This window comes from Netta rufina (assembly GCF_964035555.1).
Source record: "Netta rufina genome assembly, chromosome: Z".
Classification (NCBI taxonomy): domain Eukaryota; kingdom Metazoa; phylum Chordata; class Aves; order Anseriformes; family Anatidae; genus Netta; species Netta rufina.
Window position 1 is genome coordinate 25,095,553 of NC_140126.1, and position 288,358 is coordinate 25,383,910.

General features: G+C 39.0%; 2 protein-coding genes and 1 long non-coding RNA gene across 7 annotated transcripts in view; 2 read left to right on the forward strand and 1 right to left on the reverse strand.

Annotated features, from left to right (window-relative positions):
- Positions 1-43,535: 43,535 nt before the first annotated feature.
- On the forward strand, positions 43,536-163,746 carry SMARCA2 (SWI/SNF related BAF chromatin remodeling complex subunit ATPase 2). 4 transcript variants are annotated; one of them, XM_084305371.1, is made up of 35 exons: positions 43,796-43,952; positions 44,711-44,759; positions 53,112-53,372; positions 61,475-61,598; positions 68,631-68,960; positions 69,789-69,890; positions 73,305-73,554; positions 78,600-78,726; positions 79,933-80,106; positions 80,332-80,505; positions 85,096-85,266; positions 89,293-89,346; positions 90,957-91,087; positions 91,290-91,350; positions 94,146-94,246; positions 94,590-94,737; positions 97,988-98,151; positions 99,893-99,959; positions 100,514-100,624; positions 101,948-102,190; positions 102,492-102,605; positions 104,566-104,673; positions 107,247-107,333; positions 108,233-108,279; positions 111,511-111,677; positions 114,710-114,873; positions 116,824-117,051; positions 124,671-124,748; positions 128,324-128,542; positions 142,607-142,824; positions 155,859-155,964; positions 156,751-156,852; positions 160,185-160,317; positions 161,897-162,039; positions 162,663-163,746. In XM_084305371.1, the coding sequence occupies exons 3-35, from the start codon at positions 53,148-53,150 to the stop codon at positions 162,696-162,698; spliced, it is 4,707 nt and encodes a 1,568-aa protein (XP_084161497.1). In that variant the 5' UTR covers positions 43,796-43,952; positions 44,711-44,759; positions 53,112-53,147; the 3' UTR covers positions 162,699-163,746. The 4 variants fall into 4 exon arrangements, with proteins under 4 accessions (XP_084161495.1, XP_084161497.1, XP_084161496.1 ...); XM_084305369.1 differs by lacking the exons at positions 43,796-43,952; positions 44,711-44,759 and adding an exon at positions 43,536-43,710; XM_084305370.1 differs by lacking the exon at positions 44,711-44,759.
- A 122,406-nt stretch (positions 163,747-286,152) lies between these two features.
- On the reverse strand, positions 286,153-287,452 carry LOC311220924. Its single transcript, XR_014619284.1, has 2 exons — positions 287,357-287,452; positions 286,153-286,398 (listed from the first exon to the last, which is right to left on the reverse strand). It is a non-coding gene; the product is annotated as an uncharacterized lncRNA (long non-coding RNA).
- Positions 287,453-287,564: 112 nt separating this feature from the next.
- VLDLR (very low density lipoprotein receptor) overlaps positions 287,565-288,358 on the forward strand; it is a 16,618-nt gene continuing 15,824 nt past the window's right edge. For both annotated transcript variants that reach the window (XM_084305264.1, XM_084305265.1), the window contains exon 1: positions 287,565-287,876. In XM_084305264.1, the coding sequence (XP_084161390.1) occupies positions 287,696-287,876 (181 nt within the window). In that variant the 5' untranslated portion in view covers positions 287,565-287,695. The remainder of the gene's footprint in view (positions 287,877-288,358) is intronic.

Genomic DNA, 288,358 nt, shown 5'->3' on the forward strand with positions numbered 1-288,358 from the left:
AAATATTTTATTTTTTCTGAAACAAGTATGTGTAAACTCACATTCATTGCAGAAATTCCTGTCAGTTTTCTCTATTTCTGCAGAATTGTTTCAAACTCTGTCTTGTCTTTGCTAACAATGACGTCTCTCATGTTCATGGTTTCTGAGATGAAAATGAAAAGGTGAAGAGTATGTGAATAACAATGTCTTTCAAATTTGGCTGACAGCCTGAAGAAACTCTGAAAAGATGTAAACTTCTTGAATTCTGAAATCTAAAGTTAACATTCTGTACCTTATTAAAAATAAGGACAATAGAAAATTAAATATAATATTCATTATTATAAGGTTTACTGATTGCAACATTACTCCACTGAAGCACTTCTGTGACTTCCACAGTTTTGCAAACTTCAGAAGACCTTCTGTGAAGGCAGAACTGGTTGCAAGTGGAGCACGTGGAGATGCAGCACTTTGGTGTGTTTAGATTCACTGAAAATTTTGTCCCTGAAAACTCAGGCTTCTTGCCTCCTTGAAAATGAAGCACCAGATACTTTTGCAGAGAAGTTTTAAAATCATCATTAATTTTGGAAAAGACCTTCAAGACCATCTGGTCCAACAGTCTCCCTACCACCAATATCACCCACTAAACCATGTCCCCAGGCAGCACGTCCAACCTTTCCTTAAACACCCCCAGGGACGGTGACTGCACCAGCTCCCTGGGCAACCCATCCCAGTGCCTGACTGCTCTTTCTGAGAAGAAATGTCTCCTCATTTCCAGCCTAAACCTACCCTGGAACAACTTGGGGCCATTCCCTCTAGTCCCTCACTAGTTACCTGTGAGAAGAGGCTGACCCCCAGCTCCCCACACCTTCCTTTCAGGTAGTCGTGGAAAGCAATAAGGTCTCCCCTGAGCCTCCTCTTCTCCAGACTAAACAACCCCAGTGCCCTCAACCACTCCTCATAGGACTTGCGAGAAAACATTCTCAGACTTCACATTATTTTTGTTTCCTTCACGCACACTCACACACACATGAATAAAAAGTCATCTAATGGAGGCACATGTTATTCCAACGACAAATAAAATGATTGAAGCAAATTATAATAGTTATCACAAAAATCTGAGGTCAAAAAGAGCCAGTTTGTGGAAATGACTTATGTGTGAGTCATTCAAAGAGAATTTTTTGACTAAAACTATGAAAGGAACATAAAATGTCAGTTTTTAAGAAACTTTTAATAAAAGCTTTTTATTTTTAAGCACAGACTAGGACTAATTTTTTTAGTGCAAGAATGAATACACAGTTTTCTTCTCCATTTTCTTTTTTCCAAGGGAAACCACTGGAAAGTAAGGCAGGCAATGATTTTAAAGCAAAATAGTGCTCAACACAAATTCTTCATACAGAGTTATAACTTTTTCTAAGCAGTTAGCAGTAGTTGAGTTTTATGTACCTCCTAACAGACAAAGCTAAGCCCATGCAAAAGTACACTATGCAAATGAACACGTACAAAGAGAAGAAAATGTAAAAAATAATTATTGTAGCTGGGGCATTTGTGTTAATTCTGTGTGAAGACAAGGGCAGTGGGGCTATCTGTGCTGTACTAATAAAAATTAATCTTAAATCTGATGAACCCTCAAGTACCTTCGAAAAAAATGAATCATTTTTTCCATGTTTGGAAACCAAAAATGGGCTCATGCTGTGTTACCTAATGGGCATTATGTGCGATCTAACAGGCAAAAAGAGGAAGAAGTTTGGAACCCCCCAGGTCATTGTTCATTGTTTTTAGTGACAAGAACATCCTTCCTCTCTCGTATTACTGATAGCACCAATTTCACAAAGAAAAGTAAGTAACAAGAGTCATTTTGAACAGCAGGTAATGACAGCATTGGTCTTTATTCTCACTTGTGCCAAAACCCCTTTACAGTGACTTGGGAGGCTAGAGAGTCCTAAAAGCAGCACTTTACCAGGTGTTGAGCAACCTTAATGAACACGAAAATCAAACCCATTATATGAGAGAGGGTATGATAAAGCGCCTAGCTGCCAATAACCCCCACACAGGTGCCTCACTCACTGTGAGATACAGAAAGAAACACATCAAAGTAAGCAGGAAAGGAAATTATTCCATTAGCTGCACAAGTCAGAGAGAAACAGTACCAAGTAACAGTGGCACTATGTCTGAATGAGGGAGAGCCTCTTTCCCACTCCACAGTCGGTTTTGCAGGTGGTAAAAGGGGTGGGGATGAGGAGGAAGAAAAGAATAAACTGTCTGAGGAGTTTCTAAAGCTTAGACACTGGTCATCTGAGAGATCTACTGGCTCTGCAAGCTAGTGCACCTGGCAGACAGATGCAGCTAAAGCTGCCTGGAGAGGCAGAAGAAAAGAAAAGACATAGGCTGAAAAAATGTTTACTAGAGAACACCTTAAAAAGGGAAAAGAATCAAAAGCAAAAGGGAGAAAAATGGGAAAACACACACACCCAAAAAACCACACCACTGCCAAAAAAAAGAAAAAAAAATAAAAAGAAGAAACAAAACAAAGCAAAACAAAACAAAACAAAACAAAAAAAGCAAACAAAACAAATAACCCTCCAAACTCAAAACAGATGTTTCTAATGGGAGTCTGGGCTGCCAGTACAGCATAGGTCTGAGCCTAGGAGAAAACACAAAACAAGGCACAAGTGGATAATTTTTTCTTCCCATTTGTCTCTGTTTGTTACATTTCTGGAGTTTACTTCTAAAACAGGAAAGCCTAGCTGAGAAAAACCTTCACCTTTTCTCTGCTGTTGCCACTTACTTTCTTATTGCCTACCTCCATTATCAGAAACTTTTCATTTTTACTGTTGACGTTTTGTCTATAAGCATATTGCCTATAGCAGTTGCATCCAGAGTGCATCACATGGGTGAAGTGGTATTTGGGGAATGAAGCTGGGGAGAAAAAGGTGGAAAGGACACCCAAAACCCATAGTGAAGTTGGGCAGAAATTCCCCATGAGAAAAGCATGAGGCATCAGGCACACACATGAAGATTTCCAAAGAACAAAGGTTTAAGGAGTGTTGATTTCAGCATCACTGACATGTCATGAATGTGCCTTATGCCTGGTGCAGTAAGGCAGTAACTGCACTTCAGCAACCCTGTTGTGGTGTGGCAGCCCTGAAGCTCTGCTGCTCCCCCAGGGCTGCCTGACACTGAGCCTTGAAGCAGGTGCTGCATGCTCCAGCACCCCAGAGTACCACAGCTCTGCACTACCCACAGCGGGCAAGGAGAGGTCCTGCAGCGTCCCCCAGGCTCTGTGTCCCCACCACTGGATACTCTCTGAGCCTGACCTTCGAAAACATGTGCAGAACTTTTCTCCTCTGCAGGTTTCCTAGCCACGGGGGAGGCCTGGGGCCATGGTTTTTACTGTGTGAGTGATATTCTCCATGTTTGTAAAGGACAAGCATTTAATGGACCATCTGTCCATGGTCTTCTCATGGTCTACTGTGTTGCAGGCAAAACTGCAGCTCCCATTACGTTTTTAGCTGCCTTTTCCTCCGATTCATTAAAGCACTACATGTGCGATGTCAAATTTTTGATTCAATAGGATGGGATATAAATGGCTGCAAACTGAAGGGGAACGATACATATTTCTGCAAAGGCAGAAGCTCTTGCTTTGTATAATGCCTACCCAGCCCCAAACGGATGCAGCAGATGGAGGAAGGGAAAACAGGTTACATGCCTGCAGTGTAAGTGTACTGACAGGCTCTGCCCTGCCAACTAGCTCAATGACTTGCCATGCCTCTAGTAGAGTGGTTTCTAACAGGACATGAAATTGCAGTTCAGATTGTAATTTAGGAGTGGTTTTCATGTCAGAAGAGTCAATTGAAGCACAAGGTAAGTGGCAGGTATCAGCCCCTGGGTTAGAAAAGGACTATTTTATAATTTTATAAAAGGCAATTTTTTTTTTCATTTGCATGTAGAGAACAAACAGTGAGCCTCAATCTGAATCTCCTAATAAGAAGACCCTTGAAAAATCTTATTATCTGTTATAATCATATTATTTGCCACTCTCTGGCTTTGAAAAAAAAAAAAAAAAAGGAAAATTCATATCAGAATTCTTCATTTTTACTTGTCTCTAAATTAACATTGCCATTTGCTATTTCTTTATTTCATATGCTGTTCTGTTCTGAGCTTTCACACCAACACACAGAGTCTTAATTTCACTAACTACATACTTGAAATCAGATGCAGAGCTCAGGAAGCTGGGTGTTGAGTTCCTCTCAATGCACGCCCCTTAAGGACTGTCCAGAGAGCACTGAATCATTTACTCTGAACAGCCAGCAAACTGCCTGTGCTGCTCCTGTGAATGTTGGGCTGGATTTGAAGAAACATCATTTAAGTGAAGAGCTGCGGATCTTACCACCAAGCCATATTGTTGTGTAATCTGTGCATATCAGACCCACAGATCTTCATGTATGTTTCACTGCAGGCTGTGCATAAGACTATTTGCTACAGTATTATAGTGAGAAATTATATTTCCCATTACACAGCAATAATTACTTCAGCAGACTTTTTCATCCCAAAAGCAGGTATGAGATTCAATAAGTGGGGGCTGCAGCTGCAAGAAGGAAGATGAAGTTCAAACAGAGTTCACAGAATATTGGCCTAATTTATGTTGGTTTACTCCTGATGGAGCCTGTAGCTGAGCATGTACAACTAACATGTTTTAGAGGTGTGAAGCTCTGACCAGCCAGAAGCCAAGCTGCTTTCAAACTGTATTGCTGAATGCATTTTCTAAAATAATAATAAAAAGATAATAATAACAAATCAAAGCCTCAATAAGTCTATTGGTCTAACCTAATACAGAAGAATAAAATCCTTCCTCCAGGTCACCCTGTCTTGAGTTTCTACTTCCTAGGAAGCAATTTCTTTCCATCATCCTCTCCATCCCATGGCTGCGAGGTCTGGCAATGCACTGCCAGGCAGCGGGTGTCACGTCCCCATCCAAGTGCTGGATGCAGCTGTTGGGCCTGGGAAAGCTTCTGAGTCCCTAGATGCCTGTCCCACAACAATTACATTAAAAAAAAAAAAAATGAGATGAGAGGGCCAGAAAGGAAACAGTTGTTACAGATCTGGACAGTGACAGATCAGGCCTTTGGAGCTCTTTGATGCATGTACCCAGTGTCTGCCATCCATTGTAGATATGGTCAGAGAGAACAAACCTGCTGACTGCAGCTCCATCCCTTTTTTTTTTTTTTTTGGCACCTGCATGTCATAGCTCTGAAGAACAAGGACTTGCAAGCTCTGTGATGAACATGATGAGGCTCCTTGTCTGAGTCAATATGATTTTCCCGGCTTCTCATGGTGAAAGCAGCATAATAGGTAAAGGGGCACGACCCCTTGCCCCAAGGCACGTATCAACGTGTTCACCCAGAACCTGTGGGGTGGAGCAAGGAACTGAAGCTTGGTCCCACACATCCTCCAGAGTTGCAGTTGCTTTGGTACATTTTGGTTGTAGCAGAACTGCTTATACCTCTTTGACCTACACCTGAGGTAATCCGCAGTTCACTTAAATTACACAGTCTTTCTGTGAGATGATTTAAACCAGCATTACAAAGAAGCCTTGGCTTGTCTGGGATCTAAATAGCTCCCTAATACTGAAATGGGTTTTTGACAATTTTTGCCCATTACCACTGCCTGCTTCACCACTATCCATTCCTAACAGCCTCCTCACAGAAGCATGACCCAAGGGCTCAGTTCTGGCTGGCACACAATTGCCATTTCCTTCTCTTCCAGCATTTCTATGTATCCGTTGCTATTCCAGACAACACGACAGCGAAGATGACAAACTGTCACGGTGGTACCAAGGTTCAGTCTTTTCATCCAGAGTAGCATTTTTCTGTGGCCTCTCACAGTCTCTGGTATTTCCCTCTCATTACTGCTGTCTTCACTGATCCTTTCCACATCTGCCCTTTTAGCAGTGTCACTGTCAGCCTTCTGTGACACAGTGCTAGCCACAGTCCCTCCTGAAGCCGCCGCACCAGCTGACTCTAACCTTTCACTTCCTGAGGTACTCTTTGTCCTTTTCAGAGATTTCAAGCTGAAATTAAGCATACCTTCATCAGCTTTCTCGTATTTGAGGGGACACTAGCAAGTTCTGTGGCACCAGCTGGGGGGGATAGGTGTTCAATTATGTGGCAGCAATTCTTCCTAATTACAATCCCATGGAAATACTGCTTCTCTTTGCACAGCATGCCACATTTGGCTCCTTAGTGTATTTTCAAGGTTTCCCCTAAATTAAAAACAAAACAAAAAAAAACCCTCTCGGATTAATCCATCATGCTCCTGCAGGCCTCAGGCTGCCACCACAGATCAGAAGGTTGCACTTTTTTATTTCCACACATGAACTCAGGAGCAACAACAGAGCCAAATGAATCTTTTCCACTCATCTGGTTTCTGTGGTCTAAATATCTGCCAAGCGTTTGACCGCAGCTCTTCGTCTTGTGTCTGCAGCATCCAGGATCCCGAGGTGGCGTGCATCCAACTACTAGCTGAGCCTGCGACAGCTTAACTGCCATGGGCAGCACAGGCAGTGTGCATTTCATTCACTGAGGCCAAGGACACGTTACCTTCAGGCTGAATCTCCAGCTCTCAACAAGTGCTGAGGAAAAAGGAATCCATTTGGGGAGCAATTAATTTCTGTAGAAATACATAGCAGCTCCTTTTTTATTTACATTGTCTTTCCCACATAATGGCGAAGTTATGTAGGGACATTGATGAAAATATTGGCATACTCAAAGATGCTTTTGGAAAATGGGAGACCTAGCAAAGATGGTTTAAAAGGCACACCATTGCACCAAATATAATGTAATGTGAAAGAGTAACATTTTTTAAACTGATTTTTTATTGCTTCCAAATCAGTGAAGTATACTGCAAACAGAGAAATGTGAAAAAGGAAGAGAAGAAGAACTGACTTTCTGTGTTGTGGAGACTTTTGTTTTTGGATGCATCTATAGCAGCCTGTCACTGGATCAGAAGCGTGCATTTGCAGCTAAGTTCTCTTCCATCCCCACTGTTTTGCATCACGGACTGTTCTCAGAGAGCATCAACCAGACTCCTCTTAGTTGGAGGCAAGTAAGTGGAAGACACACTACAGGACTGCACCTCATGTACTGCTGCCCCAAAGAGATATTCAGTCTGGGGGATCAAACTAAAGCCAAATAAAATAAAGTACTACTTCCTAGAGAAGCAGAAGTGGTCCACACCACTTGGTAAACTAAACATAGCTTATCACAACCACTCCTGTTAAGCCGGAAAGCTGTGAGTATACACTGAGCAGTGCAGGATTCAGAGGTAGCATCAGTGTAGGAATACACAACCATCTCACAACTGACATTCCAGTATCATTACTAGTATGTATTACGGCTGCACCTAGAGGCCCTTGACAAGGGTCAGGCCACTATTACAGGCACTGTTCAGGCCTAACAAAGCAGTCCCTATCCCAAACAATGCAAATTGAAAAAATATGCTGAGCTACAGTCTATTTGTAAAGGGAGCAAGACAACAGAGAGGTGACTGCAGGGGCTATATACCTTCCCAGACTAGGCATAAATTGGGTCACAAGTGAAAAATTGCTTCGGTCTCTTCCTTGCCCAGATTGAAGCTCACCACTAAACTGCAAATAATCTGGTGCAATTAGTCAGCTTGTCTCAGCTGAGGCCTTCCCTGAGAACACAGAAATGCTGCAGCTCAGGCGCGAGGTGGGATGACCAAAGTGGGCAGGAGGATCTCAGAGAGGAGACCTGCAGCCTCTCTCTTCCAGGTGCTGGCTCTGAAAGCTTCTGCTGGGGGATCTGCACTTTCCTAAACACTAAATCCACAACTGACAGCAACTGAAAGTCTTTGATTTGTATGAATATATTTCAAAATCTCCCATGATTACAGCTTTGTAATATTCTGGAAGCAGATGGCAGGCACAGCTGACAATGACAGTAGTTACAAGTGTAAATAGGAGGTGGCAGAGGGGAGGGGGAAGATACGGAGTTGGCTTAAGAAAACAGTGTAAGAAAAGGAGCTCTTATTTTGAAGATGCAACCAAGTGATGAAAGCAGGTAGGGAGGATCAGTTGCCACTGGGAGAAAAACATAAAGCTCTGCTTCTTGATAGTGGTACAGCATGTGCTTAAATATCTTACTAAACAGGCAAGAGAGGGACAGAGAGAGAGGAGGAAAAAAAGAGATTAAGACATTCAACACCACTTGACCCTTAGGAGTGCCACTCTGCTCTCCTAGGAAATAAACAGCAGCAGGCATTCAGAAACGAACACTCAGCCACTGGATAAACACTTACAATAAATCCCAGCTCCCCAGGACACCTCTATATTTCTGGGTCAGGTGAAAAAAAAGTTTGCTAGTCTGAGATAAAGCTCATATTTTCCCAGATCATGTCAGTAAAGAAAGTAGCTGGCATTTACTGGCTGATCCTTGCAATGCTCTTAAAGTCGTTACATCTTCATTGCAATCCTTGAGGTGATGCTTACTTCATTAAGATGCAAGAGGGAATGTGAAACCATCCACAGTGCTAAACAAAGTTCTTACAGTGTCTCTTCAGCATATTCCATTCCCAATCCAGGCAGCAAGATAATTTTCTTCCATCTCTCAAATCCCACTATCATCTAAAGAGTTAAGCAACAGAGAGAATATCTCAAAGAAGACACTCTTGTGCATCTTGCCCCTCTCCCTCCCCCCCCCACCCCAACTTAAAAAAAAAAACAAAAAAAAAAAAAACACCATAGCATACATCAAAGTAAGAACTGACATGCACTGCCCTGCAGCTCTCTTCAGCATGCTTTTAGGTTTTGGAAATTTCATTTTCTACCTTATGATGATTACATGAGAGAGGATGAAATGCTTGTTTTGAGGTTCATTTTAGACAGAGATGTAATAAATGTTGTGGCTTCCCACTGCAATGGAACAAATTCTTTTGTAGATGGGCAAGGGGGGAGTATGTGGTTTAGTTTGTATTTGAGTACTTGGATCTGGGTGGAGATGCCATATGGGGAGTATTTGAGAGTGAAAAGGGGGAGAAAAACAAGAAACAGGGACTGGAGACTTAGCCACTGAAGTGCTTGCTTTTGCTCTAAATGCAGTCCACCCTGTAGTGGAAAACGAACTTCTCAGTCTCAGTCCCCACTGCACTGCAGCTTTCCATATACACACATACATACACACCTAAAGTTCCAACCCTACAATAAATAATTCATCAGCTTACAGTCTCTCCTCAGCTAATTCCCAAAACTGAGACAGCATGAAGTCTGAATTATATCTGCCCCATAATAAAAAGCTTGTTCTTCCAAGCACACAAGACGAGATAATTTTAATCCCAGAATCATAGAATCACAGAATCACGGAATGGTTAAGGTTGGAAGGGACCTCTGGAGGTCACCCAGTCCAACCCCCCTGCTCAAGTAAGGTCACCTACAACACACTGCACGTAGAGCATCCAAGGGGTTTTTGAATGTCTCTAGGAAAGGAGACTCCACAGCCTCCCTGGGCAATCTCCCAGTGCCCGTCACTCTCACAGTAAAAAATCTTTTCCTCATATTCAGACAGAACTTCCTGTGTTTCAGTTGTTGCTCACTGCCTCTTGTCCTGTCACTGGGCACCACTGAAAAGAGTCTGGCCCCATCCTCTTGACACCCTCCCTCAAGATATTTCTGTACATTGATAAGCTCCCATCTCAGCCTTCTCTTCCCCAAGCTGAGCAGGCCTAACTCTCCCAGCCTTTCCTCATGAGAGAGGTGCTCCCTTCCCCCAGTCATCTTTGTAGCCCTCCATAGTACTCTCTTCAGGAGCTCCATGTCCCTCTTGTACTGGGGAGCCCAGAACTGGACACAGAACTCAGGAGAGGCCTCATCAGGGGCAGGATCACCTCCCCTGACCTGCTGGGAACCTTCTTCCTAATGCACCCCAGGACATCATTGGCCTTCTTGGCCACCAGGGCACATTGCTGGCTCATGGTTAACTTGTTGTTCACCAGGACTCCCAGGTCCCTTTCCGCAGAGCTGCTCTCCAGCAGGTCAGCCCCCAGCCTGTACTGGTGCCTGAGGTTATTCTCCCCTAGGTGCAGGACCCTGCACTTGCCCTTGTTGAACTTCATGAGGTTCCTCTCGGCCCAGCTCTCTGGCCTGTCCAGGTCTCTCTGAATGGCAGCACAGCCCTCTGGTGTACCACACCTCACAGTTTTGTGTCATCACCAAACATGCTGAGGGTTCGCTCTGTGCCTTCATCCAGGCCACTGAAGAGTAAATTGAACAGGTCTGGACCCAATACTGAACCGCTCGGCGACACTGCTAGCTACAGGCCTCCAGCCAGACTGCGCCGCTGATCACAGCCCTCTGAGCTCTGCCATCCAGATGGTTCTCAATGCACCTCACTGCCCACTCCCCTAACACACAATTTCTGAGCTTACCTGTGAGGGTGTTGTGGGAGACAGTGTCAAAAGCCTTGCTGAAGTCAAGGCAGACAACAGCCACCGCTCTCCCCTCATGTACCCAGACAGTCATTCCGTCATAGAAGGATCTCAGATGGGTTATGCATTCCACACTGTCCATGATTACTTGCCTGCTTTTTGCATTTGTGGGCCTCTGTTTAGAAGGGTTGATAAATTCACCTTACTTCCATCTGCTGAGTAGGAAAGATAGTAAAAGGAAAGAAAGTAAATAAAGTAAGAAAGGAGGAAAGAAAGTAAAAGATCCTTCTTGGGTATACCTACCAACAATGGGAATTTACTGGTACAATTTGACAATCTTTGGCATAGGCAAATGGCACTTGCATTGTGTAGGCTGGCTGGTCTGCAACCTCAGAGCCCCTGAACATGCTGTATAGCTTGGCTCATGGCCACTGCAACCTGTGCTCTGATGCTGTGGGCATCCTGTCTTGATGTTTTGCCTGTCTCTGTGCAGGATTTAGGTTCTGGTGAGTTGATTTCATTTGTTGCAGTTTATACCCCAGCTTGGTCATTTGACCACTGGCAATTTGATTCCATTCCAACAGCTCTGTGCATCCAGCATTTAGACTTGCATCCTGCTAGTAAAGGTTGGGGACTTTTCCTTTCAGCAGCTCCTACAAATAAATAGCATTATCACGGGGAAGTATGAGCACATTTGAAAAACAACAACAACAACAACAACAAAAGAACACCTTTAATCAGGCTGAAATGCAGTCAGGACTTTCACACAGCAGGTTCTACTTCCACTGGAGCTGAAGACAGCTTTATCCAGTGAAAAGCCTCCTCATTTCCCCCCCATTTCTCTGTCTTCTCTAGCATATTCAGTCATCACACCTGCAGAGTGGTGGGAGGAAACAAGTAAGGCCTACCTGAGAACTGATCTATTTTTATGACTTTAGTAGCTATAGAGCTTTGAAAAGTTTAGGAATATTTACATTGGCACCTTCTATAAGGTTGGAAAAATCTTGTCAACTCAAGCCTGTCAGAGCCATGGCATTATCTGAATGCGAGTTGTCCCCTTTATCAGTCATCCCGGGGGCTGCAACAACACCTTTTGAAGAATCAGCAATCTCACACACTGATTATGCCAGAGGGTTGAAACAGGTTTCTAATTAAAAAGTTGTACTGAAACACAGAGAAAAAGGGAACAGTTCCGGATACTAGGACATCATTAGGCTTTAATCCATGACACAGGAGTTGTTTGATGCATACTAGGAAAAGTAGTGAGCCTTTAGTACTTTTTTCACACAGAGGCCTAGGCTGCTTCTGAAACAGGCCCCCAGTTTCAGTTCAATTTGTCTTGGAAATAAAAGGTTGTGAACTAGTCAGCAGTTACCTGGAAATACTGGACTGTAAATGCTAGTGATATGAGAGCTGTTTTACACACCAATCAGCTTTCCATGGAGAAGATATGGGATAGTCAGCTGAAGAAAGTTATCTTTTAAACCCTCCCATCAGTAAGTTGTCCTTACACAAGCCATCTTTAGCCTGCACACATTTGGTGTTTCAGTTTCCTTGTTTCAGTTAGTACTGGGATTTTTTATTTTTTTTTTTTCTGCAAAAAAACAATACAGTCAGTAAAACTGTTTTGTGAATAGTTTTTTCTTAGGTCTGATAACTACTGGGCTGAATTGGCTTAGTAAATTTCCTCTCTTCACCTTTCCATCAGAATAACTTAACCACATTTGTTTTGCTCTGCCAGGGAGTGGAAATACGCAACATCCTAGCTGGGGTTTGGCAGTTTAGATTCCTGTCTCAGTCACATGGAGATTATCTGATCCATACGGCTGGAGAGAGCAGGTATGTCCCAGCATAGGAACATGTCCAGCAGAAGTGCTGAGAGGATAGTGGCGTGCTCTGTGCACCTCTGTGCTGACACAGCTCTCCGGTGTTTATCTGAATCAAAATGTGTTCAAAAGCAGGTAACTGGCTGCACAGCAGAAAGTAGCCTCGAAGGTCATTTCACATGTAATTACGGGCTTTCTGAGGCCTGGCAAAGCCTTATGAAACATAAGAAACATTCTTCAAGTGCAAACATGGCTATGATCACGAGGAGTGATGTCACCTAATGCTTTAGGGAATCTAGACCTTTGTCTAGTTATCATCTAGTTATCTAAAAAATGTGTATCTCCATTCCAAATTATACCAACTTTGATTTTTTTTTACAGGGCAGAAGGGATTTCAAGAGTTTATAATTCAGCCAGCAAGAATGTTGTAGCATCCTCATCTGTCTGCTTCTTTGCTTTCAACAACAACTTTGTGAACTCTAAAGCTCTTTCGTTGTTTTTTGTTGTTGTTGTTTTTGTTTGTTCGGTTTTGTTTGTTTATTTTTCAGAACTGCACTTACGCTTGTTCCCTAAGATTTAATTCAGGTCATATTATGAGTAATTGTGGAGAAGAAGAGAAGTTAACCATGGAAGTTAGCTTTTACATCTGGCTTTTACATCTGGCTTTTACATCTTACCTCAGTGTTTGTCTCCTTGACGTACGTATAGCAACCTGGATCTCTCATGGTTCGTTCCAGATATGTAGGCTGGTCTTCTGTTCATGTGCAAATCAATTTCATTGATGTAGCATTAATACATATGTGCCCGATTTATCAGGAGAGTTTACTTTGAAAAACTTAGATGTAACAAAGCCAATATATAGTCACTATTAGAATCCTGCTGTATACCTCCAAGATAAACACATAGGCTGGTTAATATGAATGTCCACAAAAAACATTTATATTACTTTTACTCTGATACCATGTTAGGATTACAATGGGAACTGACAAAATGATCAGCCTTTCTCTCCATTTTATCTGTTTGCCAGTGCAGAACAGCAATATCACTAGCGTTTTTCATAATCTACCTATACAAAATATGAGGCAGTGATGGAGTAACAGTAAAGAAATAATGCCAAATAATTTAATGTATCATTATGGGAATCTGTCTTGAATGACTAGCCAGGAAAATAGAGTGGAAGCTATAACCTGAAATTTTGCCTGTGTCAGAAATAAATGAATAAACAAGACTACTTTTTCATGAGCAGAAGGGCACCTTCAATGCCAAGAGAAATGTCAGGTTGTTCACTGGACAAATATTTTACTGTCTATCAAAAATGAACCAAGTCTTTATGGAAATTGAATCTTCCAAGGTATACTTTCTACCTCTCAGCCACATTATTTGCTCCCATATATGTGAGCTCATGCATATGAGCACACACCTGTGTATGCTTTGGACTGTCTAATTTACATGAGTTTCTTTATGTCTTAGATAATAACAAGAGAGCCAGTTTATTCTATTTTTTCATATTTTGGTGTCTTCATGTGTTATATAATGTTCTTGTGCCAGTATATGGGGAGAGTTAACCTGAAAGGAGTTCTTATTCATAATAAAGTGTGTGTGACCTTTTTCTGGTGCCCTTACTCTGTGGTTCTCATGAGTCTAACAGCCAGAATTTAATCACAAGATTTTCCATAAAGACAGGAAAATTACAAAGATCTTTGCTTAGCTGGGTAGAGTTAAGCTCAATCATTTTAGCTGATTCCTGCTAGACACACCAGGCCTTAGCCTTGAATTAAATTATCTCGATGGCATAAGTCTAGTCTGAAAAGAAATTATTAGAAGGAATATATTAACATACTCCCCATGCAGTGGTGTGATCTTTTAATTCTGTTATTTCTGAGCCCCACAAAGCCAAAATTACAGAAAGAATATATTTTGGACAGATATGATGTAAATACAAATCAATGCCAGAGATCTGATATATTTGCATAGAAATCCAAGCTAATTTTAAAATAGAGGGAGAATGTATCATTTATGATGTCTTAGTGTCACTTCCTATTTTGCCACAAGCGCCTGCTGGTGTTATTGCTAATAACAGTCTCTTAAAACACACCTTCTATAACTAAGAAGCCATGCCTTAAAGCATAATCCTCTCAGGAACTCTGGACTCTGCAGCTGACCACAGTGAGCAACACAGACCTTGTAAACCAAAGGGTATGCTCTCAGCTTCCTTATTTGAAAGTGTGCTGTAGTTCTGGAGAACCAAAGAAGGAAGAGATCATTTCAAAAGTCCATCTGTGGAGTACCATATAGTGTAAGGGCTTTACAAACACTTGATAAAGGCTGTGTATAAATCTTTCTTGAAGGAAATGCAGCAGTAATATCTAAAAATAGAGGTCACAAATGTGATCTTCTCATTCCTTTCATGATAGGAACTTCCATGCCTTTTTATTTCAAATTCAGAATGGAACATATCTTGTGCTGCAGGTTATTCCCTCCGACACATTACTTCCAAAACTGTGTGGGCTCTCAGTGACATGTCACACACTCTCATCTCCAACACCTAGGCAAGGTGGCCTGAGTGACTTCATCCATACATTGTTCCCACAACAAACAAATAATCACCTGTGATTTCATTGCAAAGTGCCCTTTATTAATTAATTAATCGTCTGTCCCTTCATTGAGTAAATGCTATTAACAGCAATGAAAATAATACAAGCCCTTAGCCAAACATTTTGGCCATCTGACTTCCACTTACCTGCAATGTTCTTCATTCTTGACAACTCGCACAGGTAGCTGGAGTAGGTGAGGGCACTCAGAATACTCATTGCTATGCAAAGCATGCTGAGTAGCAATGGTCATCACCAGTTTAGTAATTATTCCTCCATTTTGTCATTTCAATATGCCTCTGGTGTTGCACAGAAAGCTCTGCTTCTCGATGATATTTATGGGTATTCTCACCTGTTTGCAGTTATTGTGTAGCTCTGATTAATACTTCCTTCTCTCTGACACAAAAGGAGCTGCATTCTAATAGTCTTTATTATTTTCCATCAGATTCCATACTCCTGCATAAATATATATGTATATATGTAAATCAAGTAAGTAGTGTTGGAGGTCCATAAAATGTGAGACCATGAATATGTCATCACTCTACATTTTATTTTCCCATCTCCTCTGAATCTCCCAAATGTTGTTAGTTTATTTATGGCTGTATTGTTCATATGGGATACCTTATTCTGAAGGGGTAATCTGGCCCAGACCTCAAGGTCCATTTTCATGGTTTAGATTGTATTTGAAACAATTATTTTAGCTTCTCTCTTCGGATGCTAGCTCATATTCTTCTGTCAGTCCCTGCAATAAGCTTAGAGCATGCAATGAGTATTGCTGATTGTGTTGATTCCCACCTATAGCAAAATCATTATACTTGTTTTCACTCCTCCTATGTATTATAATTTTAAGGCTTCAAAGAAGGCCTTGGCAATGAAAATCACGTTGTACAATGGATTTCAATCCAACAGTATATGAATGATTTGTATGAATCAACTTGCCTTGCAAAAAGATGCAGCAGTTATCACCTGGGACATTTTTCCTTCATAATGAAATTTTGATCAACTAATGGCCAGAGAGTCTCATTCTCCCTTTAATGGAAAGTTACAGACAAATGCTAAATTGGCCTTCTCCACCTGTACCACAGAATTCAGTCAATAAAAGCACAACTCTTGGTTCAGCTTACAAAAATAATGACAATTATATCTGTGCATTTTGGAAATGAAATAATTTTCCTCTTATTCTATGGTCCTCATTTTAATGACAGCATATGGGATATGTAATTTCTGGCTGTAACCCCTTCTTCATAGGCTGAAGGAAATAATCCAAATCAATTTTAACAGCTTTGTGACACTTCCATGACTAAAGCACTGCTTTCAATACTATACTAAGGCAGTATGTACTCAAATGTAGTAACTCAGCTTCTTTAAAAGGGTTTACATAATAAACATGTTTATTATGATTTATCTGAGAGGGGGAAAGTGATCTTTGTCCATTTCCAGTATGAGCTCACTCTCTCTGAGTGGTGTGTGAGTGTGTTTGTGCGTGTTGACACAGCATCGGTTTGGTGTTCTGCACATGAAATACTTACCCAAGTCCCCGTGTCTTGCACAGATTAAAATATCGATTAAATAAATAAAAAGGTTTTTTTTGTTTGTTTGTTGTTTTTTTTTTTTTTAGTTCTTTATCAAGTGTTGATGGAGAGGAGTATGATGGGAACAATTAAATCAGACAGCAGGTAGTTCTACAAGGTTGCTCTCTGAGAGGTAGATAGAGCCATGACAAAGCATTCTGAGTGATTGTGCAAAGCCCATTTATTGTGATAGTCCAGACAAATATCACCACTTACATCTAACATTTGAAAAGTCAGGCCAGATGAAATAATCAATTAATAAAGCCATGAACACAATAGTAGAAAAAAGGATATAATACAATGATGACAGAGCCAATACAGGTGGTAGAAAATGGAGCTGGAATTGAAACAGAAAGAAAACTTATCATAGTTTGCCCATGTGGGGAAAAAAGACTCATCCTTCTGATTACCATAAATAGGTGTATTTTCTGAGTTCTTTGTCGGTAATGGTAATGCAACTTAGACTGTTCCCTTCAAACATTTTGAACTTTCATTTATTATCTTTACTGTAACCTGCATTTTAGGAATAAACAACTGAAGCACAAACAATGTATTATAAAAACTAAACCTAAAATGTAAATCTAAATGTAAATGTACTAAATGCATCTAAACCTACATGTACTAAATCACTATAAATATTGGTAATAGTATTCAGCACATATCTATATTCTCCTTCCAAATTGTGGGTATGGTATAGAGTTAATACAGCATGTTCTGTATGAACTGCTGTAATACTCAAAGCAACCGCACCATAGATTCTCAAGCATGTGTGCTGATAGAAAATCTAGCATCACATAGTTCATTTATCAGAACATGTCACCTTGTGGGTGGTGTAAATACAGAAGTAATTGTGACAAAGGCACTTGTCACACTGTCAGAGTCATGTCTGATCCAACATGCTACATTTTTAAATGTTAAGAGGTATAAGGTAATGACAGGACACTCTCTGTAATGGGTAATAATAGAAAGGAGATCATCAGAAAAGATTTATATTATTACCATAAAAAACAAAAAGTATCTTATTATTCATAGCGTGTATTCCAATGCTGTCTTGACATTTTACACTGCATGATGCCATAATGACTAAGGTGGAAGAAGCAGTGATTAAATTAAAAACCACAAGGCAACAGCCAGGTAATGTCCTGATCCAGATGATGGGAGGACATAGCACAGATGGAGGCAGTTGGGAAGGGCGTGCCCATGAGGCAGCCCCCATTCTTGGCCCACCCTGGAATTAAAAACAGGCTGGACAGTAGACTTGGGCAGCTGGCTCCCAGTACCTATTCTCTTTCCAGGAACAATGCCATTCGTCAGCCTGGCAAAAACTCAGACTCCAAGACACCCACACTGTTGTCTAAATGATTAAAGCTTTGTGCAGCCTTATGTGCACTGGTCTGCAGTATGAACATGTTCCATCCTTCCAGGTCATGTAAAGGAAACAGCCTCACCCAGGCTAAAGCTTGGTGCAAGCTCATTTTGTTGTTGTTTGAGAATTGTAGAGGTTAGTCTAAATTGGCACCTTAGCACTAACTTATAAATAAAACACAGTTACTGAGCATGTCTGGGCAAAAAAGTACAATGAAGTCTATGCTTAATTCATAGCATGGATGTATCATAACTCAAAGTGCATGATGCTAGACCCTTTCCAGTGCCAGCTTCAGTGCCTGAAGCCAGTTTTTCTTCAGTTACACCTCAAGCAATGATGGCAACAAGTGTTCTTCATCTTGTTCTTCCAGTATTTCTTAACTTGTGTGGAGGAAAAAGCACCTCATTTTAGTTGTGCAGTGTTCACAAGTATGTAACATTACTTGGAAGCCTTGAAGAAGTCTGACATAAATTAACTCACTTGCCTCGTAATTCAAATTCTTCCAGTGGACTGTCTTATGTTACTCAGGCTAACCTTGCCCATCAACATTGACTGAAACACAGGAAACATTTGTGTTGTGATTCTCCACATCTCTTTCCTGCCCAATGCTTAACAAAAATCAATCAACCAATCAATCAATCAGTCAGTCAGTCAGTCTCCTGGAAAGACAAGTCCTCGTCTGTCATAGCACTTATAATCATAGCAAGGAGCAAAATATCATTTTTGAGATGACATCCTTAGACCTATTGCCTTCTCAGTTTCTATTGCATCATCAGCTTTCTTCACAGTTGTTAGAATTAGATATAGTGACCTCAGCTCAAACACGCACATGCTTTAGTTCTCACTGAGTGCTGGGGGATTTAAGAACATACTTACAGTTAAACACATGCTTGTCTTCATTAGGTAAAAAAAAAAAAAAAAAAAAAAAAACGCAAAAAAAAAAAACAAAACACAAAAAAACAGACTTCCAGTTTTTCTTTCAATGGAGAGGATTTGAAGCTGCTCTTCTGAGTTTTTATATCAGCATGGATTTTATAGACTTGCAGGCCACAGTGACATGGAAATCTATTGAGAGGGCGGTCAGGCACTGGAGCAGGTTTCCCAGAGAAGTGGTCACAGCACTGAGCCTGCTGGAGTTCAAGGAGTGCTTGGACAATGCTCAGAAATGTGGTTTGATTTGTAGGTGGTCTTGTGGGGAGCCAGGATTTGGACTCAATTAACCTTGTAGGCCCCTTCCAACTTGGGATATTCTGTGATTCTGTAATTCTGTAATAAAATGAGACTAAAGTTGAAAACTCTGTCACCATCTCCATCTCTTAAGAACTGGAGCAGAGTGAAACCAAGTTCCTCAGCCGAACTCAGCTGACATAGGAAGGCACAGAAGGAGATGAATCTTTCAGGTAAGAGAGTGGTTTCTTGTGCACCACCAAGGGAGGCAGAGGTGGAAAAAGAGAAGCTGTGACACTGTACAAGCATTGCTCAGCTACGCCAGAACACTGGCGTTTTATCAGCCCTGTTTAAGTTACAAATCCAAAACACAGCACAGTCTGGAAGAAAATTAACTCCACCCCAGTGAGACTCAGTACGGTATGTTTTCCTGTATTTAATCTTTAGCAGATATGAGACTTTACCGTGTGGTTGGATTGTGCGGAGTGCTGCTGAACTGACTTCAGGGAAAGCATATCAGAGCAGCTTCTTATTACAGGACCTTGGGGTGTCAACAGCACATAAATGATATTTCCTTAAACAGCTTTTTGTGAGCGTTGCACTTCCCTCCAAAAATGATTTTCCCCCAAATAGTCAAATATTTTGAGTATTTGATAATCAAAATGATAGCCGTTACAGTTTTCCCCATATTTTTCTCTTACAAGAAATGCAACCCTCCCATGAGACATGAAAATCACACATGGACAATATATTTTATTTCTTTTTTTTAAAAGCGGGAAAGAGCACAAGAGATTTGAAACAAGCAAGCAAAGTGCTGTTAGCAATCCTCATCCCTCTTGACAGATGCCCTGTCAAGGTCAGTACAGTTTAAAGGCTGTCTCATCAGTCAACACCATCAACTATTGAAAGACAAGGAAGACAAGCCAAGGACTGGAGGGATTCAATGCTGCTCCCTCTCTTCACAGCAATCTCCAGATGATCTGGGGAATCTCTGCACCTGTTCAATGTTCTCTGCTTGCAAGAGCTTTATAACACAAAACTTTGATCCTCAAAAAGTACACAGCATACATTTCACTTCCATTATTGCATGGGTTTTAAACACACACCTAATGTGCTACCCTGAAAATGGATACCTACATGAATTATGTTCATGTAATGCTCTAATGCTTTTGTGGGCTAACCCCAGTATGCCGCTAAGCACCACACAGCTGCTCACTCGGTCTTCCTCCCAAACCCCAGAAGGACAGGGGAAGAGGAAGATTAAAGTGAGAAAACACATGAATTGAGATAAAAATAGTTTAACAGCTGAAGAAGAAGAAAGGGAACAAAGAAAGAAAACCAAAATCATGCAAAGGCAATTGCTCACCACCTTCCATGTGTAGACCAATGTCTCACCGGATCCCAAGCAACAGATGGGAACATACCTAAGCCCCCTCCCTTCCATTCTCTTGCTGAGCATGACATTTTATAGCACAGAATATCTCTTTGATTTGTTTGGGTCATTTGCCTGGTTGTGTACCTTCCAAACTCATGTATGCCCACAATGTATTCACTTGGGAAGCAAAGCAAGAAACAGAAGGCACTGTGTAAATACCGTTCAGCAGTAGCTAAAACATTGTTTTGTTATCACCTTTGTTTTGGTCAGAAATCTAAACCATAGCACTACACCAGCTGCTGTGAAGAAACTTCACAGAATCACAGAATCACAGAATTTTCTAGGTTGGAAGAGACCTCAAGGTCATCGAGTCCAACCTCCAACCTAACGCTAACAGTCCCCACTAAACCATATCCCTAAACTCTACATCAAAACACTCTATATCAGTAGCTGCCCACTAGCAGATAATCCTAACTCCAATTTATCTGGCAAGTGCATGAGTCCTTTCAGTGTGTCCTTTGATAGTCCCACGCTTTCCACTGTTATCATCAAGTTATATTTCAAAATAAAGAGTAATACCTCTTCTTTCTCTGTGTAGTGACTGTAAGACACTCTTGCTTTCCTGGACAGAACATTCTAATGAAAGCTTTTTTAAAGAAAGTAGGGTTTTCCCTGTGTGGAGACATTTCCAACGTTCACATCTTAATAAAACAGTTAAAATTAGATAGATTTCCTGTCTTCAGCTCACTTATCATAGACGTGACAAGTAGGTTTAACTTGTGCCATTAAGTTCTACCCAATAGCCCCTCTTGAAGTAATTTGCACTTGATGGGAATTATTTCAGAGACACTGAAATAATAATGTCAGTGGAGGTGACAGTGGGACAAGCTTCTCTGAAGTCACTGGAATTGCAGTTGCCCACATCAGGCTTAGTGAACCCCCTAATTTTTATCAGAATTTGCAAAGCTTCAGCAGCTCCAGGCAACTGGGTGTTTTGGGGGGTTTTGTGTAGCTCTGTTTATAAAGTGAGAGTTGCTATGGCATCTGAGCACCACTGGAAAGGCAGAGTGTTGCTGCAGGCCCAGAAACAGCATCCAGCCTAGCTGAGCTCTAAAAAGTGCTGCCATGCCAGGCCTGTTCTACAGCATGCATGCACTGGCCTGGAAGCAAGCTGCATTAATTTGAACTTGTTTACTCTGGGTGCTGTGATTTCGAACTTTCGGAGAGTGCCAAAAAAACAAGAAGCCCAGTGCCCAGTTTCTTCTTTGCTGGGCAAGTGCTGTCGCAAAACCAAACCAAACAAAAAGAAGTGGCTATTATCTGGACCACAAGCTGCACTACAGAATGAAAATGATGACAGCCACTCTTTATGTTAAATAGTGCCAGTCCCAATAGTGACCCCTGAGGAATGACCCCTGAGGACTGCATGCTCTCACTCAGTTTCTAGGTGCCCACATTATTTCACATTAACAGAATTAGCTATTCTGTCCTGACTGCCAACCTGCAAAGCCAGGGCAATACCTACTTTTTTAATAGAAATTACAAGGAAAAATTAAACAAACAAACTAGTTGGCATAATATTTATCCCAATCAGTGAGTGAGATTTCACTACTGAACAAAATCTATATTATGTCCGAAGATTCACAAAAGTTAATGATATACCTGTTTAGCATATAAAACAAGGTATAGCATGGAGAGTCATAATTCATCAAAATTAGAGAGACATTGTAAATTGGGTATATTTTTTAGAAGGAAAGTTCACAAAAGAAAAAAATGAATGGTACATGAAGTAAATGCTCACTTTTCAACATGGCAAGAATAATCTCTTGTAAATCTGAGGGCTATGGAAAACACATCCCAGGAGTGATGAAGAGATTCTAGACAAGGAGAAATGGCTGTGTCTCAACTAAATTCAGCTATCATATTTTAATTAACCCAACCCTAAGAGCATATTTTCCCTGTTGAAATCCGAACTACCACATCTTCTTTTATTTTCATGGAGTACAGACTGATCTTGAGAGAAAGCATAACAAGTCCAGCACCTGAATCACTTTTCCTTTCAAAACCCTTGGCCACTTTGTGTAACACCTCTGAGATCAGCATCTACAAGGATTGTTTTTCTCTGCTGAGGAGGCACTTCAGCATGATGCATGCCCCATTTATGGCAATTGTAGACCTGCCAGTATTTTACCTTAGAGCTTGTTTGTACACGCATCTTCCTCCAAGCACCACCCAGTCTGTCTGAAACAACAGAAATAAGAAGACAGTCTGCTTGTTTTTATCTACAGTTTGCCAGCTCAATTTAAATCACTCTGCAGGAGAAACCTTAAACCGGTCACTCAGAATGGGAACATATCAACTCTGGTCAGCTTTGAATTTGCTCCCAGAGCTTGTCAAGAAATTGTGTTTCTAAGCCCACATATCTCTCTGGTGGCTGAAAAAGGTGAAATGAGCCATTCAAAAGATTTGTCACTATCTACAAATGGATCACTTGTGGAAATATTTTAAATAATGTAAGTGAAGCTATAAAAACCCTGTTTAGCCAAGCAGCTGCAAGTAGCTTAAGGGTTATTACCACTGGGAAGTGATGGCAAAGATACACCATTTTTAAAAACAGTTTTTGCCTCATTAGGTTGCTTCTCTGGAAATGAGAAATTTGCTTTAACTGCATTGTTTTGAATTGCTTGGGGAAGAATCCGTCAACCACAAGGTGCCCTGCTGCTTAACTTGGCCAAAAAAACGTTAATAACTCCAGCAGATGTTCTGCTTTTTAGGCAACAGGACTCCCTTTCTCCCACCCCTTTTTTCAGAGTCAGACACAAGTATGGCTGAATTCCAGCATCCTCCACAGCTACTGCTAAAGCAAAATCCAATGTTAGCCAGTCACTGCTGATAAAACTTTAGTGCAAAAAGTCTGTGTGAGGGCAAAGCTTGGTCTCAGTATATTTACTCTGTTGAGCACTGTTATTATAGACAAGGAAACTTTCCTCTCGAGAAAGATTGCAAGACCAGGCCCTGTACTTCCGAGTCTACACTTTTAAAAATGTTGATCTCGATTATCAATATGAAGAACCTGGCTCTCCTTACTTAGGTATTTTCTATTTTTGAGAACCCATTCATTCATTCATTCTCATCTCTTTAATGAAAGAATGAAATGAATGAATGAAAATGAAAGAATGGGCTCTGTTATATTCTCAGCACAGTATCATTCCCTTTCTTCTAGTTCCAGATGCTTTTGTGACTTGGACTACACAGTTCTGCAGTACTGAGAATGTATCTTATAAATACCACTATATTTCAGTGCTGTACTTAAGCAAGCATTGACGCTGCAGCATTCACTTCTTGTCAGCATCTCTATGCTGCTGTGAACCTGAGTTCTTAAATCTCTGTTGTAGGCTTTTTTTTTTTCTTTTTTTTTTTTTTCCTAATGAGAAGGACAAATTACGACAGAAAAAGCTCTTTGTTTCCTTCTTCTTGAAGTACAGAGTTTTGCAGACATTCTTAAAGTAAGATGTAGTGACCAAGGTGATACAGGTGTCAACATATATATGGAAAAAATATGTTGAGCACTTCATATCCATAAACAAGGAAACAGTGTTTGGGTGTTTCAAGAAGAGCAAAATGAAAGACTGATTCATTATGTATTCTGCTGTTATTTAATTCAAAATAACACTGGTCTGGGATCTGCAGCACATCATTCACCAACTGTAGTACTTGGATGCAAAAGTGCTCATTTTATGTTATATACTGTCAAAGGTAAGGATTGTTAGTTTTTTTGGATTCTCTTTCATACTCATTTTGAAACCTATGATTGCCAGCTAATTCTTGCTTGCCAAATGAAATAAGGCCCATGAATCTGTCAGAAAAGATGTTAACCCATAGAGGAGTACTTCTGGTGGGAATAGTAGTCTGAGTACCATAAAATGACTTTGTTGTCTTTTTTTCAGGTATGTCTGTTGAACATTGTCTTATGGTGCTCAATGCCATTAATACAAGAAGTCTCATGCAAATCAGTCTTTGCCACAGTTACACCAGGTGATGTTTCTGATCATAAAATTGAAAACAACAAAAAAAGTGCACAGCTGTAAATACCTCCTTTTTCTGTGCAATAGCAGGCATATTAGAGACAACTAAATGGCACAGCAGATCAAAAATATTGTTTTAGGCACATTCAGTTCCCTCCTTCATTTGCAGTGGTTACAAAAATATTTTGGGAAAAATGCTAGGAATAACCATAGCTAGGGAAAAACAGCACAGATACATACCGTATTCTGTTATGTGTGTCATATTTGGAGATTTAGTTATATATGGAAGTTGAGATTTATTTATTTTTTTCTAAAAACATCTTTGAGCTTTGAGAAACATAGAGCACAACAACTTACAATTTCTTTTACAAGAGTACAAATCCAACTTTTGAAGGAAATGGAATTACAGTTTCCGGACAAAATGTGAACCTCTAGTTGTCAAACCACTTCTACCAGCTGGGAAGTATTGTCGTCATTTAAATTAAAGAACAGTTTCCAAGTTATGGTGGCAGAACAGCGGTAGCCTTATTTTATCAGCACACTTCTTGACACCAATTCAATGATACACGTTTGCCTACAACCAAACATGTACTAAGAACCCAGAAATACAAAAGTTTTCACAGATCAGCTATGAATATTTCTTACATAAATCCATGCAATTTCATACATAATTCCAGAGGATTCAAAAGGCTATATGAGCACCTGCTATGTATCAGGAGCATTTTTGATCTTCTGTGGTAGTCTGCTTGCATTTAAAGCATGTCTTGTCTGTTTTCCTTATTTCAAATCAGATTAAATATAAAAACAGACAAGTTTCAACACTTCCTTTTAACACCGACCATTTCCACTATTTGCAGCACGTTACCTAGGAATATTTGAATTACAGGACATTACAAGAATAGATAAGAGACTGGATTACAGAATCTAGAATCAATGAATCAAGTAATTTTGTCATATCAGAAAGGAAAATTTACATAATTTATTATTTTATGCTACAAACATTATGAACATCATATCAAAATTGGCATTAGTTCTTACATCATATGACGTAAGTGCAGTTCCTAAGATTGTATAGCAACTGTGAATCTTAAAAAAATATTGTGCTTTTATTTGAGCTGTATAGAAACTTTTTACACCAACATGAATTATAAACAACAACAACAACAAGCTCTACCATATCTATGCCAAGAAATCCTGGGAATTTTCCAAGAATTTTCCCATGCATTGTTTGACTGTAGTTTGTAAGCTAGCACAAAGGCGTTGCTTAGAGAGATCATGTCTTTCCTGTCAGGACCTGTCACCATTTTCTGAACTGTGGATATACTGTAAGCACATCTATGAGACAGAAAGGTGAATCGGAAGTATCAATTTCTTTATTCTTATTTTTAGAAAAATTGCATGAGTGTATTATACAAGCAGATGAATGAAAAAAAGAACGTTACAAGCACTTAGAATACACTTTTGGAGAATGTTAGGCCCTGCCCGCAGAAAAATGTTTGGATGGCACTAAATTCCTTTCTTTTTAAGAGGTCGAACACAACTTTGTTTTATAAAATGGTACACATAATGGGATATATACTTTGATATATATATATACTTTACATTCACTAGATACCATTCTTCCTCACAGAATACAAACCAAAAATATTTTTGTGATGCATTTCAGGGTGTCTTCTCTTTATTGTGTATAATGCAAGGGACTTATCTGCATATATTCTGTAACATGCAATAAAGTGTAAGATGCGATAAGGTTATCACCATAGACCACTTCTCTATCATAGAGACTCCTGCTCTCATTCATGACAACAGTGTTGTCTCATTTCCTAAGAGCACTTTATACATCATCATCAATCCTGGCTGAAATCTACATATCAAGGGAATCTTTCCAAAGATTCCAACGTATTAGAGAGATGTTAATAAGAGACTGAAGTGCATTTGTCTGTACACTTGTCTGAAACGTGGCTATTTGTGACCTATGGCACTGTGTCATAAATGCACAACTTCTTAAGCATTCCTTTGTATTAGCAAGTACTGTCATATAATAATTTAGGTTGGAAAAGACCTCTAGGATCATCACATCCAGCCATTAACCTAGCACTACCAAGTCTACCACTGAACAATGTCCCTAAGTGCCACATCTACACATCTCCTGAATACCTCCAGAGGTGGTGGCTCAACCACTTCCCTGTGCAGGCTGTTCCAATTCTTCATGATCCTTTCCGTGAAGAGATTTCTTCCAATATCCAAACTAAACCTCCCCTGGCACAACTTGAGGACATTTCCTTTTGTCCCATTGCCTGTTGTGGTTTATCCTGGCTGGCAGCTAAGCACCACACAGCCATTTACTCCCCCTCCCCCCTCCCTCTGGGATGAGGGAGAGAATCAGAAAGATGAAGCCTGTGTGTTGAGAAAGAGACAGTTTATTAGGACAGAAAGGAAAATAAGAAATAATAATGATAATAGCACTGCTAATAATGATGTGTACAAAACAAGTGATGCACAATGCAATTGCTCACTGCCTGCTGACTGATGCCTAGCCTATCCCCAAGCAGCCGGCCCCCTGACCCCGCTATCCACCCCTATATATTGCTCAGCATGACCCCATATGGTATAGGATGCCACTTTGACTAGTTTGGGTCAGCTGTTCTGGGTCTGTCCCCTCCCAGCTCCTGCTGCACCCTCAGCCTGCCCGCTAGCAGGACAGAGCGAGAACCTGAAATGTCCTTGGCTTGGTGTAAGCACTGCTCTGCAACAATTAAAACAAATGTGATATCAAAATTATGTTCATCTTAAATCCAAAACGTAGCACCCTTACAGCTACTAGAAGGAAAATTATCTTAGCTGAAACCAGGACACTGTTGCACAGGAGAAGAGACTGGCTCACACCGCACTACAACCTCCTTTCAGGTAGCTGTAGAGAGCAGTAAGGTCTCCCCAAATTCCTTTTTCTGCAGCCTAAAGAATTCCAGCTCCCTAAGCTCCTCCTCATAAGACTTGTTCCTAGACCCTTCACCAGCTTTGTAGCCCTTCTTTAGACATGCTCCAACACCTTGATGTCCTTCTTGTAGTGAGGGGCCCAAAACTGAACACCATATTCAAGGTGCGTCCTCACCAGAGCCAAGTACAGGGAGACAATCACTTCCTTAGCCCTGCTGGGTACTCTATTTCTGACACAAACCAGGATGCTGTTGGCCTTCTTGGCCACCTGAGCACACTGCTGATTCACATTCAGCCAGCTATTGACCAATACCCCCAGGTCCCTTTCCACCATGAAACTTTCTATCCAAGTGCAGGCCCCAAGTGCAGGACCTTGCACTTAGCTTTGCTGAACTTCAGAGTTGGCCTCAGCCCATTGATCCAGCCTATCCAGACCCCTCTGTAGAACCTTCCTAACCTCAGGCAGATCAACACTTCTGCCCAGCTTGGTGCAGTCTGCAAACTTACTGAGGTTTACTTGATCTCCTTATCCAAATAATTGATAAAGATTTTAAAGAGAACTGGCCTCAGTACTCAGCCCTAGGGGACACCACTAATGACTGGCCTCCAACTGTATTTAACTCCACTCACCACAACTCTTTGGGCCTGGCCACCCAGCCAGTTCTTTACCCAGCAAAGCATACACCCATCCACGCCATAAGGAGCCAGTTTCTCCAGGAGAATGTTATGAGAAACAGTGTCAAAAGCTTCACTAAAGCCTAGGTAGACAACATCCACAGCCTTTCCCTCATCTATTGAGTGTGTCACCTTGTAGAAGATCAGGTTTGTCAAGCAGGACCTGACATTCATAAACCCATGCTGACTGGGCCTAATCACCTGGTTGCCCTGTAGGTGTCGCGTGATGGCATTGAAGATGATCTGCTCCATAACCTTCCCCAGCATAAAAGTCAGACTGACAGGCCTGGGTCCTCCTTCCAGCCCTTCTTGTAGATGGGCATCACATTTGCCAGCTTCCATTCAATTGGAACCTCCCCTGACAGCTACGACTGCCAATAAATGATGGAAAGTGACTTGGTATGCACATACGTCAGCCTCCTCAATACTCTTGGGTGGATCCCATCTGGCCCTATAGACTTGTGTGCACCTAAGTGGTGTAGCAGGTCACTAATCTTTTCCTCCTGTATTACGGGTGTTTCATTCTGCTCCCTGTCCCTATCTTCCAGCATAGGGGGTTTGGAGAAGAACTGGTCTTACTACTAAAGTCTGAAGCAAAAAAGGTATTAAGTACCTCAGCCTTTTCCTTGTCCTTTTGTGTTCTCCCCCACATCCAATAAAGGATGGAAATTCTCCTTAGTCCTCCTTTTGCTACTACTGTATTTATAGAAGCATTTTTTATTGTCTTTAACGGCAGGAGACAGATTAATATCCAGCTGGGCTTTGGCCCTTCTAATTTCCTCCCTGCATAGCTTCATGACATCTTTGTAGTCCTCCTGAGTGGTCTGTCTCTTCCTCCAAAGGTCATGAACTTTTTCTTCCTGAGTCCTACCAAAAGCTCTCTGTTCAGACAGGCCAACCTTCTTGCCCGCTGGCTGATCTCTAACACATGGTGATGAACTGCTCCTGCACCTTCAGGATTTTCTTCTGGAAGAGTATCCAGCCTTTCCGGACTCCTTTGCCCTTCAGGACTGCCTCCCAAGGGACTCCACCAACCAGCCTCCTTAACAGGCTGAAGTCTGCCCTCTGGAAGTCCAGGCTGGCATTTCTGCTAACCTCCTTCTTTACTTTTCCAAGAATCAAAAACTCTACTAACATGTGATTACTATGCCCAAGATGGCCTGCAACCTTCCACCCACAATTCCTTCTCTTCTTGCACGCAAAAGATGCAGTGGTGCACCTTCTGTAGCTGGCTCATTCACCAGCTGTGTAAGGAAGTTTGGACAACACTCGCAAAATATAGCTTAATTTTGGCATCATCCTGTGTGTAGCCAGAAGTTCCAGTCATCCCATCCTTACAGGTCTCTTCCAATTCAGGATACTCTATCTCTCTATGATACTTTAGGAAACTCCTAGACTGCTTCCTCTCTGCTGTATTGCATTTCCAGCAGACATCTGGTAAGTTTAAGCATTCCAGTTAGAATGAGGGATAGCAATTGTGAAGCTCCTCCCAGCTGCTTATAGAATATTTCACCTACTTTTTAACCCTACTTGTGTTGTCTATAACAGACTTTCTCCATGACATCTGCCTTGTTGGCCTTTGCTGATTTATACCCATAAACACTCAACTCTATCTTTACAATCACTAAGTTCAAGACAACCAAAACAATCTCTAACATACATAACATATCTCACCACCTCTCCTTCCTAGCCTATCCCTTCCAAAGAGTGTATAGCCATTCATTGCAGCACTCCAGTTGTGCAGATCATCCCATTTCTGTGATGGCAACTCTGTCATAGTTTTCCTGCTGCACAATGACTCCAAGCTTTTCCTGTTTGTTGCCCATGCTGCATACAATGGTATTATTGCACTTCAGTTTGGCTAATGATCCCATCACCTTTTTGGGGGGAGAAGCCCTAATTCCAATGTGACCATTCTTAGGCACTTCTGTGATTTCTAACCCATGAATATCCCTCGTGTCTTTGCTGTTGCATGGTTTTCCATCACCTACTTCCACTGGGATAGCAGACTGAAGGATCTTGCTAGCACAGTGTCCTGCATCCATTGGCACACTGTACAAGGGTCATCTTTAGTGAGCCTAGTTTTATCCCTTCCCCACTTCAAATCTAGTTTAAAGCTCTTCCTGTGAGTCCTGCAGGGACATCCTTCATCGGGGGGTGGACCAGTAGAAAAACTGTCTTGGTAAGGACGTTGACTGGCTGCACATATGGCATGCTGGAGTTTATACTAACAGCTTAGTGCAAATTTCTGTCCCTAACGTCTTAGACAAGTTATAACAGGAAAACTTGGAGCATGACTCAGCTCTAGCTGCTGTGAAGGGAAATTAAACTTTTTTTTTCTTGGTGAAGAAACACAAATACAGTAGTGAAAAGCATATAAAAATTATATATATATATATATAATAATAGCATTAAGGTATTTTGTAAACTTACAACAGCAAGAAAGCTCTCATTCTCAAATTCCATCAACTTCAGACCTGACTTGCAATAACCTACAGGTATTTTCAAAACTTACACGCTCATATTTAGTGAATAACACGATTCAACTTCCATTACAGAGAACCATGCAATACGATTTGCTTCCTTAATGACTTTATCTGTTGGTATCACTCTCTAGTGAAGGTTCTTCCACTTCAGGAGGGGAAAATGACCTCCACTGGCAGGACTAAATCTAGGGTCTGTATCTTATTTGAAAAGTTTCATGCTGTATATTCAAATGAACTTTTGAAAAGTTCATTTAGCTCAGTTAAATCTCTCAGTGTAACCCTTCTTCATTTAGTCTCCAAGCTGAAACACCTGCCAAGTGTTATATACTGCAAGCAATCACATCGACATCAATAGGACTGTCCTGTGTGAGCTGCAATTCTGCAAGGGCTTAAGTCTGAGGCGACACAATGACTTCCACCTGCAAATCCGGCTTGTTGAAGTAGCGTAGGATGAAGGGATTCAAACTGCAACAGAAATATCATCAAATGAGAATTTCAACCTTTTAAATGTAAGCTGCTGACTTCAGATGATAGTTTTGCTTCTCAGGGCATAGGGTAGGTTCATGACTCTAACAAGCACTACCTGTTTCAGTTATTTCTAAGACTGTCACTAATCAAAAGTTGAATTTTCTTTGCTTGTTTTGTGGGAAGTTATTTTTCAGCCTTGATAAAGTTTGCCAGCTTCAAGACAAAGAGAAGCTCCCTTAAATTCTTACTTGCAAAGGAATTGAGGCAAAAGCAAAACAAAACAACAGAACAACAACAAACCCAGCCTTACTGCAGTTCTTAATGCAATGGTCATAAAAACAGCACAGCAAATCTTGTTGCTAGATCAGGCCTCCAAGGATCCACACGGCAGGAATAGCAGACAACTCAGCTTTTCTCTGCGTTTAAGCTAAAAATGACTCTTCTAGCTTGAAAGAGTATTTAGAACAGATAAAGAGTTCTTCATGTATAACTTTTTTCCTTATTTTAGTAGATAAAAAAATACTTTCAGAACAAATAGTTCAGTGAAACAAATACAAAATCCTTGCACTGATCATAACAATTCTTTTCACTTATTTTGACTTGCCAGTAGAGTTCCAACACATGAGCATTTTCAGAAGAGAATATTTCATGAAGGTTAGTTTTCTTTTTTTTTTTTTTTTGGTGTTTGCATGGATATTTTTGAGGAGAATGTATTCTAAAATGAAGGTGAATCCTTCAAAAATTTGAAAAAGGTTGTAGGCATTGTCTGGGCTTTATTGTACAATCAAATGAAGTAACCTTAGAAATGCTTAGAAAATTAAAACAAGGTAGGTCTTAAGTAGAAGCAAGTCTGCTATTACAGTATTTCACCCTAAGCATGAAGAGATTTAAATATTTTTCTCTGCATTAGATCTGTGCATATTGCTCTTCTGATGGATCTGCAGTCAAGTGTGCCGCTGGTAAAAATCGCTGCTGGAGCTGCTATGACAGACATGTCAGTGTCTTGGAAAGATTTTATTAATTTTGTGCTCTTGGCTTTGTAAGAGGCATTAGAAGTGTTAAAGCAGAGTAGTCATTAAGATTACAGTTGAGACATGATTAATTATCCCCTCTCTGTCACCTCAGCTTGTCTGTCACCTTTCTCTCTGACCTGTTTCTTTTCTTCTTTCCCCAGCACTCTGTGGACCAGATTCTGATTGGTGACATCAGTGATGCTGAGATCAGAAATTGGCTCCTTGCCTCTATTTTTCCCTTGCCTTCCCTCTAATTTGCCTTTTTCTGTGCTTCTCTTCAAAGACTCTTTGCTGCAGCTCCCAGTGCTTTGCAGGTATCCTTGACTACAGCTCATATTCCCCAATCTCTGGCCAGCTGGAGCAGCTCCCTGGAATGATATAATATAGATCAAAGGCAGGTGGCCAATCAGCAAACGAGCAACTTGTTGGCACACAACAGAAGTGACTCAGCCACTGTTTGGTCCCTTCTTTTCAGTCTTAAATTTGGCCAAAAAGTAGTTGTGAATAGTGGATCTTAACAACAGTGGATTGTGAGTGATGGTGAAATGTACCAATTGAAAACAAAAACTGGCTTTTATGGGACAGGATATAGTCACAGATTTACCCAATCAGCAATCTACCTCTGAGGCAAAACTAGCACAGCCTAAAACTGTAGTGGATTTGTTATGTGTTTTAGAGAAGGAATCAAAATTGTTTTGTTTTACAAAGTTCTGTGATAGGAGAATTTTCATGGGATAGGAAAGAATATTGCAAAGTATCTTAATGAACCTTTAAAGATGTTAATTACATAATACTACAGCTGCAGCATGAGGTTTGTATTTATAACCCATCTTGAGTATGTTCTAGGCATAAAACCATAGGTGCATGTGATTTGAACACATTTATAGAGTCCTGCTTATATTTGAAATAGAAGAAAAACCTCCTACAAACGTTTCCACCTCTGGGAAGTTACACAAGTCATTACAAGGATAAGATACGTCACTATTTATTTTCACTGTGTATTCTGGAAAGGCTTGATTTTTGAAGAAGTGTTTACTAAATGGAAGTGAATTTAAAAACAAAAGTTTTTAAATATACCGGTCGTAATTCCTGTTGAAGGTGGTTGTTCCATATAATGCCTTGTAAATACCTCTTTTCTTGCCATCAAGTAATTCATGCAACTCAAGGAGCTACGTGGGGAAATTTAGCATGTAAACAAAGACTCAACACTACCACAAGTTAGATCACAGGATAAAGGATTGAACTCTGTGTCCCATACATATCTCTGCCAGTAGCATATTCTCTCTTTCGGGTAATCACATACAGTGCTTTCATAGTAGGGATTGTCTGTCTTGCAGTAATTTGGGTGCTTGGCCAAATTACACTAGTAAAAAGCTTCAGTGCTGTGGCATGCTGAGTCCACAGTCCTACAATCATGTGTCAATATGGCTCCACACACCAGAAATACCTGAAAAAAAGGCGAGCTTTGGGGATCTGAATGGAAATGTCGATATAGCTTACTAACTCAGTTTAGCATCCAGAGCAAATGAATGGTGCTTTCTTTATACCAAGGTACAAAAGAAATGAACAAGAAAAAATGTGTTAATACGTGCTGTATAGTTCCAGCACCCTTTGGCATGAATTTGCTTGCTGTTATTTAAATTCAAAATGAAAGAATTTCCAAAGAGAGACAAACACAGATCAAATATGTGTGCATTCAAAAACAGAGCAGGAAAGGTTCCACCCATGACATCTCAAGTCCCATCTGTACAATTATTTTTGTTTGCTAATTTATGAAATCAGTGCTTTGATTTTCCTGAGGGTCTCTATCAAAGGCTGGTCATTAGACAGCATGACACAAAAACCAGTATACTTGCAGACATTCACTCCTGTCTGTTTGATCTGTGGCTTGTACAAGTCTTTTGCAGGGCTTGTATTAACTATTACAGTCCTTTTCACAACCAAATTTCTACTCATCAGCATCTGCTAATAGCCAGAATGGTTCTTGGGTCGAATGATTCCACAATGGAAAAGAAACTATCCACTATCCATTGGATAATACTGCCTGGAAAACGACACTTTCTTAGTGGCTGAAATTTGAGATCTCTAAAGGCTGACTTTCTGGTTCCTCAGTTCAGCTTTAACCTCTCCAGTATCAGAGAACTGCTAAAGTTCTTGTTCCTTAAATTAGTTTAGTTACCACCACTTTAAGTGTAATAGAATATAATTGAAGTAGTGTGAGTCAAGGTAGCATGTTAGGCGGGTGATTGTTTACAATCTCTATGCAATCTGCATTATCTCTGAGATCATCCTCTAACCAACTATGGTCACAGCTGCTTCCATATGAAATCACTTATGTAGGATGTTCCAAAGCCATCTATCTGAAGAGAGAGTAATTTCTTTCCTCTGCGTTTCCACACGGCCTTGTGTTCTTTCTTCCCCTCTCCCCCTTTCCTTTTTTCCTCTAGTTAAATTATTTAATTAATAATAATTTTCCCTTAATAATTATTTTTCCTTTAATTAAATTATCCTCATCTCAACCCATGAATTGTTTCTTTCCTTTCCTTCCTCCCCTCCTCTTATGAGGAGGGGGAGTAAGAGTGTGGTTGTGGTGGAGTTCAGCTGCCTAGCGAGGTAAAAAGCTGTAACAGCCATGAAGAGGCAAAAGGACCGACTCAAGTCAATTGGTCTTCTCACTAGCTGCTAGGAATCTCCATTTCATGTTCCTTGGCCTGAATTTTCTCCCACAGATTAAGCTGTTTTTTGTTTTTGTTTTTGCATTTTTTCTCTGTCATTGTTACCCCCTCTTGTGCTTCTGCTAATACTCATTGTCTTTCCTCTGTTCTTCTCTCAGATGTACAAATCTCCATTTTTCTTCCAGGCACACCATGCATACTAACTCAGAACTAAGAAGTCATCTATCAGGTGTCAGGTTCATTTGTATATTTGAGGGTATATTTACAAAAACAATTTAAAAAAAAGTGTGCATGTGGAGAACAGAAATGAGATTCACAACAGGACAGAGAATGGGTATTTAGAAGGAGCAATGTTCTCTATGGGGATTCTTCATCCTTCAGAATGGCCAAACTTTGCAGGTTTGGTGGGTGACAGAACAGGGAGGGGTGAATAGTTATGGATACATTAATAATGCTGATAATGTTGCCTTGTCTCAAAGATGAGATCTGGCAGAGTAAAATGGTCCCATGCTCTGTGAATGTTATCCTCTGTGGGCCTTGACTACACTGCAGTGGAACACACTTTCTCCGCTGTATTTGGGTTGCTCCTCAATAGTCCGTAAGTTTTTAACAACTTTGTTCTCAAGATACCCATGGGTTGAAAAGGGTTGTGCTCCTATTGACCTTATTCATGCATATGGTCTGATCAATTCCTTCCGAAGATCTTTAGCTGGTGACAGATACATGCTTGTGGGTCTGCTGTGCATCTTGAATAGCTAGAAGTCTGTACAACCAACCAATTAAGTGGGCAATTCCTATTATATGTTTGGGATGGTTTCAGAATCAAATATGCTGCTGGTACATATAGGGTTAAGAGTTGGGATCTGTCCTGTATAAGGATTTGTGCCACACCTTTGCTCTCAGGGCTTGTGAAGTAAAGTCCTCTATTAAGTGGCTTCAGAGGCATCGACAGTTGTGCATTCTCTTTCATTTTGGATTACTCCAAATTTAGTTCCTTCCTAGGTTCTGAAATCCAGCCTGTTCGGAGTGTTGCAGGTGAAAGGGACAACCTTTTGGCTCAGACACAATAGGCAGCAACTTAGAACAGTAGACTACCTGCTTTGCCTGCACTAAGACGACAATAATCAGCTGCCTCAGCAGCCTCTACAACCAGAAGAGTCAGTTTTTACTTCCTACTTGCATAACCTTGGCACCTGAGAAAGAAGTTGAGAGATGCAAGGCAGCAGCAGAAACAAATATTAACAACAAAAGTAGTGAGTCCTTTTCTTCCGGCTGTGCCACACAAAGACAAAAGAGGCGGTAAGCTTAGTCCCTTCTGAGCAGCCTGCTGTATGCAGGACAGTTGCTTTCTGTAGCATGAGTGATGCAGGAAGACAAACTGAAAGAGAGGTATCTGTAGCCACAACTTACATCAGTTACTCCTGTTGTAATAACTTCTTCTGATCACTGTCCATCAAGCGGGAGGAGAAGGTTATGATCATAAATCTGAATTTATTAATTAACAATAATGCACCACTCCCTCCCTCCTCCTCTCCTCAACCCCAGCCACCTTTTTTAAAGTTTTAAGTACAAACAATATAGCTCTACTTGTTTATTGCAGTGCAGGATAACGATTGATTTGCAAGAGATTTCTAGAGATTTCCATGTCTTTTTATGCCTCTTTCAGGCTCTATGTAACTGCATCTCCAATTACACTGTCACTAGACTTCTTTATTTTCTTATTACTTCCCTTACAAGTAGAGCTGTATTAGCATATTTTTTGTAAATGGTACTACTTCAGTTTCCTTGTTCCTGGGACTCTCTTAAACAACAGCCTCGTACTAGTTTCCACTTATCTTTTAAATGTGATCTTATTTCTTTTGTTACTGCGGGGACAGCTGTCTTATCACTCTTCTACCTCAGACTGCTTGTATTTACCCACTCATAAATTTGTCTTCTTCCTTGGTAATTATTCTCAGGGTCCAGAACCAGTCTTATTAGCAAAAGTTCAGAAGTTCACTGGAAAAATGCAGGTTCTCTATGCTTTCTGGAAAGCTTCTTAGTAAGTTAATCATGAAGTTTAATACAATTACACACCTGTGCTGCTTATCTGTCTATATACCACACTTTGTAGTGTAGATCATTAAATGCTGCTAACACGCATGAGCTGAAACTTAGCACACATTTCTACCATAGCCTTACTTGTTCATCAAAAATTAGTTGCTTCTGTGAGCTGCCAGATTCCAACCTTTCTGACTGATGATTTTTCATAGTACCAAGCCCAGTCAAGAGGCAGATGGCAAGAGAGGCAAAAGGTGCACAACTATAGTTCTTATTTTTATCATGAGCATGTATCAGAATGGATGGTGTCAATAGTGTGGTAGAGGAATGTGTGTCTGACATCCCTAGAAAAATCCATTTATCTTGCTAAATAGCAGGTAAAACAAAAAGCCAATAAATAATACAGGTAACCATTAACAAAATTGTGGACATCATTGACAACATAATAATGACACATGTACAGTTTTATCCTCTAAAATACCAATAGAAGGCTCTCAGTAACCAAGGAGCTTAAGCTCACCTAGCTCATCAACCTCCCTGAAGTGGAATCATTCTGCTTTTGAAAGCTTCTAACCAGAGATGATGCATTTAAACGCACCCCTTTATACTGACTGAAATTAGGAAATCCACTAGATTTAATTCTCTGAGTGACAAGCGTCTTTCTAGTACAAACCAGCTGTCGCCTGATGGTCTATTTTCATTGATACTGTCATCTTCTAGACTGAACGAATTAATCCTAAGGTTTAATACCTACCTATTTTTTCCTAAGTATTATTATGTCAAGATTGCTTGGCCTCCTTTTCAATTTCTTACAGTAATAGCTTTCAAATACTTTAATGTCCTCTAAAAGTCTTCATGACCCTGAAAACTACCTCAGATAACAAATGATAACAAAATTTTTCCCTGATTTTTTTCTTCCCTTGGGAGGGGCCTCCCATTTAGAGTTCTTACGTTATTGCTCATAACAGGTTGATCCATGTACATTGTATAGAAGAAAAAAATACTCATTAAAGCCATTTGACAGAGGAGTCCTACTTATTTTTACGTAGTGGAAGAACTGTCAGAAATTAAGAAGAGCTGCCTAACCACATCAGTTATATAGAAAGTAAAGGAAGTGAAAAAAAAAATCCATTCTGTTTCTTGACAGTTTCTAATAGAATGTTTGAAAACTACATGTAATCAGCCTGTTACCAGAACATAACTCCTGCATATATTTCACAGAAATGGGTTATTTTCAGTGGTTCAAAATAAGTATCCAGTTCTGCTCCTTTACTCACACACATAGAAAAAGCAGGAAAAAAAAAGAAAAGTTAAAAAATCAAGTGTAACTCTATTAACAGTTTTTCATTAAAACATAGATTGGATGTTTTTCTGTCTTTGAAATAAAGCTCGAGGCTGGGTTTGAGATGGTTAACAGTTTTTAACTGACAGAGGCTCTTATGTCTTACAAATGAAACAGGTGGACCATAAACAATGTTTTGAATGTGATAATGTTCTCTCACATTCTACTTGAGGGTTACGGAGTGCTCGGAAAGAGATGTAGGGCTCTGACTCACAAGCATTGCATAAAGCTGCTGCAGCAGTTAAAGACATTACTAACACAGGCTGTTCTGCCTTCTGCCAGCCAGGACAATAGTGTCCCGGCCACTGTGATGTAAAGTCTCTGTATATTTTCAATTCAACAAAAGCGCAGGGTGACTTTGTATAATGGGCAGTAATAGACTTTTTTTCTCTTTTAGGTCAGGCAACACTACCACCCTTTCATGTTCTTTTAAAGCAAATTTTTACCTCTGAAACTTGCATGTCTACTCATTTTCCTTTTTTTGGCATACACATCCACTTCTATGCTACACTTCCTCAGCTGGGAACCTATTTAAATCCACCTGCAGGCAGACAAATCCCTAACCAATCCTCAGAAAAAGCTCCTCTTCCATATCTTTGTAAGACGTATGCATCCTGCTCCACACCCCTACGCATGCACAATGCCCCATGTCAGAAATCACCACTTCACTGCTTTGGCTCAAAAGCAGTGTCATGTCCACACCTCAGCTATTGCAGGCTACATTAGGACAGCAGGGTCAAGACTCTGCCAGTCGCTCTTGTTCACAAACATTTAAGACCTGAGCAGGCCAACTCCAGGAACATACTCTTCATTCCTGACTCTACACCAAGAGCTGGTAATGGGGCTGATGGGAGTGGGGAAAGAAAGCCAGTCAATGAAGTAGTACTATATTAAACTATTTTGTATGCATCAACTAGAATTTGTGTCAGAGCTGTGGAAAACAAGAGAGAGCAGTATTTGTGCCTACTGGAACTTAGAAGAGCCTAGTAGTTTCTCATAGGAGGTATCTAGCAAAGCTTCAAGTACAGTCTCATTTGAGTCTCTGAGTGTTCTCACTGCCAAGTCTCATGCTGAGTCTCACTTCCAGCCTTTTCTGTATTTATATGTAGTTCCTGGAATTAATAAATGCAACATTTTCCAAAGTAGGAAGACAATGTGTAGCTACAGCCATTTTGAGAACTAACTGTTCAGCTCACTGCTCTCTCAGCTGTATCACTTAATGCTTGTTGCATGAGACAAGTTGCACAGCAAGTATCACTGTCACTATCCCACCTTGACGCTTCCAAGCACATCACAATGACTTACCCAAGTAAGTGACTCAGGGAGATTAAAATGTCTTGTAATAAAACAGCACTTCACAAATTCTGGTTTAACAAGCAAACAGTCCACTGAAGGCGATGGTAAAGGATAAACAGTCTCTAATTCTCAGAGACATCAGGCAAAGTCACGCAGCAATGAATACAAAACCTATGCAAGGTAAGGTAGGAGAATCTACCTGTGACCCATTGGGAACACATGAACAGTTGACCAATTCATTAAGTTTTCTTAAATCACCCCACAGATCTTTTTAATGTCGCTGACTTAACTAGAATATATGATTTTCAGGAGATCTAAATGACTTAATAATCCCTTCTATGAATTCTTATTTATGGATGGATGTCCCTTTCTGGATTCAGCTGCTTTCATTTACGGGTGCCCTGTATGTGGTTCCACAGAGAATGATTTATTTTGTCTTTAAGACCAACTGACTACAGCTAAACAGAAACAAATTACTTTCACACCCTAACCTGAGTCTGAACACTAAATTAGGAAAAGTCCATATGTTGATAAGGCCAGTATGATCCAGCTCAAATCCAGCTATGTGTCTTTTATCATATACCTTCTTTATCAAGCAGCCATATTTCATTTTCATGCAACTAATATACTGAGGAACAAGTATGAATATAAAATAAAAGCATTTTGGATCCTGCTTATCTATAGCTGTTGAAAATGAGCTCATAAATGAGCATGAACAGAACAACCTTAAGCCTGTATCTTGCTGAATGGTCGCACAGCTTGCACATCCCAGGTCTGTTTTTTGCCTTTGGCCTGTCTAATCAGTTTGTGAATAACTGAGCATGTAGCTGCCACTGACACAGGGAAATCGTTTTCACACTACATATGACAAAACTGCCCTTGTGTGTTGTAAATATAATTACCAAAATACTGAAGCAATTATCTCAATTTCCCTCCTCAACCCTCTGTTCCATTTGCTGTTTGAGTTTCTTTTATTGCCATACCCACTGGGTCGATTTTTGGTAAAACGCATTTTGAGATACAAAGGCTCATCAGAAGTTCTTGGACTTGTCTCAAAAGTTCCACCCTGAGGTAGGAGGGAATCTCAGATTAACATTCTGATATTTGATAGAGAATAAACTTTTGTATATAAAATAGAGTTTCCTACCTGGAGAGAAACTAGAAGAGTTCAATAAAATCAGGCATGAGGTAATACTCTTGTGAAACACGAATGCAAAGTTGGGCCTACCTGGTTAGGAAGCAAAATGTTGACCTGAAGAAAAAGCAAGGAAAGAAGCAAGATCAACACTAAAATTTGCTTCTCCTCTCCCTTAGAACAAGAAACGAGACCAAACTCTGGAAATTTGTGGGCTACAAAACAGGAACATAAATGGAGTATCACTGCAAGTCACTTCACCTTTCTCACACACAAATATATTGTTTTGGAATGCATTCAGAAACACTCCTTAGACAAAGGACATTAATTATTCCCTTCCATTTAGACCTGAGAAGATCTCAGCTTAACATTATCTTTTGGACATCACACTCGTAGAAAAAAAAAAAACCTGGAGAGTTTAAAGTTGATGAAGATGCTTTGAAAGAGACTCTCTCTTTTAAAATATGAGGAAAGCTTGATGAACACTTGTCTCCAGGAAAAACAAACAAAACAAACAAACAAAACAATAGCACTGAAAAACACAAAACAAAGAAACAAACAAACCAAAACAAAAACAAAAAAAAAAAAAGAGAGAGAGAAAGGGCAAAGTACCAAGCACATTCATGAAAGTTATTTTAGAATTGAAATTATACTTTTAAATTAGGGAACAACTGCATCTTCCATATGAGAAGGAAAACTTCTAACCAGATCTAATCAATTGCTTTGTTGTCAGGATGCACCATTCTAATGGAATCTGTCACACTCGTAGTATTACATACCACAGATCAATAGATGGGTAATGCAGAATATCCTTCCCTTCAGGATTCACATGCTTCAAGAAATAAGTTTAATTTCCAATGCACAATGGTTAGGACATGAGAAGACTTTTGCAGACAGCACACGTAGAACTGACGCTTTCCATGGTTTCTTACATCACTGATTTATCTCATCACAGCATTTGCCTTGACTCCTTAACCAAACAAGCAACAAAACCACCAAAAAGGCGATTTCTTTTAATCTGGAGTAACTCAGACACATGAATTAACTTGATGTAAAACATCAGACATTTCCACCTTACCGCAGCAAACTCATGGAGGTCGTAAGACATGTCCCCACGTGATAATGATCTCAACAAACTGAACTCACTGCAAAGCTGAATTATCTTGCCGTCATCCCATTTCCACATTTGAACTCTTCCATTAAAATTCGGAGCAGCATGCTTTTTCTCATTGCTTTTTGGGGTGAACACTGTCCACCAAACCAGCAGTCAACATTATCATACAATCATAAAATCATAGAATAGCTCGGGTTGGAAGGGATCTTAGAGATCACACAGTTCCAACCCCCCTGCCATAGGCAGGGACACCTACCACCAAATCAGGTTGCCCAGGGCCCCATCCAGCCTGGCCCTGAACGCCTCCAGGGATGGGGCATCCACAGTTTCTCTGGGCAACCTGTTTAGAAAAGTTACCTGTTATCAGGAAAGTAAGGTAAGGTAAAGGTAATCAGAAAGGCAGTTTCCCTAAGACAAGTCTTGAGTTTTCTAATTTCCTGGGATATGTTAAAAAATACAAATAATACAAAGAAAAATAATCTATTGTTGTTAATTATACAGAAACCTTAGCATGAAGCTATCCTCACATAATATTTGAGCTGAAATTTCACTATCCCCCTAACCTCAGCAACTGGATTTTGCTGGGAACTAACTGAGGCACTAAAAACCATTCCTTTCTGCCATTTCTTCTGCAGTGGCTGTAATCTCTGGCAGAGAGAGAAATACCACCACGAACTGCTGCAGCAAAGATTCTTTTGAGGTGTTATGATGAGGCTGCTGCAACTATCTGCAACTCCCTAATGGCAATGACCCGCCCTCGTTTTTTTCTCTTCTCCTTTTCCTAAGCAAAGCTAATCAGTGGAAAGCTAACTCAGCCTTTAGCATGTTGTCATTTACTATATTTGCACGTTTGCTGTTCTTGAAGCTTCTGCTATAGCAGGTAAAAAAAACTTACTGATACATCGACTTCAGTAAATTGGTATGAAGAATAAAGAAAAGAACCTCTTGTTTTTATTAAAAAGAACCCTTTTGTTTTTATTAGCATAATTTTTCCAAAAATGTGAACTATATTGCTTCATCTCCAGGAATGGATTACAACTTACAGTTGAAGACAAAGCTTAAACTAATATCCTAAATTAGTCACGGATCAAAAGTTTTAGATGGCGATATTTCCTACTTTGTTGATGCAGATTTGAATGCTTCCATTTCCTTGATTCTGTTCCCAGATAAATGTGTTCTGCACGGCCAACAACGAACACAACATCGAGCACGCAGCCCTGGATGCCTTATTTACGGGACACGCCGTGCTGCCCAGCGCCAGCACCAGTTGTTTCGCGCTGCTACCTGTCAGCATTTGGGCGGCCACCTTATACAGCGAACACGATGAGCGATCGGATTGTAACACTGTGGTGAAGTACAGAAAAAGAGTAGAGGAAAAATAATTTTAAAAAAAAGCACTGTATACGTTAGAAGCAGGTGATTATAGTTTATGTTATGCAAGTAAAGAAGTGTGAAACAGCATACAGACTTGGAACACTTGTCAGTTAGTGGCCAGACGCTGCCTTTGGTGCCCCCAAGCCCTGGTGGCTCACTCGGGCGGTGGCTGACACGCCCAGCCGGTGCCCGGCGTTACCGAGTACCTTCTCCTTAACGCCAGACGCGGCCGCAGCAGCGACCCCCCCGTGAAGCGGCCGCGCTCCCTCCTCCGCGGCAGGCTCCCTCCGCACGCCGCGCCCGGCGGCTTCTCTCTTTATTTCTGCCACGGGTTTTGGCCTCGGAAGCTCTGAAGCGCTTCCAGCACCTTCCTCACCGCCGCCTCGCGGAGGCGGAGGCCGCGGCCGCCCCGCTCCGCTCCGCGCGCGGGGCCCCGGCCGGGCAGCCCCAACGGCCGCCGCGCCGCGCAGCGCCTCTCCCCCGCGCTGAGCGACAGGCGGCCGCAGCCAATAGGCGCGCCCCTATCGGCGGGGGGGCGGGCGTCCCACTGCAGGCGGGCCAATGGGCGCGGCGCTTCCCGAGCGGCGGAGATGGGGAGGGGGGGGGGGCGGCCGTGAGTGTGTGGGCGGGGCGGCGGCGAGGAAGAGGAGGGCCCGGCTGTCACCGTGCAGTCATGCTGGCCGCCTAGCCCCTCGCCCGCTCCCCCGGCACGGCACGGCGCGGCGCGGCGGCGGCAGGCAGCGGGCGGCTCCCGGCGCGGCGCTGCTCCCTCCCGTACAGGCGGCTGGGCGGGCGGCCCGAGGGCCCGGAGGCTGAGGGTGAGGCGCACGTCCCGGCAGCGCGGCCCCGCTGCCTGCCTTCCCCCCCCCCCCCCCCCACCTCCCTCCCCTCCCTTCTCCTCCGCCTTCCCCCGGCGGCCAGCCCGCCCGCCCGCCCGCCCTCCGCCCCGCTGTCTGCGCCCCCGCGTTGTGGGTGGGGAGAAGAAAGTTTTGATCCGGCGTTTCTGGAATCATCATCGCGCCCGGCGCCGGCGGAGGGGGAGGCAGGAGGCGGCCGGCTTGTGAGTCAGCCGCAGCGGCGGGGCGCCGGGGAGGGGAGGGCTGAGGGTGAGGATGGGGGGGGGGGGGGAGGCCGCTGCCGCCGCCAAGGCAGCAGCCGGCTCGGGGCGCCGGGACGGCAGCAAGGGGCCGGGGGAGCCGGGGGCGGCCTCGCCCGCTTGTCCCCGCCCCTGCCCCGCCGCGGCTGTTGTTGTGGCGGCCGTGAAGTTGGGGCTGTCCTGCCGGGGGCGGCCGGGGCTGTGCTCCGCCGGGGCACCTCCTGGCAGGGCACGGCACGGGGAAGGGGAAGCGGGGAGGGAGGTGGGGTAAGGCCGGCGGGGGTAGCGGCGGCGTTACCCGGCGGAGCCGGCTCGCGAGGCCGTGATCCGGATCATCTGCCCGGCTGCCTGTCAGCAGCAGCGCGGCGGGGGGGGGGGGGGAGCAGGGGGAGGCTGCGCCTCCTGTTGCCTCCAGCCGCTGCCTGTAGCCGTGCAGTCGCGCCCGCTGTGGAGGTGTCGCGATTCACTTCCCGAAATAGCCCGTCTCCCCCCCGCTCCCCTCCCAGCCCCGTTCTCCCTGCAGGAACCGTGCCTGCCCCCCCCCCCCCCCCGCCCTGCAGCAGGCGGCGAAGCGGAGTAGCACAAAACATGCGCTTGCAATTTTGTAATCGCCTTCCAAGCGAAAAGCGTTTTATTTCCGGTGTGCGCGGAAATTTATTTATTTATTTTATTTATTTATTTATTTTTATTTTTTTTATTTTTTTTTTTTATTTAACGATCAGGCCGGGGCGGGAGCGAGGAGGATGCGTGTTAAGGCGCTCGGATCCCCAGGTAGCGGCGGCTGCTCTGCGGTGTGTGTGGTGTGTGTGTGTGTTTGGGGGGGGGGGGGGCCCCCGTGAAAAGTTCTCTGCCCGGCCAGCGGCGGCGGCGGGGGCCGGCCGGGGGGGAAGGAAGGAGGGCGGCGGGGAGAGCCCGTCCCCGGGCCTCCGCGGGGGGAGAGGGAGGCGGCGGCGGCGGAGGGTGGCGAGGCCGCCTCAGGCAGGCGGGCGGGCAGGCGGGCGGCAGCTCGGCAGCGCCGGGCCGCCGTGACATGGTGGCGGGCCCGGCCCGGCCCTGAGGCGCTCCCCGGCGGCGGCTGCTCGCCCGCCGCGTCCCCAAGGTCCGGCCCCGCCGGCCGGGGAGAAAACTTTGCGGCGAGGCCGGAGGGGGCGAGCGGGGGCGGCGAGAGGCGCCCGCCCGAGGCCTACGCGGCGCCCGGCGGGGCCGGAAGACCCGCGCGGCGCTGCCGAGGCCGCCCGTAACGGGCCCGCCCGTAACGGCCGCAACGGCCCCTCCGTGACGGGCCCCGCGGGCGGGTGGCCGGGCCCGTGGGTCGCGTCCCGTTTCGGGGCCCCCCGCCCTGCCCTCCTGCCTGCGTCCCCCCGCGGGGAAAGTTGCGGCGCTGCCCCCCCCCCCCCCCCGCAAGTTGTGCCGCGGTTGTTGAAGGAGTCGTGGGGTGTTTTGTGTTTTTGGGTGTTTTTTTTTTTTTTTTTTTTTTTGTTCGCCCTCGCTGCTGGAGCGCCTCGCGTGGGGCGGGCAGCGCGGCCGAGCATCGGTGTGGCGGCACGGGGCGCGCCGAAGTTCATTCCGCTCCGCGGCTGTTGTTTGTTTCTGGCACTCGGCGCTCCGGCGAGCCCCGCTCTTTTCGAAGGTGCCTTTTTAATGAGTATCTTACGCAGGTGAGTAAGTAGCCGACTGAAGCAACGAAACTGTAGCGCATTTAGTTCTTTTAGCATTTCCAGGGTTGTGCATGCTTTCTGTAAAATGTAGTATCTACGACACTGCATTGTTTCATCGGTGTTCTCTTTTGTTTCGTTTTCCATTTCTTCAGCGTTACTTAATTTTACCCACGGCTCCTGTGACACGTACAAATAAACGTTGTATCGGAATTAAATTCCTTTAGTAGTGTACCAGTTACATGTTCGAGGTCTCTTCTGTGTAAGCTAGGGTATTGTTATGCAAATGAAGGCACACTTTCTCTTTGGGAGCCTAATTGCCCTATTACTTACTGTCTTTGACTTTGTTTCTTTTGTCCCTTTGTTATTCTAAGGAAAAAATGATGTAGCAGAACGATAGGAGTGAAGGTAGTTTTTCATGCGCATGTGTCAGCAGTAGAAAGCAAAAAGATCGAGTAATGAGCATTTTAAAATAAATCCCAAGTTAGCGTGTCATACGGCACATGTGGACTTGACAGAGGTGAAGGTAAAGCTTCATTAAATACAGTATTTCTCTCATGAGTTATGTCTCAGCTTTAGGACTGGTATTTCTGTGGTGTTTCACAGAACATATGCGCCAGAAGAGCGTGTTCAAAGCAGTCTTAGATCTTTTCTTTTGTTCATTTCTGAAGTGGTCTGTGAGCATTTCTTGTGAAGTTTGAAAAACGCTTTGACCAACACCTAAGGCTTGAAGTTGACAAGACGAAAAAGTGCTCCAGGTAGCATTCTTATATTAAATACATTTTTGACAAAGGTGTGTATGAAATTAATATCTACAGATGTATTTTCTCAGTTTTTGTCAGACTTTGAAGTTAGGGTTACAATGTGCACAGTAGCAACTTTAAAAAATGTCTGCACTTCTTCCACCAATTGTCATGGTCCTGATTAGTAATATTGGTGTGAACTAGTGATCCTTTTCAGAAGGAGCCTTTTTGTTCTACATGTGAATGAAAACATATTTTGCAAATCATTCATTAAAATACTTATTTTCTGTGTACATGTGTTTCTGCTGCAGTTGAAGTTCTCTTTCTATAAAGTGTTTCCTGGACATTCTTGTCTTTTGCACTATATCAGCTTGTTTTTTTTTGTTTGTTTGTTTTTTTGGTTTATCTTCTAGTGGAGTAGTAAATACAACATTATGACATAAAGATCACTTGTAATGCAAATGACAGCAGAGAAAAGCTTTTGTCTTATTTGCAAGAAAGTAAGGAAGGATGATTCAGGGGAAGAAGGAAGTCCTTTAAACATTGCTTCAGTAGTTTACAAGTACAGCAGGATAAAAAGATTAAGACTGAAAATCATTATTATTTTTTTTCCTAGCACATTTTAAGTCAATTCTTGTGGTTAAATGTTTTGTTCTTTGCCTCCACTTCGTAGAGAACATTTCTCTTGAACTACTGTAGGGTTTGAGTACCCAGGTGAATCATTTGGGACCTTTAACAAATATGTTAAGAATGTTTGTTGTTACGAAAATGATACCTTTGCCTCAGTTTCACTGACATTTTACCTAAAGTAACTTGTATTAAGAACTATCTTCTTCCTTATTCCTTTTTTTTTCCCCCCTCTAATTAAAGACAAGGCCTGTCAGTAATGAATTCCTTTGCCTCTGCCTACCTCTAATTGTGGCTGTTGTTTTTCAGAATCTAATGTGAAGATGATGTTGAATTACTGTGATTAATACTTGTAGAAAAGGCCACTGTATGGAATCTTAATCTGTAATCAGTCAGCGCTGTCGTGAGTCAGTTTTCTGTGCCCTAAGTACACAATAGAATCTACATACATAGCAAACATGGGTTTGATCTTGGGCACTGACAGACTGTCAGTGGTGAATATAGCTACAGGGTTAAAAGGCAATTCCTTAAACTTCCAACTCTGTCTGCCCTCCAGATTTCCTGAAGGCTATTGCCTTCTGCAGCAGGAGCAACAGAAGGGGTCATATGTATATGCCTTTGCACCTTCATTGAAGTCTGGTGTCGTAGCTTAAACCAACTTCTATGAGCTCTTGGTTTAGGATGACTTCTTTGTGACTGGCTGTAGTATATGTTCAACCCCCAGCTGTTAGCCAGTCATTTCCTGGTGCTGATTTTAGTTTTTTGGAAGAGGATAGGCTATAAGTTCAAATAATTCAGAAGTTGCTTTATGGGAAACTTAAACAACTACACAATAGAAATAGGAATTTCTGCAAGAGGATGCAGACAGTCTTCGGTAGACAGCTAACCATGAAGATCAGGCAGCGTCCAGAGGTTTTTATCTCTAACTTAAGTATCTGGATAAGCAATTAAGTTGCAGTATTTCTGATTCTGTGGTTTGTTGTTCAGACTGTGAGTTCCCTTCCAGAAGGTTTTGAAGTTAATGCACCTGAGTATGCAAAGGCAGGATCTTTCAGCAGTGAGTGTGTTTTACTTCTCTTATGTGAGCTGAGTAACTATGTTAGTAGGAGACTCAACTCTTCCCTGTTACTGATTTTACATTGTTACATGTACACCTACAGTTCACTGATTGAACATTGATGAAATGACAGTGGTTAAATCCTGATAAATGCTACTCCAGTGTCCTGTGAGGTTGTAAAACACTGAGTTGCTTCTAAAGATTGTAAGTCGTTTGTTTTAATTATAACGGATTACTGTCATTATTTATCTGTTCTTAAACTTTGAGCATCTTCATTTGATTATGGTTAGCAGAGCAGGCAAACACTGAACCATTAGCAGTATCATTTCGTGTTTTGTACAGTATTATAATGCAGATAATACAGAATAACAAGTTATTCTGTAGTGTATCTCAATTTCACAGTGAATGTTTTCTAAGCCACTTTTAAATTGTGACTTCTGTTGGAGATGTCATGGGAGAAGAGGACTGTAATTATTTTTCTGTGGAATTCTGGGGAGTGCTTTGCAGTGTGCATGTGGCTGTTGCTTGGGTCCACGTTGCCTTTTCATCGGATATAAGTGGTGCAGTTTCCTTGCTTTCAATTACCAATCCAAGGCAGGGGACCTGGTAGAAAACACCCTGACTGAAATTCAGTTTAGGTTGACTTAGTCATGGAAGGCAGAAGTCATACTGAATGGTGAGGAGAAACAACTAGAAGAATTATAAATACTTGCTGCTCCATCTGTTCCTAGACTCAGTGTGACTGCTCTGTGCCAAAGCAGTCTATAATCTCTGGATCTATTTGGGTGTCCAGCTGGTCTTGAATTCCTAAGTAGTGCTGGTGGTTAGTTGCCCAGTGTGGTTTTCTTTTGTATCTACCAACGTTGTGTACCTGTCCTCATGTGCTGGAAATCCATGCCTTTGTTACCTTTGGGTTTGTATTAGGTTTATGTCAAAGTGCTTATAATGTGCTTGGATGCTGCGTTCTGAAACTCTGAGCTGATGTACCACATAGCTGTATTTACAAAACCTTCTAGGTATACCTAAAGTCACAGTGCAGAAACATACGTGATTAGCTAATATTCCCTCATAGCGTTCTCAGATTCTTTTTGTAATACAGACTCTTTCTTTGCTGATATGTAGAAATAGTTGAGCAGACCTCCCAGGTTTCCCTGTTAAGTTCTCAGTGCAGTGGCTCCTGAACACAGCATTTGGCTGAAGTTGACATTACATTTTTGCTTTTCTGTCTCAACTTGATCAGATTGGATGCTTGAGAAACAATTAGTATGTAATGCATATGAAAATCTGGACCAACAGCCACATCCTTTAGGACAAGGAGAGGGAAAATTTGTGGTCTTGGTGTTCCTTTTTTTTTTTTTTTTCCTTTTTCATTCATTTTATTAAAATTCTCACAATCTATTAGAAGCATTTGCTTTTTTTTTTTCCATTTTTTTCTTTGTAACTTTCACAGGAGCTACTCATAAAAAAAACAAACAAAAAAAACAGTTCAAAACAAATGGGTTAACTCTGGCTTTGCCAGAGTGTTGGTTTTGTCTTGCTTATTACAATAAAGGCCCCAGAATTTACACAAAGTAATACTTATGTTATCTGGATAGAGCCTGTCCATGGTTGCATCTGTTGTCTCTTTCTAGTTTTTAGCTATTATTTTAATGAGACTTTTATAAATCATAGAATCATAGAATATCCTGAGTTGGAAGGGACCCTTAAGGATCATCATGTCCAACTCTTGACATCGCACAGGTCTACCCAAAAGTTCAGACCATGTGCCTAAGTGCACAGTCCAATCTCTTCTTAAATTCAGACAGGCTCGGTGCAGTGACCACTTCCCTGGTGAGCCTGTTCCAGTGTGCAACCAGCCTGTTCCAGTGTGCAACCAAAAAGGCCTGGAAGAATGAGGTATCTCATTTTTATTGAGTTTTAATGAGAATGGGGTGCATTTTTTTAAAATACAATCTCAATCTTAGTAAATATAAACTAAACTATTTTTGAATTATGATAAATCATAAGAGTTTTTGCCAGTTATGCTTTGAACGGATCTTTAGTTGGGAAGGCTACATATAGTGTATTCTTGTTTATATTAGTGGCTGTTTTTTTTGTTTGTTTGTTTTTAATTTTGTGGACTACTCTTGCCAGAGAAAACCACTTTGTCTCTTTATAACCATGGGTGTCCTTTGACAGGATTTACTACTTGCATTCAGGCGACAGTTTACAATACTTTATGTTCTTACTATATAGATCTTATAAATTACTTTTTTTTTTTTTTTGTCCATAGAATTGTTCTTTGACATACAAAAATATTTGAATGCAAATCCTGGGAATATTCACAATGATCTAAGATTGGGTTTATGTGCTCTTAAAGATTTGGGGGAGAAAAAAAAAAAAAAAAAAGAAGGAACTTGATAGGAACTTGATCTGGAGTGAGAAGTGCAGGGTTACTCTCTGGTAATCACTGTTTTTCATAGGTTGGACACTTGCTGGTCCATTAAAAATAATTATAAGAACTCCAAATTTGCTTGCTGGAAATGTTTAATGTGTATGTAAATTACATTGTAACTAGTAGGGCTAAGATTGGGGCCAGTTATTTTTTTATGTGAATGACAAATTAAGTTTAAAATGAAGGTAAACAGAAGTGGAGATTTTGATACCTCTTCTTAATGTAGAGGTGTCAGTGAAGAGTTTTGTGAAATCTAACATTTTTGGATAGTAGTTTTGTAGTCGATTAAGTAGTGGTTCTGTATACAGTTTTCCAGATAAAGGTGTTGGTGCTAGTTTCTACCTTGTTGAATAGGCTGAATTTTGTTTATAACATACAGAGGGACTCAGCCATGACAGTGTCAGTGTTAGGTTTTGCAGCGTAACAACAGGCTTGTTTTGTGGAAATGTCTGTTTTCCTCCATAAGGCTAAACTGTAGGCCTCTTAGAAGAAACCATGGCATGGTGTATGCAGTTGTGAACATTTGATAATGTAATTCCTTCTGTGGCGACGTTGTGGAAATGTGAGAGACTAATTAGTGACTCTGGTGTTTTGTTGTTATAATTTGTTTTGAACAGAGAAGCTTCACATGTATCACCTTGTTTTACCTTGCAAGTAAATAGGATCCCAAGGTAGCTTATTTCATGTGAGAATAACTTATTTAAAATAAGTTAAGAGCCATTGTTATAATTACCTTGAATTAGGACAGAGTAGTAGCTAATAAAACATAGCAAAAGGGAACTTACAAGCAAAAGCTATTAAGCCATTTTCGATCCTGAAAGAATGTGTAGATAATTGGGGGTAAATAAGTAAACATGCTTTTGATGTAGTAGTATTTAATCTTCTCTGCTGTTTCTGGAAAGTAAAGGTTCTTGCTTGTAAAAGAAAAGATGAGTTCTGTAAACTTTGAATTTCCTACTTGCCAATATTAATCACCAATCCTCTGCTCCTCTCCTTTCCTCTTTCTGTCATGTCTTGCAGATGGGCCTCCTTTTTGCTTTGTTGGGAACATCTAGGAGGGTACTTTGCTTGTCTCCAGTGCCTGTTTCTTAATTTGTCTTCCTTGAGTTTGGGTGTTTGTAGTGTTACAGTGTGGGTTTATAAGAGCAGTGTCATGGCAGGGTTACACCATTTACTCCTGTTAGAAAGTAATTACTGCTAACCATGGATAGTGGATAAAATCAGATGTGGAAGGTGGAACAATCTTCTGTGATAAATGCTGTTAGGAGAGAATATGGGTCAGTGAGCCTCATAATGTGCTGTCAAAATATTGCAAATTACAGTGCATTTTAAAAAGATTAATTTTTTCACTATATTGGATTTATTATTATGATACAGGTAACCTTATTATAAACCTGTATCCAAAGTTAATTAAGCAAGCAGGCTAGGCCCATATAATGGCTAGCTGAAAGTTGTTGCTGAAAGTGGTGATCCTACCTGCTGTTCAGTGCTGGCAGTGAATTTAATATGTCCTTTCAGAAAGTTGGTTTGGTAACCTAAGTTGTTAATTTTTTTATTTTTCTTTTTTATATAGAGTTACTTAACTGCTCAAGTAATGAGGTCACTCTATGATCAAACACATGAAAATGGGGCAGTTGGGAGTGGGGAATACCAAGAAACATAACCGATCTTGTTGGCAGCAACTATCAATTTTTTTTTTTTTTTTTTAAAAAAAAAACAAGCAGATGTGTCACTGCGTTACAGTATTCTGGTATTAGTAGACTAAAAGTTCTCAATATTAGACATTGGTGGAAGTTCTCAGAAAGCTGAAGGATATTTCAAGCATTTAGCCTGCATCAACTTATACTGTTAAGAACACAGAAATAGAAAATAGCAATGGTTGCTTTTCCAGCCTGTAAAAGCCTGCCATTTGTTCTCTGAGCCCTTACTGTTTTATAAGCCACTTGAGCTGCATTCTCTTGGCTTGTGACATCAGCAGAACCCCTCAAGTGAATTATAACTGTGTTCAGGCCAAAATAATTGTCTTTTCTGTTGTCTGTTTCATTTGATACTATGATTGCATACAGAGATAAGCATAGAGGTCCTAAATTAATATCTAACTAAATAAAAGAAGTCAGAAGATAGTGTTAATAGTACTTGTTTTGCTGTGTTCCCATGGATTTTATAAGAATTTTGTTGCAGTCATATATGTTGAGTTTAGGGGAGCATTTCTGAACACACGTGTTAATAGAGATGCACAGCTGTCTTCCTCTGTCTTTAGCAGTACTGTTCTTGACCGCGTTTTATAATTTGATGAAAGCAAGTCTACTGAACTACAGTTTTCTCTGGTAGATATTTCTGATAGCCTACCAGCTTCTTTGTTCTGTGAGTAACATATAAATGTGCAGAAATTGAATGAATTGTCAGAATCTTTCTCCTTTTGGGGCGCTTTTTGAGGGGTGATCAGACAAATGTGCCATGTTAAGGATGATTTAAGCATTTTCTTCAGATGAGTGTGTGTGTGTGTGTGTGCGCATGTGTGTGGTGATTGCCCGTAGATTCTGTTTATTACATCTCCAATGCACCTACCTAATGTCACATAGAATTTCTCTTTTTGTTTGTTCTTAGAGCTATTCTGCTAATTGAAAAGGAGACAGAAAATAGATGTCCACGCCTACAGACCCTGGCGCCATGCCTCATCCTGGTCCTTCCCCAGGACCAGGACCTTCACCTGGACCGATTCTAGGACCTAGCCCAGGACCAGGGCCATCTCCTGGCTCAGTTCACAGCATGATGGGGCCAAGTCCTGGTCCACCCAGCGTCTCGCATCCAATGCCAGCAATGGGACCTACCGATTATCCACAGGAAGGCATGCACCAAATGCATAAGGTAATAGTTCATTACAAGTGAGCCTTTTTTTCCTAAGAGCTCTCTCCACTGAATAAAAAAAACATACTACTTCTACTACACTTAGAACTGCATAATTGCTATTACACTTCACTTGCAAAACTGCAGCTACGCTCTTAATTCTGTCTTCATCACTAAAGGTGATGCATATTCTAAATTAAAGGCAGCTTGTTTGTTCTTAGTAAACTGCTTTGAACTACAGACTGAGTGGTTTGCAAGCTTTCATTTTTAAACTGTGTGCTTTTCACTAGGTTAGACCTTACTAGAGGAAAATAAATGGAATTACAGTGTTAAAACCTTATAGTAGATCAGTCTAACCAACTTTTATTTTTCTTTATTATCTGTTTCGAAGCATATTGCTGCTGTTACATTTTTCTGGGATTTTTCTTGTTTTCCGTGAAAGTTGATTTTTAAACTTTTTTTTTTTGTTTTAATACTTTTAACTCTCAAAGGGCTTGTACTTAAAAATTTGTTTAGTATTCTATGTTTATGAAAACCTGTTTTCAAAATATATTACATTATGTTACGTCCACCTTAGTAATGAATTTAAAATTGTGTAACGTACAACAACACGAATAGTTGGATATAAGTGGTTGTCATACACTTAGAGTTACTTGTGTGCTTAGGCTATCATTAATGTCTTCTGCTTTGAGGACATTATTTGCTTGTCTGTAATTTCCTTTTTGAGACCAGCCTCGTACATACTTCCATTTTTGTTTGGTTGTGAACAAAAGCTTAAGAAATAACAATAATTTCAATTTAACTTATGTTGTTCTCTCAGAAATATGTAGTAACCGCTTGAAGAGCCAAGGTTCTAAAGGCATTTTGGTAACTATTGTTGATGCTGTACAGCACTGTTGTAAGCTGTGGTGGGTTGACCTTGGCTGGCTGCCAGGTGCCCACCAAGCTGCTCTATCACTCCCCCTCCTCAGTGAGACAGGGCAGGAGGGGGTAGAAGACACAAGGAGAAAGCTCATGGATTGAGAAAAGGACAGGGAGGTTGCTGAGCAAATACTGTCACATGCAAAACAGATGCAACTCAAGATTAATGGAAGTTATTGCCAATTGATAGTAAAGTAGAGCAGGGAAAACTAGGGAAAAAAATTAAAAAAAAAAAACAAAAACTACCTTCCTTCCACCCCTCCATTCATTCAGGGCTCAACTTCAGTCTCAGTTCTTCTGCTTTCTCTCCCTGTGAATAGTGCAGGGGCCTGATGAGTGAGGCGGGGGTTGAGGTTGGTCCATACCGCTTTGTCTCTGCCACTCCTTAATCCTTACTCTCTTCCCCTACTCCAGCATGGGGCACCTACCACAGGAATACGGTCCTTGCCACAGGTTGCAGCTCTTCAGGAACTGCTCCAACATGGGCCTGTACCACGGGGTCCATCTATCCCCCAGGAGCAAACTGCTCCAGCACTGGTCCCCCACGGGTGGGCAGCAGCTCAACCCCAGACCCCCTGCTCCTGCGTGGGCTCCTCTTCATGGGCTGCAGCTCCGGCCCGGGGCCTGCTCCTGCGGGGGCTCTCCATGGGCCGCAGCCTCCTCCAGGCCACATCCACCTGCTCCACCGAGGGCTCCTCCACCCATGGGGGGGCTGCAGCGTGGAGATCTGCTCCATGTGGGACCCATGGGCTGCAGGGGGACAGCCTGCTCCACCAGGGGCCTCTCCCTGCACAGGCCGCAGGGGAACTGCTGCTGCCTGCCTGGAGCACCTCCTGCCCTCCTGCTGCACTCACCTGGGGGGCTGCAGGGCTGGTTCTCTTATTTTTTCTCAATTCTCTTTCTCAATGCTTTTCCGCAGTGAGCCTTTCTCAAATATCTTATCACAGCAATACAACGAATGTCACTCAGTGGCTCAGCTCTGGCTGGGTTCCTCTTGGAGTCGGCTGGATCTGGCTCTGATCTGACATGGGGCAGCTGCTGGGCTCTGCTCACAGAGGCCACCACTGCAGTCCCCCTGCTGCCAAAAACCTTGCTGTGTAAACCCAATGTATAAGCACATAAAGAAATTCAAATAAAGACTAAAAAATGTTTATCATAAACATATTTTAACTTTCCTCATGAATTGTCAGCTTCTTGTTGTCATTTTCACATATGGATCAGTTTCAGTCGTTAGAATACTGTCCAGACAGCAGGGACATGGCACTACTGGCTTTGCATGAAGAATTATATTGTTAAAATTTCTAATAGCACAAAGACAGATGAAGTGAAGGAGGCCACAATCCAACTGACCCATTTGTACTGAAGTATTGAAATTGTAAGCTCTGAGTTCAATACCTTCAGTAACTAAAATTTTTGCATGTGAATTTTGAATTGCATATTTTATCTGTTAGCCAGATTTGTTATCTTCTATTAGCATTTCTTTATTTGTGAGGTCATTTGCAGTCCAAGATGCCTGTACTCTGGTGAGTGTTCCAAACACCATAGGCAGCCAGGGTTTACATCCTTCAATCTTCTCAATTCTTTCTTTTTTAAAAGATTGTGTACCTGCAGAAAAAAAGGCCAACACCAGTAATTTTGCAGTAGAACAGTTTAATACTCCACACATTGTCTTCAACTGCTATATCCTGTTTCACCCTGTCTGTTCTTCAGATGTCAAATGCTATGTCAGCATTAGAATCAAATGGACAAAGTCCTTTCAGAGATTTTAAGAGCATATTACAAGTTCTGTGAACCAATATAGAAATTCTCCCAGGGAGGTAGCCCACTGAAATGTTTTGAAATAGGCACCGTGTCTGTGAAAAGTCCAGATAGCTAATTCAGAGGTGACCAGTCAGTATACTTACAGTAGAATTACTTTCCTTTTTCTATACCTTTATTCTGATAATGGGGCAAAGGCTGTAATTTTAAAAGCCCTTATTTAAGTATTGAAGTTTAAACAGCCTTGCTGTCCCCTAGTTTGCCACTTTTTAAGTTCCACCATGCCTGTTGGGAGCTGGGGGGGAGATTGAGGTGGTGGGTGAATGAGACTATACTAAAGAACGGGTCTGTTGAACAGATCCAGTTGGAGAAAAAAAAAAGTTGTTTTTTAATTTAATTTTTCAGTCTCAATCGGTTTTCAGTCCTGTTTTCCTGTACAACTACAGAAACAGTCTATTACAACAACTAAGGGAGAGGCTGGGGAAGGGTCTGTTTAAGAAATGCTGTGAAAGTGTTCCTCTGGACCATTTTGTATATGTTACTTGAGTGATATTCCATGCAGTTAAAGTGAGCGATCATCTACCTGCATGTTTCAGTTTGAACAAGTAAACTTTTTCTTTCTCCTTAGTGTTATTTAAATCAGCTTGGCTTCTGTGTAATGATGTAACATAGCATTTCTGTTCTCTTTTTTTTTTTTTTTTTTTTTTTTCAAACAAGCGTAGTAAAAGTGGGGGAGTGTGCAAAAAGTGTCCCAGTTGTGCAACTGTTTGTGGGATGTACATCCATATGTGCAATAGTATTGTGGTTCTCACTTCTAAATTTAACAGATTAAGTGGTAAAGCACCTTAATTCTGTGTTAGATGTTTGACTAGTTTACAGAGCATAGCATGATGCATAAAAACGAAGTGTGGAAAAGTAGGTAGGTATAGAAATGATCGATATAAATTGATATTAACAAATTGTAATTCCTAAAGTTCATTTACTTAACTGCTGTTAATATGAAAGATGAAGACTGTATATTCATATAATAATCCAAAAAAACCTTCCACAGGAAAATTTACTTTTGATTTATGTAATTCAGTTTTGACAGAAACAATAAATTAGCTATTTTTCTTACTACTTCCTTAAGTAATCTTTAGACTACCAATGATGTTGCCAAGGAAATCATTACAGGCCTAGTGGGAACTGCTGCCTGTGAGGGACCCGTGCTGGAGCAGTTTGCTTCTGGGGGATGGATGGACCCCGTGGTACGGAGCCATGTGGGAACAGTGCTTGAAGAGCTTCTGCCTGTGGGTAGCCCCTGCAGGATCAGTTCAGGAAGCACGGCATCCCATGGGAGGGACCCTGCGTGGAGCAGGGGCAGAGAGGGACTGTGAAGGAGCGGCAGAGATGAAGTGTCGGGGACTAATAGTAGCCCCCGTTCCCCTGCATTGCTCAGGGGGAGGACATAGAAGAGGGTGGATGGTGGAGGCGGGGGGAAGTTTTTTTTAGTTTGCTTTTAGTTCTCACTGCTGTAGCCTGTTATCAATAGGCAATAAACTACAAAACTTCCTATGCTGATTCAGTTTTGCCCATAATGGTAATTGGTGAGTGATTACCATTATGTCTTTATCTCAGTCCATAAGCCTTTTTTTTCATCATACTTGCTTCTCCGGTTTTGTTGAGGAGTGGGAGTGAGAGGGTGGGATGGTAAAGCTTAGCTGTCTATCTCTGTGAAACCATCATCTCCACATATCCATACAGGCTTTTCTGGAGGCAGAAGATAGGGATTGATGATTTTAGTGTTCCCTGTATTATTTTTGTTTCATGGTTTACATTAGTGAAAAAGGAATGTATTGTTCTTGAACTTGAAAAATTAAGAGGGACTTTGTGTGAGATGGCATTCTGGTGATTTATATGAGTTTAACAGAACTGTTGGTTAAATCCCTACTGCAAGGACAACTACAGTCAGACTGCCTGTCTATCAGTGATGTGGCTGTGTGGTTAGGTGACAACATGTTGCTATTTGGTCTATGTAATTTTTGTTAGTGCAGTTTGGTCTATGTAATTTTTGTTAGTGTGTGGTCTAGAAGAAACCTATTTTGATTCTTAATCCTAGTCTCTGATTTCAAGGCCCATGTTTTATTTGTTTAAAAAGCAAGTAGGAGGGAAAAAAAAAGACACCGTAATCTGCAGTTTATCTGGAAATAGGTCAAATCGTGATGTAACACTCTTTATGAGATGACCTTACTTAAAGAAGAGTAAAAGCAGTGTAGGTAAAATGTTCCTTGTATTTTAGGCAATACGTAAAGTCTGCAAGTTTGCCAGCTTTGCCAGCCATGTAAGTATGAGCTTACATGTAGTTGAGACTTATTCCTCATTAGGTCTTAAGGTCCCTCATTAGGTCTTAAGGAAGCATTGCGTAATATCTGTCCTGTTCTCTGTACCTGTTCTTACTTACAGGGACAATAATAGTAATATGTACTCAAAGTTGAGTACGTCTCAGCTTCCTATTTCCCATCTGTTCTGTCATATTAAAAGAAAAATAGAACACACCGATGTGACAGTAGTGCTGTATTGCTGGTACAGGTTATATTTTTCATGCCAACAATGTCTTTGTGGAAGACATCTCTAATTTATACAGGACAGAAGAATTCACAGAAATTGCTTTGTGTGGGGGATGTTTTCTGTGATTTTTAACCTGTTACATAGGTTTAAAGTTACCTAACTTTGTAACTATATAGTGATTCAAAAAGGTTGTGAAAAATAACCATTTTTCAAGTTATATAGTCCTTGTCTACGTGGTTTTGGAGGTTGTGTTTTTTCTTCCCCATAGACAGTAGAGGTGCTTTTTGATTAAAAATATTCTTGAAAGCATAAGTCTCTTTGCATTTAATCATTGATCATTGAAACTAGTTTTGCCTTGAAAGAAAATTGTGCCATCTTCATTTTTTTAGCTTTCAAATTAAAAACAGATCAATCAGTTCTATTTTTCCTTACCTGTTTCTAATGAATTTCACTTTTAGTTTTATACATTATAATTTCAACAAATACACAGAAGCAAACCCATTTTTGCTGTACTTGTGCTCCCTTCTGTTAGACTAGAAACATTTCAGTTTGCCAGTTGTTATTTATTTACTTATTTTAAAACACATATTTTACAAAAACTGTTGTTTTCATCAATTCTTCCCACAGAAGTACTCCTCCAATTGACGTGTCTATGTATGGTCATGTGCCTATCCTTCCATTCCTTTTTTTTTTTTTTTTTTTTTTTTAAATTCTCTTTTTGTAAGGACAGCTGTAGGCATGTATTTGTCTTCCTTTTCACTGTTGCTCTTCATTAATGCTAGCCCCATTTCCCACCTCCTGTGTGCTAGTACTTCTGATGCTCTGGATGTGTGTGCCATGTCCCATCTTAGGTCCTTTCAAAGCTGCCAACATCAACAGAGGCTTCACTGTTGCCATCCATTAGTTCAGTGCAGTGACACCCATCCCTGCTGTCACACCACAGAGTATACAGTCACAGCCCTTTGTTCTCAAAAACAGATTCAATTTTGTGCACAGTGTCTTCCTTCTCTTGGAGGCCCTGAAGATTTAGACCTGAGCGTATGCCCCGATAAAATAGGAATGGGTCTGATTTTACAGGTGTTTTGGTTTGTGTAGTACTTAGCTCCTGCAGGCAAAATGTGAACTGAGCATTCTTGTCAGCATTAGTTGTCTATAAATAGCTGAGAAGGGACAGGGAGAGAGCTCTTCATGCTCAGAAAATGGCATTGGGTTTTACTTGGTCAGCACACTGAACCTATTTTTAATGTGTCTATTAACCTATCTCTACATTCCTACTCCACATCCCAAGTTCATGTAATCAAAAATAGTCTATCAGATAAAAGATTTTTCACAGACGTTTTTATAATGTCATGACTAAAGAATTTGTTGAAACAAAAATCCATTTTACTTCTCCTTTTCTTGGTAAGTTTTCTGTTTTTTTTATCCTTAGTTTCTGGCAAGGAAAACGATGGTGAAATATTTCAAAAGTGCTGACTAACCAAAAAAAAAAAAAAAAACAAACCTCTATTTAAAGATAATTTCAATCAAACAAAATTATTTCAATGGAAGATTGAAAAATTATTTGTAAATCCTTTATATAAAAGTTAGCTTTTTTCCTTTTTCTGTATAAAAGGATAATGTTTCTTTAATTCAAATTTAGTAATGTGTAACAAATTTATCAAAGAGAGGAAATATTACAGTGTTTTTCTGTAACTTGTATAGCTTTTTTTTTTTCCCTGTAACTTCTTTAACTTTTTTATAGCTTCTTATGCATTTTCTAACAACTTGCATTTTCCATTGGAATACTTATTCCTATCTCCTTTTTTTTTTTTTCTAAAAAAAAAAAAAAAAAAGTATCATCAGTATGTAGGTGTACATTCAGAGAAAATGGGCTGCAGGGTCTATGTTTATAGTAGGGCTTGCAAGACAGTATTTAGTGCGTGTGCAAGTATGTGTTAGAAAGGCATAGTTTCATATTTCTGTATAGAAAAGGTAAGTGATGCCACCCTTTCCTTTCCTAATAAAAAGCTGTGCAAACACTCTTAAGCCAGTAGTTAATAAGCATTAGAGATCCGGTATAATTTTTGCTTTCAGGTAAACTTTTTTAGTTTTCTTAAGAGGTGTCTTTTCCTTCTTATATTACTTTTCCTGTGTTTTCATATTTGGAGTTTTGAGGTTTCTATTAGGGAGCAATTTCCAGTGCTCTGCATGCCTTCTGCATATTTTTCTAACCCCAGGCTGTCTTCTCTTCACTGTCTGAGAAGGGCTTTTGGTTCTGTTTTGCGTTCCAAGTACCATGGGAACTGTAGTTTTTGAGGAGTGAATGAGTTGACAGTGACTATAGGTAGCACAAGTATTTGAGTAGAACAATGTCTTCCCTTCCTTGACTGCCTTAACCTCTTCTTTGTAGGCAAAAATAGGGAACCTCCTGTAATGGTATCTTTGTTTGAAGAGAAACAATGTTTGGGGCATTCCAGTAAAGACTGAAAGGGCAAAGTTTGGACTAAAAATAGCTCAGGCCAAGCCACAGGCTGTACTTTAATAAGTTGGTGTGTGTTACACAGCTTTGTAATATGAGACCAATACAGCTCATGTGCTTGTATGTGGATGGTTTGCCTCCCTGGTGTTGCCAAACAGTTCATAAGGAAGCAAAAAAAAAAAACCAACCAACCAAACAAACAACAAAAAAAACTTGTCAAAAGAGAAACAGAAAGGGGACAAGCGCTCCAGTGGTGCTATGTGCTTCCTGATATGTATGATTCCAGGGATAATGGTTCCCATTGTATTTATTTTGAATGTCAGATAAGAGAAGTTTGTACTTCATGTTTATTTAGATTTTAAGTTAAACTCCTTTACATTTTTATAGTGGATTTATACGCTGTCTCTGTTTAAATACTTTTTTTTTTTTTTCTCCACAGTCCATTGATGGCTTGCATGAAAAAGGAATGGTTGAGGATGTTCACTGTGGCTCCATGAAGAGTATGCGACCTCCTCACCCTGGGATGGGTCCACCTCAGAGTCCAATGGACCAGCATAGCCAAGGTTTATACATACTGTGCATGCTCTGTGGTTTTGGGCCCCCATTATGCCCCAAAGAGTCAGTAGTTCTGTGGAACAGATTTCTAATTATTTCCATTCAGCTTTGTTTGGAAAAAATAAGCTCGTATCAAAGGGGAAGGTGAATAACATACCAAGGTGAATAACGTCTTGTCTGGAGTGCTCATCAGTCATCCACTTGGAAAAAAAAAAACAGACATTTTTGTAAGGTTCAACTCAATGGTCTGTGATTGAAACCCTAATGCGTAAATTTGACCCCCTATCTAGGACCATGAACACTAGAAAGTATTGTTTTTCCATTGCACTTCACAGTATTGGTTAAATGAAAAATTACTTTTGCATTTAGGTATTCGACATTCAGCTAAAACTTTCCCATTGGATTCAGGGGGATGGAAACATGATGATTTGAGAGCAACGTTTTACCCGACTTTGCGTTTACCTGGCTCCATTTTAGGGCCATTTCTCTTTAATGTTTTCATAAATTACTTGGATGTAGGACTTGAAGGCATACTAAGTAAATCTGTGGATGATGCTAAACTGGGAGGAACTATTGACTCCCTTGAGGGTAGAGGGGCCTTGCAGAGAGAGCTTGACAAAGCTCAAACAGAGCTGGACAATCACCAGTTGTATGAAACTCAACAAGAGCAAATACAAGATTCTGCACCTAGGTAGAATCAACCTCATCTATACATACAGATGGGGAAGAGAGGTAGGAGAGGCACACTGGGAGTTTTGTTCAGCTAGCTGATGACCATGAGTCAACAGCATGCCCTGGCAGCCAGAAGGGCCAGCTGTAGCTGCAGTGCATCAGATACATCACTGCTAGCTGTTTAAGGGAAGGGATTGTTCTGCCCTAATGCAGCCTTATCTCCAGTACTGTGTGATGTTTTAGAGAGTGTCCAAAAGAGGGGTACCGAAATGGTGAAGGGGTCTAGAGGGCAAGATGTATGAGGAGCAGTGAAGTCCCTTGGTTTGCTCAGCCCCGAGCAGAGCAGGCTGAGGGGAGGCCTCATGGCGGCCTGCAGCTCCCTCACGAGGGGAGCGGAGGGGCAGGCGCTGAGCTCTGCTCTCTGGGGACAGCGACAGGACCCGAGGGAACGGCATGGAGCTGGGACAGGGGAGGGTCAGGCTGGGGGTTAGGGAAAGGGTCTGCACGCAGAGGGTGCTCGGGCACTGGGACAGGTTCCCCAGGGCAGTGGTCATGGCACCAAGCCTGCCTGAGTTCAAGAAGTGTTTGGACAATGTTCTCAGACATACAGTCTGATTTTGGGTGGTCCTTTGGGGACCCAGGAGTTGGACTTGATAATTCTTGTGCGTCCCTTCCAACTCAGGGCATTCTATGATTCTGTATACCTTTTAGAAAGTGTGGGGGCAGGGGAGGGGGGAAGGCATAAAAAATAAATTCTGCATCTCATCAGAAATTATAGCAACAAAATTGTGGATATAGAATATGTGCTCATATATGAGAGTTATAAATGAATTGATAAACTGTACGTGGAGTTGTAGATATATATAATCTATGTAAATTGAACATGCTGCTGTGAATAACTAATCTTGAAATAAGGACCACTGAACTTCGAGCAAGTCTCAATCAAGAGTTTTGGAAGTAGTGATTATTACAGTCTACTAAGATACAATCAACTGACTCTTTTTGTGGTAAGAGGATGTGCTTTGATGAGCAAATCAGAAACATTTCTAACGTAAATCTGCAACAATTTTGTCATTCTGCTCATAAATTCATATTTGCTGTTTCCATGGCAATTACTGTTCTGAGATTTTTGCCCTTTTTTTTTTTTTTTTTTACTAATGATAATTACTAAAACAAGATATGCAACTTTATTACTTTATGTTTTTTTTTTTTCCCTTGATTTTCAGTGGCATGCTAGTCATGTGGGAGGAATCTCTTACAATCTGAGACAGATTTACATTTTTATTTCAGTCGTACTGCAACACCATGCTTTACAAAAATGTTGGGCATTAATTTATGGGAAAACTTAATTGGTATCTGTCTCCTCAGCAGTTACTCCTTTCCACTCTTGCTGCCAAATGGCAGAAAGGGTAACATTCCTGACCATTTGCAGTGACCAGTTTCCTTTTCTTGAATGCATACACAGTAATGTCCTTGTTTCAGTATTAAAACCTTTTTTTTTTTAATGCTAATGAGTTAAATAGAAATAGAAGTCCATTGCTCTGACTTCATAGCTGGCTGCTTAAATAATAGTCATACTCCATTTAACTGAACTTGAGCTGTGTTAGAAAGTGTGTTCAGCTTCTGTGAACTTCTGTGCTGGAAGTCCCAGTGTTGATATTAGAAGTATGAAATTTACTGTAAATTGTTAAACTGCTAAACAGAGTTATTCAGAAAATTAAATCTATGTTTAGATTTGATTTTGTAAGAGGAATGGGGAGAAATTGCAAAAAGCCCAATATATATGTGACAACGTTGTTTTTTTCTTTAATTATAATTCTTAAAGAGATATAAGTACACTGAAACAAATTTCCTCAGTTTTCTGGAATTTAGAACAAAGTAAATGTACTTACGGTGACACAACAGTGACACATAGACCTGTTTGAATAGTGTGGGTGGTTTTGCTTTCTATTGGTAAATGAAGGATAACAAGTGTAGGTATTTAAGTTTTTGGGACTTAATTTGTATATATTTTTAATTAGAAACCCGTATTTGTTGCACTTCTCACTATAAAGATACACCAATTTAGTTATTTTATAAAATTCACCATGATTTTGCTATTGTACAAACAATGATTGTTGTTCCTACTGTTCTTCAATTAGCTGCACTTTCTTTTTGGATTTTTTTCCTTCCTTTTAAAGATGAGAAAAGTTGTGTTGGGTCACCTTATCCATCTGCCTGCCAGCATAAGACCTCTCAAGAGTTTATTTCTCCAGCCCTAGTTTTAAATTACTTGCACACATGGGGCCTCTATGTCTTTCTCTTGGCTGAAAGTTTCACAAGAGACAAGAGACACTGGCCATACCTCCAAAATGGAAGCTTTTATATATTGCTTACCTTAAAAAAATTTTGTAGGTTTGACCCAACATGAATGTATTTATCAATGTGCATTTTCAGGTATTATGCTTTTCCACTGTTACTGCAAGCATGTACGTGATTTATTTTTAAAAAAATAAACTTCAATTTTTGTCTGAAATGACAGTTAAGGTGAATGCTATACTGAACTAAATTTCTTCAATTTTGTATCTTTCTCCTCAAAATATTCTCTTACATTGATCTTTTTGGATAAGCATGTAACCTTCCAATCAGGTTTAGCAGAAAGTTTTTATGTATATGATCCTCAGACATCATCATCCTTCAAGTCTACTTAATTTTTAGTGGAAGTCAAGATCTCTTTTAAATATTGCAGTATTTGGAGTGGTAAAACTTTGACTCTTTTATCTACCATTTGTTGTCAGACTTTAGAATTCAATTGTGTTCTCTTCTGTTTAATTGTAGCATTAAAAGTGGAGGGAAAAAAGGTCTTATCTTAATTTTTAGCTTTCTAGTTCTTCAGCTTTGTAACAGATGAGGAAGTTGGTCTTCGCTTTTGTTAACTAAAGTGAAATTAAAAGCAATTAGAGCAGAAACTTATACGGTTTGCCTTTCGAAAATACTTGTGTTTGGTGAAGTGTTACGAATAAGATTTCTTCTGTTGTCAGTACTGAAGAGAATATGCAATTTATGACATCTTATGATGCATTTCTCTCAAAAAAAGTTGGTGTCAGATGTTTTTAATCATTTATACAGTTAAGAAAGCAGCACTTGTTAATTGCTTAAAAATTCAGAAAGATTTCTGATGTAGTTTCACTAATCCCACTGTGGGATTATGGAGAAGACATAATCAGAATCAGTTCCTCCAGCATAGGTAAAGCACAATGGGACTGAAGGAGGGAAATAATCATGAGAGTGATTAAGAATCACCATCATTGAAGATCTTCAGAACTTACTTAGATGAGACCTGGAGAAACTGGATACTTTGAGTTACCCCAGCTTAGATGATATCTGGGGCTATTTGACCTCCCTTTGCTAGAATTGTATGTCTTCTACTCTGTGTATTTTTCAGAACTATCTGTTATTTTTTGCCACCTCATAGAACTCCTCTGTTGCAAGTGTTTTGCAACTTTATCATTCAGTGCTTTTGCTGTCTTCTGTTCTGAAGATTAAACTAAGCTAAAGAGTTTATCCTGTATTGAAGATAAAATTTTATGTAGAAAATGTAGAAGAAGTGGTATTTGATATTTCATCCTGAAACAATGATGTAGAGATTTTTAAAAACAGAATGTTTACTGTGGGAATTCATGCATGCCACAAAAATGCATTTGACGAGCTTCATGGCAGATGAAAGTTTGTTTGCAGAGTTAAAAAGGATGTCCTTCTTAACTGTACACAAACATTCTTAAGCCTTGTGTCTTTAATATTTTCTTTTGCAGCATATGCTTGTTAAACGCAATCTTCATGAGTCTTCATGTGTCCTTATTCAGAGCCCATATGTACACACTTACCTGTAGTAGAGTGATAAGATAGGTATATAGTTTATGAGGATAGGGCAGTTAACTATTATTTCACATCACTAAATCTTTTGAAAAGTTTTAAACTTAAAAGGGAAAACTTCCATATAACCTCTCAAATTTTAGGTCCTCTAAGTGCTACATTTTACAGCCTTTACAAGATGGAAAGGCCTTTGTTCTTTTCTGAGATATTCGATTAGAATGGTTTTAAGTCTTAACTCTTGCCAAGCCTTTTTTCCTTATTACTAAGAATCTTAGTACAAAGGACTTTGAGGGAGAAAGAAGGTGCAATTAACACACATCTAGAAAAGTAAAAGAATTAAAAATTAAAAAAAAAAAAAAGCATATTTCCAGAGACTCGTCTCTACAAAATAGTCACAGAATTGTAGCTGGAACTGCCAGGACTTGAAACAAGTGCTCAAAATCATGTCCGACAATTCTCATTTCTGTAGTACAGATGGATTTCAAGATCCTGGGTCTGAAATGTGTCAATGATTAAGGAATATATAACTTGGAAAACATTGAAGGGGAAATAAACTGTTTTTCAAAAGGCAGTTTTGAAAACAATTTAATTCAAAGTAGGTGTTATTTTAAAGCAAATTCTGAGATTATAAGTGTAATAGTATTGGATAAACATAGCAATAAATCTTGCATTTTTCAGGTATAAAACAATAATGCAATTTTGTGGTGGTGTTGTGGTGTAGTATTTGTTGTCTTAAAGCAGTATTCTTAGCAAGAGGAATTTCTAGCTTCAGCTTCTAATAAAAAAAATTAAGGCAAAAGTAACTGAAAGGAGATAAATAAGTGAGGTAAACTTAAGGTAATTTATTGTTGATTTTATCACTACTAATAGGTGGGTAAACAGCTTATGTAATGATCTAGTAAATAACTTCAGTAACTAACTTTCGAAGATTTTTTTTCTTGAACTCATCACCTTACTTTCCTCATTTTTCTCTTAAATTGTTTAATTTTTCTTATTCTTATCAAAATCTTCTTTCTGGTCTTCATCTTTAGTTACAAGATTGAACCCAGTCCGTTTCTGTCTTGTTTTATTTGGCCTTTCTCATTACAATACCTTTACTCCTCTACCGTACTTTGATCTCATTTTCCTTTTTGAGGAGAGATCCTCAAAATCCTGTGTCCTTTTTCCTTTATTTAGACATCCAGAGATATGTAAAGCTTGTAAAATATTTTCATCCCCAGAGGCCCAGCATCGCTAGACTTTCAGTTCTTTAGCATTCTCATCCATCTACTTGTAGAAATTCTAGTGACTTACAGCTTATGTCGTCTCACAAAAGAGAATTTGAGACTGAGATTTTGTCCATGGGAGACCAACGAGAATAGTGAAGCTAAGGAGAGGTCAAAATTAATTTTTATTTTGTTTACGTGAAGTTTGGAGTTCCATATCCCTTGGCTTGGTAAAGCATATGAACATGAGCCAGAAGATTTATTGATACTAGTTTTAATTTATTTTTTAATTATTATATATGTGTCCGTGTGTGTATACATACATATTTTCAAACTGGTTAGAACATTATTTGTGCTCCACAATACCAGAGTGAAGTGGGTAAATACCATCACCTTTTTTCACTGTTGGTAGACATTTAAAATCTAGCTGTCTGTAGCACTTTACCTGAAAGATCACTCTTAATATTTTTTTTCTGATATGCTATGTGTTCTTGATCTCACCAAAAATCTATACCATCTGTTTTCATGGATGAGTCACAAAATTCTTGGAAATATGTATTATGTGTAGTTAAATTAAGTGCAGTTAAAATTTAGACATAAAACTGCTATAGAAAGGTACAAGCACCATTTGATTCAGAATTGTGCTTGCTCTCTCTGAGTTTTATTAGAGTACTAGTCTTCAGCAGCTTCTTTAGAAGATGATTTTTGTGCTGGCAGTTGATGTTCCAAGTTCAAGATGAGCACCCAGATGGTAAACAGTATTGAGTGTTCTTCATCTGACTCAAAGCCTTAATCTGTATATATTAAGGAACAAATGTGTAGAAACCAAATACTGCCTATTTCTATTTCTGTATTTTGGAGAGGTTTGGCAAAGAGGGTCAGTAAGGGTGAATAGGTGTTCCTTGACATTTGTACATCAAAAAGACACTACAGCATCCAGCTGCAAAAATGCGGAATCTACTGTGTATTTATTGTAGTGAAATACTTGTCTAACATTCTAGTGAACCTGTATGCCATCCTGATGTTCCTGTGTTCTATTTCATGTTCAAGTTTGTCTTACTCCAAATATGATAGTAATTGTTCTTTCCAGGAGTAATTAAACCACAGAATCATAACTGTTCAGACAAGAGGTCACGTAGCTATCTTGATACCCCAGGCGAACTTCTGGTGGCACTTTGCTCTTGTAGAAAATACTACAACCATCCTGACTTGAAAGACATTTATATACTCTATGTACTACTAATGAAAATTAACGGAATTTAGGTTTGACTACACAGGATGGTAAGTTTGCAATCATCTTATCTGTTCTAGGTTATATGTCTCCGCACCCATCTCCACTAGGAGCACCAGAACATGTTTCCAGTCCAATGTCTGGAGGAGGTCCAACTCCACCTCAGATGACCCCCAGCCAGTCAGGACCCATTATACCTGGAGACCCACAAGTTATGAGTCAACCCAACAGAGGTCCTTCCCCTTTCAGCCCTGTACAGCTGCATCAGCTGCGGGCTCAGATTCTAGCATACAAAATGTTAGCTAGAGGTCAGCCTTTACCAGAAAACCTTCAGCTTGCCGTTCAGGGAAAAAGGACCCTGCCTGGCATTCAACAGCAGCAGCCTCCCAGTGCCTTCAACAGACAGTCTGGTAAGTGCACCCAGGCCTTGTGTCACTGCACAGATAATTTTTGGAAGTTCTTGTGGAACATTATAGAAACATGTGGTGTTCAGAATTGTAATTTCAAACAGTTTTCTGGCCTCTGGTTTTAACCTAAAGCAAGTGCATAAAACATCTCATTAATAGGATATTGTCAACACTGAAATTAAAGTATCTGCCTTGTTATGTCAGATATTTTTTGAATGCTAATCATAATTAATTGATCACAATTTTACTATTCTTCTTAAAGTGAATTTTCAGTCTCCTGTCATTATGGGGAAAAAATAGATAAGAAATCTGGAGCAAGCTGACTGAAGGTAAAACAAACCATGTATAGTGTTCTATCAAGTACGTAACATGAGGAAAAGAAAATGTTCTTAGTATTCTTTTTCTTCTAATGGTAATAGATGTTACGATGTAGTAAGCAGGTACATTTTGGTCCTAAGAAAACTGGCACGTTAAATACCGTTTGTAGTTTCTGAACACTTCCATTACTGAGCTAGCATTTTTGAGCTAGCATTAGAAACTGAGCACTACATGTAAGATGGTCTTGTTTTCTTGTTAGTAATGGTTTTAATAATTCCACTGGTCACTCAATTTCAGTGCATATGACTTAGCTACCAAATAGAGGGTTTTTTTAGATGTGATTTTAATATGCTTCATTATGTATTTTTTCACAGTAGAATCTTCTCAAAACCTTGTTTAGTGCACAAAAATACTATTTGTCTGAATAGACTAGCATGCTGGAAAGCAGCTGATTGTTGCATGCTTGGAAATGCTTTTTATCTCAACACATTCCTTTCCTATGTCAAATTTTAGGTATTGGGTTACATGCAATGGGTGGTACTGCAACTGGACCAGGGCCTGCTCCAGGAATACCCGGACATACTGCTGCCATTACCCCTAAAACTTGGAGTGAAGGTATAGAGGAGTATAATATATTTTTTTTTTGTCATACACAGAGTTATGGTTAAATGGTGTAGGTAGAGAGTACAAAAAAGATGTAGAAAAAAAAAGGGAAAGTAAGAAGTCATACAGAAGAAATAGCGTAACCTTTACTGAGCATAGGACTTAAATATCAAGGAGAATCTAACCATTTATTCATCCATGAGTGATTGACCAGATGAAATTATTGCAGTTGTTAGGCAGCCTGAACATAAAGCACCTTTTTATAATCAGAATGAAATATATAAGCTGCCTGTGGGACACCCATAAAATCTACTTAAGTTATGTTCTCAGAATGCTTAATTGCAGGAAGCTTGTCTTTAAAACATATTCTTTGTTACTGTAAACAAAAGTATTCAAGATGTAGCAGAATGAAACATTTTTCTTAACTGGGTTGCTTTGAAAGTACAGTGTAGTCTTTGAGGTCTAATGAACAGAGTATCATCATTTTTTTTCCACATTTGATAATAATTTTTGAATCAAATAATTTGTGTTTGGATTTACAGGCTCATTTTATGGTTTGAAAGTAGAGTAAAAGAAGGATTGTATTGAAAATAATTAGAAGTCCCTAATAGTAAATTGTTTGAAGGGTTTTGTTGGTTTGTTTTTTTCTTTGAGAGATTTAAAAAGAAATACAATATTATAGACTTGAGAATAACACATGCTTCTCATGCATTAGAAATCTTATGCGGTGCTGTTACTTGTGGGTAAATCTGGGGACAGTGATGACTGTGATAGTTGATGTCATAAAAAAAATATTCAGTCATTAGTCAGCTACTTAGGGCCACATAAAAAGGAAATGAAATAATAGTATGTAATCAGATGTAGAAGTGCTTTTCTTGGAATACTCCCAACAAATATTTACAATTTGAGTGGGATAATAAAGAGGGTGAAAAGTGTTTCTTGAGAGGTTGTATGTATGAGTTTATCAGGCACAGTGCCTTCTAGCTCAAATGCTGTGACTGAAAAATGCTGGAAGGTGTATAAAATCACTAGATGGATAGTTTTATTTAAGTAATCCAGTATGCCATAATAATGTATTTGTCCTGTTCAAGTATAAGCTGCTTAGAGTTTGTCTTTTTTCACTGCTGTTTTTGATAGGAAAAAAAAATCTGTTCTTGCTTTATCTGTTACAAGGATTTATTTGACGCATTTTTAAAGATTGTGTTTATTTCTTTAGAGTTATTTTTCATTCATTATGAAGTCCTTCATGGTAGTGTGTGTTCTACAGTTTAATTTGCATGATTGACTGAAAAGTGAGACTACACAGGGGCTTTTGGTGGCTTTGCTGTCTTTATTTTTTCTTTTTAAAGCTGAAATGCAATGATGAGGTTCAACAAGAGCAAGTGTAGTCTTATATCTCTGACGAGGAATAGGTGCATGCATCAGTAATGGTTAGGGGCTCACCTGCTAAAGGGGAGCTCTGCAGAGAGGGGCCTAGGGGTCCTGATGGGAAACAGGTTGGCCCTGAGCCAGCAGTACGCCCACGTGGCCAAGAAGGCCAATGGCATCCCTGGGTAGATTAAAAAGAGTGTGGCCAGCAGATAGAGGGAGGTTATCCCCCACTTCTACTCAGCCCTGGTGAGGCCAGACCTGGGGTATTGTGCCCAGTTCTGGGGTCCCCAGGGGAGTTTGGACTCAATGATCTCCAGAGGTCCATTCCAACCCCTGTGATTCTGTGAAAATGGCAAAGTTTGTGCTTAAGTTCCATTTCTGGAGTTTGGAGCGGATGTGTCAATGACAAATGGTGATCTCTGAAGACTAGGAGTCTTTTTATCTAGTTTTCAGAATGTTGGATTTGTTTATGTTGATTGCAAACATAATTTGTAGTTGTTTTTCCTAGCATTAAATTACTATGACTCCTCAGACAATTAAGTGACAGCTTAATTGTTACTGTGTCTGTTGTTGTCAGTGACAATTTTTTTCATATCTGAATGCATGGGTGACTTGTTGACATAATGATGTACTGAAATACGTGAAAGGTAGTGTCTGTAAATCATCTAATTCCAATCCCCCTGCAATTGGCAGAGACTCCTTCCACAAGACCAGATTGTTCAAAGCCCCATCCAACCTGGCCTTGAACACTTTCAGGGATGGAGCATTCACAGCTTCTCTGGGCAACCTGTAACCTGTTCCAGTGCGTTACCACCTTTATATATCTAAAGGATATATAAAGGAGAACATTCTTTACTTTAATCTAGATCTAACCTCTTTTAGTTTAAAGCCTTTACCCCTCGTGCTGTCACTGCACTCTGACAGACTCTCTCCCCAGTTTTCTTGTGGGCCCCCGTTATGTACTGGAAGGCTGCTCTAAGGTGTCCTGGGAGCCTTCTCTTTTCTAAAATGAACCAACTCCAACTCTCTCAGCCTCTCTTCATAGCAGAGGTGCTCCAGCCATTTGATCATCTTTGTGGCCTTCCTCTGGACTCACTTCCACAGGTCCTTGTCCTCATGTTGGGAGCCCCGGAGCTGAACACAGTAAATGACGAGTACTATATTCGTATTAACTGAGGAGTTAATTTGAAAGACCACAAATATAGTGAAAGTACCAAATCACCTTTCCTATGAGAAAAGGCTGGTAGAGCTGGGACTGTCCATCCTAGGAAACAAAAGGCTCAGGGAGATTTTATAAATCTACATGTGTATAGGTACCTCAAAAGGTATTTTTGAGGGAGCAAAGAGTATACTGCGAAGCTCTTTTCAGTGGTGTACAGAGACAGGTAAGAGGCAGTGGCTGCAAACTGAAATAAAAGAGGTTAAGCCTGAACATTAGGAAGCACCTCTTTACCGTGTGGGTGACTGAGCTTAGGCATCGATTGCCCAGAGAGTTTGGAGATCCTTGGAGATCTTCATAAGCCATCTGGACATCATCCTGGCAAGGAGCTCTGTGTAATCCTGGTTGAGAAGGGGGTTTGAAACAGATGAACTCCAGAGCTCTCTTCCAACCTCAGCCATTCTATAATTCGGTGATTATAGATGTATTCTAAAGTGGTGCAAGGACAACAAACAAGAAGCAGACTTAGATCTTAAGGGAAATAGAATCACAGAATGGCTGAGGTTGAAAGGGAGCTCTGAAGATCATCTAGTCCAAATAGAGCTGTTTTGTCTTCTAATGCTAAACTTAAAAGTCAGCACGGGTGGGTAAATAATGACATTCATCATAAAGTTTCAAGTTTTTTTTTCTTTCAACCAATTCCTGCAATGTGTTTTGTACTTCCATTTTAATGCTCTGTTTTTTTAAATACAGAGTAAAGTCTATCTCAGTGTGTGTTTTTTTCTGGTAATTTTGTATGTTGGTCTTAGCTTCATGCTTTGTCTTCAGAATCCATCTTGAATTTATTCCTATATTCCAAATTTCATGTTATAAATAAATATTTTTTTATGATTCAGGCCAAACCCCAGATATGAGTGTCTCCACTGCTCCTCAAAAGGTTCCTGCACCTCCACCTAGCGGAAGGCCTTCTCCTGCCCCTCCTGCTGCCCAGCCTGCTGCTGCCATGCCTGGACCTTCTGTACCACAACCACCACCTGGACAGCCTTCACCCATTGTTCAGCTGCAGCAAAAGCAGAATCGCATCAGCCCTATCCAAAAGCCACAAGGATTAGACCCTGTTGAAATACTTCAAGAACGTGAATATAGGTAAAAGTGAATAACGTAATTCAAATGAATAAGCAGATTGTTGTTTTGCACTTTCTCAACAGGTAGTCCTTACTATCAAGTATTGTAGTGACAATCATATAAATCAAGCTTCCAGAGAAGGGACCATGTCAAAGAGAAGTACAGAAACATCAAACTCAAATTGATAATTTAATTTCACCTCAAGCTACAATCTAGACAAAGCATACTGGCAGTATCGTTGCAAACCATCTAAGTTTAAAAAATGCTCAAGTTCTCTGCTGTGTTACTATGTTACTTGGATTTTTCAGAAAGCGGAAGTTAGGAAATCAAAATCCTTGTAATCTACAGAGAAACCAATTTAGTGTGGTAAGTTTTCAAAATTACAAACAAATAAGGAAGGGAGCAGTGGAGGTCAAATGGGTGGCCAAAGCAAAAGCAAATTGTTAGTGATCATGGTGTTGACTGGACTACCAAAGAATAAAGAGAATATTAAGGATGACACAGGCAAGATTAAAGAAAAGGTTACCAGGAAATACGGTCTTTAAAAGTTGTCTCTTGAGTGCCCTAATTAGTTGATGAATTACATTCATAACAAAGTGTAGAGGATAGCATTTCTTGTAGAACTAGAAAGAGACTTCTCCTGCCCTTTTCCTATCAACAAGGCCCTTGAGACAACAAGAGTTGTCCTTCAGAATCTGCAGGCAGAAGAATCTTGACCTGCACGTATAACATTTCTAAAGATTATCAACTGGAGGGAAAAGACTTCACATAGCATATTGTTTGGTTTGGACTAATGAAATCTCTTCAGATTCCTGTTTGGTAGAGGATACATGCTATTGTGTACACTTTCATTTTTTTATGGATCACTTTTATTGTTTCTGTATTAGAGCATGTCTTCCTTGCACACATTACAGTGCTGTAAAGGTGAAATACTTTAGTTTTTGCTATTACACTAAATAAATCACATCTATTTATTTCAGTGACAGCAATTCTTTTTCCCTTCCTTGTTACTAGGATGTTATGTAGTTTGACAATTTATCAAATAGGCACATACAAGTACAGCACAGTGGTTCCTATCCATTAACCATGTATTAAAGAGACTGCTGCAGATGGAGAAGCAGTAGTGGAGCTATTAACAAAATTCCTGGGTCTGAAAAAGCTTTGAATGGGGTGTAAAATAAGCATACTATTTCTTCTCCCTGAAACTCCTTGATCCATTTATTTAAAAAAAGTGTCTGGCATAAATTAACAGAAAGAAAGAAAGTGTAGAATTAATGTTGTAGTAAAATTCACATGGTTGTGCCAAGAAGCTATTTGTAGCATGTGTTAAAAAAAGGATTGTATGATAATACAATCTCTGTAAATCTCTGTATGACTGGCTGAAGGTGGATAAAAAGATACCTAGATATTTAAAATCCTGAATAATGTAAGAATTCTAAAGTATTTATATGTGGAGAGCTGTTAAACTTGTGGTCCTTAAAATCTTGCTGAGGTGATAAATTCATACCGTGCTTTTTTTTGAAACTCCCCTTAACACTTCTTTCAAAATGAGTGCTGCTTTTCAGTCTTAGTGAATAGGTGATCCCTTAAAGCTAATTATATGCAGTGTAATTTAAAGTTACTCTGCTATATGGAAAGGCTTGTTTCCATCTTCTCATTAATTAAAAAAAAAGTACTTGTGTCCTGTGGACTGTTAGTACCTTCTTTCTGTTATCTGCAAAATCTTCTTTGTGTATATTCGTTACTTGCTGTATGGTGTCCACTCCAGAGTTGCTGGAATGTGCAAGAATAACCTTTATAGTTGACCGCAGTTAACGAGGAAGCGGTGTACATCACTTAATTGCAAAGGGATTTGTGTGTAGATACATTAGCCACTTTCTTCATGGATGAGGATAAATTGCTGAACTGCAAAGATTAATTAAATGTATCATTTCAGTAAGATAAGATCATATTCCTCAAGTCCTAGTAAAATCATCTGGGAAACTCTTCTTGAATTCCATTGACTTAATAGCAGTTAGAATTTTTCCATGAAGACAAGAATAGTCCAATAAAATACAGGCATTCTCTTTAAAGATTTGAAGGTGGCTGTAATTTTAAAACACTTGAAGCAGTTGTGGCATTCAGTTGAGGTGAGATGTCTGCCATGAAATTCTTTTTAAAATCCTATTGACTACCCAGGAAAATTCTACTACTGTTAATAACCAAGGCAATATGTTTAATACTTCCAGGAAAGACTGAAAGAAAACGGCCAAATAAGTTTCCTTTTTTTTTTTTTTTTTTTGTTTAATACATAACTCATTTGGCTTCCATTTTTCTTTACTCTTTTCTATGTATGCTTTATATTTTCATTAATATGTACATATTTTTGACCAGGACTTTATTTTGAGAACAAACCTGAGTTTCTGTGAGAGTTTTCTGAGTTAGCATCTGTACTGACTTTGAAATACTGTGTTTTGTCTTGTTGTTTGTTGTTTGTTTCGTTGTTTTTTTTCCTACTCCTTCCATGTGGCTGTATTGTAAAAGGATGATAATCACTCATGAAAGAGTAAGTGTTGCGAGGGTAGCTCAGTGCAAACCTCTGTTCTTCTGGTCACTTCAGCATATGGAGGAAAACTTAACATTGAAACACTAAGTTGCATTGTATATAATAATACATAATAAATATAATAATTTTATGTGTATTTATTCATGATCAGCCTTTCAATAAAGCAGGATTGAGGACAAGAAAGAAAATGATTAGCGGTTTGAAGGCTCATTTATATGGAGTGGACTGCTCAGTGTGATAATGGGACGTAACAGCACACTGTGTAAACTTGCATTACGTTTAGTTATATCTCAAGGAGATTGTATATTTTGATTTTTTTTAATAATTTAGATGATAAAAATGCAAACTCCAGCCCAACTTTGGCTTTTAATTAAATTTATAATGCATAAACTTTTATGTTCAGGAGGCACTTTCATCTATTTTCTTACCAGAGTTAGGCTAACAAACCAATTCTGACAGAATCAGTCAGCGAACACTTCACATCATGTTTTTTTGCAAAATGCTTTGTCAATTTAGCTATCTAAAACTGTAGGGAATAGTAGGAAAAAGCTAGATTAACATCTTGTGCTCATCTCCTTGTATAGTGCAAGAAGGAATACTCTATGCTAGCAAAAAAAAAAAAAAAATCAACTGAAAATATGTTCAGTATTCAGCTGCCTTACTAAGTCCACAGCTCAAAAGGGGAGGCTGGGAAGGTTGTGACTGCTTCACTCACTAAAGTTCCTAGAAGTCAGTGAAACCAGGATCTGGTTATAACTTTTTTAGGTAATTGTTTCAGAAGCATGGCAGCTATTTGGGTAGTGAAATAAATCATAGTTGTGATTGATGATTACATCAATGTGTGAATAATCAACAGTCTGAGCACCCATCATGGACTTAGAATACTAATGGTATTCTGTTTGTATGCCATGGCTGCTTTTCTGTATGGATATACAATAGCACATCTAATCTCCAAGGAAACCACATAATTCTCAGAATTTTACACCTTTAGTTGCACAAAAATGTCTTCTCAGTAACTGGAATGCCCAGTTCCAAGTGAAGTTGTAAAAAGTGTAGACTTTTTTTTTTAGTGTAGTACAGCCTATTTAAAGAACAAAATGTACCGATGTTTCTAATGAAACTCTTTCTGGCTAGGACAGTAACTCTTTAGGTTTTACATTTCAGTCTATGAAAAACTTAACTAACCCAATTTTGCTTCAATTATTTGTTCTCTTGAGGGCACGTAGTCTTCTGCAGTTATGCAGCATTACATACTTTTTCTTCAGGAACTTCAGAAATCTTTGGGGAAGACAAAGTATGTTGTTCTAGAATTTTGGGAAGGAGTACTGTTACAGAACAGATCTTGTCTGCCACTTTACAAGTGATTCTAGTTGTTTTTCAGATTATACATGAGTCATTATGCACGTAACTACTCTGATACTAACTCCATATATCAGGTGTAGCCATTTTGCCTGGTATGTGATCTACTTTCCAGCGCTAAGACTTACATGTCAAGTGTATGAGAATTTGTGGCACAGTACACAAACCACAATGTGGAGTGCTGAGGGGGTGAAAGGCAGGGGAAACATGGAAAAGAACACTGTATGCAAAAAAGCTCCATAGAAGTGTTTTCTTTCTGCCTTCACACCAGTTCAAAAGTCCTCATCACAGAAGAACAGCAGCCTGTTCTTAGTGTGATCTGATGTTTTGGGCTTCAGGAAAATAAAGAAAATTGAGATTTTTGTGAGTCCTGTGCAGTATAGGGAGATAAAAGATATTCCCATTCTTCAGCTTTAGGTTTTTGATTTTGGGAGAGAGAGGACTCTGTTTTCTTTCTCTCTCTCGTTTCCTTTATCTCCCTCTTTCTTGCTGTCTCTCCTATTCCCTTTCACTTTCTTCCTTGCTCACCCACTTTTCCTCGTGCTTTTGTGCTCACTATTTCATTCTCTCTCTTCATGTATTTCGAAAATGAAGGGCACTGAATCAGTTGAATTGCATGCAATTTTTGGATGACTTAGAATTTTGGGGTCTGTTATTTTTGTGCTTCAGCAAAATTTATAGTTCACAAAAATACTTATTGTAAATAAAACCACGAAACCTATATAACTGTTAGCTCTGTGATCTTGATTTTCAGTGTGAAAAATATAATAAAACAAGGTTCTTATGGCTTGTCCATTATTCTCTTTCTGTTGAATTTGCAAATGAATGCAAAAGGAGGTTGCAAAGGTAGAGTGCACAAAACAATACCCATCAAAGAAGCCTGAAAACAGAATCCTGGATATATAAGTAAAATGCAGTTTCTAAGTTGCTTTTCTTGCATGTCTTTTTGGTCAAAATTAGAAGAAAGGCTGACAAGTATTTTAATTAATTGACAATTCATGGAAAAGGATACCTAATCTCCATCTCAGCAGAACTCTTAATTTAGAAACAAGTGGTAAAAGCGAAATCAATACCTGAGATAAAATGCCTATTTTATTTGTGTCATTTTGATAACTATTTAAATATTTTTCCTAATGTCTTATCCATTTTTGTATTCACTTAGGCTTCAAGCTCGAATTGCTCACAGAATCCAGGAACTGGAGAACTTGCCTGGTTCTCTGCCCCCTGATCTGCGAACCAAGGCGACAGTGGAGTTGAAAGCACTTAGGCTACTAAATTTCCAGCGTCAGGTAATGCCTTTTGCTTTGAGAATATTGTTAGAGATTATAGTCAAATGTGTATGTGTTATGCAGGATGAATTGGCAAGAGATCTTTACAACAGTTCTGAATCTAAGCAGGAGATGTTGTATTAGAGTAAACTTTATTGATAAGCATGTCACAGAAATTGTTTGATTACTAAAAATGCACAAGAATTTTCTCCATCCTGCTTTATTTGCCAGTCTAAAGTAACCATAGAACCGTGCCTTTTATAAAGAAAATGGTAGTAGCACAAAGAGAAAACAAGCAGAACAGGTTGCAAATCCATTTTCAATACAAATCCCCGTAGACATCTCCTGGACATTCTTTATACTTGTCATGGGTCCTCTTGCTCTGGGAAGAATTGTATGGTGATGGTATGTGGTATTTCTTACGAACTGTTTTCAGAATTTTCACGGTAGCACAGACTTTGAAAATTAAGCTTAACAAGATCACACATAAAACAGAAGTTTGGTCTTGAATGTATGTATCAGCAAATTAATTTCAGAAAAAGAAACACAGTGCCAGACTCTTCTGGGCCTCTTGCTGTAGGTTTTTTCAGCTAGTTTGGAGGACTAAACGTGTGATTTGGCAGGTCAAGCAAAAATACTACCTGACAGAAGTCTCTGCCAGTAGTTGTACTATGATGCCTGAGTCTTCCTTCCCACTGCCCTGGCAGTTCTTTGTAATGAAGTTTTGTTGGAGGTTAAATGAAAAGCATCAGGCTCTCCCTGCTGCGGTGCTGGGACTGTGGCTGTACTGTTCCAAGCCTTTACTGTTTCACTCTCCCTGCTGTCTCCTGTGCAGTTGACAATGAAAGGAGTTGTCAACTCTGTTCTGCTCCAGCTCTAGAAAGCATCTTATATATGTTGTTCATTCGTGTTTTATTTGGATGACGTAACGTCTTGGCTAGGTCCTTGCATTGCAACAGAACATTTGTGATTTGTGCTATCTTGTTAAGAAGGAAAAAATTATGAAGGATGAACTCTTTGGGCCACCCTGTGGAGGCTTAAGATTTGTTTAGGGAAACAGATATATCTGCTGCAACTGTGTAGATGCTGGCTGTTAGTAGAACTATAATAAGGAAAATGGAAGCTGGGGTATTTTCTGCTTATTATTTTACTATGCCATAACAATGCTTATGGTTGTTTTTCCATGTATCAAAACTGTCTATTTGTTTCTTTTTTACCCGTTGGTAGTTGAGACAAGAGGTGGTAGCGTGCATGCGTCGTGACACAACATTGGAGACAGCACTGAACTCCAAAGCCTACAAGCGAAGCAAGCGCCAGACTTTGAGGGAGGCCCGTATGACAGAAAAGCTTGAGAAACAGCAGAAGATAGAACAGGAGAGGAAGCGTAGACAGAAGCATCAGGTATTTTAACTTATTAGCTGTTTGTCTGGTCACAGAAATTCAATTTGCTTTGTTGTGATGATCTTTCCTTTTATGTATTTTATTCACATTTAGAGTTTTTAAGACACAAAAAACCTCCAAATCGTGAAATAAATAGGAAAACAATAAGATTATAACTTCTATATTCCTTATTTCAAAGCATATGCTTTGTCCAAGTGTCTGTACTAACTTGTTTCCTTTTTCTAGGAATACCTCAATAGTATATTGCAGCATGCTAAAGATTTCAAAGAATACCACCGGTCAGTGGCTGGGAAAATTCAGAAACTTTCTAAAGCTGTGGCAACTTGGCATGCTAACACCGAACGTGAGCAGAAGAAAGAAACAGAGAGAATTGAGAAAGAAAGAATGAGAAGACTAATGGTAAGGAGTGGAGGGAGAGATATGATTGTGTTAGCTAAAATCACAAACTCTATCCTTTTTAATGCTTCATATCCTGTCTCAAACAACCACCTATTTCCTTTGCAGAGTAAATGCTCTATAACTCAAAAAGTATCAATCTAAAACTGCTGCACTTCGATTTCTGATGATGACACTGATCATTTTAACCTGTAACTACTTTTTTTTTTTTTTTTTGAAGTTCTCTGTCAAGAATAATTGCTTTTTCTATCAGCTTGAAAACTTAGCACAGCCACTAGTGTACAGCATCACTTAATCTAATTAATTTCGTACGCTAACATTTTTACAAAACTGCAGGGAATATTTGCCCACTATATAAATACTGTGTTTTTTTTCTAGGCTTAGAGTTTTTGAAGCTTCCGTTTGATTATCTTGTTCATGGCATTTCTTAGCAACTTTTACATAAAACTGATTTCACATACAAAAATACATAACTCATAACAATGAGTGTAAAGGGCAATCAGTACTACCCATTAATGCTTCAGGACCATACTGCTTCATGCTCTTTCATAGTTTTCTCTTTTTTGCACCTGAACAACATCAGTTTTATCCTTTTTAAGACACAGTAAAATGATTTTGGTGTGTAACTGTGTCTTGTCAGAACACGGTGGGATTGATGAGTGGGCTGCCTACGTTTCTGGAGTTAAAATAATTGTGGAATGTAATGTGCATGGGCAAGTGTATGAGCAACTGGGACTGGAAAAATGTCTTCAAAACATCGGCTAGCTCTTTGTTACCGCTAACTAACACTTCACTAGCATAGAACTGAATAGGAATTGACATCTTCTTCGAAACAGAGATGGTAAAAAATTAATAAATAAATAAATAAAAAATAAAAAATTAAGTGTCTAAAGAAAGTAAAGCTCTATACCCTGTTCAAAATCTATTCCCGTCATGAATTAAAGACTGAGCAGTTTGCTTTTAAAAAATAATCATTTCTATATTTTGTTTTGTTAAATATAAAAATGATAAAAACTTAGAAATAAAAGCATATGCAAAATGTAAATAAGGGACTTGCACAAGAGAAGAACAAATGTTTAGACCCTAGAGTGTTTCTGAAATTTGCATACTAATCTGCATTGTCAAGCAATTTTGTAATTTGAGATGGTTACCAGCAGTCTGTGTACTTCAGTTGTTAAAATTTTAACAGAGAACATAAATATAACTGACTTAAAAAAAAAAAAAAAAAAAAAAAAAAAAAAGTAACTGATGTTTTAGAAATATTTTAGTACGTTGTTTTTGAGGTTGAGCTTAAGTGTAACATATGATAAAGTAAATAATGACGATGTTCACTACTGAAAAATTAAGTTGATTTGAATGTCCAGAAATGACACGGAATACCAATGCTTTCTCCTAAAATTCCTTAGCCAAGGCTTTTGCTTAATCTCTTAACATATATAAAGGTCTTGATAGGTATTTTCAGTCTGGGAGTTTCCGCTCAGAAGTACCTGCCCCTAGTGCTCATTTAAATTCTGCAAAAGAGAACTGTCTGTTATGTATGTTGAGTTGCTTTGCCTATTTAGTTTCAGTCCACCTGTGGTATGTTTTTAATTTTCAGAGGTGTATTAGAGATTTTTACAAACATTATGCCTGATCAAGCCCTTGGTGTAGTGTGATATAGTGAAAAAGTGCTGTGTCTAAAACTCTTCACATATACTTTCCCATCAGTTTTGAATTCATTACACGGATTGTCCTTCATTGACTGTGATTAGAGATGGTGACTGTGTCACAGCTCATAAATATTAGTATATATTACATGCAAGAATGGTCATTGGTATGATTTAAAAGGAAACTGTCAAGACAAGCTTGAATGCGTGAAGGAAGTACCTTGGCCAGATTACATTGACTATTTGTTCAATAATAATAATAATAGTTGTAAAAGCTTAGCTTCTGAGCATTGTAGTTCTGATGGCTTAAACTTTACAACAGAAGTTTATGAGCGATTTTACAAGCTGAATTTGAACACTACAGCTGTCCTTTGCAGCTTTTTGCAGTCTTGGTATCTTTCCAGAAAGGCAAGAGATTTTGTGTCTCCAAGAGTGCACTCCTTTAAAGTAATCATCTTTAAAATACTTCATATTCATGTTTATTTTAATACAGAATTATATACCTCTTTGATCTCGTTTTGGCTAAAATTGACAGTAGTGTCTGTGCTGCTTTTCCTTGTGTTTTTCTGACGTGCTCAGACAGCGCGTTGTGTCTTCACAACACATAAAAATAATATTTCATAGTATGTCTTAATCCTAACTTGTATCCTTATGGCACCATGTACGAATGCAAAGTTTCCAGAATGATTCAGAGATGCAGCTGATATGGTGAATCCTTTCTCTAACAGTGGTCTGTATCAAAGACGAAAAAACACAAAGGTGATAGGAAATCTACCGAAAAGAAAATTTCCTTTTGACACCTTAAAGAAAAGGTTCTTACTCTTACTGGAAAAATGACCAAATACAAGGTCACCATCCAGCTTCCATGTTCTTTCTCTGGGTATGAGTTACCTGCACTTCATGTCTTTGAAAAGACATCACAGAAGATTTACCAAGTGTCAGTGTTTCAGTACAGTACAGTCACTAGTCAGGTCCCCTAGGGCTCCATTTTAGGGCTAGTTGTTTTCAGTAATTCTACAAATGAGAAGGATGCAGGACTCAAATGTATGCTAAATAAGTGTACAGATGATGTAAAACTAGGAGGAGCTGACTCCTTTGAGGGTAAAGAGAGGCCTTGCAAAGAGATGTTGACAAATTAGAGAGCTGGGCAATCACCAGTTGTATGAAATTTAAAGAGAGGAAATGCTGAATTCTGCTCCTGGGATGGTGCAGCCCTGGCTATATGCACAGACTGGGGGAAGAGAGGCTGGAGAGGAGCCCTACAGAAACGGGTTCTGTTTGATGGCAAGTTGAATATAAGCCTGCAGCATGCCCTGGCAGCCAAAAGGGCAACCGTATCCTGCGGTACATCAAGCGCAGCATTGATAGCTGGTTGAGGGCAGTGATTGTCCTGCTCTGCTCTGGTGCAGCCTCACCTCAAGTACTGAATGCAGTTTAGGGCGCCACAATATACAAAAGACAAATTCTAGAGAAGAAAAGGAGAGCAACAAAGACAGTGAATGGTCTAGAGGTCAAGATGTATGAGGAGTGGCTGAGGTTACTTGGTTTTTCAGATTAGAGATTGACAAGGGGCATCATGGCAGCCTACAATTTCCTCATGGGGAAAAGTGAAGAGGCAGACTCTGATCTCTGCTCTCTGGTGCCAGCAACAGGACATGAGGGAATGGAGTGAAGCTGGGGAGGTTTGGGTTGTTAGGAAAAGGTTCTTCACTGAGAGAGGGTGTTTGGGCAGTGGAACAGGCTCCCCAAGGAAATGGTTATAGCACCAAGGCTGCCAGAGTTCAAAAATCATTTAGACAATGCTCTCAGACATATGGTTTAATTTTTAGGTCATCCTGTGGGGGTTCAGGTGTTGGATTGTATGATCTCTGTGGGTTCCTTCTAGGATATTTAATGATTCTAGGGCATCGTAATTTCCTTGATGTGGAGGTGGTTTTTTTGTGATTCTTTTTTTTCCTGTTAAAACTGTTGTAGATTTTCCAATCATTCCATGAGGGTAGGACGTGTTCAGAATTACAGAATCCCTCAATTCCAGAGTCACTCAGGCTGACCATGAACTCGGGAGGTTTCTAGTCCAACCTCCTTCCCAAAGCAGTGTCAGCATAAAGGTCAAACCAGGTTTCTCAAGGCTTGTTTCAATCATGTCTTGAAAAATCTCTAAGATCTAGAAATGGCATAACTTCTCTGGGCCTCTGTTGCACTGCATGACTGGGGGAAGAAAGTGTCTCCTAAAATCCAGTCTGAGCCTCCACAGTTTCAGCTTCAATCAAGGTCTCTTCCATGCTAGGGAAATTTGAAGCAGTATTTACAAGTGGTCTGATGAGGAACGAGCAGAGGAGGATATAATCACTTCCCACGACCCTACTGGTAACATTCCAGTTGATACAGTCCAGGATGCTGTTGACGTTCTCTACTGTCAGGCCACATTGACAAATCCAGTTCAGAATAAATTGACTTCCATGGATGGATGCAGTGGAGTTCTTCACCTGCCTGTGTCATTGTCAGGACCTCTAGGACTCTGTCTTTGAACTTAATCAGGTTTGTGTTGGTCCATTTGTGGCCCATTTATTTTGCTTGTTCAGGTCCTTCTGAAGGACAGCCAGCCCCAGCACATCAACTGGTATCCACTGTTTTATGTCATCTGAAAACCTGACTATCGTGAAGTCTTTTATCTGTTACTCTGTATCACTGACAGATGTTAAACACATGCCCCAGGTAGACTTCTGTGGCATCCCTCTTGTTACTGGCTTCCAGGTAGGATATGACCCTTAATCCAAAGCATATGACTCTCTTGGCGTGGTCATCCAGTCTTTTTCTTTATCCATATACTTGTCTAGCTACACAGATTGTAATGACATAACCCAAGATAACACATGATTATAGAGAGAGGAGTTGTTGGTATTCAAAAACATTTCTGTTATGGCTCATGTTTGTTTTGTATTATTAGGCTGAAGATGAAGAAGGCTACCGTAAGCTGATTGACCAAAAGAAGGATAGACGCCTGGCCTACCTATTGCAGCAGACAGATGAGTACGTGGCTAACTTGACTAATCTGGTATGGGAACATAAACAGGCACAAGCAGCCAAAGAAAAGAAGAAGAGGAGGAGAAGAAAGAAGGCAAGTAGTTATATCTGACATCTTTAAGCCATGTCTTCTTTAAATACAGTTTTAATGTTGATTAATATAGTGATCTCCAGTGGTCATATACATACCAGTGTATGTAAAGTCATCAACACTGCCTAATCCTTAACACTGAGTGTACTCTTCTTTCTCCACTGAAATCTATAAGAAATTTGCTGACACTAATTTCCAAGAAGACGAGGAGGCAAGACTAGAAAATTGTGGGTGGTTGGCAAAGGCAAAATTGGGCCAGGTGTGTAAATTAAAATTAAAATACTCAAACGGATCCAATAGATCCAAAATGAGTTGTGAGAAGGTTAAAAGAGTCTTGTTTACTTAGTTGTTACATGCAGGAAAGCTTGCTTAGACCTACTTATTCTGAACTTGGCTCAGTCCACCTTGTAGGACCATTGCAAATAACTCGGAAGAACTTGGGTAGGTTTATAATAAACAGGTATTCTGCCAGTAACATGTTAATTGTGCATTCTTACCATTTAATTGAAACTTCTCAAAATTATCTTTGTTCATACCAAATATTTTACCATGTCAGAGAGACTGGTTGTGGAAACAGTGTTAGTTTTGAAAAATTTACGTTGTGTGTGAAATGATTACTAAACAATGATTTGCCATTTTGTGACCTATAACTATCTTAAATTTCTTGCAGGATGGATTAGAGGATTTTTATAATCCTTTTCTGTGCCTAGTTTGCTACTAATTACTGATACAAATATAAACATATCTACATTGTTTATAGGCAGCACTCTAAATGTGCTAATAAATACCACGATATAACAACTTGTAATTTTGAAGATGAATGACCTCAGAAATACTCTGTAGTTTCTCCTGTCATTCTCCAAAATGTCTGTAATTTTGTTGAGTATGTTGTTAATATATAGACACAGTCCCCTGCCTCCACAACTAAGATGTAATTTAAATGGAGTTTTTGACCCACAGTGCCCATGAGAACAGACCTGATTTAGTGTACAGAATTCACAGTAGAGATGGTGCTTACTGAGAAAGTGTGATGTATACATGCACTGCTATAACAAAATGTTTGAATTCAACTGTCTATTTGGCTGTTTGCCTCTGTGATGCTCAGTTTAGCCGAAGTATGTATGAGGAATAAAATCCAGGCCTCTTCCTGGCCTGAAAACTAACCGAAAATTAGTAGAAAAAAATCTGATCTCTGTCCTGATCAACTGCAACTTATTGCTTGTGATGATGCTCTCCATTAAGCTTTTGCTCACCTGTCAAGAATATAGGAGTGCACGCAAATATTATCCTTTTTTAAAGAGTTATTTATAATTCTATGATTTTTTTTTTTGTTGCATGGCTGCAGCACTCATTGAAGTTAGTAGCTGCATTGTCATTTCCCTGGTCTTTATGTAGTATTTCTATTCTTAATACATTTCCATGTATGTTTCATAATCCATATAAAGTTTAGATTAATCTGCTAACACCAGTAGTGAAGTGTTTCGTACTAAAAGAGAAATAAGAGAAGAGTGGTCTTAGGATTTTCTCCTAGAAATCACAATGAGGAAGTAGATGGTGAAAAAGGTTTACATTACGTACTGTCCAAGTGAACCATATGTTCTTCAGAGAATAAAATTTCAGATGAGTCCATGTTTTCTCAGGAACACAGTTTTGGGAAATCTTTGTGGTAGATTTTTTTCTATTTTTTATGTTCTTGTAGTTGCACCTTCTGTCTCCAGACTTCTGTTCAGCTCGTGTCCCACTTACTTACATAGTCATAGATGGGAAAAAAAAATAGAGCAGATGAAATTTTGATATGATGGGCCAGTTGAACTTGCTATGCAAACTTTCACCTTTATCTGTAGGAGCTTTTCCTCTCCTTTTACTGTGAAATTTCCTACTTTTAAAAAATTGGTTTTGCTGTGTACATTAAAGAAATCTTTGTATTGCCCAAAACACAGCTGCAAGAAATCTGTTTATTTTTTATATTCATCTCCTTTGAAATGTATGCTTCTGCTTTCCAAAATCCTTGTTGACCTAGGTTGTAAATGCTTGCCCTCACAGCAGGATCTGGGCTTTGCACAATGAAAAACATTGCTTACTGCTTTTTTGTGGTGGTGTGTTTGAGTTGTAAGCATTGACTATAGCTAAGCTGTAATCTTTGCATATTAGAAAACAGTCTCATATGCAGGATAATAGACACCTGTCTATTTCTTATTCATCCAAGGAAAGAATACTGTCATCCAGTATAGCCTCTTCATTTGGGCCAGACACGTTAACGTAACTTACCCTACTATGAACTCTTCAGTTCTGGCACAGGTCCTTTCTCTGTCAACAGATATGCATGTTGACCAGGAATGCTGAAGCAAGCAGCCTATTGATGTTCTAGACTGAGCATCAACTATTGTTGGTCCTGCTCAATGCAATGATACTTCTATAGCTCAGAGAAATGTTTTAAGTCTCTCTTTTTTTGTTTGTTTGATCTAAAAATATTATAGCTAATAAATATTTTAAAGGCTTAAGGCCAGAACTGAGCTTAGCTGGAATCTTCCTTTTTGGTATTTCAAGTGAAGGAGTGGTTAACAAAGATAATTAGGCACGTGTGCTGAATTATGAAGGTTACACAAAAGAAATAAGAATATACCTTTTCAAAATGTAGAATTGACCCATGTCTACCACTGCATGTTTGTCTGAGGTTTGTGCCTTGGAAAGTGGATTTTAAGGGCAAAGAATTTTGTCTTGATGAGAAGCAGATATTGAGGATCATCTCGGTATTCAGAAGTTCAGCTATTACTTCAGTGTATTTATTCAATTAAAAAACAAAAACAAAAAAGCAGTCGAATGGATTATTTAAATTTATAGTACATGTTACAAATACTTAAAAATTGTTTATCTATAAAATACAATTTAAAAGATCTGTTCTTGTTTTCTGTCTGATCTGTTGATATTTTTAACCCAAGTAAAACCATGCTGTACTTCAAAGCCTGCACTGTGATGGGAACAGAAGCTGGATTCTTTCCTTTCTTGCCCATTGTCAAAATTATTTAGGAAAGTGCCACTTGGGAAGGAAACAGTCTTCTGCTTTCTCATACCATCTTGATATTTTTAAATATTTTTTGGTTGAAATATTTTTGATACTTTGAAGAAACTCAGTGTTTCTTAGAGTGGTACTTGGGAAGAAAAACATCCAGCTTACTCCAACTAACATGCTCAGACTTCTTTTTCTCTGTAAATTGAGCAATTGTGGTCTGGACTTAATCGAGACAGTGCAAAGAATTGCCCAAATACCACTAGTTGTTAGTTGTCAGACTAATTAATTTATTTAAAAATAAATCATATACATACCTCAAATAAAAGTGTGCACACAAATACACACTCTGTGATGCTTGGTGACATCTCTGAAACTGAATTTAAATCAGATTAGAGGAAATTTATAGTAAACCCCACGAAAACAAATTGCTATTTTATTTATATTAGCACAGTCTGTAGGTGCTAAGCTCTAGGTCTGGAGGCTAGCAATTTCCTAGATGTAGATTTATTAGGATGAGTACAGTTTTGTAGATAACCATACTCAAACTGCTTTGCTTGTGTGATAGTGACTGTACAAATCTCTATCTACATGTATATCTACCCTCACTAAACTATATGCATCCTTGGCTATGCAGAAATGGAACGAAACCTATTTTTGGTCCAAAGTGCTTAGATAACATCAAGTTGAGGCAAAACGGACTAAAGTTGTGCTAGGGGAGGTTTAGGCTGGATATTAGGAAGAACTTCTTTACTGAAAGGGTCGTTAGGTATTGGAATGGGCTGGGTATTGGAATGGGCTGTCCAGGGAAGTGGTGGAGTCACCATCCCTGTAGGTCTTTAAAAGACGTCTAGATGTAGAGCTTAGTGATATGGTTTAGTGGAGGACTTGCTAGTGTTATGTCAGAGGTTGGACTCAGTGATCTTGGAGGTCTCTATCAACCTAGATGATTCTGTAATTCTGGAAAGTATTTGCTATATACTGATGATCTGACCATGTTACTCTTTGCTTCTTTATTTTAGAAGGCTGAAGAAAATGCAGAAGGAATGGCATCTGGTCTTGGTCCTGATGGAGAGGTATGAATTTTATGATTTTACAACTCTTACGGTGATTGTTAATGTGATGAGTGCCATTGAGATAGCTTTGCAATAAATCATGGAGATAAATGCTCTAACACCTGTTGTTTCTAACAAGGAAAAAGAACTATCCACACAAGCATTTATGCTAAGGTTGTTTCTCTTCAAAAAATGGAAAACTGAAATAGAAATTTATTTAATGTATCAATGAGGAATGCCTCTTGGCTTTGTTATATGCTTAAAAATAAATAATTTTCTTGCAACCCATGTGTAGATGTAATTTAGTTTTTCAAATGTAGTTGTAAACTCAATACATTCTAGCTTTTCATTTAAAAAAAATGCATTGTTGGCACCGTTAATTATCTCTCAGGCATAGGATACATTATAGTATTGAATCGTAGAATGGTTTGGGTTGGAAGGGACCTTAAAGATCATCTCATTCCAACCCCCCTGCCGTTGGCAGGCACACTTTCCACCTGGCCAGGTTGCTCAAAGCCCCATCCAGCCTGGGTTTGAACACTTCCAGGGATAGGGCATCCACAGCTTCTCTCGGCAACCTATTCCAGTGCATCACTGCCCCAGTATTATGATGGCTTAAGATTTGAATGTTCTTTCTTACTCAGGCAAATGAAATGAATACCTTTTCTGTATAATTCTTTGCATAAGATTTTTTGTGGTAACCCAGTATATTCTGCCTCAGAACTATTCTGTTAAAATGGAAAAGAAAAACAGCACTATTTTTATATAAATATTTCAGAATGTTGTGTTAATTTACTTTTCATCTTTTTTTATTCTTTCAATTGACGTTTTTTCTGATGTTAGATAGCTATGGTAAAATCCTTTAATATAATTGAAATTGTAGAAGGAAAATACATGTAACGTTGTTATAACTTCTGGAATTTGTGGAAAGGAGGCAGGTTTTACACTCAGTCACTTTTGTATAACCAGATTTTTTTTTCATGTTCATATAAATTAGGAAAGGATGCTTCAGTAGAAGCAGTAGTAGAAAGCAAAGAATTTTTAAAGTAGAAATTCTGTGATTAAATAAATAAATGAAAAAAAAAATAGGCTCATCTGTATTTGGATATGTTAGATCACTGTAATTAGTTAAATGACTTCTGATTGCAGATGCTTTATGGGCATAATTGAAGAAGTCAGAACACCAAATCTTTTAATTAGATCTTCTTTACCTAAAAAGTTTCTGAAATTGTTACATCCTTATCTCTCCATATAGGAGAATAGTCTATAAAGCTGATGCATGTTTTTTGTTGCAGATGTCTGTTGGTATAAACAACTGGAATTAAACAACTGTACAGATACATACATTGTGTTTTTTATAAAAATCAGCAGTTTCTTTTGTTCAACTTTGCTCTTTTAAATTTATTTGGAATATTTTGTTATATTTGTGTATTTCACGTAAAGATAATTTGCACACAAAAATACTGTGAGTCAGTGTGGCTTGGTAGCCATATGGGAAGCTGTGTCTTCTCATGAAACTCTGATGCTTGTACGGATTTGTACTTTTGAAGATGCTATTTTGTCTTGTCATTATGCGTGACAAGGATGAAATTTAGTTGCCTTATGGTGTGAAATTTCGTTTGAATTCTTAGCCCATAGATGAGAGCAGTCAGATGAGTGACCTTCCAGTCAAAGTGACTCACACTGAAACAGGCAAAGTTCTTCTTGGACCAGAAGCACCAAAAGCAAGTCAACTGGATGCGTGGCTGGAAATGAACCCTGGGTAAGTAGTTAGTGTACAAATGGGCTATTTCTTCCAATTTGCTTTTGTATTTTTTCGTGGGCTTGTCCTAGTTACTCTTTTTTCTCTTTTGACTTTCCATTCTCATTTTAATTTACTATATGTAAGCTGAGTAGGACATTTACTGAATCTAATCCCTCATCCTTTTATTATCTGTAATCCATATTCTGTGTGCTCTTTACAGCTATGAAGTTGCTCCCAGGTCAGACAGTGAAGATGAAAGTGGTTCTGAATATGAAGAGGAGGTATGTGTCTTTAAATACACAAATATAGATAGATAGTGACAAGTAATGCAGTAAAAAACAAGCTCATATCCCATGTGATATTTTCTTCCTTTTTCGTAAGGAAGGAAGGGAAGTTAATAGCATGTGTCCATTTGTTTTAAGAATAATACAAACAGGAAAGATAACTGGATTTGTAACTGCATTCAGTTCATAAAAGTTGTCCTTCATATATGCTGCAAATGCCTAACTGGAAGCTGGGGAGAGGAAAGGGAAATAGTTTACTCTGATTGTTAATAATCTTGACTCAGAGTATAAGCAAGTTCCTGTTTTAAAATGTCTAGTAGAAAAAGCTGTGTGGGGGCTTTGTGCTGAATAAAGTTAACATCTTTAATGTTCATATTTTGGAGGTTTTATTGGCAATTCCAACTCACATAGTTATTTATATATTATATTCTTTAAGAAGTCAGAGATTTAGGTTCAGATAGTTCAAACTAAGTATATTTGATTCAGTACTTCAGTGGTGAATTAAATACTACTGTTAGAAAATTTTGGAAAAAAAAAAAAAAACAACAAACCCTTACGCTTAACATTAAGACATAGGAAGATCCTGACCCTGAAGGGTCTGTTGTGATCCAAAAGGTGTGGGGAGGGATTTGTAGCTGACCTGCAGGTGTATATGGATCACAACAGTGACCATGCTACATGACAACAGGAGGCTTTGTTTACTAATGATTACTCATTACTCTTGCTCATTACTCCAACCAACTCTAGCAAGAATACCATGATTAATAAGGCACATATAAATATGTGTGTGTGTGGATAAAAAGCTGTTAGATATAACAAATATTAAGGATATTGTGCCAGTTAATAGTAGCAGCAATTAGAGGCAGTAGGCACTTTGAGGTAGGAAAATCAATACGATAGCAACAGATATGGCTTGGTGATAATTACAGTTTCAACAAACATATTAATAATACTTTGGAAGTGAAAATATTAATGGGTTACAAACTTAGTAATATTATAACAGCAAATAGACTTATGGTAGGTTATATTTATCACTACTGTACTACATTCAAGTTCATAAAATTACTGGTATCAAGCAAATCAAACAGAATCCAGAAGTGTGCAGGGGAATCTAAAACTGATCTGAGAGGAGACTGAGCACTCCCAGGAATGGTCCCAGAAGGGCAACCAAAGCAACAGTCTCACTTTGAGTCTCACTTTGAAGTTGGTCTGTTTTGTGAGGTGTGGAGTGCCACAGAGTTCAGGTGTTGACATCGGGGAGTCACAGAGTTAATCAGACTTCTAGTGAAGCTTCAGCCTCTTTGAAGAGGGAAGAGAAACTAAAGCAAACAATAGAGAGAAAGGAGTACATGCAGCATGGGAAGCTTCTCAGATGGAGAAGCTCTGTCTTGAGTAAAAATCAGGCTCTGATTTTTCATTTTCTCATTGAAACACAAGAGGGCGTAGGACACCACCACTTTGGTGACCAAATAGGTGCTGTTAATTTTAGTTTTCTTTGTGAGACTGGCAATGATAATATTTATTATTTTCCTTTAAACAAAAAATTTGTTTTTCATATTGATCGTACTTTCTTAGGCGATAAGTTGTGCTTTATTTATTGTTCCGTTTTATCAGTGGTATCTTCAGGATGCCTTTGGTATTATGTATTCAGTCACACTTAAGTGATGCCCTTGGTTCCCAGGCTAAGTTCCCAGACTGAAGGCCAAGTTCTCAGGCCTGGTTTCCAGGCTGTGTTTTTAGGCTGGCAGTCATTTTCTCTTGTTTGTGTTGAGCAGTTATTTTATGTCAAAATCCTTCTCACTGCAGTCAAGTTACCTCTGTAACTGCTTCCATCAGGATCGTAACACTAGATACTGTGCATATTCAATGCCAATGCTTGCACAGCATTTTTCAGAGAACTTTCTAAAGTAGAGAAAACTGGGAAGTAGAGAAGGACCATGTTCAGTTAACAGGGTAGTGGTAGAGCTATAATTTGGATCTTGTAAGTCTAGGAGTATTTACAGTAGTAGACCAAACAGACACTGAAACTGATTGGGCTATCTAATGTTAAGAACATATATATGTCTTTGTAGGACTAATTACTGTTAATGTAATTTTATAAGACTCTGTCCAGTAAGAAAGGAGGTGAGAGCCTGATAACCTGTCAGATTTGGGTGACACCATGTGATGTCCTAGGAGGAATGTCAAAAAGAAATGTGCCCTCATTTTTAGCACAGACTCTTTAGCAACGGTGTTGTTTATAGTTAAGGAAATTGTTTTCAAAAGAATACACTTAACCTCAGAACACTGTTTTGTTCAGCTTCATTTCTGAGAATTCAAGTTGCTGGTTATCCATTGGAACTATAGGCAGAGGGCAAATTAAATGACGATAAAAGTACAATTTGTTTTTAATTAAAATTGAAAAGCCTACCACAGCAGTACTTTCCACTTTTTTTAAGCTGTAATAAATTAGCATAAATCTGGAATACAATATAAAAATACAAATGGTTTGGAATCTACTCCATTAGTAGGGTAGACAGAAGAAGGCTTTTTAAAATAAAATGATTAAAGTGGAAATTAATTTTTATTTCAGAGTATTGTGACTTCATGTTGATTAATGTGTCAAAAATTAGTATCTTTTATGCCACAGTGCAATTCTGTTGTAGCATAGGTGTAAGGTGAACTTCATGATTAAAGTTCTTGTGATAGGGCATTGACCAATTAAAGCTACCAATTTGTGAACGCCCACTGAAGGTACGAATTACGAAGATATTGCACTCGCTCACACCTTTTTATTTTTCTGTCTGCTGCAGGATGATGAGGAAGAATCGAGTAGGTTAGAAGCAGATGAGAAGATACTTCTGGATCCTAACAGTGAGGAAGTTTCTGAGAAAGATGCTAAGCAAATCATTGAGTGAGTGTTCTTTAGCTGCTGTTTTTTTTACCTGCTTTTTTGTTATGAATTCTGATTTCTTAGAAGGGATTTCCCCAAGAATAGCTTGCTGTAGATTACAGTGAGTTCTAGTTGCTTGTCTGACAAGAACATCTGCAGAAGATGGAATGTAATCATTTGGTATTAATTGTGTGCTCCTAAAAAACACCTGCCTCGCACCATACAGTGTACTTGACAAAGTTTGGGATTTGCACTGTTTCTTTACACATACATCTGTGAGCTATGGTCAAAAAAACTGTATGGCGGTTTGGTTTTGGTTTGTTTGTTTGTGGGAAATTACTTTAGCTCTTTGTCTGCTTTCCAGGACAGCCAAACAAGATGTGGATGATGAATATAGTATGCAATATAGTGCTAGAGGGTCTCAATCCTACTACACTGTTGCACATGCGATCACAGAAAGGGTGGAAAAGCAGTCTTCTCTTCTCATTAATGGCACATTAAAACATTATCAGGTGAGAAATTGAAACATTAGTGTTTAAAATTTGTGTTGTGCTAGATATATTTCAATATAATATTTCAGGTGAAAAAATAAAAAAATTGTTAAGGAGCACAAGAATTCAATTAGGTTAGAAATTGGGAATCATGTGGGCAGAGAAATGGTAGTTACCTATCAGATAATGTTTTATGTATAGTGCTCGAATAATAATACAACTTTATGCATGTAACATTGTAACTTTTTTTCATTGTAGACCAACAGTTTTGGTTTTGTTATTCTTATTGACCTAGAGTTTCAGTTCTTCTTACTGTTTTTGTCTCTGGTAGTTTAATAGTATTTTTCTTCTTTTAATATTTAAAACTTCAGGATTTAATCTTTTAATTAAAATCCCAATATTTCAATTGTAATTGTAATACACTGATGCATTACAATTTGGAAACAAGGAAAACATTTACTATGGAGGATGGTGTCACATACTCTTTACAGTCATTCAGTGGATTTAATAACTAAGAATTTCTGTTCTGACATAAGCTAAATTCATGTACAATTGAAAATGTCCTTGACAGGTATTTTCAGCAGTTGTGATATTGCGTAGTTTTCTAGGAAGTTCCAGCAACACTCGCATCTTTATGCAGTCAGGCCACTATATTTGTATATCCACATAAAACAAAAAGTAGTACTTATTCACCAAAGTGTCATAAAGATATGTATCTATTTGTACTTGCAAAGAACTAGAAGGAAGACTGTTTCCTAAGTGTGCAGAGTATTATGATTACAGTCCCTGCTTCCTGTGGTTCTCAGCACTGCCATCAATGCAGTAGCTTGTTTAAGCTAATTAAAATTCAAGTGTTAAGCTGGTTCTCTATTATTGAATCAGTTCAGTATTCCTATATTGAGCTCCTCACAGTGGCACATGATGGGAGAACAAGCTACAGTGAACATAAGCTGAAACAAGAGGGTTCAGATTGGTTATACGGTGAAACATCGTCCCTGCAAGGACAGCAGAGTAGTGGAGTGGGGTTTCAGAGAGGTTTATCTCCATCCTAGGAGGTTTTCAGTCTTAGACCAGATGAAGCCCAGAGCAACATGGTTGAATCTGCTTTGGGCAGGGGATTGATGTAGTGAGACTGAATTGTTGCATGGTCCTATTTGTTCATAGCAAAACTCCCCCTGAATTTAAATTCTTTGAATTCTTAGCACTTCTAGCTCTCTTGCTTTGAGCCCTCACCTAAAGAGGAAGTTGTCATTCAGTGACTGATTTTGAAAATGCTGGGTTAAATAACCTTTCTGGCACCGTTGAGGAGATCTGTTACTAAGACAAGATCTAATCATTCAGAGAAATATGGCACTTTCTCAGCTCTGAGACTTTCTTTATTTTTGCTGCCTCATTGTCAATATGTTGTCTAGCCTTTGCACCAAATGAAGCAGTAATTCAACAGTTGCATTCAGCAGCCTTGTTTACTGCATAATCCTGATTCATTGTGTGGCAAGGTTTATTTGGTGCAATAAATGAAGTCAGTGTATAACAATACTAATGCGATGTCTGTATTGGCTTAAAATGCCCATGGACAGGATTGTGACACTTCTTATACTTCCTAAATTCTAATTACTTACACAGAAATGTTATTAATTTATGCAGATCTGTGTACAATTTTCGTGTGTGTTACAGAGCAAAATAATTCAGTCTGTAGAGTCAGACATACTCACAGGGATTACCAATTAGAGCAGGTCCTTCAGATGCTTAATGTGATATCTAGCAATTGAATCAGGAGTTTTGTTCTTCCTAGTGTGTTTTTTTTTACAGTGATTGCTACCACTAGAAATAAGAGGCACGCTCCTCTAAGGAGCTTTATGGAAGGAGCATTGAGACTTGGCCTTGATTCTAGCAAGAATGTTCTGAAGGAGACTGTTTTGCAGCTGTCCCCTTGTCTCCCTGTACTTCTCTGTCCTCTATATTTCATATGCTTTTTCCATCTTAACTATTTTTTCTGCTTTTCCGAGTTTCTTACTGTTAAGTTGGGTCTGATTGACTTTTCCAGATGTATCAGTGTATGTCAGTGGAGAAAGCTGAATGATACTGAAAGGACAGTGTCCTTATTCTTGTTTCTGAAGCTACTTTGTAAGGGAAGCATGCAGTGGCAGAAAAAAATCTGTCAACTCTTGGTGTCTTGAGGTCAGTAAAAGTAGCTTCCAGAGAATTTAGTATCCAAATATAAATCAAACAGCATGTACATAAAGCCAGTAAATCATCAACATTATTTTGAATACTTTCTTGCAGGGGCAACAGAAGGTTACTTCAAACATATATTGCTTTCTCCCTGAACTTTCTCAGATACCATAATTTAGTTCTGTCATTATGCGTGAGACCCACTGAAAGTCTGGATCTTTGACGCAGAAGCTTAGATTGCACTTCTATGAATGATGTATTAGTTACATACATGGAAGGCCATATGAGAAGGGAATAATCTGTGTCCGGAAATGCAATACTGGGATTGTGCTTTCTAGCAGTACTCCTTAGAATGTAAAACTCTGTTATGTAGACATTTCTGAGCTATATATCTCTGGCTTCTTTCCAGCTCTGGGATTGTGTATATAAGGCATAATAGAAGAAAAGGGGGCATTCTTTGACATGTGAAGTTACAGACAGCAAACACTAAATGGACATGTACCACAAGAGGTTCAGAATAACAGTGATGCAGTTGGGAAGTCTGAGGTGGAACAAAATACAAGAAGAGACTTAAAATTAATTTTATTGCACAGACTCAGCAGATTTGGTTTTGGAAGATTTTTATTGAGGCAGACAAATGGTATTAAATATGCATAAAAAGTTTAAAATTTTGCAGTGCTGAAGCTGAAGGACAAACTTGTGTAATGCTGTGTTTCTTCATCAGTCTTACATGTGAGCACCTATGTTGCTTTGTGTACAGTACAAAAAAAACCTTTCTCCATATATAAAGTCTGACTTTATATTTTGAGCTTTACTGGTTCTGAACAGGAGTGGATGACTTCTTTTTCTGTTACCAGAAATTACCTTGAAAGCTTTTGTTGTTGTGTCTGTTGTTGTGGGGGCTGAGGGGGTGGGTAAGTAGGGGAAGAAGAGACACAGGAAAGGGGTTAAGCTAGCCAGGGATTCCCATGCTTCTAAGTACTACTGAAGGAAATCCAGCATCTAAGTAGGCAGGTCATTAGAACCTTTACTTCTGTACTGTCAGTGTTAATTACTTGTATGGGTTTTATATAACACAAATGATTATTCTTCATTTCAGCTCCAGGGACTGGAATGGATGGTTTCACTCTATAATAACAATCTGAATGGAATTTTAGCTGATGAAATGGGACTAGGAAAGACTATACAGACTATTGCACTCATCACTTACTTGATGGAGCACAAAAGACTCAATGGCCCCTATCTCATCATTGTTCCCCTTTCGTAAGTAGAGGATCTCATTCTGTTGTTATCACTGTAAGCATTGCAGATTGCTTTATTAGGAATACACAGTTGTTTTTAACATTATCACAAGTTGCGGTGGCACAGTAGGATTACACTGAGCATGTGTTCTGTACTTCTATTGATCATGTCTTCCCAGGTAATTGTCTAGCATTGGAAGGGTGACCAGATGGCTAATAAAAGCACCTTATTCCATTAGCTTTAATGTTTATTCTTTTAGTGAAATGTGTAGTGAATTTACTGTTAGTTACTCTTAAGCCACAGGGGGGGAATGTTTCTCCTTTAATAGTACATCTTTGCAGATCCCTGTTCTACTTGAATTGTGATATTAAAAATCTGTTGCTTACTTAGTTCTTTAAACAGCTGCCACCCCACCAAATACTATGCAATCATGCTTTACTGATGTAGGGTAATCTTTTAAGTACTGGATAGATAGCCCATTGTGTAGTCTTGATGTCTGATCCTCACACCTTGGTCAGCTGACCATATTATGACTGTCATGCCACCTCCTTTTCTTTTTCTGTAGCTTTCCCAGGCACTTCTTGTTTTATAGATTTCTTCTAATGCATTTTCCTTTCCCAAAAAAACAAGGTGTGGCTTTCAGTGATCTGAAATACCGTGTTTCAAATAAGAACTGTCAGGCATCGTAAAACAGATGTAGTATCTCAGGGTTTGTTTGTTTTTCTTTGTGTACATGGTAAAAGTCTTGATTTGTATAGAAGTTCCTTGGCCTTTTTGTTAAATAATTCATCTACCGATTGCGCAGAGCATGTAAATGTCTGGAAGGGTTGGCATATATTCATGGTCATCTCTTATGATTTCTTTTTGTGGTATCCTGTCTTCTCACTCTGCTGCATTAGTAGCTAACTAGCATAAATACCACAGATTTGCCTGAGTACAAAAGTATTTTGTGAGTACAAAAGATGAGTTTTAGTATAAGGAGAAACTCTATAACAAAGTTAAAAATAAAGGGAGAATATCATTAACATCGGCTTTCATGCAGGCACAGAAAAATTCAAATTTCTTTTAAGTATTCTGAAATGCTTTTATTCTGTTTCTAGAAGAAAGGAGCTGAAATTTATTTTCTGTAGACATCTTAAAAGCCTTCTTTCTCTGCCTTTTCCCTCCTCCAGATTAATAGTTGTTACTGTCATAGGTCCAGTAAATTTAAAAATAAATAAATAGATCTATTTTTGCAATATCATGCTGGCAGCTAGACTAGCTGTTTAAAAAGCTGTTTGTTGTGACCTTATGGCAGAAATGAAGTGCAAAAATGGATCTGCATAGTTTCACTGGGTGGTGATAACATCATTAGAGTGGAAAACAGATGAATGCTATTGCCAACATCATCAAGATATATATGCAAATTTGCAAACTCAGTTTGTGGGTCATAAGTGGCATAAAGTAATATGCAAATCTGTTTTCTGTTCACGGATATCTTTTTGGCCTTAGTATGCTCAAGAATATGAATATTCCTGTAGAATACTATTCTGAATAGATTTTGAAGAGACTCCTGAATGAGATCAGAAACACAGCCTTCCCACTTTCTCTCGTTTCCTCTTTTCTTTGATGAATGTATTTTATTAGAGTGTACAAAGCTTTTTTGTTTTATTTCCTCTTAATTATGTAGCTTGATTACATGGAATGTGTTGAAAGTTAAGCAACTGCTCAGAGGAAATAATTTACTTTACAAATAAATTTTATAAATTTTTTTTTATGGTAGGACGTTATCCAACTGGACATACGAATTTGACAAATGGGCCCCTTCTGTGGTTAAGATATCTTACAAGGTTTGATTTGTTTTTATATGATTATAAAGTTGAAGGAATGAAAATACAGCCTATTTTCCCCTGCCTGTGCATGCATTTGTAAATTGCTTGCCTGTAAAATTTTGTCATATATATCATGTACTAAGCAGTAAGAGTTAACCATCCTAAGAAGATGACTGTAATAAACTATAATTACTTTCAGATAGTGAAATGCAGAAGAAAATTGTTAATTATCACATTGCAAATCTTCTAATGAGAGTAATACAAATGAGAAATACTTTACATATTATACTTAGCTGACTACTTTGCTTTTTGGCTGCTGTAGTAATGGTTAAGACAAACAATTAGTAATAAGATGAGACTGCTAGCATATTTTCAGTCTCTCATAAACAAAGTCTTACAATCTAGCAGCCAGTTAGGGAAAGGACTCTGAAGAAGTCTGGAATGTATAAATGTATTGTTTGCAATGCTGTAGGATTACTAGTTCATGTGCTTTCTCTGTCTGCTAATTCATAAAAAGATGGATCTATTTACTTCATCAGAAGAACAAATAACTACTCTCTTTTCTCTTTTAGGGTACACCTGCGATGCGCCGTTCACTTGTTCCTCAGCTTCGAAGTGGAAAATTTAATGTTCTTTTAACTACTTATGAGTACATAATAAAGGACAAACATATCCTTGCTAAGGTAATAATCACTGTCTTTTAACAGCAGGACTTCTAAGATATGTTTTTTTCTGCTATGCACCACTTGAAGGTTTTTGTTTTATAGGGAAATCCTGAGTTATTTCATCTTTCAGTAAAGTTAAACCACACTTCTCCATTCCTTTGTTTATGCTCGATTTGTCAGTTACATTTTCTCCCTGTATTCACCGGGATTTTTCTGAATATGGTTAGGTTAGTAATTTTTTGCTGTGTGACTTTATCAATACTGTAGACCTGCCTGCCCTTGGAAAAATGCATTTTTTTTCTCCTCTCTGCTTAATATCACTTATTCTAATCTGCAGTGCTATGCTTGCTTTTTTCATTCTGTTTTTGATTTGAAGCTTGCTCTTATTAGATCCTTTCCAGCCATGTCATGCTTTTCCTCAGGTAACTAATTATATGTATCATGATTTTGGTTTCCAGACTCTTCACTGCACGTTGCCCAGTTATTAAAGGCTCAAAACTGTCAATAAGGGTTTCTCCAATCTATGTATTTGAAAGCTTTAGTTGAGTGTCAGGCTGTTTCATGTACACACAGAGCAGACTAAGTTGGTATTCGGCCATGTACAGAAAGCATGGACTTACTGTCCCTTTGCTTTTCATTTTCACTTTGTTTCAATCTATTACTTAACTAGATAGATGAGCTATTTTCTCTCTGATACAAAGGCAGTGCATTTTCTTACCATGATTCTGAACCCAGTTTGAGACTATAGAATTTTCCTTTACCTCTACCTTTAACTTCTCCTCCTTTGCTAAAAGATAGGAGGAACAGCACTGTCATGGAAAATGGCATTGGTTAGCATTTATGAAAGTACCAGAGGAATACAAACTGAGGCCTTCCTAGTCATATGGTTCATATGTTCATACATTCATATGCTTCATTGCTGTTGTTTGCAAGTACAGTTTTTTTGACTGAAAATGCTCATGTCCGTTGTTCAAGGTTCTTGTTACGGTCAGATTTATTTGGAGATTTTGTAGTCTTTTTCCTCCTGCCTAAACCATATTCTGACCTTAAAGAGCCAGTCACCTTAAACTCTTTCCCAGAAATGGGGGAAATTAGCTATTTACTGTTGCAATTCAAGTAAGAATTCATACATCAGTGTTGGGTTTAGCATACCTAGTGTATGTTCCTGTTTTTGCTTCTTTTGAGGCCACTGATGCTTCAATAATGATTGTGTTTTTCTTTTTACCTCATAAGTGAGAATGATAAATGTTGCAGGTTTGAAATATTTTTGGTCTACACATGTTGGAAGGAAATTGACTCTCTGACCTAGCTTTTCCTCTTCTCCTCATTTATTTTTTTCAGATTCGATGGAAATATATGATAGTAGATGAAGGCCATCGAATGAAGAACCATCATTGCAAGCTGACTCAGGTCTTGAACACTCATTATGTGGCCCCTAGGCGAATACTGCTGACTGGGACTCCATTACAGAACAAATTGCCTGAACTGTGGGCTCTTCTCAATTTCCTACTCCCAACTATTTTCAAGAGTTGTAGCACCTTTGAACAGTGGTTCAACGCTCCATTTGCCATGACTGGAGAAAGGGTACTGTGGCAGTTTTTTGGTTTTATTTTTTAACATCAGAAACAAAACACTTTGAAAACAAAATGGAGCTTATACAGAAGCAGTAGTGCTTGAACTCTCTCTGATACTTAGGGAATTAACATTAACTAAAAGCCACCTTTTATAATGCCAGAAAAAAATAATATTGAGTATCTCTTCTTGGCTCTGAGTGAGTTTGATTGTAACATACAAGTAATTACTGCACATACTCACCTTTCATGTGAGACAAGACATTACTTAATATACTGAGTTGTCTTGTAGTGACTTTTATAAACTTCTGTAGGTGGATTTAAATGAGGAAGAAACTATTCTGATCATCCGTCGTCTCCACAAAGTACTCCGACCCTTCTTGCTGAGAAGACTGAAGAAAGAGGTTGAGTCTCAACTACCAGAAAAGGTTTGCAATGAGAGGAGTTGTGGAAGGGCTTTAATACTTTTTCTAAGCGTTAAGTAATGTTTCTTTTTCAGATTTACTTTACAGAAGACTTTACTAGCATGTATTATTACTGTGGTTTGTTTATAACTTCTTGCAAAGAAAGCTTGCACCTGAGAAATTCTGAATACCTAAAGCTTCTGCATTCTCAGGCTTCATCCTTATTCTTACAGCTTTAATTCTAGTTGTAGTTATCCATGGTTTATATAAGGCCTGCTACTTATTTCCGTAGGAATTGGTTTCAAATTGTAAATGAGTTGACCATAGACTGAGAATTAGATTCTGTCCTGTCTATTCCCCTCTTCCTTTCCTACACCTTTCCCCCAGTTGCGTAGAACCTTTTCCTCTCAACTATTTCACAGAAATCCCTAAAGGATTTCTGGACATTATTAAGCAGGCACAATTTAATCCTAAATTAATATTCCAGGAGTTCTGAGTTCTGTGAAGTGGCTTGTTAATATTGCACAAGTTTTTGTTTATTTTTTCAATTCTCAGTATTTAGCGTTGTAACTCAGAAGGTAAAATTCTCTGATTCAAAAGATCATTATCTGTGGGCAATGCCTTACCATGTCTTCCTCTGCAATCTTATATCAACTTTCCCTTTCACCCTTCCCAAAATGACAACAGCAACTAAATTAAAAAAAAAAAAAAGTAAATTTTAAGGTGAGATAGGAAAAATTTGTTTCTAAAGTCTGCTGTGTTAACACCATACTAAAAATAAAATTTTCGTGTGGTGTGTTTTGAGTTGACTACCACTGGCTGAATGAACAAATAACTCTGTACAGATGATCAGTGACAGTAATTAAAGGAAAAGCTTATTTTCAAATTCTTTCTTATCTTTGGAGTATTGTGAACACTTCTGTTGTGAGTTTCTGTTCCTCCAACTGTCAGATGCTCAGTATCCTCTTATGGAATATGTATTTGAGAATGAAATATAAATTGAAAAATTTTAAGTTAGTTTAGAAATACTATTGAAAATGTTAGTTCTATTCTGATTTCTGCCACTTAAAGCCACTGTATTTGATAAATCCATTATTAGGCATTGGGGATGTGGGGGTTAGGAGTTGCATACAGATTGGTACTCAGTGCTCTTCTATGAGTTGATCCTCTTGTCCTTTTGAGATGAAAATAACATGATAATTTTTATTCTGTTTATTAATTATTAGGCACTTTACTCTTTTAATAATCCCTTACAAGATATCTAGCCATTAATCTAGCTTTATTTTGTGATTATTTTTCTTTTGTGTCACTTATTAAAAATGTAGCTAAAATCTGGAAATTGGATAAGATAAAAAATTGGCTAAATTAGGGTATGAAATCCTGTGTTACTGTATTTAAGGATAGTATGCAGTCAAAACTTGCTTTAGTATGGATAGGAAACTAAACTGATTACGGGGATCATACAGTGTTTCATTAATTCCCTGTATTTTTAGTTGATATGGAGAAAATATTTCCACTCGTTTCGGCAAGCATAATGCTAGATAAGCAGTGTAAGGTATACTTAGTCTTACTGGCTAGGTGAACAGTGATGATGTTTTTATTATGCTGTGCAGACATAATACTGTGCACAGGCTATTAAACCTACAGGGTTTTTTAAGCTACATGTTAAATAAACATTAAAATAAAATTCATTAAAAATATTTTTAATCGTTAAAATTACAGAATGAGAAACAAATGTTTGGCAATTCTACAGTTATATTTTTAGAATCCACCTGTCTAATAATTGTGACTCTCATAGAGAAACTTTTGAGATACTTATTGCTGTGCTTGCACTTGAATTGCTGCTCACTGAAATCAAAGGTGCTGTTAGGTTATAGATAAGAGTAATAGTTTTATGTTTTGTGTTTTAGGATGACAAGAACCTGCAGTTAGATCCTGCTAATGTTATTATGTCAGTGTATTTCTGTACTGTTTTTTACACTAGGTGGAATATGTGATCAAATGTGATATGTCAGCTCTTCAGAAGATCCTGTACCGTCACATGCAAGCCAAGGGAATCCTTCTTACAGATGGTTCTGAGAAAGACAAGAAGGTACAAAAGAAAGACTAGATAGAACAAATCGAAAACAATGTATTAAAGTTACATGCTAACTGTATGATTTCTGTTTCATAAAATTAATATGTAAGCTCTTACTACATATACCTCTCATGGGAAATAAAATCTGTATCAGACGTACCTGTTTGAAAAGACTTCAGCTTTTATTCTCTATTCACGTGGAAAAATACTACTTGTATTCACTGTACATAGTATACTATACATTTCTGCAAATAGATGATATTTGAAAAAACAAACAAACCAAACAAACAGCACTTCCCTTGGCTGAGTTTAATCAAATAAGTTATCTGAATAATTGCAACTGTGGCAGCACTGGCTACAGGAGGTTATTCGTCTTATCTTCCAGAACTATTAGTTAAGTATAAACCTTGTTTTGGCTAGCCAGGGTTTTATGCCTGCATTTGTACTTAATTAATCTGTTAATAAAAAAGTTTTTAAAAGAACAGTAGGATTCGAAGTCATATAATTGGATATTAGAATACATATTAATACATTCTGTTTATGCCATCATTAGTCTTGACCCACTTGACCCAATTAATATAGAGGAAACAGGTTGCCATCCATTGGTTTACATGTGTATATAAAATACGCTATAATAAATGTGAAATACATTGAATTCACCATGAGAGTTCATAGATTAAGAGACTGTACAGAACAGCTTGAATGTAGGTTTGTATTCATGCCAGAACCCTAATAGGCCCCATTATGTGCATTTTACTGATATGTTGTGATCGCATACTATCTTTCCAGCATTCTTTTGCAGATGCATTTGTACAGTGGGTGGCATTTGGTATTTTATTTTACCTTGCTTGTTTGATGCAGATTGTTTACTCTGCAGTTGATTATTCAAATTCCAGACAAAGCTGGTACTTACTGTTGGATATTGGCATTGAAATCCATAGTTTGAGTGCTTTGGAAACATTAATTTATGTTATTTTGTTGTATTTTAAATGAAATTTTGTAGTTTGATGTCTGTCCTTTTGTTCTACACATTTTAATTTTGCATCACGGTGTTCTACTTCTTTCATGTTCTGGTCTCTTTCCTTTCATTCTCCATCTTAGAGTCTTCCAATAATGTTCCTGTACATGCTTCTATACTGAGCTTTTTGTTTATTCATTTCAGATTGTCTCTGCAGTTTTCTCAACACCTCCCTCTCCTCCCTTTCACCTTCCTTTTTTTTTTTTTTTTTTTCTTTTCTGTAACTGTTTCATTAGGCTGTGTTATCCATACTACTTGTCACCAGCAGAGGAAGTGCTTATGGAGTGCTCTTGGCTTCAGTTACTAAAGAACTAGCGTTAGTAAAAAAAAAAAAAAAAAAAAAAAAAAAAAAAAAAAAAAGTCCCGTCTTTCTGCAAATCCAGTCTGCACACAGTTCAGATTAGAGAGGATTCATAGAGTTGCAAAGCTCTAGGGAATAATTCTTAGAACAAATACAAACTACATTTTGAAGCAAATTTGAGAGGAATTTCAGAAGAATAAAAGCACGTTTAATATATTGGGAGTGCCTCTTCAGATAAAAAATCCCTGCTCTTTTTGTTATGATTTTAGTTTTAGATTTAGAAGTTATGATTTTATTGTACTTTCCAGGGAAGAGTAGAGTATTAGGAGTATATAATATAATAGAACAGTGTACTTTTTCTGTATTAGCTAATTTTATTTTATTTATATTAGTACATAATTTTACTCTTGAAAATTGCTAAATTGCTTTCACTGAGATTTTTTTTTTTTTCAAATAAATCTGAATAAATTGTTCAGTAAGCTTGGAATATTGTGGCAAATTTGATTGCAGTTTCATAACATCACAGCAAATCAAAATGGAATCTGAAAGTGACTAATGTTTGGCAGTGTTGATGTAATATGATGATACCAAACATGTGTCCAGCAGGTGCAACTGAACTGCAGCTGTACAGCTTAGTACCTAGTAATACTTTAGTGTTTTTCAGAGGGCATTGTGTCTTATGGCTGAATTGAGTATTGTCTGAATTCAGTCCTGCTTCTGAAAAGGATTTGCTATGGAGTAGGTTTTGAAAATACAGTTGGTAAAATATCGGGATGTCTCATGTAATGTGCTTACCTAGCCTTTTCACTATGTCTTGCCTTGAATTTTGACTTGTCTTGGAAAGAGAATCACATTGTGATTCTCTTTAACCTTATAAGGTTAAAGGTAGAAGAGGAGACACTGTAGAACTGAAAAGCATCCAGCTAGTACTATTTTCTGCTAGGAGGGTTCAGACCCAAAGTAATTCACATGGTTTCAAGCAGTAAGCAGGACAGAAGATGTGCTGCTTCTTACTGTGAATATGAGACAGAATGCATTTTGCAAATTATTTCCAGGTCTTCCTTTTACATTTTGAAGTATCTTTATGATAGGTGAAATTATACAGCAAGGTAACTAGCTTATAGTTTTTGTTGATTTTTTTTTTTTTTCTGAAAATGATTTGGTGTTTGGGTTAGAGGTAGAGGTATTTTTATACCTGAGTCTAAAAATATCTTTTTAAAAACTAGGAAATTAGATTAATCACTTGATTTGCCTTGTTTATCCCCATAGGGAAAAGGTGGTGCAAAAACTCTAATGAACACTATCATGCAACTGAGAAAGATATGCAATCACCCATATATGTTTCAACACATTGAGGTAAGATTGCCAGGTTTGATTTTGAGAGTTGTTTTTATTCAGATGGCTAGTATAACAGAAAACTTCTGTTGGAGCTTCTGTGCGTGGGAGGGAGCAACTCTATCCATGTTGTTTGTGCTGGAGTTCGTTGTATTTAGAAAAAAATGGATGAACCACCAGCTTTTTATTGGCAATCTAAAGTCCAGTCTTAAAGTATTTAGTCTTTTGGTGGTGCTGTTTTAAAATGTGACTTTTTATTTGAATTCAAGACATTCCAGAGCAACTTAACATCTACTTAGACTTAATTTACAACATAGAGATACTAGTTCAAAATGCAAATGGTAGGATCTTTAAAACTAGCAGACTGCTGATCTCTTACCGTGTTTGCCAAAATTGTCCTATTTCCACCTTTTTTTTTTTAGTATAGCGTCTACTATACTAGTAGAGCTATACTAGTATATAGCATCTCTCGGTAGGACCCAAACTACATAAATTTGTTTATGTATATATAGAAAGTGTCATAAATATCTGATGTGGAGCTACGTTTGTATCTAAATGAACAAGTACCTATGATGTTGTAGTTTTTACTGTTTGTTCTTCTGGATACTGATTTATGAAATTGAGTAATTTGAAAATCGCTCTTCCGGTAATTACTATAAATTATAAACATTCTACTGTATCTGTAATCTGGTAAGATATATGCTGACAGAAATTACTCCTGCAGACCATGAATTTCAAATAATAGCAGTACAGGAAAACATTAAGCAGAGGACTAGTGCTACAGGGTGTATTCTAAGAGTGTGACCATAATGGAAGTGAAACACCAACATACGTGTATTTAATTTAATTGAAATAAGGATGCTTAATTTTGGTTTCTGATGGAGTCTGTAATAATCTGTTCAATGTTTTTAACTCTGCAGGAGTCCTTTGCTGAACATTTAGGCTACTCAAATGGTGTCATCAATGGGTAACTCTCTTCTTTTTCCTTCTTTTTCATATATGATGTACTGGAACCACTACGTCACATCCTTGTTCTAGAAGATACATGCTAACAAATTTAAGTGGTTTCTAAATTAAATCAGTCATAGAAATACTGTTATTAAGAAGACTCCTAATCAACATAAAGCTATCTCTATAGTATTCCCTCCCTCCGCAAGAGGATGTTCTCGCTTGAAGAGTTATTTCCTCTCTGAATTAGCAATTAAACATTTTTATTGGTTTTCAGTGGTAATGAGGATTTTTCCTTTGAGTAATGCTGGATCTGTGCTCTGTCACTAATTTCTGAACAAGAAAGTTGTTTCTCTGACTAATGTCAAGGTGTCTTGTATCATAAAGAGAAGCATTCACCTTAAACAGATAATGGTAATAGGAACTGAAGATGAATAGGAACCTAAAGACTGTCTTTAACATCAGACAGGATCCTTCTCTTCCATGAAATTCCATTTCTTGGAGTTGGATTATACATGTCAGAAATATTTCTGGTTTTATAGAAAGTGTATTTTGTATTGTGTCAAGGGCCTTTTTAATACTAATCTATACATCCAGGAGGATCTGTCTAGAAGTTCTTACATGCTTGACTGGATGTCTAAATAGTTGTACAGCTACTTTGTCCCTTTTCTTATATAAGGCCAGCTACAACTCTCCTGTCATTCTGCTAATCCAGGCTAAAAAGTAGACTTTGAAAGATGAATGTCCAAACATTTACTGTATGCCACAGAGTAAAACTGAAAGCTTTCCAAAGTCTTTGTGCTGCTTCTGAACTATTGTGTTTCTCATGTGTCATCTGATTACACCTATCTGCACAACTGAGACCTCTCCTGTGCAAAATTCTTTTATGATGGATTTCACATGTGCCAACTTGTATCATTTGTTCATACTGAAGCATAACTAAAGTTTAGTGGTGAAAAATAATTCATATTAAATTTAATTTGTACAATTCTCAGTATACTATTTTTAAGTAGTATTATTTACTATATAAGCTATTACTATATTAGTAAATATTATTTACTATATATACTATTATTACTACCCCTTATACTATTATTAGTAAATATTATTATTTATTATACTAAATGGGAAATAGGATTTCAAATTTGGGGTATCAGCCTCTGAAGGATGAAAAGGAGTAGATGTTTTGTTTTGTGTATGTTGAGCATACTCACTGTGTTAGTCTGTATACACACTTTGTCAGACACAAGTGTAAAAATTCTAGCTCAGAAGCAATTGTACAAAGAAAAAAATAGAGAATTAAGACTACTGGGAAGATAAGTGTCACCCATTGTCCTTCTTGTGGAGACAGAAGATTGCTGGATTAGGTTAGCATTGGCTAAGCAGATGACTGTTCTGAGGATTGCTTCCATCATTCTTTTAACCACATCCACATTTTACTGTTTTATTCCATGTCTACTGTGTCCATTGGAGGGCTGAGTCTCACTTGTCTATGCACATGGTAATGCAGAGCTTTTGAAATTTCAGAAAATAATTCAGAGTTAGCAGGATAATGTGGTATTTTCTCATTCTGAACAAAAGCAAAATTATGTTATTCCTAAACTGAATTCAAATACATATCATTCTGAATTCTTCATAAAAACATTTCCCTTTAGCATTCCATCTCTCAAAGCTCCAGAGTGTTCTTAGCTCTTGACCTGCATGAAAAGGAAATTCCCTTTACTTAGTTAAAGATTCCCAGTAGAAATTAGTTGGTATCAGGATGTGCTCAGTGTAATGGTCAAGTGTTTAATATTATGAAGAATGCTCATAGGTAGGTGGCTTGCTTATCAGAGGCAAATGACAGCCTTGTGATGTATGCAAATGGCTTAGCATTTTCTCAGTAGTATGGACTTCAGTTTATGAAGAAACTTAAGGAGAATTCTTATCACATTATATTTTATGTCTGTATATAGGAAGGCAGAGGAGGCACAGGACGCATATCTAAGGCAAAGTATACCAGTACTAGAAGTGTTATGCAAGGATTTTATGACCCTCTATCCCTTTCAGGAGAACAGTCAGAGAAGATTGTAAACTGACATCTTCCCTTCTCCTTATTTTGAAACTACATGGATACCATCTGAAATTTATTGGAATGACTCTTCAGAGATACCATGTAGGATTTTCTCCTCTTCCATGTTCTTTTTGCCTCGTTCTTTTATCTCTTTACCATCTTCATTCAAAATTAAAGTAGCACTTCTTTCATTAGTTATTCAAAAGGAAAGAGACTGATTTTCTTGGCACTTCTTCATCCAACTGTCTGTAGATGGTTGCCTTTAAAGGAAAGGTGTGTATCTTCCACCTGACCTCGTTCTTATTCATACTGTAATGACACTTCTTGTATTGATTTCTTCACTAGTTCAGCAGACCACTTGGTTCCTAAACAGTTTTGTCTTTTGCTGAGTGCATACCTGTGTATGCAAATCAGAATGCTGCATATCTTGTGGACTTGAGTATATAGTTACTAATGATAAGTCATATTTCTAGAGTACAGAGTCAAGATTAGAAAAAAACTTTTGTGAAATTTATTTTCATGAAGTATATCACTGTCATGATGATTTAGTTGTCCTCTTGACTTACTCATTTTCTTAGTTATGGCTTGCATTTAGGCAATAAGAGCATGTTTTGCAATTCGTAGTATAGAAGAGAAAAAAGCAGTTAAAGCTACTAAACATCATGCAAGTCTGTTAAGGGTGCATGTTTGAAGTGTCAGACTTCTCCCATTATCTGTGTATATATATTCCAGTTTGGAATGCATTGATTCCATGCACATAGTAGTTAAGTGGGAAGGGAGTTGTTTCCAACATACACCTGATGAGTGCAACTTGTAGGTGCCAAAAATGCCAAATGAAAGCAAAAATAGCAGGTGAATATCTTAACCGATACAAGACTTACCTTGCTGAGAAAAAATTTTTGGTTTTTGCAACTGAATTCTGTTTTCACTATTTATCATAAAAGTAGATGTTCCACATGGTTGAAGGTCCACAAAGTTTATATAACTAAAGAAAAAATTCTTGTTTCCTTTCCAAACAAAAATTCATGTAGGTGCTTATTTTTATTTTAATCAATGTAAACAATTTGAAAGAGAAAAGTGCTACTAGTCTTGTTTATCTTAAGTGAATGTCTCTGTTAAACTCCGACATGTTAATGACTAAAATTTGTCTAATTGCAGGCTCATTCTGGCATTTACTGTGCTTTTTCTCTTTAACAGAGCTGAACTTTATCGGGCCTCAGGGAAGTTTGAGCTACTTGATCGTATTCTACCAAAGTTACGAGCTACTAACCATCGAGTGCTTCTTTTCTGTCAAATGACATCACTCATGACCATTATGGAAGACTACTTCGCCTTTCGAAATTTCCTTTACCTGCGTCTCGATGGTGAGCTGAATGAAAACAGAGAATAAAGAAGTTAGGAGCTGGCATGCTTGATTAGTTTGGGTCATGGGACACCTGGGTTCTCTTCCTAGTATGCCAGTGGTGTCATGTAACTATACAAAAGTGCAAGCAGGTTCAAAAACGATTCAACAAATCCATGAAGGGAATCTGCAAGGGTATTTGTCATGAAGATATGGCTACAGACCACTAAGCTACACTACACTAGAATTCTCCCTCTTACAGCGAAGATACTGAGCAGGGTGTTACTTTGCTTCTCTCAGTAGAACTGATCTTAAATATTTCTGTCTCCTTGTCTTTTTGACTGTTTTTTTGTTTGTTTGTTTGTTTGCTTGTTTTTCATCTGTTTAACCTGCAAGCCATTAGACTGAGGGATTGTTCTGAAGAATGCTTGGGTCTGTTCCTGGCATGCAGATTTGTGGAGATCAGCAGTCCAAGGTCCCAATCAGTTGTCACTGCCTAAGTTGCCTGAAAATATTCTCATGATGAGAGGTGTTAATGCCAATGTTCTGGCTAGATTCGAGTGAAATTAATTGATTGGTGCCTATTTAGAGTACCATTGTCATTCTACACAGGGTAGTAGAATTTGAATTTCAGGTAAAGTGGTACCTATAGATTTCTCTCTGAATTTCAGAGGAAGGTCAGCAGCCTCAATTATATCTCAACATGTGGATAAGCTTTATTACCTGTAAATGCAAAAAGCATTTAGAAACATAATGGAGGAATATCAAAAAGAAAATAACTAAGAACTGCAAGTCCTGTCTGAAACTTTAACCTATTTGAAAGAAGTTTCAATTTTGGCCTTCTTCCATGTTTTTGGTCTGTCTCACACTGACCTTCTTAAACATTAATTACTTTTTACTTAATGTATTTATCTCACAAACTATAGTATTATACAGAACCAACAGCATTTATCAGAATTCCCTTTTTAATAGAAAAGGAATTATATAAGAAAAATATGAAAAACAGCCTGAGTAAAATGAGAGTTTAAGGTCTTTTGACTGTTCTTGTTACAGCATTTTAAGTTGGCTCTTTGCTTTAGGCTTCACTTGGCAGAAAAATTATTGCTGGAAGTATTCTAGTCCTTTTCAAACATGACTAAGCATAAACTTCAAAAACTGTTATCTTCAAATGTAAATCAGGGTTATAAAACTAAACTTAAAAATAAAAAAAAATAATTAAAAAAAAAAAACTAAAAATCAGGGTAATGAATCTAAGACACAAATGAACTTTCTTGGAGCATCACAGAATGTCTTTGTCAAAACTGGCTGAAGTATATGGTAACATGCTAACAAAACCTTCATTGCATCTCTGACCTGAAGATGGTCTGATGCTTCCATTTAAGACAGCTGAATTATAATACATTTAAAATGTTACATGTTACCATACATGATGTGTTTTAACGTGGAGTCTTTCAAATGCTAGAACGTCAATAGCAATACGCAGTTTCTTTTTCTAAGGTTTTGCAGGTAATTAATTAAATTGAATGAGATGAACACTTCTGTCATCTTTTCCAGTTTTATACCTTCCATACTGGAAACTAGCATATATACATAGATTCTATTTTCTTGGTGTTTTGTCACATAATGTGTTTTCTACCCATCATGTACTTCTTAAAGAAATGGATTTCTGTGGGCCAGCGTTTCCACTGTGAGACTGTAGTGGATTCTGCCATGATGGAGTTAACTTTCCTCAGAACAGCCCATGTAGTGCTGTGTTTTTCATTTGTGGCTAGGCAGTGTTGATAACACACCAGCATTTTGGCTGCTGCTGAGGGGTGCTTGCACAGTGTCAAGGCTTTCTCTCCAAACTGCCCCTCCCACCCAGCAGGCTGGGGAGTGAGCAGGATATGGGGAGGGGACAGAGCCTGGACAGCTGACCCAAACTGACGAAAGGGATATTGTGCCATGTGACATAATGCTCAGCCATAAAAGCTGAGGGAAAGGAGACGGTTGCAGGGACATTTGTGGTTATGGTGTTAGTCTTCCCAAGCAACTGCTGTGTGTACTGAGTCCTGCTTTCCAGGAAGTGGCTGGACATCTGCTTGCTGATGGGAAGTAGCGATTAAATTCCTCTTTTTGCTTTGCTTCTGTGCACGGCTCTTGCTTTTAGTAAACTGCCTTTATCACAACCCATGACCTTTACCATCTTATTTTCTTTCTGTGTCATGTTGAGGAAGGGGATTAAGAGAGCAACTGGGTGGAGGTCTGAAAGTCAGCCAAGGTCAATCCCCCCTCAGTAACAGAAGACCTTCATCTTCTGTGTTACACTTGTATTTATACCTGATTCAAGAAAGCAGACTCTCTTTGGTTTTCAGCTATAGACAGAAGTTTAAAAAAATATAAAGCAACTGTTGGACCAGGCTGAGATGATTCATGTATAGTTTTGTCAAAACACGTGAAAATTCATTCAGTTTCCAGATTTGCACAGTTCTTGGTTTTTGCTTAGAATTTCATCTAGGTTTTTACCATGATTGAATTCCTTTCTGTCTCTCCCTCACCCATGGTAAACCATTATGCTCAAGATACGACATATTAAGAATTTTCAATCGTTTCATATTAGTGATGACTCTTAAGGCAAACAGTGATATTTTCATAAGTCTCTGTATAAACAACTTTTAAAAATACTTAGATGCTGTTGTGGCCAGAACATATTAATCAAAACTGCAGCTCTATTGTGGTTGTGTATAACATCTTTAATTGTAATTTACATGAATCATAAAAAGGTGTAACAATGTTCACTGACATTTTAAAATCCACTTTTGAAATGTCAGAAAACCAACCAACCAAACAAAAAATGCTTAAATATTTAGCAGTCCCTCTCTCAGGTGTAATAGGTAGTCAGTTGACCAAAACATCCACGGACAGTGTTTTGTTCTGTATTATAGGAAATAAGCAGAGATGTCAAAGAGCAAGTGAGCTAAAATTTCACTTCAACGTGTACCCTCAGGATCTGACATTGTGTTGAGATTATTTTAGTTCATGTTGTTGCTATAGAGTGTTTTTACTTCTTTTCAGGCACAACAAAATCAGAGGATCGAGCTGCTCTCTTGAAGAAATTTAATGAGCCTGGGTCACAATATTTCATCTTCTTGCTGAGTACAAGGGCTGGAGGGCTAGGCTTGAATCTCCAGGCTGCTGATACTGTTATAATCTTCGATAGTGACTGGAATCCTCATCAGGTTATTTTTATTTACTCGTCTTCAAGCAATTTGCAAAGAATTAATGCTTTTTGGGTTGCTTCTTTAGCTTGCATATATATACTCTGAGGCAAACAGAATAGATCAAGGTACATCACAAAGTGCTACATTGTGATGAATTAGTAAGACAAACTCCTACAACCAAGAAATACTTTTGTTTGAAGTAATTCTGTGTCAATGTATATATTTTATCTGAGTCTGGGGGAATCCTCAGTTAGGGTTCTGTACCAGTAGTGTAGCTATACTTGTTCTTTAACCCGTAGGGAATTAACAAGTATCTCCCAGTTTTGATTCTTCAGTAGGTTGCAGTATTTTAGTAAAGGTTGTACAGAGTGCTACCTGTCTCAAGAAGTTAGTTAATGGCCACATGAATACACCAGTAGGGAGGGAGATGTGAGTACAGATCACCAGATAACGAGGGTATCAAACTACTTCAGCATAGTTTAAAAAAAAAAAAAAAAAAAAAAAAAAAAAAAAAAAAGGAAAAAAGAAAAGAAGATGGTCTTTGTTGCTTAGTGCCGTTTTATTTTTTTTTTTTTAAACAGGGTTTGAGAAATTTGGAGCAATTACATTTAAAGGCTTCAAAAGTACCTCAGAAGGCACTTCATTCTTTGCATTTTTGGTTATCTCTAGGTCACTTCTAAAAACTTTTTTAATGCAGTGTCCTGTATATTTCAACAGTTACATAACAATACGTCCTTGCAGCAAAAATTACAGAATGTTCTTTGTAGAATCTAGTGAACAGACTGCTTAACTACAAAATATATGCAGTTTCACTTCTCTTGTGGTTGGGAGTAAATTGTTGATTTTGATAAGCAGTATGCTAAAAGAGAATACTTGTTTGCTTATTTTTTTAAGCACTTAAACAACATATTTCCAGAAGTAAAACCTTCTATTTACTCACTTTACCTATGCTCCTGAAAATTAATTTACGTAAATTAATATTATAGGTTCATCTTGACTGTTATAAAAACTTCAAATGTACCTTTTAAATTCCAGCAGCCACATTTTGTGGGTTGTTAAGGGTATTGCAAGAGAACAGAGCTAACAAGAGTAGTAAGAGCAAGGTGTTGGAGTGAAATGGCAAACTCATTGTCTGGTTTCTTCTTTTTTTCTACTTCAAAGAATTTCTGTTTTATGAGGTAGGACAAAACTGTAGGAGCATTTTGAACTTAGGTACCGTACCTTCGTTATCTGGTTGCTGAAAGAAACACATTGAGAGTAGGAGCTCTTGGATTTCTTTTTTTCTCCAAAGAAAATTAAGAAGAAAAGAAAAACAATTTTGAAATAGTAAAAGTAGCTCTTCACCAAACATTTACAGTGCGCTTTTTACTTCTGCCATCTCTGAGTGCAATCACCTGAACAAAAACTAGTGGATTCATGGTGTTCTAAAAATAATTTAACATCGTTTTTAGGCTGTTTTAACACAAATATTCTAAGGTCAATATAAAAGCCTATATCACAGATAGTTTTTAGTTAACATCTTTATGAATTACTAACTGCCTTTTGTTAGATAAATTTATATATGAATTTTATACAAACATACTTGTTTTCTTTTCCTGGAATCAAAAAATGTTTTACTTCAGAGTTCATTCTGGCTTGGAAGGTCACAATCTTTGAGTAGAAGAGAAAAAATAGATACTTAAGCCCTTCTCAGTCACTGCACATGCTTTCAGGAAGCGTTTGGCTTACTGTATGTGCAGTGTGTGGAGAAAGTGCATTTTTTTTTCCACTTTTTTTTCTCCCTGTCTGGGTCTGAAGTAGTGTTGGGAAACAGAACAATCAGGAGTGAACTATGTGAATTATGGTGGATTGTGGTTTGAGTACTTCCTTTATGTCAAAGGATAACTCAGCATTATAATGTCCTTTAAGCAGAGAGTGATTTGAGTAGCACAATTATATAAATCATTCTCTGTGTTCTTTGCCTAATAGGACTTGCAGGCCCAAGATAGAGCTCATCGAATTGGTCAGCAGAATGAAGTTCGAGTCCTGCGACTGTGCACTGTGAACAGTGTGGAAGAGAAGATACTTGCTGCTGCAAAGTATAAGTTGAACGTGGATCAAAAAGTTATTCAGGCTGGAATGTTTGATCAGAAATCTTCAAGCCACGAAAGGAGGGCTTTTCTACAGGCTATTCTGGAGCATGAAGAAGAAAATGAGGTAAAAAGTAGTTAGAAATAATTGGTAAGAGGATGTTTCAGGGGAAGATTACTCTTTTCATCAATTTCAAAGATTTTTATCGCCTTCAAAATTAGAACTGTCAATATACTCTTATCATCCAGTCAAAGAAATAATGCTAGACTGTGTAGTGGAATTTTCAGACATTCTGAATAACTAGGACTACCTAGTTTCAATCATGTAAGAGCCTGCTTGCCTCTGCTTTTCTATTTTGGGTCCTGGGTGAGATTTAAGATGTGCTTTGAGCTTAGAGCAAGCCAGCAACATAGCTGTTTCTTTCTGGTGCTATATCCAAACTGGAATTCTAGTTATGACTTTCTCTTCAGGAAACAATTAGTTGTCTCAAAACAGCTATTAAATTCTTCTTTATAATAGTGGGAACTGAGATTGTAGAAACACTAATCATTTATCCCATTGTGTTCTTCTTTGGAATTGGGATTGTGGAATGGTAAGCCCCTTCTTTTGCCTGTCACTGCAGATTTTTCTCTTGCTGTGAACAGTGTTCATAATTTGCATCAGCACTGCATTTGGGATGGACAGTATAGATGTATTAAGTTATCCTGAAGACACACACGCAAAATGTCCCATGCTGCAATGATTTTTCCTGCCTCAAAAAAAAAAAAAAAAAAAGCAACCTCTGTTGGCTAAAGACTGCAGAGATTCCTTGCCTTAATTTTGCCTCTCAGTATGGCTCATACCATCTGAACATGGTACACAGGGAAAGAAAACAAGATTCTATAGTCTGTTTCACAGTCATCTGTCATTTTGTGATGTCAATTTTCAAAGACCAAAGGGTTTACTTCTTCAATAATTAAACCTTTTGTATAAACTCCTTTTTATGTTGTGCACAGATAAAAAAAAAAAAAAAAAAAAAAAAAAAAAAACTAGTACATCAATAAGGAAAGTGTTTGCTATTTTGTACCTGTTCTGGTATTTTTCATAAGGCTTGTCTGTTTCGTAAGTAATGACTATTTATGTGTGAATGCAGAAATGGTATGATGTATGTGTACTATTTCTGACTAAATGAAACCTTACTTCTCATACATGTACATTCATACAGATGGTGATGGCTATAAATTTTGAAACCGATAGAAATCTTTTGGCAATCCTGTAGATTTGTTTTCAAAATTTAGATCTTACTGTTGTATTTTCATGTAGAAAATTCCATAGAAAATACTTATTTTTAAAATGTTTCAGAAGCTCAGGACTGTAGTTCAGGCCTACTGGGCACGCCTTATTTGATGGATGACTTTAAAGCTGTTTACTTTTTGTGCATTTTTCAAATATATTTGGGAGGACATGCACAGATTTAAACAATGTTTGCTTACTATAACCTGGTATCAGTCTTTAAAGCACAAACTGGTGCTATAGTTTGACTCCTAAAATTATATTTATTTTTATTTTTAAAATAACTTCAGTAACATTTAATTGCTCAAAGTATATTTGGACAGTTTCTATCTCTCCTTGTGCTTGTTAAGCATAGTCATACTTAGTAATGGGAAATTTTAAAAAATCTATTTTTCCTTGTCTGGTGCTTAGGAATCATCTGTAAGGGAATATATTTGCAAAATTGAATCAATTCTGAAAAGGACTGAGGCGTAACTTACCTAGAAACACACTTTTTGTTTGTGTTGTGTGTCCCACGTACTACAGTTTTTTGTGATGACCACATCTCCACTATAGCGAAGGAAGAGACATTACCAGGCTATATATAAATTGCTTTGGAGTTGCTCAATTTCAATAAAATAAATAATAAAATTTTAGTTGATAACGTGTTTCTTCTGAAAATCAGATTTAGCAGTAGACGAGGATGTTGGAACCCACCAAACTGAATTCCAAATGCAGAGTGACAGACAACCATTTTTGAGACTGCTTTGTATGCTTTACTGATTTACGCTTAAGTATTTGAAATGAGCTAGGTATGCTCATTTACAAAAACAGGTTCACATAAAATCCTAGAGGACTGATCTTCTAACAGTTCATCTGATAATTTTATTAAAATATACTGATTTACAAGAAATAAACTGTACATGGAGTGCTCTTTTTCGTTGTCTAAAAATCTAGAAAACAATTCCATGGTCTTGATCATATTAATTAGCTGATTCTAATTACTTGCCTAAACTGTTTCTTTCAAACTTTAATATGTTCTCTTTTTTCTTCTTTATATATATGACAATTATTGCAATTATTTTGTAAAAACAGTTTAAAAGATCCATTACCCATATACATAAAATCAGGCATATAGATTAGTAATATAACCAAATACTTCTGACTCTAGCTTAACATTGTTATCCTTCATGTTGGGCTGTTAAACAAATTGTGTAGCAAGATAGGTTTGAAAAACATCAATTTTGTTTGAAAAGAATTACTGCCTAGGCAATTAGAGATTAACTGTTCTAACATACAATTGCTTAAAATACCATGGAGAATAATTTGAGCTCGTCTGTCATCCATATACTCTAAGAACACAGGTTCTAAACATGTTTTTATATACTATTTTTCATTAATCTATTTTCTTTTAAGTATGTTTTCTGTTGCTGAAAATGTATAGAATTTCACTGTCCAGGCTGCTTAGAAGTATTTGGCAATAGTTTTGAAACAATTACATTGTCATTAGAAAATGTTACAGCTCAGGGTTTTGCTTTTTTCTCTTCATACAAGCCTTTGAAAAGATTCCATATGGACTGTAGCCATAATGAAGATGTTGTCTATGAAAATGTTCTGTTGGAACAGTTCTGATACTTTCATAGGTGAAAGTAATAAGTAATGGGATGGTTAAAACAATTCATTTTCTCACCATTATTACGATAGTATTTTCACATGCATGGGACACACTGTAGATTAGATGAGTAATGCAGTATCAGGCACTTAATACTAGTTTTGTGGCTTCATGAACTTAATGAAAAGCCTATTGAAAGGCTTTTTTAGTTTGTAATTATTTTCATCATCCTTTCAAAATCCTGATCTGCCTTCATAACTGTTCCGTTTTCTATTTCTATACAGTTCTGACTGTAGAGAAAAATACAATAAAATTAAACTGTAGAAAAGACTTCAGACATCATCAAGTAATTAAAATTCAGTAAATGCGCGTATACACACATGCATAGAGCTGCACTAGTCCAGATGACAAAGACTTCAAGCTGTTTCTTACACTCTTTTGAAGGACTTTGGTGATTTGTTATAGATTATGCCATTTTCTTAGGCACAGGATGCTTTTATTTAACTTTTGAAATTTCCTGTATTCCCATACACCTCTTCTATCTGTTTCCTGTCGTACACAGACACATTCTGTATATATTCTGAGGTATATATACACTTACAAAATACATGTGTGAGTTTTAAAAAAGGAACAGCTTTCTTCCAGATGTTTTATGTTTGAAACATCAAAAAAATCTCTGAAGGTTAAGTTGTAGTAGCAACTCTGTCTCACATGTTATTAATTAAAAAAAAAAAAAAGCACAATGAAAAAAACAAAAACAGAAACAAAACAATATCCTCAGAATAGTAGAATAGGTCTTTAAAGCTTTGGCAAAGTAAAATTTCTCTATGAGCAGAGACTATGCAAAACTTTGCCCAAACACTGAAACATTTGAGGGAGTAAGAGGGATTGAATGTGCACCACCCTGCATTGATCAATCATTGCTTCTTCACTGCAACAGCATTTGAGATAAATTTTGAGTGTCAAATGAGTGAGATTGACAAGAAAAAGTAAATCTTACCAGTCAAAAATTATTAATATCAAAAGAACTTTGACCTGCAAATATGGACCAGTACATCTAATAAAGAGATTGCTTAGTGACTGGCTAGTTACATAGTAACTAAGTGAGCTGTAAACTTACATACCAAAGCTTTTCTCTCAGGTATGAAGAGCACCATGTTCTGCTTGTACTTGCTTTTTAGTTCTTCTAAATGCAGCATCAAATTCCCCCAACTCTTCTTTTTTCTTTGCTCTCCTGTTTACTCTTTTTTCCACTTTTAGCATAACTAGATATAAAAAAGAGATCATTTCTGTGTATTTAGAAAGATACATTTGAATAATATGAATGCGTGACATGATTAGAAGGAAAAATTCATGGAGAATTTTTTTTGTTGGCAATGGTGTTCATAAAATCCATTTGGTAATGTAATTCATTTAGTAATGGAAGGATACAGGCTCTTCAGGAAAGGACAGGCAGGGGATTTGAGGAAGTGGTGTCTCTATATGGTATTGACCAACAGGAGTGCCTGGAGCTCTGCCTGGGGATGGATGAGGAGCTGGATGAGAGTTTATGGGTTAACATTAAATTGAGGGCAGGGACGGGTGACATTATAATATGGGGGTCTGCTACAGGCCACCTGATCGTGAAGACTGAGCTGATAATGGCTCTTTAAAGACTGGAGAAGTCTCACGTTCACAAGCCCTGGTCCTCATGGGGACCTTGAACCACTGCAATATCTGCTGGAGGGACAACACAGCAGAGCATAAGCAATCCAGGATGTTCCTGGAGTACATTGATGATAACTTCCTTCTCCAAGTGATAGAGGAAACAAAAAGAAGAGGAGTTAAGCTGCACTTCATTCTCAGCAATAAGGAGGGGCTTACAGGGATTGTGAAGCTCAAGGGCAGCCTTGGCTGAAGTGACCATGAAATAGTAGAGTTCAAGATCCTGAGGTATTCTTCGAATTTCTTTGCTTCGGTCTTCACTGGCAAGTGTTCTAGCCATGCTTCCTGTATCACAGAAGATAAAGGCAGTGCCTGGGAGAATGAAGAACCGCTCACTGTAGGAGAGGATCAGGTGTGAGATCATTTAAGGAACCTAGAGGTGCACAAGTCCATGAGGCCTGATGAGATGTATCAAAGGGTCCTGAGGGAATTGACAGATGAATTTGCTAAGATGTTATCCATCAAAATATTTGCTAATCCAGTATCCATTAAAATATTTGAGAAGTCTTGGCGGTCTGGCAAAGATCTCAGTGACTGGAAAAGGTGAAATGTAAGTCCAGTTTTTAAAAAGGGAAAAAAAAAACTGGAGAACTACAGGCCACTCAGTCTCACCTCTGGACCCAGCAAGATCATGGAGTAGATCTTCCTGGAAACTGGTGACCGCCAATAGGCCTTCACAAAGGCAAATCATGCCTAACAAGTTTGGTGGCCTTCTACAGTGGGGTTACAGCATCAGTGGATAAATTAACTAGCATTAACTACCTGTCTTATGCAAAATATTTCATGCTTTTGTGGTATCCTTGTCTTCAAGTTGGAGAGACATGGATTTGATGGATGGACCACTTGGTGGATAAGGAATTATCTGGATGGTCGCACTCAAAGAGTTTCAGTCAAGGACTTGATATCTAGGTGGAAAACAGTGATGCGTGGTTTTCCTCAGGAATATTGAGACTGGCCCTGTCAAACATCATTGGTGACATGGACAAGTGCACCCTTAGCAGTTTTGCACACCGAGCTCTGTGGTGTGGTCAACTTGCTGGAGGGAAGGGATGCCAACCAGAGGGATCTGGACAGCCATGAGAGGTGGGCCTGTGTGAAAAATGTGCAGTCAATAAGGCTGATGCAAGGTCCTGCACCTGGGTTGGGGCAATCCCAAACATGAAACAGGCTGGAGAATGAGAAGATGGAGAGCAGCTCTGCAGGAAAGGATGTGCTGGCTCACGTTAGGCTTTTCGTCCACCAATCCACCATTTCGTAGCCCAGAAAGCCAACCATAACCAAAATAAGCATAACTGGTGGGTTGAGGGAGATGATTCTCCCCATCATCTCTGCTGTCATGAGACTCTTCCTTGGAGTACCATGTTCTGCTGTGGGACCTGCAGCACAAGAAAGACATAGACCTGCTAGAGTGGATCACAATCACAGGACCAGAAAAACTCTCCTATGAAGCCAGGCTTAGCAAGTTGGGGTTATTTAGCACAGAGGAAAGAAGGCTCCAGAGAGACCTTATAGCAGCCTTCCATTATCAAAGGAGACCTACAGGAAAGCTGGGGAGGGACTCTTTGTCAAGAAGCGTAGTGACAAGATGAGGAGTAGTGGCTTTAAACTAAGAGAGGGTAGATTTAGATTGTATATTACGAAGAAATTCTTCACCTTGAGGGTGGTCAGGCAGTGAAACAGTTTGCCCAGAGAAGTTGTGGATGCCCAATCCCGTAGGGCAAGGCCAGGCTGGATGGGGTTTGAGCAACCTGGTCTGGTGGGAGGTGTCCCTGCCCATGGCAGGGGTTTGGAACTGAGTGATCTTTAAGGTTTCTTCCAACCCAGACCATTCTGTGATACCTACCTAGTTGGCAACATGATTATTTGGACTAACAACACATGATGCAGTTGGTGCTATTACAGTTTCTGCAATGAGATCCCTTTTGTGTGCCTTTTTTTTTTTTTTTTTTTTTTTTTTTTTTTAAAAAGTCACAAGTTACTCCATTTAAGGTGAAAGGAAGCATGTGAAACTTTCATGGGGGTAACTTTCTTCACTGATCATAAAAGATGCAGAAGAGATATGTAGACTTTTTTTTTCTGTGAAGGAGCATTTGACTAGTAAGAAGAACTGTCTTGTTTTTCTAGTTTCTTATTTCATGATTAAATTATATGCACATTAAGTTACAAAAGTGGTAGGAATTGCGTTAATAAAAATTGTACTCTTTTCTGAGGTGAAGATGTCTTACCACTGGTGGGAAAATTGGAGGTGTGGGCATAGACACAGGCTTTCTGTTGTTTATTTTGGGGAAAGAAAGAATGCTACACAATGTTAGGCTTTATTTGCAGCATTCTTTACTCCCATTTCACTAAATAATGAACATAAATTTTCATTAAAAATGGTGTGTCTGCAGCATACTATAACATAGGGTCAATAAGCCCTATGACGGAACTAGTCTGTAGCTTGTATTAACCTGTTGTCAAGTTTGAAATGTGCTTGCAAAATAATTTCAAGAGGGAAAATTAACATTGTGGAGCCTGGTTGTAATAGCTGTTTAACTTAGTTGAATTCTAGACTTCTGATTTGTTTTTCCAAGGAATGTTTCTACTTTTATGAAATAATTATTTTTGTCTGAAGACAGAGGTTAGCATCTCACTTCGTAAGCAGCTGATGATCAAGAGACAGAGGGATTCAGCAATCTTTTTTTTCCCCCAATCCAGTGACAGGGTGTTTTTTTTTTTTTGTTGTTTTTTTTTTTTTGTTTGTTTGTTTGTTTTTTTAAATTTAGGACCGTTTTCAGTCTCCTTGCTTTGACAGCAAAGACCTCATTGTACAGAACGGTACTTCTGAGGCAGTACTGTAGAACAGCAGAACAGAAGTGCATATATTTTAACTGAAGCACTAGCTGTGCTTCTGACCCAGGAAAACCACAAACCAAAATTTCCTGGTTACATGTTTGCTCATTTCCTCATTCTCAATTTATGAAAGTAGTAATAAGTCCCAATTGTCTCTTATGATGTCTATTTTGCATTACTTTTGAATTGCTGAATGTGTTAAAAGTTTTAGTTTTGTTCTTAGTGTTTCATATGCCTCCTGACAGAAGGAGGGAGGCTCAGTATGATGCTGACATGATGCAGACTGTTGCTTCATGTTGAACATGAAAGCTTCTTTCCTAATGCCTTTATCCATCTGTGTGACCAGGAGGAAGATGAGGTTCCTGACGATGAGACTCTGAATCAGATGATTGCTCGACGTGAGGAGGAATTCGATCTCTTCATGGTAAGGATGATACGATCATAAGTAGAATATCTTTTCTAGCATTTTTAGCAAAGGTTTTAACCTTTTTATCATTTCAGGGTTGGAAAACCTTGTTAGAGGAATAGTTTTATTTACTTGCATTGTTTATCTGAGGAAAGAAGAACAATCTACTTAAATGCAGATTTCCTCACAAGACAGACTTCAGAGATCCTTGCAGACAGTAGTGGAACAATGCCAGTCTGCTGGAGGAAGATTTTGGCATGACATAAGACAGTTTAAAATTGAAAGTCACTGTTTGGCTTAGTAGTTCTACAACATGCTTTTATTTTTTAGACATTTCTTCTCTCTTTTGTGCTATGATATTGGCAAAGACAGCTACAGGAACTGAGCAAGATAGTAAATTAGTAGACTGATAGTGCTGGTCTCTGTTAGTTAGCTGGGGTTTGCTGTGGTTTTGTCAAGGGCCGTTAGCTTCATCTCTTCTGCAATAGAACTGTTGAAAAATTACCGAAGTAGAGCTAGTGACAGTGATTCAAATGTGGGGAACTCATTTTATGTTAGCACTTCCCTTCTTGTTAGTGCTATTAGAACATTAATGGAGTAATTGTTAAAATGTCAGGGTAGAAATGGCCTTCACATTTTAGCATCTGTTTAATGTGTTGGTTGCTGGTGAATTGGTGACTTCAAGAGTCACTGGCACAGCAGCAGAAAAAATACTTAAAATATTTAAGTAGAGGAGAAAGTACCATCCCCTCTCATTCTACGTAAGCTTCTTTTTCTGCAAGATTGAACAACACAGACGTGTGTGAATGAAAGTGTATCAGGAGGTAGTATCTACTGAAACACCATTAATAGGACCACAACTTTTTAATTTCTTGGTGACTGCTCGAGTATTCATCTGTAAAACATGGCTGTAACGTAAGTGTTCAGGGGCCATTCTTATATAAGTAACTGTTCTTCAAGGGCACAATTGATAAAGGCCATATTCTCCCACATGGCTGTGCATGCATTTTATCATCACAGTATTTAATGTTATCTTAGAAGAACTGAAATCCCTGAAGATAAGCTGCATGGAAAAGGACAAGTGCTTAAAGACACTTGTCTTTTTACATGACAAAACTCAAAAAGACTAATCTGGCTGATCTCCTTTATGTTCTCCATCACAGCTTGTTTGTACATGTACCATAGGACTTTTGCTTCTACTGTAGCTGTCCTCACTAGCTGAATGTTCATGGTGCATAACGATCAATGTAAGCCTGTTGTATCAGTGTATCAGAAATCCAGGCAAAAAAGAGGTAGCCTGAGTTGTGTGAAAACAGATCTACTGCTGGAAATGCTTTCTTAGTGCTTTCTCTTCAGATCCAGAAGGAAAGAACTAATCCTTGAAGAGAAGTAGCTGATTAATTTATGGCTGTTTTCCAGAAATTTCTGTGACTCTATCCTTTTGGATTTCATTCAGAGGTTATTTACAGCCATTCAGGCAAACAGTTGAGGGACCTAGACTGAAGACAGTTTTATCACTGCATGTGCTTAAATTATGTTTATCATATTAATCTATAGGAAAGGTTTTAAAGGAGAGTAAAGAACCAATAGTAGATAATAAAAATTTGAAGATGCAAAGTTAATGTGCTTTGAAAGTCAGGGATTTGAAAATATTGAAGATAGAAACAAAAGTTAAATGTTAATGGCTAAGAAATATATTAATTGTTAATAAAAAATTTGTTTTCAATTTATTAGAAAAAGTCTGTTCAATTATAAAAGGAAAGTATGAAAAACAAGTTTGGCAGCCAAGGTTGTTCATGTTCTTTTTATCAATATTTTAGGTCGTACATAGAGTATAAAGATAGGTTTGTATTTTCCTTATCTCAGTGTTACCCAGGCAGCCTCATTCCCTCTGTTGATGTTGTGCAGATGTAATCAGAATTCAGCCAGCTGTGGTATCCAGGAAAAAAGTTTTGGTTTGTTTATTGAACTAGGCTTAGAGGTGCAAAAGCATGTGTTTTCCTTATATAAATTAAATATGTTTATCTGAAGTAACCAGTTCCAAAACAATAGGTGAGAGAGCAGGTTGATTTCTCCAGAAGCTGAGAAACCTTTTTTATGTTGTCACTTTTTAGGTTAAAAGTATTCTTTGACATAGATCCTTAGAAGTACTTGTAGAGTTCACCATGTATTTTTAGCTATGTACACAGAAAAGGGATGTGTACAAGTTGATTTTTTTTTTCCCATACCTTTTGGTGGCTCCATATGCATAGGTAAAAACTCTAGATAGCATCAGACCTCACGGTTGTTCTACTTTTTTGCATTCAATGCAAATTACGACATTTCTACTTTTTCATCACGTAGTAAAAAGTGTAGGCAAAATTCAGAGACAGAAGTCAGTGTTTCAATGTGACCTGTACAACTCTTGTCTTTTCTTAATAGTATGCTTCAGCAAGGGTTACTATTCCTGGCAAAATTCATAAATGGGAACAAAAACTTTAAGTTATCTTTTGTCTAAAGATTCTTTATGTAAAAACTTTCAATAAAGTGAAATTATAGGCCTCTCAGAAAAATGGGTGCTAATACAATAGTTGTGCTGATAGAATTTAACTCCTAGAATTCAGAACAGCAATACAGCAGTAGTTTTCTGTATGAACTGGTGTTTTTAAATTGAGTACCTTGGGGTTTTATTTTAATGAATCCTGTATGACTCTTCAAAAGGTGTATTTGAAAAGGATATACCTATTTTCTGATTTGGACTGTTTAAGTAATCTAAGTGAGATTCACAGGAGTATATAGTCTGTAGATAGAGATGAATGCTTTCCTGGGAGTACTATAAACCACCTCACTGAGTCCACAGTAGTTCATTGGAATGGATTCTGAGTATCCATATCTATTTTATGAGGTAATTGCTCACCATACTTGAAATGAATTTGCGATTTCATTTTCAGCTTAAAGTCTAAGCACAACATTATACTTCTAATATTCTTAATACTTCAATCTTACATAATATTTTTGTACATGATTTGATTTTTTGCCTAATACAGCAGAAGTGAAAATTCTGTGTTTAAGTTAGTTGGCTTTCTGGCACTGAGTAGGCAGTCTTTTCTCTGAGTTTCTTAATTCTTTCTCAATTCATTTTTTCTAATAAAACCTTTTAAATTTATGTCCTCTGATACTCAGATTCACCAAACTAGTGTGTTGTCAGTTACTTTCTTAGTTAAGTAATAAAAACACCTTATGGGGATGTTAAAAAGAATGAATAGTATTCACAGATCACGTTTATGAATACAAAGAAACCACAAAACTTGTGTGGAAAACGAGGGTTTTTTTAACTAACAGCTTCTTTGTGTTCTTGTAATCTACTTTGTTTTGCTCTGCACTTACTTCAGATTAAGCTAGCTATGGAGTAGTGAACTTGACTGAAAATCAACTGTCAAGTGTAGCTACTTCTTTGTATAGTTGCATTTTAGAAGTATTGGGCTGATGGAAGGGAAATACCTGTGAGGGATTTGGTTTAAAGTTCCAGCTATTTTTAGATAGCTGGGAAATCCATTGGTTCATTTAATAGTTGCCCTTATAACTGTTGTATCCTTTCCCAACTGCCATTACAGCGTATGGACATGGATCGTCGTAGAGAGGATGCCAGAAACCCCAAGCGCAAGCCTCGCTTGATGGAGGAGGATGAATTGCCATCCTGGATTATTAAGGATGATGCTGAAGTTGAAAGGCTCACGTGTGAAGAAGAGGAAGAAAAAATATTTGGAAGAGGATCCCGTCAACGCAGGGATGTGGACTACAGTGATGCTCTCACAGAGAAACAGTGGCTGCGGGTAGGGTAAACCCTTCGTTTTATTTTATTTATTTATTTATTGTTGTCTTTTGCAGTTGAAGTTTATTCATTTTCTTATGTTTTTATTGAAGATTGCACAGTTGCACAAGCGAAAGCACAATGTAATAATTAAGACCCACATATGACTGTTATTCAGCATTTGCAACTATGTTCAAGGCATTAATAACTTCTAAGCTGTTTTGATGAAAATTAAGTCAATGTTACTAAACATTGAATCAGAACAGTGATAACTTTCTACTGCAACTATTCTGTTGCCATGAATCTTACATTTTTTCTGTCTTTAGGTACTTCAGTAAATGTTGTCTTTAATATACATTCTTTTGCAGTGGAGAAGAGTGGTGATCAGTGTATATTGAAATTTCCTGTGCTGTAGAAGCTATATTTTTTTAAAAAACTTTTTTTAGTATCTGAATCTTAATCTTGCTAAGAATTTGGAAGCTCTCACAGAAGTGTTCTTTCTCTCTTGGTCTTTCATTTCCAAGTCCTGAGCATTTTTTGGCTCCACTAAGGTCAAAAATCATGATAAATGATACGTTACTTGAATTTAAGACCTAAAAGTAAAGATTCCATGATTTTTTTTTTTTTTGCACTTGATTATTCTTGCATTTTTCTGCAAAATACATGTCTATTGAATTCCAATACACATGCCTTTTCAGAGTGGTAGTAAGGAGTTGAAGGAAATATTTTCAAAACCAGCAAATTTGGTAATGCTATTATTTCTAAAATGTATTAGTAAAGTTACTGTATGTGCAAAGCTCATCTACATGTTTTGGTATAGTATATTTTGTTGTAAAATAATTACCCTTGGTACCAACATGAATATAGTTTTTGTGTATAAAGATGGGTAGAAATCTAGCATACTTTAGTTACAAAAGTGATTGTGAGAGTGCATTGTGAGATGCTGTGCTAAGAGCTGATCCAGATTCAGCTGCTGGGTGTGAAGTTTACGTGAACGAAGTTTTGAATTACACGTCAGCAGCAAAATGATGAAACTAGATGAGTTTTCAAGTAGTCATTGGTGAAGCAAGACCTAGAAACATGAACTCCCCTCTGGATTCTTCAATATTTACCCTTTCCTACAGTGGAAGTGTTCACAGTATAGTACATACGTGTGTGTGTGTGTATATATATATATATATACACTGTATGTCATTTTAACTGGTTATTTTCAGTGACAGAATACTCTGGCTGTGGCACAGAGTATTTATAGAATACTCTGTATTCTATAGTATTTATAGAATACTCATAGAATTTAGCTTGGACTTCTCTGCTGTACACGTTGGTTTGCTTCTAAAGTTCACCTTCATTTCTTTACTGTTGAAAAACATCAGCCCTCTACAAGTCATCTAATCCACCCTTGTACTCAGGGCAGATTCAGCCTATTCTATGTCATTTATAATAGAAGTTCATCGGTCTGTTCTCCAAAGCCTTCTCTAACAGTTAATTTAAAACTCTACAGAGAAATATATTTAACTGTTAGATTTTCTTAATATTTTTTAAAAATTTTCTTGTTGGATTTTAAACTGATTTAGTACTTGTTCTGATAACTGAGGTCATGCTAAAGTCAAGGTGGTATACAGACTATCAGTTTTTCAACATGGCGTGTAACTCTGTTTTAAAAAAAAAATCCTTCCTTCTCCACTGAGTTGTTAAATCTGCTTTCAAATTAGCTAAGTAAAAGCTAAGTCAGATACATTTTGCATTGTGGACACTACTGTGACTGTTCCGTATGTGTTTTAACTTAACTCCTTTTCAGGTAACATCTCTACATTTGAGAGTATTGAAACAAATGCAGTTGTAGGAACTACTAATATTTTTCGAACTTTTTATTCAAATGAACCAGATTTTTAGTGTTAACAATCTTATGAAGGTTCAGAATAAAAAATCCCCCGTTGTGTGGATACTGAAAATCTTAAATCAATTTTCCTGAGTTTTTGCATCTGGCTTTCATGTGCGTGCGTGTAAAACAGTTCTTTGTTAACAAACATTGTCTTCCCACCAACAACACTTCTTAAAGAAATGATTTATTTTTTTACTTTTTCTGAAGTAACAGCACAGGAGAGCTGTGGGAAAAGAGTAATCTTGTAAAACATTTTCAAGCAAGTCTTTAAGTAAGTAAAACTACCATAGATGGTTAATAAGCTAATTTACAAATCTGTTAATTTGTACATTGTGCCTTTGCCCCTGTAATTTTTGAGTAAAAAGAGAATTATGCATGTTGTATGGACAATTTGAATTAGTCATTCCCCGAGAAATGCAGTGAACTACTTATATCAGTAAAACTCGAAGAAGAAAAAATAAAAGAAGAGCTAATAAATTCAAAATAAAGAATAGTACTTTAATTCATCACACACCCTTTTACCTATGTATCATGCCACTCTGCAGGTACTGGATAATTCTGCCCTTATTGCAGTGTTACAGAAAAACAGGACTTGTTCATTAGCAGCAAGGGTTGTCCCTTATTTTTTCTCATGCTGTAGCTGCTCTTAATAGCTTTATAGCTCTCCTCTAATGGGCCTTTGCAGAACAAAACTTTGCATTTCTGACTAATAAGTCAGTTTGCTAATATCAATATCCAGCACTTGAGCTATCTCTCCGTTTTTATCTTTATTGGCAGGTTGACTTCATCTCTTCTTTTCTAAGGGGTTTTGCATCAATCAGCAGCCACACTGTACTGTAGAGATCAGGTACCTGCTGCTTCTCAGCTAGACCCTGATCCCTCTACTGATACACCAAGCACTGAAGAGTCTAGTTAGGGTCCTACCTATGTAAGTGTAGGCTTCATAGCAGATCCGTAAAGGAAAGATAACACCTCAAGGCCAATATGCACACAAGCATACTATCAAAAATGTCAGCTCTGTCCTTGCTGGGAAGTACCTGATTTGGGAAGCAGGAGACAAAACGATTACATAAGCCACAAATATGAGCATACACAGTGTCTGGTGAGACTGTGCTGCTGCCCTGAACAACCTCTCAAGCAAGCTGTAAGAAACATCATCACTAGCTGTCGCTGCAGCCTGCTGCTCTGTAGCTGTTGGCATGACAACCAGATTCCTTAAAAACAGGAGGGAGGAGTTCGCCTCTTCTGCTCTTAGGAAGCATTTATATTCTGGAAGTATATCATGCTGTCATAGATTCTATCACTGCACCACCTTTATCAGGACTGCAAAATATTTTGCTGGATCTCTAGGCAGATTATTTCCTAGAGGGTTATAAGAGTTGTTCTAAAGTCTGCATTGCTTAGGATGATCTTCGAGAACAGAGGACATTTCTTTGAGACACTGTGAAAGAGTGCATTTGACCTGCTGATCAAGGAGCAGTTAAAATGACCAGTTTCCTGTTAAACATTTTTTTTTTTTTCCCATCTTGGATACTTACTGTGTCCTCGTCTTCACTCCAGTACCATCAACTTAGGCAGAGATACCAAGACAAGTCTTTCCTGATCAAGACAGTTTATCTAGTTCTCATGTTCTTTCTGTCATCCTACAAACCCTGACTCTGAAGCTAAATCTCTGGATTCTGCTTCTCATTCAGTTTAATTGCTGTCTAAGTGACATGAACAAAGTTCTGTCTTCTTGTGCAGTTGATTTTAAATAGCTTTGTATATTGTCTGGGGAAACATGTTTGATTCCAAAATGAGTACTATCTGGTTTTTCTCCTGCACAAATGCAAATCTCCAACTACTGCAAACTACTTGTTTTGCTGATCTAAAAAATCAAAGTGAAATTTAAGCATTTAGTCTGTAATTAGTCAGTCTTACTTAAAGAAAACCAGTAATGGAAGAATATCTAATGAATACTGTTTAATGTAATTATGACATAATTTTATTTGCTTTCTTCTTTATGTTTACTAGCTAGGGTAAAACGTATTTTCAATTATTTTTTCATCAACTGGAACTTTAAATGATTTTTTGACTTTACATGCTCTCTCTAACAGTTTTTTAAAAGATAGGTCCTGCATCACAGCTAGTAAAGTTGGCCCAGCTTATTACAACAGCTTGATTACTAAAAAAAATAAATTAGGTTTTGTTGTTTTTTAAGACAGTTTTGCTTTTACGTATGCACATTTGGAATCAGTACGAAGTACAAGTGCCAGATTCTGTACCTGGAACAGCGTAATCCTGGATGTAATCCTGTGAGCTGAGGCTGAAAGAGTTGGGACCTAATGCTGGAGAAGAGGAGCGTCAGGGGGGATCTTATCAATGTGTATAAATAACTGAAAGGATATATAGGGAATAATAAAGGATAAAGGGATAAATAACCCTTTATAACCTTAAATAAGGGTGCAGAGAAGGTGGAGTCAGGTCCTTTTCAGTGGTTGCCAGTGCCAGAGCAAGAAACAATGGGCACAAACTGGAGCACAAGAAGTTCCATCAGAATGTCAGGAAGCACTTCTTTATTGTGTCTGGGTGATGGAGAACTGCCACAGGTTGCCCAGAGAGGTTGTGGGGTCTTCCTCCTTGGAGATCTTCAAAAGCTATCTGGATATGGTCCTGGGCAGCCTTCTCTAGATATGTGATTGAGCCAGAGGGTTGGACCAGATGACCTCCAGAGGTCATTTCCAACATCAGCCATTCTGTGGTGTACTTACAGACTGGGGGTCAACTGGCTGGAGTGCAGCCCTGTAGGAATGGAGCTGTGGGTTTGTTTGGTGGTAAGTTCAGTGTGAGTCAACAACGTACCCTGTCAGCAAAAAGGATAAACCTTTTTATCCTGGGATAAAAATATCCCTATTCTGGGATCCATTTAGCACAACATAGCTAGGTGGTCAAAAAATGTATTGTCCCACTATACGCAGCTATACTCAGCATTGGTGCAGCCTTACCTTAAGTATTATGTGCAGTTTGGGGCTCCACAATGTAAGAATGATATAAAAATACTAAAATGTGTCCAAAGGAGAGCAACAAAGATGATGAAGTGACATGAAGGCAAGATGTATGAGGAGCAGCTATGGGTACAGCATAGAGACCAGGAGACTGGGGGGTGACCTCATTGTAGTCTATAACTTTCTCATGAGCTGTCAGAGAGGGAGGTGCTGATCTCTTCTTTCTGGTGACTAAAGTTATCTCTTCCATAGCCTAATACTAGCAAGGTACATTACAAGCAAATATGGTCCACAAAAGATACAAAAGATTTAGGATTGCACTGTCCTTCCAAAGGACTGATCTGTTGAGGGTGCAAACCCTGCCATTATACCAGATGATTTTCTGGTAGGGTGTCAGAAGAAAAGGGAGGCAATGCTCTTTGAATGAAGAAAGGTTAATCCCTGAAAATATAATAACAACCATGTAGTTCCCATTCCAAAGGAGTGAATTTTGATTTTTTTTTTTTTAAGAAGAACAAAAACATGAAAGGTCTCTCTTTAATATTATGAGCAGCAAAACAGCCATGTTGCCTGTCTGCCAGGACAAATAACCATACAGAGTACTAATATCCTACCTTTTTCCAGAACAGAAGAATTTATATTTTTAAATATCCATATCCAGTTTATATTTTTTTAAATATCCAATTACACCCTATTATTCAAGGTGTGTGTAGGGGGACGGGGGGAGGTAAATTAACATTTTATAGTACAAAAAGTTCCCATTAGTATAGAAAGACAAAGTAAGTAGCAGCAGGAAATACTTGTCTGAGGGCTGGAAAGAGAAACCATCCTACTTTATTAGAGGTCATAGAAATGTGTTTCTGATGGAGTTTTATGGTGTCCTCATAAAACAAACTGTCTTGTCTGAATGTGAGAGAGTAAATCCTTGGCATATAGTATAATTCCTGTATTTGGGAATCTTCCATTCTTGATTACTGAATGTCTTTTTGACATAAGTGCAGCTTGTTTCCTCCTGCTTAGAAAAAAAAAAGTCTGTCAGCAGTGAAAGGAATATAGTCATTACCAAAAATACTCTGTTTATAATGTCTAAGCTAATTAAGTGTTGTAGCAAGTAATTGAAAACGGGAGAAAAAATACTTTCAGAAGGGCAATAAAATGATATGGCCCACCAGTAGATTTATTTTAGACCACAGAAATAAATCTGGAAGCAAAACCCACATTTCAACATAAGCTGTAGCAACCTCTTTTTAAAAAACTTTTTATTTCTTATGAAGTGTCAGATGATGAAGAAAATAAAACATCTCTTGTTGTAGGACACAAAAGTGTTATACAGTTGACCAAATTAAATATTTATTGTTTACAATGAATTAAAGGTAAAATGAGAAAAGTAATCACCTCCACCTTTCTCTGTCACCTGCTAAAACCAGTAAGTTTCTAATGTAACAGCTTTTCTTTGGCTCTTCTAGGAAACATAGACTTGGACAAGGAAGAAAAATGTAACTGGAGTAGTGATGTTCTCACAATACTTTTGTTAGTGTAGTGTTGTGTACACTGCTAAAATAGGTTGTCCTAGTTCAGAATTCTGGGTAAGACGGAGAGAAAATGCTGATAAAATTTAAAATTAAACAAACAAACAAACTTTCCTCTTCTAGTCTTTCTCAATGAAATAACAGTCCTTAAATGCTCCAGAATCCCATCTGTTCAACAAACACATGCATCTATTTCATACTGAACAAGTTAAATGGTAAAAATGAGGCATGTCAGTCTTCTTAGGTTTTTCTTGAAGATGGATTACCATTGAATCTGAAGCCAGGAAACATGTATCTTCCTTGAACTGTTTTCCTGAGCTGGTGAAAATTGTATGTAATAGATCATTCACAAGTAGAAAGGCTGAAGCAAATAGCAAGGCAGACTTATTTGCACTCAGAGAGCCCTTTTTCACCTTTCTTCACCTTGTGTTTTATTCCCAATTCATTTTTGGCATGGGAAACTTCAAAGAATCATTTCCTGTTCAAGTAAGGAAGAAAAAGTGTAGCACTCCATAGTGTTATTTATAAATATTAGAGAACAATAAATGAACAAAGGGAAAATGAGATGCATAAAAAGGCAACGTATCAACTGAATGTTATCGTTATGTACTTTTTGTAATTGATTGTTTTCTCCATATAATTTAAGGAATATATATAGAGAAAAATTATATCATGCTACCTTTCAAAAAACATTCACTGTCTTGAACAGTTATTTTCTGTTCTGTTTTTAGTTATTGAAAGTTGCAATTGTAAACTAAAAATATATTTAACATATCAGTTAAATCAGTCCTTGAAAGATAGCTTCAGTCACATTAAATTTATTCCTCTACAACCGTCAGTCTTTAAACAACTAATATTTTTTCCTTCATAAATTTTCTTGCAATATTTTCATAGATTATAGTCTTGCAGTGTCTTTAAGTTCTTTACATTCAGTCTGTAATTTTTTCTTCTAATTGCATATCAATATCCCATAAGGTTCTAAACAATCTGAACTGTGCAGGATGACATGTAGTTTAGAACAGCTATAATAACATCCCTTTCAGAATTATGTTTATCATCATCAGGAACTTTCACATGCTGTTTTGTATTGTCCTCAAGTTTTGAATGAGAGTGTTTCCAAACACAGTAATAAACCTGGCTATTACTCCAATTGACAAGAGATGTCCATCAGGTTATTTAGATTTTCAAAGAGAAGGAGAGGAGATTTAAAAAAACAACAGAAACACACACACAAAAAAAAACTATCATTCCATGATAAAAAGTAAGAAGTTGATACCAGTTGTTTCTGGCTTAGAATTTATTTGGAACATGTGGTGTTTTTTGGTTTTTGTTTTTTTTTTTTTTTTTTTATGCTCTGCCTCTGTTTGCCTAGGTTAAGAGGCTGTTTCTGCAAATGAAATCTTAATAAGGCATGAAGTACACATGTATGGGAGGGGTTTTTTGAAAACCTGAAGAAGACCGTTAGAGATAGTTCTGTAGATATTTTAAGAGTGTGGCTGCATAGATGTAGACCACAGAATAAAGATAATGATAATTTGGCATTTATTGTCTTAATACAGTGAATGCATGTTTTCTCAAAGTTCTTTTTGGCTAAGGAAAGCATCTTCACAGTCAGCCTGATAAAACTAATACAACTGTTCCTTTTTATCACCCAATTCCTTCCCCCCAGTGGATCATACCAATGTGGCCTGCTCTGACTTGGAGCAAGTTCATCAGTGCTGTCTGTGTGTGATGCTTTACTTAGTAACTGTCATATTAAAGATGATGATTAAATGTTACAATAGTTTATCAGAAGTATTTTTCTCAAACCAGAAACAAAAATCAGAGGATATAAGTTATTCTTGTGAAATTTTAGATTGTTACTTTTTTTAATTACATGATCTGTTTCTTTGGATGAGACTATTTAAAAAGAAAAAAAATGTTCTTGCATTATACTGTCAAGATTTTTTTTCATCAATCTTTACATTAAAATGCAAGGGAAAATTGTTTATAATTTGCATTTTTGCTATCCTTAATGTCCAATTAAAGATAGACACTTAGAATTTCTGTGCTAATTAATAAACAACTGTTAGCAGTTTTCAAATGCAAAACAGTAAACAAACTACATTCTCCCACTTCTCAAAAAGAAGCAATCTTCAGCAGTGTAAAGGTGCAGACTCCGAATTATGAACACTGACTGAAAGGTTAGAGTTCCTTATTTTGTGGAAATTCAGCAAATTTGAGAAGAACACATTACAAGCCTATGTGTTTTTCATAATAATTGAATTTAGTTTGCATTTTTACAAAAAAAAATAAATACATTTTTGAGTTGGGTTGCATAGAGTTTTTGGAACTTTCCTTATGTGGAGCAAAATGAGTCAGCAATAAATAAGGAGGTACTAGAAGTGTTCACTAATTCTTTGCCTTGAGCATATTTTTATCTGTAGTGTCATAGTTTAGACCCAACAAAGTCAGCTTGGTGAATTTGTTGTGCAGTGCTATCCATGAAGGAAAGAATGTTCAGATAAATTAACTCTTTATCAATTCTTGTATTTGCTTCAGGTATTTAGTCTTGCACATTAGATATTAAATTTTATGCCCTTTCATCTGGTTGCCAAGTATTATTATTTTTCTTCTTCGTAATCTTTGTCAGTAACAGACTGACCTCCATGCAGTAGCATAATAAGAGCTGTTCAGTTACAGAGTAGGGGAACTTCCCACAGAAAGCCAGCAAGTATTTTCACTGTGTAGAAGCCTTAAACAGCAACAGGTATCTGGACTGTCAGCGTTGAGAAACGAAGCAGGAGAACTGTATTTTGAAGATATCTTTTGGAGAGGATTAATTTCAAGTTGGAATATCGGTATCTTCATGGACTGTCAGGTATGATCTAAGTAAATGGACTGTCAGGTATGATCTGAGTAAACACATACAATATAGGGGAATAGCTTTTCAAATATGCATAGAAGAAGAAGAAAACAGTGGAGTTTCTGTTGGAATATCACTGCGGGATTTAGAGGATTATTAGAAAAGATAAATTAGTAGGTACAGGTAGATTGGTGACGTTTTAGTGCTTTTGATGTTTGTTGTTAGCCCTTTGATGGGTTCTTTCACTTCTTTGCTGTGTTACTGACAAGTTTTCTGTTGCTGCTTAAGTGCTTAACAGCCTTTAAGTTTAGTTCCTCATGGTCAGTGCAGTGGCTAAGTAAGTTATTTGTTGCCTCTAGAAAATTCCACACTTTTGAAAAATTTGCATAGTTAGGTTAGTATTTATTTTTCAGGAATTGTGAAGCTAACACGTTTTTCTGTTCACCTATGTTTTCAGCATTTTCATCATATTTTCAGTATTGTCAAGTAGATGTCAACCAGATGTACATCACCTCTTTTATTTTGTGTGTACAATTTCTTTAACTTAAGTAATAGCAGTGCCCTTCATTATGCTTTAGCTTTCAGATAGCTATAGTTACCTCAGATCAAATGAAAAATAATTGTCGTGCAGTGTGCCACTGAAAACTAGAGACAGGCTTTAGATGCCTGCTATATGCTGTTATGTACATTGCTGTTATAACAGGCATCATATAAAACTCATTTTATTCTCAGCACCACCACTGATTCACTGTATGACCAGAGTCGAGTTGTTTGATTCCTGTAAAATGAGTTCAAAACTAATGTTAAGGCCTATATGATGCTTGTCTTGCTGAAGACAGTCACAAAGCAAAACACAGAGCAGTAGTAGCTCTTAGTGTTTATTTGGGTTCATAATTATCAATTGAAAATGTGTTCAGTCATGGTGTTATGTTTTCAAAAATCTGTATATAGTTAAGAATGCATCCATAATGACCTGCTCTTCTAATGGGGGAACAAAATAGTTTCAGTTTTGATTTTTCTTTACTTTGTTTCAGTTTCCAGTTTTTTGAGACTTCCACCTCAAAACAGCTAAGTTATTTCTGTTTTCAAAGGGGAAAATGTAATTGCAAGCCACAACAGGAAAACTGTCTAAGAAACAACTTGTATTCTGAAAAATCCACTTTATGCATGTGTGCGTTTAGCTGGTCTCCCGTTTTGGATGAAGGGGATTTGGCTTCTGTAATTAATGGTCTATATACTCTTTATTATAATTCTGGTGCCCCGAGAAGCTTTCATGGTCTTAGCTCCTAAGCAAATAAATTGTTTTGTCTACATAGACTAGGATACAGCAACAAGATTCAGAAAAGCCTGAAGACTGTCAGTACTGGACTTAACGTTGAATCCTAACACTTCCAGCTTCTTTGCCTTTCATGAGGCACCCAATCCTTTGCAAAATTGGATTTAATTAAGTTATCACAGTTTTCTTTCAAAAATAAAGGTTTCAGATTATTGTACTCTCGTGTCCTGCTTCCTTGGGGAAGGAAAGCTCTAAGTTTTTGTTTACCATTTTCTTTGACTCCTTAGCTGTTCACCTCTGTAACGCAGAGGCATGTGAGCATGGGAGATGTCTGTGCTATCTTGCATTTTTGTATCAGCTGTCAGGAATTGACGGACCTGGGATGCATATGCATTATAATGAAAGTAGAAGTTTGGAAGGGCATTCTCTTTGGTGTAGCACTTCAGCCCTAGAACAGTACTTTTTTAGATCAAAGAGGTCTGTTAGTTGGATTGGCTAAGTAGATATTTTGTTGTTCATACAGATGTGTAGACATACGCTGACCATTAATACCTCTGCTGATACTTGACTTCTGTGATGTAGTTTTAAGTCATCTTCTGGGGTAGTGTAACTTGTAAATTTGGCTTTATATACTACAGTTTATATCCAAAATGTAAACTTGCTATTTAGGAACTAATGTTAATTGGGTATCACATTAACAACATTTTTGGACTGCTGGTATTCTCACATTGGTTTTGAAGTGCTGTCAAAAGAGATCTTAGGTTAAGCCTTAAATTAAGGAAATACTACCTGAGTTGACACGTATGCACATAAAGTTTGAAATGCGAGAATAGTAATCAACTAATGCATTTTTACCTTGTAATAGTAAGTATAGAGATTTTAGTGTTCATCAGCAGTTCTTTAGTACTCTAGGAATTAATTCACTACCCGTTAGCCCCTAATTTTAAGAGTGCAAGGGTATGTTAGCTTCCTTGTTTGTTTGTTTTTGTGTTTTTAGTACATTGCTAAATGAAGTGTTTAAAAATATATATTTTTACCTTCTCTATCATAATTTATTTAAAAATATTATGTACTCCAAGCAAAAACTATATGCAGAATTCTAAAATAAGATGTCAGTACACTCTGTGATGATAGCATAACTGTTACTTTTTCAGGACAGTAAATTTAACAAGCAAACAGAAATATAAATATACTATAATCGAGTAAATATGCATTTTCTGCAGGACAACAAAGTGATACCAAAACTAACAAAATGGTTACTTGTTTGTTTTTAATTTCTTTTCAATCAGAATAGCTCTTTATCTATTTCAATAACCAAAACCTAATCTGCTTACTGTGGAGCAATAGGAATATGTTTTCTGTAATAAATACCTCTTTAAAATACATGCAACCTATTTTAGTTTTAAAATCATACATGAAATTGTTTAATTTTGTTATTATAATTAAAATGCTAGAAACAGTAAGTAGCTGCCCAACTAAAAATCTTATTTAGATGCCTAGAATAATAAGGGGAAAATATGATAAGTAGTTGTCAATATTAAAGCAGTCTGAAGGAGGAAGGCTTTGGGCCTTGTAGTAGGTAGAATGAAACAGCAGATTTGAGTATCCACAATCCTTTCAGTATTAAATTTTCAGTAAAATAAAATTACTTGTATATGAAAACATAGCCTTTCCCCAGCTCTCTTTTTTTTCCTGATCAGCTGATGAAGAGACTAGCAGCTCGCTGCTTTGCTGGCTTGTTAATTTTATCCCCACTAACTGTGATTTCCGATAGCCGGCCTGCTGATAGTGGTAAGGTAAATATCCTTTTTCATTGCCGTCTTGAAGATTCAGTAGAACTACATCACAGGCATGTGTAGGTGTGTAACACATCAAAAGTCGGTGTTCTCCGTATTTCTATGTACAACTGAGTGCTTAAGGAGAGCAATGACATTAACTGTTGACAGCCTTGCATGCTGTATTTATTATTAGCATTTCTAGCTTCCAAGATATGCAGAGAAATTTCCTTTTCTTTATCTTCGTTAGCTGGTTTATAGTGGGTGTCCTGCTTTAGCCAAATGAATATTAATGAATTTGTGTGCAGATTTTTTTTCATTCTTTTTTTCTTCCTAACTCATCAGATCTCAAACCTCCTTCATAGTGGTTATCTGAGTGCTGTGGAAGCATGATGTAAATTGTCTTTTGATTATTAAGGCCTAGTTTCAGGCTGTCCCTCAGGATTCTGTGTTCGTGTTTGTTCTGTGGATTTGTACATCGGAGAATGCATAGGAAACAGATTTTGAAATCCCACTGGTGTTTTTAACATGCCAGGTTGTTTTGTGTTGTGTACCAGGTTTTGTTCACGAAACGTTTTTCAAGAGACATTGTACACAATTGAAAGAAATTATGTCTGGGCTGTAATCACTCTTTTTATATAGATTGTTATGCTCACATGATCATAAATATTAGCCATGTTTGGTGCTGTGGAAAAATGAAGGTAATTGCCTTATGATTAGAGCTCTTTCAGTTACGAGAAAGGAGTGATTAGCATTTGCATGTACTCCAGGCAATATTGAGAGGCAAAAGGGACAAATATCAACATCAGTTATGTTCTGAGAAAGCATTAATCAGAAATCCTAGTTTTAAGATTCTTTAGTATTTTTTTCGTTTTAATTTCAGTTCTCTTTTTTTTCTTTTTTTCCTTTTTTTGTTTGTTTGTTGGTTTTCCCAAAGCAAGAAAAGTTCAGCTTCTTGGTGTATTACATGGATCTGATAGTCACTGCGTGAACAGGTTTTCTTTATTCCTAGTTTGTTTTTTTGTAGTGATTTTTTTAATCCCGCTGTTTGCTGCTGCTGAGTCTGGGTAAAAGCATACATACAGGTAATTGAAACTGGTGTTCATTGTTTGTGACTGTGTGCTGTATTTTTTTTTCTTTTTTTTGCATCCAATCTTATGAGTGCTTTTTACAGCAAAACTCTGCATTGTCAGTCCTTTTGCCTTTTGTTAGTTACTATTCTAGAATAGAATTATACATTTTAGAGTTGGTTTTAATGGTTAGGTGATTTGTAACTCACTTAAACTATTTGGAAGAGAAGCTGAGTGTTACTTGTTACTGCATAAAGTATCTGTGTGTCCTTTGCGTGACCAAAGAACTGTGTGTGATCTGGTTTGAGGAACAGAGTGCAGTGTAGACTGTCCTCTTTGAAAACATGTGACATCAAAGTCTGTTTTGCATGGAACTAAGTAATTGAGAACTGCCACTGATGTGAACAAATGACTGTTTCCTGTAAGCTTACTGGCACCGTACCACAGGCCCTCGATTTGTGTGAAACTATGACTTGGAGTGGAATTAAAGGTTCAGATAAATATTCATTTATTTGGATGGTAACAGGTTTCTTAGAACAAATTAATGTTCAGTTTCTCTTTTCTAGCAACTCAATTCTTCACTGAACTTTTTTTTAAATAAACTGAATATTTAGAGTTATCTGTATTTTGTGGGGTTGCATTTTTGTTTTTAAATGTAGCTTGTTAGTTCCCTTTGCCGTATGTCTTTTTTTTTTAATCATACTTTTCGAATCCATGGTTGTCAGGCAATTGAAGACGGCAATTTGGAAGAGATGGAAGAGGAAGTGCGGCTTAAAAAACGGAAGAGACGAAGAAATGTGGATAAGGATTCTGGGAAAGAGGATGGAGAGAAAGCAAAGAAAAGAAGAGGCAGGCCTCCTGCAGAGAAGTTGTCACCTAACCCACCCAAACTGACAAAACAAATGAATGCTATCATTGATACTGTGATAAACTACAAAGATAGGTGAGTGTGCTCTCTCTCCCCCTCTGTCCCTCTCTGTTTTTTAACAGCATCAGTTTTATTATCAGTCTTCAGGTGGAATTGATGACACAGCATTTTTAAAAAGTAATTCTATTTAGGACCTGACCCTGTAAGTCTTCCTTTATGTAGAGTGTTTTTAAAGACCCACCTGATAGGAAGCTGTTGAAATAAAAATACGTAATAAATAAATAAGGCATTGAGCTCTTACTTTAGTGGTACAGCCCGTATTAATATCAATCTCTTTAAATACATGACTACAGATTTCTTAATGCAAGTTCTCCATATGACCCATGAGATTGACCAAAATATATAATGGGCCCTTGAATAAGTTGGCAGCCCTTGACCAACCAAAAGAAAAAGTACAGAAATTCTGAGCATAAGGTTGTCTACAGATGAGCTAGAATCCTGGTTGTCCTGTCAATTCAGCATAAAAAAATGTTAAGTATCTTAACCTTAGGAAGAAATGTAGCTTCTAATCCAAAATGTGATTTGAAGATTCCTATTTTGTAGGTTTTTAACCTGAACGTTATCTTTGCTTAGTGAGGAAGAAATAGAGAAGCTGTTAATTAATAGCGCTTTTGAATCAGACTTCTTTAAGGAAGTCGTGTTTTTGAACTCAGCTTTTATTTCCCAAAAATCAGTATAGCCTTATTGTGTATATACATGTATCCTTTCTTTGCCATATGCTGAATTACAGAAATCACATAAAGAACCATTTTAAGCTACATTAATATAAAATGCATTCAGAGATAATCAAATAGTGTTTGTATTAAGTGACCCGCACCATTTCAACAATACAAGATTGTGTATAAACGAACTTCCAGAGTCTGTGACTTCAAATAGCAAGTTGCACTTCTTCCTTTTTGTAACTAGTGTTCTGGGTGTGGCTGTAAAGTTAACTGGGTTAGTATGTGGTGAAGGATACCAAGCCTGACCTTTCTGTCACATTACTGTTGAAGTGAAGCATTCTGTGATCTGTGGGCTCTCTACAGAGTACTTTAAAAAGTTTATTGCATCATAACAGGATTCAGAGCAATTGATGTGATGACCAGGAAGCTCACTACAAGCTCAGTATATTCAGCTTCTATTACTTTATAACAAAGAAGCTGAAAAGTGATGAAAGTTCAGATATACCAATCAGAGAATAATAAGGAAGCATCTCTTTTCATTTTGGATCCCTGGCCTCGAACCTTTTCCTCAAGCCAGGTACTTCTGAATAGGGCTTCTACTTCTCATTTCAAAAATAGCGAACAAGTTACTTCCGCTGACCTCCAGTATATCATAAAATTGTTACTGGAGATAGTAACTGATAGTAACCAATAGTTACTGGGGAAGTAGAAGACTGCCTGTTGCTTGTGGCCCAGGAAGTTCATATCTGATTTCTGCCACACAAGTAACTACTGTACTATTATGTAGTAAAAAGGCCTACCAGTCACCCTCCCAGGAGCATGTTTCATGATTCTGCAAGACCAAATTGGTTGCCACTGATAAAATTGTACAGTGCCCTAGACAGTTAGAAATTAAAAATACCTGTTAAACTGAGCTCCTAAATGTGATGAACTTTGCAGAGGAATTCCAAGTTCCTGTATTCTGATTTGTTTTTGAACCAACATCAAACCTTTCAGTCCTGTGAAGATTGGGACAGAAAAGATTTGAAAAATCAGGCACTAAGGAACTTCACTACTTAACCCCAATTTTTTAAAAACTTTTTTTTTTAAGGTTACTATAGAGTTTGAACACTTTCAGGATTTGCAGCTTTAGAATTAAATGGATTTAGGCATTTGAAGCCTTCAGCTTTTGTTCCCATTTTTTCAGCTCTGGGCTTTTGTGAGAGAAATTGTGGCAAGTATAGAGGGACAGGTTAATTGGAAGGAAAGGCAATGAGCTTCGTCTGGGGAGAAAAGTGTTTTGTTTTGTTTCTTTTTTCTTCTTTCCTGTATTACTATCTGAATGCTGGAAACCATCTTTGTCTTTGGCTTATATTTTCATTACTAACAAAAGTTGCATCTCTTCATTGTGCAAGTTCAGAGGGTTAATATAGTCCACAGACAGCTGATCTTATCCCAAAAGGTGGAACCATCCAAAATCTTACTATCTCTGGCCTTAGTTACATTGTCAAAAGCAAATTGATGATCTTTAGTCTAAAGTTTTGTTACAGTTAATTAGTAGCAGATGGGAGGTGGGAGCGGGGAGAAATAAATAAAAAAATAAATAAATAAAAAACAAAAAAAAAAAAAAAAAACAAACAAAAAAAAAAAACACAAAAAAAAACCAAGAAAATGTGTTGGTAAACTACTAAATATCTCTGTATTTTTTCTCTCATGTTTCTCTTCGCATTTGAGAAGAGTTTCTTGTAAACAAAGAACCACTTCTCCTTTCTTATTAAAACATTTCTTTTAAAAAAATATTTTTCCATGGTTCTCACAGATATATGGAGTTGTAGTTGAGTGGTTTTTTTTGTATGTTTTTTTGGTGAAGGTTCTAGATAATGTTGATATAGTCTCCAAATACTTTCTTAATACTTTCCCCTGCCTATGGCGGGGTGTGTGTGTGTGTGGAGTTAGATGATCTTTAAGGTCCCTTCCAACCCAAGTTATTCTATGATTGTTGTCCTGTCTTTTGTTCTTTTGTAAGCATTTTGGGAAGAGTAGAATCTTTTCTTTCTTTATTTAAAAAGCATCCAACAAAATAGGTTCGGTTGCTTATGTATAGGAGAGCTAAAGGCTACAAAAATACAAACAGTAATCATTACTAAACTGCAGTTTGAGCTACACAGTTATTAAATAAACATCAAAATAAGATTAAACAAACAAACTGGCAGCATTTGAAGTAAGTGTTTGGTGTAAAGGAATGCAGTATATGATCATTTTGAAAACAAAACTCAGATAAATACACAGCTAGTTGTAAAGCCTGGCTAAAGAACTCTATGCAAGACAGTGGAGTTTAGCAATGAGGTCATCTCCTTGTGGAGGTGAATCCCATTTAATAAAGGAAATAGTAAAGAAGGAGAAAAGGCCAAAGATGTAATGCATTGTTAAAATCTTCAGCTCTGTTTGGACTCTTTGGTGTGAGAGCTATTGAGATCCTTGTCAAGTTCACACTGGTTTCTTGCAGGCTGCTGTGCTTTGGATTCTACTATTGAGTGATGTACCTTAAGCTCTTCTTTGTGTTGATACACATTTCTTTATCATATCTTTGTATTTATCTTACTGTTGAGATAAATAGTCATGCGTCAGTTTGCAGAACTGTGTGGCAAGTGCTCCAACTCACTAAGAAATAAAGTGCTCCAACTTACTAAGAAATAAAAATGCATGTTGAATTCAGTGCTCACCCTGCTAAATTGTACCCATGCTCTATTACCTAGCTTTGAGTATCAAATGATAAAGCATATTACTAGCTGTAGATACAGAGCAGTACTACAGATGCAGAGCCTTTTTTCTGTTCTACGCTGCTTCGCCGTTGTAAGTGAAGACTAATTAAGTTTCATCTATAATGGATTAGAAGGAAGAAGAAATGTGGACTGGAAGAAAAGCAAGATAGAAAAGGTGGTCATATTCTTCTGACTTCAAGGAAAAATGTCCTAATAAGGTTATGACAGGGAAACAGTTTTAGGTGGTTTTGCATTATGTTAGCTTTTCTAACTGCAGCTTTTGCAGTTCTAGCTTTTTGCTGGCATATCATCTGCTAAGGGGGAATACACCTGTGCAGGATAACATTGGATTAAATCATCTGCTTTCTTCATTGTAAGTTAAATGGATGGATTGAGGAAAGAGTAAGATTTGATAAATTAAGGAAAACAGCTTGATAATGGAAGACCACAGAAGTTTGAATGTGAGTGAGGTCTGGAGTTTGCTAAGGTAAAACAATTATGAAATGTTAATGTCAAAGAGAAGGATAATCTTCTGGGAAAAGGTTGACTGGATGAAAGAGGGAGAACAAAGGATATTTCTAGAAATAATGGTGAGGAAGTCTGAAGCAATTTCAAAATTGTCATTTAAGAGAAAAAGAAGTGTTGAGAGAAAGTGAGAATTCCCACACGTTAATTAAAATTTGCAGGAAATGTTGAACATTGAGGGAATAGTTACTCATTTATATTAATCAAATGAGAACAAGGAAAGAAGGAGAGCTAGTGTGCGGTGGGGATGACATAGAGAATAAATGAAGATTGTATATTTAAAACTCCAAAGTTAATTGATTCTTACTTGATTCTCAGTAAAGATAATGATATTGGCCATGAAGACAGGGAGAATGGATAGTGCTATGGTAACAGTGAGAACATGGATAGTAAAATTACCAAGAGGAATGGAATATTTGAAGAACTCAAGCATTCCTCTGTGGGAACAGGCCTCTGAGTGATAGAAATCTCAGGATTTTGAAAGGACTGATGTATAGAAGCTGATATCAGATTTGTCATGCAAGACTAGCTTTCTAGCTGATTCTGTAGCCAAGGTATGCTATTTCATCAAAGGAGGAGAGAGATGTTTTACAAAGTTGGGTTTTGGTAAAGCATGTGTTATGGTCCAATAGGAAACCTATTTGCTCAGATGAAAGAGATCTAATGAGTAAGTTTTCTAATCTCAGTGAAAAAAAAAAAAAAAGCAAAGATTGAGATGTAACTAAAGACAGTGTTAACAACAGCAAAAAGTATTAAACTGGAAAGAAGATGCCACAAAAGTTCTTGGAAGGTTGGTGTTGGCATAGGTCAAAATATATTAATTATATGTGTTTTAAAATGAGGAGTGTCCTCGCCAAACGTGAAGTTCAAAAGTATCAATATTAAAGGAATACAGCATGTTATTTATGGAGGACTGAACACAGTTAAATCTGGAGTCAAAGAACTGGCATGAAACAATGTAGCTCAGACTGCATTAAAAGGTAGTTACAGACTAAAAATTGGAAACTTTTCCTTGAGTTGGAAGCTCGTTATGTGGAAATCATAGAAAAAGAAAGATCTAGACAGAGAAATTATTGATCAAAATTAAATATGAGCAATCAGTATTGTCCATCTATTAAAAAAAAAAAAACACACACAAAAAAAAAAAAAAAAAACACCCTTGGCCCCTACACTATTACCAGTACGGATGAGGAAATACAGGTATCATTATATGTGATGAAATCAATGTGTGTCTGGATTGCTGTTCTTGAATACCTTCCATTCAAGAAAGATTAGTTTATACTGAAAGTGTAAATAATTACTTCAAGGTTGGGATAGTCTTGCAAGAAGAAACATGTTGGTTTGTTTATCCTCACACAGCACAACATGAGAAGGGAAAACAGTTGCTCTAAGTAAATTCATCTAGGAAAGAAAGAAAACATAAGCACGGGGAGAATTTAATTTAATTTAATTTAAAACACATTTAGATGTTGAACTTAGCGATATGGTTTAGTGGAGGACTTGTTAGTGTTAGGTCAGAGGTTGGACTCAATGATCTTGATGTCTCTTCCAACCTAGACAATTCTGTGATTCTGTAATATAGAAATATATAGCATACAGAACGGTGGTCACAAGGTTATATGAGTGTAAACAGTCAGGAATATATTCAGGTTGGTAACTAAAAGATTCTGGAACACTCTCCTGTCTGAAGTAGTGGCATGGGAATACCTAACTAGATTTACGACTTGTTCCTTGATTAAAAAGCTTTGCATTATTGTTTGTTACCAAGGTCTTAGATTCAAGGACCTGGAAACACCTTTCCAGTTACACAATTGATCCTGATTCTCTGATGTAAACTATATTCATTGCCTTTGCGGGTTCCATTTGAAATAATTTCAGTTTAATTTAATTTGTTATTTTATTGAAATTACTGCTTCACTTAAACTAGTACTCCAGTGCCATTACAGATCTTGCACCTCATTTAAATCTTGCTATATACAGCTGTTCAGAAGAGAGTGAGTTGAAATGTATCAGTTTAGGTTATCATCACTCATTGTTAGTTCTGATTATATTAACCTGTCTTCTATCCCCTCTAAAATTAGGAGTGGATAATGCAGAGATTAGCGTGTTGTATGTACATTATGTTTTCAGGAAGCATAGTCCAGCCTTTTGAAAGCAGGAACAATTTTACTGGAGAGAGATGTTTTTTTCCACGGATAAGGAATTTGCATGCCAAATGCTCAAGTCCCCAGCTGCTGATTTTGCATCATGCACATGCATGCTTACTTTCCAGAACCATCGTTTTCCTCTTTTTATGGTGTTCTTTTATTTTTTGTTACAGAGGAAGACATGCTGTAAGTTTTGCTTCCCTTTCCTGATTGTTAGAATTTAGTGGGGGAAAAAAAAAAAGATGGATAATCATAATCCTTCAACCTATGTACAAATCTGTTGTCCTCTTCTGCCTCACATCAGTTTGATATTTACTGTTTAGGTGCCAATTTGGTGCACCTGCTGTTTTGCATGAGCTTTGTTTAGATAGCAAGAGTTTACTTACGAGCCCCAGGACCCTAACAGCTCAGTTGCATGCAGTGATTTACAGTCGTTATTCAGCTCCTTTCTTCTCTGCTCATCAGCCTTAAATAAAGTAAGGACTTGCACTGGTGTACCCATTAGCTTCACAAAACCTCTTCCCTGTTGCAGGTAGTAGTTAACCACATTCAAGAAAGCTGATAAGAAAATTGGAGGCTGGGGTTGTTGCGTCCAACCCATGTTTTGTGCCTTGGCAACAGATTTCGCCTGTCTGTGATGCCTAGTATTTCAATCATTGCCTCATTAAAGCTAAAATGTTTAAATTAATTGCCACAGTATTCTAATTTTGACAGGGCATAGGGAGAGAGTATTTTTCTGTGTATTTGAAATTGATTTTATTCAGAGTTTTTCCAGCTGTTTTCTGAATTTGCCAGTTTTTAACTGTTGAAAAATGATGAGTAATGTAATTAGCCATTACTGATCTAACCAGTAATTAATTATGCCAACTGGTACTCTTGAGTATTCAAACACGCGAAGGAAATAATTCTAGTTTATACCCAATCCAAAGCTATGGAGTATATAGCCATGTGTCAAAATCAAGAATTAGTATTTCTACCCATTTCCATTTCAGTGATAGGGACAGGTCCACCATGTATTACTGTAGTCGATTCAAAAAAAGAAGAATCGATAAATACATTTAACAGAAATGAATAGTATTCCTACTTATCTGGATTGTGGTTTGAAGTTTTCACATAATAAGGTCATTCCTCTGTATTTATGCTCTCTTCATTTTTCCATACACACAACTTGTTTGTTTTAACAAACATCATTTTTAGTTACACTTGAATAGGAGGCGCAATTTGTGCACAGTAGTTCTGGTTGTGAGCATTCATTCTAACCACCCTCTACTGAATTTCAGCGTTTGCTAAAAAGTGTGAAATTTGCCAGAAATGTGAGAACATTATGCAGTGTCAGCTTCGCAGTTGTCTCTCCTTTTTGACTCCTAAAGAGAAAAAGGTTTGATAGTAGTAGAAATTTTGATAGGTGAGTGGCAGCTTGTTTCTGGCCACATACTGCCAGAGGAAAAGGGTACAAAAGCAGATACTTATAAATTAGGCCTAATGGTTTCTGCATTTAATTCTACTGAAGATAATACTGACTAAATGAGCGGAAATATATACTTAATGTACCTTGTAAGTAGTTTGACAGAACTGAGAGAAAATTGGAAGCACTGAGCACAAATACTTTTCTGAGTGAAAATCTTTTTTAAATGATCAGTTATCTATTAACGACTTTGCATATCATGTAAGTATTTGCATGTGAGCACATAGAGGACTGATGTGTTGAGGTACTGCAGTCGCAGTGAGCTGTCACTCTTAGTTCATTTGCAGTGAGCTCTAATAATTTATTCTGGTCCTTTTTCCCTTCAGCAAGTATCCTGCTAGTTGCTAGGCAACTGTAAGTGATCTTTTACTGCGCATGCTTTTTATGTAGCAGTTGTGGTTATTATTTTCTAAAGCTGAAGATGAGGATTAAAATCAGTGTTGCACTAATAATTACTAATTTTCTCCTGTTGTACCCAGAATACAGCTACCTGAGATTGTCAGAAAAGATCACATTCATTTACAGTATATGTGGTTGTATACAAAGGGAGCAGAAGGTAACATTTCTTTGTGAAAGGCATTTCTATAAAAATGGTACAGTAGAATAAACTGTTATTGATCTGGGTAGGCAAAACTGGGCACTAGTCTTTTGTCTGTTGCATATTTCATGCACTTAATGTGTTTTTTTTTTTCCTCCCATGACCTTAAGTGATTCTCAGTAATTAATTATATCAGACAAAAGCTTGAAGGTTTTTTATGGCATTCTTCCTTTAATAGAATGTGTGAACAAGCTACAGTTACCTAGATTTATATCTTGAAAATAGGATATTACATTTTAGTAATTTACTACCATTATATTTTTCATATAAAATACAATATAAGGGTGTGTGCGTATATGTAAAAAGGAGTGGGAAGGGGAAGAATTATGTAGCCATGAGATAAACATACATATATATATGTTTAAGCTCATATATATATATGTGTGTATACATATGTGTGTGTGTGTGTGTATATATATATATGTAGGAGCTTGTTTTTACAAGGGCAAATATGACCAACGTGTTTTAAAGTCTGATCAAAATTAGGAGATTATTAGCAGCTGTTCATACTAAAATAAGATTAAATATGGTTATATTTGCTGTTAAAATCTGAAGTGTAATTGAAGCAACACCAGCATCAGTGTTTTAGTATTTTTTCTGAAATAGATATTTCTGTTAGAAGAATGCTGGTGAAGTTTAAAACACAGCAGTGACAACTCAGTCCCTCTGCATACCAAATCCACATTGCACAAAGTTTTGAAAGCAATTTTTTGTATTTTAAAAGATTAGCTTGTATCTGTATTATACACAAGTGTATTGTACAGATTTACTGAAAGCATTTAAAATTTACCAAGTCAAGCACACAGAAAATAGGATATAACAGAGGGGAAAAAAAAAATAAATGTGTAAACCTAATGTTTCCTATTGTCTTAGGAACATAACATTGTGTGCTGTGTAAAGGTGTTACAGCCTACTCGTTTGCTTTGCTTTCCTGTGCTTTGCACAGAGCCTGTGCCTTGTGTATAGAAAATGGGCAATGAGCACTTAATGCATGGCCAGGTTCTTCCCGGGCTTCTCTGGACACATCACTTTTTCACAATATTATGCTGTCATTCTTCCCAATGTTTTATTCTCATTTTACATATGAAGAATAGAGACCAGAGACTTAAATTCATTAAATAATTTGGGCACCAGAGATCTTATTTCTCAGAGTACTTAGTGTTTAGTAGATTCAGAAAAAATGTCAATGATCTCAGTTGCAGCTGAGAGTGTTCGGCATTTCCCTTTATTAACAATGTATTACTGTATATATAAATACATATATTCTTCAATTTCCAGAAGAGTGGGAACAGATTAATTTAGTAAATTATGTAGTGTATTTTTAATGCATTGCTTTTGTATTGCTTTCTCTTTCTCTTCAAGAGGACAGCCTGAGATGATGACAGGTTCTGTTGTGTGACATGACGTTGTCACTGACAGGAATCATTAACAGGATTGGTGCCTTTAAATCCATAACATAAACACCTCCGAATTTCACTGAGAAAGTAGGAAAGTAATGAATTTGTCTTTTCAATGTGAATCAGTTCTAAGGAGATGGCAGATACAGTGGCTTGTCACCTGGGATGACAATTATGTGGTCATTTTAGGATTTCTTCTATTTCAGTAACAGGGTGCTTCCCAAGTAAACTAAATCTCTTGGCTGAAGTTGCTAGTAAACTGCTTGAAGCGTGAGTTACAAGTGGTCTACACCAACATCTGTATAGGATAGATAGGCATGTCTATCTATAGTTCCCTGACAGAGATGCAAAGTACACCTTCTTGTCTCCTTGTGCAGCAGCAGCACCAAAAAGTGTGTTTGCATGTGCCATGATCTTATGTGAACTCCCAGGAGACAGCTGGCAGTTATTGTCTGCTGCTGCAAGTCAAAAAATGTTGTCAGGATGAGACAGACGCATTTACTAGGTTAGCACTGGAGAGAAAAATACTCTAGATGCCAGGTTGTCCCAGGGATATTGGATCGACACCATTGATTAGCAGGCTATGACTTAAACGTTTATATTTGTTGTTCTCTCTGATGCAAGATGTATAAGGAGCAAAAGTGTCCCAAAACTAAAATAAGAACATTAAGAAATCTTGAATTAGGTGAGCAATAGCTCTTTAGGAAATGAGAAAAATCTGCTCATTCCTGCTTGTTCGTTGATCTTTCAACGTTCCCCAAGCAAATTCGTCTCCACAGATTCTCAAGCATTAAGAAGTACCTACGATATGGTAGGCATTCATGATTTACATAAAGGACAAAGCTGTTCAGTGCTTTCTATCATCCTTATATTGTTCATAACAGAATTGCCTCAGTTAACCTGTGTTTCACTGTTGATTTAACGTGTCTAATAATATTAGACACTGTTAAGGAGGGTGACTGCAAGAGAGAAGCTCAAGTGGAGGTGAAGACTTGGCAGCAGCCAAGTCTTGTCCAACTCCTGTGAGGGTTTGATTTGTTTAAATTATCATCCAAAGGTGGAAATGAGAAATCAGTGTCATGAGAGAAGCAAGCATGTGAACGTGGGCAGGGAATGCTTGTGAATGCTAAGCACAAGGGATTACAGTTCATCTCATCAGAACTTTTTTCTGCTACTTTGTCTGTGACAAGAACAAAGTTGCACAGAGGGGAAAAATAAGAAAAGAAAAAAAAATGAAGCTTGTAAGTGCCATTAACACATTTCCTCTCCAGGTGACTTACAGTCATCTATCATTTGTGAAGCCACAAATGAGAAGATTTAAAGCAAGCAAACAAACACAAAAAACTTCAATTTGTAAGTGTCAAAATAGCTATAAATAAAGGGTTGACAATAGGAAATCTGGAAAGCTTAGAAATTCTGAACACCTGTAAATGATAGGAAATGTTCCTAGAGTATGAGAGGATTTTAGATAACCCATTACTTTATTTCAGATGATTGAAGAAGCACAAATCACAGTAGTGATTTTCAGTACAGTAGGAATGATCTTCCCAGGAACCTAACACTCAGTAATGGAAATTAATAATGTTCTTGGGATTAATTAATAATGTTCAAGAGAGTTGGAAGGTGTGATTGCTGGGCTGCTTTCCATCATCTATCAGTGGTCATGGTCATCTGGAGAGGTCCCGGATGACTGGAGACTTGCTAATGTGATACCCATCTATAAGAAGGGTCATAAGGAGGACGTGGGGAACAACAGGCCAGTCAGCCTGACCTTGGTGCCAGGAAAGGTGATGGAACGGGTCATCCTGAATGTAATCATGCAATGTATGTGGGACCTGGGGGGATCAGACCCAGTCAGCATGGGTGACTGGCAAGAAAGGCAAGTCCTGCCTGACCATTACTTCATCTCCTGCTATGACCAGGAAACCCACCTGGTGGATGAGGGAAAGCCTGCTGACATAGTCTACCTAGACTTCAGCAAGGCCTTTGACATAGTCTCCCACAGTCTTCTCCTGGAGAAGCTGGCAGCCCATGGCTTGGACAGGCACACTCTTTGCTGGGTTAAAAACTGGCTGGATGGCTGGGCCCAGAGAGTGGTGGTGAACAGAGTGAAATCCAGCTGGTGACCAGTCACCAGTGGTGCTCCCCAGGGGTCGGTGTTGGGGCCCATCCTCTTTAATATCTTTATTGATGATTTGGATGAGGGAATTGAGTGCTCCCTCAGTAAGTTTGCAGACGACGCCAAGCTGGGGGGGAAGTGTCAATCTGCCAGAGGGTAGGAAGGCCCTGCAGAGGGACCTGGACAGGATGGGTCTATGGGCAGAGGCCAATGGGATGAGGTTCAACATGGCTAAGTTCAACATGGTTGTTGTGACCTGCACTTTGGTCACAACAACCCCATGCAGCGCTACAGACTTCGGGCAGAGTAGCTGGAAAGCTGTGGAGAGAAAAAGGATGTGGGGGAGTTGGTTGATGCTTGCCTGAACATGAACTGGCAGTCTGCCCATGTGGCCAAGAAGGCCAACAGCATCCTGGCTTGTATCAGGAATAGTGTAGCCAGCAGGGCCAGGGAGGTAATCATTGCCCTGTACTCTGCTCTGGTGTGAGACTGCACCTCGAGTGCCATGTTCAGCTTTGGGCCCCTCACTGCAAGGACATCGAGGCCCTTGAGCGTGTCCAGAGAAGGGCTACAAAGATGGTAAAGGGCCTGAAACACAAGTCCTGTGAGAAGCGGCTGAGGGCACTGGGGTTGTTTAGTCTGGAGAAGAGGAGGCTCAGGAAAGGCCTTATTGCTCTCTACAACTGCCTGAAAGGAAGGTGTGCGGAGATGGAGTTCAGCCTCTTATCATAGCTAACTAGTGTTAGGACTAGAGGGAATGGTCTCAGGTTGCACCAGGGGATGTTTAGGTTGGAAATGAGGAGACATTTCTTTTCAGAAAGAGCAGTCAGGCATTGGAACAGGTTGCCCAGGGAGGTGGTGGAGTCACTGTCCCTGGGGGTGTTTAAGGAAAGGTTGGACCTAGTGCTTAGGGACATAGTTTAGTGGGAGATATAGTTTAGTGGTAGGGGGATGGTTGGACCAGATGATCTTGGAGGTCTTTTCCAACCTTAATTATTCTATGATTCTATAAGTGTGCTATGACTAGGATGTAAAAAAAAAAAAAAAAAAAAAAAAAAAGTATAAAATGACCATAAACTTACAGTGACAGGAAAGAGACAAAAGAGACATGCTAAAAATTATAAAAAAAATATAAAAAACAAAATGAAGAAAAGGTTAAGACTGTATTTGGCAAACCACTACAGAATTCAGATTCAGGTCCTGATCCTGGTAATTATATTTGTGAAATAATTAAAATTACTATTTTATTATTAATGATAAATAATCCAGATATCAGTTTCTAATTCTTTGAAATAAACGTTTGTGTTGGTTGGTTTGTTTGTTTTTTCTCTCTGTGTGTGTGTGGAGGGAATTGTAGTAATTCCTTACATTGCAAAAGTTTAATTTTCTCAACAGTTCTGGACGGCAGCTAAGTGAAGTCTTCATTCAGCTCCCATCTAGGAAAGAACTACCAGAGTATTATGAATTGATTAGAAAACCAGTGGACTTCAAAAAAATTAAGGTAGGAACATTTTGGAATATAGAGATTCCTACATTTCTTTTTGTTAGGCAGGGCAAATATGCATTCAGTCTTAAAATTACAGCATGAATATTGTACGTGCCTGTGGTTGTCTTGTACTTCAAGCAGTGTTAAATCCTTTGTAATGAACTCGTTTCATTTATATTGCACTATATCACTGTAATTTCAAAATGTAGCAGTGACATAAATATTGCTTTCAGAGATGACATCTGTCTTTTTTAAAGAACCAATCACAAATCTATAAAGAAATCTTTAGTAAAAAAAAAAATATTTTTTTGCAAAATTTTAGTGCTTATAGGGGAATATAGACATCCCTAAACTAGTGACTTGGAATAGCTAGACTAGATCTAAACAGTTTGGCAGATGGGGTTTAAGCAAACTTGTTGCACATTAAGTGATGTTGAAACTCTTTGAGTTTCATTCATTTCATAGTTTATTTGTGTCTGTGCTGGGAAGAAGAAACTGGAAGTCTTTTACCAGAAGAGCTCAGTTTCTGTGACTTTTGTCCCTTCCACACCACAAAGAAATTGCATGATTTTTTGCTTTTATTGCCATGGTGTGATTTTGTGAATAATATCTTTATGATACATTTTAGCATTCCTTTGTTTTAAACAGGCACTTGTCATGATGCTTGCTTAGGTGGTAACATTTTAAAAGAGAATGTTTTTGATGTATTGAAATCAAATATTAATTCAGTGTCCTGTCTCCTGTTTTTTCTCTGTACCATTGCCCCTCCATACTTCCCATTTTCCTCAACAAATACAACAGGAAAGAATTCGCAATCACAAGTATCGGAGTCTTGGAGACCTGGAGAAGGATGTCATGTTGCTGTGTCACAACGCGCAGACATTCAATCTGGAGGGATCACAGGTCTGACTGAAATTCTTTGTGTTAAGGATAAGAGTATTGGTTCTTAAACAATTATTATTTATGTCTATAAACCCTGTGTTTGAATTCTTATTTTAAATAGATAAAAATGTCCAAATTCTTACTGTTATCCAGAGTCCTCTGGTCACAGCTGGAGTGGGAGCATGCAGGTTTGGAGTCTAATTCTGAGATCAGTGTGTTCTGATCTGTACGTATTTCAGAGCTGCTGCAGAACCATTTGAATCTATAATAAATGACTCTTCATGTTCATCAGCTTGGGCTTACCAGAGTGGATGACAGAAGGAGCAGATGTAACAGTATGGTTTAGTACCAGATATACATGAAATGCTTCATAGTGAGCACTTCAGCTCTAGCAGTGGCAGATAGAAATTCAAGGTCTGTCCAGCAGTAAAGATTTCTGTATAAAGTTTTATGTTTTCTGAACCCTCTGGCAAGTTCTTGGTGTTGTTTTTTTTTTTTTTTTGAAAGATCAATGTCCATTTTGACCAGTCAGTAATAATGAATCCCAGCTGAGTCTTAGAGGTTTAGAAAGCAAAATCTCTCAACTTAAATGTTTTACATAAATGAATGTGTATAGTGCTGTGAATTTGGATCAGAAGATGCTGACACAAAAGGTGCTGACTACAAAATCTGGATGACGGTTGAGAAAGTTGTCTCACAGAGTGAGAGTGTTAGAATTGACAGGAACAATCCTGAATGGATAGAAATGTTCAGTAGATCTTGTTGCTTTGTTTGGAAATAAGCCAACCTGTATCACAGTTTTGCAGAATTATTTTCCATTGTAATATAGCAACAATAACTACCAGAGATAGTATTAAATTTTATAATACAAAGCCCAAATAACTAATACTAAAGTTTTGCTTTGTTCTGTTTTGTTACCTTTTTTTTTTGGCTGTTTTTTGTTGTTGTTGTTAGTTTGTTTTTAAAGTTTGCCCGGTATGTTCTCTATGTTGATTTTTATTTCCAATGAATTGTGGGACATTTCTGCAGCAGTTCTCCAATTTTAAGGTTATTTTATATTCTTTTTGATAGTTTGGTTCTACCTTTGCTCTGGCATACCAGTATACCAGTTTACTTCAGTAAACTAGATTATTTGTGTGTGTACTAAAACCAAAAACAAAATCTAATTCAGACAGAGCTGTTTAAGTACACAGTGACTTCAAGTGAAATTCTACATGTTCATTTCATTAGTATGATGCATGCTGCTTCTCCTGGGAGCAAAGCAGTTCCATCTGAGCTGGAACCTTAAGAAGGGTTTTCAGGGAGAGACAGACTTTTTTGAGGCTTTTGAGTTGCATGTAACCTCAGCAGTTTGAAAAGTTTTTCATGTTGTAAGGGTCAAATGGAAAAAATAGACATGCAAGGGGTTAAAAATAGTATTTGTCTATTGAAATGGAAAAAAAATGTCTTAAAAGTTTGCATAATTTGAAGTTCCATTGTCACTGCTTTTCTCATTTTGAAGGAAGTTCCACTGTTATGGTTGTTCCATTGATGATACCTGTTGGAATTGGATTTTCATCAGAATAAGAAGTCTTTTATTTGCATAGCTTTTCCTGATGTAGCCCCCCAGTCTTTTCTGGGTCAGACTAGCTACTGAATATCTACAGATAATCCCAAATTAAGAAGGTTAAAGAAATTAAAAATACTTCATTTCTCTAGGAAATTTTGTTTAAAAGTCTGGCTCATAGCAAGTTGTTAAATATGTAGTGTCTGGAGTTAAAAATAGAATCTTCTTGTCTTAGAAAGGTGTTTGGTCTGAGAAAGGACAGCAAAGTTAGTTGAAAGAGTAATTCTTAAGAACAATCAGAAATGCTAGGTCTATGGGACGGAAAAATAAACTACACTTGAGAGGAACTCAGGGGGCTTCTAAGGATAGCACACTTTATAAACAGTAAGTATAAGACAACATCAATAATGATTTGACTTCTAGGAAAAAAAAAAGCTGGGGTCCAACAGCAAACTCATGTCACACAACTGAAGGAAAAAAGCCATTTCAAAACATTCATAATCATTATGTAATTATGGGTGTCAACAAACAACTTTTACCACATTCAAGAGCAGTCAAACATCTCATAACAGAGTGCTTGGGAGTGCTTAAAGAATGTGGAACAATCTGTACTGAGAGGAAATTTTTCTAAAGCAGACTTGGTGATCAACTGGAAAAAAAAATCACATATTTCACATAAAGTATTCTGAATTGAGATTTTTTAATTCATTTTACTGAACCTGCAAAATATTAGTGTTTTTATCAGTTTTAATGTACAGATTGTAATGGCCACCAAAACTCCCTCCATTATCTTTCTTGCGATTATAGAATGTCCCTTTATACAAGAAAGTGTTTAATTAAGCTGAAGGAATAGTGTGGCAGCTAAAGCAGTTCAGCGCAGGATGATGAGAAAACCAAATACGTTCTATGACTCTATACCCTTCTGTTAAATATTCTTAATTGTTCAGTGCTGAATTGTCCAGTGCTTGGCATCTGACTTCTTACAAAGCAAAACAGATGTTAAGATGATTATGAAGCCTCAGTTATGAAGACCATGGTATGCCTTCCTATAGAAGGCCATAGCCTTCTGTTATGCTAATCTAAGAAATGAATTGCAAACCAAATGTAGTCATCTCATTTGTAGACGTGAGGTTAAATTGAAAATGTAGAAAAATTCATAGAGGTAGAGGTTAAATTGAAAATCTGATTTGTGAAAGATGCTTAGCAAGGTTACATTGTGTTCAAGAACAGGTGATAAGTTTAGAACACACACTGATTTTTCAGACTTTTTCGATCTGAGAAGAAGGAAGGGATGATCTGCTTGGGTTAAACAACTTTCCTTGTGGCCACTTTGGATTTCAGGAAAAAAAAAAAAAAACGACTAAGGATAATTAACATGAGAGCAAGTCGTTTGACGTTATCAAGTATATTGTTAGACTTTAATTCAATTCTTTAATTGAGATGCTTACTGCTGAAGACTGTCACATTGGCAGGTTTTCAAGACTGTTGTAATCTAATGAAATTACAGAATAGCTCCCGTGGTAATAAAAACAATAAAGAAAAATGCTCTAACTGAACATTTAAAATGTAATACATATAATACATTTTAAGAATTCTATTTTTGTGAGTCACTGATAAATTTCTTCATTCAGAAAACAAAAAGTTAATGTTGACATTTGTTTTAAAACGCATGCAACAAGCGGTGTTACTTGTAATTTGAAAAGGACATATACTCTGTGGATTTGCACCAGAAATGAAGGTCTATCCTGTGAATTTTTGATGTTGCTTGACTTTGCAGCTCTAACATAGATTTGTATTCATATTGTAGATATATGAGGATTCCATTGTTCTTCAGTCTGTGTTCAAAAGTGCACGACAGAAGATTGCCAAAGAAGAAGAAAGCGAGGATGAAAGCAATGATGATGAAGATGATGATGAAGAAGACGAGTCAGAGTCAGAATGTGAGTCCCCTGCTAGGTAGAGAAGATAAAGTGTATGTAGGGGTAATTAGTTGTTCTAGTTTCTGCTGTAAGAATCCGTTTTCTATGAAAGAAAGTAACTTCTTAAAAAGTTTTCTGCTTTGGGTGTTTACATTCAGCTTAATTCTTGTAGCTTTGTGTTATTGCTGTAGTTGTTGGAGTATAGTAAACTACTTTTAAGCCAAAAACAAATCACAGAAGTGCTTGGTGGGAGCAGGTCTCACTGGCCGTAAGCGTTGATAAATCCTCTGATCCTATTCATGTTATTTTTAATTACAACTACCTGCAAATGCTAGATACAATCTTTATTCATAGGTGGTCAACCTTTCAGGCATGATGTGACACACAAAAATCATCACCTAGTTAAGAACCAGAAGATGCAGCAAATATTCTACAGTGAGAGAGTGATGAAGTGAAACTCCAGATTCTTTCAGAAGTAGGAGGTGACACCAATTTTTCAGAGGGCCCATCTGTAAGAAAAGACTGGGCTGGGCATAAACTTAGTTTGAAATTCAGGGCATGGTGCAGGAAAAACTGGAGCACGTCTTCAAAGAAGAGACCTCTTATCCTCTCAAAATATTCTGACAATATATTATCCCTCTTGGTGAAAATATTTGTCTTTTGCTTCTAGTTTGAATTTTAGTCTGCTGTGTATATCCTGTTCCACTGATTAACTAGTGTATTGAAATTGTTGTAGCATGCTGATGGCCAAAATGGAGCCAGGATTGCCCATACAAAGGGCCTAAGCTCAATATGTCTTCCAGGTCTTGTCAGCTCAGATTTCCTCAGTGGAAATATAAGCACCAATCATGAAGTCCCTGAAGACTCAGAGACATGATGTAGTAGAAAAGGAGGCATCCTTTATTCCCCCTTTGTGCCACTCAGTACATCTACACATGCTCTCCAGCTACCCCATTTGTCTTGTTACAGAAACTGTAGTACTTTGCCCTGAAGTACTCTTCCACGTACAGCAAGCAGTTCTGCAAAACATGACATTTAAGCAGTTAATTTGGAAATCAGACACTTAACATGACCTTCAGAAAGGTGTATACTCCAAATGTGTTATCTTCACATGGCATTTCTGTGGTCTAAAACAACACAATTGCGTGCTTGTACAAATCATAAACATGCCTATGTGCAAATAAAGTATTTTTAGGTGTGCGTTTTCTCACAAAACCAGATAATACCTGTGGACACCACGCATTCTGAAAGTGAAAAATAAGATGCACATGGTCAACTTCAAGTTGTTCTTTATGGCATAATACAAATCATTGTTACATCTATAAAGAAGTAGAGAAATAAAAGCAAAAGCTCTGATTGTTCCACAGTGCAGATAAAAATACAGAGAAAGTACGTTTTCAGGTTGCTACCAGTGGAGAACTTCTATGAACAGAGACAGCATTTAGAAGTTAATAAGTGATCTTCAGTAGTTGTTTTATTGAGTTAGCAAAGAGTGGCTATGGTTTTTTTTGTTTGATTTTTTTTCTTGTTTTTGTTTTTTGTTTGTTTTTTTTTGTTGTTGTTGTTGTTTTTAAATTGTATGTGTTTTTACTTTCTGCAGCAAAATCAGTGAAAGTCAAAATCAAGCTGAATAAGAAGGATGAAAAGAGTCGGGAGAAAGGGAAAGGCAAGAAGAGGCAAAGCCGAGCAAAAGCGAAACCTGTTGTGAGTGATGATGATAGTGATGAGGATCAAGATGAAAATGTAAGTTTTGTTCACTGAGACTGTGGAAGTGGTTGCAGTGATTACGTCTCTACCCTGTCTTGCTTGCTGTCAGAATTCTCACCTATTCATGCTTAAGCACATATTTAATCTGTATTCATTATCTTGAGAGAATTTGGCAAGGGTTTTTAACTGTATCTGTATGTGCTTAGGAGGTCTGGGCCCTGTGCTGAAAGACAAGAAGTCTAAGTTTGGAGCTTATTTCTTGGGAGTTGTTCCTACTTTCTTTGTAACATTACGCCTCATGGTTTGTTTGCTTTCATCCCCAAATGAAAAACTCTTAGTTTGATTTTTTTTTTCTTTGGTGGGTTCTTCTAGTAATGGAACAAATGAAAGCAGACCTCTCCGCAGTTGTTTTTAAATGTCCGTGTAGATAGAAAAATTGGTGTTTCCTTAGTGTCTTTTCTTCTCTAAAGAAGCCTACAGCAACTGAATTAAATGTCATGAAAGAGAAATATTAGATAACAGTATATTTCTTAAGGCTATCTTGATTCGTCAGTTTAATTGTCATCTTTCTCCACTTTTCTTTCTTTTTTCTTCTTTAACAAATTCCATAGAATAGCTGGCAAAGAATTTCTGACTTGTCTTGTGTCTCTTACCTCTAGGACCAGTCGGAAGCAAGCGGAAGTGATGATGAGTGATCCATAGGGTTTATTTTCTTGGCAGAACTGACCCCCTTCCCTTCTCTTCTCCCTTCTCCTATTTTATGCCCAGTGAATTCATTTTGTCAAATAGACATTGGGTTGTTTCTGTATTCTCATTCTCTATAAATTAGCTTTAGGGTAGTGCCAGACAAACATATGATATCATGGTGTAAAAAAGGAAAAAATGTAACATATTGTGACCAAATGGGCCTCAAAGATTTAACAACAAAGCAACAAAAAAGAGCTTTTGATGGAAAATGTGGGTTGGTAGTATATTTCTATGGGCTGGTTTTAGCTTGGTAATAGTTTAATTGTGCCTGGTTTTATCATTTGATAGTAAGTTTTTCAGTGGCATCAGAGAGACAAAAAAAAAAAAAGTCTTTTGTAGCATTGATAACCAGGAGAAGCCATTAAAAGTCACTGGTTATTTTATTTTTCATCAGGCAGTTTTCAAGGTTTTTAATTGTTCTGTACTGTTTTGTTTTGTTTGTTTTTTTTTTTTTTTTTTACACTGTGGTACATATATGCAACTTTGTTTAATAGCTTATAATTGTACAGTAGTTAGTCTTCATTCATCTTGTCCCATTTATGTTTTTCCACTTTATGCTTGACGATCTTCAGAAAAATGCTTTTTGAATTGTATCAAATTTGTCTACTGTAAACTTTGCTTAACTTTTTTCTCCTTGATTAAAAAAGTTGGGTTGAAAAATGCTATTGAATATTGCAATCTATATAGTGTAATGGATGGCTTCTTTCATCAGACTGATCTTCTATGTTACCAATGTGGATTATCACCTTTCCCTAAAGTGTACTTAATCTTTGCTTTCTTTGCACAATGTCTTTGGTTGCAAGTCATAAGCCTGAGGCAAATAAAATTCCAGTAATTTTGAAGAATGTGGTGTTGGTGCTTTCATAATAAAGAGATAATTTAGCTTAATAGATACAGTCCTGTGTTATGAGTTCCACAAAAATCTTTTTTATAGTAGCGATGGGAGGACAAGTATGTTTCCTGTAGAGAGGTCCACTGTGGTCTGTCCAGAGTATGTAAAATAAGAACTCATTTTTATCACCACAGAAGTATCTTCAGAGATGAAGATAAGGTATTTGAGACATGTTAAAATAAAAATAAAGTTGAAGTAATAAAATAATAACTTGAAGTGTAATTCCTTACCTAATTACAATTCAGGTGATTAAGCAATAAAATAAATGGTTTGTTTTCTTTTTCTTCCAGGAAGCATATATCCCCAGGCTTTAGTGGGCATGAATACAATCACTTATGCAGGCAGGCATGTAGCCTGTCAGGCACATCTATAAATCAGTATTTTTAGGTGTTACCTTGAGGTGTGAAGGCTGTGATGCACTAAGATGTGGTAGCGTAGATGCTTGAAGTACATAGTTAATGTTTCTACTCTGTGTGGAAATCAAAACTTCTTGATTTGATGTAAATTTGGTAGAATATGTACAAGCCTGTGGTTTCATTTGTAAACAGAACATGTCTTTCTCAATATGAATCATATTGAGATCATATTGCTGCTTTGCTATTATATTAATTGCTTCAATTTTTTCATCTAGTTGGTTGAAAAGTGGTTTTTGTGTTTGCTTGGTGTCCAATTGTGTATGTTAGCCCCACACTGAGATAATGTCAGCTTCAGTTAGTTTTAGCAATTTCAAATATTTCATTTGTTATCCTATGGGCATAATAGCCTTGGATGATAACAGTATATCCAGGTGGAAGTAAAGATTATTTTCTTGTTCATAAGTTCACCTTAAGCAATGAGAATAGAAATGGAAGTCATCTGCCTACTGTAATACTTGTTTGTCTCTCTATAGAGGTAGCTACTGTGATTTACTTTATGGATACTCTGAAACAAGATTTGAAGTAAAGAAGCAATTACTTGGGCATACACTTTCATGACCTGCGAACCTAAAGGATTCTATGCACTGTCTAAACAGAAAACTGGTAGGTTCCCACAATTTGGTGGTGTTGAAAAGTTAATCTTTCCCAAGAACAGCTTCTTGCCAAAAACATATCCAGTGTGTGCACTAGCCACATGGGAGACGCTGTATTTCACAGAGAAACACATTGATCTCAGAGGGATACACTGATCTCATCAATGTGTATGAATATCTGGAGAAGCTTTGAAGAAAAGGACCTGGGCTTCCTGAGTTGAGTATGAGTCAGCAATGTGCCCTTGTGGCAAAGAGGTTTAACAGTATCCTGAGCTGCAGGTCAAGGGAGGTTATCCTTCTGTTACTCAACTCTAGTGAGTCCACACCTGCAGTTCTGTGTCCAGTTCTGGGCTCTGCAGTACAAGAGAGGCATGGACATGCTGGAGCACATCCACGAACAGTGCGCAGTGATGGTTAAGGGACTGGAGCAACTGATGTACAAGAGGAGCCTGAGAAAGTTTTATTCTCAGACTCTTCAATTTGGAGAAGAAAAGCCTGGAGGGAATCTTATCTATGTGAGTCAATATATTAAGGGAGAATACAAAGAGAATGGAGGCAGGCTTTTTTCAGTGGTGCCCAGTGGCAGGACAAGAAGCAATGGGTGCAAACCAAAACACAGGAGGTCTGAATGTCAGGAATTACTTTTTTTTACATGTGTGTTATGGAGCAGTGTCACAGGTTGCCCAGAGAGGATGCAGTCTCACTCCTTGGAGATCTTCAAAAGCCACCTAAACATGGTCATGTGCAAGTGGCGCTGCATGGCCCTGGTTGAGCAGGTGGGTTGGACAAGATGACATCCAAAAGTCACTACCACTCTCAACCTTTCTATGATTCTGGGGTCGTTTGGTTTCCAGAGGCCAATTTGTCTTCAGGGATTGCTTCTCAAGGCCATACATATTTATGCTAAGTTTTGACATTTAAAATGAACCAAGTCTACCAGCCCATTACAGATGACAAGAATCAGCTGGCAATAAGCTTCAGTCACTGATAATTTAGACTGTTTTTTAATTAGCAACTTATATATAACAGGTACAGTATCACACTGCTTATTCACAAAGTGCTTGGTGACTTTACAGTGACCCAATTTTATTTATTTTTTAAGAACCGATTATTTACAGATAGATGTGCAGGTGGAGAATAAAATTGAAGTAAGGACCATTGCAGTTGGTCCTATTATTTGGCTTAGCATATGAAGGGTTGAGGGTGGTGAGGCCTTCTGAGAAGATCCTGATAAATGAGAGAGCTGGGCAATCACCCACAATGTGACATTTAACAAGAACCAACTGCTGGATTCTGCAATTAGGAAGGGGCAACCCTGGCATGCAGACAGGGGAATGAGGGCCTGGAGTTCAGAAATAGATCTGGGGGTTCTGGCTGATAGGGAGTTGAACAAAAGTCAGCAGTGTGCCCTGGCAGCCAGGAGGGGCAACCCTACCCTGGGGTGCACCAGGCCCAGCACTGCCAGCTGGTGGGGGAAGGGATTGTCCTGCTCTGCTCTGCGCTGGGCGGCCTCACCGCGAGCACTGTGCCCAGTTTGGGGTGCCACAGTATAAGAAGGACATAAAACTATTAGAGAGGGCAACAAAGGTGGTGAAGGGTCTAGAGGACAAGAAGAATGAGGAGCAGCTGAGGCCCCTTGGTTTGCTCAGCCCCGAGCAGAGCAGGCTGAGGGGAGGCCTCATGGCGGCCTGCAGCTCCCTCACGAGGGGAGCGGAGGGGCAGGCGCTGAGCTCTGCTCTCTGGGGACAGCAACAGGACCCGAGGGAACAGCATGGAGCTGGGACAGGGGAGGGTCAGGCTGGGGGTTAGGGAAAGGGTTTGCACCCAGAGTGTGGTCGGGCATTGGGACAGGCTCCCCAGGGCAGTGGTCATGGCACCAAGCCTGACGGAGCTCAAAAAACATTTGGACAACACTCTCTGACACACGGTTTTTTGGGTGGTCCTTTGGGGATCCAGGAGTTGGACTTGAACATCCTCAAGGCGTCCCTTCCAACTCAGGACATTCTATGATTCTGTGAATTCCACTGCTACCCAGACTAATGTTTTAGTTGTTATCTTGCTATTTCTCTGTGCAAATTTAGTGTACTTTTCAAGATGAGCTTTTTAGTAGTAATCTGAGTACATTAGTATACAAAAAAAAAAAAAAGAAAGAAAGAAAAAAGAAAAAAACATGCTCTGGTTAAATCGTTGTCATACATAATGTTCCAAATTCTTTACAAACAAAGGATTTTTTTCAAGTAGGTACAAATATGTTAAAGCTGGATACGCACTTCTGCAGAATTCCTTTTCTAATACAAAATGAAGACATGCAAAACACTTGGAACACCTTTTTGATGATATATACATAAAAGAACAATATTAAAATCCATATTAAGGGAAAATAGCTCATTTCCTACATTAATTTCAGTAACTTACTTAAAGGAAGCTGCCTAGTAAAACTGGATACAGTGTAGCTTGTGCACTGGAGGACATCAACGAAATAAATAGGGGGAGGTTTGCTTGTTGCATTTGCTTCTTCTGGGGAGTAGGCAGCAATGTAAGTGGGCCAGGTGAATAACACTTAACAGTTTTATTTCAAATGCTATTAATACTCTTTCTTCTCCCCTTACACCTTCTGAAAGAAACAAAGAAAATGCAAAACTATGTACTTTAATTAATATAAATAGCTTGTTGCTTAAATGTGTTTAGTACTCATTGCAAAGTATTGCACTAGCTTTTTTGTAAAACCTTGTTATGTATACTGCTTTCAGGAAAAAAATAACAAAACACTAAGCTGTTCCCTCTCCCCCTTTACTCTGGCCCTGGAGGTGTACTTTTAACTCGCTTAGCTCCTGAATAAAGACGATAATTCATTGATTGCTGAGGCAGTGCATCAAGGCAGGGTGTGTCCTGGCAAACAGAGCCACAGTTCCTGTGCACTAAAAATCAAAGGCAACGCTGAGGTAGCAGTAAGCATTAAAGAAGTGTGCAATTAGTACATTGTTGGTACATGCTTAATACTTTTGACTACCCAAGAAGTACATTAAGAGCTTTATTAATAATTCACAATCTGCTCTCACTTCCTCATTAAAAAAGCTTGGAGAGTGAGGTTTATTGAACATGTCTTATCTGCAAAGCAGTTCACAACAGGTTAAAAACAAAACAGAAAGTTTTTAGAAGGGTTTTTGGAATGCTCCCTTTGGTTCCCTTCTGCTCATATTCCTAAAATCTCTGATATCTCTAAAATTCATAAATAATAATGATAAAACAGACAAATATTCTTTTTCTATACAGGGACTTAAACTGTATGGTGAAACATGAACACAAATTGAGTTTTGTAGGTTCATGAAAAAGGCTAGTGTAAGTAGTTTACATGTGTGTTTTGGCCGTAGTGTAAAGGGGAAAGTAGGTTCACGACAAGCAAAGAGGTAAATGTAATCAATTTTGCAATCTTTTTTTGCAGTAGAATTATATTTTATTATATTTTATTTTAAAAGGGATCCCTCACCTCTAATCTTGTAAACAAGAGCAAGAAGGCAGATGAGACAGAAAATAAGCATGTAAAGCAGTTCACCAGTCAACATGTACCTGGTTCTTCTTTATTGAAATTGCACATTCCTTTCAGAGGGTACAGTTCATTGTACTGTAGGACTGTGCAGTCCTACATTTTAAATGTTTAAACATCAAGGGCCATGTTTGTCCTTGGGGTAATTTTTAAAATGAAAACCAAAAATGCCATGAAGGATTATTCAGATGCAGCCTGCCCATTCTCTGCAAGGAAAGTCAGAAAGGTTGTATCCAAAAATTATTTAAATATGACACAAAAGTTAATCAAAAGTTGCAGCAACACTCTTTTATTTCTCCTTAGCAACCAGGAGATTGCTCTCTCCTGAAGTGAGCCAAAAGCTTGTTCCAGGTGTATCTGCTTTTTCATGCAGATGTCACATCTGCTCTCCAGACACTTTTGGGTCTTGTCTTCATCTTCTGTGTTTGTTCATGTTGAGAATGTGGCAATATTTACCTTACTCTTCACTCTGCTTTCAAATGGAGAAATGGATGTGCTGAAGAACACACTGAACTCTCTGCCTTGATCTGACACTGTTGTGAGGTTAAATATTTTTATTCCTCTGCCTCTGTTAAAATGACATTATGTTTCAATCCATATGGTACTGCTAATTACCCCCTGTTTTCATGACCACAGCAGACATAATAAGGACAAAATTATTCTCCAGTTAGAAGACGACAGCTTGTGTTTTCTTCCCACATATGCCAAGTTGCCATTGAAATCTGAATCACAATAAATACTGCAACATGGACTTCTTGTGCTTTCTAACTGACCAGAAGATGTGTATCGGAAATGATACCTGAGAGAGGGAATGTTTTTACAACAATTTCCAGACTGGGCAGCTGTTTTCTTGGTTTGTGCTTGGTATCAGAGTTACGTTACCATGCACAGTCCACTGTTTTGGTGACATAAGCTCATATTGCTTCATTATATTTACCGCTTTTCATGGGGTGAACAGTCTTGCTGTATTACATTATTACTACCTGTGAATACAACAGTTGCATGGGCTATTCTTTCACCAGAGGATAGAGATAAAAATAGATGGAGACTGAGAAGACTGCAATACTGAGACATGAATGCACTGTAAATGAAAAAGAAGTATCTGCATGCCAAACCTCATTTTCTTTCTCTGAAAGACCCGTAGTTTTTGGTGGCATTGACTTTGTATCCAGTTGTGTTACTTGTATTGTAAGATGTTTTTTATCCTGTTTACTGTAGCAATATCTATTATATACATTATCCCTTTGGGGCTTAGGCTTGCTTGCTCTTCTGTCCATCAGCTTTCATTGCAATCAATTTTATATGCAGTTGGATGCCTTACAGACTAGAAGCAGTTGCTGCTTCATTGTGCAGTGTTACTTCCCATCTTCTTTGTCCTTTTATCATGAAATGGGAGAGAAAAGAAGTGGGAGGAAAAGAGTATTTTCTGACCATTCATTTAGAGCTCCTCATTTTGTGAGATTAGGACACCATGTTGCTATTAGTGCTGCTGTCTGCTGGTGCAACCCTAGGGACACTTTAGTGTTCCTTCAATTGTTGAGGTTTCTTTGAGCAGTTCTTAAGGTCAAGGAATAAAGCAGCAAAGCTGTACTGTAAGCGCTGCTGTCAGTGCACTTAAGCACTTAGAATCACTAGTAATATATTTAAAATTTCACACTTCGTTAAAACTACATAAAGGGCAATCCTACCAAAATTAGAAGCATTATACTTCTGCTTTGGAAACTCCTGTTATGGCAACAGGAGTTTGCTTCCCTCGCTGCACACATCACTGGAAGTAGCTGTGCAATTTCTTCATGCTGTCTGTCTGTCCTACTGTTTCTCTGTGAAAACCTGTGCCTCAGGAACAGTGATGGACAGTTAGGTGATGAAGAAGACAGGATGAGCTAATGAAAGGAGTCAAAGATGGAGAGTCAAGATTTAAATCCTAGTCATCCTGCGCGTTTATAGGAAACTCATTTATCCTGCATCCTAAATCATTTTTTTCACTGCTTCTGGGATACCTGAAAGATACAGTGACAGTGTGTAACAGGACCCACACCTGAATCTAGGTATGTTAGTGTGATGGTTTCCCTGAGATGAACAGAATAAAAACCTTAGAGATATTACAGGAAAAAAAAAAAAAAATATATATATATATATATGTATCCTATATGTTGCAAGATTATAATTTCTGATTAGGAGTAAACAAATTGAAAAGGATGTTGGTGCATCTTTCTCCTGTGTCACTCAGACTTATGCACTTCAAATCCTCCTCCCCATTCCCAGAACATAAATGCTAGAATCAGCCCACTTGAGACTCAGTCACCAAGTTGTAAGTTAAATGGAGAAGTTCTAGTTTATTTTTCATAAGCACTCAAGTGACACATTTTTTCTTAGCAGGTGACATGCAGTTCCTCTTTTGTTCTGAGTACATCTGGGGCTTCTTTTCCAGCTGTACCAGATCCGATTGCAAGTTAGCACAAGAAACATTGCTGCTCCAGTCCCTGGGGTGGTAACCAATTTAAATCAACGTTACCAGGTGAGTGTTCCCCTGGATGGTGCACAGCGATTAATAAAAGAGGTAAAATTCTGGTGGGCCCAACTGCGTGAGTGGACAGCTTGTCACCTCTTTGGGAGCTCACGTGAGCAGAACCATTTCATCCCAGCCTGTGACATCCCTGCTGAATTCAGCAGTAGTCTGGCTGCGTATTCTGCCTGTATCACTGTTCCTTGGATCAAGGAGTGCTGCTTGCTTCTGTGAGTCTGCTTGTTTTTAGCGGCTTAACATCTGTCTGATGAGAGATGTCTAGCCTTGGAGAACGGCCCCGTTGCCTGTCTGGGAATAGGCAGTACGGGCTGGCTTTCTCCCTGGAGACACCTGTGTCGCTGCTTGACTCACTTGCTATTGTAGACTCCTATAATTTAACCTGATGGAATCAACTAGAGCAGCATTAGGTAGGTAAACTACATTACAGACACTAATCCTATAAAATAGCAAAGGCTATTTTATATCCTCCATCATCTACGCTATGCAATAGTGTTTCATTCTTCTCCAGCCACCTGCCTGAGGCCCATCAAAGCTCATTCAGCCTTGGAAGACATTCAGAAAAAGTGATCTCTAATCATTTTTAAACTAGGCACAAGGAAATATTTTTTAACTTATCCCAGAACTGTATCTGTCCAGACACAGAACAAACAAGTACAGTGTTGGGTAATGACAGCTTCATGGAAATATCATCATTTAAAACTCCAAAACACATTGACCTGCTGTGCAGAATTCACACAATTTGTGCAATGACATTTCTTTTCAAAGGAGAGATTTTTTATGAGACAACTCTACACTTTGCTGCTCTAAAAGGGAGCAGCTTCTGAGAAGTTGCCAGGAGACTGTCTCCAGCACATCATGAGCTCCTAAACTCATGTCATCCTTTTCAGCTATTAGTCTATCTGCTATCCCCACCTCAGTCTTACCGTATACTTTATACTTCATAAGCACTAGGACCTCAAGCAACAGTTCTGAGTCAGGCCACCTCTATTTATCTGCTTAGGTTAAACCTAGTGCAGGAGAAATGATTCTCAGTGAGAGTAGGATCTGACAGTACACCATGTGATGTCACTGCTTGATTTGACTAGGGCATTAAGTACTGAAAAACATTAGGAAGATAAACATGAAATTTCTGAACATACTTCTTACCCTTAGTAATACAGAGAGCTACAGAAAATATACTCCTATGAAAGCTGCATTCACTGCAGATGCAAACCTTTTCAGGAAGGTCACATATCTATGTTGATTTTTTATATTCATTGGAATATTTATTGGAGGCCTTTTGTTCTCTCTGTCTTTTCTAGAAAATACTCTATCACACATAGATGTATCAGCTGTCTTCTGATAACCTTTACATTCAGTAGTTAGTGGAAGGTTTACAATGGAAACAATCATGTCAAAAGCAGTAACCCATCAATTGTGTTAAACTATCCCTCTTTGCTGAAGATTGTATTTTGCCTTTAAGATTTTAGATAGCAAAGACAATTTAACTTTCCTAAGGCTAAATCCTGGAGGACTTTTAAATTAAAGTGGAACTCAGGATCTTGGAGGTCTTTTCCAACCTTCATAATTCTATGACTCACTAAGTGAGGAATGAGTGGGACAAAAAAAAAAAAGAAAAAAAAAAAAAAAGAAAAAAACACACACACACACAAAAAACCTACTTCCATTACTGTGAAAGTCATTTTTGAGATATACACTGAAGCTACTGAAGTATCTCTTATTTTGTGACACAGAAATGAATTTCAGCCTGATGACAGGTCTTGCAGGCATGCCTTCTTCAGAAGGCTCTGAGGAACTGTGATTGTCCCTGGGGTCTGAAGGCCATCTCTGGCCACAAGTGCTCTCCATTCCAGCAAAGAGCTTTCTTGTCAATGCAAGGGAGGGAGAGGGAGCTCAGGAAAGTCTACTGTCTAAAACAACAGACCCCAAACAAGCAGATCAAGGAGCTTCAGAAGGAGGTGAGCAGGCTCAGGAGCATCAGGGAGTCAGAGAGGGAAATTGACTGGTGGAGCTGTACTCTGCCCTCTCTGAGACAGACTCAGGAGTCTGCCACAGCACAAGTGTCTCTTGCTACACAGAAGACAAAAGTTCCCTCATCCCACCAGGCAGCAGGAGGAGACCTAGGCCAAGGAGGGGAATGGAGGCAGGTTCCTGTTTGGGGTGGTAGGCGAGCCCTGTCCCTGCCCACCTCACCTTCCCATCTACCTGTATGTAACAGATATGAGGGTCTAGAACACGACAGAACAATGAAGGAGACAAAAGCCCATCCCAGCTGGAGAGGGTGCCTGAGGCACGGCAGCCTACCCCCCGCATTGCTACATCGTCTGTCAAGAAAGACAGAAAGGTTATTGTCATGGGGGACTCCCTTCTGAAAGGGACAGAGGGCTCGATATGCTGACTGGACCCAACCCACAGGGAGGTCTGTTGCCTCCCCGGGGCTCAGGTGCGAGACTTTGCTAAGAAAGCCAAGCACATGGTACTGCCCAGCGACTGCTACCCACTGCTGGTCTTTCAGGCTGGTAATGACGAGGGAGCAATGAGAAGTCCAAGAGCAATCATAAGGGACTTTAGAGCTTTGGGACAACTACTTAAAGGATCAAGGGCACAGGTTGTGTTTGCCTCTGGGAGGATCAGTGCTGACAAGTGGGCTTACCATATTAACACGTGGCTTTGGGACTGGTGCAACCGGCAGAACTTTGGTTTCATTGATCATGGGAAAGTCTACGTGACACCAGGCCTGCTGGCACCAGATGGGATGCACTTCTCTCAGAGAGGGGTAAGGATTTTGGCCCAGGAGTTGGCAGGGCTGATAGACAGAGCTTTAAACTAAAGTCTAAGGGGAAAATGGATAAAACCAGGCATGCCGGTGATGAGCTAAGGGATGGTGCTCTAGAATCAGAGGGACTGCATGCTGGTGAGGTCCTTCAGTCGGCTCCACAAGGTGTTGTGTGTAGGGAGGCGCATTTGAAGTGCTTCTACACAAATGCATGCAGTATGAGGAATAAACTGGATGAGCTAGAAGTCTTGGCCCAGTCCCACAGCTACGACATCATTAGCATAAGCGAAACCTGGTGGGATGAGTCCTGTGGCTGCTGTGCTGCAATAAATGGTTACAGGCTCTTCAGGACGGACAGACAGGGTAGGCAAGGTGGCGGGGTGGCGATGTATGTGAAGCATGGGCTGGACTGTGTGGAACTTCAAGTTGGTGATGGCAAAGTTGAGAGCCTCCGGGTAAGGATTAAGGGACAAACAAATGAAGGGGATGTCGCAGTGGGAGTCTATTACAGACCACCTGGCCAGGATGACAACACAGATGAATTATTCTTTGCAGAACTATGAGATGCCTCAAGATCAGCTCCCCTTGTCCTTATGGGGAATTTCAACTTGCCAGACATCAACTGGGATCACCACACGGCTGACACGAGCAAGTCCAGGAGGTTCATAAAGATGGTAACTTCTAGATTATAACTTCTTGGTGCATGTGCTAAGGGACCCAACTAGGAGAGGTGCCCTCCTGGATCTGTTGCTGGAGAACAGAGAGAGTCTTGTGGGAGACGTTGCAATTGGCGGCCATCTCGGTCATAGTGACCATGAAGTGGTAGAGTTTAGAATTTATGGCAACAGAAGGAAAACTGCCACCAAAACTTCAGCCCTAGATATGGGGAGAGCAGACTTCAGGCTGCTCAGGGATCTAGTCAGCAAGGTCCCCTGGGAAACTGCTTTTGAAGGCATCGGTGTCCATCAGTGCTAGTCAATCTTTAAGCATTGCCTCCTAAAAGCACAAGATCAGGCGATTCCAAAATATTGGAAGTCAGGCAGGCGGGGCAAAAGGCCGGCCTGGCTGACCAGGGATCTTCTACTGGAGCTTAGATGAAAAAAGAAAATGTACAACTGCTGGAAGGAAGGTCAGGCGATGAGGAAGGAATACAAGGATGCTGTTCGTGTTTGTGGGGAGAAAATTCGTGTGGCCAAAGCCCAACTAGAGTTGAAGCTGTCAAAATTTCATGTAAACCATAATTCATATGGAAATTGATAACAGTTTTTGTCTGAATAAATTCAAACATCACTTTTATTTCCTCCAACAAGAGCTGAAATTGAGCTGCCAGGTTTCAGAGCTTACTATTGATCCTTTGAGCTATGCAGTAGCCTGTTTTTAGTTTTGCTGAACAGTATTTTCTTCTAATTCACATCTACATGGCTGCTGCTACTTTTATGTGAATAGCAATGGAGCATAATCAGAGTCTGGGTTTCAACATTACAATAGGAAGTGTTTGGGGAGTACTAGCAGTGATAGGATCTATCTGCAAGTGTACAGTGAGTGGAAAGCAAAATTTTTAATGCTACAGAGGGAAGAAAGAAAGGTCAAGCTCGCTGAGATTTCTTCTGAAATCCATGTTCTATAATAGAACGCATTAAGCCCGCTTGAATAGACTTCCATTATGAAGAATATATAGTATAATGTATAACAAGAGCATAAAGATTTCTCCACCCCTCTGCATTTGTATCTCTCTATCTCTGACTTGCAATTTGCTTTTAAACTCTGACCTATAGATAGGATTCACAAACACATGGACAAACACCTCAGCAAAGCTGTTCCTTGACCTGACAGAAACTAAAACCCAGATGTAAAAGATCAGTGAATTACAGCTAACTTGAAAATAAGCTTATATTTTGTATATTTTTCTGTACCTTTTTTTTTTTTTCTCTCTTTGTTATTTGTGGCCTCATACAACAGCTTTGGAAGGCAGCCATCTATAGTGAGGATTTAAGTTTGGTTTGGGCTTAGGACATACACTCTCCCTGGACCGGCTAGTGCTGTGCTCTGGATACTTCTGATTCTCCAGCAGAGTTCCATCAGATCCCAAAACTCCAATCCTAAGTGTCCCAAGGTTGGAAAGTGATTATGACAAAGACATAGGAGAAATGGGAAGAAATGGCTTTTTTGGGGGAAATATATATATATATAGTTCGTTCAAAAAAATACTAGAAAAGACTTTTTTTTAGAACTTTAGAACAGAAAGACATCAAAAAATGTATGCTGCCACAATCGGAAATGGTATTATTTATAATTGTATATGGTTCCCATTACAGAATCATCCTGCTGCACACCAGATAGCAGATTTACATCTTTTCTTTCTTTCTGCTTATGTTTTTGCTAAGTGCTATGTGATTTAATTTCCTTTCTCAGTCGCCTATGAACTTTCACAGAACTCAAAATCTCAACTGATCCTTGTACTCATCAGCCTTCCTTTCTCCCAAAGCATTATAAGGTGCTGATTCCATACGTCAGGCTTTCCCAAGCGGCGAGAAATCCTTTGCTGCTCCAAATGCAGACTTAATGTATTCTAACAATGAGGCTGTGAAAACAGACTTGTATTTTTCACTGAAAAAGAAATAAAGATATAATAATAACAAAATGGTTTGTAGCAGAACTGCCAGAAACACCAAGATAATAAATATAGGATTATGAGCCCTTAGGTTAGTCACCTTTTAGATTAGAAGCACTATGTTGGACCCCCATGTCAGGTACCTTGGAACTGGGTAATCTGTAAGTTCCTTTCCAACCCAAACTATTCTGTGATTCTATGAATGTTAAACAAACAAGCAAAAGTAGCTAAAAAGCCTGTTTGGTCAGTTGCTAGTTTCAATCCACCTACTCAGCAGATGAACAGAAAGTGGTGGATATAATTTTTCTGGATTTTAGTTGTGCATTTGATACCACCCTTCACAGCATCCTTCTGGACAAATTGTCCAACTGTGAGATGAACTGGTTCATGCTGTGCTGGGTGATGAACTGGCTGAATAGCAGAACTCAGTTCTGCGGCCAGTCCAACATTTTCACCAATGATTTGAATGCAGAAATTGAATTCATCCTCAAGAAGTTTGCAAATGGTTCTAAACTGGGAGGTGCTGTTGACTCCCTGGAGGGACAAGAGGCCTTTCAGAGAAATCTAGATAGATTAGAGCATTGGGCAATTACCAATGGCATGAAGTCCAACAAAGGTAAGTGCCAGGTTCTGCACTTGGGGTGGGGTGATGCCAGATACAGGCACAGACAGGGAGACAAGTGGCTGGGTAGCAGCTCAGCAGAAAGGGCTCTGGGGGTGCTGGTTGACACCAGGCCCGGCATGAGCCAGCAGTGTGCCCTGGATGCCAGGAATGCAAACTGCTTTTTGGGGTGCATTGAACTCAACATAGCCAGCCAGTCAAAAGAGGTGATCCTCCTGCTGTATTTAACATTGGTATAGCGACACCTTGAATATTGTGTGCAGTTCTACCACATAAAAAGGATGTTAAGTTACTTGAAAGCATCCAGAAGAGGGTAAAAAAAGCTGATAACAAGGAAGTCCTATGAGGAGATGCTGAGGATACTTGGGTTGTCTAGTCTGGAGAAAAGGAAGCTGAGAGGTGACCCCACTGCCCTCTGCAGCTTCCTGAGGAGGGGACATAGAGGGAGGTGCTGACCTCTGCTCCCTAGTCCCCAGTGACAGAACACAAGGGAACAACACAAAGCTGCATCAGGAGAGGTTCAGACTGGACATTAGGAAAAAATTCCTTTACTGTGGGGATGGTCAAACCCTGCAACAGCCTTCCTACTGAGATGGTTGATGTCCCATGCCTGTCAGTGTTCAAGAGGCTTTTGGACAATGCCCTCAATAACACACTTTAACTTTTGGTTGGTCCTGAAGTGATCAGGTAGTTGGGCTAGGGGGTCTTTGTAGGTCCCTTCCAACTGAAGTGTTCTGTTCTGTTCTGTTCTGTTCTGTTCTGTTCTGTTCTGTTCTGTTCTATTCTACTCAGAAGTTTTGCTTATGTTTCATTACTTTTCATCATGGTCTATTTCTTCTCTAGAATTTCACAGACCAAGGAAGAGGAAAAAATTTCCCATAATCTACGTGCAGTACTGGAGTATGTCAAGGCTGACAGCAATCTTTGGATGATATTAGTAAATAAAATCTATTTAAACAAAACAGAACAAAAACCTTTATGCATGTAAGTACTCAGCTTTTTGTAGATTTAATTGGCAGAAATACGTGTGTGCTTTGATGTAATGCTTCCTTAAGCAACCCATCAACTTCTTGGCTCTATGACAGAGGTGATCTTAAGTTTAAATAAATATATAGAGATAGAATATTTTCATGCCATCTCAGCATGTAAGAAACAATTCAGGCTTTGGTATGTTAAAAAAAATAATAATAATAATAATAGCAAACTTTAAAGAAAGCTATATAAAGACAGTGACTACTCCATGACAAAGGCATTTGATTAATGACTATGTTTTTAAGACTCTTTAATTATTTTTTCTCCTTGTAAATTAATGCATCTATAATATATCCTAGGTAGAAAGTGAGGCATAGTTTAAAGTCCTGGAGCACAGCCCAGGAACAGGTTTGTCTGTGAGAGCCTTGATCAGGGCCAGGGGAAGAGCAGCCAGAAGCTGTCAGTGACAGCAGGGTGGACTTGTGGGTGATCAGCCTGTGTGTGGGTCACCTGGCTCAGCAGGTGACACCGTGCCTAGCTACCATCTGGGCACAGAGGATGGCATGGATTACCCTGAGTTCACAGGGAGCCCCAGCAGCAGGCCAAAGCTGTGATTTTTTTCCAGGGCCATGCAGTGAAATGGAGAAATTAGCTCCTGAGCACCCACCTTTTGTTTGAGACTGTTTTCTCTGTCTTCACTTTCAAGGTTTTTTCACTTCTAAAATATCTTGCTGGTATAAAACCTTGCATAGCTTCTCTTCTTGAACTCTCTTCGTTACGGCATCATTCTGGTCTGCTTCTGATAATTATAATTAGAAGTCTAAAGTGATGGAGATCAAAGGTGTTTAATAAATTACACTGTAGTGCTGAAGCTGGGGGTAATAGTTTGAATTTCTGAAGAGTATTATCCTGCAAACTCATGCATTGAACAGTCAATGTCAATAAATTATATATATATATATATGAAACACTGATGTGAGAAGCAATCATGTATTCTCTGAACAAACCCACAGCGGCTGGTTGCACTTTGAAGTAGCATAATATCGTCAGCAGCCAAATGAGGACAGCCCTTCTGAAACAAGTCCTTCTGTGGGTGGCAGGTATGTGTAAATTCAGGCTGATTGCTGTACTCTCAAGATTTGCTTCTCTGTAGGCAGATGGACTGCGTAGATGCAGTTTGCTGTTCCATATTCTGAGTAAGCAGGTAAGAAAAGGTGGGTTTTCAAATGTCAGTTTTTAGAACCTGATTCCTTGTTTTCAGGAATGCAGTGTCACTTTCCTTAGAAATAAAGCTTTAAGTGAGAGGCAAAGCCAAAAGCATCAAAAACCTAAACAGCAGAGAAGTGCACATGTCCTCAAGGTCAGTGTATAGTTAAAAATCAAATTCAGAGGCTCTTATCTGTAAAGTTTTCAGCTTGTGTCAGTCTCGGGCTGTTCCCAGTTGCTTTTTCTCACCTTTTTCTTGCTTGTCCTCTGCAACAGAAGACAAGCAGTCCTCTTCTCATTGCAGTCTTCCTTTCCAGCAGCAGGGCAGCAATGGTAATCATAATGCAAAAAACAGTTTGTGACAGTGTACTTAATTCTTAATCAAAGCAGTAAAATTCAGATAACTGTGGCTTCTTGTTGGAGCACACTTTTACCTCTTAACTCATAGCATATAGAATGTAAACCTCAGCATCTTTTCTCAAGAAATTCAAAGCCACTTTACTATATCATCCCAAAGAAATACAGAGTAATTTCTTTCCATATTTCCAGGTCAACACAAGCTGAAATATACCTGCTATAGGATTTCAGCTGGTGGTTGATCAAGGACTAGCACAACAAAGGTGACCACCATATCCCGTGGAGCTTTCAAAGTCTTTAAGGTGCAGAAATCTAAAATCTTAAGCAATTGTCCTTAGTATTCTGCAGAATGTAAGAATGTAAAGTCCCAGAGGACATCCCTGCTTGGGACCAGCAGCTTGCAGGTGGATTTGGGTCAACACCAGCCCTGGAGCCTCACCCTGTGCGACTCAGTGCACTCTGTTGTATCCTGTGATTGGATCCTTCTGCTCGAGGAAAGCTTCATTTTGCCTGTGTCTCAATTACTTGGCATAATAAAGTTAGCCAACATTCAGATCTTGGAAGAGCTTGCTCAGGCTGAAAGAAGTTCCTTCCTGTCTAATTGATCTTGAGACTGGAAATAAGTAGATCTGCTGTTTCTTTTCTGGCTGCAGCAAGTCATTGAAATAAAGTGTTTTTCTTGTGGCAGTGTGTTTGTCCCCTAGTTCCAGCTAAAGCCTCCTGGGAGAGACACAATATTTTTCTGATACAAAATTGTCTTTCTTGAATATTTATACCTACAGCTGTATATATAAACTAATTAAGAAATGAAATTACACCCATACAAGACAGTTACTTGAGGAGCCACAACAGCCCTGAATTTTATCTATGTGTTTCTGCCCAAATGTGGTTGGGGGCTTGATGCTCTCTTTTGTAAGAGCTCAGCTCAGTTGTTCAGTCAGGCGTTATAAACAGGTGTCTTCCTTTCTCCTTTTTTCTCCTCATGTTTCTTTCAGCCTGCCATCTCTCCTGCTCTGACCTCTCCTGCCAGTTTCCTATGAAGTGTCTTTAGAAATTAACTCTTTCATTTTGCCATCCTTGGTCACTACCACGGTCTGGGGCCTGGCAGGCATAGAGCTAAGTCCTTTGAGCATACGCTAAACATTATCACCAGACTGTGACCCATTGAAAAGCACTGTCGTGTACAGGCCCCTTGTTGGTCCTGCAAGAGGGAATTAGACGTCTAATGGAGCAAATTCCAAGACAGCACTGCTTTTGCCATACCTCTGTGTTTAGGCATTTCATTTGTAGCACAAATCTTACAAGTTTCTTTCTTTGCTGTATGGAGGAATTGGCAGTACCTGAAAGGGTGCTTTTTAGCAGTAAAAGAATGAAACAGCAGGCGCATCCAGCCCATGCTTCCTTCCTGGCTCTTCACCCCACTTTTCCTTACCCGTTCAATACAGCTTAATAAGGAATTGCATTCCCACTGGAATTGTGTATGACGGTTCAGTAACCTGCTGCATCCTGCTGAGTTTCTGGTTCCATCCACTTTGTGCCTGGTGAGGCTTTCTCTGGGGAAGTAGCAGCTCTTTCTCCCTGATGAATGCATGCAAACTAGAGAAAGTGTAACTGTTCAAGAATTTCATCTCTAAATTCAATAGTATTTCAGGTCTTCTGAAAAAAAAAAAAAAAAAAAAAAAAAAAGTTAAACCAATATTTAGCCCTTGGTGAGTGTCAGACTGATCAGGTTACTCTCAGAGTTTTGTAAGTGCCTTCCAACAATTGCTGCATACCTTTTGTTGCTGTTTCCACAAGTCATGACACTGACTTCTCAATGTCAGGGTCTTTACTATTTACCATGAAATTCACTGATCAGATTCTTTTTTTTTTTTTTTTTTTTCACCATATCTCAAGCCGTTCTGAAATTTCTCTTCAGTTTTGCTGGCTCATTTGTTGAAACAATCAAACAATCGATCATTCCCCCTACTCATCTCCTCCTGTTCAACCCTCCACCACTATCCCCCCCCCCCCCTTTTTTTTTTTCTAGAACAAATTCAGGACTCTGGCAGCCAGCAGGGTCTGGGACCTTTGTCCCATAAAACCTCTGAGCCAGCTGTACCTGAGACCCCTGGCAGCACTGGGTGACAAGGGATAGTGGTGGAGTTCTCCTTGCTGCAGGGACTCTAACATAAACCTGTGTCTACAAAGCTATTCTCTCCAAAAGGAACTGTTCTTTACCTACTATTTTATTTTATTATTTTGTTTGTTTGTTTGTTTTCTTGCTTGCTTTTGTAGCAAAAGACTAGATGTTCAAGACATTTTCAAAACACAAAAAACAACTACTGCTTGACACAGATGATCAATGAGGCAAAGAGCAGAGGTGCTCAAATTGGATTTGAAACTTACAAACAAGGGCCAACTTGTTAGGGATGTGATGACTGGGGACAGTCTTGGCTGCAATGAGCATGGAGATCAGGACTCTAAGAAGAGCAAATGGGTGAAAATGCAGGCCCACAACCCTGGACTTCAGGAGAACAGACTTTGGATTGTTCAGGGACCTGTTTGGAAGAATGCCATGGGATATGGCCATGGAGAGAAGAGGAACGCAGGAGAGTTTGTTTATATTCAATGGCCACATTCTTTGAACTCAGGAATGTTCCATCCCATCAGGCAGAAATCAAGGAAAGGGGGTTAGGAGGCCTGCATGGATGAGAAAGAAGTTCCCAACTAAGCTCAGACACAGAAAGGAGGTGTACAAAAGGTGAAACCAGGAACAGGAGATCCAGGAGAAATATCAAGATGCTGCCTGATCAGGGAAGGATAAGGTTAGGAAACACAAAGCTCAAGTAGAGTTGAATTTGGCAAGTGATGTGAATGGCAACAAGAAAGGTTTCTGCAATGGCATCACCAGCAGAAGAAAGTAGGGAAAAAAAAAACACTGCTCAATAGGGTAGGAGGCCTTGTAGTACAGGACACAGAGGTGGCTGAGGTACACTATATCTTCTTCACCTCTGTGTTCACTGGTAAAATTTCTTCTCGGTTATGTCAGGCCCCTGAGATGAGTGGGAAAGGCCAGGGTGGTGTAAATTTGTTTAGAGGACAATGTGGTTAGCAAACTTTTAAATAAGCTTGACCTACAGACATCCATGGGCCCTAATGTGAGGGACCCATGTGTGCTGGGGTAGCTGGCCTGTGTCCTTTGTGAGGCCACTCACAGTCATCTTTAAAAGGTCATGGGAGAGACAGTGTTGATTGGGAAGAGATCCTGAGGACAGGAAGAAAGCAAGTGTGAGCCCTGTCTCAAAAAAGGACAAGGAAGATTCAGGGAATTGCAGACTGGTCAGCCTCACATCCACCCCCAGGATGCTAATCTTGGATACCACTTCCAGACATTATGCAGAATAGGAATGCGTCTGGGAGTGCTCAGCATTGATATGAGAAGAGGAAATCATGGCTGATCAACCCGATGGTCTTCTACTATAAAAGTGAATGGCTTAGTATGAGAGATAGGAAAGAGAGGCTGGGAAATTATTACTCAGGGCAATGACCAGAGAAAAACTAAGTTCATGCTGTATGTAATGAATTCAAGAAATGTTTACTTAGCATAAATCTGGATGCCTGTCTGTTGGATGGTTTTTATAGTGTTGACAGTAGTGATCATCAGTGGCAGATGAAAGTACAGCATTGCTGCCCTCTTTGTGTTTCTTTCTTATCCTGGTGCTGAGTTTCAATTAGCATTTATGGATGAGTAAATACTTTGATTGGGAAAATATGGCTTTCTTCTAAATACCTGACATTAGAGTGTTATCTAGACTTCAAGATGAAAATATGAGGATAAAGGAGGTGCTGCTTTGTCAGTGTCAGCATGTTCAAACACCCACCACTATAAGCAAACCTGCTTTATTTTTAGAAAGAACCATAATGGAGCTGACTGCCACCAAGTGACATCTCATTTATGAGTGGACTGTTTTTAGGGACTGGGGCTCTTTCTGCTATAAGATCTGAGAAAAGTTTCCTCACATGTAACAGCCTCTTTATTATCTTTTGTCACTGTTCCTGCCTAATAAAGAAATGCAAAAACATCAATAAAAGCTACAAAACTAGCTGCAAACTGCTGGAGTGGGGTGGACCTGTCCTGCTTCTGTCTCTGTTCTGACAGAGGCTAATATTATGTATTTTACAAGAATATACAAGAAAATCTGTTGCTAGCTACTCAGCCCAAAGGGGAAACCTTTCATTATTCCCATGGTGATGGCACAATGTTTTTTTTGGGGTAGTAATTATTTTTCCGCTGTCTGCAATAGCAGGATATCATGATGCTAGTATGTTATACAGACCTTCCATAATCCTGCTAAATTATTAGTTTTTCTTTATATCTGTGGCAATGATTTCCTTATGGGCTCATTATCTGAATCAAATAATTTCCTGATATTGATTTGAAATGTTCTTCATTTCAGTTTGCCTCCATTCTACTGTTATGAAGGCCAAATATATAGGGAGCTTTCCTTAGGCTTAAATGATATTTTACATTTGTGTAGTATTTGATGAGGCAATATTTTACCTCTTGTTCATGATGGGTGAAATCCTTCCTAGGGTCAGTGACTATGTTGACTTCACTGGGTCAAACACACTCATATCCTTTTCCTTCCATTCTTGTGCTACCGACTTTGTGCTTGAAAGGAAATTTTGCTTAACATCCCATTGCTCTGCCACTCCTTTTGCTCTTGTATTACTGCTATATCTGTCTTGAGATACAGTGAGCAAAATCAAGTGTGTTTTTTTATAGACCATACCACCACTGTATTTAACAGTATTATTTGTTTTGAATAGAAGTTACTGTGTCTGAGTGGAAAACAAACAAACACAGACAAACACAAACAAACACAGAAAACACAGACAAACAAAAAACAATACCAAAGAATAGACTGTTAGATACATTAGTGTCTAAAAATACCAGTATTTTTGAATTACAGCCTTTAATTTTCTGTGGATTTCTGAGGTTTTAGCTTCATATGTACCTAATGGTGCAGAGGAGCATTTACTGTGATTATTTTCAGAAGTTTATCCTGCACTTGAAGCTCAGCTAGGTCAGTCTTTTCTGTAAAATCTCAATAGGTATGAGACATTATTATAGATGTCTGGGCAAACCAAGGGATTTCTGGCTTGTCAGAGAGCCAGAACCCCAAAGGCACGAGTGATGGCAGTGCTCCTAGAGCTGCAAGTAGTCACACTGCACTTCTTCCATGTCAGCACACCTGGAGCAGAACCAGAGAACGAGCAACCTTTTCTTAAAAATGTCCATTTATTAAAAGCTGTTCTGAGAGGGGGTTTTGTTTGTTTGTTGGTTTGTTTGTTTTTGTTTGTTTGGTTGGTTTTTGTTTTTCCTTTTCATGATGTTGCCTTTCTGAAGTGGTTGAAACATATTCCCTGTTCATACCAAACTCCTTGAATACTGGTCGTTATCTTTCTCTCACCCATGCTTTCATGATGAAGGACACCTACCACTGGAAAAAGATGTTAACAGGATATGTATGGTCTTTGCAGGTGGTTTCAGACCAGTTAATAAAGCAGGTTAATTCAAATTCTGATGAATGTATTTATCTTTGTGACAAATCCAGGCAGCCTAAGTAGGACAAGGAAAATAACATACTTAATCTCTTTACTTTGGTCCTTAACTAACATTGTGTGCTTACCTACCATGATGTGTTCAAGCAATAACAATGTGTTTGGCCTTACCTGAACACCAACAAAACACCATTTCTGCTGTGACTAGCATGCAGTTTTTGAATTGGACATAGATAAAACTCACAGGATGATCTAGGGAAAGACTTCTCTCTCTCTTTTTTTTTTTTTTTTTTTTTTTTTCAGATTTTTCTGCACGGCACTTTCTCTCCTCTTTCCTAACACTGTGGTAGAGTAGACATTTGGCAGACCAGGGACCATGGCTATGAAGTAAATAAATTTCAGTAAACATCTGGGGGTCTGACACTGTTACACAATATAGAGGACAACACATTTTTATGACCTAGGCTATTTTAAAGAGGATACACTATACCACTCTAGCTACAATCTACAGAAAGGGAAGGACCTCCTTTCTGAGTGCTGCCTGAGAAGCTCCTGTCTTGTCTGGTGTGAGGGATGCTCTGCTTGGTCTGACAATGAGACCCAGCAAGGTATGAACAGGAGCACAGTGCTCCAGGACTAGAAAGTGATGAGTGTTGTTGGGGCTGGAGTGTTGTTGGGGGGTTGTAGGACTGCCGCTGTCAGTGCAACAAAGAGGTAGAAGAACATTAACAGAAGAAACAATTGGGCAGTGCAGGATAGTTAAGCAGTGTCATGATGAGGAGAATTAGATTAACATCTAGCTGTGATACTGCCATGCCAGTAGCTGTGTAAAGGCCTGAATAGCATTAAATGAAAGTCATTATCAAATGTGTTTTCACAACTTTATCTCCTAGACTACTTTCTTTCTTGACAATTTAGCTGACATACTCAATTAAGGCATGGCCATAGTAGATTCCTGTTGGAATCTTCTGCTTTCTTGATCACAAAGTACACAAAACAGAATTTTAAACAGTATTTAAGTGTAGTTTGTTTTGCTTTTTTTTCTGTTTAGGGATAATATCAGTCCAAAGGGCCTTCGTCCTATGCAATGTGATGCAGTTGGTTTTGTTACCTGCATTTAACAAACCTAAAGCTCAAAAGACAGTACTAGGTCACTTTCACTGAATTCTGGCATGATGTACACCACAGAGTTTTGCTCAGCTACTCTGTGTTAAGTCTTGCTATTATGTTTAATGACATAATATCTCTATGTCTAATATCTAATAATATTAGATATAATAATAATGTCTAATGAGAGCATTACCTTCAGAAACCAAACCAAACCAACCAACCAAACAAACAAACAAACCACAACCATTCCAGGTCAGCAAAGAGCAATAAATGAAGGATCCACTATTTCTTAACAGTTGATTTGGGTAGTTAACCTTTCTGCTGATTACATCAGCTTTGCTTTTGCCTTCATGAACCAAGCTTTTTGGGAACGCCATGCCAATAAGTTTGCAAATTCCTTTTTGCCGGGAAGTTAAAGCAATGTGATCCTAGGGCAAATAAGTACGATCTGAAAGCACTAGGCTGGATTCTGGAGAACAAGTCCTACGAGGAGCGGCTGAGGGAGCTGGGCTTGTTCAGCCTGGAGAAGAGGAGGCTCAGGGGCGACCTTATCGCTCTCTATAGGTACCTCAAGGGAGGCTGTAGCGAGGTGGGGGTTGGCCTGTTCTCCCACGTGCCTGGTGACAGGACAAGGGGGAATGGGCTTAAGTTGAGCCAGGGGAGTTTTAGGTTAGATGTTAGGAAGAACTTCTTCACTGAAAGGGTTGTGAGGCATTGGAACAGGCTGCCCAGGGAAGTGGTGGAGTCACCATCCCTGGAAGTCTTCAAAAGACGTTTAGATGTAGAGCTTAGGGAAATGGTTTAGTGGGGACTGTTAGCGTTAGGTCAGAGGTTGGACTCGATGACCTTGAGGTCTCTTCCAACCTAGAAAATTCTGTGATTCTGTGATTCACTCCAGGACTATAGCTCTGCGGAACCCAGCTGAGCAGTCCTGGGGACATAACAGCCTCACAGACAGTACACTGCCTCATCTCTAGTATGAACAAGTTATACCCAAGGCTTTAATTTGCAGTAAACCAGTTTAAGTTTGTCACAGCTGTGCAATAGTTCTTAGCTGTTGCCCAGTCGACCAGACTGTAATGCACCGTGTTTCTGCAGCATAACCTTTTGATTAAAACCCCATTTTGTGCATTTTTAATCCACACATCTGTTTGAAACATCTAGTGATTTTGCCTTTAGAAAATGGATCTGTTTAATAGCTGATGCAGCCTTAGTTGAAATTTCAATTAGTTGAAAACTAAATCTTTCCCTTCTGACACTTGGAACAGAGGAGGGTAAGAAAGGGGGACTGCCCTAACATTCCTCTGGAAAACAAAAATAAAAATGATAACATCTACAAAAACAATTATGAGGAAACAAAGTGAAACAAAACATAGCTTTATCACAATCCCAGTGTCTTGTACTATGCAAATAAACGGATATACCTTTTCTTCTTCTATAATCTAACAACAAGGAACCATTAGTCTGTCATAACAACCTGTTATGTCAGCGTTCTCCCTGATTATGCCCAGAGACCCTTGTAACAACACGCTGAATGCAGAGAAGGGCTGTGCAGTGTTTTGACTTCATTTCATGCTGCTTAGTGTCAGACTCTTTTCAAATTAAGGCAGGTAGACCAGTCCTCCTCTCATTAAGCTTAATGAGAATTTAAACCTTGATCTCAAAGGAAGCAGCGCTGTACTTTCAGGCATCATAACATCCAAGACAAAGAATGGTGAATCAGGGATGATCTGCCCTGCCACTGTTATAAATGAAGTCTCAACTCTGAATTTAGTACATAAAAGAATATTTATAAAGGCAAGTAAACAGCGCTGGGTGCGCGGGGAGTCTATGCTCTACCAACACGCACACCCAACCGTCAAACTTTCCAAATATATATAGGACATTGCTGTTACATATTTACAAGAAACCCGAGTACACCTATACATATGTATATCCTATCCCCGCTTCATATTATAATTCTCTTTGTGGTGGTCGTTGTGGGTGAAAGGCTCACGGTTTCCCCATCACCATTAGCAACCTTTTGCTCCAGACTGCAGGAGCGGCTTCGACTGTCTCCCTCTTCTTCTGCACATGCTCTGCCCACCACGAGGTTCCCAAAAGCAACAAAACGTGATTGCTTTTCACCCGTTTCGTTAACCCTCGTGAAACCACACTAATAATATTATTATTATATAACATTACACAATAAATGTTAACAGTTCTAACCAGCAACACCACACACGCACACACACACACACACACACACACACACACGGTAACCCCGGTAACTTCCATGCCTTAACAGAGGGGAAAACAAGCAACCCCGGATGGCAGGGCATTGCCTCAATCACCCTTCTTTATTTCCTCTAAACTCTTTACATTCCTGATGACCTCATCGTTAAGAGTTTGATGTTATCACCAACCACGAGGCTTTCCAACTCCCATTGCTACATACCCAAATCTCCCCCTTCTTTATTAATATCAACCATTTTTCTGACACGAATTACCACTCCATATATAACACCACTAAGTGTGAGTACAAGTTATATTATAAAATATGCTTGTCACTATGGAGAGTAAATGAAGCACATCCATTTTCTGATTTGATTTCATGCAGATCCTTTATAACATTTTTTGATTACACATGAAAAATTTGTGGACCACATCCTTCTGTTTACTTAGTGGGCATAAAACTGATGACTTACAAAGAACTGCTCTATCACAGCATTCCTCAGGTAAGGATACAGGCTACAGGGTTTGTTGCACAACAGATGAAAAAACTTTCTTGTCCTTACAAGTAAAAAGCTGCATGCTTTTTTAATACAGGATTAATTTTGTTGAAGGCAATACAGCTTTTCACACAACCACAGAATGGTTGAGGTTGTAAGGGGCCTTTGGAGTTCAACTGGTCCAACCCCCCACTCCAGCAGGGACACTAGAGCTATTTGCATAGCACCATGTCCAGGTGACTTTGCAGCCTCCCTTCAGCTAGTTATATTCACAGGTAAGATGCTCTCTTTAGGAGTGTGTGCTTCACTGAAATGTTTCCTGTATGGATTAAGAGTGATACTTTTGTTGTTATGTGTTTCCTGGCAAGCCCATCTTAACCCCTGATGATTCTGACAGGATAATTAAATCAGAAAAATCTGTGGGATAGAACTTTGAACATCCTATGTGCAGATGATTCAACACTGCAATCTGAGTAAAAAGCCTGATTTACAGTACGTCTTTCTCAGGCAAATTCTGAAGCACTGCCATCATTCGTGAGGAATCACTCTCGGTTTTGGTCATCTCATTGTAAGCCAAAATTAAGAAACAAACAAACAATAACAACAACAAAAAACCACCAATCCACAATTCCTTGATTTCCTTACACCAGTTCTGTTTAAGAAGCTGAGTGCCTTCCTGCAACCCAATGCTCATGTAAAAGCCAAGCCCTCATTTGTGTGCTCTTATCATGAAAAGGAGACTCACTGCTTCAGGGTCCAGTCCCACCTTCCAAAACTTAGATGACATTTTTGCTCAAAGTCAAGATACTGTTTTCCAGAGGCCCTTCTATGAGCAAGCTGATAGCCATTGCCTTTTCCAAGGGATTCTAGAGAAGAAAAGACTGGGAATGTCATGGGGGTGCCTAAAGCAGATCCCCGTGGCTCCATCCTACCCCTAAGACAGCACCTTGAGCAGATGGCTTGTACTTGCATTCCTCCAACAGAGCGAAGGCCAAGTGGTGTAAAGCGTTCCCCAGATTTCTTTCCCATCCCCTTTCCCTTCTGTCAGCCCCATGAGGCTAGATTGCTTGAAAATGCTGAAGTGATGTTAGCTTGGCTGCCCTCCTCCCCTTGGCAAACAACTTCTCCAGTTGCTGCTAGAGATCTCAGAGGTCCCCTTTCCAAGCTTGAGTACTCAGTTAATTAATTGGAGAGATTTAGATACACAATTGGACTGCATGGAAGGGAAAAGTGCACAGGAGAAGCCAGGGGTACAGCTGGCACTAGGAGTCTGGGCAATTCAATTCAGCTTGTCATCCTGTGAGGAAACCTGTGCAGTGGTTAAGCCACTTGCTAGCACGGGTGGATGGAAAACAGTTGACAAAGCCTCAAAGTGCAAGCTGCTGATATGACACAAACTGACACAGAAACCTGCTTTCTGGGCTGTGCTGGACACTGCTCTGCCACTGCTGCCCTCGGGCCAGCCTTCTCCTTCTCCTTATGGCAATAGCCATAAGGTCAGTTCCCTTGCCCACCCCTGTGTCCCCTCTCAGTCCCAAAGAGAGCACCAAAGAACATCACATCTGGGCAGCTCACCCTCACTGACAGTGTAACTGGCTTTTTAGCTGAAAAGAGAGCTGTTGTGGGTGGGGGAGTGCTGGAAGTGTAGATGCAGGAGCCTGGATGGAAGAAACAAGATGCTGAATTGCTGCAGCCTGCAATTATAATGTCTTAAGCACAGGGCAGCAAGCAAGGCAGAGAGCCTTTGAGGGCCCTACGGCTTGTCTCAGGAAACTTCTAGCTGCCATAGGAAGAAATAGAGGAAGACTTTTCCTGAATCAATACAGGGGACATATAGGTCTGTACATACTACCTTGTAGAAGAGAGTGAAAGCCTACTTCTGTAGTCACTGCTTACAGCTCATTGTCGTTGGTTAACAGTTTGCAGTCTGCTCCCTGGTGCTGTCAAGTGCAGGATACTATCTAAAAATCCCTTTCAGTCCTTACACTGAAATAAGGTATATTTCTGTCTACTGCTGTCCAGTTTTGTTTCCTGAGGTAGTGATATTTTGTTGTGTGTTATGATTCCAAAAACTATTCCTTGCCATAACCCTGTCATAAAGTATAGTTTCTGCCTGCTAGCCAGGGACAGTGTATGGTGTAATGTCTTTATCACAGTTTTGATAACCCAACAGAAGGCAGTTAGGGGGTCTTATTATGTTTCAGATACTGTGGAGTTTACAATAAACATACTATAGAATAAAACACATTTTTCTTTCTTCATAAATTACTAGATCTAGAGAGAGAGAGACTGGGTGTAAAAGGTTGATGAGTATCTTAGATAACCAACTATTATTATTTAAATATCTGTTGTTTCTTGGGTTATTTTCTATGCCATTTTATTGATCTATTTCAATTTGTAGTATTAGACCCTCTATTTGGCACTAAGCTCTTAATTGTTATTTTTGTGATAGGCAAGAAAGAAATTACACCAGACAATAGAGAGTATTGAAAATGCCAAGGACCAGCAATTGAAGGCAAAACATAATTATTTTTGATGTGACCATAATTCTGTTATAATAAAACACTTGATTTTCTTCAGAATAATTTACACCAAAGGCTAGAAGAACTCCTTTTTGTATGGACAAAAATCTCTTAATGTCAATGTGGAAAAATTTTTTTTTATCTTATCAAAGGTCACCTGAATTCCACTTGTTCTGTAGTCTCATACTTCTGCTAACTAGCAAGTCTCTCTGCATTTCACTTTAAATCAAATGAAAAATAAATGATGTGGCCTCCAATGCACTGGAGGAGGACACAGTGTTATGTTAGTGGATCCTTGCCGCAACATAAGGCTGGAGCCAATCTCTGAAATGTACTAATCCTGGGCCCTGTGCTCATGCCCAAGGGAGCTTTCCCCTTGCTCTCACAGGGACCTGCAAGCAGACAGCTCTCCGTGGCCACCTTCCAACCCTATGATTTCTCTCTATGCTGCAGGACAGACCCCTGCAAGGCAGGGGACTGCAATGGCTGGTATGCGGTTGCAGGGCTTGTTCATGCCTGTGATGAATCAGGCCTGGAACAGCTACTGCTTCACATACTGTGCCAAAAGGCTTTATTTGTGCCAACCAAAGGACTCTCCTGGAGTGTGAGGTGACATCTCAACTCTGTGGAGATGACGAAACTACCTCACACTCAGTGCTTCCCTACCCACAGGAGCTCTTGAGCCAGGTTTGACATGTTTTATGTTGCATGGACTTAACATGTGTTGCCACATGGACATTTAAGTTGATGTTTAAACAGGATGGGTATGCTTGTTCTCCCCTCATGAAGTCAGGGACCTGCTAATGCATACAGTCTGCAGGGAGCTGGGGTAGGTTGAGGCAAAGCAGCTGCTGCGTCCTGCTGAGCCTGGTGGCAACAGGGCTGTTCTAGTACACACTTGGGTGCAGATAGCTTTTCTAAATCCTCTCCCAAGCTCTGGGACCGTGCTGGCAGCAGTTTCCTGGTGGAGGCTGCAGGACGGCAAAGCCTGCTCCAGCTGTCTCTACATCTAGCTACGACTGACCTAATTATTCCACGTCCTTGTGCATCCTGAAGCTCTGCTGGTCACAAGTGGTTCGTAATGTAACGTGCAGATGAAACTGTCTCTCTCTGACCTCATTGTTCTTTCAGGCAGCTCTTATCTCAGCATCTCCACTCACTCACCCTCTTCCTCACGTTAGTCTGAGGCTGCTGAACTCCCTCTTATTCTGTAGTTTGCTAGGGTTTTGTTTGTTTGCTTGTTTGTATCGCATGGATAATTTCAAAATGCTTAAAAACACAGAACAACGTCCCCTCCCTTTTAATTTCACAGTCTTTTCATTGTCTGCTGTTATAGCTGTTAAAATAACTGTACTGTGAAATTTCCTCCTCAGCTGTGGGATCTGAGCAAATTGTTTTTTCACTGCATAGTATTTTAATATGTCTCTAAGCTGTTTGCATTAAGCGGTCAGGTGTGGGATGGTAGACAATAGGCACACCACCAATGAAGCAGCTTCTCTTATCAGGGGTTGCCACACTTGCTAGGATGTGTGAGACTGAGACTCAGTGTCATCCTCCGATCCAAGCAACTGCTGCAGAATTTCTGAGATGAAATCACTGAGATATTGGTCAGAAAAGGGACAGGAACCCTCAGGCTTTAGGTCTCTGGTTAGTGTCTTAACAGCCCGAATGCTGCCATTTGGTAAGTAACTAAGTGCTCCAGAGACCAAAGTCCTACAGTCTCTGGTAGAGCACTCAAAATCAAAAAAGTAAATGCAGGTGAAAAAAAAAAAAAGGCAGGGCATTGAATGTGGGTCCCTTGCTCCTGCAAGGATGTGCTAAGTGGTTGGAAAGAAGGGACACCCTGTTTCTCCTGTGTTGTGCTCATCCTCATGGTGTTGTTTCCTCTGCCTTCATTACACAGGCTGCAAAATGAAATGTTTTGCTTCACGTGGAAATACAAGTCTTTTGGGTACAATAAGGATTTTTTTCAGGTTTCCACTTAGCTGATATAAATAGAATATCACGTTAAGAATTAAATACTAGCTAGGATTGGCTCCCAAGCTAAAGATGGGCAATTGCAGAGCCCATTCAGCAGTGACACTCCTCACAATCCCTCCTCCCTTGAATTCTGCTGCAGAGTCACTCTTCAGCCTGCAGTGGCCACCTCTACCCACTCATCTTCCTTGTCATCTTATCCCATGGGAATGTGCTAACATCATCTGTCATTTCACACCATCCCTCCTTCTCTCACTTTGTGCTTGCTGTTCATCTTTTGTTTTGCCACGCTGCTACCCCAAACACAGGTTTGGATCTCTAACAAAGTGGGGATAGAGGACAGGCCACTCACCCTGTCCATGCCTTCCTGTCTCTGCAAGACCTGGGCCTGAAACTGCTGTAGACCAAATCTAGGAATTAACTGTATTTGCTTTGTGATTTTTTTTTTTTTTTCCCTGACAACAACAGTTGCCACATCTTTTCCCTGACTGTCATGTAAAGTGTCCTTCTGGAAAACACCCTGGGAGTGAGTGACCACAGAAACACATAACTGCTTACTTCAGGGATTTCACCTCTCTCATTCACTGTATTTATTTTATTTCTCTAGCTTATTTCTTTCCCTTGTGCACCAGTCATGACTGTCCTCCCCACAGCAGCTCACTTGCTGTGCCTGCAAGCCTCTGGTTCTGACAGTGGTAACCCCTGGAACTGAGTTATCACAGGGGAACTTCAAGGGATGGAATGTTTTAAGTTTCCAGCACACACGGTGCAGAGAAAGCACTGAAGTCCTAACCTTGCCCAAGGCTCAGAAATAAACAAATGAAAAAAAAAAATATTTTAAAACAACTGAAAATAGGCGTCCATATTTCTGAAAAATCTAGTGGGAAAATGTATTTGTTCAGGACCCAACTTATGATAATTTGTATTTGGGTCCAGCAGTATGTTATAGAACAAGCAGATCATTTTTCTTCCCTAATTACTATATCATCCTTTTCTTTATTTAGACATTTTGAGCTGAAATTGAGCTAAAATAATCTGAAGATCCTGACATGAAGAATAAGGTAAACCTCTTAGGATAAGACTAATCAATGTTATGGAGTTACAAAAGTGTACCTGAGAAGTATCTGGGTTCAGTCTGCGTTTCTTCTTCCCCCTCTTTTCTCTCTTTGTGTCCCAGAGACAGACAGCTGCAGACAGATTTTCAGAGTAGTGCATGGGATTGATTTTTACAGCAGGTGCATGGCTAATTCCATGCAGTGCTGTCAGATCCCAACACTCCTTCCTAATCACCAGCTGGAGAAGGCTGCATAGCTGAGCTGGGAGCTAACACACATGTCTGCTGAGCATTTATTTTCAGCACAGACACCTGGGCGCTGTGTTGCTGATGTCCCAGGAGGGTTGGGGATCCATCAGACACTGGGCTCCTGTGTATCTGGCTGCAACATCACTGCAGCCCTCTGCGAAGCCCCTGTCCCCCTCCTGGTCACTGTGCCTGTCACAGCTCAGGAGCAACCTGTCTCCAGACCCTCACAGCTTCTTTCTGTTCCCATGGGATAAAAATGAGCTTTGGCTGCATGTTTTCCTTTGAGGATGTTTGTGGACTAGTCAAGACAGCTGGTGTTGAGAGGAGCACCATGAGTCCTTGCTGTGCTGCCTGCCCCAGAGCAGAGATTTAATGCTGTGAGGGAAAGTCACTGATACAGCCAAACAGCAGGAGGGCAGTCTGGCAATGAAATAGGAGTTTATGTTGTCTAGTCCCCAGTACAATGTTTAATTGTCACTGATAATGTCCGGAATCATAACTATGCCTGTTGTGGAGAGATTGGCCTCTGAAAATAGAAAAACAGAAAAGAAAAAGAAAACAACAAATGGCACTATCTGCAGGGATATTTCAGCACACACGCTGCAGGCTTTTCAGTGGGCTGCTGTGCAGGTGTGAGGTGAAGACAGCTCAGGATACCTGGCTTCCAGGTCCTGGGGATTGAGGTGGTGTCACCACCTGGTGACTCGCTGGGACGCACAGGGCTCGTTGGGCACAGTGGGCAAAGGAGGAAACCTGGAGGCTCTTTCCTCCCCACCTGCAGCCCTTGTGAGAGCATCGGTGTCCTTGAGGCTTTCTCCTCCTTCAGATGTGTGTGAACTCTGCCTGAGGGCTGGGCGTTACTGCAGGAGAGGGACTGCTCTCAGGAAGAAAAAGCTGGAGCCCCCGTAAGACACGTTTCCTCAGGACCCAAGCTTCAAATATGCAATTTTCAGCGTCTACACCTTTTTTGTCAGATCAGAGGGAAAAGCTACAAAGCCGTGATGGGTAGAGCACAGCTGTCTGGCTCCTTACAAAATGAAACAACTGAAATGACCCTACAGCAGGCAAAGAGGCTTGCCTGTGCCTATTGTGCACATTTTTGCACCACACACAGGCCACAAGTGATGCTTGTTGTGGTGCAAGGACAAGCTAAGCCACTACCATAGCTTTTTGTTGTTGTTGTTGTTGTTGTTGTTGTTGTTGTTGTTATTATTATTTATTTTTTCTTCTTCCTTTTGCTGCAGATGGTTTTGAGCTATATGGGTATACGAGAGACATTTTTTTCCTTCACATGGTCAGCAGTTGTGAATTTTTGCATGAATGGGGCACAAGATACACAACATGCCACAGCTAGAATTGCACAGGCTGATTTTCAGAGGAAGAGATAATTTGCAGATGGCCTTTACCCCCTTAAAACACGCTTAAGAACTGGGAAGTGACTGTGTGAGTGATTCCCAAACTACACAACAAAAGCCTCAGTATAATCTTGAAATGTTTTTTTTCCAGATAGCTGTCAGATGCTAATTGGGGAGACAAACAGGCTGCCACCAAAGATGTCTGTATTTATTTCAGACTTAATTATGCTAACCTAGAAATAGGAATGGACAGTCATGTAGCAGCTGGTTGTTCATCAGACAACCACACTGAAGTGAATTATCTAGGATATAGGGATTCAAAATGATCAAGCTGGGCTTTCTTTCTGGTATATATTTTTTTCTCTTTATGGAGAGATTCTACCTCTGAGTTCAGAGGAGGCATGCAATCACTCACTGTGAGACAAGAAATTATTTTACAAGAACAAATGCTGGTTGCCATGGTTTCTAAGAGGCAGAAACTCCAAGGTCATTCCCTGAAAATTCTTCACAACTGGTGCCAGCGGCGAGGATGTGGCCTCCCCTCATGGAGATTCCCTCCCTCGCCTACAAATAAGATCCTCCTATCCCCACATGTATCTAGGTTCCTGTTTAAGCCTCAATATCACTGATAAGAATACGACATGAAAAGTCAGCAACATGTCTGAGAAGAAACAAAAATCAAGCCAGGGTTTAAATCTGTGGTTTTCCCAGTAGTCTGTTTTCTGACTCTTCTCCCCACCATCTGGAAAACCCAACCAACCTACAACACTTGCCCACAATAGAGTTGTTGCAATTGCCACATTTTCACCTGCAGAAAATGCCAGAGTAGTCCTGCTTTGAAGGGCTGGTGAGCAAACAGGTAAATTGAAAATAACAGCAAAGAAGGGAAAATACACTTGCACTTATGTCAGAAAAAAAAAAAAAAAAAAAAAAAAAAAAAAAGTATATATATATATTTAAAAAAAAAAAGTCAAAAGCTATGTTTTACAGGTTTTTCCTTTGGATCTGAAATACAAGAAAATAGATGTTTCTTTCCCTGACTGAGGTGTATATCATTGTTACCACTCCTGGATACCTTAATACTGACCTATGTGCTAGTGACCATGAAATAGACAACTTCAAAGACGTACAAAATTGATCTTTGTGTCCCTTCAGCATCCTAACGAAGTGTCAACAAACTTCACATACCAGCTGACATACCAGCTTGGAAATACAGTGAGCAGGGTGATGTATTCCACACCCTGGAACCTGCCAGGGCAAGTTAATTAACAGGAAAAACTAATTACTAATTCATTTAAAACCACAAACTTTCATTCTGGCATGAATTTATAGGGAAATACACATGGCTCTAATGCCTCTCATTCACATCTGTACACATGCACAAAACCACATGTACGTAACAAACTGCAGGGTCTTAGATTTGCTTCATGTATATTGTTCCTCCACAGAACCTCCATGAACTTGCCTAGATGCACACAGCTGCATTTCTGCATCTGTGCTCTTATCTCAGCATAAACATTTTTGTAATCACTAACATTTGCCTACACTTGGGTACTGAGATGTCTGAGCCTTGCTCTGTGTCTTTGAAGGCTTCTATCAGAAGTGCAGACAGGAATTCCACAACTGCTAAATAATTAGAAATGTCCAACACCTGGTACTGGCGTGGGAGCTGGTGCACCCAAGAGCAGTGACCCTGGTCCAGAAATCTGAACAGCAACATTCCGTGTTGGTCCACCTCTGGCTCATTATCTGTCCTTGGAGGAATCTTGTTGACCTCTCTGTGCCATGATTTTCCCAGCTTTGAAATAATAATGGTATATTCCCACAGTGAAGCCATGTAGTTGGAAAGTGCTAACAATTATTTCCCAGTGACCCCTTTGTGAAAGCCAGAGGGACCTTTCCTATGGGAGTTCAGATGCTGACCCCTCTTAATTTACTCACAAAAGCAGCTTTTGATCTATCTTATCTTCATTCTTAGGCTCATATTGAATTTGCTGAGTGAGACAGATGCATAAGTTTTCACTTGCTATATTTCCCCAACCCATTTTTAAAGGGAAAAATGCTATGTAGCTATAGGTACTTCACCAAATTAATGTAGTCATAGTCTGTTTAGTAATTATTCTTTAAAAAGGGGGACGTGGGGAGAAAAAATAAGAGTGAAATGATAAACATATTTGAAAGAAGTTACTGAGATTTTTTGCTTTTAATTATGTTACCTCTGTCTGTGGATGTCAAATACTTCAAAATCTGCCCCTCTGCCTAAAAACTAACAAATCAGTACTGAAGACCAGGTCACTAGTATCATAACATTCACATTATTTACAAATCCTAAAAAACAAAGAAGAGCACAATCTTGGGCTGTCTGTATAATAAACCATCTGATTACTGTGATCTAAATGTAAATAAATAGTTATTTCAGAATAAACTTACCATACTTCAAAAACACATACCTTAAAACACACAACTTTGCTTTCCTTAAGGAGTCTACAGGGAGTCTGTATTAGTGATTGCAATCCCTCTGCTACACCAGCAGAGTGGATAATTTCCCATGTTCTCGCAGTGCACACAACTGAGGTGAAATTCCTACAGTATTTTCTTGCTACATTTAAGATTCATATCAGTTTTCTGGTCAATAAATCCTAACTCTTCACATATAACACTGTCCTACAGTCTGGAACAAGGTGAACTCAGAAGAGGAGGGGAGTTTATGTGCGTATATAATAGTAAAAATATATTCTTATATACATATAAATAACTACATTTTGCACAGATCTATCTGTATATATACACATACTTTTTAGTCTTAGTTTTTAGTCTTATCTCTGCCTAACCTTCATTTGATTCCTATCTGTACACAACAAGTTTTCTTGTATAGACCATAACTGTTTGGTACTTACTTTATCATCCAGAAAAGCAAGCAAGCAAACAAACAAACAAAAACATCAGCACAGCAGTTTTGGGATTAAAAAGAAAATGTCTTCCCACAGTTTCACAATAAAAATAGCAGACTACATCTCCCAACACAGGCTGTAGGCAGGAAACAATATTCTTTCTCCAGCCTCCCTCCTCAGCACGGACTACACAGACAAATATGTTTTCTGCATTCCACTGATTTATTTTTTTTCTCCATGAAGAAATGGATCAGAAATCCCCAGACACAAACATCTTGAGCTTAACTTCAGGAGGGGTTTACAATGATGTTTTTTGCATCCTTCAGGCTCTGAGATTTTGCTTGTGAGGATGCTCACATAATTTGTGCCTTCTCTGACTCGTCTTCTTCTCCCCCACACTCTCCCCTCCCCAGCAGTGACTTTGCAGACTAAGTGTATGCAAACAGCATGCATGTTGGGGTGTGGGGAAGATGACTTTGTGAACTTATCTATGTAGCATCCAAAAGGAAAATCAAAAGGCTCAAGAGACCAGCTGGGCCTACAATATTACTGCATGGATCATTCATCTATTCTTGTTGGGGACAGCTGGAAAAATGCCTTGAAACAGGCTTGTACTAATAAATATTTTCTGATGTAATAAATAGGGAATTGTGTTTTCAGTTCCTGTTTCCTACATCACAAAGACACATCATGTGGATAAAATCAAATTATATATATAAAAACAAGGGAGGAGGAAAAGCAAAGTCTGTCTGCTTTATGTCATCCCATAACAAAAGAGAATTTCCCCCATTTCTGATCAATAAAAATTAATCTAGATGAGTATATCATATGAATAAAATCATAAATCTGCATAGTAATTAGATGAATCTTTTCATTCTTTTTTTTTCTTTTTTTTTTTTTTCTTTTTTTTTTTCCAGCTAGTTTTGTTCAGTCAAACTTTAGCTGTCTGTCATGTTTCTCATGAAACTAAGCATGGTAAATAAGTACTGCTTCTGTGATCCAGGTCGTGAGTACTGCACTAAAGGTACAGAAACCTATTCTCTTAATTAATTTGACTTGATGACCATGTATCAGACCTCAAAATACATGCCATCATTTTATCTCAGAGGGTGAGTTCTGGGCTGTTTAGATTCACTGGTATTTCAGCCAGCTACTATTGCTTCCTCTGGCAGCTGGGCTTTTAAAAATTACCCTTCCTGCCTCATCGGCCATCAGAAAGTGTGATTCTGGGGCAAGGATCTCAGGAAGACAGCACTCACAGGGGAAGGAGAAAATCTAAATCTCTGCTGTAGTAGCTGTTCCAGCTGCCTGGACAGGTCTGAAGGGACATGGACCTCTGAAGGAGAAGTTGGATGTGCCCGCCAGTGTTGAATTAATTACTGTCTGTGAAGTGTGAAAAGCGGCTGCAAAAGGCTAGAGAGCCCAGATGTTGTTGGAGAGCTCTGGAAGAAGCAACAGGATGTAGCTGTGGAGGGATTAAGAGCCTCTGGAAGATAAGCGAGAACAAGTCTAGTTTGGAAGTTGCCATTAACAATAGGTTAATGAAATATCAGTATTAAACACTAGCCAGCCAGCCAGCTAGGCTGGCAACAAAGTCTTGTGGCTTTTTTTTTTTCTTTCTTCTGTTTTTAATTGGTCGGAAACAAGTTCTCAGGTACTAACAGGCCAGCTCCTGTTCTTATGCCTGCCATCAGAGTGGTTTCAGTGTTTATCAATATGGTGATGGGTGCTTTACATATATAAATTTACATATATTTACATATATAAATGTAAACATATATATATATATATATAAACACAAGACTGTTTGGAAGACTGTTGTTCTGCCATTGATGGTGGGAGAAAGAAAGGGTCAGGAGTTAGGGTGAGACCTGTTCTGGAAAGGCTGGGGTGATGCTAAGGTTTGGTCCATAGGCTGGTCAAGGCTTCTATGGTCTACAGCTAGAGGAGGTAGAGGTAGAAAACAATGCTGGTCATCTCCCCATCCTCTTGAGCATGAGGACTGTAAGTGGCAGTGTGGTCCCTGAGGCTCCCCAGGCTGCTTGTCCAAGCTGGGCAGCTGTGGGTGGCAGGGTCTCCAAAGAAGCTAGGTGAAGAGGTCTGCTGGCTGTTTTCCCTGTTTCCAGACATGTCCTTTATACTGAGCATGCAAAGAAAGGCTCCTAATAGCAGTGCTGCCCTCCGGGTGCCTCCTGAGAATCCCACCCCAATGCCATACTTCACTGCTCTGTGGCCTATTGCTTAGGGGTACAAAGCAGAGCTCATGGCCCAGACAATCTCTTCTTGTCTTGCTCTTCCACAGGCAGCTGGTCTCCTCTTGGCTTCCAGAGCACTTAAGCTGGCATTTATCCTCCATAACAAAACAAGAAATGTGTCCACCTTGGCCTCTGTCCAACTTTTTGTCGAGTAGCAACAAAGGAATCCATGGTGGGTACAGCTGGAGGTCAGGCAGCAATGATGGGGAGAAAGGCCATATTTAAAACAAAAATAATACTGTATGCAGCTCCCTCAGTCCCTCTGACTTTCATGTCTGCATTTCTGAAAAGCCATAGCCATCTTATTGTTTCCATCTCTACAGCAATTCAATTCTTTCTCTCACTCTTTCTTTAGCACTTAACTGATCTTCAATCTAGAAGCAATTTGTCCTTTGGTGCTCCCTCAGGGGCATTATTTGGCTAATGCTTCATTAGAATTAGAGACAGCGTGCCTGATTTTTAAGGTCTTTTACTTTTTTTCTCCATCTGACCTGCTTTCTTCCAGAGCAGAGCCTCAACCTGAAATACCAGAGCTGGATGAACATGAAGACCGTAAGCAAACAGGATCTTCTTGATGACACTGAAAAAAAATTGAACTCTAATCATGGTTTTACTGGTGGTCACCCTTTCCTTCACTTCTCAAAAAATGTTTGCTTCCTGTATTTTTTTTTTTCCTTTTCTGTCGTCTTCACTCTTTCTGTGTCAAAAGACTGTCGCTGTGGGAAACAATGTCTTAAGGTCAATACCGGAGATGCACTCTGTGCTGCCATTCTATCAGTGTTTTTGTTTCAGACTGAAATCAGTGGTAGGTTTGTATCACTTCTACCAAATCTAACTTTTTAATGTGTATATCTCCTCTGCTTTCTACCTGCAGCCTGTCATGGCTTAGGCCAGCCCCTTGGCACCTTAACCTTGCACCAGCAAGGAGACATGCCAATATATCAACATGGGTGTCTGCAGTTCTCTACTAGACTGGGTTTTGTGAACTGACTATTAAACATCCATGTCCACTCAATGCACTGAAGATTTGAAATGGCAGGAGGCTTTGTTAAGAAGATAAAAGATTCCTCAAGTTTCTTCATCTTGGCTTGGAACTAAAAATAAAGTGAGTCAGATAACTAATGTTTGCCTGTAGATCCTTGTGAGACTAGAAAGATGGGACTGAATATGGAAAGAAAACCATGTTATTCCATACAGACATCAACATCCCTGTCATCTCTGTTGGAGCAAGTTCACCGAAGTCATAAATTTGTTTACAAAGTTTTCCCATTCTATAATGAATTTTCATTTAAGTAGACTGTGTGTGTGTGTGTGCTTCCAGGCCAAAGAAATATGTAATTTCAAGGTCAAGAAATGGTAAACTCAGTAATGAGGGTCTTTCTTATTGGACCTTTCCTACAGTGTCAAAGAGATAGCTCCTTCTACTCTAACATGCCAGAGCTTCTCATGAAACCTTGACTCATCTGCAACACAGTACTTTCTATAAATCTTCTTTGTCTCACTGATGTCTAGAAAATAAGCCCAGTTTCCAGGAAAATTATACACATTATTATGAACATTCTTTGGCAACAGCTCCAGAAACTGAGGCTCCCTGGGCTGAGTGCAAACACCAAAAACTCCTGTGCTTTCTTAATGGATAGTGTGAACAAGGTTAGCACTTTCACCCACGTTGTCTTTCCAAACCAGCTTTCAATTAATACAGATGCCTTTTACATTAAAATCCCAAGGACAACTCACCAGGAAAGGGGATGTTCATACATTCAGACTCCCTTCTATGTATTGTAAAGACTCTGGGTTAAGACGTTAGGAACCCAAAATGTCAGCACAGTTGGCAAACAGCCAACAGGAGATACACAAGTGAATTTGGCTATGAATAAAACTGTTTTACTTAAAACTCCACATGCTGAGAAGAGAGGGAAAATAAATAGCAATTCTGCTGTGCAATGAATCCATTCTGCTGCATTATTGCACAGAAAGAATTGTGTGTATTTACCTGTTTTCCTCTAAGTATCATGTTGTTAAATTTTGTATTTTTTCTATGGCCTAATCTCTTTTAGAAGCCACCACCTGGTTCTGCTTTATAGCAATAAGGTATTCACAAAATATGAATGTTGCAACAGTCTGGAGAAAGACATGAAGCTACATGACTGGAAGGAAGGGTCATGGTACCTGTGGATGGTGTGGACAACTGGTTCACAAAGAGAACCTGTAAAGGGGGAGCTTTGTCCCAGCTAGGGATTTGGGAGAGGCTGCCTTGTGAATGAACTACCTTGTCTCTCTCCAGCTGAGTAAGAACACCAGGACGCCATGCCTCTCGTGAATCGATGTTCCACCAGGATTGGTTTCAATGCCTGTGAAGCAGGCTGGGACTTTGGCATCCAAAAAAGCCTTATCATAAAACGTTGCTTTTGAAAAGTATCTTATCTGCAAACAAAATGCTGAAGTGAAATGTGGCTAAAGGCCTCCTCAGAGAGCAAGAGGAACCCCACTGCCCTGGGACAGCAACTCAGCACAGCTGAGGTAGAGCTGGGCTTGCCAAGACAAACCACCTTTGCTCCAAAGCTATGAGGAACATGGTCTTGGGAACTGAAGATGTCTATCTTTTCAGAGATTTCTCTTAGTGATTATTCATGTTGAGATTGTCTGACCAGTCTAAAAATTAGCATTTTTTCAGAAAAAAAGCTACCTTAAAGTATAACTATGTTGCAATGAGTCCCACGTGCTCTTCTTGGGTCTCTTGCAGTTCTCATGAAGAAAGAAGTTTTGTGATGTATAAATCTGCACTTTAACCATTGCTCCAAGCAAGATCAGGAGTGTAATTACTTATTACGGAAGGTATATTTTTTTTCTAAAATATAACTTTCTGACATATTTTCTATATAATAAAGACTGAAGTGCTGGTTAAGGCATGTATAAGTATCTGTGCAGACTTCATCATCAAGTATGTCACTGACACAAGCACATCACTTGATAGTTTTAATATGCTGATGGTTTGGTGTGCAGCATATCGTGTGTCTGGTTCCACACAGGGCAGCCCCAGCCTCCCTGTCTGTTTGTGTGGGTTAAATTTGTATTAGTGTCCGTGTTTAGTTTTTGTGCAAGTCTTACTAGACCCATGTCTGAGAACAGTTTTGTCTGTGTTGCAAGAAGAGGAGGAGGGGGAAGCACAGCCTGCCAACTTGACACAGCTTTGTTGTGTAGGAGTCTGATTTGCCTTTGTGCAGATGAATAAGACAGCCAAAGAGTTTCCAGCTCCTGGCACAGGTTGCTAAATCTTGGATAAACTTAACATTTCTTTAGTTCCCAGCAAGGACCAAGGGACAACTATCCTGTCTTCAGAAGCTGGAAAAATCGGGCATGGAGGTGAGGCCTCAGCTGGCCGAGGAAGCTAACTCACAGATTGGAACTGATTCAACCTGGAAAAAAGAGAGAAATATATTTAATAAAATCTCCCCCAAGAATAGCTCTGTAAAAGCTGTTTCAGAGTAGTTTTTTAGATCACCTGGGACTTTAGATCCCATTTCTGGGACTAACAGAAATGTGAAATCAGTAAACTTGTGTTCTGCTAAATATCTGAGGGCAATGACCAGATCAACATAAGAGTTTTGACAAAATCTACTTCCCAAAAAATCTAACACCTGTTTTGGCTGAAGTGAGTGCTTCCATGAGAATATAATGGCTATGTCTCAGATGTGCTTTCCTCATGCAGAGGAAGGAAAAATCATCCAGTCTTACCTGTAGTTCTGCACAGCCCTAGCATGTATCCAACAAAGAGGAGAAAACTACACTGCCTCCCAATACCTTAAGAGTTGTGGATGAATGCCTGTGGACAAATCAAGAAGATTTCAGCTGGTCTTGCAATTTGTTCTCCTCAATTTGATCTATCTGCTTCATAGATACAAACACAGTGTGTGAGGTTAAAGTATGTGGCATATGCACTAATCTCTAGATTATAAAGGAAAGAAATAATTGCTGCAGACTCATAGAGAACAAAGCCTTTCTAGCTCTGATGTAGGCAGAAGATCAAATGTTGCTTGTTCCATCTGCAAGTTTGTCGTTGTTGTTGTTGTTGTTGGCTATTTTTCCTTTTTTTTTCTTTCCTTTTTTTTTTTCCCTTTTGGAGGTGTCTCATGTTGAATGGCTTCTCCTGATGATGATGCAGGTAGCAAAACATCTGGAATCTTAACAAAAAACCTGAATTCCCAGGAAGCTAGATCTTTGATGATGAGAATGTTTTGCTGAAAATGTCACACTAACACATTAATGTGTACTAGAAATCCAGTGAGTTCATAAATTTTAAAAAACAAACAAAAAAACAAGCAAACAAAAACACTAATAAATGAGAGATATTAAAAAAAAAAAAAAAAAAAAAAAAAAAAAGAAAGGCTTTTGCTTTTCTCAATGTATTTGACAGATGATTGGAAATTAAACATAAAATTCTTGCTGGAAGCCAAAATCTTAATTTGTCTTGTTGTTCTCTTCCTCTGATTGCTTTCTTATTATAAATGAAATGTTGGAGAGATTTATACACTTAATAACTTTCTGTTGTGTTAATTCTTCTGAAATCTTACAAGAGTTTCATTTTTTTTTTAGTGCCTGACTAAGATCATGTCATAACATACATGTGGAAGAGGGGCCAGAAGGGACAGGAAAATATGCAGTTACCAGCATTGCTCAAGAAGCACTGAGACAATGCCTAATTCCTCTTCCACCCCAGACTACTGAAACCTTCACATGACAGTCATTACAGAAGAGAAGGAACCTGGAACCAGGATAATAGAGGGATTGGCTCTGCACTGTATGGTTTTAATGCATGCCAGGATGAAAATGAATCAACAACAGTGCTTGAGACAGCAATTGGCTTACAGATGCCTCTTCCCTCCTGCTGTATGTCTTAAGGCTGCAACTGCTTCCTTTTTGGAGATTAAATTGGAGGAAAGTCTACATGTGGACATTAGCCAAGCAAATTCTCTCCTCTAAGAGAAGTGTTGATTGTGTGGAAATTATTATTTTCCAGAAATAGGGAAGGGTTCAAATGAAACAGATTCAGCTTGAGAATTTAGTCAACTAGATGGAAATAATCACTGAGTCAGCAATGAGAGCAATTCTAGAGCAACTCAGTTATTTTCATTAAAAAATCTAGCTGTCAGATTCATTATGAAAAAGAGAGCTGTCTCAGTCCACCTGAGGAGATGAAACACACATACATTTCGACTGATATAGACCCTCAGCCAGTTCTGACAATGTTTACGGAAAAATAAGCATAATTAAAAACTCTGGACAAGTGCAAGCATCCCAAGAAGTGTGAACACATTGTGTGGCTTATCAATATTTCTTATAGACTATACAGGTAAACAGGTCTGCACTATCCTGGCCAAAGTTTTCATACTTGGTATCTTGCTTTAGGAGTGGAAAATCTCCTAAAGAGGCTGTGAGATTCTGAGGCAGGACCCGTGGTAGTTCATGGTCAGGCTGCCTGGGCACAGTGCAGCATCACAGGAAGCCACACTCTGCAGGGCACCCTCCAGGATGCAGCCTCTGCTACTGCCTGCTGCTCTGCACTTCTTTCTCCTCAATATCTGGCTTACTGAAACCACACCTCTGTCTAACTTTTTGTCGATTTTCTCCTTTTTCCAATGGTTAAAAATAAATAAATAAATAAAAAATATGCCAGACACTCAGTGGTAAAGAGTTAAACTAGGCACCTAGTTGAGCTGCAGCCTAATCACAGCTGCCCTGCAGGAGGCTTTCAGTGCATCTGGGTGAGATCAGAGAAGGGGATCTAGAGGTCCTGGATATCAGTCTCATGGCTGGATAACACAGTCCTTCCTTTCCTCTTCATATACCTCCTGGGTTACCTATTTGAATGCAAGAGCTTTGACTTAAGCATGTTATTTTTTTTAGCATGGGAAACCTCTGGCAGGCTGTTTTAATTGTTGTTGACTAGAACTCAGCAGAAGATTCTATGACACAGCATACAAACCAATGAATTGAGGACTTTGAATCCCCTAACCAGTCCTTCATGCCCTCTTTTCCCTTCCCCCCTTCTTTAGAATTAACTCTTTTTTATAATTCAAGTGCTTACTTGTTGGTGGGTTATAAATCCCAAGTGGATATCCTTGCTTAAGTCTATGAATAGATGTTGATGTACATGGGGAGCAGATGCTGATTTTTTACTTATTTATTTATTTTGCCTTACATCTCTGACTGGAAATACAATGAAAACAAGTCACCTTTCATGACAACAAAAATTTTGCCTCTTGAGCAGGCCAAAATCTGGTAAAAATTAATTCAGAAAATTTGCAGTTCTCTTGGGGCTATTTTGTCCTGGTGATTTTTTCAGCTACTCATCTCAGGACAGGGGCAGATTTTTTATTTTGATGATGAATATTAGAAAGGAAGGTAGTTTTGCTTTCTCGAAGGAAGGACGACACACTGCTCATGGCCAAGATTTTTACTGTACCTTGTAATTAACCAAAAGTATAATATAATAAGACAGCACTCTATCTATGAGTCTAGTTATCATTTGATTGGCAAAGGACACATGCTGTATATATAACTTATTCTGTTGTCCAGACAACAGTATGCTTGAGAATTGTTAGAGGCTATGGAGAAAATGTGAACTGTAGTTAGTAAAGCTATAGCAGGGAGGCTGAAGTTGACCTCTAGAGCTAGAAACTATAGCAATAAAGGAATGGCTATACCTTTAACAGGGACTGGCATACAGAACAAATCTCATGAATGTTACAAAGTCAAATATTTAAGATTAATGCTCAAAGAGAACCTGCATAACATGTTTTCTCTTTGGCAGAAAACATTCAGTCAATGCTCTACAGTGTCCATACCAGTGAAATAAGGATGAACATTTCACATAAAGCCATGACTACAATCCTGCTCCTGCTCACTTATGCAGTGGGGATAATAAAGAGCAGAGAAAAGCTTAGTTAAAAGGTCACTTTGATGCAGAGGCTGCTGTACAGTCTAGACCTGTCAAGGTCTGTGCGTGCAGCCACAACACCTTCAGAGGAGGAGCTATCATAGAATCATAGAATGGCGTGGTTTGGAAAGGACCTCAAAGATCATCCAGTTCCACACCCCCCCCCCCCGCCATAGGCAGGGATGCCCCACACTAGATCAGGTTGCTCAAGGTCTAGTCTAACCTGGTCTTAAACACCTCCAGAGATGGAGAATCCACAATCTCCCCAGGCAATCTGTTCCAGTGCTTCACTGCCTTCTGAATGAAGAATTTTAGATTAGAACTTCTACTCTAAATCTCCCCTTTTAGTTTAAAACCATTCATTTCCCCTCATCCTGTCACTATTTGATTGAGCAAAGAGTTGCTCTCCATCTTTTTTTATAAGTCCCCTTCAGATACTGAGAGTTGCAATGAAGTTCCCCCAGAGCCTTCTCTTCTGTAGCCTCAACATCCCCAGCTCTCTCAGCTTTTCTTCATAGGAGAGGTGCTCCAGCCCTCTGATCATCCTCGTAGCCCTCCTCCGGACCTATTTTTCAACAATAAGACCAAGATCTAGGCCATATTCAGAGGCTATAAATTCTCCCTGGAGAGCTAAAGACATCTTGAAAATGGGGCTTGGGCCCCTAAAGCAGAAATGTATGACTCTAAATACTGAGAACCACCAAAATATATTTTAAAAAATGGGCTGCCTGCTATTTCTATACAACAATTTCACAACTTTTTTTTTTTCCCAATCCAATCTAGGGGTTTATTGCCAGGGCTTTCTCACAGAGCAGAAAATCAGTCTATACCAATTTAGTTGTAAAGAAGAATACAACTTTATCCAAAATGTCAAGCTTAGACATTTCTGTGGAACAAAACTGAAAATAATTGAAAGTGTAATTATGGATAAAGATTAAGTTCAGCTGGGTTTAACTGGCTCTGAAATATTAAATAACTCTGCGAGCTAATGTTATACTTTGTAGTAGTAAGGGGACCCTAGAAATAAGTTCATGGCCTCTGATTTCTATATAAAAATCTGGAAGTATGTTGCTGGGGTAGATAATCCTCTTATTGCATTGCCAAAATTATTTCAGAGATTGTTTTGTGGAAAAATTTGACCTGGATTTATTCATATAAAAGATTTTCCATTGCTGTCTAGCAATTGCAAATAGAGAGATACAAAATTGGAGGGGACAAAAATAAAAATAAATTGTCTGTACTTTTCTTCCAGTTCATACAGTAATACTGTTAATACTGTGCCAGGAATCAGCACCACAAAGAGATGAACTATATTGTTCAGAAAGGACTGACTGCAGCTTGGCACAGCTGGGGGGAACAGGCTCTAAGCACTACAGAGCTGCTGATTAAATACACTTCAGGCATGCACGGGAAGGGACCAAGTAGAATATATTCTTGCATGATTTTGTTACTAAACTGCAATTCATTTTGCAAGCTGTTGATAACATAGGCTGAATGTGCAGTAACTTCATATCCATCTCAAGAAAGGCTAATGTACAAAAAACTTTATAGAAATATTAACATCTAACAGAAAAGGAAAGTATTCCAGAATATCTTCACTACTGAATCAAAATCAGACCTGATAAATTTTAGAGAACTTCCAACATATAGGCTATGCTGCCATAGGGACGCCACTAAAACATCTGGAAAATATTTCTATGCTTACGCATAAAAACCTCAGGTATCTACCAATAAATAAAATGAGCAGTCACTTAAAGTAAAGCTGCAGTGAACAGAACATTGGAGACTGTCTCCTATCTTTACCAAATTGTCTCAGAAAGGGACACACTACTGTGAAGAAACAAGAATTTGTCTTGAAGGACTGTCCAGACAAAGGTTAATTTAGAACACAAGACCTTCTCTCCACACTTTCTTACTGTGTGTTAGTTACTCTAAAGAAAAACTCCTTTTGCTACCAATTGATTTTTCTAATGATAATATTGAACTTCCCAAGGCTCAGTTAGTGTCAACTGCCCTTTGTCACACCTAGCCCCATTACGGAGTACCACATGGCCAGCTATTATAAGGTAAGCAAATACTAGAGCTTGTTGCAAGCTTATATATGGAAGAGGAACCTTTTTCTTCCATTTTCAATAGGTATATGAGAAAATGTCAAATGAAAACAAACAAACAAACAAAAACCCTACAACTCCAGAAGTAAAACATATGAGTGAATTCATACAGACAGCTAGTGAAAAAGTTTGTGAGAGGTAAAGGGACAAGAGGTGTTGGCAGGAATAACACCATCCTTGAATTCAAATACTGCTTCTTACCAAAGTACAACCAGTCCACATCAGAATAGATTTTAGTCATAAATTCTGGGTAGTTCTTGCAGCCATGCATCAGGACATGGAGTTGTACGGACACGTTTCTGAGCTTTTCATTTGAAATTTTACAGTATTATCCTTCTGTCATTCAAAATGTCTGACAGGATATATAAAGTCTCACTGTTACTAGTACACTCTCTGTGATTCTTCAGAATCAAAAGATACATAAAAAGTACACTTTCATTTCAGTGTTTACCTCACAGGTACATTTGATAATAATAAAGTATAACAGCTCTGTAACATCTAGTAGTTCAGTAACACTTAATAAAAAACTATACTTTTAATCCTGAAACTCTTCTTTGCCTGGTAGAAATAGTGAGAAAATTTAATCTCAGCATGTTCTCGTTTGGTGTAGACATCCAACCTGAAATATTGTAAGTGCAGGTCTCACTGGACTACCTGAAACATGGCATAAAATAAACAAATAAATATACTAATAAATAAAAAGAGAGAGAGATTAAATTAGAGGACAAAATGTTGAAAAGTCATTGATAAGTCAAACTCTGGGTAGGAGTTGTTAAAATCTGCATAAATTGTTAAAAAGGACCACTAACTTCAAGCCACGTACAAGCTGTGTTTACAAGCAGACAAGAAATGTTACAGAAATGTCCTAACTGTTCTTTTGTCTTCAAAATACTTAATCTACTCTTTATTACTACATCCAAAAATGCTAGAACTCTCAGTATTAAGGATCTCATGCTTTGGTGGGTGTATGAACAAAAACACAAGAATGATTACAAGGATCAAGAATACCTAGGTACTTGGATTGCATACACTGTGCCCATAATTTTTGCTTTTTGTATTATCTATTCACTGAACCTTTGGGGAGAACAACAAGAACAACAAGAACAACAACAAAAATCAGCATAACTTCAATCTGCTTATCTCTTTTCTTAAAGATGGAATAACTGTACATTTCTTCTCTGAATAGCTGATACAATGGAACTTATAATTAAAGACTAATGAGTAGAATGCTATGTTGATTTGCACAATCCATCTGGCTGACCTTGGCAGAAAGCGTGGATAGACTCTGCACTAATGGAAGATTACACGTAGTGTGCAATGTGGCCAGACAAGTGATTTTTGTGATTTTTTTAAATCACAAAGCATCTTCATTTCACTACATTTCATACAAACATCTGTACCTCATAGAGGTGCTTTGGTCAAAACAGACATAAGATCACAGATCATCTGTGCAATTTGATGTGTCCTAGGTAAAAAACAAACAAACAAACAAACAAGAAACTAAAGTTCAAGCTAAAAGTTATAAAACTTCCATTCCTTTTCAGTTTAGTAATCTAGTTTGAAATAAATCTGGACAACTCAGAGCTAAAAGGCAAATTCTTGTGTATTGGCTTTGAGCTCCTCTGCACCCTAAAAGGAAGTATCATTGTTCTAAGGAAAATTTTTCACAAAAGCTTAGATCAGAAATCCTTTATAAACAAGTACAGAGCTGCTTGAAGTACAGTAAAAATAGCAATTAAATATTAAAAAAGTATCTCTGCAAAAAAACATCTGCACTGTGCTTTTTTTTGTTTGTTTGTTTGTTTTGTTTGTTTGTTTTGTTTTGTTTTTGTTTTTGTTTTTCCTGATTTTTTCCTGCATTTGTTTCTTGAATGTAATTGTTCTACAGGGAAACTTTCTCTCCTTAGCATGAACTTCCATAAAATAATGTAATCTGGCATCAAATTCACCTTTACTTTTTGGGTTTCTACCAGCTTTTAGACAGTTAGTCCTGCTGTTCAAATTGAGTGCTGTTTATGGTGGTGTTTTTTAGTAATGCAAATATGCTAACTGCTGTAACTCCTGAATGGTTTCTGTTTGACTTTTATAGAAAAATTGGGTGTTTCTCCAGGCACAGACCTGTGTGCCAGAACTGTGCAAGGACTCCTTGTTTTTTAAAAATTGTTAGCCATTAAACCTGCCTTCTGTCTATAATTATCTTCCAGAACATACCTGTTCTTATTCAAAAAGGGCCTAATTCTTTACATGTGTGAACTGATCTTCAAATCACCTCTTCTGCAGCTGTGACACTGCTGATAACTGTATTGTTCTGTGAAACCATGCCATTAGGTAGCTTGGTTCTGCAGGCAGAAATAGATTTGATATATATTATTTGATATGTATATTTGATAGATTTTGAAACAGCATAAATTTAATCCTTTATACAGCTAGCACCTGGTAGCTGCCAAGGAATGTCAGTGATTCTTGACTGTATAAAATATAAACTGTATCTAGTTTTAACGTCCAGAAGTCCAGGAACAAATAAATAAATAAATAAATAAAGTTTCTATGTCTTTATTCCTACACATTTCCCAACTCCATATAAATTTGCTACTGCATACTCAGAGTTGACTGAAAGCACAATGAGTAGGGAGAGCATGGACCCACTTCAGTGTGTGATGACTGAAATATATTCCTGTGAGATCTTACATGTACAACCAGTTTCTGAAATATTTCCTACAGCTGACAACTGCAGCTTGGATGCTGCAGCAGGCAGCTAGTTAACACAGATAAACAAGCCACTCCTTACTGTCCCAGGTTTTTCCAGGAATAGTGTCATTTTGTTTTATTTCTATAATAGCCTTGAACAGTAAAGACTTATCATAGAGATCATATTTATCTTCCATCTGTTCTTTTTCATTGCCTTCCTCTCAATTTCTTTTACATGGAAACACTACAACACCTACCTAAATAAACAAGCAAACATATTCCTTCTAGATTTTTAACTTTTTAACCAAATGCTTTATGAGTGAAATCTGTTGCTCAAAGTTAGTATGTAATCAAGTGATCACACAAGTCTAACAGGTGTATCAGTGCATGTGCCTTGCTATACGTTTAAATCCGCTGAGCTTAACTGGATTAGAGAAAATGGAAATCAAGACTAATTTGTCTGTGCTAATGAACACACTTGCAGAAAGCTTCAGATTTCGAACTCTTTTGATGTGCATGCTTAGTAATAGAAAAACATATTTATACAATTCTTTAATTGCAATTTGTCTAATGGGACATTTTGTCTAATGGGACATTTCACGCTCTCTGCAAGAACAGTCACAGAACTGATTGTACTTTATAGTTGCAGTTGACAACATGCCAAAGGAGTAAGAGAACTAGGAAATTTGGTGAAAAAGTAGAAAAAAAATACTTCTTGAAGGCTTGCTGGACACTAAAAGCTGCATTGTGCTTTGCAAGCCTCCTGATTCAGGGGGTTTCAGCAAACAGGATGAGATTTTTCTAAAACCACGTTGGCAACGACTGTTTCGCAAGTAGCTGTTCCTAGTGTCACAGGGTTGTATCTATTTTACAGCATTAAGACCACACTTTAAGCCTACAGCAATAACACTGTAATAGCTGATACGCTAAAGGCTTTTTGGATGTGACATTCCTGTCTCCTCTTTTCTGAACTCCTGTTCCTTTCTCCTCTTCCCCACTACAGGCTCCAACCAGACCCTTGAAAAAGCCCTGAGGAACCTTTCAGTAATCCAAGAGAGCTGAGCTAATGATCCCTCATCCCACAAGGTTCTTCTGCATTCACTGAAATAAAAAGAAGACCTGTCCCATATTCCAGAAAAAACATGCTTATTAAATACAGATGTTTTCAGAGTTCCTCCATCTTGGTTTGTATGCCAAACAGTTACATCATTCAAACCTCTGCCCCCAAAATTAGAATAAAAATAAAAATAATAAAAAAAAAAAGTCTCTTCATGTACTAATGTAACCTAAAAATATAGCAAGTAATGCAGCAAGACTTAGCTGCATTTCAGAGACTGTCTTTACAATAATCTTTCACAAATGCACTATGAAAGTAATTCTTGAAGCAGTCACTAGCACAAAAACAAGAAAACAACCCTCCCCCCCCTCCAAAAAAAAAAAAAAGTAATGAAAATAATAAATCAGACTTAGTAAAATGAGAAGACATATTAGTAAAGTAAAAAATAAAAAAACTTAAGGTCCATATCGTTGGATATAATTTCACAAATATGTGCAGTAAATATCTTTCAGAAACACAGAGCTGAAATATTTTCTGTTGGTTTTGTTTTGTTTTGTTTTGCTTTTTTCTAATTTTTTCTAATTCACAATCCAGCAGAACATATTTCTTGCTCCTAAAATAGACAACTTGCTGACAAACCTAACTGTCATTCCACTGTCTGATGGAGTGCAAAAACTGACATCTGTGCCAATTTCATTTGAGAAATAAGTTGCTGTTGTACTCAGCCCTGCCTCCAAATATATATACCACTGAATTGAGCAGTAAGCAAAAACTACAAATATGTTTCTCAGGCTGACACCAGCCAGTTCACATTAACCTGCATCTGTGAAGCAACAAGTGATTATCTCAAGAAGGAAATGTTCTCTTTTTCTTTCTTTCAACCCCCCTACCCTGCACCCCAATAGACCTTGTGTTCAAGAAATTTCCACTGCAAGTGTAAATAACATCTTCCTAACGTGTTATCAAGGAGAAAAGGTGGGGATGTGCAAAGATGTGTGTGATACTTACAAATAAGGAGGAACTGGATGGGAATTCGAGGATAGGCAATAGCCTTCACAGCAGTGACCATGACATGGTGATCAGGATTCTGCGATGGAGTAGCGGAACAAATGGCACCACGGCCCTGGACTTCAGGAGAGAAGTTTGTAATCCTCTCAGATATCTACTTGGAAGAATCCTGTGCTTAATAGTGGAGAGAACAGGGGTTCAGGACAGCTGATTGATTTTCAAGTATCTAATCTCAAGAGTGGTCTGTGCTGACAAACAGAAATCAAGCAGAGGGTAGAAAGTCTGTATGAATAAGCAAGGATCTCCCTAATAAACTCAGACACAGAAAGGAAGTATATAAGTAGAAGCAGGAACAGGAGATACAAGAAGAATATAGAGATGTTGTCTGACATGATTAGGTTAAGAAAGCCAAAGCCCACATGGAATTAAATGTCACAAGAGATGTGAAGAAAGGTTTCTATAGGCACATCAGCAGCAAAAGAAATGCTAAGAAAAATGTAGACCCACTGCTAAACAGAGCAGACCCATTTGTGACCAAAGACATGGAGAAGGCTGAGGAACTCCATGTCCTCCTTGTCTCTCCCTTTATAGGTATGACACACTAAGGTATTCCAGACCCCTGAGACCAGTGGGAAAGTCCAGGGTAATGTAGATTCATCTTCAGTAGAGGACAATCAAGGTAGGAAACTTTTGAAGAAAATGGACCTGCACTTTGTACATGATGTGATGAAACAACTAACCCTGGAAAACATTTACAGGCACATGAAGGACGAGAAGGTGACAGGGGGAACTCAGCATAGATTTATGGAAGGAAAATCATGCCTTACCAACCCAATAGGTTTCTACAATGAGGTTACTGGCTCAGTGGGTGTGTAAAGAGCAGTGGATGTTGTTTTTCTGGACCTTAGCAAGATTTTTGATGTTGTTTCTCATAACATCCTCATAGATAAACTGGTGAAGAATAAGTAGACAGTGAGGTGGATTGAAAACTGTTCAAATAGGCAGACTCAGAGGGTTGTGATCAGTGGAACAAAATGCAGTTGGAGGTTAATAACGAGGGGTGCCCTCCATGTTAATACTGGGTCCAATCTTGTTTAACATATTAATCAGGAAGATGGGGACAGAATGCAGCATTGGCTTGTCAATAGATGTCAATGTCAATCACAAAACTGTGAAGAGTGGTAAAGATGGGTGTGCTGCCAGTCAACGAAACCTGGAGAGCTGGAGGAATGAGGTTGGCAGGAACCTCATGAAGTTTAGCAAAGGGAAATGGCAAACCCTGCACTTACTAACGAGTAATCCCTGTCAGCAGTACGTGCTGGGACCAATTGGCTGGAGAACACCTTTTAACTAAAGGACATGGGGGTTCTGGTGAACAACAAGTTGACCATGTGTCAGCAATGTGCCCTTGTGACAAAGAACACCAATGGCATCCTAGACTGCAATAGAGTACTGCCAACATGTAGTAGGTGGCGATATTTCTTCTAGGCTTAGTCCTGGTGAGGCATACGAGATGCTGCATGCATTCCTGGGCTCTCCAGTATAGGAAAGACATGGACATAACTGAAGTGAGCACAGCAAAGAGCCACAAAGATAATAAAGGGACTGGACCATCTGCCATATGTGGAGAGGCTGAAAGAACTGGGACTGTCCAGCTTGGAGAATAAAAGGCTCAGGGAGATCTTATTCATGTGTATAAATACCTGACTGGGAGAGTAAAGGAAACAGAGCTAGACTCCTCTTCGCAGTATCCACAAAAGGAACAAGAGGCAATGGACACAGATTGAAATATGGGAAACTCCACTGAAACATGAGACAATATGTTTTTTCCCTTGAGTGTAGTCAAACACTGGAACAGGTTGAAGAGTCATTCTGGAATTTCCATCTGTGGAGATATTCAGATACAATTGGTTGCAGCAGAGCAACCTGCTGTGGCTAAGCTGCTCTGAGTGGGGAAGTTGGACTGGGTTATTTCCTAATCTCAACAACTCTGTGACTCTTTTATCAGGATAAAAATATTTACAAACCTGTGAAAAGATCTAAACTCAGTGAAAGATATTCTTTCAGAATAGCAATATTCTTTCTTTCTTCAAGCAATAAAACATATGTGATAAATACTTTCCTGGAAGCTTTCTCTTTATCTAAGACAGAGGTAAAAGAAACATCTTAAGAAACCTCGTGGAGGACAGTGCATCAGGATAGGTATCAGAAGCCTCTCAGTTTCCAGCTCCCAGTGACTTTGACTGAAATCTTCCAAAGACTCATTAGAGTATTAACGAAAAGTCATGTCAGCAGTTGCTAAGTTAAAAATTTAGGTCTTACAGAGTTGGAGTCATGCAATATTACTTGGGTATTTAATAAAGCTACTTGTCTGTTTGCTAGTTGTAAATGACTTACCTGGCAAGGCTAGTCTGTACCCCATGGATGAAAGACCCCATGTGAGCGCGAACTGATGCTATATTCTGCTATGTTTCCTGTTGTTTCAAAAGTCTTATGAATATTATGCCAACAGAATGTCATACCAGGGTCATTCTCCTTTTTATCTATATGAAAGGTCTTCCTTTCTTCTCAACTATAACATATATATATTTTTTTTTCCTCTAACCCTTAGATTAAAAAGGCCTGTCTGATCTCTCTTTGCAGTCCATGGTCTAGGGGACATATCATTTGTTGGTCGAGGCATGCAAAATCTTTATTTCATTTTGGCTATCAGCCTGCCATGTGTCTTTGGCAAGTTATTTTGTCATCTGAATTGCCTTTTTCAAATGAGGACAGTGATACTAGCATCCTTTTGAAAGAGCTTTCAGATGTACTGTGTGTAGGAACCAATGACTAAGAGCTGAGCAAGCTGTGCTTTGGTGCCAGAGACGCAGCTTTCAGTGACTGAGGAGATCACAAACTCTCTGACACATAAATCAATTCCTGTAGAGATAAGAACATATTAATGTCATTACACAGGGCATTGTCAAGATCTCCCCAGCACATTGTGTGAGTTTATAATTTCCCATGCTTAGGAAGGATTTACCTAAGCTGAAGAAGGTATAGGACAGGACCAACAAAATGATAAAAAAGCTCTGTCTTAAAAGAGGTAACATAAATGACTTTGGCCTGACTACAGCAGCAAAACCTTGGTTTGAAAGAGGTTATGACTTCTCTTGAGAAGTATGCAGGAAAGAAGGAGATGTGAACAAAAGTGGAAGAAGTCAATTAACCGATGTTGGCCTGGGGACAAAGGGACAATATCTGCAGAACTAAACCCCAAGTAAGACTATACATGCTTGGACTCCTAAAGTAACTAGATCACATTGAAGTGTTGGGTCCTTCTAAAAACGGTACTACTTGATGTTATTACTGGTGATACAAGGGACAGGTCTCAGTGACTCAAGAAAGTGTGTGACAGGGCTGTATTTTCTATCCTCCTGCCTCTGTAACTCCCTGCTCCTTCTCACTCTCCACTTCCACATCAGCTTCCTACCTTCACATGGTAGCAGCAATGACACCAATGAGAACAAAGGCAAAATGAGGGCATCCTGAACTGTGCTTTTAAAGACTGCTGGGTGGTGATGTTAAGTGTGTCCTAAAAACTACCTGGGCAGGAGAAGCACAGAACTACTTGAAAAAAGCTTGTAAGTACTGTAATGACTCGGAAAAAATGGTGAAAGCTTTTAACTGTAATTAAAACCATTGGAAATGTAATTTTAAAATGTCTCATCCAGAAGGAAAAATGTTTATGTATATGTTTTGTCAGTGCCAAATTATTTGCACTAATCCTTATAAAACAGTCTTGTGCAATGACTAAGATTTTACTTTCCCAGTTGATAAAATAAAAAGCAGATGGGATAAATGTGGCTGCCACAGATGTGGCTGCTATTTCTTCATAATCTGCCTGCTTTTGAGCAAACTGTAATATAGATGGTGAGATGCTGGATCTTGTCCAATAATGAAAAGCTCTCCTCAAAGCTACAGTATGCTTTCAAGCTGCAAGCATAGCCTGGGCTCTGAAAACCTCGCTTTCACAATCTTGTTTAACTCTGTCATTGCTGGGTTTAGAGTACTTAAGATCTGATGTTTATATGGAAAGGAATTTGTACTTCCCTCTGCCTTCACCCCAAGCAGCCAGAGCATTAGCCATCGTGGTATATGTATGCGGGGTCTGAGAAGCCTGCTCATGTAACTCATGTTCTGTGTGGGACCCAGAAGCTCACAGTCTCATCTGCTCCAGAAAGGGTGAAAGGGTGATGAGAAGAAACTGAAGAGTAAAGGGGATAGACAAACAGAAACTTGTTGGACATATTTGTATAAATTTAAAAATAATATAGGAGTGATATTGAAAGGAAAGTGGCATTTTTCTTTTCAACTGGATAAAAAAAATAAATTAGAAAACTTAGGAAAACTTCTTAAACATTTTCAAAGTTAAAAAACAAAACAAAAAAAAAACTTTTTTTTTTTTCAGATAAGCCTTGAACACTTGTCTACAGAGAATAATATTCAGCCAGTTTTTACACCTGAATGAAAATTAACAAAGGTAATTTGGTATTTTCTGAACCTTATAAATTATTGGATTAGTATCTCAGAACCCTTTCCCTGGCTGTGTCCAGTGGTGGGGTGCTTCAAAGGAAAATACTGAAGACTTGTTAATTGGTATTTATGGAGTAAGTTGGGAAAGTTTCTTCTTCACTCCTACCATTTAATAGTTGGGTTACACTCCAAAGCACAGGTGCTTATATACAAAGAGCTTAGTGTGTCCCTGTTTCCATAGGCTGTGCCAGAAATTCGGAGAATTTGTCTTGATGAATGCTCTTCATTAATTTCTTCTTTACCAGACCTCCCTGGCTGCAGTCATGATGGAAATACTATGGAGGAAGGCTACCTCAGTAGTTCTGCCTCATAGAAACATGCTTCCTGGTGTTAAGACAGCTGTGGAAGGGCTGGAGCTGTGAGCAGCTGGATTACTCTTTACTCTGTCTCTTCAGGATCACAGAATGGCTGAGGCTGAAAAGGACCTTGTCTAGAGGACATCTGGTCCAACCCCCCTGCTCAAAGCAGGGTCAGCTCAAGCAGATTGTTGAGAGCTGTGTCCAGTGGGATTTTGTATACCTCCACCCTGCTTGGCTCCTCAATCCCTTTTGTCAGGAAATTGTCATCAACACACCCCAGAAACTTTCTGCAGTGCTTGTGTACTACTGTGTTGCCCCTCCAGAAGGTATCAAAGTAACTCTCTCGGGGCCTCTGAATGTGGAGCTTCTTCCAGTTATTTGAAGAACACTTCGTTTCTTTCTTCCTCCTGAGCAGGTGTTCTCTGTAGCAGACACCCGTGACACCACATTGGTCTGCCCAGTAATCCATAAACTCTCAGATTGTTTGTTTCCTGTATCCAGGCAGAGCTGCATGCATACCCACTGCTCGCTCACAAAAAACAGACTTTGAGATCCTCCTGTTTGCTCCCCATACTGCCAGCAATAGTGTGCAGGCTATATATAGAGAGAAGCTTCCAAGCATGCTGATTTCCCAAAATGGCTTTCCCCTGTAATAATGTCCTGTAGACCCTTCTTTGTGTACAAACACTTTGGGGTGACCTCACTTCAGGCCTGTTTGGTTGATTACAAGAGCACTCCACCCTGTACCTATTGCTTTCCAAACTAGTCTGTCACTTCCTTGCTTTATTGTGAGACCTCACCTTCCATGCTTCCTTCTCCACTTAAAGTTCTCCTCACCAGGTTGGCCAGTCTGTCGAGAAAAATATTTTTGTTCTACTTGATGAAGTGGATCCTGTCTCTTTCAAGCAGTTCTTTATCCTAATGGAAGGTCCTTTGGTCTCCAAAACCAAAATTCTGCTGCTCCTACTAGCTAGACAACCAATTGTGGACCTACAGAATCTATCCAGTCCTTCTTAGGTCCTTCCCTCTCACCAGCAGGATTAAGGTGAGACAACCTGGGCCTCATATCATCAGCCCCAGAACCACATGGTCATGCTTGGTATACATGATCATACAGGGGAGATCTTCCCATTTTCTTCAGGCATTAAAAATCTTGCTTACCCTGTAAAACCATACCTCCAGCCTGTACTTGAAATATCCAACAGGATAACTGATTTCAGCCACTGATCTTTCTCATTGTGTGTGTAACCTAGAGCCACTGTCAGACTGAACCTTGTTCTAACAAAATACCTTCTGTGTTGGCAAGTGGGAGGAGTGGTTATGTTGTGCAGCATACATAGCAGTAAATGTCTGTATCATCTCTAAGGGATATATAGCACTAAGGGATACAAAAATAGTAGTGAAACAATATAAAGATCAATAAACAGTGAGTAGCAAACATGCCAATGACATACACAGGAGGCAGAATGCCTGTGCATTTGTGTATTTGCAAAGGTTGAAAACCTCAGTTTTGATGATACAACATTGCCCTCAAACTTGCAAATGACCACAATGGAGTTTATACAGTTTTGATAATTGATTGTCTATATTTGATAAGATAACCTTTGTACTTTGATCTATATGGAGGGCAAATATTTTGTGTTTCCATACCCAAATCCTAAATGAAATTCTACCACAGATGTAACAAAGTTCCTATCCATGGTTCTGTATAAAGAAAATTGGCCTGGACTCTTTATCACTGCTGTAGATAGCCTTAGAAAACAAATACAAAGTTTAAACAAGGAAAATAAAAGGCAACAGTAGAATTATCTGAATAGTTAAAAATTGTTTTATGTGATTAGAGCAGCCACACAATCCTGGAAGGTGTCTTCCATTTTAATGACTCCCAGAGGATATGCGATAAGAGGTATCAAGATGGCAATTTAAGATTATTTTATGAACTACACAATGAGGACTTTTGAGTGACTATGAAACTAAACTGGCTTTTAAGCATGCATATACACAGCATGTGGCACCAAATGAATGAGCTCTGGCTGAGTCAGTACTGTCAGCACCCCTGTTGTTGTACCCTTCAGGCAAATGCAACCATGTCCCAGTTCCTTCCCTTGCTGTATTTGTATTGCAGCCTCTTTTCATCAATTTGCACAGATATCTCAAAGCCACACCAAGACCTTCTTACCTGCAAATAACTGTCTCAGGGTTTTAGCAACATGTGAAGTGAAGGCACCTCTCTTTCCTGCCATTGCACATATCCCCTTGCTGAAGGGAAGGGAACAATCACTTGTTGCAAGAGTTTTCACTCTGCAGGACATTGCCACTTGTGCTGAGCTTGTGTTAAGTTCTTTGGGAGATTCAGCCATAAAATAAGTGTGTATCTGTCTGGCTTTGTGTTGCAAGCTGAGTTACACCCTGCCTTTGCAGCTGGTTCATTGAGATAGACAAAGATAAATAGCTGAAAATAAATAAATAAATAAATAAATAAATTTATCATGCCACACCAGTTTGTTTCTGTGTCCATCTGTAATGGACATCTGTAACAAAAATGGTAACCAAAATGAATTGGGAAAATCTTCATAGCAGAAAACTTTTAAAAGTCACTGCAATTTTTGTACCCTTAAAGGAAGAGTGGGAAAAGACATCATCTTGAATTCAGATCAGTCCAGGATTCTACATAAAATCCAGTCTTGTTCATGTGCAGTTCTTACATTCTCAGTCAGGGATAACCTGTCACCTCATTGCTGTGTGCAACCTGTTCAGAGTAATGAAGTATTGTACTGCTTGCAGCATCCCACTCCTTCAGCAGTTGGCCGTGGCTGGAGCTCTCAGTTGTAACAACCAAAGGGGAAGATCCTCTCTTCCTTCTCTCTCCCCAGCCAGCCTGTTACATCCTAGACAGTGCTCTGTGCTCATGTATGCCTAGCACTTTCCTGGATGGAAACTCGTGATGTTCCAGTGAGTGAGATGTGCACTGCAGCTGCTTCAGAGCACTGAGAGATGGCCTTTCCAGAATGCCTTCTCACAGTCTAAAAGCCACTTCATGTGGAAAGGTGAAATTATGAAATTGTTCTGCTACAGAGAGCACAGACAGAAGCTCTTATCTTGCAGGCTGCACCCTGAGCACTGTGCTGTAGCTATAGCTGCACCACAGGACTCATTGGAGCTTTACTTATTGCTTTCTCTATGAAATTTCAGCATTTCCTCAGGCAGCAGTGCCTCCAGTCCCATGAAAGAGTTCTCCCTGCTGTGTCAGCCACCAGTACTCTCCATCCTAATTTCACTGATTTTTAGTGGGTTGTCATGGTTCAGATGTGTCTTTGGAGTTAGTGCGTACAGACAATTTACATTCTGTGAGTAAAGAAGAAAATACTGCTTCCTATCTCAGCTGTACCTCCGTGTCTCCCTGTCTCTGTGTCACTAACTTTATACACCTTGTTTGGACATGGACAACACCTTACCTTGCCCTGTGCTTTCCCCTTCTCACAGTCAGGACACACTGGTGCTGTGATACCAGCCAGCAGCTAAGAGCTGGTATAGTCTTGGCTGCTACCCTGCATCAGCACCTGTCATAAGCCTTTGTGCTTATGTGCTAGGTTTGTGGGATTTCATTTTATTTTTCTAGAAAAGCATGCTTGTGTGTCACCAGCACTTAATCACTGCATCATTGTTCAACAGCAGAAATAACCTAAAGATGTACTTTTTTTCAGTTAATTACTGCCTTTTTTAAAGCCTAATCCCCAAATCGACCCCCTCCTCCCCCCCCCCCCCCCCCCCCCCCGGAAATCTCAAAAGCCCCCACATTTTTACCAAGAAACTAATTTAGGATAAAAATGATGGAGCCAAATTCACTGTAACTTTTTATTCCCTCCAAGGAGGGTTGATATTATCGACTCATTGTCAAAGTCAAAGGCACTGTCACCTGTATGCCCAAATGAGGTCACAGAGATAACCAAAGGACAACAAAGCCTAGTGGGAGGGATTACAAGGTTAGACGTTTGTGAAAGTAAACTCTTCTAGATAATGGTGGCTACACAATTCTGCCCAGTGTGTTTCAAAAACTAAAATGTTGTGGCTTCGGAGAGTTTAACAGCCTGCTGTAGGCACAATTATTTCAGTACTATCACCTGCATCTTTGTGTATGAAAAGAAGGAAGGGCAGCTTTGATGGCTATTTATTTTTAAGGAGTTACAGCAAAAGGTTAGTGTGTTAAAAACACTCTCTGTCCACAGCAGAGCAGCAGTATCTGGAAGACCAAGGTGTCTGACTCCTCTGTCGTGCAGCCACTGACCTGTGCAGCACATTGAGGGCTGTGATCACACACAAGGATTAGTGCCGGTGATTTGCAGGCAGCTCTGGGGGAATAAATGGGTTGTGCAAAAGCCAGCTTGTGGTCAGCACCAGACTGTTGTCTCTGGAAACTAGGAGGCCCACATGAAGTGCCATCACTGCCTGGTGAAAGTTGTTCCAATGCAGGCAGTCAGAACACCAGCCTGAACCTTTTTTTTTGAATTAAAGCATTTCTTGGTCTGCTGGGAATGTCAATACAAGAGACAGCCAGAGCCAGGAATCAAATCAATTCCAGACAGGGCTGGTTTAACATGCCAGAGAAGTGATGGAAGGAAGAAAGGAGTTTTCTTTCCCCTGTTCACTGATATCCTGCAGAGCTGTGCTATGAACACTAAAGACATCACCTGCTGGATTACCTGGTGAGAGTCCTGCTGTCCTTGCTGAGAAACAAAGAAGGGGAGATTATTTTGTTTGCATAATGACAGAACACTGCATGCATGTAAATAGTGGGGCCCTTTCTGTTTCCTCTTTTCCAGGAATGAGGAGAGCAGAAGATGTACTAAATTTCATCTGGTTTTGCTCAGTGCTCCACAACAGACTGTGTGAGAGAAGGAGTGTGAGAAAGCTTATCGTTGCTCTTTTCTTCTTGGAGAGAGCTTTTAAACAGTATGTGTTAACATGGCTGCACACTTAAAGCTATGCTGGATAGATGTGTGCAGTTGAAATGAAATACTGCTTTTCCTAGAAACTTGGGATAAATTTAATTTCTTAATGAAACCATATATTTTCAAAGCATTTCTACTGTGCTATGACTGTTTTTCTTCCCACAACATTGTGCCAAATGTCCTTCCATTCTTATAAGAGTTGTCTTGAAAGCAGAGTGCTCCTTTAACACAGTTTTGCTGTGCAATTTGTATGAGCTCTGGCTGCTACAGCCTCCCCGTATAGCAGATGCAGCTCTGCAGGCACTGAAGCCATAGTTAGTTTAGCTGCTGACTTCACAGGGATCAGGGTTAAGCTTCCACAGAGCCACCTGAGCTGGGAAGACATGTGGTGATGCAACCCAGCGTGCATGGCCTCATTAACTCTTCTGAAAAGCAGGTGTGTCTGCCTTGCTCCACAGTGGTGCTTCATGGGGCAGTGACAGAGTTGCCCCTTAAACTGGGGGTATGGGAGGCACTGAGAGGAGAGAGGGGTCCTGCTGTTTGCAGCCTGGGACACACAGGGGGAGCAGGCACCAGGGTTCAACATTGGCACAGCCTGCCAGATACAATGAAACATATTATAGGAAGTCACAAGAGTGGCCTTTCCCTAGCCCTCTTCCATCCCCTTTATGAAACACTGACCACAGAGTTAGGACATGAATCCTATTGGAGAAGGCAATATTTATCATAAGCAGCTCCCGGGATCATGCCAATTGCCTCTGGCACACAGGCATTTTCTAGGACTAAAGAGCTGTTAGAGTGGGTCCAGACGAGAGCCACGAAGATGATCAAGGGGCTGGAGCACCTCTCCTACATAGAAAGGCTGAAAGAGCTGGGGTTGTTCAGCCTGGAGAAGAGAAGGCTCTGGGGAGACCTTACAATGGCCTTCCAGTACCTAAATGGGGTCTACAGGAAAGCTGAGGAGGGACTCTCTGTCAGGGAGTGCAGTGATACGACAAGGGGGAATGTCTTTAAACTAAAAGAGGGTTAGTTTAGATTAGATATAAGGAAGAAATTCTTCACTCAGAGGGTGGTGAGGCCCTGGCACAGGCTGCCCAGAGAAGCCGTGGATGCCCCATCCCTGGAAGTGTTCAAGGCCAGGCTGAATGGAGCCTTGGGCAACCTGGTGTGGTAAGAGGTGTCCCTGCCCATGGCAGGGGAGGGGTGGAATAAGGTGGTCTTTAAGTTCCATCCCAACCCAAAACACAATCTTTCATGTGATTCCATGATGATTCTTCCAACAGCCAGCAGTTCACAAGGAGGTTTTGGCCACATGTTAACTATCTACTGAGAGTGATAGCTCTTCTCCTAGATTTTCAGAAATGTCCTAACCCTGAGTACAGCAAGTGCCTTGTCATTGTTGTATGTATGATCAATGGCACCACAGTATAAATAATACCTGTCCTAGCAACATCTTCAGTGTGTTGATTTTGATCTGCTTCTAATTCAGTTTCTAATACAACTGAGTTCATGACATACAGTAACAAATTCATCTTTATATCCTCACTAAAATCAAGAGGTTCTTTGTGTTTCACAGAACAGAACTGAGACAAGAGACTGAGCAAATTCTTAGAAGTCAGTCAGAAAAACTGTGGAAAAGAAAGAGCCCAGGCCTCTAAAACAGTTTTCCAGATAATCAGTCACAGAACCATCCTTCTTTTCCTCTCACAATGAATATTTGGTTTTAACCTCTGAATTACCTTAGCAGAGCTTTATTGTTTAAAGAGAGTAAATCTTTTAAGAAAGGGATGGATGCAATGGGAGTTGACTTTCAAAGAAAAATGTATATCAAGTGTTATGTCATCTGAAATGAATTTAAGCTCTCAACAAAGTGAGTATGAAGACATTTGGCACCTAATCTACCTTCATACTTCCTTCATTACCACTGGGCGCTGCATTTAAAACCAGCCTATGTGTATTTTTCATATTAGATAAAAATTCTTTATGACTTGTAGATGTTAAAAGGGATGCATTTTCTCATATACTGCCAACAGTGGGAGCTACACTGGGCAGTCACTTCACCAGACAAAACCATGTCAGTCTTATATTTAACTGGATACCGTGACAACTAAATCTGCAGTGTCTATATTCAGCATTGTGAGCTGATAGGTAAATAGCCCATACAGCACAGCTATTAGCAAGAAACCAGCCTGTGCATGACCACACAAAATGCAGCTGCACCTTTGGCTATAACATGCATGAACTTCATTACTAATAGACTGAAAAGAGCAACTAATTTAAGGTTTGCTGTCTCAGCAATTCCTTTCTGCTAGTGAACTTGTTCATGAGAATGATTTATCAAAAAGGTAAACAAAGGGAAAGGAAATACTGTTGACAACCACCCATTTAAAAATGTGACTAAATACTGCAGAACATTTTGCTGCTGTGTTTACCCTGTGCTGAGCAAGACCATCAAATTAATTTGAAGATTAAACATTCTAGAAAGCTTTGCCAATCAGGCATAATCCTTGATATAGCTGCAGGGAACAGAACAGTTTCAATGTTCTCCAGCTCTTCTGAGAAATGCATACTTATGTTTCATGGTCTGCCTAAGCAAATTCTGATAGCAAAATGCCAGCTTTAAGGCTTTGGTTCAAAAGCTGTTGAAAGCGAATGGGAACATCTCCATCGACCATAATGGGTTTTGGATCACAGCCTGAATTGTTTCAATGCGATTCAGGCTGTACTGAAACACCCAAAGCTACATGTTTTTCCAGAGATTTTTGTTATTTGGGAGGGAATAATGTATGGCAGTGAAGATCCTAAGATATTTGTTGTTCCAGACTGTTCATACTCTCTCTCAGATGCTGCAGTAGAGCCTAGCAAATCACCTAAGAAAGTTGTTTGATTCCATCTTTATATGAAATCTTAAAATTTTTTATTGCCTTCTGGTCACCAGCCTGCTCAGGCCTATCCCAAAATTAGTTTACCAAGGAATATGCCCTTGTTGCTGATAAATTGATAATACAAACAATTTTTTATAAAGAGATCTAAATGTGAAGTTTATGATTACTGCTTTATTTGTCTTCAACTGTCACTAAAGATTTGCTGCCTAGCCAACATGGTGAATAATGATGTCATATAAACTCATCAATAGCCTAATAAAGACTCTTCCAGAGACTCTTCCATGTAACCTTCTCTTTCCAAATCTTTGCGGGGAACTTTGCAATTTACACTATTCTCTTGCACTACTATTTCACTATTATTTTGCACTATTCGCCTTCATAATTTTTACTTTATTTCTACTCTTCTTGATTGTTATATTGTACAATGGCTATCATTGTATAAAACAATTTGTCAAAATACCTTTGTGTCAAGGCATATACATGTAGCTATAAATCTCTGAAAATATCTAGACCTTTGACTAGAAAGTGATTACCCATATCTTTATATCTCTGAATGAATAAGAATTCAGTGCCTCTACAGCTCAGTTTTTCTCTTTATCTTACTACTGCAGCTTTGCTTTCTAAGGTGGGAAAATCCATTCACTTTACATTTGTGTAACAAAAAGGTGTAACAAAAAGGTGTTACAAAGACGTGTAACAAAACAGCCACTTTCTACACACATCACAGCACATCAAACTCTCTTTGAGGAAGTTTCATTTATTTCAGGACCAAAGTAAACACAGCAATAGCAAGAAAACAAGGAGATCCAGGAGATAATCTCAGTTGTGAATACTAGATCATGTCTTTTCACTGAAACTCTACATATGGACTGAGGAAAAGGCAAGTGAAGTCTCAGATTGAATACTGGCTAAAAGAGGTTTATGGCTGGAAACAAGGAAATATTCTCCTGTAATTTCATGACCTGTACTCAAAAATGTTGATTGGTATACACTTTTCAGTTAGATAGGCATGATATCAGAAGTACCTAATAATGACTCCTCATTGATTCCTCCTGTCTCTCTGGGAAGACATGGGGAGTAATGAACTTTGAACTCACCAAATCAAAATGGCATCAAAGAAAATAAATTTGTGTCCTTCTGAAGTTCAACAAAAACAAACTCCTTGTCTTCCTGTGCTCTGCGTTTCCAGTTTGAAAAACCTGCAAGTCTCATTCAAAACATATAGGGACACTTCAAAACCAATTCGAATAATTCACAAAGCCTGTTGTGTTTTAACAGAATCACAGAATCACACAGAATCACAGAATTGTCTAGGTTGGAAGAGACCTCAAGATCATCAAGTCCAACCTCTGATCTCCTCTGATCTAACACTAATAAGTCCTCCACTAAACCATATCAATAAATTCAACATCTAAACGTCTTTTAAAGACCTCCAGGGATGGTGACTCCATCACTTCCCTAGGCAGCCCATTCCAATGCCTAACAAGCCTCCATAAAGAAGTTCTTCCTAATATATAATAGAAGTTCAACCTAAAACACCCCTGGCACAACTTTAGCCCGTTCCCCCTCATCCTGTCACCAGGCACGTGGGAAAATAGATCAACCCCCACCTCGCTACAGCCTCCTTTAATGTACTTATAGAGAGCATTGTCTTATAGTATCTAATAAAAGCACAATAATACATTTGTGTTTTTGTTTTTTTTTGTGTGTGTGTGTTTTGTTTTGTTTTGTTTTGTTTTCATTTTATCTCATAAATCCTCAGATACATACACACACTAAGATAAGTGAGATTCAAGTGCACTTAATTTTTAAAAAGATCAACACCTCAGCTGTTCGGTAGAGCTATCTTTCAAGCAAAAATCAGGGAAAATGAACTCATTAATCTTTCAGGGACATGAAAAAAAAATCTTAAAGGTAACATACATTTTGACAGCATCCTTTTAAGTATTTTTGTGGTTTTCCTTGAACTGCTTCATCAGTTATTTATAAGTCATATCACAAAATCCATAAGCCACATGAAGGAGAAATTTACAATGAGCTCTGTATTAATATATGAAAAAGTATGTTTTCTAAAATATCAAGACAGAAAAATGCACTGTGCAGAACTTCAGATCTCCCACTTACCCCTCTCATTTCCTGCTGCCCTCCTTGAAATTAGGGAAGAAACACTCAGAGACAATTTTCTAGGTGTGTGTAATTCACTACAAGTCTGATTCTTCATAATATTGAATGTCCTGACTGTCAGGTTGGCTCCTTGAGTAACCATATAAGTGGAATCTCTTACTACTTAAAACTACATAAATTACATAAAACAGTAATGTGCATACAGAAACAGTCAAGAAGCACTTTCTGTGCCTTTGCCAGTGCCTTAAACCTCTTAGTTTTAAAGGAGAAAGTCCTTAAGAGTCCAGTTCCTGCAGCCTCATATATCTGATGGAATAAATGCAGTCCCACAGCAAGCATATAATTCTGTATGCTATATCAGGTATAAATCCATCTGCATTAAAAGTGATGTGAGATGGTGACTATGAATCCTTTACAAAATTGATCAGTGATAACTTGGAATGATAGTCTTTTTAGCCTGAAGGATATTCCGTGTTCTTTATGTACTTTATTTCATGTTCTTTATTTACAAATGCCCTTGTATGGCAGCAGAGAAACTACTTGGTTTCAATCTGTCCTGCCACATATCTTGAAAAAAAAGTGCTAATTATTGCTGTATTTTTCTTATATCAGAGAATGAAAGTATTAGATGTTGATTTTTATAGTCCTTCAAACTTCAAAATGAAGGCTTCTGAGAAATATTTTACTGAGGTTGCATGGCAGAATAGTTCTATACTGAGGTGATAATTGCTTACTGTATCTTTCTTTTCTATTGCTAAAGTAAAAAAAGAGAACCAGAAAAAAAAAAAAAAAAAAAAGGGAAAAAAATAAAAAAGGAGAAGGGGAAGGCACGTGTTATCTGGCTTTCAGTGTGCTTGCCAATTTGCAAAGCTCTTGGTTTTGTTCCTGCCAGTTGGACAGACATACATGCCAGAAGACTGGTGCAGGGCTCAGTTGTAGGCCTGTAAATCTTATGGTCAAGCACAAAGCTGACAATACAAGTTAGAAGTCTACTGCTTGGCTAGTTGAAGAAAATATTTGAAGCAGAGCAGTGCCTTGGCAGGCTGTAAGACATGCAGAAATTACTGTTCCCTGTCACACAGTTAACAGAGTAACAAAATATGTAGAGAATGAGGTCTCTGTTTTAGAAAGACAAAGTAGTTGGTATTGTGTTCTCTGCTAGCTGCTGCTAACTTCAGGTTTTTAAAATAACGTTGTTTTATGCACAGAGAAATTTATTGAGGGATCCTCCCTTTCCCTCGTATTTTAGGAGCACAAAACACTTATATGGATTGCCATATATAGAGAGCTTTGATTGTATTGAAACTTATGGTTATTTAGTTCAAAACCATGAAATAGGAATGGCCTTCACCCTTCTGGATTGCAGCAAGTAGTATTTTCTCTTAAGATGTTAAAGAATCGCTGTCACCTTGCTAATTATCCAAGACATAATTCAACATGATAAAATGAAGCTTCATTTTTCTGGACTTTTGCCCTTAATTTTGATAGGGTGCTGTACGATGAAGAACAGATGTTGTGCTGCACAGCCGTTACTCCATATTTGACCACCAGTGCTGTGAAGCAGGGTGGCAAAAATGTATCCTGTCTTCCTCACGTCCTAGCATACTGGGACATTCATTAAAGGGTGCAGATAAACCTTTAAAGTACTGCATTATACCACAGTGAATTACTCTGGTTCTGTGCATCAGACTGGAATGACTGTCTTGACTTATTAATGTTTCCATTTTCTGTGTATTCCCAACACACAGAATTCACTTGCGTCTCTTAAAATACAAAAGACAAAGAACAAGGGAAAACTAGTGTGTAACTAATACTGGTGATCCTAGGAAAGCCAAAAGGCAAAGTTAGATGCTGGCAAAGCTGGCAATGCTGGCAAAACTTTAAACTGTTTTGTTGTTGTTGGTGGTGGTGGTTTTCCATATCTACTAATTTTGTATGTTTTGATCTGGGAGATGTTCCAAGTTAAGCTCACAGAGTATATAAAATATTCTATAAATTGTTCTATATTTTTAACTAAGTTTCTTTCTGACAGGTGTGGAAACAACATCTGAAATTATAATTGAAATCATCAGTATTGAGGCTCTTCTGCTACAAAAATGCATATTTGCAACCAGCATTCCAAACAGGAAGATGTATTTAAAAGATGAATCTTCCACTTAGCAGGGTATGATGATATTTTCTCAAAACCCTTTCATTACAACTCAAATATAATATGCATGGAAGAACAGCTTTAATGCAGTGATTCTTGTTGTGGAATACTATTCATGGACTTCTTGAATTAATCTGGTTTTAACATTATGGCTTACTTGCCATTAGGCAAAATATTGGGATAGGAGTGGAGTGGCAACTTTATACTGTACAGACACCTTGGGGCTGAGCACTGTGAGCACTACATAGGCATTTCCAGTTCAGAGATCTGACAGATGAGTTCTTGACAGCTTAAAGTATTTGGGGGAATCACTCCTCTCCAGGATTAGAAGTTGTCTGACCTCATTTTACTCTGTCACTGTAATGAATGGGGGGAAGGGAGAATGCTTCTACGTAATTTTGTGCCTGCTTTGCTCTAACCTACACCTAACATAACACACCATAACAAAAGGCCAGAACAGTACTGGCAAGGCACACACTTGTCCACATGAAGAGCAAGCTCTTCTTCCAAGCCTTAGCAGTACCTGGCCCTTTTTGTGTTTCTTTCATTTTTCTGTTTGTCTTGTGCTTCAGAAGTATGTCAGAAATACCTCACCAGGTACATTCAGTAAGTACATAATGCTTCAGGAAATTCATTCCACTTCCCATGGCACAGTGTGTTACAACTGCCTCTCTCCTTTCCTCTTGCACAGAAAATTTCAGTAACAAATCTGTTGAGATAGTTGCAAGTGTGATAGCAAGTCTTGGTGCATCTTTGAGGTACCAAAAATGAACTTGACTGATAGTGACATGATGGAAAAATAAATAAATAAATAAATAAAAGATATTTTAAAAAAAAAAAAAAAAAAAAGATGTTTAACAAGAAAGAGAGAGAAAGCTTATAACCCCATACTTTTTTTTTGTTGTAAATGAACTTGTTTTTCTACATTGTTCAATCTCATGTACAAGATAGTACTGTAAAGGAACAAGCCACTTGGGAATGATGTAGCAAACTCCACTATGATTACTAAAACCCAAGAGGGAGTCAGCCAGACAGTTTCTATTAGCAACTGTTAGACAGCTTAAAGAAAAAGCAGTAGCTTTTCTTCCCACTTCTTCTCCACACCCACCCTCCCCCCTTCCAAAAAGAAACCAAACCAAGACAAAACAAAACAAAACAAAACAAAAAATAAAAATGTAAAGTCCAACAGCCTCCAAGAAAATAGGAAGAAAGTAAATGAAACTATTATTTTAGCTGGTCTATGTTCTAAGATATATTTTCTTCTCTAGCGGTAACAGATCTTCCTATTCAAATATGGCTGTAAAGCTGAACCTCCAAGCAGGACTCACTAGGACAACTACTAACAGGCTGCTACTGGTCTATGTCAGCAGAAAATTTTGCCACTTTTTTATCATTTGCCACTTTTTTATCATTCCAGCACAAAATATCTCACTGAATAAAAAGAAAGACTTTCTGAAGTCATGTTGTTATGAGGACATGTTTTCTGTTTCCATATAATCTGATGGCAAAAGTTCCACTACAGCCATTGTGAACAGGTCTAAATACTACCTGGGAAACTTCTCTGACCAGTGAGAATCCGCATGCTGAGCAATTCCCTTTCTCCATGCACACCATTTCATAAACAGATTTGGAATCAGTTCAGCAGTCTATGCAGTTTCCAAATATAGAGCTACATTTAAATATGGTTTGTGTGTCTGCCAAAAGTTCAGTTCACTGATTCAAAAAACATGCTTTCTTTTAAAGTACTAGCAGTGTCAGGTAGTTGTGTGGTTGCAATCACTGACAAAACATGAGAGAACTATGCCAAATGCATGTTTCAGATTAATTGCTTGTCAGACAAGAACATCCAAAGGGAAAAATTCCGTGCCTAAGTGACCTTAACCAGATTTCAAAGTTCTGTCACAAACAGTGCTTTTATCAACCCTGGAATCAGAAAAGCTGGCACTTAGCTTTTCTTTAGGCACTCTTCTGTGATCCCTGGTGTTGGTCTGCCCTGTATGTTTGTTCTGTGTTTTCTGGTCCCAGCAAAATGCACACAGCATCACTGACAGACAGAAGTTCCAGAATATCTTTTATACCTCTGACAGGTATTAGTGAAAGGAATGCAGTGTTACAGAGAGTTTATCCAAGCAGTACAGTCAGCTTGCCTCATTCTGTCACAGGTCTGCTGTCCTTTACGCAAACAAGTCCGTGGCTCACTGTCCAGCAATGTAAGTGTTAAAAGATTTAAGGGAGATTCTGCAGAGACAGTGTATCCTGTCCTGTGACTCTGTAATACAGGGATTCAACGCACAAACCTTACTTCCAGGCATAAATTTCATTATCACAGAATCACAGAGTTGTTGAGTTTGGAAGGGACCCCTGGTCATCTAGTCCAACTGCATATAATAGATGTTATCGTAACAGATGTTCCCAGGCAGTGCAAAGTTTCAGCTCTATGTTGGCTAGTTCCTGGTGCCAGGAACTCCCTTCTCCATAACAAATTTGTTATTCTTCACATAATAATAATAATAGCAATAGCAATAATAATAATAATAATAATAACAAATTGTTTGAGCTACTCAGCTTTTAACACCTCTTTTTGACAGAGCATGCTCAGTTGTTTAAAGACTGTTAGTAAATGTAGCTTGGTTGGTAAGAAACCAGTTATTGAATTATAAATATCTTCAGGCTGTTTTTAGTGTGTAATCTTCAGTCTTTATTACTCAAAGTCTGTGTTGGTATATCCCTTAAATGCTGGTCTTTTTCATTGTCAAAAACAGAGTGAAGATTACCTTGTTCTTGGATAAATGATTCTCCAGAAAATACATAAATAAATAAATAAATAAATAGGACTTTATAAGACAACAGTGTCTTCGGAGATGACATTCTACTATGAAAAGATATTCTACTACTAAACTGAGTAAACCTATGGCTGCTGAGCCTCTGGACATGAGAAAATACAAAAGTATCCAGTTTAAGAACATGAAAGCATGCTGATAACTAAACACACACTTTGAAAAAGCACTGGCACCTATGTGAGCAGGAACAGTATGGCCTGTAGAATGAAAATTTTTGTGCTCCTAGTAGGTGAAGATTTAATATTTGAAGAATAAATCCTTCAAGGTTTGAGATATGCAGTAATATTCTTCCCCAGGATGTTAGTGGCAAGTGCACAGAAAGCAGAAGCTTTCTTCTGACAGGATCTTCTGCCTCATTATCAACTTCTTACTTCAGGTTAGTTCAACTATAGTGTATCTGAGTAGAGACCAATCTTCTGTAGAGACCAAAGAATTCAAGGGAAAACACATTAACCAGGTCAAAGACTTGAGAGAAAACAAACAAAAAAACAACAATAACAACAACAAAAACACCTGCTGCTTCTCTTGCTCTGTTCCCATTTATCATACTACAACCTTAGATTCAGTCATTACTTGCTCCAGCTTGTTGGCCCATTGGTGAATACTGCAGCAAAATGAAGCCTAGAAGTATAGGAAATGTAGACTTATTTGTGTTGGTGTATTATGTTTCATATGTTAGGAAGGACTGGTCTTTCAACATGGGGATCCACACTCTTTAAGGAATAGTACAAGTGGTAAACAAGTGTTCATGTGCGAGAATCACAATGTTTAGGTATGATCAGGATTATTACTAACATTTCTGAACACAGTTAAAATTCGAAGTTCCTTTTGAAATGAAGTCCTAATATCTCCTGCTTTCTTCACTGTCTCAGGCCCTTCTTACCTCTTTTCTTTTACACAGTTCTCTTCAAAGTAGTTACTGATCTAGATATGAGTCATGCTTTGTATTGCATTTGCAGGGTGCATCCTTCTATGTTTAATATACTAAGAAAATTAATTCTGCAAGCCTGACGCAAAAAAAAAAAAAAAAAAAAAAAAAAAAAAAATCAGAGCTCTGATTCAACTTTGTGCTCAGTTCCTCTGCAGTGTTCAGGGTCTGTGTCCCATATTTTGTTTTCTATATGACTTTATGAAAATGTTAAAGAAGTTTTAAGAATGCAGTCACAGGTTCACAGAAGTCAGCTTTGCTCCAGGCATTGTTACTCTAAAAATGTCACAATGACAGCCTTGGTGTGAAACAGAGATATTAAGAACTAAACATGCATTCTGGTGCATGAATATTAACAGAGATTTCATGACTGAATCTTTATATGTTCATATAAGACAGAAACATGTCCTTGAGAAGTTGTAGGAATGCTGGATAGGAGCTTAATTTCCCATACTTCTTTTTGGTGTGATGTGTAATGATGTGTAATTCTAGGTTAATTTCTGAGAAGAAAAAAAAAAAAAAAAGCTGACACCAAGGCTAGAAGCTACATGATGCAGGAGTCAGATCAGACTCCTGTAGTAAAAATCCTATCATCAGCAAGCAGTCTAACAAGGGAGTGGCATGTAGGTCCCTGTTTTCTGTGTGCAAGGCAGAGGGACGAAGTGCTGTCAAAACTCACAATCAGTGCCAAAACTGTCCCCACACTCAAGGGGTCCTAGCACAGTGCCTAGCCACAAGACTCTTTCATCCCAAGAAAAGGGATCCTTACTTCTTACTAGGAAAATGCCTTCCTCTGGTTCAGGATGTGCATTAATAAAGTCTTCATAGAAACATGATCTGTGTACTTACACAGACGTGAGATTGTGTGATTCAAAGGAAATACAAACATAAACCAGAAAATTAGAAAATCAATTTGTCCACTTGACCTGAAGTTCTTATATTGTTCATTGCTTTCATTTAAATTCTTCTAGTCTTCTTGTCAGTAACCACACCCACAACTTCTATTTGGATGGTAGCGAGGCACTGTTCATCTGCCCCGTGCTCTTGTAGTGAAGGTCATTTTGCACCTCAGAGCACTGTGTGAGGAAGTGCTAACAGTATGCCCATCCTCCTCCTTCCCTCTCTGTAGGAAAGTTTATCACAGCTGGAGACAAAAAACACAATCATCTAAGACCCCAGTGATTTATTTATTTATTTATTTACTGGTACAGCAGACAAAGGGAAAGCAGTCTTCCCGCATCAGTGTTATCAGAAAAAAGTGGCTACCTACGACAATCAGAGCTAGATCAATCTGTTTCCCCATTGCAAATCACTGCATCAGAATGGCACATTTCAAATCTGGTGAATAAATTAACGACAGGCTCTTGCCACATACCACACTTTGCTAATTCAAGACTTTGCAGCATGCCTGCCATTCAGCCTGGAACCCTGCAAATCATCTCTGCTCTGTATATAAAAGGGGCAGCATGCTAAATTGTGACACCAGCAATCATCTGTACATTTAAGCTTGCATGGGCTACCAAGCATGACAGATGACTTTAGTCCATGGAGGACTGAGTCCTAATACAATTACTTTAGCAGCAGTAGAATGGTATGTTTAAACAAGAAGGTAAGCCATTGAATTTTTTACCCTGTTCATCCCTCAGAGGTAACCTAAGATATAATAGGGGGTAAAAATGCATATAACACAAGGCTAAATTAATTGCTATAAACTCTGATGTTTGTGTTACTACTGAGAACTACTGTGCTTGCAGATAACATGTATACTGCCACAGTTTTCAACATTTTCAGGAAATCATATTGTCCTGGACAATTTTAGTTCCCTATAAGAGACACATTTGCAAAATGGATGTTTAACTGAGGTGGGCAGCCAGTAGCATTTCAATAACATGCCAGTAGCTTTTAAACAGCAGTTGAAGCAAGTAACTTTCTGAGATCAGGCGCATTATAAATGTTGTGGTTTGTTTCCAGTCATGGTCTCCGAAGAGATCTATTGAAACCACTTGGTAACATTTAAGAACTGTGTGTAGGTATCACATAAAAGTAAATACCCTTTTCTATTCCTGCTAAGCAGCTGGTTATGGACATACCAGTTATTGCCGAGGTCAGGACATATCTCTTCATCACAGAACGCAAGTGGTTTTAGGGCCAACTATAGCTCCATAAAGGATTAGCAGTTAATGCAAAGGTTTGGGGCATGCCCCTTCCTCTCCCTTCTTGTTACCTTTCTCTTTCGAGGACTGTACAGTACTCACCTCAGTGTATGTATTGTGGCATAACTGATGAAATATATATCAAAGAGAATGTGTGACCTTATAAGGTTTCCATCTCTTCAGCGGGGTTGAGGGGAGTGTTTTAAGCTTATCGCCTTCCACTACATCTGTGTTGCATTCAATCCAAAAGAAGAGAGCTTGTATAATTTCAGCTGAGTTTTGCTTGTATCTGTTTTTTTGCTGTCAAACTAATGACCGTGAACTGCCTTTTGACTCTTGCCATAGGAGGCTGGCCAGAGGACAGCTCCGTAGGAGCAATCCTTGTTTTTGCTTAGAGCAGGGGGATTCAGAGTTCAGAACCCAAGATGATATTTTGAAAGCAAGAGAAGTGCTGCAGGACAAACAAGGCATTTGTATGTGCCATAGTATCTTACTTTTATCTTATAAACAAAACAAAAACAAACCAAAAAAGCTTACTTGCTTCACAGCAAAGCATGCAAGCTTCTTTCTATCTGGGGACATGCATAATCCCACAGAAAGATCTGAAAACCTTTGGCTAAGCTGATTTAATATGACAAACTATACTGAGTAGGGGAGAGAAGACACATAACAACCAATTCCAGTGCATTTTAGTCTGTGTTCTGAGCAAAACGAGTATGTTGACAAATGCTGGCTGGTTCTGTAAGACTGTGTCTGGTGTTTCTAAAAATAAAGCTCACATAGACTACAATTCAGGGCTCATTTGGGACAACAGAATATTTTCTACAAAGAACTTCTTTATGTAAAACAACCTTTAAAGCTCTGTGTGCACAATTATGTCCTGGAAACTACTTGTGAGCACAGAGTTGTCCTGATGATTATAAAGACAGGCAAGAGAGGACATCTGATTATCCTAGACAGAAGTCTTGCCAGGCCAGTACCATATAAACGCCCCAGTTTTTCATAACAAGTTTAGACAAATCACACATCAAAAGAGGTGCACACTAAGGGCTGGAGGGTAAGGACACACATCCTCCTGATATCATCTGCTTTTTATGTCTGCATGGAGGATTTCACCAGGACAGATTATGCACAAAATTTTTGTGCACTGAGCTACATCTCAACTGAAGCAGTGGCCATTTGTGTTTTCAGAACTGGAAATCATCACTAGCTTATGAAATAACCTAAAAAATGGGCATATCAGGGACAGGATCTAGTGGTAAATCCCTTATTCTTATTCTCAGTCAAAGACCTAGACCATGCTGTCCCGTTACCTACTGACCACTGAGCAATCAGGGACAGTTCATGTTTAGCTTTCCAGCTGCGTTGCCTGAATATGAACTAGGTAAACACACAGGGCAAACCTTGCAGCAGCCCAGGCAGTATTTTCTGCAGATGCAAAGTGATTTGGAGATCTCCATCCCAGTCCCAAAAAGGAATAATACAGATTGGTGAGAGGGAGCAAAACCAGTTGTAAACTTTCAAGGTCAGAGCTGAAGCTGTATTCTTTCACACTCAAAATATCCTGGTAAAATGTGGCAAAAGTATGTGGGTACACTGTCTACTCTACTGTATAAATGATATGGGTCAGTGAACCTACAGGTCAGCTCAGCATGTTTGTAAAACTCCTTGCACACCCAAGGGCTTTTGTCAGTGCTGAAATAAGGCTGAATAAGATGCACTACAAATTCAAAGTATGCGTGCAAGGAGTGAGAGGTAAAGATGGTAACAAAAGCCATTTATCTAGATACCCTTTTACGGACAAGAGGCTGTTTCTTGTCCTAACTTTTTATGCACTACAGTTTACCTACCACAGCAGACTCCCAAAAATGCAATTAATAAAGTAAACATCATGCTCTATATATTATTACCTTGGCAAAGGGTATTACAGCAAATCACAGTTTTTTCCTGGCCCAACCACAGGAAGACATTATTCTTTGTCCTGCAAAAAGTGAAGCTATTGCTTTCTGCACCAAGAGTCAGCAAGAGCACTTCCATCCCCTTAAAGCCCAGTTCTCATTTTGGAAAACTGATCAGTTTTTACAACATATGATTTCCCCAACCACAATGAAAACAAACCATCATGAGTGTACAGTCACCTTGAAACTAAAGAGCAAAATATACTGATGAGAATCCAAACTATAGAGATGAGAATTTGTTTTGTCTTTAAAGAACTATCCAGGGAGATAAGGAGAGGAAATAGTTTCAGTCATTTTGGTAACAAAACTTTTCGAATTAATAATCAATTGCTTTTTAGAGTCACACCTACCAGACTAGAAGTGCTTTTGTAACAAAGATCACCACTAGATTTCTCTCCAAGAGTTGCAGGGATGATAGGATTTCAATGGCTACACATCTGGAAACAGTGTGCAGTTTTCCAGAGTTGCTAGAAAAAGTAGGCAGCCAAGACTTGCAGTCATCTATTTGGTCCATGGCCAGGAAGACCTGTTTTCACTGGTGACCTCTAGCAAAGGCAGACACTACATGTTTACACTCAGGTTCATGCACTAAACTGGGAAAATCAAGGATGTGCATGTAAGAAATGGCATTGCAGTATTGCAACAGCCAAGTAGCAGATCTCAACATGAGACCTATAGGTGGTTAAGGGTGTTCATTTTAAAGTAAAAGTGAAACAGAAGTGATTTTACATACATCTCAGGTGGCCTGCCCAGCAGGCAGGCACAAAAGTATGTGTTTCAAGGTGTCAGCCCAGGACTCCTGATAGGATCTGTGGGAATGGTGTCAAGCTGAGGCAGGGGAAGTTTAGGCTTGACATCAGGAAGAGGTTCTTCACTGAGAGGGTTGTCACACACTGGAACATGCTTCCCAGTGAAGTAGTCACTTCATCAAGCCTGTCTGAATTTAAGAAGCATTTGGACTGTGCACTTAGCCACATGGTCTGAATTTTTGGTTAGACCTGTGTGGTGCCAGAAGTTGGACTTGATGATCCTTATGGGTCCCTTCCAACTCAGGATATTCTATGATTCTATGATTCTATGACTCCTTGCATGACATGGAGGATGATGAACACCCATCCACTGCTGAGTCCTCTTGTACCCTGGATTCCCCAGAGTTTGGAAACTCTGTGCCAGCCTTTGGTCTGCTCTTCTGTACCCATTGAAGGTGTTTCTCCAGCCCACTCACCTCTGTGGATCACTACAACTTTCTCACCATCCTTCTTACTTATTTGTATGTTTTATAGTTCTTACTCTGTTTTCTGCCTTCTGACATGATCTTTAAATTCCTTGAGTCTATTATTCTAGCCTAGTAGCAGGGTTTTCCTTCTTTTAGGGTGTCCTTTACTTCTCATGCTGTGTATTCTTGTATGTGCTAGTGTTAGGGTCCTAGTGATCTGCTAATCTAGGTGTTATCAACCAACACATGCTAATATTATAGCCCTTCTTCTGCCCTTAACATTTCTATTACAATTCTCTACACAGATTTGTTTTAGCGGTGCTACCAAACTGAAAGTGGTCTCCTGGGTGTCTGGGAGGAAAGAAAAAGTCTTTTTTACTTGCTTAAAGGTTTTGTGAGCTTAGTTTTCTTACTCTCCAAATTTTTCAAGCTTGACTGTAATCTGTGCCCTCATTTGTAGCTGTGTTAAAAAAAAAAAAGTTGACTATCAGCTTATCTTCTATCTCAATTCACTAAATTTTCACTAAATTCACTGTAAATGCTTGGAAACACAGATTGTCTTGGAATCATTGGAAGCGTGTGATATAATCCTGGCAGAATGTGGCACTGATTTTACCAGGTATGTCTCAATGCTACAGACCTACTGAGCTCTTGCCAGTAGGCAAAGACATCCCTGGAGTAAGGATGGGCCAACCACACAGACCCAACTATTCTATCTCAAGGGACTGCCATAAAAGTTTGGATAAGTAAATACTGGCAAATCAAAATTACAGCTCTTGTGCAAGCACAGATTGCTACCCTCCTTACTATTTTTACTTAAATGTAAAAGCATCAATAAACACCTTATGGTATTGCTCAATTTTTGGTGTCTTTTCTTATTATACATTCAAGATACGATGTTTGAAACATATATATATTTTAATACCTTTTAGTTGAGTGTAGTATCTGACATGAGTTTTTGAAACAAGAGGAGACAGCTCCTCTCTATTGTCCGAACTTTGTATTCATACCTGAGATAAATGAGTAGCCTTCAAAGCATCAGAGCCATGTTTCTTTTTTCCACTCTCAAGCCTTGAAGTCTGCCAATGGGTTGTTCTCCATGGTAGTCGGTAGTCATTTTACTCACAAACCATTTGAGTGACAAGAAATAGGCTAAAAGTACCTGATTATCTTTCTGGCCACTTAAAAAAAAAAAAAAAAAAAAAAAAAAAAATCATCTGGAATGAATTATGTGTTGAAAAAACATGCATAGAAGAACATGAAAAGATCACACTTCATGAGCAAAATTTGGTCATGGTGTCCTATTCAGAGCAGTTACCACACTTTTATTGCCATAGAAATTTGTTTCATTTTGTCTACATGTATATTTTATTTAAACCACAATATCTTTGGGGAAATTAATCTGTCCCAGTTCAAATTTTCTCAGTTTAATTTACAAGAACCATTCATTTTCATTGTCCTGTTTATTCAAAGTGTTTATAAGCCATGTTTAAAACAATTGTTGTAACAAAAGCAACTTTATGTTTTATCAGGTATCCTGAGACTAATTTTCCATGAATACTAAGGGTCCCTCACATTGCTTGGAACAATTTGAGAATCCTGCAAAGGAATTGGTAATTTGGTAAAAGTACTTTTCTTTTACTATTATTATTATTTTCCCAGTCTGATCAGTACAGAATTATGGGTTGTCAGTTCAGTGTATTTAGGTGTTTCTTTCTGTGACCAAATGATCTATCAATGCAGCTGAAACAGAGCAGGTTCTTCCATGCTTTTGGTATGCATTGAAAAGCCTCTTGAAAAATAAAATTAAAGAAAAAAAAAAAAAAAAAAAGTTGATTTTGAATTATATCTTTCACCATAGCCTGCTCTGCCTTTGAACACCTGTAACCAGAGAGAACCAGATTCGGCCTATGTAGTTCTTAGCTACAGAATCTGAGAAGGCACTTGTACAGCATGAATTCCATGTGCTTCATTTTTCAGTATTTGTTCCATTTGCTTGAATTAATCTCAACCCTTTTCCTAAAGGAATCGATGGATATTTGACATAATTGATCTTCCTCAATAAATATGCACACAAGGAGGACAGTGTGCTTTTTCTAGCTCCAGTTCAACCTTAAAAATTGTTTCAAAAGTGCATTCATCTCCTATAACAATATTTTTACAGATCAGAACATGCAGAAGTTATGTGACAACACTTGGATCAATGCTGCCATTTCCTCCCAGGCTGCTCACAGGTAACCTGTCTGTAATAGCAAAAGATCCTAAAAAGTCATTTCAAATGCTTTTTTAACACTAGGCTATCTCAAAAGCCACAACCCATGCACTGGAGTTCATTAACGTCACTGTGTGTTGATGAGGCACTGTACTTACACCTGCCTTCAGGTGTACATAGGAAAGCAACATCACCCAGTACAAGCACAACACAAAAGAATTGTTTCTATTCCTTCTTTAGCTCAAGTGTTCATCCCTGGGCCATTTCAAGGTCATGTTTTTTCTATCTATCTCCAATGCTTCTGATACTGTTAAGGTGACCAGCTTTTTTTGAAGGAGTATTTTAGAGAAGGGATAATTCTTAATATATTTAGTAGTCAAGAGCTGCTTATCCAGTCTGCTGTTTCATGAAAGCTTGGGAAATCTCCCCTGGAATGCCCTAGAGCATCTTAGAGCAGAAACAGCAAAGGGCACCAGATATAAAAGTCTAATGTGATCCTATTATCCAATAATTTTGGCACCGATTTGTATAATCCACTTTATGGTTATCTTAGAGTAAGTGTAAAAAGAAACTGAGTTTTTTCATTATACTTTGCCTTCCTGAAGATGATTTAATAAGCACACTCTTTTTATTAATTTACAGGAACATAAGTGACATTCATTGCCTTTATACTTAACCTGCACCACTGCAAAATTTGGTGATCATATTAATGTCCTAAGAAGTGAAGCATCCTTGTCTTGCTAAAGAAATAATCTCATTAGTAAGCACAGCCCTGGCCAAAGGGGTAAATTCTGCACAAGTAATCACTGGAAATTCCAGCTTCCTGGAAACCTTGATCACTTAAAACAAAAGACAGAACACACCCTTGTAACAAAATGCAGCTCTAATAGTCATGCTTCACTTGAGCGCAAGCCATGCCTTAAGGCTACAACATACCTGTGTGCAAAGGCCCAGCACAAGGCTCACACGCCACTTACATCTTCAAAGCAGGACATGAGAGGAGGCCTGGCTTTGTGCAGTTTCTCTCTGCAGGCTGGGTGCGGTCAGCACTGAATGGTGTAGTGAACCGATGCCCTGAAGGTTACTTTTGACTATTTACCTTCTCTCTTCCCTCTACCCATGAAATTCACAGCATTTGCCTTTAAAATCTCTCCCTCTGGCAAACTGTTCTGACATCATTAAAAGTTGCTTTCTCACAGGAGGGTGCATATTCAATCAAAAAACTGTGCATAAAAATTGCATTTCTATATCACAGATGTGGGATGTGGTGGTGAACTAATAGAGCAAATCTTGGCAAAACAGAAATACTGGTATTTTCACTTAGCTCCACAGTAATAGATTTTGTCTGTTGTTTCTAGACTTGAAGAACTCCTAGAGTGTTTGAATACAAAAGCACATATATTCTTCTGTACTTTACCATACCAAAAGCCATTCATTCTTCCTGAATATCCATCTCTTCTAAACAGTACCTCATTCTCACTGCTGATCTCTCCTCCCAACAGCACATTATCTGGTTTCTCTCTCTTCATCTTCTCCATACACCATTATACTAACACGTGGTCTCCAACCCAAGGAACCACCCACTTTTTGCATCTCTCTCTCTCTGTTTCCTTTGGCCTTACTTGAGTGTTCTGAGGATGCACATGCAACACACACACAAAAAAACAGGCCACATATAATTATAAATGGAACCATTCTTAGGGGAGATATAAAGGATCGAACAAAATATAGAGAATATTTGTAGTGTTTTAGAAATGTTCTTACTGGGATCCAGAAGGCATCTCCAGTTAAACTTGTTGAGTAAAAATGCAACAGCAGTTTCCAATCAATGCATATAAGAGAAATAATTTGCAATAGATAATTGCAGTAGGAAATTGCAGCAGGAAGCTGGATTCCATTAAGGCAAGGAAAGAAATAGTCCCACTAAACCTGTAGATTTAAACTTCTTTTAGTTAGTATTCCTTTATTTAAAAGAATGACAAGTTATGCTCAAGATCACTCTCCTAGTAAAACACCACCTTAATTGTACCAGTATGACTAACTGCATATACATATACATATACATATACATATACATATACATATACATATACATATACATAATTTGTACATCTAAAGAGTGTGCTGACTCTCATCCAGTGGTTACAATTTTCTCTTCAGAAAGAAGCACCATTTACTTTTACAGGTCTCCCCAGAATGCAGCTTTAGATATTTCAGAGATGTTCATGTATGATTTCTAAAATCAACAAATGATCCATATCCTACTTTGATGTGGATTTCAATGGCTTATCAGTTTCTCCAGGGTCAATCTGGAATGTCAGGTATGAAAATGTTAGTCTACCAAGCACCTAGTGCCATTAAAACCAATTAACTACCATCACACTCATTGCCTTCCTTCTAGGATGGAATTTCGTTAGCCATAACATCTCTTTTTAAATTTCGATCCTTAAATTTATCAGGAATTATAAAGCAATCTATATGGAAACAGATTTAGAAGTGAGTACTGTCAGATGGATTGCAAATTGACGGACAAGCTGCAAACCCAAGATAATTACCTGTGTCAGTGAATTTGTCTCATGGGTACCTACAGAGACAGATGCTATAGGAAGAGTGTCACACCCAGAATCTGGCATGACATTTGCATTATAGGCTGAGAAAGACATGGCACAAAGTGCAGAGCTGTTACTGGTATTCATCACATCCGTCATTATAGTGAGGCTGTAAAAAATGGGGAAAGAGTGAAGAAAAAAGCATAAACTAAAGCAGAAAACACAACATCTTGTTTGAAAAACAAAACAAAAACAAGCAGGCTAATAACCATGTGTTGAATAGGAAATAGCTCAAAATCTTTCAGAGTAACTCCATGAGGCTGACCACGGTGGCTTAATTATGGGTTTGTTAGCAGAGAGAAAGGAAAAAATGACATTATGCAACTTGGAAGATGCATTGGCTCTTACCATAGCATTTCCTTAAGGCTCAGAGCACACTTTATACCAGTTCACAAACAGGTCTTCCAGCTGCCGGGAGAGAGCGCCAGCAGGTTTAGTCCAGCATGACTAAAGGTGACGTTACCCTCAATATTTTCATTGACCACTGTGCCAATTGGCATGCTATGAAAAAAGTAAAAATGATGAGAAAGGAAGATCCCAAGCAAGAACAGAACAAACACATTGGTCACTCATTTGTTGTGCAGGCCATCAAGTCAAGCTCGACCAAACCGAGAGGGACAGGCTTTCAAATAACCTTTTATATCGTGCCTTGTTTGCTGTCTCTGTGGAGCTCCAACCTGAATATACACCACCACTCATGGCTATCCCTCTCAGGTTGTGCACGGGACAGGGAACACAGGCACCTTGCTCCTGATCACAGATGGCAGGACCTGAGATCAGTGTGGAGGTTCCATTGGAGGAGTTTATATCTGCTTGCCTTAATGACACAGGTGTTCAAGGGGGGAATGGAATTCAGAGAGTAAAAAAACATCTTTAGAGGCCAGTTGACCCCCCCTAAGTGGATGAGATGAGATAGACAGGCAAGCCTGTAACAATAAGAAGACATTGGAGGAAACAATCCTGTACAATTCTGGCTAATTTAGCTGAAAAGAGTAACCACTTCCAATCCACTAGATAGCATGTTATTCCAGACCTTCTATGTCTCACTACGATTCCTCCACTATGGGAGATATGCTCTTTTGGAACAAAAACACACACACACACATACATACACAAAATTTCTTTCAGAAAACCCACTTACATTCCCATAAGCCTTCCTCAAGTATTCCAAGAGCCTTCAAGATCAATCCAACTGGAGGAACGAAAGGAACATTCAAGGTTTATAATAATCCTTTTCCTTGAGAGTAGTAAAAAAAAGTCAGTTTTGGATGCAGCTTTCAATGCATTATTAGTTCTAACACTTGTCAGTATTTGTTTCTGTGAGATAAATCTGATCTGTGAACACAAAAGAAGGAGAATGAAGACAGCTGGTCAGACTGGTCATAGGAATACCTGCTGAGCTCAACAAAAAGCCAATATTTTTACACAGAAAACCATGAAATGTGGACATAAAACAAAGTGCAATGAGTAGTAAATGCTGGAAGAAAATGTATTCTGTTACAGATTTCAAAGAACAATTATAATGCAAACTACAGTGACAGTAATTCAGCTACAATGCAGACAAATTAAAGATACTAAACCATGTAAACAAGTCTCACATCAAATAAAGAATACATGAAAGGAGATCCTGAGGCAGTGCCTCCAGGTATACTGCAGGGGTTTTCAGTCTGCAGATGCCTAAATGCTTCCAAGGGAAGCAGTACACCTTGCACAGCCAGCCTGATCTGCCTACCAGTGGGCTCTCTTGACTCAGCTATCTTCCATGGACCATGTGAATGTACCTATTAGGCTCATAGCTATACACACACACAAACAAATGAACAAACAAAAAAGCAGGAAACCTTTGCTTTGGTGGTTCAGGTCACCAAAATAGAGAATGGTCATCAGGGCAAAAAGTGTGCGATTGCAGGGCTGTGATCTGTGCACTGCCGTCACTCTATTAATGTGCTGAGGGTTGAAATAGAGACAATGGGTTTGTGATATGGCACACAACAGCAGCTAAGCTGAAATAAATAAATAAATAAATAATAATAATAATAATGATAATGATGATGATGATGATGATGATGATAATAATAATAATAATAATAATAATAATAATAATAATAATAATAATAATAATAATAAATGAAAATATTGCACAAAGTTTTTCCATTTAAAATGTGTATTTTTTTGACTGTGCCAGCTCAGGACTGATTTGCACCCAGACTCCTGCAAAATGATCTGATATTGGGAAAGCAGCTACAAGTGAAAACTGAGATGCAGCCAAGTGCCTGACTCAGTCACCCAAATCAAACAGGTGACACAGGATTTGTTTGTCTGTTTAGTGTGCCACACTACTTAAAGAAATCATCAAAAACTTCAGCCAGACTCCTTTGTGGCATTTGGTGTCTCTACTACAAGGACTTTAAAAGTATATCAGTTTAGAGTATAAATTAATATCATTAACCCTTCACCCTGGGTGAGGACTCACATTTAGTCCTGTACAGTTTTTCTTTGATCACAGTAATTTATCCTTCCCTCAAGCAGGAGAAAGCTGCTGCAGTCTAATAATACGTTATGCCACAATGGGAGCTTCCACAGCAGTATAATACATACAGATTTAACTCTTTGTCTTCAAACCCGCCATTGATTTGACTTAGCTTTCCTGAAAATAAATTACTTAGTGAGTGAGTTGGTTAAAACAGTCACCCGCTTAACCAGATATAATAGCTGACACCTGTGTCTGTGGAAGGAAGAAAGACAGCAGCTAGGAAAATAAAGTGGACCACAGATTCTGGAAGAAGGAGTGGATACAGCTCTCTGCCAGCCTCACAGAGGCTCAGTGAAAATATATTCATGTGTCAGGCTCCTTTATCTGTTGGCAGAGCACCCTGTTTGTCCCAGTGCAGACTCAGGGAACAGCACTGCTAGTGCAGTGATAGGGCAGTCTGCCTGCCTCACCAGGTCAGAGTGAACTGCAGCTCACTGTCTCCAAGTTCTGAGGAGACCTGTGGTCTGCTTTTTCATAAAACAGCTCTGTGACTTCATGGAGGAGTAAGAGGGAGAAAATTGCCCTAAAAACCCAGTATGCTAGGATATGCTCTGTATTTTCCTTTCCCTTACAGAAAGAGAGTAATCTAGGTCAGTCTTTTGTATGCTAAACCTTTTTTTTTTTTTTTTTTTTTGTAGGTGCAACTAAATTACTCAGCTCATATCCTTGGATGTTCAACTGTTCTTAAAGAGTAGACATTTCTTCTATGGAGCTGTTATTCCTGTTCTCCTTCCCCCTTCCCCCATCCTAGATTGCTGTGAGAAAGTATCACTCTGATATGTCATCCTACTCAAACAGGTCTTCTGCAAGCATCTTTTACATAATCACCAAATGACCTATTCATCCTTCGTAGACTTAAGGCTTTCTTTAATCAAGTCTACAGTTACTCTGTCATGTCTTCCTTGTTAAGCAGACCAGACTTATCTCAAAATGTCAACAACCACTGTGACTAATTAATTATTCTACCTTATCAGTCTTTGAGAATGACTTCAAAATCATTGAAGATTTCACTTTGAAACCATACTGTCAACCATGAAATAAAAAATTAGCACAAGAAAGAACAGAAATAAGAAAATTTATTCAGTACAGAAAGTTCACTTAGACCAGGAATGACATCCAGTACAATATAATCAGCTTCACATATTTTATAGGGTTTAGAAGAATGTTGATTTGTTATTTATTTTTCTATGTCCTACCTTGCCAAGCATATATACACACATAAAGCACACAGAACAGAAAACAACTTCATTGAGAACAACTGGCAGAGCTTCTTTTTCTCTGAAAGGAGGCATCCTTTTCTATGTCTTTCCAAATCTTTCCCAGATCCATGTAATTTTCTTCCTTCTCCCCCTTTCAAGTTTAGGAAGTATGCCATGTACTTTGTTCATCTGCCCAAAATTCTCTTTATAATCTCTGTGTATTAAGAGCTATCAGACTCTGAATGGCATAAAAATAACCATTGCATTTGTACATTTGTTTCTTTTCAAACCAGTGTAATTAACATTGGCTACATGCAAAAGCTGTTTTCATTCAACTGTACTAAAGGAAGACAACCCATTCCTTGAGTTGTAATGGTGAAGATGTCCATTTATGCCAGTCTCAGGAACTGAGTAAATGCCAAGACTGTCATGAAGCAGATTTGTAGCTATATGTTCACTAATGTTTCTTGAAGATTTCCAAGGAAAGACTATATTACAAAAAAATAAAATGAATAGAACAAACTATCCATTAACTGGTTTCCACAGGAGTCCATTGAGCCCATGTTGTGGGGCTGACACATGTTCTGTTGAACATATTCTGAGCCATTCTAGATGCTTAAAATAAATGTCATACTTTTCAAGGAATGTTAAGAGTATTTGCATTTACTGTGCTTTTCTTACTTATCCATACAACAGGTTCTTTTGCACTGATTACCATTTGCTGATCTGAGCACTGCTGTGTCAGATACTCTAGGGTGAGAAAAACTAATCTTCTCCCCAAGAAAATAAAGCAAGTAAAACAAAGGAAGGACTGTTAAAAAAAAAAAAAAAAAAAGTTTGTCATATGTATCGATCTGTCATCTGTCATTCCAATTTTTTTATACTAAAATTACTTTCCTTTGTATACAAAATAATTCCTATGGAGCATGAATTATGTTCTACGCAGACAACCTATATAGTCTTTGTAGAACTTAACTGGAAAGATTCTACCTAAAGTATACATTTGCACCTGACTACGGCATCAAAGGGAAAACATTTTGTCTAATTTCCTCCTCTTATCCTCCCATCATTTTTAAGGTGAGAATTGACCACTATTATTTTTTTTCATATTTGCAAAATGCAAAAGCTTGTTCTTAGATCCCCAGGAGATTTTCAGAATTGCATGCTGGAAAATCACACCACACTTAGGATGTTTATTTTGCCTTATAATCAATTATAGGAATCATCTGTAAACAAAACAAAGCACTGCCCCTTTTCCAAGTGTACTGTAGAAATCAATATACTGTGTTAAAATCATGAGATTTGCCTCATATGTTCAGTTCATGGTTTGCAGCTAGAAAAGGCTGAAAAAATGCCACTTTCCCTGCAAGAAGAACAGAAAATGTTTCTTCAAAATACATTGATTAGATTGTTAAATAGTTGAGACAGGATTTGAAGTATTTAATTAAGAAGTCATTCCTATTATAATGTTGGTTTGCTGCATGAAGTGATGATAATTTTTTGTGTAAACCTTCAGCAACCCATTTTTTTTACAGAAGTAGCTTCATTTCCATGACTAAGTATGTAGCTTAAGGGTGTACCACCCTCTTTGTCCAGCTGCAAAGGCTGGCTAATAAAGCTGTTATTGCTTAGAAATGAGGTAAAGCACCACTGGCTCAACACTCCAAAACCTTCTGCACAAAAGGAAAACAGTACATGACAGAGTTGCTGTTTCCACTCCCAAAACTTCAATGAGGAGAGAATATGGTGCCTCTCAAAGCAGAGGAAATGTCTGTCTAGTAAATAAATAAATGCTTGTGAAAGGACCTGATAGCAATAAACACCATAGAGGTTGTGACATCTGCAGAATGTCAGTGGTCTGAAATACACAGGACTCCCCTGGGACCACCAGGCTCACCAATGAGAGCAGCGACAGGGAGACTGAAAAGTGAATGGCTTAAGGAAGAAGATGCTCCAGAGGAGTAGAAAGAGAAACCACACACCACTGATGGTGTGGAAAATTATCTCATGTCTTGCAATACTAAATTTCCACTGGCTGTGCTAGGAACAGAGATGCACAATCCCTGAAATACCTATGACAGCAACAAGTCAGGCCTCAGGAGCATTAACAATCTTAGTTCTCCTTTGCTGCAGAGAGCAGCATCATTTCGCTGCTGACTGTCTTCTCAGCTCCATACAGATGACCAACAGCTTGTCTAGGAACGTAACCCAGATTTTGAGTAGTGTGACTGTCATGTAGGCAGATAGTGTCCTTGTGTGCAAAGACTGAAAGGGTCCCAGAGCCAGGACTGCTTCAAGCCTTTCAATAAAGGAGCTCAACGGGACCCACTGCTGCTGCCAGCAAATACTAGAAGTCTGCTCACCACCAGTGATGTCCGATAGGACATCAGCATGCCTCAAGGCTGATCTCAGGAGGAGCTGGTATGGTTGAGGTAGTGCTGATTAGGGAATAGAAATCCTTTGAAGAACTATCAAAATGACTGGCCTTATCCTCCATACAACATGTCTCAAAGGGCATCAAGTCAAGCCCTCAGGCTGCTTGTATAAAGCCTGGAAGATGAAGCCTTTTATCACCTACAGCCAAGCAGGAGTCAACCGTTCTCCCCAGATAAGCAATGGTCACAATGACCAAGGCATGAGCACTTCTGAGCTGGATTACTTTAATTCACTGTATCTAAGGCTCAACACAAGCTGTACCACACTTTTCTGTTTCTCAGTCTGTGAGAAGTAAATGAAGGTCCTGCTCAATTTTATCCACTGAACCCATTAGGCTCAGAAGACAGCTTGCAGCTTTTCTTCTTGTATGCCCCACAGCTAATATGTAGACCAAACAATTTAAAAACAGCAAATATGCTTCAGAAGCCATTTTCAGCCCACCATCTACCTAGACAATTCCTAGAGGCAATGCAGCTCTTCACAGGTATGTGACAAACAAAACCAAGAGATAGTCAGAAGGGGACTCTGGCCTGGAACAAGTCACTACAGAAATAGAGTTAAATACAGTCTCATAGCTTTTATGAATTTTTAAGAAACTCATGAAAATCTCTGCTCTGGAAGCACTGGGGATATTTTATATATAAATGAACAGCATGTTATCCACAGAGATTCCAGAGTTTTTTCCAAAGTTCATGGGGATTTTCCCACACAATTATAAAGCCACCTCTGAACTTGGAAGTAGAATTATTTTGCACTAGTGACATGATAAGTGACATGACTTGTTGGAACCACTTACATTTGGGCTCACAGGGGATCTTGTCCATGTCTATAAAAACCTGAAGGGAAGGTGCCAAGAGGACAGACTCAGGCTGTTTTCACTGCTGCCAGTGCCAGGACAAGGGGCAATGGGCACAAACTGGAGCACAAGAGGTTGTGTATAAACGTAAAGAAACATTTCTGTACTCTCTGGGTGACTGACCACTTGGCACAGATTGCTAAGAGGCTGTGGAGTCTCCCTCCTTGGAGATCTTCAAAAGTCACTTGGACATGATCCTGGACAACCTGCTGCAGGTGTCCCTGCTTGAGCAGGGGGTTGGATCAGGTGACCTCCAGAGGTCCCTTCCAACACCAACCATTCTGTGATTCTGTGATTTTGTGATTTCTTTAAAAAAGAAAACCTCAGTGTTTGAGACTTCAGGGCAAATTTTCTCAAGCAGAAATATAGCAGGCTGAGGTGGGGTCACAGCTTTTTTCGCAGACAACCCCGTGTCAGTCTATAGATGCTGTGATCTGCAAGGCACTCAACATTTGATAGGACCTGCCCATGAATGGTCCTGAGTCATTGACCCCATGTAGTAGATTCACAGGTTTCTATGGAAAGAATTCCAGCATCTCCATTAGCTGATCAAATGAGTTTATAATGGAGTCAGAGGTCTGTCAATACAAATCATCTCCCTTGGCGAATGCACTTGGAATATAGACATCTTCTGAGAGGGCTGCCTATATTTGTCACACATCAGTTGTTCACACAGAATTACACAAAGCAGTTCTTCGTTCAGAAGACTCCAAGCAAGGAACAAACGTGACTCACTGCCTGTGAACCTTCTACCTCCCACTTGAAACCCTGTTCCTGCTGTTTTCTCAAGTGTGAGGCTGTCCATATCTCCAGTTCTCCTGACAGAGTGAACAACTTCCCTTATGCCCTTGGCCATGCATGCATATGACTCTTCTGCAGAGCAGACTTCCCCCCCTCAATCTCTTGTTTCCAAGTGTTAGACACTACACTATGATGGCATGAGGTATAGCAACATCATCTTTAAATGTGCTGTGAAGGGTTTCCAAACACATAAGTAATCTCTTTATTTCCAAGTTACAAAACATAGCTTGTTTCCAAACATCATTTCTTCCTTTTTCAATACTTCCAGTAATTCCAGTACTTCTTCCTGTTGCCTTTAAAACTCCCATTTGTGTAAGTAATCTGTGGCCATTTTCAGGCTTTCCTCTTCTTTCTCTCTACCCTTTATTTTAAGGGTATTTAACCTGTTGCAGACATTTAGATGTTTGCTCTGTGAATGTGTTTTGCACATTTAAGACACAAGTTGAAAATGCAGTGCAACAAGTGCAACAACAGATGCTACTAAACAGATACCTCTTCTACATCATGACAATTCACAACAAACAAGCAGCAAACTTTCTCCTGTACCTAGGATCCCACTTGGTCTATGCAAGGAACTTCAGTGGAGGTCTTGAACCAGAGGAACATAATGCCCTGTGATTAAGAGGACTGGAGTCGGTGAGCTCATGCTGGGGGAAGAGAGGGATGAGAGACTATTGTGTCTATGTGATGTTTTAAGTTGCCAGACAGTGTTATGAAAAGGTAATTATGTTGCTGTGCCGCAATATGAAAGTAAAGTGTGAAATGCACTGTAGATGCTCCTTCCTCCACCAAATCCTTTGAAATTTAATATCGACGATTAATATTAAAAATTTAAAGTCTTTCAGTTTAATTAAACAGGAAGTGGAAATTCAGGTACATTTCCAGCAGTCACAAATACCTGACAAATAATAGCTAATTTTGACAAATCAGCTGCCAACTAAATAAATTTAACTAAATTGGAAGCAAAGCAGATCCTGCAAGATGTAGCTGAGTTGCATTCCCTACACATAGAAATTCACAACTCGAATATGTTATTATCCCATTCCCAAAGGAAATTAAGATCATTTACAACTAACCAGTGTTATTACTTATGCAGTTAGCAAGAAACTTAATAGGCTATAACGTGAAGAGATTGAATAGCCCAGTTCCCTGAACAGTTTATGTCTGAGTTGCTAGCACACAAGTCCATGCCACTGGGTGTGGCCTGATTTTATTAGCTATGCTATCTCTACCATAAAGATTACATAGCATTATCTATGTTATACATAGCACAGATAAACCCACACAACACTGTAATAGTGCTATCATTCAGCAGCAGGGAGATACCCTTCAGTACCACCTCTATTCCTTTTCAGAAGTAAAAACCTTAATCATAGTAAAAGCCATTTAAAGATTTCTGCTTATTTTGACTCTCTGTCTCTATCCTTTTCTCTTATATTACTGAAATAAGAAAAGACCTTTTCCATGGAGAATCAACACCCTCTGCAAAAGCTACAAGCTTGCTTAACAAAGTAGTTGTAGATTTTCCAGCATTACACTACTGTTAAGCAAACTAAGCTTTAAACCCCTGGGCTGAAGAGGTCTGGAGTAGCTGGTAATCTAAGTGATCTGAACTGGTGAGTTGAAGATCCTGACTGCTCGAAACACTTAAAACAATATTTCCCTTTTCAGAATTAGAGGAGAATTAAAACTGAAGATTTAGAGTTCAGAATTAAATCTGAAGACAGAGTAGTATCTCTTATCATTGTGAGCCTTGAAACTTGTCTAACTCCAGGTCCACAAGAACTGCTGTCTCCAATATTCCTTGGATCCCTAAGGTCTGTAGCTAGAGAATTAAACACAAAGGCCCTAAAAATGGATTAAGCCAGTAAGGTTATTTAATCATTCACAATGACATTCTCAACTGCTTTCAGGGTTCCATTGAAGATATCTAGCAGGATAAGTTGTATGGAGTAAGTACCAAGCACTGCTCTGGTTGATTAGAAGTGCCACTACGTGAGGCAAATGCAGATGCTATGACTTGATCAACACTAATTTGAACCATATGTTTTGGGAATACTCATAGGTCCATTTGTTCCAGAGAGGTACTTAATTACTGAATTAATTTTTCCTATCAGTTAGGATTCTATGGCAAGCAATCTATGTAATATGAGCTTTACAAAATGGAAAATGAATACTATATTTTTGCTCAGAGTAGCACTAATCATTGCAACTGCTTTAACAGGCTGGCTATCACAAAACAGATTGTATATCACAGGGGAAAAAAAATCCCATATAAAGTTTTGAAGGTACAAGGTATCTTTTCAAAGTCTTTGGATAAACTGAGTTGTTGTATGATTCTCAGGTAAGCTTTTTTTCTTTTTCCTTTTTTTTTTTTTTTCTTCCTCTGTAGCTCAGCTGTTGTTACACATCAGCAGAAAAGCCCCATATTCTACATCATCTCCCCAGATGCACCTGTGATTTTCTATGCACACTCAGGACAGATGGGAGGCAGGATAAATTCCCTTCTCTTATTTAGTCTTCCTCTACCCAGACTTCCACTGGAGTTGTCCTCAGCTTTTGGTAAGTGAGAGAAGCCTTAATGTTGTTTCAGCTGCATTATGGTCTTTAGCCTAAAATTGCTAGAAATTGCTACGGCATTTGGCTACTCTGGCCAAATTCTCCTACTTGCTGCTTATTGCCTCAGAAGGCTGTTTCATTTCTGGGAAACGAGTAACATCATCTGCCAGGTCTGTACCATCCAGATTCACTCTTGTTCAAGGGTCTACTGTCCTGCAGATGTCACTTCTGCAGAGTCACTTGGGAGGTGGTTCTGAAGGGCAGAGGAGTCCAGGAAGGCTGGGCACTCCTCGAGAAGGAAATCTTAATGGCTCAGGAGCGGTGTGTTCTCACGTGCCCAAAGATGAGCCGGCGGGGAAGAAGACCGGCATGGCTAAACAGAGAGTTGTGGCTAGAGCTTAGGAAAAAAAAGAGGGTTTATGGTCTTTGGAAAAGAGGGCGGGCCACTCAAGAAGACTATAAGGATGTTGTAAGGATGTGTATGGACAAAATTAGAAAGGCCAAAGCTCATCTGGAGCTCAGTCTGGTTACTACAGTTAAAGACAACAGAAAATGTTTTTATAAATATATTAACACAGAAAGGAGAACTAAGGAGAATCTCCATCCTTTACTGGATGCAAGGGGAAACGTAGTGATGAGAGATGAGGAAAAGGCTGAGGTACTTACTGCCTTCTTTGCCTCAGTCTTTAGCAGCAAGAGCAGTTGTTCTCTAGATACCCAGTACCCTGAGCTGGTGGAAGGGGATGGGGAGCAGGATGTGGCCCTCACAATCCATGAGGAAATGGTTGGTGACCTGCTACAGCACTTAAATGTATGCAAGTCACACAGAATCACAGAATCACACAGCATTTCTAGTTTGGAAGAGACCTCAAGATCATCGAGTCCAGCCTCTGGCCAAGGGTGCTGAGAGAGCTGGCAGAAGAGCTGGCCAAGCCACTTTCCATCATTTATCAGCAGTCCTGGCTGTCAGAGGAGGTCCCAGTCACCTGGCGGCTAGCAAATGTGATAGTCATCTATAAGAAGGTCCAGAGGGTAGACCTGGGAAACTATAGTTTGACCTCAGTGCCAGGGAAGCTCATGGAGCAGATTATCTTGAGTGTCATCACGCGGCACCTGCAGGGCAACCAGGCAATCAGGCCCAGTCAGCATGGGTTTATGAAAGGCAGGTCCTGCTTGACGAACCTGATCTCCTTTTATGACAAAGCGACACGCCTGATGGATGAAGGAAAGGCTGTGGATGTGGTCTACCTTGACTTCAGTAAGGCTTTTGACACTGTTTCCCGCATTCTCATCAAGAAACTGGCTGCTCTTGGCTTGGACTGGCGTAAACTTCATTGGGTTAAAAACTTGCTGGGTAGCTGGGCCCAAAGAGTTGTGGTTAATGGAGTTAAATCCAGTTGGAGGCCAGTGACTAGTGGAGTCCCCCAAGGCTCAGCACTAGGGCCAGTTCTCTTTAATATCTTTATCAATGATCTGGATGAGCAGATTGAGTGCACCCTCAGTAAGTTTGCAGATGACACCAAGTTAGGTGCATGTATCAATCTGCTCGGGGGTAGGAAGGCTCTGCAGGAGGATCTGGATAGGGTGAACCTATGGGCAGTGATCAACTGTATGAGGTTCAACAAGGCCAGGTGATGGGTCCTGCACCTGGGGCACAACAACCCCAAGCCGTGCTACAGGCTGGGAGATGAGTGGTTGGAAAGCTGCCTGGCAGAGAAGGACCTGGGAGTATTGGTTGATAGTTGGCTGAATATGAGCCAGCAGTGTGCTCAGGTGGCCAAGAAGGCCAACAGCATCCTGCCTTGCATAAGGAACAGTAGCCAACAGGGCTAGGGAAGTGATTGTCCCCCTGTACTTGGCTCTGATGAGGTTGCATCTCGAGTACTATGTTCAGTTTTGGCCCCCTCACTACAAGAAGGACATTAAGGTGCTCGAGAGAGTCCAGAGGAGGGCAAGGAAGCTGTTGAGGGGTCTGGAGAACAAGTCTTACAAGGAGCAGCTGACAGAGCTGGGATTTTTCAGCGTGGAGAAGAGGAGGCTCAGGGGCAACCTTATCACACTCTACAGGTACCTTAAAGGAGGCTGTAGTGTGGTGGGGGTTGGTCTACTCTCCCACATGCCTGGTGACAGGACAAAGGGGAATGGGCTAAAGTTTCACCACGGGAAGTTTAGGTTGGATCTTAGGAAGAACTTCTTTACTGAGAAGGTTGTTAGGCATTGGAATAGGCTGCCTAAGGAAGTGGTTGAGTCACCATCCCTGGAGGTCTTTAAAGGATGTTTAGCTTTAGAACTTAGTGATATGGTTTAGTGGAGGACTTGTTATTGTTAGGTCAGAGGTTGGACTAGATGATCTTGGAGGTCTCTTCCAACATAGATGATTCTGTGATTCTTTCAAGATAACAGGATCATGAGAGAAAGTGCACAGAACAAGTTAGCGTTGAGAAATTGACCCAAAAGGTTTTTTTGATAAACAGTTGGATAAAACAGACACCTAAGAAACAAAGACCTTAACAACATCTCAATATTTTCTTAAGGAAGGAAGAAATTAGGTTTGAAACCAAACTGCATTTCTGAATTTGGAAAGAGAGACATTGCTTACATGCTTGGAAATCCTCCGCAATGTGACATCAAAAAATGAAGACAGTGGTAATAATAATAATAATAAATAGTAATAATAATTGCTGCTGTGAGATAAGCAAGATTTGAGCCAAGAGAAATAGACTTTCAGGAGGTTCTGCAGTGGAAAGAAAGGCTGTAAAGCCAACTCAGTTTCTTTTCCTTATCTGAGATTGGCACTATCAGATGAAGTTTTAGAAACTTACTGTAATGATGAATGTCTTGTGACCACAGGTTAAATAATGTTTTTTAAATTTTGGCTTCTGCTTCCCTCTAAGATATTAGAGACTATTAAAGTAAATAATATCCAATTGCTAAATTGGATAATCTGTCAAGAATTGGTTTCTGGAATTATATTAGACAATACCCATAAAAGTGGATGGAAGACAAATGTGCTCACCAGTGTCTGTTTTAGCCAAGAGCTCTTACACATAGACACACACACGCAAAGGTGCTGCAGAAGATTCTCAAGAAGTATGCATACATTGCACAAATTAGCCTAGTCTTGTCCATTGGTACCAAGAGGTCCTGTTCTCTCTGGGTAGAAAGGAATTAGAATTTGATCTATTTGAGATCAGGAATTGATCCCCAGGTTCCCAAGGATAACAACAACAACAACAACGATAATAATAATGGAGCCAGTATTTGGACTGCTTTGCTGTAATAAATAAATAAAGTTCTAACACCTAATACTGTGTTCAGTAATTTTATCTAGAAGTCACCTTTTTAATCTGAGGCATGTTCTTTCACAAAAGATTGGGACTGTAGTTGTAAAGCCGGTCAAAATACCTTGCAGTTCTGATGGCAAGGAAGACAATTCAGAGCCTGAAATGACTCAGATCAGTGTCCCATCAGGGAATCACACAAAAGGTGGCCTCAACCAGATGTATTCTTAACTAGTGAAGGACTCCTCCATGTAATAACCTCTTCAAGGAGCATACTCTTTCCTTCTGCAGACCAGTTAGAGACTGCCTCCAAGATCACTAGTCTACTTGCCCATAAAGATATCCTTTTGGCATCACTCAGTTTGGTCTTTGTGCCGTCACTCAACACAGTCCTTATGCCTGTGGCCCCTTCTCCTACTGTTTTGTTTGCTGAAGCTGTTTCCCCAGCTCCTGGGCTGGGTACAGCCTTCCTTGCTGAACAGAGATTTTGACCCCAGTGCAGACTTCAAATGCACCTGGGCATAGGAATACTTATGGACGTGAGACATTTGGGAACAGGGAAGTATTTTCACTGAAAGAGGCAATAGATCAGCTTGAAATAGTAGCATGAGACAAAGAATGCCAAAATCACCAGTCAGATGGGATGAAGAGATGCAGATCTTTGCAGCTGCATGGTTAAAAATTGATGCGTGTACCCTGATTACGATTTTGTATGTAGCAAACCACTTGGCACACACCAGTGGGAGAGGCTTTTGCTATCTCAGTCCACATATATTTGATCCAGAATGCACTCTGCCTGGGAATGTTTTTATTTTTTTATTTTTTTTTTTTTTTTAAATCAAAATAAAATGATGACAAGCACTCCACAACTCATAGAAAACAGGACAGTGGTCATGTCTCTGAAGTTACATAAAAAGGGAACAAACAGGCTTATTTCAGGAGACATTATTCTTTCTAACTCTCTATTCTGTCCACAAATAAAGAGGAATGTTATAAAAATAGAATAGACTCCAGTATTAAATAAATATACTGGGATACATGGAAAAAATATTCCTAAGCCTATTGTTACTATTAATTACAATGAAGGAGTGAAGAAGATTACAACCTCCCTTTTTTCACTTTGCTACCACTATGTAGTCTAGTCATCCATCTCCTAAACCTGATATGTCAAAGATTTTGAAGTTCAATATTACTAGGTACTGGAAATTCTTTACCAGGGTCTGCTTACGAGTAAAAGCAAATGGTGTCATTTTGTCCTCCTTGAAAGAGCTGCTGTGCAATCCTATTCTGTGCTGTAGAATCAGCTAGAAATAGAGTAGGAATTTAAGGACTTCAGCATTAAGAAAAAGAACAAAGAGCCACGAGACAGAAAATGAACATGGAGAAGAAGGAACAATTGATAAGTCCTAGTAGGAAACACACACATGACTAGCAATTCAATCAAGTGAGAAAGTATTGGAAATGGAGAAGAAGCAAAGAGCAACAGCATGCCCTGATAGCGTAGGTAGTTCATATACCTTTCTGACTGATTTTCTTTTAGCTGATTTACTTTTCTCATGCAGGATGAATAATGAAGAACAGTGCAAATACAGCCTTACGGTATTGATGAACACATTCTTTTCTTACCCACCCAGCTAGTGGTGCATTTCACAATCAGCAGAAGCCCAAACAATGTGGAATACTCACACTCACTAATGATGCTGAACTGAATGCTTATTCCCCACAACCAAAAAAAAAAAAAAAAAAAGCTGCATTTTCACAGTACAGCAACGTAGCTGCTAATGCCAGCACAAAAGAGGTGGCAGGAATGCATGGCCTATGAGTTAAGACTATTGTGAAATTACACATTACATATGGACAGAAACATTCAATTTTCACTCTGGGAATCCTGTGTAAACAGAGAAATGCATTACTGGTTTTTGAGAAGCCATGATTTACCATATGCCAAAAGCTGCTTTGTTCTGATGTAGTCTTTCTTTTTACTCCCACAAGAACACATGAAAGCGGCATAAATTGGAAGAAAATAAGATGGAATACATTTCTGTATAAATCATTAATGGTTATGTAAATATCTTGATTGGAAGGACAGGATACAGCAAATTCATACTACAGCTTTTGAGCATTTTGGGGGTAAGGTACTCTCTTTTTTTTCTCTGAATTAATAAACGAGTACAAGACTTTGAACAACACATATCAAAATTACAAATACTACCTTAAAAGTATTTTTTGAGGGGTGACCAATCTACAATAAGCTGATTTTGATGCTTCTTCTTTATCAACATTTGAGCTTATCAAACTGATTACATTGTCAGTATACAGGTTTGTAAAACACTATGTTTATGACTGTCTAAATGCTGTGGTAATAAATTTAATTAGATCTAGAAATGGACTATTTCATGTGCTGTTGGTCCTATTTTAAGTGAGAGGTTCCAAAAGTGTCAGCAACCTTTGACAACAAATACTGAGAATGCAGAATCTATAAACCTCACTGAATTAAAGGTTGTGGTGAACTGCAGGTTTCTTTACATGGAAATCATAAGCAAGGGCTAAAATGGTGGTTGTCTTATAACTTTCATAAAATGCATGCATACATATATATATTTACATACAAATAGATAGATACACATACACACATATATACAAATATAGTAGAGAGAAATAAAGTAATCCATTGTTCAAATATGTAGTGACTACTGTAAAGTTACTCTCTTAGGCAAAGATGAGAAATGAGACAGGAGGACCAGGTATTTCAGTTAAGTCATTTTGCTAAAATATCTTTAAGGGTTGATGAAAGCTTCATGTGCTGTTCCTATAATACAGCTGATATATAAGATACATATCAACTGGTATATATGGTGCATTTCTCTGTATTTTTTCAATTTTATGTGACAAAATATCCTTTAGTCACAGCTGGAACAATATTACAATAACTTTTGGAATCTGTCTCAACATTCTTAATGGAAGCTAAGCAGAAAGAAAGCCTACAGCTTCCTGAACAGTCCTGTTGCCTGAAAACCATATGGGAAGGTGTGCTTACTCATGAGCTAACCCCAGAGATAGCTGCAGACCTCAACTTGTAGATAAGCTTTTAAACAGAAAGCCTTTATTAAGGCACAATCTTCAGAGGTCAAGCTTAAGGTGAAAGGTGTGCTTCACTGTTAAAAATTTATTTAAAAGATGGTCTTCTAGAGTCTTAGCATATCAAGGTAGTATAATACTTACACCTGGATTTGGAGATGGTAATAGTCTGTGGAAGAAAGTATCTGTTTGGCCATAGTTCAGGCCAGAGCTTTCTGTCATTGTGCATCTGCAGCCTTGAGGAAAACAACTGATAGAAACTTTTAGTACCATATGAACACCCAGAGTAAATAAAAGCTGGGGAAAAAAATAAGAGAGACTTTTGATATTGGATCTTAGAATTTGGTTTTCCGTTTTTAAAAAGTAATATATATGTATATGTATAAATGCAGAAATCTGCATCTATACCTGACCACTCTTTGTTAATCTTTGTTGTAAATAGCTCATTGATTAAAGAATTTAAATGGTACCTCAGAATCTGACTTCATAAAAGCAGCTTCAGTAATTTTATTTTGGGTTATTATTTTGGATCTTCTTTTTTGGAAAATAAAGTGATTTAATGTTGTTGCTTTGTTCACACCCTACATGCCAAATCATTGTGAATGGTAACACACAAGAGGAAGAGAGGAAGAGAGTCCCTGTAGGTAGAACCAAACCATTTCCTTCTTTTCCTCTATAATAAGACTTTTTTTTTTTTTTTGACAACCGAAATATTGCAATTAAAAAAAAAAAAAAGTCTTTAAAAGAAAACAACAACAACAACAACAACTCATTCCACCTATAAAAAAAGCCATTCTCACAGTAAAATATTCTCAGTGAGATAATTAGAAATAGAAAGTTCTTTAACTGATGAGCATCTGACCATTAGGGCATTTTCAATTTCTCCTAGTATCCCAGATGACATTGTTACAGAAAGACATAACTAGAAAGAAAGAGAGACTAATTGGAACAATTAATTGAAACAACATACAGTTAATTTCAATTATAAGAATCCTGACTGCTCTCTTGTCCCTTGTGGCATGGCCTGTTGTACTGGGGTGATGTTTCTGCAACCTTCTCAGAAAAATCTGCATGGTGTTCCCATTTGCTGATGATTATTACTGTATTTATGATTTATGTTATCATAATACACACCAGCTCTATTCCTGCTCCCTGCTTCCAGTGCAAGGTGCTCCTTACAAGCAGAATGGGAGAATTCATGCCTGTAGAGACAATCATAGTTCTACATGCTTGAACTACCCACTGAGCCACTAAAAAACAAAACAAAACAAACAAAAAAAACTGTTGTCACTTGCTTGAATGATTTGGAATGATTTGTTTTCTAAATGTTCCTAACTGAAATTTCCTCAAGAAACATCAAAAAACATTTCTAAGTTGGTTTTCAGCTAAATATCCAGCTCTGATATTCACCAGTCTCTGGAAAAACCTCTGAAATGTGTGTTTTACAGGCAGGCTTTTCATGCTCCATTTACAGCCTCACGAACATTCAACTACAAAACCTTACCACCTGTTCATCAAAAAGCAGGGGCTTTTCTGCTGTCATTTTTCCAAGAACCAAGCACACCACTGCTTGTGGCACCATGCTCAAGTTGGGTGTGGACTCACACCCTTGTAGGCTGATCTTGAAGTGAATGTGTTCCCTTATCTACCAGTTTCTGCTAGACATAGTGATTAGTGTAGTTATGATCCTGTCAAACCCATGGCAAGGCTTGTACTCCTTTTGGTTAAGCTAGGATTTCATGCTCACTCTTTTATTCAGTGTAGAAGCTTATGTGTACAGTACACTGCTGCCATATTTACCTGCAGAAATTATCCAACTTCTATCTTCAGATTGCGTATGACACTTGCATCTCCATACAGATGTTTTTGGCCTCAAGATTTCAGCTGTGCTACAGCTGCTTTTGGGAAAAAATTGTTTGATTTTTGATATTAACAGTCATTTCATATGTCATGGTGCCTCCTAAGTATGCTACAGGGATCTTGTATATATAGCCTATTCAGCAAGTCTGTGCTGAGTTTGGGACATGGCTAATTATAATTTTATATGGTTGAGTGAATCAATACTGTACTGTTCAAGGAAATGCTGGCTGGAGAGTTGAATTTAGTCATAACATCCATGGATGTTTTACCTTGCTTTGTCAGGCACTGTGCTCCTTGCAGCATATGAGAATTACTACTTTTTTTCTCACCACAAACTAGCATTTTATTCTGTATTTTTCCCCATACACTTCTTGTGTAGGTTTTCACCTTTCTCTGCTTCTAAGCCTTTGCAGAATATACAGTCTGAAGCTCATTTTTGTATGGACATTATCTCATCTGCTGGTAGCAGAGTGAGCAACCCTTCCGATTATCAGCTGTGTTAACAGCTCTGGAGCTCTTGAGTCACTGTGAAGACAGGATGGATGTGTGGAAGAGAAAAATGTGAAGGCTGAGTAATGATACTGCCTTAAACTTACATCAAATCTTTCATCTTTTATTTTGCAAACTATAGATCATCATCTATTGAAGAAGTAGCATTTCCTTATAAATGCACTCCACACAGGTGGTTTTCACATTGATAATAATTCTACTCCTGTTCTGATTACTCCTGTGTGAACAAAAACTATCCTAATGCCTGGGTACTTATAATAATTTGAACTTTGTACAACCAAGTATGCCAAACATTCTCAGTGAGACTGATTAGGCTTGTCCTATTCTGTCCTATCTTAAAATACTGTCCTATGTCAGACAACTGTGGTGGGTTGACCATGGCTGGTTTCCAGACCTACACCCAGTTGTTCTCTCAATTCTCTTCCTTTACAGGAGAGAGGGAAAATATAACATGGAAAAGCTAATAGGTTGAGATAAAGGCAGTTTAGTAAGAAAAGCAAAAACTGCATCTGGATGCAAAGAAAAATAGGAATCTATTTGCCAGCTCTCCACTAGCAGAGAGAAGTCCAGCCAATTCTTGGGAAGTGGGGCCTCAAGATGCATGCAGGTTGCTTGGGAAGACAAATGCCATCATCATGAACGTCCCTGCTTTTCCTACCTTCCTCCAGTTTTATTGTTGAGCACAACATCGTATAGCATGCTCAGCCATAGCTAACCCTGTCAAGCCACAAATGCGAAGCAAAGCACTATACAGGCTGTTATGAAGACAGTTAACTATCTCAGCTGGATCCAGTAAAAAAAAAAAATACACCAAGTCATCATCTACTAGAGTGACAATATGCACAGATGATATTGATACGTCAATGGAAATAATGACTGTCATGAGAAGACACCCTAGCTCCTGCAGGACAACAGAAAAGTCCTTCACTTGACAACAAATGGCATCATGGCAAGTTAGACTTGGCATTTCCTTAACCTGACAACAAATGATATCATGGCAAGGTTTGATGGAAACCTGAACCAGGAGGATAAACACTTCCCCCACCTCTGAAACATATGTATTTTTTGGAGATCTTTATTACTTTACATCTAGCAAAGGAATCATACCATCTGTGATCTCTGCAAGGGCAGAGAGAGGAAAAAACCATGATGCAATGAACTCTGCAAAAATGCCACTTGTCAGAACTTAAAATTAAAAATCACAGAAAATTAAAATATGAGATACAGAAGATGAAAACATTTACAGTTCCAATTAAGCTAAACCATTTTATAACATGCTACACAATGCCAAGGAGACAGCCCAGTGCATCTTCAAATGCAAAGGGAACTTCCATTTTCTTGTTTGCATGATTACTTTTCCACACTTTTTCCTAATCTACTACATTTCTGGGTTACTGAAGCCAACTAGAATGTCTGATAAAGCCAACCTATAGATGAACACTGACAAAGAATCCAGAACTTCCACTACCAGTAACAGTCACTGTGGAATTAACTGTAGCAAAGGAAACATGACAGAATTGTGAACTTAGAAATCTAAATGAGAAATGTTTTATATTCTCTTGTCCTTGAGTGCTTACGAGAGTTAAGGAGAGGGTCAGTGTTCTCTTTAATCTCTTGGCTCTCTGTTCAATACAGCCTAATACTCAGGAATTGGAGGATTTTACATACTGGTGAAAAGTTCTCCAGTGGAATTAGTTATAACTGAAATAGGTCCCACACATTTGGCAGGAGCCCTTTCTATTTGTCTGTAGATATTAAAGAATAGCACAGAAGATAGGTTAGTTTACATCCAACTTTTTTTTCCTATCCATGTGTTTCAGTCAGCATGTCTCTGCTGTTCAGGAGAGATAACAAAATATCGAAAACTTCAAGTTGTTCATGCAAGCAGCAGGATAAGGGTAGTAAAATCTCTTTTATAGGCATAAATGGATCAATCACTCATGGAAGGAATTTGTTCTATGATGTACTCCTATTGCAGGAATGGTTAGAAGCAGACAACAACAGCTGTCTTGAAACTAAAATATTGATCATAACTGCTAATGATGACAGGAATCAATAATCTGATCTGGAATGTCAACCCATATGGTCTCATATTTCCAAGGCAACACTTCATTTCAATGTTGCTCACAGCTTTATGTTTACAGTATTACATCCTAGGTACTAATTCAAATTAATGTTATTATTTGGTTTAATTTAATTTAATTTAATCTTAATTTGTGAGGTCTCTTGGTAATATAAAAATTTTAGGTATAGATTACTTGAATTATAAATAGTCATTTTCTACCACAGCAGTCACACCTGTATGTAATCACCAGACTGTGTAATTTAAAAGAACTCTATAAAACCTACTATATTTTCAGATTTCATAATAGGCTTTCATGACTTCTGAGAGTCTTAACAAAAACTGAATATACCCTGTTGGTGGAGAATATGTCACTGTTTTGACATAAGTCTATTTTACTTTGTGTGTAGGCTATATGTATATTCCAAATAAATTTATTTGTACAAAAAGCATAACCTCTACTTCTGTTTGCAGCACAAAATGTTTAATGATGAATCCAGTCTGTAATAAATGTAATGATAAAACAATAAATGAAGAGAAAAACTGGACACTGCGCAGAACTAGGACTTGAATTTTGTTTTATAAAAGAAACCTCTTTCAGAGTGTGGTACATGGAAAATACTAGAAGATTGGCTGTATTTTGCCTAGATTTGATGTTTCCCAGCCCAACATCAGGCTCTTCATTCATTCAGAATCTTAGTCACTGCAATCAGCTGTAATACTGATCCTTCTCCATTGATGCAGACATAGGCATGACTCTTCCATCTCTCCATGGCCTTGCTACACTGAGGTAGAAACATAAAGAACCTTGACAATGTAAAAGCTGTAAATTAAATTTGGCAGGCCTTAAATGCCTCTTTTGCCACCTTCACTATGCTGCAGTCATAAGGTAGCCTTGTCAATGAGGGTTGGTTACTATGCAACTTCTGTGCTTGTGGGTAAGATATAAATAATGAGAGTTGATAAAATTTGTCCACAGAGACAAGCCAATTTCCAGAACACAAGGCTAATCATGCCGTTTTGTTGAAATGTATTATAAATATGAACATTATTAGATCAAGAGTTACTGCAGGAACTTAAATCTATGTGGAAAAAGAACAGTACAAAATCTCCCAGAGAATCTGGGGCATTGTGCTGGCACTGCCATGTATATAATTTCATTATTTTTTTTGAGTTTCTATGCAGACCTATGACCCACTTCTGTTCCCACTGAAATCCATGGCAGATTTAATAGGTGCTCTATTTTTTTCATTTTAATAGGCACTCTATTTATAGAAAAATGTGTAACTTAAAACTATGTGAATTTTAGTCTTGCCTCATCTCCTGCTCCTCAAGGGACACTTCTTACTGAAGAATTAAATGCTACTCCATAATAGTAATTGCAAAGGTGGCCATACAAGGTGCCTGATGTGCCTGTCAATAGTATGTTTAGCAGATGATCCCACATAGAAGAATAGTCTTTTTTTAACCTAGCTACAAATATACAATAACCACATTTCATCACTAAGGCGTTTCCTGGTTTTGACAAACCATCCCTCATAAATAAAATAAATAATTTTATACTTCTTCATCTTTGACTTCTTATCACGCAGTATTTGTTGAAGTTTAAAGTTATCAGAAAAGACACCAATGAGGCATGAAAGATGGAAAATATGGAGTTACTTCCCGTTGGTCAGTCTTCCATCCTCTTCTACAATGTCATATGTCAAAGACAGATTCTTTGATACACTCCACTGTTTTATTTTCTCATAGTGAGGTGAGTGAAAACTCTTCCTGTTAACATGTCTAGGAAATGTCAAGGTCTTTTCCATTCAAAAGATTTCATTCTGATATCACAATACTGAAAATGTAGTTTTGACCATGGAAAAGTAAAATGAAGCAACATACATATACCTCTAGTACGCAAACGTAAGTTATAAAAATATATATATTAAGAAAAAAAGGAAAAAAAAATATTTTGTCAAGATAAATTGTTGTGGTACTTCAGGTTAGATTTAAGAAACTCTTATTTGTTGCAGACCAGTGCCTGAACCAGATGGGGACTCAAAAACAGTGAGGTGAAGCACAACACCCAAGTTGTGATGTCCCTCAGGGAAGGCTTGGTGATTTCCTGCTGAGCCACAGAGCTGTGCAGGGGTGGTGGTAGAGGCAGCTCTGTGAGGATTGAGTGGTAAAACTGTCCTCCAGGTCAGGTGTGCCTGACTGCCCTACACTTTACATGGACATTTTAGCAGTAACTTAAGTATGCATTAACCAGCTGATATGTATTTGTATCTTCATAACATTTAAAATTATTTCAATGACCCAGACCACAAGTAATTTACAAGCTTACTCAAATAAAGCAATTCTGTTTAAAAGAACTTTAGAGTACATGTATGTTATTGCCAAGCAGCAGCTTACATGGATGTCTATCCAGTCCTGGCATGCTGTTAATCTATGGTAGCGAGCTATAACTAGCAGATATGAGCTCCCTTTGCCAGCACACCAATATAATGGGCCCCCAGCCAGCTCCAAACTGAAAACCCTTGTGACCTTGTTAGGGTGACACTGTGCCTGAGCTAATATGCTGTGCTGAGAGGCAGAGCGATCTGGGCTGGGCTTCACAAACATGCTTTTGAACTAGAGGTGGCTTGTGTCCAGGCAGCTGAGAGCACAAGCAAAGGGAATTTGTGTGCAACAAAAAATGTAGACAGAGACACAGTAATCAAGCTGAAGGATACAGCTTCTCTCCACAAGACTTCCAATCCTACATATAACATATATGCTCTGTATTTCACTTGAATTTCCCTTTTGAGACAAAGGAAACAATATCCTGACTGTAAAGTCATCTTCTGGCATTGTTTATTCCTAATAAATCTTAGGATCCATTTGAGTCTCTTGTTGCAGAAACCACGCATTTCCATATTGTTTAAGGAATGTTCCTATAATTACCTTGGATTGTAAGGCATATGAAACACCATTATGTTTCTTCCATTTTAGTAACTGACTTGTCTCACAGACCGAAAGTTTGGCCGTGTTCCTTGTTCAAACTTGATATGAATATCAGTGCACTATGGCAGCTCAGCAAAGTTTGTCTTTTTAAGACATTGGTAAATATGCATTTCAGAAGTGCTGCTGCAATTATTTACCACAACATTGTTGACATGAAAGCAAGAATTTTTATTACTTGCACTGTTGCATATATACAATTGGAACTTTCCTCTTGCCCTCTCTTTCTCTCCCCTGTATAAGATTATTGTCAAAGATGAATGCCTTGAAGCTCCGTATCTCTTAAGACATTGAAGTTATGCAAACGGAAAGCAAAATAAGTGTAGAAAAACAAACGGAAAAGCAAAACCAAACTCAGTACAGAAGGAGTAAGAGACTACACAAAATACAGTGCAAAAAATGACCACTGTTAGATGTTAGTAAGTAATTGGAGCAGGAAGGAGAAATCCAAAAATCAATGCAGAAGAAGAATTAGGCCCATTATTAAGTAAGCTGGGCAGAAAATTGAAACTGTTTCAAATGGGGTATATACACACCATGTACCTTAGGCAGGTATTCTGTCAACTCACATCAGTCTGGCAAACCTCTGCATGTCAGAATAATGTTGGATTTTCCTACAGGATTGAATGTGTGCACCTAACACATCTAAAATCTCAACAACAAACTCAATGGCTTCTAACTAAGTTATGAAATAATTAAGTACCTTTACTGTGTAACATCTACCTAGTGCTAAGAGTGGCCTATTTATTTGGTCATGAGCAGCAGTCTTTTTGTTTGTTTGTTTGTTTTTGGAACTGTTGATATTATTTGTCGTTATGTAACTTGTAACCATCTCTGTATTCTTAACAGCTTATTTAAAATTGAATTAGGAATTGTGACACTGGACTTTGTGAAAGCAAAGCTCTTTCAAAAGGTATCATTATTTATGTGTCTTCAAACAGCTGGGAAAAAATTTTGCTTGCATACAAAAAAAAAAAAAATGAATTTAAGCATATCAACCGGCATAATGAAATTAGAAACTTTCAAATGATTTAATTAAGCAACTGAACTTAATGGGTGAATGTGGTTTGCCTGCAGTAAGGAGACAGCTCAGCTACACAGAATCCAATAACAGAAAAGAAACAATCAATATTTTCCCCTTCTGGGAATGGGAGTAAGTACCAGCTGCCACACTGCATACATAACAGGTCTGAAAGACCAGTATCCAGATTTTCATTAGAATGGGCAGGGAATGTTTTTAAACTGCCCATCTGACTTAGGAACCTATGTTGCTCATAGTGAGGGTTAAACATGCAACCTGAACTTGGTCTTTTCCCCATGCCCCCAGGTACCTTTACCCTAACTCACTAAGTACCTTAGAAAGTATGCCCATAGGAAATGTCTTCAGTGGGAATGGAGAGTAGTCTGTGAGAACAAAGAGCCACGATACAAATGGAGTGATCCACACCACCTCCAAGTAGGGTAAGAGCAGGACCTAAAGGGACACATAAGCTTCCTTTATGCGAAGAATACCTTATGGTCCTGTTTTTAACATGCAGTACAGATAATCTAGTCCAAATGGGAAAGTGCACCAATTTTGTATGGGATTTTAATATGACTCAGAGACAGAGTATCTTAGGTTCAGCTACTCAAACTCTCTGCTCTGTCATAGAAGTCCTGCCATGACATGGGGAAAGTTGTTTAAGCTGTGCCTTGAGATCCCTCAGCCTGTAAAACAGAGGTAACAGAGCATCCCACCTCCCATTGCTGCCATGACAGGAAATACATTAGAGACTATGAGCTGTTCAGTTTCTGATATAGCCTATAACTGATCACTGCAGTTACACCATTACCCTTAATCTAGGCCATTAGGAGTAAATTAAGACTATTCTAAGTCTGCAGTGCTTCAAGAAACAAGAGTGAGGAAGTATTCTTTAACTAAAAAGTTTTTTTCAACATTGTGTGCTTTTTAATCATGCTAACCTTAAACAAGAACAGCAATACAAAATCAAAATAAAACAGAGCTTGTTTAGGCAGTACAAGTCAGAAACATTTATTCAACCAAAAATATTGAAGTAATCAGAAATAGCAATTATAATAATACTGAAACAAAAATTCCTTTAAAAACAGGTTCCTGTTTACCTATTATAAAAAATGCATTCAGCTATCCTACTCTACTGGACGTTAACATATAGGTCTTTTTTTTTTAACTCAAATTAGATTACAATGTTAGTAGGTCATAATGGAACTATTGTTCTTCTGCCATGTACATTCTTGTGCAATTCTGCTGCTGATAACAATTTAACTCTAGGAATTTGAGCTGTAGGAGAATGCAGAATCTTTATGTCAAGTCATCTAATGTATGCAAGTATAAAGAAACAATATACTTTAAAACAACAGGTGTTCAGGTAAGTATTTCTTTCCTACATTAACATTGAAGACAACGATCTCAAGCATCTTTCTGGTGAGGCAAACTCTATCAAACACTACCCAGTCTGGTCTTTCAAATTGGAGGTGTGAGGCTCACCACTGGAAGAGAGAATAGGAGAGAGATTTTTGTGCAGATATGAATTTGTCTGTGAATGTAGTGGTACCACACTGCACCTGCACACACCGCGTGTGATGCTCAAGTTTCCATGAGGAAAGTCTTCCCACATGAACTTGCAGGAGCTGCCGCCTGCAAAAGGTGGGAGTGAGAAGAGAGATGTCCATATACTCCACAGAACAAAGATGTCTTGTAACCTGTTGTGGAGAGGACCTGCAGCACAGGATTGTATCTGTTACTAGATGAATTGGCCACTTGAAAATAATCATTGGGAGCCTGCAGAGGTCCCTAGTAAAGGAGTATTTGCTAATTGACCTTGTTATTTTTCTGTAACCTGTAAGTGCAAAAGTATGATTTCATGGAAAATTCTGCCTTGGAAGCAGATACAGGAGATGGGCAGAAGCCTGGGCAGGATCTGGCCCCTTCCCCTGAAGCAGGGCTGGAGTGACGACGGGCCCCACCGCCTAAGCACACAGGAAGGGAGAGAGCTGCTGGCTGCGATCCTGCCCTCTGGCTAGCAGAGGGTAGATTTCATCACCCAGCCACTCCGTGACTTGTACGTGCATGAAGCCCAGTCGGCAACTCATAGGCTTGAGCATTGCATTTACAGGGCTCAGATCCTTTGACTCTGGGTGTGATTTTTTTTTGCCAAGTCACATTCAGATCAATTCACAAGATGAATTTACTTGTAATCCCAGGGCTGCTTCTGCCCCACAGAGCAGCTGTAGCTGAAGTTGCCAGCTCTCTGTTAAGTGTCCTTGAAAATCACTGCATACATTAAGATAAGCATGCTTTAAGCAACATCTGGCTTGTTTAACCAAGAATAAAACTACGTAATTTAAAATTTGCATAAATGCACCCAAAGCCTCTCATTCTTGTCCACATATAATCAGCCAAATGTAGCATCCTCAGCATACAGTTAACTTTCTCCCAGTAAAGCTTAATGCATCTTAAATATGGGGAGGAAATCTGTGGGTAAACTGAAATGTCAGCAATGTCTTGCTCTTGCAGAGAAAGGCCTTGAGTCTCCATTTTTGGAGGGCTTTAAAAACACGTTAGACAAACATCTGTCAAAAGTGACATGGGAATATCTCAGCCCTCCCTAGAGAAAGGAAGAGGATCAGATGACTCTGGAGGGATCACCTAACCCAGTTTTTCATTAAGTCTGCCTTAAACTACTTACCTCCAGCTGTACTTAGCCAGATGCCAATTTATACCGGCAAAAGCTAGCACCAGTCTTTGTTCACCCCCAAGTCTGATAAGAGTCTCACTGGATCCGTTCAAAAAAATAGGTGAAGATTTAAGATTTTACTTACTACTATCATCAGTATTAATTATCTTTTAAAACGGGTATAAAATAATAACAAATACTAAGAGCTAATTATGCCATAGGCATAAGACAGTTCTACACCCATTTACACCATTGTACTTTAGGTTTCTGACAGCAACTGCACTGTACCTTTACAAACACATATTTTTGAAGCAGTTCTTTTGCTTGTGCTGACCCATCTCCATATTACAGAATACACAGTGTTACATATTTTCCCTATTTATGTGTCTACACAGATACTTACCAACACCTAGAGAGTGATTCCATGCATGGATATTAAACATTTTCTGTTAAAGTTGTAGCATGAAATACCAGTAAACTCTTCAAAAATCAGAGCAAAACCATTAGCCATGTCCATGTCCATGTAAGTATTTCCCCAGCTGCTAAATCATATCTAAATAATATAATATCCTAGGACAAAACTGAAGCCTGGGAAGAAAGTCTGTTGCTTGAATTATATCCAAGAAAGCAGAACCATAGCAGCTAGCTATACACAGACAGCTGCCAGGCATGCCTTTGGCAAACTGCTACTCAGCAATCAATTAGGAATTGTTACTCTCACAGTTACACCAGGACAGAAGAGCAAAAAATCCCAGACACTTTTACTGAACCAGAGGCCTGGAGTTAGACACATAGAATTCCTTAATTTTCACAGGGAGCAGCAAAATGTTTCTAATTTTAGGCCCAAATACAGAACTTAGACCCTAACATTAAGCATCATAAGTGTATAAATACTTTGACTTTATTAAATAACTGGTATTCAAATTGATCTCGTTCATAGAATCATAGAACAATATAGGTTGGAAGTGACCTTAAAGATCATCTAGTTCCAACCCCCCTGCCATGGGCAGGGATGCTACCCACTACATCAAGTTGCACATGGCCTTTTCCAACCTGGTCTTGAACATCTCCAGAGACCGGTCATCATTTTCTCTGGGCAAACTGATCCAGTGTCTCACCACTTTCTGAGTAGAGAATTCTCCTGATGTCTAACCTAAATCTCCCCTCTTTTAGGTTAAAACCATTCCCCATTGCCCTACTGCTATCTGCCCATGTAAAAAGTCACTCTCCATCTCTTCTCTAAGCCCCTTTTATGTATTGAAAAGCTGCAGTGAGGTCTCCCCAGAACCTTCCCTTCTTTAAGCTGAACAGCCCCAGCTCTCTCAGCTTTTCTATGTAAGAGAGGTGCTCCAACCCCTCGATAATGTTTGTGGCCCGCCTCTGGACCCACTCAAACAGCCCACATCCTTCTTGTGCTGGGGGCCCCAGACCTGGGGCCTCACAAGGGCAGAGCAGAGGGGCACAATCCCTTCCCTCTGCCTGCTGGCCAACCCTCTGCTGATGCAGCCCAGGATGCAGTTGGCCTTCTGTGCTGCAAGCACACACTGCTGGCTCGTGTCGAGCTTTTTGTCCACCAGAATCCCCAAGTCCCTCTCTGCAGGGTTGCTCTCAGTGAGTTTTTCACCCAGTCTGTACTCATGTTTGGGATTGCCCCAACCCATGTGCAGCACCTTGCACTTGAACTTGTTGAACCTTATGCCATCCCTTCCTTCTGGTGTGTCCACTGAACCACTCATCTTGGTGTTTTTCTGCAAACTTGCTGAGGGTGCACTCGATCCCATTGTGTATGTCATTGATAAAGATAATAAACAGTACCAGTCCCAAGATGGATCCCTGAGGGACACCACTCATCATTGACCTCCACCTGGACATAGAGCCATTGACCACAACTCTCAGACTGTGGCCATCCAGCCAATTCCTTATTCATCAAATAGCCCACCCTTGAAATCCATCTTTCCAATTTTGAAATCAGGATGTCATGGGGACCATGTCAAAAGCCCTATGGAAGTCCAGGTAGATGACATCAGTCGGTCTTCCCTTGTCAACTGAGGCTGTCACTCCATCATAGGAAGGCACCAGGTTAATCAAGCATGATTTGCCTTTGGTGAAGCTGTGATGGCTATCTCAAATCACCTTCCAGCACAAAGGTACCTTCCAACTCAAAGCACTATAATTCCATAAAGATCTGGGTGCTTACACCAAAGCCTTTTTTTTTATTATTATTATTTTTTAGCCACCAAGACCCTCTTTGAGGTGCACAGTTCCTGTGGATGACTCGTCCAGAACAATCTCTGAGACAAAAAATGCATTCAGAAGTCAAAACAAATAAAACAGCACTGGGACTCCATCAAGCAGCGAGGCAGCAAGAAGTGAGTAAACAACCAGGACAGCTTACCATGGCAATTGCCTTCCTGCTGAACCAGTCTTGTGGGCCATCCCTGAGGCTAATCTGCACAAGCTCTTCCCCTGAACTGTCACAAAGCTTAAATTATTAATATTTGTGGATCACAGCATGTCAGTGAGTACCAAAGAGCTCTTTCCCTGTAATATAAATAAGAAACAGAGCAGATCTCACTGTCATTAACAGTCTGCTGATAAAGGCCTGGGTCTTGCACTGACCTTAACCCATGCAGGTTGGCCTGTCAGCTCCCGATGAGGAGCAGCATGCAGCACCAAAGCTGGTCACATTGTCGTTGTTACACAGCCACATTCCCATATCGTAGCTTCTCACTGGGGCCATTTTTTTTGGAACTTTCCACCACCCCTGAATCAACTCTTGGGTTAATGGCAGGAAATTCCACTGCTGGTTAGTCATTCACAGCAGTGCAATAACGACAAAGAACTACTTTGGTGACAGCCACAGATAATGTGGAGACCAATGCACAACATGTGAGAGCCTGGAACTCACAAATATCAAAACATACATTCCTTGGCTTTTACCCACCACAGGAATGACTACTTACCAAAAACACCACAGATAAAATAGGGGTAGTTATTCTCAGTTATTTACACTAATGAGTACCTATAAAGGGTGCTATGCTTTTCTAATTCTTAACATAAGAGGATAAAAGAATTTTCCTATAATTTGTGTGTGCGCTTTTTTTTCTGGAATGTTATGACACCACAAAGGCTTCTGCCATATCCAAGCCAAAAGCAAAAGGACTGGGGCCATTAATTTTTTTCTCTAAATAATCCAACTAAAGCCTAAAAAATAAATAAATAAAAAATACACATACCTGTATGTATCTGCTGGAAATAGTTTTTTGTTTGTTTTGTTGATTTAGGTTTGTTTTGTTTTGGAAAAAAAAAAAAAAAAAAGAAAAGGAGAGATTTTGTCACTAACAGCAATAACCAGAGCAACACACATAAAAAGTGGAAACAGGATAGGATCACAGTTGGCCTTTTTGGCATGCTAGCTTCAACCATCACCCACAGCTGAAATATCAGAACGAGACATACCTTTTACTTCACGTCTTTCTTAACTAATGGGGGTTCCTTGGCAACTTGTCAAAGGCATCAGTGATACTTACACATAAGCAGTACACTTGAACTTGACAATAAGGATGATAATGAAAACCTGGTCACAATGGGCTGAGTAAACAGCAGCCAGAGAGAGTCAAGGCATGCTTGGAAAACCAAAGCAGAAAGCACTATTTCAATGGAAGATGTAACGGTTGTGACCCTTTCCTCATTGAAGTCTCTGGGACTCATGATCCTGCCTGCAGGATGAATTCCAGCATGACATCCCATTGGAAGAACATGACTGGCAGCTGTAGAAGGATGTGGGATTTAATACAGATGATACAGAGAAACATAGTAGTTTTTGCAAATTTAAAATGACTATGGAAGCTGGAAAGTCTCATCTCTGTCACATAATCTATCCAGCTCCACCTTGTAGAAATGCCCAAGGCCTCAGTAGCCCATCTGCAGTGAAACTGCACTACACACTGCTTCACCACCCAATTCCTCTCATTGTAAGAGACACTATCTTAATGACTTGAGATTTTCCTGTTTCAGCTTCAAGCCATTGCACCTTGTTCTTCCTTCTTCTGAGAATGTGGATAATTCCCTTTCTTCATCTATACTATTATCTCTGCAATTATTTATAGTCGGTTATTGTAAATCTCTTGAGTCCTCCATTTATTACAGCTCTTTCAGTGTCTTTTTCTACCGTATATCTTACTTTTCTATCATCATCTGCTACTGGATTTGTAATTTCTCCCTTTTTAAAGCAATTTTCACAGTATGGGGATTAGATTACATTCACTATTCTAAATGTAGCAAGATTGCAACTATACGAACCTGGGAAAATGTGGGTGTGTTTAACAAGACAGTGAAAGACATATTCAAAAGACCCTGACAACCCTGCTTTCAAATAGCAAATAACACAGCCTAAACTTGGAAGTTTATAGAACAAAGCTCAACGTGTTCTCAGCATCTCCCAAATACTGTTTTCCTCTTCAATCTTTTGCCATGAAACATGAGAGCAAGCCATCATTGTTGAAATTAATGAAAGGCAATAAAAATTTCAGCATTAAAACAGGATCTCATAATAGAAACTACTAACAAAAGCTTTATTCTATATCGGTGAGAGTGATTCCCTTTTACTTGTATCAAGATGAATTTAAAAATTTAAATCATGGACCATATTTCCCTAAGAAAGGTCAAAAACGTCAACAATAACATATACATGTATGTATATATGTAAATATGTACATATGTACATATATATGCATATGTGTATATGTAATACATGTGTGGCTTTACTAATCAAAAGCATCAGTAACAGCACTGTTAGAATTGGCTAAATAATGTACAAAGACTTTTGCATTTATCTTTGGGAACAATCTTACTGTATTTTCTCACTTTTTATTTGTGAAATCAGGTTATTTTTTAATGCCTGCTGGCTTAATGATAAAATTGTTGGTGTATTTCAAGTTTTCCTAAATTTTCATTTAGAAAAAAAAATCTGTCAAGTTACTCCTTACTAAAAATCTATTAACTACCGTCCTCTGTATTCAGCCATATATACAGTAAGAATATATTGCAGGCTGTAGACTGCCTTTTTTATGCCCCTAGTATTTACCAAACTACCTGAGCACTTGCTAATAATTAATAAGTATACTTCTTGGAAATGTCTTCTGACACAAGGAAGCACTTTTATCTCCATTTTACTGGGTAGAGGCACAGCAAAACTGAGCAGTCCAAGAACACCTGGATTTTTTTTTTTTACAGAGGCAACCAATACATTTAACCTGATGTTCAGCACCCTCACAGATATATTAAGAAACACACACACACCAAAAAAAAAAAAAAACACACACAAAAAAAAAATACAAAACAATGCAGCTGCAAAAACCTAAGGAATGATTCACTATATGCCAATAAGATTTATAATCTTGTATCAGGAGAGAGCATACTTAATTGGTGCTGAAATGAGTAATACTAACTACAGAGATCATAATAAACTGGGGAAAAAAAAAAAAAAAAAGGAAAACAGAAACATGGTGGAATAGCAATCATGACAAAAGCACAGCTTTGAAAGGGTACATGTCTACATTTCAAAGACAGGTACCTACAGATAAAGAGAAGTATTTGCTATGACAGTGTATGTTAATAACATGCTAGACTTCAGTAAAAGAGATGGAAAAAAAAAAAAAAAAAACCACAAACAAACAAAACACTTTGAGTCAAAATCAGCCTGGAAAAGGAGAGCTCTGCTGGAGCTGCATTGGAGTCTGCCAGGCCACCCCAGTTTATGGCAATGGTTAGACGGTATTAAATGGTCTATGGTATTAAAAGGGAGAAATGTGTTAGGACAGGGTGTTAGTAGAAAAGACTTAAATTTCCACATAATGGACAAATACTATTGATAGCCATCAGTCCTGAATACTTCTGGATATAATTGATTGTAAAGGTCATTGCCTAATAGCCAATAAACCCATATTGTTGTGGTTCACTTTTACGTCTGCTTTTCACCACATTTTCCACCAGATCTGAGGATAAGATTTGACCTGAATGAACATGGCTGACTTACTTTATCTCAAATAAAATGATATATAGAATTATTTTTTCCATTAAAAAAAAAAAAAAGCTAACAGAACTGAATGTTTTTTGAGAGTTTGGAATTCCTTCAAAGGCTCATCAAATGTACTAATAAATAAAAAAATAAAGTGCATTATGTATGTGTTGCATAAGATATAATGATTAAATATCTTCTAAGTATAACTCTGTAACTGCATTAATACTTGATTCACTTTTGAAATGAAATAATGATGATACAGTGAAGGGTAGGATGGCTAATGTAAATGAGGATGTGGAGCAAGAATCACCAAAATGAAATGGAACTGAAACTCCAGAGATCTTGCAGTGGAGTAGACAGTCCTTCTCCTAGGACACATGCTTTAAGAGAACAGAAGGGACATTGTTTAAAGGAAGAAAAGAGGAGCTTGAACTGCTTGGTCAATCAGACCTCCAGTCTTACCTCAATAGTATACAAGGTTTTAAGGCAAATATGGAAGACATGTTAAATTTGAATGTGCTTGGAAACAGCACAATGTGGACTTACCAGAATTAGATAGTGCCCAGCTAACTTGAGTACATTTCTTCATAAGTCATCTGAATTTTGAACAAAATATCTAGATCTAGTCTACATGCGACTCAGCAAAGCATCTGACAGTACTATACAGGAAAATATTGGTTAAGCAGAAAATCCTGGCAATTTTGTACAAGAGTTGCCAGATGGGTAACAGATGCCTTGAAGAGAACATGATGAGTAATATTGGAAAGAAAACATCAGGTTAAAAGAGGTTACTAACAGAGTTCATCTGTGCTCAGCCATGGGACCAATTTATTTAAAATCACCACCAGCAATCTAGCCACAGAAATTTGGAAGTGGATAATAAAATTAAGGACAAAAATTTGGACAGCACGTTTAATAGACAACTGACATATTAAACTGAACAGCAGAAACTGCCTAAATGTCTGTTAATTGTCATACAGAAGTGCTTATCTCTCCCCTTTGATTACAGAGGTAATGGGTATATTCCCATTTCTTGAACTTCAAGTTAAATACTGAGGGTAGGTGGTTACCAACAACGGAGACCACGGAGCCACCTGATGCAGCTAGAAAAAAGGGCACAGAGTTAAGGTATTTCTAGCAAAGAGAGTATTAATGTCAGCATAGGAGGGCTGGGATGAGACTCACTCCAGAATTCTGTACATCCTGGAGGACCACCCATCTTTCTATTTTGTCAAGCTTGGGAAAGGTGGATTTAAGCTGGGGCTGATGATTTAAGAGGGGATGCTGGTCTGAGCTGAATTGTTAGAGGCACTATCTATCACCAGTACAGTGCCTGATAGAATTTTCCTAGTTCAGCTTAGAAAATAGAGGGCTGAGAGAGGGCATGGTAGAATGGCACAGACACTGAAGGCAAAGGTCAAACCCAAAAGAATTAGAAACAAAATGAACAGAAACAAATTTTATGTGGAAGGCAGAAGATTGTCCCAGGAATGAGATGTCAGTGTACTCTTGACAAGGTTTACAGTAAACATCACTGGGGAAAGAAGCAGAAAAAAACTTCAGGAGCCCCCATCACCAAACAATCCTCAAAAGGATTACAACATGATGCATAATCAATTTATTATTTCCTTATGACTTAAATTTACACAGCATGACACTAGACTAGACTTAACCTTCCCTTCAGCCCTTCTGGTTATTATTATAAACATTTATTTCTCCTTTTGAAAACATTTGCAACAAGGAAATAATTGACCTTACAAAATAAAACATATTTATATCTATCCTGCCTAGGCATGTCCTAAAATAGCCCAGGCCAAAGAAATCTGATTTTTAATCAGCAGAATGAAAGTCAGAGTCTTGTATTGCTATAAATGGACTCATTTATATCACATTATTTAAACAGATAGAGAAACTGAATTTCATAGCAACATTTCATTCCACGGAAGCAATTCCCTTGTAAGTATGATCTAACAATATTTCAGCATGCAGAAAAAATGTTATCTTGCATATAAAGACATCAGTAATAATCTACTTCAATGTAATTCAAAATTTAAAAGAAGTGTCGTTATTGCACATCGCTTCAGTTTGTAAGTCTGTCTACCACTTCTTGTAAACCACCACCTGCATCAGAGAACTTGACCACTTACCCATCAAAACTTTTACTACCACTCAGATAATGGTAACCAAACATAAATAAATAAATAAAAAATGTTAAACTCAAACATATGGAGAGTAGAAAGGCTAGTTGATGAAAATAGCAAAAGTTTGCAACACCCTGAGGGATGAAATATTTTAAATGCAAATTTAATTTAAGTAGGCAACACTGTGTGTCAACAGATCATTTTTGCAACAAATATGGGACAGGGAAAACACAATTCACTGTCACTTAGAAGAACTGATGAGCCCAGTGTAGCTCACTAGCCATGTCCTTAGTTTACTCTTTTTCTGCTAAGTGTCACAGCCTCTCCACCCAATTAACAAGAAAACTCCCCCAGTACATTTCTCCACTGCATACCCTTCTACACAGAAACATATTTCTTCCACATTTGTTGACCTTTTATGCAGATCAAGAACCCATTCAGAATTTTCCATATTCAGCCTAATAAACTGTAATCTGTTTCCATATTATCATCAAATCTGAACATCTCCAAAACATTACAGATCATCTGGCCACAAGTTACTATTAAGGGAGAGTAATATTTATTTTCATGTCTGCAATTACACCCTCATCAATTCATTATCCAATTTAAAACCTCCCCACTAGCATGAAAGAACACTATGGCCCATTGAAAACTTTTCAGTAACATTTCTTTCTATATCCCTTCTAATTTGCTACACTATATAGGCACAACACAATCTGAAGTTTTAACCTGTTTAATTAATCAATTAATCATATTTGTTATTTTTAACATACACCACCACTTTCCATCCTTTGCAAAGAACAAAAATGTTAATATCATGCCACACCAAATATACAGTCTTGGAACACATGTATTAGATGCTTCTGAACTTCCACAAAGTCACTATTACTCATGAGCATACAATAAGAAAATGCAAACAAACTTCAAATTTATCTTTTTTTTTCCACTGGAAGTTTATAGACATGCTTTTGGAGGAATTTGGATGAATCTTTTTATTAACAGGACTAGATCTCACAGGAAAAAATAGTATATAAAACATATAATAAAATAAATTATATCAAAATATAGTTCAGCCTAACTATACTGAAAATAAATCTTGAGGTATCAGCAATTTATATTTAGTTTACTACTAAGCATATGGAATTCCCATTACTTGTATGTCACACGAGGGAATGATGCTTTTAAAGAATATCTAATTTGCAAAGATAAACATAAGAATACAGAGGTACCCACACAGCTGCAAAATGGACACAGGTATTTTGAAACCCATATTCTCCCTACAAAGTATGTGCAGCACAGTACTGCCAATGAAACATGGATATTAGTCTAGAAAACAAAGTAAGTACTTCCAGGTTCTGATCCTATCACGTCTTTAACTGTTGTGAGGTCCTCCAATACTGTGTCCTTGCTCATATCACACATGCTAGAGCCTCACAGACAGGGGAAACCCATTAGTGACTATAAAGAGAAAAATGATAATTTACATCACAGTGTGCTGTGCTCTTGTCCTCAGAGAAATCAGCAGCAAAATCCAATCCATGTTGGCTGACCAAGAATTTATCCAATGTGTTTTCCATTGCAAAGAATACAACCAAAAGAGACATTTTCTAATATCTTTCAGAGACGAACTAGCCATGTGTCTTGTACCACTAATGATAAAAAAAAATAATAAAAATCATAAAAAGTTGTATTAAAATAAAGAGCAACATATCAGTTTATTCTGCCTCATTTTTATAACTCAGATGGTGATAATTGGAAGGGGGAAATGTTTGTGAATCTTAAATTTGCCCCCTTTAAATATAGCCATGAAATGATGTGGATCAGAGGGATTCATGCACATACCTATTTTAAATTATGCCCAAAGGATGCTCTCTTGTGCTGTGTACATCTCCACTGAAGTCAGTTATGCAGATCCTGGCTCTGCACTTCCAAAATACAGCCACAAGCACAGCTCCTTCGATTACTGCCATTTCAGGTATGCAGCGATCTTACAAAAAAAAAAAAAAACAAGAAAAAATGTCTTTGATAGCAGCACACATTGAAGAAAATATTTTTGCTAGTGATCCTAAGGCAGGATGTTATCCCATGATATGCAGCTGTTGCTTGTTCTACCCTTGTGCCTTTCCTTTTCTTTGTTAGATTAAGTTGCTGCTGTGGACATATTATCACTTCACATCCTTCACCAAAGGAACTGGAGGCAAAAGTTTCATTGATTTAAGACCTGAGGGTGAATTAGTAATCCCAGTGCTTCAGGAACGCATTTGGAAATGGAAGTTATAGGGTCTTTAAGACAAAAAGAAAAAGAAACACCAAACACACTTAGTTCACGTATTTTACGTGTACTCCAGAAGGTCCTTTCTGTTCTTTATTTTCTTTTTCAACTTGACTTTACACTTCATAACCAAAGGGTAAATTATCCCAAAGAATCCAGGTCTGTTATAAGTCCAAGGGCATTATCAGGTGAATTGATGTTGCAAAGTCTCTTGGGCCCGATATCCACCACAATTCTCAAAAGGACAGGTAATGTGATGCCATCTCTTGTTACTTGGGTCACTTTTCAAGGCAAAGACAATACCTGACCGGTTCATTGAACTTCATGGCAATCTTTTCCAGCTTTTTTCAAGGGGATATCACAAGATATTCAAGAATACTTACCAGTTACAGGGCTGAAAAAAAAACCACAGATTTGGAGGCTCCTCTATAACAAGCAATAAGAAGCAATAATAAAACCACTACACATAATATTTAATATAATGTATCACTTGACCTTTTACAGTTCCAAGTGCCACAAAGATGGGGCATCCTCCTATCACAGATGAGAAGTCTATGACAAAACTTCACAACTGGTGAAACTCCATTGAATCTCTCTGCTCAGTACAGTAGAAGCCACTGTTAGAAACATGTTTTAGGAATACTTTTCTCTGATCTCTCAGCATTTTGATCTTAGAAACTAGCCCTGGATCATGCCTAAATGTTTTTGGAAATATTAGCCTATTACTCTGAACACCATGTGTATTTATAGCGCACATTTAATAACATTATTGCAAATATGTATTAATGCAGGCTCCAGATGATGGATCTATACCATTTCTGACAGCAAGCAGAGTACTTGAGGTTGTTGTTGACTACAGGAACTTGCTTAACTGCAGTGACAATGCCAGCTTTCCCTTCAGACATGGTCTCTGCACTCCCTGAGGTAGCCCACTTTCTCACCCACCTTCCGTTTGCAGCTTCCTGACTTACTGACAGCTGAAGATGTACAACATGAGCAGATATAGCAAAAACTGAAAGAGACTCAGGGTCACACATGGAAATAAAGCAATGGTAATGCACTTCCCAGACTGATGATGAAATGACTTACAGTTGCAAAAGCCATCTTTTGTTCTCTACAAACTTCGTCACTCTCCCTAAATCTTAGGGTCTCCTGGTTGCTTTGCCCCTGTTTTATAACTAGCAAGACAGGACTGGTGTTCTCCCAGATGTGCGTATTCTCAACAGAAATCCAGTTTTACTCTGCTGTTCTTGTATAGATCTATTCTGACTTGAGTCATTGTGTGTGTGAAAAAAGAGACATGACACATTGCACATACTGCAGGTCCCCCCAGACACCGTCCCATTCCCACATGAGACTTTTGCAAGACTACAGCTGTGCAAAGGCACAAAACCTCAACACAGACAGCTCCCAGCTCCAAGAGATCTCACAGACCTCTGCGAAAGGCAGGCTATGTGTCCTTTTCTTACACAGGCAGAGCTCCTGTAAAGACTGAAAAAGGGAAGAGATCCTTTCCATCTGAGGTCCTCTTCTGGAGATTCCACGACAGCTGGGGGTGATCAGACTCATGCACTTACCACTGCATTTGAACTTAGTTGAAACATAAAAAAATATTTTCAACAAGTTCTGCTTTGGAGTCCAAACCTACAGGTGTGCAAAGGTCTAGGTACATCCAAGATAGTAAGTGGCTTCCCCATCACACAGCCAGGTGAAGGCACTAATGTAGCACGGGTAATGCAGGGGACACAGACCACTTTTCTCCCCTCCAGCAAATCTGTACCTCCCATAGACAAACCAACTCCCATCAGCTACTAGCATATACTAAGCTATGTCCAGCCATGTACTTCTGCATGACTGGGGTCTTGCTGCGTGCTGCTGAAAATGAAATATTTCTGTAATGATAACAGGGCATTTGTGAAAATGATGTTCAGTCCAAAGCACAGCAGACCATGCAACAGTGAGCACCCGACTGAAGGCAATGTGTCAGGTGGAAGATTTGCAAGAACCACATTTTCAGTGTACTGCTTACACAAAGGCATGTTCCTGAGGACCCCAGCCAACCCCTTTGTACACAACAGATTTTTCTTGTTTGAAGCAGCGTATGTTTGCAAGGTCATGGCTGTAATAGCCAATGCTACATCCAAGGCAGAACAGGAAAGCAGAGCCTTTTTTGCCCTGCTCATGACGCCATGAGGAAAGAGGGCTGTAGGGAGACAAGCGCAAGGAGTTGCTCTCTTCACATTTATACACATATCAGAAATACCAGTCCAAAAAGTACTTCATTTACATGAAATTAAATCCTGCCTTTTTTAGCAAGTCCCTGCTACATCAACCATTTGCCCACTTGGACGATCGTTCATTATGTGACTGCAAGAAATAATCCACTCCGACGTTATTCATGCAGTGGTGTGATTTGGCTTTAGTGGAATTATGATACAACTGGACATGATTCGAGAAGAGCTTCACTCTGCAAATAACACATACAGAAATATGTTAAGACATACAGGAAATATGCAGTCTCAAAGAGGCTTGCTACATTAGAGGAATCATCCTCATAACTGAAAATGACTTAAAATACCAAGCTAATACTGATTTAATTCAAGACTTCACTTTCAAGGAAAGAAATTAGAACCAGATCTTTAATCAATTACAGACAGGGAAGAAAGCTTTCTGAGGTTTATGTCACTGCCAAAATATTAATAGCACAGAACACAGTAATAACAATAAATGAATAAAGAACAGAGGGCCACTAAACCTCAGCTGTAAACTTTGAGAGTGCCGTGAACAAAACCACGTTTGCTTTTTAAGGATCTGCCTTTTCTTTCTGCATTTCACCAAGACATAATTGGATGCTTGAAAGGCTACAGATGCAGAATAAAACTACCAATTCTCCACCTTAAAATAAAAGGTTAAGCTTGTAATTACACGACTTTGGCATATCATTTTGTGCAATTACTAATTAACTACAATCCCCCATCACAGAATGCAGAAGTAGTGATTTTCATCCCCAACAGCAGCGCCTGCTTCGTTTAAGTCAACTTCTGCTCCAGAGGCGGGGGGAGCGGAGGGGGGGGGGGGGGCGAGCAGAAGCACGCAACCATGGGGGGGTGTCCAAATGGAAGAAACGCTTTTTTTGGGCGAAAACCATCCCTCGGCGCGATGCCGGCACGCCTCGCAGCGCTGCCCGGGCCGGGGGGCCCAGCGACACCCCCTCCCCGTGGCGGGGCGCGGCATTGGCGCTGCGGGGGAGCAAAGGAGGAAAACAAAGCCGCCAACACCCGCACCTCCCGGCAAAGCCCCGCAACCCCCGGTACCCCCGGGCAAAACCCCGGTATCCCCGGACAGAGCCCCCCACCTCGCTCCCACCGGGGGCAGGGTCCGGCAGCGGGGAAGCCTGGGGGAGGGGAGGGGTGGTGACCACTCACCTTGGGGCCACTCGCCGTGCCGTGCCGAGCCGAGCCGTGCCGTGCCGGTGTCTGCAGGTGCCGCGGAGGAGGAAGCCGGGGGCGGGCGGCGCTGGCGAGCCAACCGGGGCCCGGCGCGGCGCCGTGAGTCACCAGCGGTCGCGCAGGGCGGCCGGGCGGCTGCTATAAGAGCGCCGCGGGGACACCCTCCCCCCCCGTGCGTGTCTTGGGCTCCCTCCGCTCCTCCTTGCCTCTCCGACCGCGGCGGCGGCTGCTGCCTGCCCACCCACCCCCCAGCCTCCCTCCCCGCCTCTCCTCCCGCCCTCTCCCCCCGTCCTGTCCCCCCGGCGCGGCGCGGCGATGCGGTCGGGCCGGCAGCGCGAGGAGCGGAGCGCCGCGGCGCCCGGTGGCGGCCGTGCCGGAGGAGGCGGCGGCGGCCCCGGTGGCTCCGCTGGCGGTGCGGGGCGGCGGCGGGCGCTGCCGCGCTGCGGGGCGCTCTGCCTGCTGCTCGCCCTCGCCTGCCTGTGCTCTGCTGCCGACGGTGAGTGAGGGGCCTGGGGTTTGTTTTTTTGTTTTGGTTTTTTTTGGGGGGGGAGGGAGGGCTGGGGCGCGCACCCCCGGGCTGCTCCCAGCCCCCGCGATGCCCCTTTTCCCTGCACCCGCTTCTTTATTATTATTTTTTGTTCTGCTCATGGGCTGTGCTCGAGGGGATTCGGGGGGAAGGGGGCGATAGAGATGAGGGGGGAGCTGCTGGGGTCTGCCCCGCCGCCCCCATCCGCCGGGGGGGGGGTGCCGCCGCTCCCCCGGGGCCGCGCGGGGATGGCGCGGGTGGGCCCGATCCCGCGGCCGGCCCTGCCCGCCCCGCCCCGAGCAACTCTCCCGGGGGAGCCCCCCGGGGGCTTGCTGCCGCGGGTGGCGGGGGGGGGATTCCAGCGCGATGCCTCTGGGTGAGGGAGGGTACGCCGGCCCGGAGCTGTCAGGGTGGCTGGGGAGGGAGAGGACAGCCCGGAAAGCCGGCGGTGT

What these genes read in the sequence shown, in the direction of transcription:
- SMARCA2 (XM_084305369.1), top strand. Translation starts at nt 53,148, where the DNA reads ATGTCCACGCCTACAGACCCTGGCGCCATGCCTCATCCTGGTCCTTCC. An exon ending in GTGACTGGAATCCTCATCAG is followed by an intron (nt 114,874 to 116,823) that starts GTTATTTTTATT and finishes TTTGCCTAATAG; the next exon opens with GACTTGCAGGCCCAAGATAG. An exon ending in TCAATCTGGAGGGATCACAG is followed by an intron (nt 156,853 to 160,184) that starts GTCTGACTGAAA and finishes TTCATATTGTAG; the next exon opens with ATATATGAGGATTCCATTGT.